Source organism: Sciurus carolinensis, chromosome 6 (assembly GCF_902686445.1).
Source record: "Sciurus carolinensis chromosome 6, mSciCar1.2, whole genome shotgun sequence".
Classification (NCBI taxonomy): Eukaryota; Metazoa; Chordata; class Mammalia; order Rodentia; family Sciuridae; genus Sciurus; species Sciurus carolinensis.
The window spans coordinates 135,792,024-136,067,150 of record NC_062218.1 but is presented as its reverse complement, the minus strand read 5'-3'; the positions used below and the strand labels follow the sequence as shown (position 1 = coordinate 136,067,150).

General features: G+C 42.7%; 5 protein-coding genes and 1 pseudogene across 8 annotated transcripts; 2 read left to right on the top strand and 4 right to left on the bottom strand.

Moving 5' to 3' along the window:
- The first annotated feature begins 74,606 nt into the window (after positions 1-74,606).
- Positions 74,607-124,959, top strand: Jade2 (jade family PHD finger 2). Of its 4 annotated transcripts, none has more exons than XM_047556461.1 (12): positions 74,607-74,677; positions 85,410-85,467; positions 87,419-87,513; positions 97,994-98,151; positions 102,827-102,987; positions 103,567-103,778; positions 105,174-105,341; positions 106,695-106,811; positions 107,955-108,419; positions 116,532-116,649; positions 119,195-119,326; positions 120,253-124,959. In XM_047556461.1, the coding sequence occupies exons 2-12, from the start codon at positions 85,410-85,412 to the stop codon at positions 121,065-121,067; spliced, it is 2,499 nt and encodes an 832-aa protein (XP_047412417.1). In that variant the 5' UTR covers positions 74,607-74,677; the 3' UTR covers positions 121,068-124,959. The 4 variants fall into 4 exon arrangements, with proteins under 4 accessions (XP_047412417.1, XP_047412414.1, XP_047412415.1 ...); XM_047556458.1 differs by lacking the exon at positions 74,607-74,677 and adding an exon at positions 75,881-76,240; XM_047556459.1 differs by lacking the exon at positions 74,607-74,677 and adding an exon at positions 76,418-76,503.
- On the bottom strand, positions 76,474-78,252 carry LOC124986430 (translation initiation factor IF-2-like). Its single transcript, XM_047554793.1, has 4 exons — positions 78,185-78,252; positions 77,814-77,940; positions 77,465-77,637; positions 76,474-76,925 (listed from the first exon to the last, which is right to left on the bottom strand). Exons 1-4 carry the CDS (start codon positions 78,250-78,252, stop codon positions 76,526-76,528), a joined length of 768 nt encoding a protein of 255 aa, XP_047410749.1. The 3' UTR covers positions 76,474-76,525.
- Positions 124,960-141,556: 16,597 nt separating the features above from the next.
- Sar1b (secretion associated Ras related GTPase 1B) lies at positions 141,557-166,474 on the bottom strand. The gene is made up of 7 exons (XM_047556808.1): positions 166,189-166,474; positions 155,216-155,291; positions 152,110-152,229; positions 146,956-147,021; positions 144,449-144,552; positions 143,265-143,396; positions 141,557-142,222 (listed from the first exon to the last, which is right to left on the bottom strand). The coding sequence occupies exons 2-7, from the start codon at positions 155,271-155,273 to the stop codon at positions 142,106-142,108; spliced, it is 597 nt and encodes a 198-aa protein (XP_047412764.1). The 5' UTR covers positions 155,274-155,291; positions 166,189-166,474; the 3' UTR covers positions 141,557-142,105.
- A 7,973-nt stretch (positions 166,475-174,447) lies between these two features.
- Positions 174,448-262,359, top strand: Sec24a (SEC24 homolog A, COPII coat complex component). The gene is given in 24 exon segments (XM_047555124.1): positions 174,448-175,098; positions 193,456-193,923; positions 203,476-203,646; positions 208,858-208,935; positions 209,416-209,576; positions 209,858-210,030; positions 211,560-211,662; positions 212,952-213,078; positions 214,571-214,680; positions 216,725-216,837; positions 219,196-219,314; positions 222,145-222,200; positions 223,292-223,498; positions 225,240-225,360; positions 226,387-226,545; positions 235,705-235,878; positions 238,563-238,673; positions 247,042-247,217; positions 254,361-254,498; positions 257,931-258,035; positions 258,384-258,476; positions 259,443-259,479; positions 259,482-259,545; positions 260,212-262,359. Coding segments are annotated over 24 exon segments (3,276 nt in total). The 5' UTR covers positions 174,448-175,001; the 3' UTR covers positions 260,327-262,359.
- LOC124986923 (40S ribosomal protein S8-like) lies at positions 189,572-190,378 on the bottom strand (annotated as a pseudogene).
- Positions 262,360-267,500: 5,141 nt separating the features above from the next.
- On the bottom strand, positions 267,501-267,995 carry LOC124987448 (N-alpha-acetyltransferase 50-like). The gene has a single exon (XM_047556692.1). It carries the CDS (start codon positions 267,993-267,995, stop codon positions 267,501-267,503), a length of 495 nt encoding a protein of 164 aa, XP_047412648.1.
- Positions 267,996-275,127: the final 7,132 nt, after the last annotated feature.

The window sequence follows — 275,127 nt, the reverse complement described above, 5'->3', positions numbered from 1 at the left end:
AGGGCCTTCACTCAGTTTCTTATTCTATGGCAGAATTTTTTATTTTATTTTATGGTGGTGGTGGTGCTGCTGAAAATACCTGACAAGTGCTCTACCATTGAGCCCTTAGCCTGGCAGCAATTGACAGCACTTTGGACATGGCAGTTTTCTTCTGGTTTTACTGAATGCAGAGTTCACAAGTTTATTGTCTTGGTATGTAGGACTATTCAGAACTACATTGCTGCCCTGTTCCTTCTAAAATGGAACATTTAATTTTACTATTTTAAAAATTCCAATAAAAAATTTAATCAATGCCACTGTGATTTATTCTTTCAGCTAGACATCTTTGGACATCTAAGGTTTCCCCCACCTTCTGATAAATTCCCAGAAGTGGAATTTCTGATTCAAAAAACATGTACACTCTCAAAACTTTTACTATGTTTTGCCAAATTACCCTCCAGAAAGTTTATACCTAAGTTTCCATACCTACCAGCTGTAGGCTTAACCTTTAAATCTGGTGAATAGTTTTTGCAATTCCTACACACACATTCTTGAATTTCCAGAATTTCTTAAGCAGCCTGTCTTCTCTTTGTGCGGCCTCCTGCTGTGTGGCTGCTGCTCTGTAGAAGCCCCTGGCCCAAAGGCCCTGGCACTGAAACACAAGGACTGGAAATACAGCTAGTCCTTATTTACCCTCCAGCACTTTCAGCTCTTCTGTTCTGATTTTAATCCATGCCAAGCTGGGCCAATCCAACTGGAGCAAGCCCCCTCTGGAACTGTCTCAGCCAGGCCTCCTATTCGGTAGTGGGAACAAGAACCATAGATTCCAGGGTTTCCTTTTCTTTCCACCAGAAAGAAAAAGTAACTTAAATTCATATGACAAAGGGGGTGGGGAGATATTTTTCCTCCATATATGAAAAAAAATTATTCTAAAATGAACAAATGAACTGGAGAAGTGGTTTTATTCTTACCCGTCCTACTTCAAATGGAAATGAAGTTGCATTAAAAATATTAAGTGAATCAAGTTCTAGAAACTGGCTTCCTGGTCTCTCTGGAGAAAGGTAAGCTTCCCAATGGTAGATCTAGAGCTATTTCAGAAGTATCTACTTCCGAATATAGTTGTCCCTCACTATCCACAGTTCTGGGACTTTTAAGACACTTACATAAAACAGAGTAGAATTTGCGTATAACCTATGTACATTCTCCCATATATTTTTATTTATTTATTTGATACCGGGAATTGAACCCAGGAGTGCTTTACCACTATACTATAACACCAGCCCCTTTTAATTTTTTATTCTGAGACAGGGTGTTGCTAAATTACCCAGGTTGGCCTCAAACTTGCCATCCTCCTGTCTCTAAATCATCTCTAAATCCTCTCTAGATTACTTATAACACCTAAAACAACATAAATGCTGTGTAAATAGTGTTATACTGTATTGTTTTAGGAATAATGGTAAGAAAAGAGATCCAGTTCTTTCTCTGGAATATTTTCAACCTATGGTTGGTTGATCAGCAGGTAAGAACTTGCAGATATGGAACTTGCGGTATTCCCCCATTGGGTTTCTCCACAACCTTACTCTCCAAGACTCCACAAGACTTTCACAAGAGCAAATATGCAAAACTTTTTTTAGTCTACCTATGTTAATTGCTTCAAATTAACATCACAAGGCAAGGGAAATTATATTCCCCAAAGGCATGCTACTGCTGGAAGTTATGCTGCTCCTCAAAACACAGGTTAGTGAGGATTACTTCTGCCATGCACGTTTTTCCACTAAGGCATTGTTTATATTCATGTAAGATGGAATTTTTTTGTACTAATGGATGACTGTTGAAACCTGTTGTAAATGTAAGTGTAACTGTTTTTCTATTGAATTAGACAAGTCTTTTAGCTGCCAGAAACCTGGAGTGGTGTTCTTATAACAGCAGTTTGGTGTCTGCTTTTACTTTCTTGAATGGATGTTCAGTGTTTGGATCACAGAAAGTTAAACTAAACTCCTTTACTGTTTTGCAAGCCCCAGGTCATTCCATGAGAACCTCAGTCTAAGTGCCTCATTTGAAGCACAGCACTGATGAACTGAAGTGCTCACGGGATGGAGGTGGAGGGGGGAAACTGCGGACCAGGTTACAGGCAGAGCAAAGGATCCAGGTCCAGGAGCTCCATAACATCTTTGGAGCTTTGGAAAACTGTTTTGTAGATGGCTAATTCTTTACACACACACACACACACACACACACACACACACACACACACACACCCATTTTCAGTACCAGAGATTGAATCCAGGGGCACTTTACCACTGAGCTACATCTCCAACCCTTTTAATAATAATAATAATTTAAAAATCTCACTAAATTGTTGAGGCCGGACTGAAATCTGTGATCCTCCTGCCCCAGCCTCCTAAGTCCCTAGGATAACAGAGGTGCACCACCACAGTCAGCTTTTTTAGAGACTTTTCTTTGGTCTCTGGTATTCTGACATTTCATGATAATGAACTCTGAGATGTAAATTTTACTGTCTCTCCCTGAGGATTTTATACCATTTTAAAGTTTTCTTCCTGAACTTATGAGTTCTTCTTTCCCTCCCACCTACCCCCACCCCCACACATGCACACACCTGTCACTCATGTCTGAGGCACTCCTTAATTGTCTGGAGAGCCTGGCTCTCTGATCATCTTAAAGGATTATGTCCTGAAGAGATGACTGGATGGTCAGCTTGCTTAGACAAGGCTTGTCTAATTCTGGACTTCCCTGCACAGGGTGTATCTTCCATTCAGGCTCCCAAATGTCTGCATCTATAGGTCTTTTCCTTGTGTCTTTCAGTATCTATAGAAATGGGTTCTTTAGACTCCAAGCTGCGGGGTGAGGATTGTGCCCGACTGCAGGTTGTCTAGAAGCAGGGTGAGGAAAAGGAACTTTTTAGTATCCAGATTTCCATTTATTCCCCGTATTTTCAGTTCTGCACCTCATACCCAACCTGCACAGGGGCTGATGTGCAGATCCAAAGTCCCTAGGGAGTAAACTCCAGGTGTCCTGCAGAAACAGGCAGGTATGATCAGCCCACAGCCCACCTCACCTGGCCCTCACCAGCTCCTGCCATTTACTGCCTGGTCCTCCCTTTCCCCAGAAGCTTGGCCAGCTTCTTCCCGGAACCTCGCTGCAGGCCCGCGGCCTCGGCTTCCTCCACACTGCCGTGTGACTCACCATTCCTTTCTTCCCTTCCCACCTCCCAAAAATGTGTTGACATCCTTCATCTGCTTCTGTCTCTTCTCCTGGTCTCCAAGACCTTGTTGTTTGTACCCCCTTTTACTCCTTTCTAGTTGTTTTTACTCCTTTCTAGTTGTTTTCTATTGTTTGGGAGGAAGCCGACAGATCCAAGACAGAATCTTCTGCCATGTTTAACCAGAAGTTTGTGAAACGGAAGTTCTCTCGGAAGCACTTTCAGGTGACAATTTCCAAGCTGTGCTATGAAATAACTCTTGCTTTCGGTCAAAACAGTCACTTTTTATTTTATTTTGAGTAAATGTTTATGGGAAATAAACGAAGTCCAAATGCATATACAACCTAATGGTATTAGTAAGACGCTCTTGACTTTTTGGACAACAGCAACAAGGTGCATCTGTGACTCTCTGCTTTTGTCTGGGAGTGGGGTACAGAAGAGCACGAGAGATACTTTGGAGCGTGGCCCCTGCCCCAGTGCTGGTCAGGTCTGCTCCGTCTCTTGTGTCTGGATGCCATCACTTTTGAATTCACCATGGCTTCACCTCTCCTGCTCTCCTGCACTGACTGCTTCCTGCTGTGGTGTTGTGTCTGCCCAGGGAGCTCCTGTCATCTGAAGGCCACTGGAAACCCCTTCCTATAGAGCTGCACACATGGCTCTTCAATTATGAGGGACGTTCCAACAGCGATTCCTCATTGCTCTTCCAGGAGGGCTCAGAGTCTCAGGGAGGATAACTGCCATTTCAGTGTGTTCCACTGAGCCCCACTGCCATCTGAAGTCCAGTCAAGCCCAGGAGGGAAAGCCAGGTCAGGAACCTGTTATAAGGAAATGTGACTCTGCTGTGAGGACGGGGACGGGAGCCAGCTGGCAGAATCAATGAACCACATGAATAAGGTCTTGAATGCCACACTAAGGGCTTCAGATTTTCCTGCAGGGAGTGGGGAACTACCTGAGGATTTTGAGCAGGAGAGTGGCAGGAGATAAACTGTGCTTTAAAAACTTTAAACTCACCAGGTGTGGTGGTATACACCTGTAATCCCAGCAAATTGGGTTTGAGGCAGGAGAATTGCAAGTTCAAGGCCAACCTCAGCTATTTAGTGACACCCTGTCTCAACATAAAAAATTAAAAGGGCTGGGGATATAGCTCAATGATAAAGCTCCCTTGGGTTCAATCCCCAGTACAAAATAAAAAAGTTATATATATATATATATATATATATATATATATGTGTGTGTGTGTGTGTGTGTGTGTGTGTGTGTATTAGCCATATATATATATATATATATATATATATATATATATATATATGTCAGCCATGTATCAGAAGGTTTAAAGATTGAGGCTGGATCTAGGGTGCCCAGGTCAGTTAAACAAGGGGTTCTTGGTGCTTTTTTGGTTTGGGTTGTACTGGGGACTGAACCCAGAGCCTTCCACTGAGCTCTACCTCTGAGCTACCTCTGCTCTTTGTTGACCTAAGGGGTTCTACTTAATCATGGCTAGACAGATCACTGGGCAGGTTTTTAGAAATCAAGACTCTGGCCCCTACCCTTTGAGATCTTGTTTCAGGTGATCTGAGAAGGGACAATAAATCTGTTCTCAAAACATCCCATCTTAGGGCCAGGATTGTAGCTCAGTTGTAGAGCGCTTGCCTAGCATGCGTGAGGCACTGGGTTAGAGTCTCAGCACCACATACAAATAAATAAAAATAAATAAAAGTCCATCAAAAACAAACAACAAAAAAAAGACATCCCACCTTAAACATGGGGCTGTGACCCTGGAGAGGTAAATGAGGAAGCAGATTAAGGGGAGTCTGCCTTGAGGGGAGTCCTACCTGACTCTGCCTTTTGTAGGGCCTGAGAGGAGGAAAGTATAAGGAAGATCATCAAGTTGGGCCAGGAGAACTGCCTGGAGACTGGTACCCTCCCTGCAGGAAAAGGTAGGGGGAAAAAAATCAAATTAGGAAGAAGATGGTGACATGGACGATCCAGGGTGCCAAAGAAGCCAGAGACTCAGAAGATGAAGAATCTGTGAGCATCTGGCTTCTACTTACATTCCTGGAGTGTGTGGAGCTGGGAAATAGACTACAGTTCAGATCCCTCAGGTCATGCACATGTGGGGGGACACAGACACACACACTGTCCTTTTCTGAGGGAGGCAGAAAGGGTGAGGGTTCTGAGACTACTCTGCAGTCCAGTTTCTCTGGGTCGAAATCCTGTCCGTGTGACTCTGGACAGGGCACCTGTGTCTGTGAGTAGCAGCCTCCATCCTGTAGAAAGCAAAGACTACTAGCAGATACCTGCATCTGGCTATTGTGTTGATTTGATGAGATGCAGCATGTGGAAGCTGGGCACGGTGCCTGCCACACAGGGAGTGCCCAGCATGGGAGCACTAGGAGGCATTTTGAAAAGTGCCATCTCACTGCTGAAGCCATCGAGCCCTAAGTATTTCATTCAGTGTCAGAAGATGAGTCCACGGGAAGGCATGAACCCTTTCATTTGTTGCTACCCATTTCGTGTGGCTTTCTCTGGGTGTGTGTTGGGTGACTCCTTTGCCTTTGATTTCTAGGACTTGTAGAGAAATGACAGTCCCTTGCTGCTGCATTTAATTGGAGAGGAGCACAGAGACCCAAGATTATAATTATGACGTCTTAAATGTCAAGCTCTTCAAAAGTCTGCCATTGCCCTCGCTGTCACCCTGTAAAGCTCTGGGAACCAAAACCCTGCAGCCCCCCTAGAACGTGCCCTGGGTCTCTCAGCCAGGTTCCACCTGGGAAATCTGAGTGACAGTGATGTGCAGGCAGCTGGAAGACGCACAGTAAACCGAGAAGCCTATGATGAGCTCAGAAGAGGTGAGTTGATGATCTGCTATTTATAGCCCCTCTAAGAGGCTCTGGCCGCCAGCTCCATGTGAGGCTGGTGGAAATGATGCCTTCGCAGAGCTGAGAGCACAAAATGAAATTGGTGATTCATGGGCAGCCGCCACTTGAAATACAAACGCTCTTGTGTCCCCAGCCCCACCAGCCTTTCAGGCCCATTTGGAGGTGTGTTGAACAAAGTTGTTAGCCTGCTTCATCCCTCACCTGTAGTCTGCATGGATTTGAGCAGAACATGAAGACAGGCAGGTTCTGTCCTCAAAGGACCGACAAGGGACCAGCAAAGGGCAATAGCGCTCCTGCAAGAGATCTGACAACCTCAACACACCCATTTCAGAGGCCCGGGGTAAAGCCTGGGTCAAGCCTAAGAGACAAGCTCTGGGGACAGTAGGGGATGAAGGGCAGAGAAAGGACAATTCCTACTCCTGCCTTCTGTTTCCAAGGGTGACACTGACTGCAGAGCAGCTTCCCAGTAGTACTTATTCCTGCTGAACATGCAAAAATGTACAATGAGGAAATCCTTACAGCTTTTTTATTTGTTTCCTAATTCCATAGCCCAGCACCTGTCACCCAAAATAGCTGTTGTTTATTTTCCTTGGTAAGTAACATCTTGGCTCCCAGACCAAAGCCTTCTTGGAGGCCCTAACAACTCACCCTAGGTGGAAATGTGCTGGAGGTCTCTTAGTTTCCTGCAGCTCAGACTGCATTTAAAGGGCCAAACCAGGACAACAAGACACAAACCAACTAAGCCTGAAGCCAGATCATCTGGATTCAAATTCTGTCTTTACATTTGCCAGCTACATGGCTTTAGGCAAATTGCTTTCTGGGACTCACTTTCCTCAGTTGTTAAATGGGCATAAGAACCCACCTCACTGGGTTGTGGTGAAACTCAAAAGACAAATGTGAGGCACAAGTGTACCATGTTTTGGAAGGACTCAATAATGGAAGTTGCTGCCCCGGCGGAGGTGGTTCTACTACTAGATTTTGGCCCCTATACGGACACCACTCCTTTGTTCATAGTCTGTAGCACAGAGGCTTCTTATGGAGCTGGTGCCCGGGGCTTCAAAAAGACCTTCTGCCCATCACCAACACACCATGTCTCAGGCTGCCCAGCATGATGACCTTCATTCCCAGGCAGTATGGCCCTTTGTTTGACCTGCCTGCCCCTGCCTTTGCCTAGGAACCAAGTACCTGTCCTTTGAGGCTGGGCCTTTCCTGAGTTGACACCCTGACTCTTCTGTTCTCCTGGGCACTGGGGTGGCTTCCACTTCCAATGGAGGGCTTCACCTGAGGGTCCCTAGTGCTAACCAGAGGTCTGTAGGCAGTAGGCTACCTACCACAGGAGGGTCCGATGACTGGCAAAGGGGCCCACCTCACCTACTAACTGGGCAGACAGCAGGAACTGCTGATTCATGGGCACGCGTGAGGCCTGAGTTGTTTGTACATTTTCTCATCTCCAGCTGTCGGCCAAAACATAATTGTAGTTGTCACTTTGGCAGCGAGATGCTGTGATGTGTCCTAATACAACTAACTGCCTCTGCTCCACAGCAGTGAGCTTTTGGGAGGTGGGGGAGGATTTGCAGCTGCTCACATGAAGAGAACCATTCTGGAAAGTGGTCTGCGTGATGTTCACCCAGGTGCAGTCCCAGGGGTGGTGTGATCACTAGGGTAAGACCCTACATTAGGACAAGCAAGGGCTTGGCCGGCATCTGCATCTGTGGAAATGCATTTCTGATGGCATCAATTAATAAGAAAAAGGCAGCCATTGAAATGAGGCCTTTTGGCAACTATGAAGATTTGGAAAACAGCCTGCAGACCATACATGAGTTGGATCCAGGGTGCGTGGGGTGAAGGGGTGGGTAGGCAGCAGTATAGATGGATGTTGCCACAGACACAGAAGGTGCCAGGTTGAGAAGAAAGGAATCTGAAGGCCAGGTCATACAGCTTGCATTGCATTCTGGACACAGTGGGGAGCCCCTAAAGGCTTTGAGAGGAGAGTGATATGGAAGAGTCTGGGCTCAAACATGCCTGAGGAACAGTGCTAGGGTAAGGCTCTCCCTCCCCATGACAAGTGATACAAGCTGACTTGCTGTTAGAGAAGATGTTCTTGTCCCCCTAGAGCACCAGTCTCTGTGCTTGGTGGGCCAGGGTCAGTCCTAGTCAGGCCAGCTGAGAGTGATGGTGAGCCAGGGGAACCCCCAAGTCAATGTCTTCCCTTTTCTCCTTGGTCAGGAGTTCATGAATGAAACACCTGCATGCAGATGTGCCAAATGCAGAGGCTTGCACACTCGAACCAGAGGTTGGGGCTGAGAGATGGTCCCCCTGCCATCTCTCCCCACCTGCTCTCCACTAAGAAAACATCAGAGACAAACATTCAAGCTTGCTAGATGAAGGAATTCCTAGAAGGAAGTTTCTATCCTTGCATACTGAAGTACTGTTTTATAGGTATTTAGTGGAAACAGAAGAATATAGTGTTGGGAACCATTACCAACAATAATCCACCCATGAACATGGAAGCCAGAGTGTATCTGGACCATCGTGTAAGTCAGGAGGAAGATGCGATTCAGACGACAAAAATGTTGTGTAGCTCCTCGGAAGTGCACTGTTGTGCAAGAAATGGTTTGGCAGTGATTCTCCTGTTTCAGTTGCAAGCCATTGAGGGCAGAGGCCTCTCATGTTGCCAGGGGAGGAGGGGCAAGCGGAAAGGATGTTCCTGCTCTGGCAGGATCTTCCATGGAGTGTTCCCTGAGTTGGACTGCCAGGGGCCAGGTACTGAACAGTGAGAAAGTTCTGTCACCTGAACACCTCCAGATGCAAGATGAGTGTGGGTGCCTGGAACCCTTTGCCTGTGGTAAAGTGTGAACCTCTTCCCCGAGGGCAGCAGCATGTCACAACCAGGTCATAACCACCCTGGCTGCCCACAACTGGTCTGTAGCAATAAGCCAACATGTAGTTTTGTCTATTTGGTTAACTGTTTCCTTTGAAATTTTCAAAGTTTTGCGATAATATATATTGGGCTTTTATAAAAATTATAAAATATAACATATAGTCATAAAAGTCCAAACAATTGTACATATAGTTTAACAAATAATTATAGCTGGGCATAGTGGTGCATGCCTGTAATCCCAGTAACTTGGGAGGATTGCAAATTCAAGAGCAGCCTCAGCAACTTAGTGAGACCCTGTATCAAAATAAAAAATTAAAAGGGCTGAGGATAGTGGTAAAGAGCCCCTGGCTTCAATCCCCAGTACCCCCCCCCCAAGAAAAAAAGAAGAAGAAGAAGAAGAAGAAGAAGAAGAAGAAGAAGAAGAAGAAGAAGAAGAAGGAGAAATGATTGTAAAGGAAATGGTATTTTTTAATATAAAAAAGTATTTTTTTAAAAAAACAAACGATCCATAAATGATCCATAAACTTTTGCTGGGTAACATCCAGGCAAAATTCTAAATATAGTTTAAAAATTAAAATGCCTTAAAAATACAAAAGAGAGATTCTTAGGCAAATGTGCCTGATAACTATCAAGAGAAACTGCCAGAGTCAGAAGTTTTAGTCAGTTTAAGGCCTACAGACACAGGTAGGCTTAATCTATGTTTGCTAGTAACAGAAATATAGAGATCTCTACTAAATGTTGTGTTTATATTCCTGATAACCTGGACAATGTTAAAGTTCCCAAATAAAGGCCTTGTCCTCTCCAGTCTTTACTAGGCCTTGTTATAGGAACAACTTTTCAGTTCTTCCACCCCCTGGTGAGGAATTATTGACTTCTGTCATCTTTATGATATTCATTGGCATGTTCCAGATTCTGCAACATTTATATTGTATCAATCTCATTTCAGTACTCATGTCTTTTTGTTCTTCTCTCATAGAAGCACCCATCCCCAGATGCCTTTACAACCTTCTCTTCCCCAACCAGACTTCTACCATGGACCCTTCAATTAACCTGATTTCTAAAAAGGGAACTCGAAACTGCTTGCCCCACGCTGCCCGCTTCCAGCTCGAAGAAGCCAGAGTGGTCATCACCCCCTTTCCCTACAGCAGTAAAGGAGTTCCTAAAATTAGAGGGGTGAATTAAGCCAGAATTGGGGATAGGCAGTTAGTGTAGAAATAGGGGATCAGTCAAATCAAGGAAACAAAGTCCATAAAACCATCTGCCTCTGGAAGTCTGGAAGTTGAAGACTGCCCCTGGGAGAACGGACTTTTTACATCTCACCTGCAAAACCAGCCCTAGTCACTTAGTCAGGAAGGAGAGAGAAGGCGGGAAAGAACTGGAGAACAAAAGATTTTCTTATAAAAACAGAAACAGGGGAATGTAATACAAAGCTGCTCTCCCCGCCCTTTCCATTGCAGCCATTTTCCCCACCTCCCAACTACTTGTCAGTCTGTGAAATTGCTAGCTAGCTATTGGTTCATCAGTCAGCTTACAAGTATCCTTCTCCGTTATTGGTCTCCTGTTAGCCTGGCGGAATTCTTAAAGATAACTTCACCGCCATCTTCTCTCTTGCTTTTTCTCTCCTATTTACTTGCTTTCTTTCTCCTCCTCACTTTCCACTCTCTCTAGCGTGCGCCCTTTCTCTTTCCCTTTCTTTTCCTCTCATTTTCTCTCTTACCCTGCAGGAAGACACTCTGTTTGCTTAATAAACTCCCTTATGTGAAAAAAATAATAAAATAAAAAATAAAAAAAATGCCTTAAAAAGACAAATAAGTGCCTCCTCCTTCCATTTTCCCCACAGATAACCACTTCTTATACATCCTCCTATACTTTTTCTCTCCGTAGCAGTCATGTTTCTAAAATAAGAATGTGATGATACAAGCTTTGTCCATACATATATTTTCTGAAATTTTTTATTTATTTATTTTTTTCATGGTACTGAGGATTGAACCCAGGGCTTTGTACATGCTAGGCAAGTTCTCTACCACTGAGCTATATTCCAAGACCTTTTTTTAAATTGAGATAGGGTCTTGCTAAATTGCTGGGCTGGCCTCTAACTTGTGATCCTCCTGCTTCAGCTTCCTGAATAACTGGGATTACAAGCGTGGGCTACCACACCCAGCTTACTGATAATTTTAAAAGAGCATATAATCATGACTCTCTTACAATGTAAAATTAGCATGTGTCAAAGATGTTATTTAAGTTATTAGTTCATGAGGGAACTACTAACATATTGCAATCAATTTAAAGGAGAACTCAAATGATCACACATGATGGTCAGATAAGGAATGCTGAAATGATTTTAGAAAAAACTAGCAGCTCGGGAGGCTGTCGGAGGATCATGAGTTCAAAGCCAGCCTCAGCAATGTAGCAAGGCCCTAATCAACTCAGTAAGACCTATCTCTAAATAAAATATATGTAAGGGAGGCTGGAGATGTGGCTCACTGGTTAAGTGCCTCTGGGTTCAATACCCAGGACCAAAAAAAAAATTAATACAGAACTGGTCAGCGGGCTGGGGAGATAGCTCAATCGGTAGAGTGCTTGCCTTGCAAGCGCAAGGCCCTGGGTTTGATCCCAGCACCAAAAAAACAAAAAACAAAAAACAAAAAACCAAGAACTGGTCAGCATCATAGGATAGTCAGTCGCATTCCACCAGACACAATTTGCATTTTTTTTTGTAGTGCTGGAAATGGAACCCCTGGCCTAGTACATGCCTAGACAAGTGCTCTATCACTGAGCTACATCCCCATCCCAAGTTTTTACAGTTTAATTTCTATCTTTAGAGAATCAAGAAACAGTCTAATCAAAGACAACAAAAGGCAGAGAGAACCTGTATAGGTAAGTTATTCAGACACCCACTACATTTCAACATCTTTCACAGTTTTTCCCTACACTTGTAATTGGCTCCCTACCCACATGCCTCCTAGGATTTTCCCTCTGCACAGTTCCTGCTGTTTTGTTTGTACCAGCTGACCCGGCCCCTCCTCCCTGTCTTGGTGATGAGCCAGGGTTGAAAGCCTAACCCAGGAGAAACAACTCATCGCATAGGCGGAACCAAACCAAACCAAACCCAGGCCCCACGGCTTGGCCATTCTGCCTGCTTCCATGGCAGTGGGCACTGGAGTTGTGAGTCAGGCTGACTCAAGGGCTGGTGGTAATGATGGGCCTTGTAAAAGATAGTGGAGGGTTTTGTGAAAAGAGGAACAGATTAGAAATGCAAAGAGAAAAAACTGTGGTCCAGTGAGAAAGACAATGCCTGTCCAATGAGCTGCCAATTCCTGGGATGACCTCCTGCATTTGGAGTCCCTTTTCATGCTCCAATCAGCTTGGGTGGGTGTTTGTTTCAATAATTACCTGCCAAGGAAAATAGCTGACAGACAAGATGACCTAAGGGGTTGGGGTCTATGTCTCAACCCTCCCCAGTCATGGGCAGTTTCCTGCAAAGCCCAGTTCACCACCCAGAGTCTGTGTTAGCACCATGGGGCCTTATGTCAACCCAGAGGGCAGGAGGAACTGTGGTGTATGACAGAGCAGAAATAATCAGATACCTGACTCGCACTACATCCTTGGACAATCATTCTCTTTGGACAGGTTTGTTTTTGTTTTCGTTTTTTTGTTTTTTGTTTGTTTGTTTTTTTACTCTTAAATATGAGGGACAAAAAGAGAGAAGGGGAAAACGGTGGGGGGATCATTGGTGCTTCCTGGCTTTTCTCCCAGGGTCCTGGCAGAGGGGCTGGGGGAGCAGACCAAGTGAGAGCCATGGATGTGAATCTCCTGCCAAAGTCAGCCATGAGGTAGCCCACAGCTCTGGCAGGGCAAGACAGTTTGGCCCTCCATACAAAGTGCTTTGGGAAAGGTTTTGTGCAAATAGCCAGTCATGATTAATTGATGGGAAGGCTCTCAGGTGGAGGATCAGATTACACACACACACACACACACACACACACACACACACACACACACATAATTTAGCTCTCCTGAGAAGGAAGTGTTCATTCAGCATAAGGCAAGATAGCATTATCTAAATCAAGGTTTTCCATCCCTTAAACAGGTAACTTCTCACCCTCTTCATTTGTTCAGTGAGCACTCATTGAGTATCTACTATATGACAGGTACTGAGGTAGTGAGATAAGGGCTCCTGCCCTTATGGTGCTGGAAGCAGACAAAAAAGAGCTTTACTAAGGAGTGTGATAAGCAGAGATGTGGAAAAACAAAGGATATTCTAGGAGAGCTACAGAGGGCCTCACCCTTGTCCCTAAAATGGGGTCCAGGTCTAAGGGCAGATGCAGAGGAAAGTCCAGTGTTTCTGGAATGTTAGGGAGATGAGGGGCTGGCTCAAGGGGAAATGTGACCAGTTAGTGGGTCTTGGGACCTCAGAGAGCAGTCCAAGCTTCACTTGCAAATTATGAGGTTTAAGAATATCAGTAGAGCTGGGTACAGTGGCCTATGCCTGTAATCCCAACGGCTGAGAAGGCTGAAGCAGAAGAATCGCCAGTTCAAAGCCAGTCACAGCAAGTGAGGCCCTAAGTAACTCAGTGAGACCCTGTCTGTAAATAAAAAACGATTGGGGATGTGGCTCAATGGTAAAGCATCCCTGGGTTTAATCCCTGGTACGAGGGGAGAAAAAAAAAATTTTGAGGATGATGCTCAGGGGTAGAGCCTCTTGGGTTCAATTTCCAGTACTGCAAAAATAAACAAGCAAATATCTTAGCCAGGATTTAAGCTGAGAAGCAAGACAACAGTGGACCGCAGGTTATCCCCAGGTTTTCATCTGGGAAGACTTTTTGGTTAGGGTGTCACCATAGAAGAAAGAAACCACAAGAGGAAGTTTGCTGGGTGATGATGTGTTCTGTTTGGAAGAGCTCAGGCATTCAGCTGGAAGGATCCAGCAGGCAGGTGGAGACACAGCTCTGAAACCTGGGGAGACTGGAGAGAGGCAGCTAGCGTGCATGTGCACTGGGCATGCTTATAAAAGTGTAGTGGGGGAGGAGGCAGCAGCGGGAACGTGCAGGAGCATCATGCCTCCTGGCCCTAAAATTCTCCTGCTGAGTGTGAGGGTTGGGGAAAGGTGTTGGAGCAAGGAGGACATGTTGGGGACACTTGTAATATGAAATAGGAGAGAAGCCTAGCAACAAAGGGGCCTTGCTGGCTTCAAAGGACATGAATAGGAATTGGCACAAATCTGCCCACTAGGTTTGTCCCCAGGACATGGAAGCCACGGAAGATGATTGACCTGTAGCTCCAGGTCAGTCTCTGAAGGAAGCGAGGATATGCTACAGAGAAGGTTAACCATTAACAACATCAACAACAACAAAAGTTCCCTCTCTTAGATCTTAGCCAGATACGGTGGCATGTGACTGTAATGCAAGCTACTCAAGAGACAGAGGCAGGAGGATCGCAAGTCAGCCTCAGCAATTTAGTGAGACCCTGTCTCAAAATAAAATTTTTTAAAGGGCTAGAGATGTAACGCAATGGTAGAATGCTTGCCTAGCACGAATGAAGCCCCAGGTTCAATCCCCAGTACTACAAAAAAAAAAAAAAAAAAAAAAAAAAATGCACCCCTGTTTCCCATAGAATAGAGTTAAGGCTATAAAGGGGCTTCTCAGCAGAGAAAGCATTCCCCACACATCTGTAACTTCTAAGAGGAGTCAAGGGACTAGTTCTTGCCAATGGAATGTTGACCATGGATGAAACTTATTGATATCAATTCCAGCCCAAAATAGTTAGAAAGCAGATGTGCCTTCTCTACCTTTCCTTTCCCCTTCTTCCAGTTTGATGCCCCTTTTTTATGGATGGAATGTTTGTGTCCTACAAATTCATATGTTGAGAGCTCATTCCAATGTGATGGTATTTGGAGGTGGGACCTTTGGGAAAAAATTGGGTCCTGAGGGTGGAGCCTTCGTGATGAGGTTAGTACCCTTACAAGACAAAGCCAGAGAGCTAACTTGTCTCCCACCATGTGAGAATGTGAGAAGTCAGAGATCTGCAAGCCAGACGAGGGGCCTCACCAGAGTCTGAACGTACTGTTTTGATCTTAGACCTCTAGCCCCACTGTCATGAGAAATAAAGTTCTGTTGTTGCTAAGCCACCCTGTTGGAGCAGCCTGAACCAAGACAGCCTTGGAAATCACATTAGAAATGGCAGAGCCACAGAAAGATCCTGAGTCCCTGGAGGACAGACATCACTGATAGAACACTCATTTGGGGTTTTTGTAAACAAGAAATCAACTACATTACTGAGCCAAAATAGAGTATGGGATTTGTTTGTTGTAACATCTAGCATTACCTTGACTAATGTAGGGTTAGAGACAATGGGTGGCTTTCCAGATGGTTCAAACAAGACTGGGGAAACAGTGGAAGCCTCTAGAGACAGAAGATCTTTGTGAAGGTTCAAGAGCAAGAGTTGGGGGAGGACTAGAAAAATCTATAAAGCAGATGGCAGGGCCTTCGGTGCACTACAGGAGGCTAAGGTTTCAGACCCACTGTGTGGCAAGAGCCCTGTGGGACAGGTTGAAGAACACAGACAGGTCTGGGAATGGTGATGCTGGAGATTAGGAATTGTGTTAACTGATTAATTCAAATGGATGTTGCAGTCTGATGAAGCAGGATGTAGACTAGAGAGGAAGCCTCAGAGGGATTGGCCATGGTACTGCAACCAGGGCACTTGGAAGGATTGAGTGAAAAGTGCAGACTAGCAGGATTGCCATCTCCCAGTCCCATTGGCTGTCACGGCTGAGTAGCACTGAACAGGGCATCTCACCACTGAGGAGGATTTGCTTCCTAAGACACTTGTGCTACATACCTGAGGCTTATCCATGGAAGGGTCACCAGCAAACATTGAAGTGGGCTAACTCCATCCTGAACCAACCAGACCCATAGCATGGTGCTCTCTCCAGCTGGGAAAGTCACTTGGCAGTCTTCAAAGCACTTTATTCACAGATCTTTCTGGGCCTTGTGGGCATCCCAACCTGTGCTAGGTAAGGAGACCTAATAGGCGACACCCTGCAGGAGGGGTGGCCTCTGTCACCTTGGCCTATAGTCCTCATTTTAAAATTTCTTCTATAGACATTTTTTTGCCATACATTGCCCATCATCTTAGGAAGATTTAGCTTCAAGATGCAGGAGGGTGATTGAGAGAGCCTCGAAGGCCTTTCCAGCTAGCGACTCTTGGAGGAGTTTCTGAGTGAATGGTGACTAAAACAGGAATAGTAATATGAGTGACAGAAAACTCAAACTAATAGTTATGAAAACAAGAGAAACATATCTCTCTTGTAAAACAATGTAACAAATGACTGGGGATTTGGCTCAGGGGTAGAGCACTTACCTGAAGTGAAGCCAGGGTTCAATCCCAAGAACCACCAAAAAATAAAAATAAAAATATAACAACAAAAGAATTCTAAGGAAGGTGTCCAGGCTTGCTGTGCCCCCTCACCCCATAGTTTCAGAAGGTCAAGTTTCCTTCTAGATTGTTGCTCTCCTCCAGTGTTTTTGTTTTGTTTTATTTTTGATACCAGGGATGGAACCCAGGGGTGCTTAACCACTGAGCCACATACCCAGTTATTTTTATTTTGAGATAGCTAAGTTGCTGAGGCTGGCCTCAAACATGCTATTCTTCTGCCTTAATCTCCCAAATTACTGGGATTACAGGTGTGCATCACAATGCCTGGTGTCCTCCATTGTTCATAACAAATCACTTCAAAACTCAGTGGCTTCGGCTTGTGGTGTGACTCAGTGGTAAAGTGCTAGTCCAGCATGTATAAGACCCTGGGTTCACTCCCAGCTCTGCAAAAACAACAACTCAGTGGCCAGGTACAGTGGCACATGCCAATAATCCCAGCAACTGGGGAGGCTGAGGTAGGAGAATCACCAGAGGGGGCTGGGGACATAGCTCAGTCGGTAGAGTACTTGCCTTGTAAGCACAAGGCCCTGGGTTCAATCCCCAGCACCCCCCTCCCCCCAAAAAAAATGAAGAATGAAAAGGTCTGGGGATATGACTCAGTGATAGAGCCCCTGAGTTCCATCCCCAGTACCAAAAGAAAAAACAAAAACACCCCCAAAACAACAGTGGCTTAAAACGAGGAGAAACATTTATTCTCTCTCACTCCCTAAGGGTCAGCATTAGGCAGTGGCTTAGCTCTGGTATAAGCTCTCTCTCATGAGGTCACAGTCAGGATTTCAGACGGACCTTTGAATCTGATCAGCTGAAGGCCCGACTGGGGTGCAACACGGCTGGCAAGATGGCACTGGCTGTGGCAGGAAGCCTTGGTTCTGTACCACCTATAATCTTCCATAGGGTTGACTGAGCGGACCTAAAACATGGTCACTGGTTTCTGCTAGCCTATGGCAAGTAATTCAAAAGTTGAGAATCACTGGGGGTTATCGCAGAAGCTGGCAACCACACCTGCCACCCTCCAAGCGAGGCTTCATGTTCATATTCCAAGATGACTGCCCCAACCCCAGCTATCACATCACAGACAATGCATTCCAGTTAGTGTGAGGAAGGAAGGAAGAAAGCCGGGTGTGCCTCTTCCCTTTAAGGATGCTTTCCAGAATTTGGATACACCATGCCACTTCTATCTCACTGGCAGAACTTAATCACATAGCTGCAATGGAGGCTGGCAAATTTAGTATTTATTCTGGGTGGCTATATACTCAGCTGGACCAGATACTGGGGGACAATTGGCAGTCTCTGCCACATCAGCAATGTTTCTGTGTATACAGAACACCAGTACCTTGAGTTACTGACCTGGTTAAAGACTTGTGACCCATCTTAACTAGGAAATAAGTGTGTTATGGGGATGGAGGAGAAATACAGATTAGTACTTCACCCTGCAATTAGTGAATCTCAGTAAAGAGAAAATAGTCCTTAGAGAAGCTCAAGAGACAAAGGAACATAAAAACCAGACCAGATCTAGAAGTCCAACCAAGTATGGGTCTAAAAATGCAGATAATCCAAAAAATGTAAGATTACCAGAGGAGGCATAGTGAGGGCAGCCTCATTCTATATGCAGAACTGCAGGTTTAAATAAATTCCAAGCAGCCTGATTTATGGATCCAAATGCAGAAGCACAGATGGGCAACTCTACCAGCTGTGTTTTTAAAAGATCATATGATTCCTGATCAATGAACCGAAGAGACCAAATGCAGAAGTGTTTAGAGCTGAGCAGCAGATTTACCCAGAGACCTCTTAGAGACCAGAGCCAGGGTGGAACAGGCAGCTGAGTGCTGACTCAAACTGGAGGAGGTGGGAGGGGGTAGGCTGTGTCCAGCCACAGAGGCCTGGCTGACCCGAAGATAAGCCATCCATTGGTGAGAAACCTCTAAAACTAGAGAGGTCCTCAGGAAGAAAAGGTGCCCTGACAGAAGACAAGGCTCTAGCTTGACCAAGTGACCAGTGACAGGGAGCACTATGATCCTAGAGGAATGCAAAGTCTAGAGCCAGAAGCCTGGGGCTCGAGCATCCAAGAGGACAGTGATACCCAAGAGGTACTGCTAAGGCCCTTCTGGCAGGCACTGCTCCTCCTTTCGGCCATAGCCAGCCTGAATAGTGGAATCTTGTCTGGAGTTGAGGGTGAAAGTGTGGGGACTGAGGACTTGGTGATACTTTGCAGCATGGAGGGTGACTGGGGTGTCCCACAATCCCCACTCATGGTTTGGGTAGCAGCCCAACCTGGATGAGGTCCTGGGTCCTGTGTCACCATCTGGTCATCTCCAGATGGAGTAGTCAGGACACCCTGGGCAGGCCACACACTTGCTCACTCTCTCGGGCCACCACCCATGCTCCTTGCACAGAGGACTGTCAATCATCACTGAATTAGTGTTCCACAAGGATCAAGTTCCAGAGCACTGAGCTGATCACCAAAGCTCCTAGCCTTCCCACTCTGTCTTGGCCTGAATCCCAAGTTCACTAACAAGGCCTTGGAGGACATCTGCAGACTCATAGTTTAAAGGCCCTTTCAAGAGAGGCACCTCCAGGCATGGCTGAGGCTGGACTTAGGCAGAGGGGGAGATCCCTGGGGGTGCTAAGTGTGGATGGGAAGGCAATAGGGCAGGGGGAGCAGGGAAGAACAGCCTGAATCGACGCAAACAACCTGGGACCATGCGTCCTGGCTCTGTTGCACCAATGCTTGTTGAGCACCTGCTCAGTGGGGAACACGCTAGCTACACCCTGGGGACACAGAACAGAGGAAGACTCGTATGACATCATTCCAGACACATAAATAAATCAAAACAGCAGAGGGTGCACTATGCAGGAACAGGTTAAGCACAAGGTTCAGAAATGTGATGCAAGAGGGTGCGAGTAGAGTCGAGAGGGAAAGCACCACAGAGGAGTTGACATGTGCCACCACGAGCAGAGTCCTCAGCCAACAGTGGGCCTGGGAGGAAGGGCATCCCAGACTGAGTGGAAAGCAGCACTTGGAGTCCCAGGCTGAGAAATGGCCTAGGGTAGAGAGAAGGGAATTTCTGAGCCTGATGTGTTCACTGTGCTCTGAAGTTTCTTGGCTCCCTCAGGGTGCAGTGTGGCTTGATCTCATTCCACAAGCAGTGGAGTCAGAAGGGGAGAAGATGCACCCTCTCTGCAGCATTTGCTGGGTTGCCTTTCATCTTTGGGTCTTTCGAACCTGACCATGATGGCAAAGGTGCCATAAATTAGGAAAGAAGTGGGATTTCTTCAGCCTTGGAGAGCTACCCACACTCCATGCCTTCTCCATGTAGGTTCCCAAGTGACTGTGGAAGGACTTGTAGGCCTGGCTGTCCCCAGCTACATGGGGCAGGAGAGGGGTCAGAAGCTACAGAAGGTAAAGTGTTCTGGTCCTCCACTCCCTGCTGTCAAACCCAGTTCCCCAAGGCCTCTGGCTTCTTCAGAACCCATGGGAACCCCCAGCATCCCCAAAGCACCCATCCTGCCTCTTGCAGCTGGTCCTACAGCATGAAAAAAGAGATCTGGCTCATGTTGCACACCCCAGTCACTCTTCTGTGGTATGCAAGCTTGCTTTTCCTCCATGAGGCAGGAAAAAGTGAGATGCAAATAAATCTCCAGGCAAACCCAAACCAAACAGCTGCTCTGGAGTTGTCCTATGAAGGCAGAAGGAATCACAGGCTCCCAGAGGTCCAGCAGGCACCGCCTCAGAGTCAAGGTGAACCAAGCCACACTGGGATGGCTCTGTGTGTCCAGCTACAGGTGGAAAGAAACCCTGGGCACAGAGCTGCCGGAATCCAGAGATGAGGACCTGTGGGGCAGCAGGAGGGCGGGCCCTGTGCTTGTTATCCAGGCCCTGGCCAGTGTGGTGTGTGTGTTCACTCTTTCTCCTGGTTGTTCTGCTCACTGGGATATGCAACTAGCCTCCTGGCATCCCTGGTTCCTCTTTCACCTCTGCCAGCTCTGATCCCAAGGCCTAGCTCAGGTCACATCCTCTGGTTCAGAAAGCATTTAATTACAAGTTCCTTGGTCTGGCATTCAAGGCTTTATGCACTACAGTACTAAGCCACCTATCACCAGTCCTTCCACATACTCTTCCAGCCAAGTGTGTGCCCATCTTTTTACACTTCGCCCACAAAGATCTCCCGTCTTCATTTGGGGGCCTGGATCTTGCCTTTACCTGATCCAAACACTCCCCCTTGTCACTGCTGTAGACACCCGACCAGGCCCAGCCTCAATGTTGTCTCACCTATCAAGTTTTCTGAGTCATACTCTGCCCTCTGAACCCATGGCCTAAGGGAGGCAGCATTTTATTAGATTTTCATCTTTAATTATAGGAGTGATACATGCTTGTAAAAACATTCCCACATTACAGAAGCATACACAGTAAAACGCGTTCTGTCATTCCAACCCTGCTTTCCCTAGAACTTACTCCAGTTAACAATTAGACATGTGCATGGATACCCATTTTACCCAGCCTGAGAGGGGATCTTGGGACATTCCCTAACTACTTGATGTGGGTGCAGAGTAATAGTGGGTATGAGCAGAATTGGTGGAAGATTCCAGAGAGTGGTGACATGGATTCAACTTTGAAAGAAAATCCCCGAAGTCAGTCTGTGGGACCCCTTGATTTCTTTTACAAGTCAGTTCAAAGAACAGAGCCCCAGGGAGATATTCCTAGGTCATGTGGGAATATTCATTCTATTCACCAAAGAGCTAGAAACTGACGTTCAAAAGGCAAGCAGGTCTCTGTAGAATCCCCTTGGCTTAAAACAACCAGCCACTAGCTGAACTGAGCCAAAGCCTGAATAGGATGGTCACTCGGTCAGATGGAAAGAAGCAGGGCATGGACCCTGTCCTTCCCTTCTCCAACTGGGTCTTTGCCTGATCTCCCTGAGCCCTTGTGTCCTGGCTGATCTGTCTCAAGTCCCTCTACCACCAAATGACAGAGGCCCCAGTGTGCATTGCTAGCAGAGTAGTGATTCTCCTTGGTGTGTGGCCTAAGATAAGGGTAGGCCAGGGGATAAATAGGTCCTGACTTCCTTAGAATAGGATCTGGTGAGGAACCAAGGGTATGCTGACAGGTCCTTCCCCAGGGGCTCCAGCCAGGTTTCTATGGAGCTTGAAGGGCAGACCACATCTCTCCTCCACGCCAAAATCCAAATAAATATTTAAGTGGGGAGAAAAGACTAGAGTACACCAAGTTGGGAACACTGAATCCCTGACTTAGGGATGTCAGGAAAGACCCCCTCAAAGTGTTAGCATCTCAGTTGACCCCTGAAAGGTAAGCACAAGGTGGTAAAGGTAAGAACTGCATTCTTGCAGAGGGAAAGTGATGGGCAAGGGCCTGAGAGTAAGATGAGCATGCCTTTGGAGGAACTGAAAATTCACTATGGCTGAGTCTAGTCGGGGGAGGAGTGTGGAAGGGTGGCTGGAGAGACCAACTGCCTGGGTGGGCACGTGTTTTCTGACAAAATGTCAGGGCTTTGTCTTGATGGCCAAAGGGAGTCAAGGAAAGGTTTTAAGCAGAAGATGGAATTTCAGACACATGACTCTGGTTGCCACGTAGACCACAAGCTGGAGGAGATAAGTTTAGAGGAAGTGAATGCCTGTGGGTGAGCAGTAACTGTGACCTGGACGGATGTGGACACAGTGGAACACAGAGAAGAGGTAGGAGTCAACAGAATGGGGGAGGGGTGAGAAGGAGGAAGGGGATCCTGGCTTGGTCATCGAGGACGGAGATCCCAGACCCACAGCTGCATTAAGCAAACAACTGTTAACTGGATTGAACTCAGGGTGTGGGGAGCTACGGGTTCTCATACCTTTCCACAGATGAAGAATCGAAGGTAAATACTAAACCCCGACCTGGCCATCTAGTCTGCCATCAGGAACATGCCATCTGGGTTCCCAAATCTTCATTTGGGCATATCTTGTTTGGGATGCTACTGGACACCATAATCCCAGAGCAGATGCCCTAGGTACACAGCTGGTGACTTCCAGCCAACCTGATACTTGTCAAATCAATCAGCAATTCTCAGAAACCTTGCTTTTTAAATACAGAACAGAGATAGTTCATGACCAACCCCATTTCCCCTCCTGCCACACACAACCCTGAACCTAGACTCTGGCCTGGAAGTTTCCTTGTTTGGTAGTGAAACTTCTCTACTCATCACTTAATCGTTGGTCTTCCCCCAGCCCCAGAACTGGGGGTTGAACCTGAGGACACTCTAATCGCTGACCTACACCTCCAGCCCTTTTAATTTTTTATATTGAGACAGGGTCTTACTAAATCACTGAGATTGACTTTGAATTTGTGTCGCTCCTGCCTCAGCCTCCTAGAGTCACTGGGATTGCAGGTGTGCACAACCACACTGGTATTCTATGTTCTTTTTTTTTTTTTTTTTTTTTTTTTTGGTGGTGGTGCTGGGGATTGAACCCCATGCTAGGCAAGCACTCTACCAACTGAGCTATATCCCCAGCCCCCATTCTACATTCTTTAAAAAATTCTGCATTCTTTGGTTTGCTTTGAGTTCTTCTAGGCAACTCAGGGTACAATGGATGGCCCAGTAGGGGTTGGGATGCTGTCTGAGGCCATAAAGCTTGGGGGCACTGGGCTGTTGTTGCAGTGGAAGGAATATAGGAATCCACAGCTTCAGTTCTGGATCCAGTCCCCAGGTGACTATTGACATGGCCTTTCCTTTCTAGGCCTCTACCTCTCCAGGCCCCCAGACCTTTGCACATGCATTCAGAATACTCTTCCTTTTCTTTACCTATTTGGTTCCTGCTTATCCTTCACATCTGTACTTTTCAGAGAAAAAGATTTCTCCATCCAGGTCAGATTCTATGGGGAAATGTACCCACACTACTTCCATTACTTCCTCCCCTTCACTAGGGCTGTTTGCTTGTTTGCTACCATCTGCATCCCCCAACAGATTGTGCCTTCATGAGGAAGGGGTTCTGCCTATCTTACTGTTATATTCCCAGCTCCTGCCAAGGGGCCCTGTCCCAGGGGTAGACCCCAAATGAATGAATGAAAAAACGAATGAACAGATGGACAGATTGCACTTGGCAAAACAAAAGGCACAATCAGATATGATCCTTTCCATCATTCATACAATTTTCTAGGGATCTGTGCTTCATTCTGAAATAGGATGAATGTTTTCTGTTTGTTCAGTGCATAAAATGGCACAAGTCCACCTGAAAAACTTGAGCTGCTCTAAAAACAACTTGGATAAAGTCTCCCCTTGACTCGAGGATCTTATTTTCTTTTTCTTTCTTTTTTTTTTTTTTTAACTTTTCTCTTTTTAGGAAGACATGATAGTAGAGTGTATTTTGACATATTATAAATACACGGACTATAACTCAAGGATCTTATTTTCTGACACCAGTCACAGATACATGAACTTCAGGCTGTGCCAGAAACCCCGGGCCTCACGACAAAACTGGAGATCGACAACAGCTTCCAGGTCAGCTGAGTTTCCAGAAACCCTAGCCAGGCCTCCTAAAATTAGGGGAATAAAGACCCTTCTTTGTCCCTGTGGCCATGCAGGGAGGAAGGGTGAGTATCACAGCTCAGAACTGGAAATCGTTCCTCATCAGGGGTCTATGGTGCTCTCTGCTAATCTGTGCATCTGTCTGTCTACAGGGATAAACTGAGTGAAGTTTCTCTGAGGCCAAGTCAGAGGTCTGGCTGAGGGCCCTGTGAGTTGTCTCGCAGGGTGTGAGCTGTTCCAGAAGGCAACCTGTGCCCACATTTGCTTTCACTGCTACAGGTAGACCTCCACACCCACTGAGGTCTGAGTCTGCTTATAAGAGGCCCCAGGATGCGAGGATCGTCTTTATAATCCTTACCAAGGGATTATTCCTGGTCACCCTCTTTCTTACTCAGAAAGGCCTATTCCCTTTCTCTCTAGTCTCACTTTCTTGCCCTTCCCCTTCGTGTGTATGTGTGTGTGTGTGTGTGTGTGTGTGTGTGTGTGTGCTGGGGATTTAAACCCAGAACCTTGCACATTATGCTAGGTTAATGCTGTACCACTGAGCTACCCTTCCAGCACCTGTCCTAGTCTTGAGGAAACAAACATGTTCCTCCTGCAAGGGCCAGCTGCCTGACTGGAAGGATGACCTGCCCAGTGGTTTGGTGAGGCAGAGTGCCCAGCCACATCAAAAACAGTGTCCGTGCTCTTAAGAGCCAGGATAGGGAGCCCTTGTTCTAACAAATCAGCAAGAGCTGAAAAACCTGAATGAGGGAAAGGAGGAACTTCTTCAGTTCCTTAAAAAATACACATGAAAGACTCCTGCCCATGAGCCCCTCTCTCTGATGGAGGAAGCCCGGGAATGTCCAGTACTTTTGGTATTCTAACAAAGGGTGGCCCCTTGCCCTCACCCCTTGCTGTGCCAAGTCTGTGCCTTCCCCTTCTACTCAGACCACCATTCATCCTTATTTTACTTATTCCTGCTTGGAATAACCTTAGCTTGCCCCGGCCCTCCTTTAAAATCACATGGGTCAATACTATCACTATGAAATCACTATCAAAATCCCAACAGCATTTTTCAGAAATAGAAAAATCCATCCTAAAATTCATAGAGTACCACAAGGGACTCCAAATAGCCAAAACAATCCTGAAACTGCTGGAAATCTCTAGTAATCAAAACAAGTGGTGCTGGCACGAAGACATACATCTAGACCAATGCAATGGAAAAGAGACCTTGAAAATGAACCTTCATATGATTTTTTTTTTCTTTATTGGAAATACGGAGACACTCAACCACTGAGCTACATCTCCAGCCTTTTTACTTTTTATTTTGAGACAAGCTAGCACTAAATTGCCAAGTCCAGCCTTGAACTTGAGATCTGCCTACTTCAACCTCTCAAATTGCTGAGATTTGGGGCTGGGGAGATAGCTCAGTTGGTAGAGTGCTTGCCTTGTAAGCACAAGGCCCTGGGTTCGATCCCTAGCACCCAAAAAAAAAAAAAAATTGCCGAGATTACAGGTGTGTACCACCACACCTGGCCAGTCAAATGATTTTTGACAAGGGTGCTGAGATCATCCAGTGAAGAAAGGACAGTCTTTTCAACAGATGGTGTTAGAAACACTGAAAATGTACAAGCAAACAAAATTAAATCGGACTCTTACTTTACACCATGTATAAAAATTAACACAAAATGGATCAAGACCCAAACATAAGAGTTGAAATTTTTTAAAATGTAGAAGAAAATATAAGAAAAAAACTCCATGATGCTGGATTTGACAATGATTTTTTTAGATATGACACCAAAAGTACAGGCAACAAAAGAAATAAATAGATCAACTAGGCTTCACCAAAATAAAAATTTTAGTGCATCAAAGGATACTACCCAAAGAGTAAAAAGGCAACCCATGAAGAATGAGAATAAATATTTGCAAATCTGATAAGGGATTAATATTGGAACATATAAAGAACTCCTACAACTCCACAACAATTTTTAAAAATTTGAATTTCAGAAACAGGCAAAGGACTTAAATAGATATTTCTCCAAAGAAAATATACAGATGGCCAGTAAACACATGGAAAGATGTTCAATATTACTCAGCTTAAGAGAAATGTAAATCAAAACCGGAGTGTGATACCAGTTCACATTAGAACAGTTATTAGAGATAAGAGAAAGAGAGAGAAAGAAAGAAAAGTAGCCGGGTGCCTGTAATCCCAGTGACTTGGGAGGCTGAGGCAGGAAGATTGAGAGTTCAAAACCAGCCACAGCAAAAAGGAGGTACTAAGCAACTCAGTGAGACCCTGTCTCTAAATAAAATACAAAATAGGGCTGGGGATGTGGCTCAGTGGTTGAGTGCCCCTGAATTCAATCCCTGATACGAAAAAAAAAAAAAAAGAAAGAAAGAAAGAAAGAAAAGAAAAGTAGTATTAACAAGGACAAGCAGAAATTGGGACCTTTGTGCATTGCTGTTGGGAATGTAAAATGGTATAGTCACTACAGAAAACACTATGGTGGTTCTACAAAAGAACTAAATGTAGAATTATCATCTGATCCATCAATTCCACTTCTGGCTATGTATCTAAAATATTTGAAAGCAGGAACTGAAACAGATATTTGTATATACATGTTCATAGCAACATTATCAATAACCAAAAAGTGGAAACCACTCAAATGTTCATCATCGGATGAATGGATAAACAAAATATAGTGAATGTATACAATGGAATATTACTTAGCCTTAAAAAGGAATGAAATTCTGACACGTGTAACATGGATGAATCTTGAGGACATTATGCTAAGTGAAGTAAGCCAGTCACAAAAGGACAAATACTGTGATTCCACTTACACAAGGTACCTAGAGTGTTCAAATTCATACAGGCAGAAAGTAGAATGGTGATTACCAGTGATGGAGAGAAGGAAGGATTGGGGAGTTACTGTTTAATGGATGTAGTTTTTGTTTGTTTTGCCTTTTTTTTTTTTTTCCAGTACCTGGGATTGCACCCAGGGATACTCAACTACTGAACCACATCCCCAGTCCTTTTTATATTTTATTTAGAGACAGGGTCTCGCTGAGTTGCTAAGGTCCTCACTAAATTGCTGAGGCTGGCTTTGAACTGCAATCCTCCTGCCTCAGCCTCCTGAGCTACTGGGAGCTACTGGTGTGTGCCATCACACCTAGCCGGGGTACGGTTTTAATTTGAGATGATGAAAAAATTGTGGAGATAGTGACGATGACTGTACATGAGTGTTCTTAATGCTGCTAAACTGTACACTTAGAAATTGTTTAAATGGTAAATTTTACGTTATGTGTATTTTATACCACACACACAGAGTCACACAGTCACATGGAAGTAAGGAGCTCCAATCCTTAAGTAACCTCGGCATGGAGCTTACTCAGGGCCCTGGGAGATGGGGGGCAGCCAGCAGGGACAGAGGAAGGGGCCTGCCAACAGTTCTGGGATTATCAGTCCCTCGTCCCTACACCAATGGCCTCATTTCTCTCTCTCTAATTCCTGCCCATCCTTCAAAGCCCAGCTCTGATCATCTCCCACTTCCTCCAGGGTGGGACCACCAGCCCACACTGCTCCCCTGCGGAGAACATCTCCACGGGATGTCCATTTTCTCCTACCCCAACAATCCTACTCCTTTATCCCGGGCTCATTTCTTGGGGACACCGAAGCCTCTCTAGGATTGGGTCAGCTTCTGCCATGTCAGGTTCACAACCCAGTTGTGCCAGCATGGTGGGATAGGTTGCTGAGAGAGCAAAGAAAATACCTGGAGACAGTACACAAGGCTTTACTGGGAAATGCTTATGGGGAAGGTCCAGTGGCAGCAGGCTGAACAGATAGCACCTCGGTCCCTCACTGTGCTTTGCCAAGCAGTGCCTCCTCTCCCTCACAGCATTTGTCCGGTGGTGACCCGCTGGGTAAATGACACCTATCCTTTCCACAGTGCCCTCAGTTCTGCCTCAGTCGCCACTGAGAGGGGTTTTATGTGTCGGGCTGCAGAAGCAGTGACATCATCAGCATTAGCTTGCCTAGTTGGCGTGCATGACCAGCATCCCAAGGAGCAACTATCCTGGTGCACGTGCAAGACAGTAGCTTCCTACGGATAACACTAAGTTGCCCCAGTTCCCAGTGAGCAGAAGAGAAAACAGTGTCCTTCAAGATAACATGTATCTGGACATTCTGACCTAGGCTTGCTGTCATCGTTCCCTTAACTTGGCTAGGTTTCTAGGAACAGAAAGGGGGCATTGAGGGACATGGTGTTTTACAGTCCCCCTTTTATTTAAGGATGATACCCATTCATCTCAGGCTGGGGGAGGCCCACAGTTGAGATACTCAGTTTCCTTGTCTGTAAGGAGTTATTGATATCTTGAGGTTGTGGGAGCATCCAATAAGACAATAAATGGGAAGCTTTCAAGCAGTAAGAAGAGTATGAAGTAAGTGCTCCATGTATTATTATCATTACTGCTATAATTACTCTTCCTATTGACCTGGAATGTTTCCCCCAGTATCATCTAATCTACCCTGAGCCCTCGAGCCCTAGCTCCACTCCTACTCTCACCACAAAGCATTCATGACCACTTCAGATCCCACTAACCCCTTATGGAGAATCTTAGAATTTAAGAAAAACTGACTTGATAGGCTTCCTGGGAAGATTAAATAACTTAAGTCATGTCAAATGCCTACAAGTGCTGGATGCTAGTGGTGCCCACCTGAAATCTGAGTGACTCAGGAGGCTTAGGCAGGAGGATCACAAGTTTGAGGCCAGCCTCAGCAACTTAGTGAGGCCCTAATCAACTTAGTGAGATTCTGTCTCAAAATAAAATTAAAAGATAAAAAAGGGTTGGGGATGTGGCTCAGTGGTAAAGTGCCCCTGGGTTCAATCCCCAGGCCAAAACGAAGTTTTAATAAAATGCCTAGAAGAGCTGGAGGAACATAAAATGTGATTGATAGGAGTTAGCAGTGATGATAGCAAAGATGCCAACAATGGTGACAATGAAGACGGGCTGCGGTTATTTCATTTGTTTGTCCTATGTGCATTTTTTTTCTGTTTTCTTGTTTGTTTTGCAGTGCTGGAGATGGAATCCCTGGTCTTGCACATGTTAGGCAAGTGCTCTACCACTGAGCTATACCACCAGTCCTGACTGTTTGGTTGTGACTGTCAGTCTAGGAGGAATAAAGAATAAAGTAATATGATAGTAAGAGGTGACAGGTGCTGGGGGGTGGTTTCATCAGGGATTCTCAGAGTCTTGGAGGGAGTTAATGGATCTGGACAGTTTTGACCATCTTAAAAGAGGAGAGACTGTCAAGAGGCCAGGTGATGGAAAAGTGACAGTTATAGAACCTAGGGACCCAGAGAATGAGGTCTCTGTGGCTGAGCGTAGTGGTCATGATGGCAGGAGCTAGGTAGGATTGGAGCCAGATCAAGCAGGACCTCTACTCAAGGGGCAATGTGGCCATTCTGTAGGGTTCTCAGCAGGGAGAGACCATCTGAGACCATCTGCATTTTGAGAAGGTTACTCTGTCCATCAGAGTGAAGAAAAGATAGTAAGCAGCGTGATTATGAGCAGGGAGACAATGAAGAGTTTGCTGCAAATTCTGGAAGAGAGATGGTGGTGGCTGGACCCGGGAGTGGCAATAGAAGTAGAAGGCTTATGCTAAGGTTTGCTTGCCCTTCCACCATGCTGTTCTGCCTTACCTCAGGCCAGAGCAATGGAGATGGCTGACCAGGAAAGTTGTTCTTGTCAGGTATTTTGATCACTGCAATGAAAAGCTGACTAACACAGGCTATAAGATTCTGGAGGTGTTGTGAAGAGCAGGCCAAGCTGCTGGAATTGGCCATGGGGTGGGGAGACTTGCTACACAGGGGTGTTGGGGGAATGAATGAATGGTAATTCCATTCTCTGAGAGCCAACCAGTCAAAGAAGAACAGGTTGAAAGGACAAGACTGGCACCTAGTTGCTTAGAGTTGAATGTTCTTCCCCCATCTTTTCTAGTTACGTGTTCATGGCCATTACAGTCAGAAAGTTCTTTGAGTCTAACCCTGTTATTCCAGCTATAATTTGAGTTTAAGCCAATGCACCATTGCCCTTGTTGAGTCTGCCCGGTGCTGAGAGGCCATGGAGCGAGAGATGGGCTGAGGGCCAAGGGTTTGGGTGGTAGCCTCCTGCATGACCGCTATCAGGCGAGCCAACCCCTGGTGCCCATCAGACTCTGACCCAGTGAGGCTGTGCCAGGGTGTGTGGGCTGGAGGGCCCGGTACAGGAGCCTCTTGCCCTAAGCACTTCAGGTCCACACATGCCATACCATCCTACCTCTGGAGCCTGCTCCCAGATCAGAAGCATCCCCGAGGGCCCCCAAGATAGGTTCTTCCTCGTGATTCTTTCAGAGGTAGGAGGCAGAGAAAAAAATCTCTGATCTTTATGCCAGACATAAACCCTAAGAAATTACTCACCAGAGGGCAAAGCTTCAGAAACCCAGGCAAGGGGCCCAGGCTCTGTGGGCTGTCAGAGTGACTCGTCAACAGAGGCTGTAGCATTGCAGGACTCCCAGGGCTAGGCCTCAACCTACCAAAATGCAGGTAGGGACTGGGGGGTTGACCCATGAGTTGAGTGCCTCTTCTCCCCTGGAGCTGCCCCTCTACTTGACTAATTTGGGAATCTCAAAGCTCCCAGACCTACCCAAGATTGACTTGCCATATATAGAGAGAGAGTCCTGTCAGCAGCTTCCTGATCCCCTTCTGGAAAGTGTCAGTCAGTGCTATATTGGCCCCTGAACTGGAAGCCTGCTCCCCAGCACCCCTCAGGAAAGTATCTCAGCCTTGGCTTTTCATGAGCTCTCTGTCCCCAGGAGCTAGGATCTGATGACCAGCCTACTCAGGTTCCCTTCTCCATTTACTTCAAAAAGACAGAAGCCCCTGTCCCCTCACTGAGCTCAGCTTTCCCGGGCCTGGCTCACAGTCATGTGTGGTATGGTTATGTGTTCCCCAGGGAATAAAGCAAAGAACACTGCAAAATGCAATTAGGTGACCCTGGGTTCCAGCTGCTGGCACTGAGGGAGGCTGGACAGGTGTCCAAGCAGAAGTGACATTTTTGTGAATCATGATATCTGGAGGGGCAGGGTGGGTTCACAGGGGTGGTCATTGCCCCTCCCACCTGAACAGGAGTGTGTCTTATGTAGCCTTGAGAAGAGACCTCTAGAGGAACAGCCTTGTGACAGGGACCTTGCTCCCCATGGCCTCCTGTCCTGCAGTTCTCTACTTGAGTGGCGAGAATGCTGTCCTAAGAGCAAGGCCTCCTGCATCCTCACCCCTGGCCTATCTCTGCCCCTGCAGCCACACAGAAGTGCCTGTCTCTGTCCCCTATCCCACAGCTCTGTGAGCTCTACCAGGCCTCCCCCTTCTGGCTGGGCTCCTGGAGCTGCTCCTGAAGGCTGAATGGTGGAGGAAAGGACTCACAAAGTGTCCAGGGCCCACTTCGGGCACTGGCCTGGCCATATGCAGAAATGGTGGCCACTGAGGCAGATTATGTGGGCAAGGCCTGCTGGGGACCAGCAAGGGTGCTAAGAAAAAGGTAGGTTAGAACATTCAGCTATAGTGTTCTACCCAGCAACTACCTCTGTCCCAGACATGGGAGCTCAACATGGCTCCAAGGGGCCCCAAATCACACAGTCCCCTTCATATCCATTCTCAGCCAAGTAGCAGACTCCCCAGGCTGAGCCAACTGCTGAGTCAGTACTGTTCCCTCCCCTCCTTCCATTCTTCTGCCCCATATCCTAGGCACAAAGTAGAGACAAAAGTAACCCATTCCACTTGCCATCCTACTTTGTGGTAAACAAAACATGTTACATACCAGGACCCTCCTGTCCATGGGATTTTGTCCCATGATCCCCCTGGGCTGCTCCTCTCACCTCCATGTCCGGATAGCAACTCTGGTCAGGACTAGCCCTCTGCTTCCAGGGAGCACTTAAGGCTTCCCAGGGATCTAGTCATTTGCTTCTTTGTCCCTGGTACTGTGCTGTGAGAGAAAACCCAAGTTCCCTGAGCACTGAGGGTCAGGCAGTTAGGGAAGGGTGGGAAAGGTCCCAGTGTAGAGGGAAGAAGCTCATGCAAGGGTATAAGGGCACCTTGGTTCACCGCTCCTATCTGCTCAGGTGATGCTCTCACTTGGCATCACAGAGGAATCTCTGGGAAGAAAGAGGTGAAAACCTCCAGGGACTTTGGGTATTTGGGCAGATATGGTCAGGGATGGGAGGACTGATAGAAGAAAACCTAAGAGAGCAGCAGTGACCTTCAGGAAGAAACTCCCAAGTGTCTATCAGCTGTTGTAAAACTGGACAATGGGTAGACTCCATTCTCCCCAAGGAACCTGATCTCTGCTGTGCCATTCAGGGGTCAGGCTAGCCTGGCCTGGGACAGCTTCCCACTTGAACACCTGGGTCTCAGCGTCACTTTGGTCACTTACTAACACTTTGCTAAAGCCTTTCTGAGCCTCTGTTTCCACTCCAGGGGCTTAAAAGAAGTCTATTTCATCCCCAAATCTCTCTTCTCTGCCTGTCATTCATTCCAAAAGCGTCCACTCCCCTCTGCAAGTGCAGCTGCCCTTGCAAATGCTCTTGAAAGGTAGCTGAGGGCACAGCGAGCTTCTCATCTTTCAGGGAGGGATACATTTATCTGATTCCACATCGCCCTCCAGACCTTGAGCTGACCCTGCCCCATAAATGGAGACCTCCCGGAAGCACCCTTGCTGCTGCTCCCTGTGTTGTGCCCAGATGGTTCCAAGCCACTGGACCAGAGCCTAGGCAAAGATTTCAACACAAATGTTCCTTTGCTAATGGGAGGCTGAGCTGTCACTGGCCCAAGCAGGAGCACTCACACCCAGCCATGCCATCTATTCCATCCGACACCTGTTTACTGAGCTCTAACCATGTGCCAGTCATGGTGATAGGCCAGGAGGCAAGCAGTGGGCAAGGAGGGAGGTTAGCCATGCTACCACCCCAGCATCCTCCCCGAATGGCCTCAAGGATCTGACTCCAGCAAAATCCTCAAGGAGGGGAATGGACCCTGAAGGCAGGCAAAGTGTGCTGGGAGAATTCAGCTGGGTCTCTGGGCCTTAATGAGGCAGCAGTGCCATTGCATGTCCGGTCAGGCAGACTGACCACAGAGCAAAGTCCTATCACATTTAAGGGAAAATAGGATGCTGGATTTCCTATCAGGCTCAAGAGCAATGAGCTGGCAATAAATCAAGAACTGAAAAGCCATGTTAGTGCTTCACACTAAATTTCCAAGCCCAGGAAACAATTGTGCATTAAAATCCATCGGAGGAAAAAAAATCTATTAAAACTTCAGGAGAAATGCTTTGCTATAAATTAGGTTTTTCTGCCAACCAGGATAATTCAATAATTTCCCCTTGACATTCTCGAGATTGCTCTTTGGGGGGAATTATGATGCTTTGAAGTTGGGAGCTATTTGTTTCCAAAGTAAGATGAAGAGTTGAGTAGGAGCTGAGGCAAGAGGGCTGGGACAGGGGCTGTTCTAACTCAGGGAGGAGGACCCCCTCTGGTGGATCAGTAACACTGAACTGAGGGGTTCCATGATAGCGGGAGGATTACAATTCATGGCAGTGAACAGGAGACGCCTAAGACCACATAATGACTAACAGTGAATATGGGGGACTTAGGGAAGGGTCTTCTAGTATCATCCTGATAGTTAAGGCAAACATAACCTTACAACTTTCCTGAAAAAATGTCTAGAACATTCCCGAACTCTATAGAACCAAATCTGGTCTTTGGTAACAGCTCCTGAGATGACTTCATAGTTTGGGGACATAGGGGACCGTCTTCCCTCCCAATTTCCTTTGCTGTGCAAGGTCCCTCCCCTCCCCCTATGACTTGTCAACTCTGCTTTCCCTGCCACAAGGTCCAACATAGCCATGATGCCAGACTGTCTTAGGTTGGTCAAAGCCACTCTGGCTGGTCAAGGCAGCTGGAAGAGGGAGAAGGGAGGGTGCCTGGCAGGGCAGGCATCTTGGAGGACTGGCCACAATTGGCCTGGCCACTGAGCACTAGCCTCAAGACAACTGTAGGGGAAGAGGATAGGACATGGGCAAGGAGCCTGAACCAGGCTCTGGGCAGGACAGGGTTCCAGAATCAGCCTGTCTGGTTCTGAATGCTGTTTTCTGTTGGCAAGTCATTCAACCTCTTCAAATCTTGGTTTTGGCATCTGTAGAATAGGGGTAGTGACCGTGCCTATCTTACGGATAGAATTAAATGTGACAATGTGTCAGAAGCACCTGGTGCCATGCCTTGCACACAAAAGCAGTACGTAGCTGAGCATAGTGCCAGTGGTGGTGGGGCAGCTCAGTGGTACAGCACTTGCCTGGCATGCACGAAGCCCCGGGTTCAATTCCCAGTACTACCACAATAAAAAAAGCAGTACCCTGGCCCTCTTTTGGAGGCAGGGTCTCACTAAGTTGCTGAGGCTGTCTTCGAACTTGTGATTCTCTTGTCTCGGCCTCCCACATAGCTGGAATCAAAGCATGTCCCACCATGTCTGGCACTTAGAATCTTCAGGACACAGGGCCCCTGACCCCAGACCACAGTGCTTCCCACAGCTGGAAAACATCTCCTGTAGCCCCTGCTCAGGTCCCTTTCTCTCTCCCTCCTTTTCCACCCCAACTGACCTGTTCTTGAGGTCTTGTCTCCTTCAGACAGAACTATGAAGGGTGATGTCCACTGTAGAGCTGGGCTGCCTGCTGGCACTGTCATTCCATCCTGCCTGGTCACTGTGGCCAGTATGTGGCTACCAACAACCTCCACAGGAAGGATGGCTGATATTTGAATTCTCTCATTTTGCAGAAACCCTGGGAGGTGAAGTAACTTTGCTCAAGCTCGCACATTTGGGGAAGAGGTTGAAGCCAAGATTAGGGCCCAGGTCAGACCAACGCAGCCACAGAGCAGAGTCTCATCTCAGGATTCCCCCTTCCCTCCCTCCTTCCCATGAATCAGAGCCTCTCAGAGACCCCACACTGGTCACTGAGACTGAGTGACAAACAAAGGCAGGGACGCGTGGGAGTGTCCTTCTTCTCAATATTCTCTGAGTCTCCAGGGGAAAGATCACAGAGCCCAGCAGAAAGAGGTCAAAGGGGAAGGAAGTGGGAGAGCCTGAGAAAGTTTCCATGTAAGCAGTGGTCAAAACCAGCCTTCTCTTGGACACCGCCTGACCTCCAGGATAGAGGAGCTCAGGAAAGTCATCTCACCCCACCCTCTCTTTGAATCATTTCTCCACAAATACTCCCCATTCCACATGATGGGGAGCTCATTCCCTCACAGGGTGGCCCCTAGTGCAGGCTGCTCTTCACTCCTTGACTCCCTTCAGGGTTCAGAATGCCTTTCTGTGGCATTGCCCTGTCCCCAACCCATAGGGGCAGGGAGGAGGGTAGTAGGGCAAATCTGTGAGCAAGTCAGGGCTCCAGAGAGCAGGGCTGGGTGCTGGGATGGCAGTAATCCCAGGGGGCTGGGGCCAGCCCTATATCTGGGAATTTCCTTCAGAGGGGAGGTCAAGGGGAAACTCAGGGTTGGGGAACTTTTCCACCATTGGAAACCAGGTTGGGAATTCAGTAGATGCTTAATCTATATCACTGAGCTTGCTTGGAAATGATAGATATGTGTACTGAGTTAGCTCCCAGACCTGGGGATATCAGGGTTCCTAGTTTTGCCTAGGGAAGACATCACCTAGGAACCCACTGGCACCTGGCAGAGTGGGACATGATGGGTTGGAAGGGCAGGAGGGGTCTAGGAGCTTGGAAGCTGTAATCCCTACCACTCAGTAGCTGTGTGATCTTGGACAAATCACTTGGCCTCTCTGAGCATCAGTTTTCTTGTCTCTAAATGGAGGTAACAGCGGCTCAGGCTGAGCCAAGGCTTGTTGGAGTAACTTACCGATACCCGTGAAGTGAGCACTGGCCATAGAGTGAGCGTTTGGAAAATGCCAGCCTTTCTTACTATTGGAAGCAGGTGGGGAAACCCATGGGAAATCCGGCCGCCTCTGGGAAGCTGCGGGTAGTGGGCCGCCCTTCCCAGAGTCGGGGGCGGGGCATCTCCGGCCACGCCCACGCCCCGCCCCGCCTCCGGGTCCGGAGCTTCCTTGGGCCAGCAGGAGCTGAGTCACCGCGGCCCCGCCGGCGGTTGACCTTATCTCAGGACGTCGCTACTACCAAAAGACCTCGACCCTGGCCCTGTTCGCAGGCTACATCCAACTTGCGCCAAGTCCCTCCAGCAGTTCTGGAAATGTTCCCAAGGGCCCATGGACTTGGGGTCCCGAGGAAGGAGGGAGCCTCCTCCCCGTCTGCCTGGAGGAATTCCAGGAAGCCCCTGGCCTAGAAACCCCTCTGTGCTGTGGGCACCGTGCCTGTCTTTCCACCACTAGCTCCGTTTTCCTTGGGGGTAAGCACTGTTTCTGCAGACTCCCCTAGAAATGCACATTCCGCCAGGGTGAGCGCCACCCCACCATCTGAAGAGGAAACCAGAAGACTGGATAACGGAGGGCAGATGGGTCTCAGGAGCCAAGGGCGAAGGCGGCCTCAGGGGCCGCTGGGACTCGACAGGGCAGTCGCCTGGGCTCCCTCGGGCCCCGCCTGACCCTCCCAGCCCCCAGGACTCAAGGGGAAGTGGCGGGTGGGGGATGGGGAGCCCAGCTGACATTCTGTAAACAGAGCGGATTTGGGCCTCGGCCAAGGACGGGGTGTCCTGGCCCAGCCTGGGTGTGAGGCCCATCCTCGGCTCTCCAGGACACCCCGCCCTGCCGGGCTGCCCCAGGGGTGCCCGGCCCACAGCCAGCTCCAGCCAGGATGTGTCCGAGTTTGGGGAAGTGGCCAGTTCCCTCCTGGGGAATGTGTCTGGGACTAGGTCTGAGGGAAGGTGTGTGGGGCCGGGGCTTCTCTTCAAGAACTGTCAGGTCGTTCATTCATCAAATGCCAGGCTGGGAAGGGCGGCTCCCGGCCTCTGGAGAAGGCTGTGCTGGGTTCTCGCCCAACCCCCATCCCCACCTTCAATCCTGTCCACTGTGCTTCCGCTGCCTGAGGCAGCGTCCTTGTGGGGGTAGGGAAGCTAAGAAAGGAGGCTCAGGTTCTGAGTCCTTCAAGGTCCAGTCCTGCCCCCTTGGCTTATTGCCAATTGTGATATCCCGTGCCTGTGGCCTCACAGGGGCAGCTTAGAGGACAAGGAATGCCCTGGAGAGGGGGTGGGGAAGGACAGGCATCTAAGGATACTCCAGCAAGAGCCAACTGTGGGTATGAGATGGGGATGGGGTCCCTGGTGTTTTTGGAGAGATACTGGCACCCAGTGGGTGGAGGCACCTGTGGGTTATGCCTCTAGTCAGATATGGAGAGGAGTCGTGGGGGTTGGGAGGAGAGAGCTTGGCAAGGGCAGAGCGCCAGACACAGGACTTTATTGGAGGGGATAGCACTTCCCAAGATGTGCTCCAGGATATTGGATGGGATGAGCAAATATGCTTGGGAAACACCTTTCAAAAAAGCTAAATACCATTTACAGCAGGCTTTCTCAGAACCTTTATTTCAGTGCTAATTAATGAACATCCTTGCTTTCCAAAAGAGGGATGAGATGCAGAAGGCTTCCTCCCACCTTAGGCCCAGTCTCATGAGACCTGTGCTCCTCCGAAAACACGGAGGCCCAAGGATTCGCAAGTATTTCTTACTTGATGTCTCTGGACATGATAGAATGAGCGTGCTTATGTACCATCAAGAAAAACACAGCTTTCGTACACTCATACATTGCTGGTGGGGCTGCAAATTAGTGCAGCCACTCTGGAAAGCAGTGTGGAGACTCCTTAGAAAACTTGGAATGGAACCACCATTTGACCCAGCTATCCCACTCCTTGGCCTATACCCAAAGGACTTAAAATCAGCATATTACAGAGATACAGCCACATCAATGTTCATAGCTGTTCAGTTCACAATAGCCAGATTGTGGAACCAACCTAGATGTCCTTCAATTGATGAATGGATAAAGAAACTGTGGTATATATATACAATGGAATATTACTCAGCCATAAAGAATGATAAAATTATGGCATTTGCAGGCAAATGGATGAAATTGGAGAATATCGTGCTGAGATAAGCCAATCTCAAAAAACCAAAGGACAAATGATATCGCTAAGTGGATGATGACACATAATGGGGGGTGGGAAGGGTTAGTGTTAGGGTTAGAGTTAGGGTTAGGGAGGGGGGCAAGAATGGAGGAAGGAAGGACTGTATAGAGGGAAAAGAGGGGTGGGAGGGGTGGGGGGAAGGGAAAAAATAACAGAATGAATCAAACAACATTACCCTATGTAAATTTATGATTACACAAATGGTATGCCTTGACTCCATGTACAAACAGAGAAACAACATGTATCCCATTTGTTTACAATAAAAAAAAAAAAAAGAAAAAGAAAAACACAGCTTTCCTAGAAAGCCAGATTGGAAGGGCAGCCTGCATAAGCCTGGGCAGAGGGTGATAGATGTAAGAGAATGTTAAACCTATGAGTTTGGCAGACTACAAAAACGTTTCCAGGTCCAAGATCCCAGGCAACCTTCTCCTCCAAATTGGGTCCCCAGTTCAGCATCAGAGACTCTAGGGTTCTTGGTCATGGTTGAAGAATTCCATGGCCTATGCAGAATATATACCAGAGGTTGTAGATAGTGGCAGGGGTCACAGCTGGAGGCTGGATTCAGTGTAGTCCCTCTCTAGGACATAAGCTCTATGTTGCTGCACACCTGACTCCCCAAAAAGCACAGGAACAAAGTTGGCCTCCAGAAATGGGCTTTCTCATCACCAATTTGGTTAGGTAATAGTACCCACACTGTGCTACTCAGGAATCCCTTTACCAAATGGGACCAACACCAGTAGGACCTGCATCTTCACTGGAAGGCAGAGGGTGACTAGAAGAATGACAGAGGAGAGAGAATGTAGACATGGTACCTTCTTGTAGCATTCCTGGAGTTTACCAGAAATCTCTGGAGCACCAAGTAATGGGCTGTAGAATCCCTGCTTGAGCAGGTGGGAAATAAGGGTCAAGGATATACAGGTTAGAACCATGGCTGGTCCCCTTGTCCTTACCAGCTGGAGAAGTAGTGTGTATGTGCCTACATCCTTCCCATACCTGCAAGTTTATTGTGCAAACTGTAAATTACAGTATGGCGTCTTATATGTAGTGTGAAGGCAGGGTGAGAATGGAGTGGTCAGTGGGAGCTGACATCTCCAGTGAAGGACTCCAGGAGGAGGTAGGGTGTGGTAAATCTTTCCAGGTGGTAAGAGAAGACTAGCCTAGCTGGTTGGGCCAGCATCAAAAGAGAAGTTTAGAGGCCTACAGAATCCGCGTTGTCAGTTTCTTTGGTTCTGGACCTCAGTCTGAAGACTGTGAGAGTATCTCAGGGGATCCTGTAGAATGTACACCCCCAAGTCCTACCTTCTATCAAGCCTCACTCTGCTTTCATGGCCACCTGAGGCTCTTGAGATTTTTCTGTGTGTCTTCTTTTCTTGCTTGCTCAAATGCACTCCTCAGCTGACCACTTCCTACCAGCCCAACGTGACTTTAGCTGAGATCACAAGAAACTTGGCTTTCAGATCCATTTAATTGTTTTTCTAAATATCAAGATTCACATATGATTCGCCTATTTAAAATGTAAAATGCAATTTTTTGTGTGTATATTCGCGGAGTTGTGCAACCATCACGACAATCAATTTTAGAACATGTCATTACCCTCCTTCTCAAAAAGCTATAGCCATTAGCAATTACTCAGCTTTGCCCCCCCTTTAGGGCTCACCTCCGACCCTAGGTAACCACTAATTTACTTTCTGTGCTTTTGTGCATATTTCATTTAAATGGAATCAGGGCTGGGTATGAGTGCTTGCCTAGCATGTAGGAGGCCCTGAGTTCATTGGATCCCCAGCACTAAAAAAAAAAAAAAAAAAAAAAAAAAAAAAAAAAATATATATATATATATATATATATATATATATATATTTATATAGTCTTTTGTAACTGTTGTGACTTTCATTTATGTTTTTGAGATTCATCCATGATATAGCTTGTATCAAAATTTCATTCCTTTTTATGACCAAATAATATTTAATATGCCACTGTAGAGATATACCACATTTTATTTATCCATTCATCAGTTCATAAACATTAGGATTATTTCTACTTGGGGTCATTGTTAATAATGCTGTTATGAAAGCTTATGTACATGTTTTATGTTGGTGGGGGCATTATGTTTTCATTTCTCTTGAAATTCCTTGGGGTGGAATTGCTGGGTCATGTGGTAACTCTACGTTTAACCTTCTGAGGTTAACCTCTGTTAATTGATTTTCCAAAGCACCATTTTATATTCCTACCACCAATGTATGATGGTTCCAATTTCTCTACATCCTTGCCAACACTTGTAATCATCTGAATATAAAGTGGTATCTGATTATGGTTTCTTTGCTTTTCCCTGACAGCTAATGACGTCAAATAGATTTTCATGTGCTTTTCAACCATTTTTATATCTTCTTTGGAGAAATGTCTGTTCAGATGGTTGCCCATGTTTAAACTGGATTATTTTTCTTTCTTTTTAATATATTTTTAGTTGTCGATAGACCTTTATTTATTTATATGTGATGCTGAGAATCAAACACATTGCCTCACACATGCTAGGCAAATGCTGTACCACTGAGCTGCAACCCCAGTCCCTGGGTTATTTTTCTTTTCATTTTTGAATTATAAGAGTTCTTTATATATTTTAGACACAAGTGTCCTGTGACATATATAATTTGTAATTTTCTAAGTTGTCTTATACTTTCTTAATGATGCCCTCTGCTGCACAAAATTTTTAATTCAGATAAAGTTCAATTTATCTGTTTTTCCCTTGGTCGCTGTGCTTTTGGTTTCACAGCTAAGAAACCATTGCCTAATCTAAGTAACAAAAATTTACATGAATCTGTTCTTCTAAGAACTTTAGCTCTTACATTTAAGTCTTCGATTCATTTAGTGTTAATTTTTTCATATCATAGGAGATAGGGGTCAAATTTCATTCTTTTGCATCCGAATATCTAGTTGTTTCAGCACTAATCATTAAAAAGACTATTTCCCCCATTGAATTGTCTTGACACCCTTATCACAAATCAGTTAGCTAGGGCTGGGGTTGTGGTTCAGTGGTAGAGTGCTTGCCTAGCATGTGTGAGGCACTGGGTTTGATCCTCAGCACCACATATAAATAAAATGTATTCATCTACAATTATGTAGATGAATGTATGTAGATGTATGTATTCATCTACAATTAAAACTATTTTTTTAAAATCAGTTGGCTTTAAATGTAAGGATTTAATTCTGGACTCTTAGTTCTATTTTATTGATCTGTATGTCTAATCCTTATACCAATAACACACAGTCTGGATTACTGTAGCTTTTGGGGTTTTTTTCCCAGATTGTTTTGGCAATTCTGGGTCCTTTGCATATGAATTTTAGAATCAGCCTATCAGTTTCAAGCAAATGAGTCAGTTGGAATTTGATGAAAACTACATTGAATCTGTATATCAATTAAGAAAATATTGTCATCTCAACAACATTATGTCTTCTGATCCATGAACATGGGATGACTTTCCATTTATTAGGTCTTCTTTAATTTCTTTCAAAAATGCTTTGTAGGACTGGGGAGATAGCTCAGTCAGTAGAGGGCTTGCCTTGCAAGCACAAGGCCCTGGGTTTGATCGTCAGCACCGCAAAAAAAAAAAAAAATGCTTTGTAGTTTTTAGAGTAAAATCTTGTGTTTTCTTGGTTAAATTTATTGCTATGTATTTTATTCTTTTGGAGTGTTTTCTCAATTCAATTTTGGATTATATTGCTGTGTACAGAAATACAGTTCACTTTTGTATATTGGTCTTACATGCTGAAAACTTGTTTATTAGTTTTAGTAGTTGTTTTATATCTACTAGACAAAACATCATGAAGGGATGTTGAATTTTTTCCAAATGTTATTGAGACGATCTTCTGGTTTTTGTCTTTATTGCACTGATAAGCTATATTACATTAATTGATATTTAGAGATGGAACAAATTTCACTGGATCATGGTATAGGAACCTCTTTACATGTTGCTGGATTTGGTTTCTCAGCATTTCATTGAGGATATTAATGTCTGTATTCATAAGAGATTAGTTTGTAGTTTTCTTTTCTGTTAATATCCTTGTCTGGTTTTGTTACCAGAGAAATATTGACTTCATAGAATGAGTTGGTAAGTGGTAGGCTTTCCCTCCTGTTTATCTTTTTTTTGGTACTGGGTGCTTTACTACTGAGCTACATCTGCAGTCCTTTTTTAATTTTTTTTTTTTTTTTTTTTTTTTTGAGAGAGGATCTCACTAAGTTTCCCAGGCTGGCCTTGAATTTACAATCCTCCTGCCTTAATCTCCTGAATCACTGGGACTACAAATGTGCGCCACAGAGCCCAGCTGCTTATATTACTTTTAAAAATACTAAATTGGCATCATATGAAGTTTAGAATACTGTCCCCCAAATGTTAACATCACATTTATGATCTACAGTGAAATATCATTCATACATTTTTAAAAAGTAATGAAGTAATGAAGTATTGATACATTCTATAACATGGATGAACCTCAAAAACATCTCACAAGCCAGGCTCAGTACTGCATGCCAAGACTATAATTCCAGTGATTCTGGAAGCTGAGACAGGAAGGATCCCAAATTCAAAGCCAACCTCAGCAATTTAGTGAAGCCCTAAGCAATTTACACCGTGTCTCAATGTAAAATATAAAAGGGATATAAAAAGGCTTAGTAGTTAAGTGCGCACAGGTTCAATCCCCAGCACCAAAAAAACAAAAAACAAAAAACAAGTAAAAAAGCCAGTCACAAAAGGTTGTCTATGCTTCTGTTTTTATGAAATATGTGTAGTAAGTAAATCTGCAGACAGAATGCAGATGGATGGTGGATGGTTGCCAGGGACTGGAAAGTGTGTGTGTGGGAGGGGCAGGTGGACAGCAATTGCTGGAGGTTGCCAGGGTTTTCTTTTGCAGTAATGCTAGTGTTTTGAAACTAGATAAGGTGGTGAATGCGCAACCTTGTGAATGTACTGAACGATACTGAATTGTTCATCTTGAAGTTTGTATTTGTACTAACTTGAAAGGTTAGTATTATGCTAGTATCAAAACCAGGTAAGGATATCATAAAAAAAGAAAATTACAGACTGCTATTTCTTAGCAATATAGATATGAAATTTTTCAGCAAAATACTAGAAAACCAAATTAGGTGAATTTGAGTGAATTTCATCTTAACAAAAAATTACATTTGTGAGCATTACTCTGATTTAAAGCTCTTTAGCAGTGTGATTTTGAAATGTTTTATCAGATTTTAAAATTATAATACGTATTTGCTTATGGTGAAGTAAAACAATAGTTAAGGACTGGGTTTGTGACCCAGTGGTACAGCGCCTGCTGTGAGGCATTGGTTCAATCCCCACCACCACATAAAAATAAATAAAATAAAGATATTGTGTCCATCTACAACTAAAATTTTTTTTAAATAATAATAATAGTGGGGCTGGGGAGATAGCTCAGTCAATAAAGTGCTTGCCTTGCAAGCACAAGGCCATGGGTTCGATTCCCAGCACCACAAATAATAATAATAATAATAATAATAATAATAATAATAATAGTTAAGGTGTATGTGCAAATCTCAAAATCCCATGATTATCTTTTTTTCTTTGTACGGGGGATTGAACTCAGGAGCTCTTTATCACTGAGTTACATCCCCAGCCCTTTTTATTTTTTTATTCTGAGATAGGATCTTGCCAAGTTTCTTTGGGCTTCACTAAGGAGCTGAGGCTAGCCTTGATTTTGCAATTCTCCTGTCTCAGCCTCCCCATTCACTTAGATTTCAGGCATGTGCCACCACACCCAGCCCATAATGACTTTTCAATAGCTACAAAATATTTCATTAGAGATATACCTTATTTTATTGTATACCTAACTCATCTTTTAAAAAATTCTTTTTCTTTTTTTCTTTCTTTCTTTCTTTTTTTTTTTTTTTTTTTTTTTTTTGGTACTGGGGATTGAATTTTTAACTCAGGGACACTCTACTACAGAACTATATCCCCTGTCTATCTGCTTCTTTCTCTTTCTTTTTTTCTTTCTGTATTTATATATCTATGTATTTATGTATTAGTACTGGGGACTGAACATAGGGGCATTTTACCACTAATCTACAACCCCAGTTCTTTTTATTTTTTATTTTTGAGACAAGATCACTAAGTTTCTAAGGTTGTCCTTAAATTTATGGTCCTCCTGCCTCACACTCCAGAGTCACTGGGATTACAGGCATGTGCCAACATACCTGGCACCGTTTTTTTTTTTTTTATTTTGAAAAAGGTGTTGCTAATTTTTTCAGGCTGGCCTCAAACTTTCAATCCTCCTGCTTCAGCCTCTCAAGTAGGTGGGATTAGGGGTGTGCCACTCTGCCCCAATAAAACTTTTTATTATGTGTTATGTTTTCATGAGTGTCTTTATGATTGTTTCATAGAAGTGAATTATTATTTCCTGAAAATCATCTCCTTAGGATTGATTCCTAGAAGTGAGTTATTAGGTCAAAGTGGAAAGATTAGTGCTTGTAAGATTTTTCAAGTGCACTGCCAATTTTTTCCCACAGCTTCAGCAACATTATGAATTATTATATTTTTAAAATATTCACTGGAAAAGGCAAAAATATAAAGTTATTATATTTTAGAAGTTATTATAGGAGGGTTGTGTGTGTAACTAGCATGCATGAAGATATGGTTTGGTCCCCAGCACTGCAAAGGCAAAGGGGAAAGGAGAAATAGGAAAAGAAGAAGGAGGAGGAGGGTGAGGATGGAGAGGAGGAGGAGGGAGAGGGGAAGGAGAAGGAGGAATAAACTAAATAGTGCAAAAATAATAATACCAAATAGGGGCTGGAAGTATAGCTCAGTTGTAGTCCTTTCCTACCATGTCTAAGACCCTGAGTTCCATCCCCAGCACCACAAAATAAAATAGAAAATAATACATAAATTATATTATACTAGAATTAAAATTTTGTTTATCAAAATGTCATTATAGGGGCTGGGGCAGTTGGTAAAGTACTTGCCTCACATGCACAAGGCCCGGGTTCAATCCCCAGCACTACAAAAAAAGAAAAAAGAAAAAAAACCTAAAAATGTCATTGTAGGGGCAGGGGTTGTGGCTCAGTGGTAGAGCACTTGCCTGGCATGTGTGAGGCACTAGGTTCAATTCTCAGCACCACATATAAATAAATAAATTAAATAAATGTCCATTAACAACTGAAAAAATAGTTTATAAAAATGTCATTATAAAAGTGATACAGTAAGAGGAAATATTTAGAAAACATACAACTAGTAAGTGGCTCATATCAGAAGATATGAAGAACTTCTGATTCCTAAGAAAAAGAACAAAATAATAGTGGAAAAATTACATATAAAAAAGTCATGGGGCTGGGGATATAGGTCAGTTGGTAGAGTGCTTGCTTTGCAAGCACAAGGCCCTGAGTTTGATCCCCAGCACCAAAAAAAAAAAAAAAAAAAAAAAAAAATTGTGGATCAACAGGCTTGGTGGCACAGGCCTGTAATCCCAGTGGCTTGGGAGCCTGAGGCAGGAGGACTGTGAGTTTAATGCCAGCCTCAGCAACTTAGTAGGCCCTAAGCAACTCAGTGAGACCCTGTCTCTAATAAAATTAAAAAAGGGGATGGGGATGTTGCTCAGTGGTTAAGTACCCTTGGGTTTAGTTCCTGGTACCCATTTAAAAAAAAAAAATTGTGGGTGTAGCTAAGGCAGAATTTAGAGGGAAACCTATAATATTAAGTCCATATGTTTAAAGAGAATTGTTGCAAATTAGTAAGGCACCAGGGGTGAGCCACTCACACCTGTAATCCCAGCTACTTGGGAGGCTGAGGCAGAAGAATCACAAAATCAAGGCCAGGCTGGACAGCTTAGCCAGATTCTCAGCAACTTAGTAAGACCTTGTCTCAAAATTTTTAAAAAGTGAAAAATTTTAAAAAGCACTGGGAAGGTAACTAACTGGTAAAACACCCATGAGTTCAATCCCTAGTAGCCCCTAGAAAAAAGAAAATAAGGGCTGGGGAGATAGCTCAGTCGGTAGAGTGCTTGCCTTGTAAGCACAAGGCCCTGGGTTCGATCCCCAGCACCCCAAAAAAAAAAAAAAAAAGAAAAGAAAAGAAGCCAAGGATGCACTTCAGAAAGTTATAGCCAAAGAAAGTGGAGGAATGACATAATAAATATAAGAGAAGAAATTAATGAAACAAAACCAAACACGCAATAGAGATAATTTGTTGTTCTTTGATAGACTTTTTTTTTTTTTAATTGGTACCAGGGATTGAACTCAGGGGTACTTTACCACTGAGCCACATCCTTGACCCTTTTTTGTATTTTATTTAGAGACAGGGTCCTGCTGAGTTGCTTAGGGCCTCACTGAGTTGCTGAGACTGGTTTTGAACTCAAAATGCCTCAGCCTCCCGAGCCACTGGGATTCTGGGATTACATGTGTGTGCCACTGCACCCAACTTCAATAGACTTATTTTGATGCTGGGGGTTGAATGCAGGACCTTAGCTGTGCTAAGCACATACTCTGCCACTCAGCTACACCCCAGTCTTCAATAAGACTATTTAAGTTGATAAAACTGGTGAGACTAAAACAGAAAAAAGCATGAATAACTATTAGGAATGAAGAAGAGGACATTATAAGAACTACTGTACACATCTTAAAAGTATTATGAGGATGTTATGAACAATTTGATGCCAATAAATATAAAAGATTTAGATGAAATAGTTTTCCAGAAATAATGATTTACCAAGTGACTCTGAAAACATGGAAAACCTGAATAATTCCATAATTCTTTTCCCCCGCTTTGTACCAGGGATTGAACCCAAGGGCACTTAACTACTGAGCCACATCTCCAGTCTTTTTTTTTTTTTTTTGAGACAGGTTCTCCCTAGCTTACTCACAGCCTCGCTAAATTGCTGAGGTTGACTTCAAACCTGCGATCCTCCTGCCTCGGCCCATAACACTGAAAGAGGTTGAAATAGTAATTAAAAATTTTCCCACAAAGAAACTCCAAACCAAGAGAGCTTTACCTATGAGTAATGTTGAACACTCAAGAAATAAAATAATTCTGTTCATTAACAATCTCTTTTAGAAATCTGGAAGTTTCTCCCCTGAAGAACTGAAGTTATGCCCTTCAGCTCACTTTATGGAGTTAACATGATCTTGACCTCCAAATCTTACAAGGCCAGTAAGGGAAAGGGAAAGGCCAATCTCATTTACGAACAGAGATATAAAAACACTAAATGAGCTCTTCCGGTCTCAACCACTCCAGGAGCAGCATATTACAGTACAGACATGACCAAGTTCAAGAACCGCACCGCACACAACCAATCCAGAAAATGGCATAGAAATGGCATCAAGAAACCCGAATCACAAAGATACGAATCTCTTAAGGAAGGGGGTAGACCCCAAGTTCCTGAGAAATATGCATTTTAGCAAGAAGTGCAACAAGAAGGGCTGATAAAGATGCAGGCAAACAGTGCCAAGGCCATGAGTGCATGTGCCAAGGCTATCAAGGCCCTGGAAAAGCCCAAGGAGGTTAGGCCCAAGAGGCCAAAGGGAGCCAGCTGCAAGCTTGATCACCTTGCCTTTCTTGCCCACCCCAAGCACCAGAAGCACATTCGTGCCCACATGGCCAGGGGTCATAGACTCTTCGGTCAAAGGCCAAAGCCCAAGCCCAAGCCAAGACCCAGGCTGCAACTGTAGCTCCCGCTCCCAAAGGCATGTAGGCTCCCAAGGGTGCCCACGTCCCTGCAAAGGTTCCATAGTAAAAGCCTCCGTGAATGTGAGGACAGAAAGACTGGTGTGACCCCTGAGCCCCTGTCCACTGGGACTGGTGTCTTCCTGTGCTGTTTGTACAAATAAATCCAGAGGAGGGGCGGAAACCCTAAACAAAGTTGGGTCATCTATAAATGGAATAGTACATATGACCAACAAATTTTATTTGATCCTAGGAATGCAAGCTACGGTTAACATTTAAAAACCAGTTAATATAATTTGTCACAACATATTTAAGGAGAAAATTCATGTGGTAATCTCAATGAATGCAGAAAAAGCATTTAATAAAATTTAACATTGAGCTGAGCACATTAGTGCATGCCTGTAATCGCAGCTATTCTGGCAGCTGAGGTGGGAGGAGTGCAAATTCAAGGCCAGCCTCAGCAATTTAGCAAGACCCTGTCTCAAAATAAAAACTTTAAAAGTGCTGGTAGTGTAGCTCAGTGGTAGAGCACCCATGGATTCAATCCCAGGAGGGTCAAAAAAAAAAAAAAATCAATGTTGTTTAGATTAAATGGATGAATAATTTAAACAAAATTTTTTTTGGCCAAACCAGAAATGGAAAGAAACTCCCTTAATCTTATAAAGACTGTCTAAAAAAATAACGTAAAATAAGCATTATATTTAGTGCTGAAACATTGAACATTTTCTCTTTTGAACACTGGAACAAAGCAAAGATATGGATTTTTCTTTTCTTTTTTTGCAGTATGAGGGTTTGAACCCAGCACCTCCCTCCTGCTAAGCAAGAGCTTTACCACAGAGCTACATACCAAGCCCTTTTTAGTTTGTATTTTGAGACAGGATCTCGATAAATTGCTGAGACTGACCTCCAATTTGCGATCCTCCTGCTCCAGCCTACCAGATTGCTGGGATTACAGGTGGGGCCACTGTGCCTTTTGCTGTCACTTTTTTTGAACATTATACTGGAGGTTCTGGCCAGCACAGCCAAGAAAGAAAAAGAATCAAAGAGAATAATGATTGGGAAAGGAAAAAGCAAAACTGCCAATATTTATAGATGTTATGATTGTGTACAGGAGAATTTTTTTAATCTATAGATAATTAGAATTAATCTATAATTCAACAAGTTTCCTGCATTTTGAAAAATCAATATACAAAAATCAATGTATTTAACAGTAACAAAGAGAAAATTATTTCTTAAAAGGATAGCATTTATAATATTTTTAAAGACCAAATTACTAGGAATAAATTTAATAAAACGTATTTAAAACTGTAATGCAGAAAAATATAAAGTATTTTTGACAGAAATTAAAGACAATCTTAGTAAATGGAAAAATATATGGTGTTTGTGAGCAGGAAAACTCAATATTACAAAGATTGTCAGTTCTTCCTGAAGTCATTCATAGATGAAATGCAATTTTTTTTTTTTTTGGACTGGTGACTAAACCCAGGGGTATGTTACCACTGAGCTACATCCCCAATCTTTTTTACTTTTGTTTTTGAGACACAGTGTCACTAAGTTGCTGAGGATCTTGGTAAGTTGCTAATACTAGCCTTGAACTTGGAATCCTCCTGCCTCAGCCTCCTGAGTAGTTGGTATTACAGTCCACCATACCCCGCTATTCAATTCAATATTTAATAACTCATTTGGATTTTTTTTGTGAACCTAATGAAATGATTCCTAAATTTATATAGACATGCAAAAGGTCAGAATAGCCATGTCACTGGAGAGAAAGACTGAAGTTAAAACAGTTGTTCTCCTGGGTATCTATAAAGCTATAATAATTAGGAGAGTGTGGGACTGGGGCACACAGGGAGCACACAAGGAGGCTGAGGTGCTGAGTTCAATTCCCAGCACTGCAAGAGAGAAAGAAAGAAAAGAGAGAGGGTGTTGCATTGATTCCCAGTCTTTCATAATAGTTTTTCATTTTGAAGGAACCCAACTTATCAATTTTTATAATTTTTCCTTCTTGTATCCTATTTAAAAAGTCTTTGTCAAACCCAAGATCACTAATATTTTGTTTTCTTCTAGAAGTTTGATCGTTTTAGTTGGTATCTACAGATGCCTAATCCATTTCGAGTTAATGTTTGTGTATGGCGTGAATTCACATCAAGGTTGATTCTGTTGCATATGCTGTTCCAGCACCATTTGTTGAAAAAACTGTCCATTCCCCATTGAATTGTCTTGGCAGCTTTTGTTGAAAATCAATTGGCCATACATGTGTGGGTCTACTTTTATCTTTATACCAATGACACATTTTTTACACTAGCTTTTTTCATTATACCTGAATTCATTTCGACAAGGTCTGAAGTAAAGACCTGGACTTATTTTGTTTCACTTAGTTAGCCAATTCTCTCCCCCTCCCTAAAAGGAGTCATGCTTCTTATTCCTATTGTTTTAGAGATAATAATCTATATTATCTATCGATTTATTATGTCATATGTAAGTCTATTTCTGGGAAATTTTCTTTTTCATTGAGGTGTCTGTGGTTTAGTGTCAGTTCTGTGAAAAGAGTTTTTGTTTTATTTTGCTTTGGTACTAGGGATTGAACCCAGGGGCACTTAACCACTGAGCCACATTGTATTTTATTTAGAGACAGGGTCTCACTGAGGTGCTTAGCACTTGGTTAAGTTGTTGAAATTGGCTTTGAATTTGCAATCCTCAGGCCTCAGCCTCCTGAGCCACTGGGATTTATAGGCATGTGCCCAGCTGAAGAAAATTTTGATTAATATTCCTACCTGGGTGCTGGGGATGTAACTCAGAGGTAGAGCATGGGCTTAAACTGCTCTATGTCCTGGATTTGAGGAAAAAATAATGCTACCTAGGAGTAAAGAAGAAGCCAGGAACCCCCACCTGCTCTGGAGAGTCTCCCCTTCTCACACCATCCCATCAGCAGAAGCAAAGAACTGTCTCTCTACCTTCCAACAAACCCAGCCTGACCATTGCCCCTGCCTTGGCCCCTGTGGGCTGTTCTCATTAGGCTTTTTACCCCTGACCACATCAGCCCCCAAAAGAGGCCCAGAAATCTCAGGCATCGCTCACCACAGGACTCTAAGTCTCATTCTGATCTCATCTCCCACCTTACCCCATTTCAGAAATTCTGCAGTCAGACTCTGTAAAACTTACAGGATGGACTCAGATAAAACCCCTCATGTTCCTAACTCCTTTCTGAATGTCCCCTTCACTTTCTTGCTCCTATGGGAAACTGCCTGTCCTGTGAGCACTCGACTTCCTCTCCAGTCTCTCAGGAGGCTCCTGTTTCCCCTCCTGTGGACTTCTTGTCCTTGCATCGAGGGATGGGGAAGTACTAGGGATGGGGAAGATGCCACTTCCAGACAGTTTGTCCTCCTTAGAAACACCTGTAATTGAGGCCGGGAGTGTGATTCAGTGGTAGGGCTTTTTCCTAACAAGTACGAAACCCTGGGTTCCATTCTTAGCTCCACACAAAAAAGAAACACCAATGGTTGAATGCTACATCATCAGATAAGACCACCTATTATTCCTCCTCCCATTCCTTGGGGATGTTAGCTCCCTACCCAGGTCACCATATCCAATGGCACTCCTGCTGAAGTTTTTGATTTCAGCATTAGTGTGGAGGAACTGGCCTCTCAGGCCTCTTCAAGATCTGAGCTTCCACAATATCTCAGCCTCTCTTGCTCATGGAGCCAGATTTTGAAATACTCATTATGGGTCAATGCAGTCCCTTCTTTATCTTAGTTTCACGGACCCTGCTCTCAGGAACACGTGGCTTTCTCCAGCTGACTTCCTCTAATATCCCCAACCTAACAATTCTTCCTGGAATCTATTTTCTTTCTTTCTTTTGCAATACTAGGGATTGAACCCAGTGCCTTAGCTCATGCTAGGCAAGTGCTCTACCACTGAGCTACATCTCCAGCCCACTTGTGAATTTTGAGTTAAGGCCTTGCTAAGTTGCTGAGGCTGGCCTCCAACTTGCAACTCTCTGGGGTTGGGGATATAGCTCAGTTGGTAGAGTGCTTGCCTCGCATGCACAAGGCCCAATCTCCAGTACCACCCCAAAAAATAAAAAAGTAAATGAAAACCTTATAACTCTGCTGCCTCTGCCTCCAAGTTGCTAGTATTGCAGGCACATACCCTAGTGGCAGCTCCTGAAACCTACCAATCCAAGCAGATGTTCTCACCTTCACCCGTCTAGCGCCCCGCTTCCATCCTGACTCAGCTTAGAGTCCATGATCCTACATCACATTCTCTGCCTTGCTATAGCATAATCACCTGGCAAAGCCAGGACCCTGGTTAAATTCAGTCCTCTACCCCCTCAACACATGCAGCCACCGGATGGCTAGAACTGAAGACAAAGCCAGGCCTGGGCTGACTGGTCTTTACTTATTTATGCATTTATTGGTAATGGGGACACAGCCCTGGGCCTCAGGCATGCTAAGCACACTCTCTACCCCTGAGCTTCACCCCCAGTCTCCAGTCTCACTTTAAATTAATGACCACACCCCTCCATCAATGAGACCTAAAAGCTGCCTAACCATTATACTACATCCCGGAGTCTATTCACACCCTCTCTCCTAGACGACTGCTTCTCACCTCCTCCTCCACCTCACTCTCAGCTGACAACCTCTTCCGATTTTGCTAAGAAAATAGAAGCCCTCAGAACAGAAGTTGCACCAGCTCCGCCGCTCCCCCGCCCACCTGCATCTGTGCCCATCCACTCTGCTTCCCTCCCACTGAGTCGGCTGAATCCCCCCTCCTCTATCAGGGCAGCCCCCTTTTGGGGCACCAGATGCCGTCCCCACCTGCCTATTCAAAGGCTTCTTGCCAATATTCACCCCCTTCTCACCCATACCACCCAAACTTCCCTCTCTCCAGGATTATTTCCATCAGCACACAAAAAGGCTGCGATTTTTCTCTTAAAGAAAAACCTCCTCATGACCTTATATCCCCCTCACCCTTGTACCAGGTCTCTGCTCCCCTCTGTGGCATAACTCCTAGAAGGAATTGGTCCTTCTTTGACCTTCAAGCCCTCTCCTCCCTCCCTTTATCTCCCACTCCCACCAGGAATCAGCCCCCAACCATCACCCCAAAACTGCCTTTGCCAAGGACTCTCTCTCCATGTCCTCGAGTCCAACGGTCAGTCTCTGGGCCTCACCTTCCTTGCGCCTCTGTAGCAGGTGAGAGTCCGTCTCTCCCTCCTTGGTGTCAGGCTCTCTGCCACCCTCCCAGATTTCCTCCTCCCTCTTCGGTTGCCCCTTCCCTGCCTCTTTTGCTGGTGCACACTCCTCTCCAAGGTTCCGTTCTTGGGCCTGTTCTCATCTCAGTCTACTCTCCCTCCCTTCCTATCTCCTCTAGGGCCCTGGCTTTAAACACCATTCAGTTGCGGAAGACTTCCAAATTTATATCCCTGGCCTGGACCTTCTTCTGGATTCCATCTCCTATTGTTTCTAGGCAATCTCCTGAAGCTGAATCATGGCCACCCACTTCCAACCAGGCTCAGCTTGCCAATTCTCCCAGTCCACAACTGGCCCGTTTTCCTGTAGATGCTTGAGTTTTGACTCTCAATCTAGAGGACAAAGTCAAAGAGCAGTGGCGCAGGCCTGTAATCTCAGCAACTCAGGAGGCTGAGGCAGGAGGTGTGAAAGTTCAAGGCCAGCTTAGGTGACTTAGCAAGACCCTGTCTCGAAATAAAAAAAATAAAAAATAAAAAAGATTGAGAATGTAGCTCAGTGGTAGAGTGCCTCTGGGTTCAGTCCCCAGGACTGAAAAATAGAGGACGAAAATTGAGACCTTCCCTCTGTATGGCCCCTGGAGCAGAGGCAGTGGTTCAGTGAACATGGAGGGCTGGTTGAAGGCACTCTGCCATAGGCTGCCTGGATGTGCAGCACACCTGGCCAGGCTCCAAGGGAAACTGTGGCTGCATCTCCACAACTCACAGGTATACAGGCGCCTGCCCCTTGACCTCATATGCTTTGCTCATTGTATTTCCTTCCTGCTTTTCTCCCCAGGTACAGGGACATAGTGACACATTCCAGGAGGACACTGCTGAAGAATCGACCCCAAGGACATGGCTCATGTACATTGTGGCTTCCATGCCATGCTGGGATGGTCTCCTCTGAACTTTTCAATCCTCTGGAACCCCACAGGAGAAAGGCCAATTGGGGAGCTTTGTATGGTGGACACCTCTGGCTCCTCTTCTGGAGCCATACCTGACCTAGGGAATCCACCTTGCTTTTTCAAAGTGGGTTGTGTCCCCTGCCTTCTGGGACCCACGAATGTGAGGCCCAGAGTGCTGCTTTGCCACAGCAGGAGATGTCTGTCCTCCAAGAAGCCTCCTGAGTGGGCTTCTCAGCAGCGGATGGCAATGCAGGGCTGTTTTCCCCTCCTGAAACCACTCAAAGCTGCAATTTCACAAACCAAGAATTAAAGCCTGGAATACTCAATGCCCTGCGGTCTCCCAAAGTGGGAAGATCCTAAAGTAGGATCTGCTTCCCTTAGAAGTTAGGCACATTGACAGGAGGTACCCGGGTTCATGAGCAATCTTGGGGCAATGCTAATCTGCTTTTTCCTCTTCTTCAGATTATCTGGCAGAGTCTAAATTGAATTATTAATCTAGTCCTATGTACCCATGTCACTTTCCCAGACGACTAGTTTATTCATGACTCGCACACTATCAATTTCAACATGCAATTTGCAATGAATTTTGACTGATCAGCAATACCATAATTAGTTGCAAATGTCTGTGCTTGTGTTTGTTTGGTGTAGGGGCTTTTTCATTAAAGTGACGGAGGCCAATAAATGCTATGACTTTGCCCTGGGACAAAGCACTAGCAGCAGTTGAATCATAGACCAGGACAAGTCTGTTGGTAAAGAGACTGTGAGGACTAGAGATCGTAGCACCAGGGGCTGTGTTTTCATCTTAACATATTGTGTTCACCAAGAGTAATCCAGGTTGGGCGAAAAATGACATGTGCAATCCATGAAAGGGAAGAGATCTAGCGTTGCCCTGCATGGCCTCCCTGCTGAAGTCTCCCCAGATCTGCTGGCATTCCACCAGTAACAAGGGAGTTTCTTACCTGCTGGAGCATCTCTGCTTCTGAGATTGTTCTTCCTTGACTGGGGCTTCCACCTGCCAGTTGCAGTCATCCTGTGTTCTGGTCTCAACTCAGAAACTACCACATTGCATAAGCACAGGCAAGTCTCTAAGCCTCAATTTATCCAACTGGAAAAACAAAGAAGACAGGGTGGCAGGGATTGTCCAATTGTGTCTCAGAATTACAACAGTCTGTGTTCCTAATTGCAAATAAAAGAAAATTATTTTCTCTTTCTTTTTCAGTGCTGGGGATGGAACCCAGGGCCTCATGCATGCTAAGCAAGTGCTGTACCACTGACCTACACCCCCAGTCCTGAAAATGTCCGTTAAATAATAAATTGGTTACATTGGGTTAAACAGGAAAATGATAAGATGATTGAGCAGCTCAGAAGATCTCTGGGAAGAGCAGAGAAGCTGTCCCAGAGGCTTAGCGGCCAGAAACAAGGCCCCAAATCACACTACAGAACTACCTTAGTCAAGGCCTTATTGCCAAAATTGTAACTGCCACCACCATGCACAGACCCTGCAGGCTAAGCTGTGTGCACCCTTCCCACATCCTCCGGTGCTACCATCTCCATCACCCTGAGAACGCCAACTTGCTGCACCCATAGTACAGAGAACTCTGTGGTCCTTGCTTTTCTGTGGTCAGACTGGAGTCTGTGTGTTTGACTGTCAGAGACTAGATCATGTGCTCTCACCCAGCCACTGGAAGTGTGGGAAAAATTGCACGTTGTGCCACTGACCTCTGTGGTGGGAAGTGGGCTCTGCCTCATAATGAGGGGAACTTCCCATCACAGGAAGAGGGCTCAGGTCCTGGGTAGCCAAGAGGGAAAACAGAGAATCAAATAAGATATGAATGTTAGCCAGGCTCTGTGAGCAATTTCAGAGGCTGAGGCAGGAGGATTTCAAGGTCAAGGCCAGCCTGGGCAATTTAACAAGCTCCTGTTTCCAAATAAAAAAATTAAAAGACTGGGGAAGTAGCTTAGGGGTAGAGCACCCCTGGGTTCAATCCCTAGTACCCCCTCAAAACAACTCTGTCCAATTGTCAAACCCCATGTTCTGATTTGAGTTCTGATCTCATAGGCTCCACTGATGCCTGAACAGGTCTCTTAAATCTAGGTCAGAAGGCTTAGTAGTGCATTGCTCTGCAGGTTCCAAGCACCATCAACCAGTCTAGGCTCACCAGAACTGTTGAGCAGGGCAAGGACAGGACCCCGCCAGAGGCTGCAGAGTTTAGCATTTCCAAGTCACTTTTGGTAGTTTACCTAGCAAGCATTTGCAGCATGAGAAATGAGGTTGAGATGTTGCCTTTCCCCACCAACATAGGGAATTCTAGAAATATCACCTGAAGTTTTAGACTATGCTTTAAAAAAAATATTAACTCCAGGTAAAACCATTTGAAAACTGCTCAACCATAACCTCTAAAACTAAACATAGGCATGCCCTATGTCCCCACAATTCCACTCTTAAATATGCATTCCCAGCAGAGAGGCATACATGCATCTCCCAAAAGACATGTACAAGTTGTAATAGCCAAAGCTGGAAGCAACCCAAATTTCCATCACCAGAGGAATGAATAAATAAATTGTGGTATAGTCATAAAATGGAATATAGCAACGAGACTGAGCAAAGTATTTTATCCCCAACAACATGAGTGAATTTCATTCAGCAAGAGAAGTCAGGCATAAAAATAGTCCATACTATAAGATTACACTGACTTAAAGTTCAAAAACAGGCAAAACTAATCTATGGTAACAGAGGTATGACCGTGGTTACCCCTAGGACAGTGACTCTGAGAGGGTGCAGGGGACTTTGGGGACTGGGGATGCTCTATTTCTGGTCACACAAGTGATGATCACACAAATGTGATCAGAGGAATGTACATTTAGGATTTGTGTACTTTTCTGCCTGTATATGATATTTCAATGAAAAGTTTACTTAAAAAAAAATAGTGGCTGGGGTAGAGAAATTCCTGGCATGCACAAAGTCCTAGGTTCTATTCCCCAGCACCACCACCAAAAAAAAAAAAAAAAAAAAAAAAAAGGCTAGGCTGAGCATGATGGCACGTGCAAGTAATATCAGCTACTCAGGAGGCTGAGGCAGGAGGATCACAAGTTCAAGGCCAGGCTGGGCAATTTAGCAAGATCCTGTCTCGAAATTAAAAATTTTTTAAAATGACTGGGGGTATAGCTCAGTGGTAGAGAACTTGCCTAGCATGTGCAAGGTCCTGGGTTTAATCTCCAAAAATAGATGATAGATAATAGATAGATAGATAGATACATACATACATACATACACACATACATACATATATACATACATATATAAAACAAACCCTAGCACAGTGGCTGCGGACATAGCTCAGTGGTAGAGTGCTTGCCTAGCATACACAAGACCCTGGGTTCGGGGGAAAAAAAGGAAAGAAAAGAAAAGAAAAGTAAGTTACCCCTCTGACCTAACCTGCCCCATGCAGGAACTCCAGGGAGAGCCCGGAAACAGGCCACCTCTTTCAGTGGTGAGTTCTGCCGATCCTTAGTTACTTGGGTTCTCCAAAGTTCTCACATCTAATGTCAGCGACCAGAACTGTAGAGATACAGGAAAAGAGGAAGGTGGCCTACTGTTCCCAGGAGGGTGTCAGAGGGCACAAAGGAGGCCTGCAGAGGGCTGGCCTACTCCTTGCCTGAGCAACTATACAGACCACTGTCAAGGCCAAGTTGAGGTCAGTTCCCCACAGACCTTCCAAGAACTGTGCTGCTCAGATAAACCCCTTCCTAAGCCTCCTGGAAGACAAAGGAGAGTGTATTTTATTGTAGGGCTAGAGCAGGGGTGGGCAGAGGGGCTGAGCTGGGGCCCATTTCAGAACTGGCATTGGTCCTGGTTTCTCTAGAGTCTTTCTCCACCGCTTAAGCCCTCCCAGATTGCTGAGTCCCTGCTGGCTCAGCACAGTAATAATACTCAGGGCAAGGCTGGGCACTTGGCCAGGTTCCAGTGATGTTCACCTAAGTGGGGTGGGGGTGCTGCTGGAATAATGCCCCCCTGCACCTTCTCTCAGGGGACAAGCTCCCCACCCACATGTCTAGAGGAAAAGGCCTGAGAGTTTCCTGCACATAGTAGGTGCTTCTGGATATTTATTGAAAGTCTGGATGGGATGGAGTTTCCAGTGCTGGGGGCAAGATCTGAGTCTTCCTTAAAGCCAGAGAAGTATTCACTGTGTGGACTGGAGACGCCTCAGGTTGGGCACAGAGAGGGCAGGACCTGCCCAAGTCACACAGCGGTCTCTGGTGTGCAACCAAGTATTGGAAAGGAGGATGACGTCAGCTTAGAAGACAAGGCAGTGGACCAGCGAGAAGCAGTGCCTCCCTACCACCCTTCACCCCATTGACCAGTCAGGCAAACTGAGTCCTAGAAGAGGTTGGAGTTTGTCCCTGCCTCACAGTTAATGTGCTGAATCTTGGCTCAGTGCCGTGCTGTCACACCCACTCCTCTAATCTCTGTCTCCTTCCCCAATTCTGAGTTTCTCACAAGAGCATCACTGCCCACTCACACACTCATCCTATGCCTGCTTCTAGCACGGGGTCCATAGAATGTTTCTGTAAAGGGCCAGTTAGTAAATCTTGTTAGCTTTCAGTCAATAGGTGCCTGAGGTCTGTGTTGCAGATACCCGGCTCTGTCTCAGAGTGCGGAAGCAGTCAGAGACAGTACGCATAGGCCCCGGCGGAGTGCCTTTATTCATGCATGCTGAAATTTGCATGTCATGTAATTTTTACATGTCACAAAGTATTATTCTTCTTTAGGTTTGTTTTTGACCATTAAAAATGTAAAAACTATTCTTAGCTCGTGGGCTGTATAAAAACAGGCAGCAGGCCAGATCTGGCCTTTGGGCCATAGTTGGCCAATTCCCTCTTCTAGAATGTGCTGTCCTGGGGCTCAGACTCCCCAGAGTCACTGAGGCAGAAAGTTATGTCCTATCACATGGGTGGCAAAAGAGTGGCCAACAGTTCTGGTATGCCCGGATTCAGGATTTGGGGTGCTAAAAACAGGACAGTCCCAAGTAGACCAGGATAGTTGGTCACCCTCCATGGTAATGGTTACCCCAGAAAGAAGCAGGTTTCAGAAAGCAGCCAGCCAGGACCCTAGTGTGGCCCCTAGGGTCTACCCCATGCACTACCTAGTCCTTGCCAGTTGCCTTAGGGCCTTGTCCCATTGTGGCTAGCCCTCCACAGGGAGGTGGCCCATCCTCCAAGCAAAAAAAAAAAAAAAAAAAAAAAAAAAAAATCTCTGTGGTCTGGGCGCTCTCAAAAGGCAGGAAGTTGAATCATCAACGCCCGTAACGTCTCCGGCAGCCTGTGGGTCTGCCTGGGGAGCTCAGGGCTCCAAGCCCACAGGGCTGGCTGCACACTTTGTTGCTCCCTCTATGAACAGGAAAGCTCCAGAGTAAGGCCACTTAAGAAATGAGAGCTGTTGAGTAAGGTGGGGAGGATAGCAGGTTGATTTGGGCTTCTACCCAGCTTTGTTCTGTACTCACTGTGTGACTTTCAGTGACTCCCTTGCCCTCTCTGTTTCCTGGCTTTGAGTTCTGCATCAAATGCTGATTCTTTAAATCCCCTAGAAATAAGAGTGTAAGCGGTGATCAAAGTGAGAGTGCCTTGGGTTCTTGGAGGACTTTTAGCTTTAGCAGGGATATGGGATGTTCAGGTGCACACCCCATCTCCTGCTTGCCTGGGAACAGGACCTGACCAACCGCCCAAGTGCAAACTGAGAAGGCTGGATTTAGGGGAATGGAGGAGAGGGGCAGAAAAGGAGGACCAGGTAAGAGGGCTACCCACAGATACCAACAGTAATCAAGCCACCTGTGTTTATTAAGCACTCCTAGGTGCCTAGCCCCCGGATGATCTTATTTGATCTCAATGACTCTTTAAGATAAGGATTATTAGTCAGGTGTGATGGCACACACCTGTAATTCCAGAGTCTCAGGAGGCTGAGGCAGGAGAATCACAAGTTTGAGGCCAGGCTCAGCAACTTAGTGAGGCCCATCTCAAAATAAAAAATAAAAAGGGTTGGGGTTGTGGCTCAGTGGTAGAGTGACCCTGGGCTCAACCCCCAGGACCAAAAAATAAATAAATAAAGATAAGGATTATCATTATTTCCATTTTATAAGAGAGGGTAAGTACATTGTCCAAGGGTGCATAGCTACCAAGTAGTGCAGATGGCATTAATCCCCATGTTAGACTGCATCCTTGAGGGGTAGGGGCTCAGAAAGCCCACAGGTATCAGGAGGAGGATGAGCTTCCTACTGAAGTTAAGGGTAGGGTGGGGGAAAAGTATCCTACCTTCTACATGCTGCATGAGAAAACTAAGAACAGTAAAAAGTCTGGGGTATGCTGGGCTTAGAGACTATGCCTCCAGACAAGTAGGATCATACTCAGCAGACTCTCAGGATTATCTCCAGTGTCTGATGAGGCATCTGGACACACAGCAGAATTCTGTTGCAAAGAATAACTGAACAGCAAAAGCAGCTGGCCCTGCTCCTCTAAGGTGCACCGTGGTTGTCTCTAGGTCCCTATCCTCTCAGCACGTTCAGGCTCAGACCGTGGAACACAGCCTGTCGATGCACACTCTGTGATCTCCCTCTTCCCCTATGAGTTAGGGGACAATGAGGGCTCAGGAGGGTTTGACCAGCTTTAGCAGAGAACCAAGCCCCACTGGACCAGAGCCAATAGGGCCACTGGCAGGGTATGCTTCAGTGTGCTTTTGGGCACGGGGGCAAGCCCCAGCTTGCTGTCCTCAGTAACACTGCTGGCGGACCATTCCAGGGAAAGAGGCTGATCTAGGTGCTCCAGGCCAGGAACTGGATCCCAGCATGAGCTCAGGCCAGACCTAGAGGTGTCTTCTCCCCTGTAAGCAGTAGATTCAAAATCAGTGCATTCCTTACCCTCTCTGGGGCACCATAAAATCCCCCAAGAAGCCCTTAATCTAAGAAGCATTTTGTTTCTGTCTGCTTCACAGGCACTGACTAGAATTGGTAAGGATGGGGGCTCCAGAGGCTTCGTTAGCTCGAGGACCTATGAGGGGCAGTCCTGGACAATGCCTTGGGATGGAGAGGGGCCTGGAATTTGGGAGCGGGGTCTAAGGTTAGCCTCCTGACCCCCCCTTGGGACTGCGCTGGACTGCTAGACCTCAAGAGCCAAATCATCCTTGCAGACATTTGGCTTCCATTATCTGGCTATTTTGGGCAGCCCTGGGCTAGACTTGATTATTGCAAACCCGAAATAGTTCTTTATTAGACATGGCTGGCTCACCCTCCTAAATCAGTCTTTTGAGCCCCTGGGGTCTGGTGGGGAGCGCATCTCCCCATGCACCCTCCAGGCTTTCTGGCAGAAAAGAAGGAGCCAAACCAGGGCTTTTGCCCAGAGTGCAAACTCATGGGCACACGAGGGCAAGTGGAGGCACTGGCCCTGCGGGCAGGTTTGGGCCCTGCCCTCTTCCCTGTCCCTGGCCTCAGCTGGCCCAGCCCCCAGCTCCTCCCCTGGGAGAAAGGGCAGAACAGGACTGGCTGGTTGAGGACCCTGTGGGATTGTGCCTGCCTGCCTGCCGGGGAGTGACTGCGCTCTCCCTGCTCCCCGTAAGTGCCAGCCTGGGTGCAGGGCCTCCACAGTCCAAAGGCCACCAACAGCCCAGCCACTGGGCGTGTTTGGAGGGGTGGTTCTCAGCTACTGAGGTGCAGGACATTCAAGAGCAGGAGGGAAAGAGGAAGAGACTGAGCATAGTGCCCATAGGGGCCTGAGAACCTCTCTGCCTGCCAGCTGGCCTGCCGCAGCTTCCCCTCAGCTCACAGCCTGCTGCCTCTGGATATAGCTCCCCAGAACAGCTATTCCTGCACCTGGGGACAAATCTCCTGTAGGATTTGAGTGAGATGTCACCAGGCTACCAGGAGCCTGAAGCAAGTCTTTGCCCTGTTACTTTCCTCCCCCGAGGGCATTCATTTGTCCTTATCAGATGCTGTCAGACTTGCTAATGGTGGAATTTCTGGCACCTGACAGGTGGGTAAAGGAAAGGGTTGAGTCAGGAGTCATTCACAGGAACCCCAAGTGACCTTAGATGGGTGGCATTCCACTGCACTCCTGGTCACAGGTGGGACCAGGTGAGTTCCACAGGGCTCCCAGTGGCAGGAGAGAGCTCCTGGAGGATGCAGCATGACTGGCTCAGAGCAGGACTGTGCAACAGCCAGGGCTGTTTATGTCTGATGGCTTTGTCTTTAAGGTGCGGCAGACCCTGTCATGGGGACATCCAAGCACAGGTGAGAAGCCTGGCAGGACCGGTACATGTGGAACTAGTTGAGGGCTGTGACTACCAGAAGCTGGAAGAGGCCAAGAAAGATCCTCCCTCGAGGCTTCGGAGAGAGCGTGGCCTCACCAACACCTTGATTTCAGACTTTCTGCTACTAGAACTGAGAATAAAGTTCTAGGGTATTAAGTCATCCTGTGGTGGGACTTTATTAATAGCAGTCCTAATACACCCAGGCTGGTTCTGCTGCCTGGAATGACCCCCCCAACACACCCCCCTCTAGCTAGTCCTTAGTCCTCTTACTTTCCATCACCTCTGTGTGCCCCAACTCTGAGCCCTTCCTTCCTTCCTTCTTCCACAGATCTGTAAGGTTTGCTGGCCAGCCTGTCGCATGACCGGACTGCAGGCTCCTTGAAGGCAGAGCCTGAGCTGTAGCACGGTCCCACATAGTGGGTGCTCCTGAAACGTGAGATGGTTGAAGGATCCGCCCAGGAGTGATGAGCCCCTGTGAGGTTGGATGTGCTATCTACTCTTCTACAGCCTGACCTAGTTTAGACTGGGAACATGGCAGTCCTCAGAGGCCACAGCATCATCCATAGGGCCATCGTCAGCCCCTCCGCTCTCCAGTTCTCTCCTGGCCCCTTGTGATTCTGAAGAACTTGGGGAAATTCCTAACCTTTCCTTTCAGTTGGGCCATTGGCCCCTGGAGTCAGCCACAACATAACTGTTCAGGTCCCTCCAACAAGGGGACTGTGTCTGTGGCCCGGATGACTCATGCACACTGCTCCATCCCGCAACCTTGGGCGGGACCTGTGCTGGGGATGGTGCCAGCCAGCTCAGCCAGGAGCCTGGACATCCTGTTGCCCCAACCCAGTCCCTAGGAACAGAGTGTACTCAAGGCTTTGGGACAAAAATCTGGATGCAGGGAGGCAACACTCATTTGAAACTGAGATCTGAGTGATAAAAGGGACCAGAGAGGAGAAACAGCAAGTACCAAGTCCCTGAGGTAGGAATGAGTTTGGCCTGATTAAGAACTAAAAAAGAGGGACTGGGATTGTGGCTCCATGGTAGAGCACTTGCCTAGCATGTGTGAGGCACTGGGGTCGATTCTCAGCACCGTACACAAATAAATAAATAAAGGCTCATCAGTAACTAATAATAATTTCTTTTTTGTGTGTGTGGTGCTGGGGATCAAACCCAGGGCCTTATGCATACAGGGTTAGCACTCTACCAACTGAGCTATCTCCCCAGCCCTAATAAAAATATTTTTTAAAAAAGAACTAAAAAAAACACAGGGGACTCTGGAGAGAGAGGTCAATGATAAGACTTGTGATTATACTAGGACCACCTGAATAATCCACGATATACTCTCCCCATCAAGATCCTTGTTCAATCATATTTGCAAAGTACCTTTTGCGTGAAAAGTAACATTTTCACAGGTCCTGGGGAATGGAACACAGACATCCCAAGGCAGGCAATATTCTGCCTACCATAGTATCTCTCTCCTCACAGTCATAGGAATGGTCTCCTGTTCTCCATTTCTGTTTATCAATCTACCTACCCATCTACTTATCTATCTATCTATTTGGATCTGAATGTGGATCTATTGACCTGTCACCAAGTCACAGTTTATCTCTCTTCCTATCCCTTTATCAAATATTAACAGGTTATTTATCAAACAAGCCTCCATGCTTTGATCTTTCTATCTGATAATTATATTATCACTCCTTGCCATCTACCTAGTTACCTGGCTGCGTGTATGTGGGGATAGAACCCAGGCCTCACACGTGCTAGGCAAGAGCTCTACTGCTGAGCTACATCCCTAGCCCTCAATAAGTTGACTTTTAAATCCAACTTATCATTTAGTTGTCCTCTGTCCATGATGAATTACCAATTATCTAACTCATATTTGCCCATGTGTCACCTATGTGGACTTTCCTTCCCAACGTCTACAAATAAAGTCAGTAAATACTCACTGAGTACTTGCTATGTTACATGTGGGTGAAATAAGGGGTAGACACTCCAGTAGCCATATCATTGTCATGGTCAATACCACTATCATCAATCTATGCACACTGTCCAAATCTGTCATCCACATAGGGACCATCTTCTATGGACTTCCCAGTCAATCTAGGCTGCTGTGGTCTGCCCTGTGCTCACTAGCCATACTGTGCATGCATAAATAATGCAGACTCATTTTAACTTGATGCTGATCTTAGATAAAATGTGGGTAGAAAACTGTAACTGCTGGGCAAGCATCTTGTACATCAAATAACAAATCCTAAAGTTAAGTGGAAACTATTTTTAGGTTGTCTGGGCAAACAGTATAGGAGGCAGGGACTCCAGGGATGTGGTCCCAGGCACACACAGGCACACAACACACACATATGGTACTCACAAATACACATGAATGTGCCTCCTCTCTTCCTCCAGCCACCACACTCGCAGTTCCTTCCTGGCTTTCTTCTCCCCTCCACTCACACAAAGGGCCTGAGTAGACACTTCAGTGCTGGCTCATGTCCTACTTCATCTGGTTCCCAGTCTAAGAATGTCACCCCCCCACTGGCTGCCAGGTCTTCTGGGGCAAGATTAGAGCTTGCTTCTTCTTTATTTTTATTTTTATTGTTGTGACACTGGGGATTGAACGAGGGGCACTCTACCATTGAACTACATCCCCAGCCTTTTTATTATTTTTTAAATTTGGAGTCAGGGTCCCACTAAGTTGTGTAGGCTGGCCTTGAACTTTCAATCCTCCAGTCTCAGTCTTCCAAGTAACTGGAATTATAGGTGTGCACCACCACACCCAACAAGCCTGCTTCTCTGACGGCATGCCCTCCTGGCCGGGCCCATCTGAAGATTGGACAGCCAGCAACTTCTGGCCTTCCTTTGAAGTCAGGACAAGCAGGGGATCAAAGACGCTCTCCAGGGCAGCTCCCATGACCCAACACAGTCCCCTCTGCCTCACCCCAGAATTAATCTCTCTACTCAACCCAGATGCCAGGAGATAGGGGTAATGCAGGGGTTCTTCTCTCTGTAGAACTTGCCTGGAGGAATTGTGTCAGGCAAATAATCTGCCTGGAGCTGGCCTCGCTGGGATCAGCTCAACAAGAATTCCCTTGTTTCCAAGCATATTTGTGGCACCGGCATTGAGTGCCAGCTCATGTCCAGGCCTCTCCCCAGGGCCCCAGCTGGAGACTGAGCACATTTGGAGGCAGCTCACCATCTGCTAGAGCAGCAAGTCCTGGACATCCAGTAGTCATAGCGCTCAGGGCCACCCCAGCCTCACAAGTCACTTTCTCCAAGTCCCTCAGGGGGAAACAACTTGCTTACTCAAGGCTGAAGAGGGGTCCCAAGGCGGCCACCTTGCACCCTGGAGCACTTCCCAGCAGTGGAAGGCTGGTCAAGGCCAGGACTCCATCAATTAAGGCTTGGCTGGGGTGAGGCATCTCAGGGCCAGCAGGCCCTACGACCCCTGGCTCCGTGCTGAATCTTGATTCTCAGCCACATGCTTGACCTTGTTCAAATCCAGTGTCTGCCCCTCTCCTGCCTGTGGTATTCTCAGGGCAGGGACCTCATCTAACATATCTGTAGCCTGAAGCCAGCCAGGGGTTGGGCCCAGAGCAGCACAGATCCACACCTAAGCACAACACATGACAACATCCCTGCAATCCTAGAGCCCAATCCTTGGCTTCGAGCAGTCTTCTTTTCCCTTATAGCCAGTCCAAAGCCCCCATTGAGGGGTTCTCATTAACTGCTTAGGGTCCACCAAGTAATGAATTATCCCTACCTTTGTGGTATGTCAAAATACATTCTACTATTATGTATATATTTAAAAAAAAAAAAAAAAAAAAGAGAGAGAGAGCCTCTTTCCTCTTTCCACAGGTTCCCAGCCCTGGCCCAGCCTATCCAAGTCCCATCAGGTCGACAGGAAGTGGGGCTTTTCTGTGGACTTGCTGGAGCTCAACTTTCATGAGAAGACTCTGGAATGCAATTAGGGTCTGAGGCTGGTCCAGATGGAACAGCCCAGAGAGACCCTGACTCTGAAGCCAAACAGGCCCTGGGCTATACAAGGGACAGCACTGGTACTAGCCCCAGGACAGCCTTCCAAGAGGAGCATGGTCCATCCCAACAGTACATCTGCAGGGCAACCAGAAGCACCCACAAGCAGAGGGCTTCTTAGGTCTCCTGCAACACCCACAGGATTGACTCCTTTCTTTATTTCACACCTTACATTCCAGTACAAGCAACAGTCATCATTTCAGTGTGTATTTTTCCAGATTCCTTCCCCACTACCACCACCAAATTACACGTATGTATGTGTTTCTGCAGGTCTTCAGAAAAAAATGTACACTTCTGGGCTGGGAACAGGGCGGTTCAGTAGTAGAGGGCTTGCCTAGCAAGTAGGAGTCTGATCCTCAGGACTAAATGTGGTGGTGGTCAGGGGGGCTTTCATTTTGTAGGGCTTTTTTGTGGTTGTTGTTGTTTATTGCAAACAACATCACATGGTACATAGTATCCTGCAACCTGCTTGTCACTTATGCTTTTCCTAGGGCTCTTTCCACACCAGACACACAGACCACACGTTGGTACTCCCTCCTCTGTGACCTTGTCCTATCTGCATTGTGCTTTATTTAGTTAGTCCTCTAGTGATGAAAAATCAGCAGCTTCCAGTGTTTCACTGTTATAACAGTGCTGAAATACCACTTTTAAACAGGGGTCTCCTTTGTGCCCACATCAGAGGGCCTCTGGGAGATTTCTGGAAGTTGACTTGCACATTCTCATCTCCTTCTTCCAACTTGGGGCAACTACAGGCGGATGCCCGTACTTTCAGATTACCTTCACCTCAGTCAGCTCCTAATAGATTTTCCTGGACAAAGGGCAGTTCCCTTCTGAGGAGAAGCTCCAGGGTTGGCACCCTGCTCTGCACCCCACCGCATTGCCGTGAACCGGGAAGACACCATCTCTCGCTCTGGAACATCCTTCACCCTCCTTGTCTCATCTAAATCACTATCTGCTATCGTTTAGATGTGGCTTGTCCCCTGTGGATTCGTGAGTTGGAGGTATGGTTCCTAGTGTGGCATGTGGGAGGTGATAGAAACTTCGAGAGTGGGAGCATAGGACTAGGGAAGCAGATAAGCAGGAGAGTGCCTGCCCGGCCTGTGCAAGGCTCTGGACTTGATTCCTAGTACTAGGGGAAGGGAGGGAGAAAGAAAAACAAAGAAAGGAAAAAGAAAGAAGAAGGTGGGGCCTAGTGGAAAGGCCGTAGTTCACTGGAGGTCTTGCCCTCTGAAGGGAATGCTGGTCTCCTGAAGAAAGTTCTGGAAAGAGCATTGTCACTGAAAACTTGATCTTGACTCCCCATTTTGACTTCTTGTCATTTTTATTTATTTAGTTTTTGCAATACTGAGAATAAAACCCAGGACCTCTCACAGACCTGACAAGCACTCTACTACTGAGTTACATCCCCAGTCCTTTTTATCTTAATTTGAGACAGGGTCTCACTAAGTTGCTCAAAGTGGCCTTGAACTTTCCATCCTCCTGCCTCAGCCTCCTAAGTAGCTGGGATTACAGGTGTTTGCCACCATGCCCACTTGGCTTCCTGTCTTGAGATGTGATCTCATCTCTTCCTCTTGCATGCTCTCCTGTCACCAAGATACCATCCACCATTTGGTGCTCACCAGAACCAAACTAATTCTGGCGCCATGGCCTCAAAGTTCTAGAACTGTGAGCTACATAAACCTCTTTTCTTTTTCTTCCTTTTTTTTTTTTTTTTTAACATTTTCTTTTTTAACCTTTATTTATTTATTTTTATGTGGTGCTAGGATCAAACCCAGCACCTCACACATGCTAGGCAAGTGCTCTACCACTGAGCCACAACCCCAGCCCCAATATAAACCTCTTTTCTTTATAAAGTTTCCAGCATCAGGTATTTTGTTATAGTAATGAAAAATGGACTAATACCCATCTATATGCAGGTTCATCTCCAAGGCTTGCCTCAAGAAACCCTCTTAACCATTTCAGCCCCTAGGCTCCTACAACAACTTGTTTTATTTTAGTAATCCTGCATAAGTTTAAGGACCTGTCCTCCTAAATGGGCTAACATCTCATGAAGGCAGAATCTGGACCTGAAAATCTGTCCTGATATATAGATGCTTTTTTCCTGTAGGGTGTTTGAATGTGTACTATTTGTAAGGCCAAGTTACCCCAAGTGTGACTGTGAGTTCATCAGTAAATACATGGAAAAGTCTTTGCAAGACAGTCAAATGGGGAGAAGTTGACTTGCACATTGTAGTCATTTTTTTTTTTTTTTTTTTTTTTTTGCAGTACTGGGCATTGAACCTAGGGCCTCACACATGCTAGGTGAGTGCTCTACCACTGAGATATATTCCCAGCACTGGATTTGCTTTGATTTATCAGAAACCCTGGGAAAGGTGAAAGGGTTTTGTTTACACTGCTCAACTTGACTTAGAGCCAGTGCCTTTGGTTCTTGGTGGCTCTTGGATTGGGCTGGGTCCCTCAGCTCTGAGTCGGGTGTGTCACACTTGACTTGGTTGGGCAGGCCCCTGACTTGGCTGGACTTACTGGCTGCTGCCAGTTTTTGAGGAGGTGTTTGCAGGCCCCAGGGATCTTCATTGCCTTCTGCCATCTGTGGCCAACAGGCTAAGTCTGAGAGTTTAAGAAGGGACAGGTGGCCTGGCTGGCACATTATCCAGACATCTCCTGGGACTGGTCAGTACCATCTCTGAACTGGCAGGCTAGTGCTGAGGGCACCTCTCCCAGGCATGCATTGTAGTACATCCCAGGTAGAGCCAAGTCTGGATGCTGCCAGGGCAATGTCTTCAGCCACAGACAGCTTCTCCCTCTCTCCCAAGCCCCAGCTGCATGCAGTTTCTTCCTGGAGCCCAAGAGGCAAAAGCTGCTGGGTTCTGTCCTCTCCTCAATGCCAAATTATGTGTTTTGTACAGGTCTTGGCACAGAGTAAGCACTCAGGAAATATTTACTGAACAATCAATGGAATGAATGTTCACTCTTCTTCAGAGGAGGCCACTAAAGTCACTGACTTCAGGGGGGGAGGGGAAAGACTGGATTTTAGACACAGAAAGAAGTATGAGCAAAACTTACCTCCATCTGTGCAATCAGCACATCTTCCCAGAAATTCTCTAGGAACCGTAAGGTTAAGGCAGGTGTTTCGACCTGATTTTCCTAACCTGTAAACCCACGCTACTTCAAGTGTGACCTGTGGATCAGCAGCATCAGCAGCATCTGGGAACTTTTGAGAAATGCAGACTCTCAAGCTCCACCCCAGACTTCATGAATCAGAATCTGCACTTGAACAAGATCCCAGGTGATCTGCATATATGTCATCCTTGGACAAGTAATGCCTTAAGCAGCAAGTGAATGAACATCGACCTGGAACCCAGATGAGGACTTCTCACCTGGCACAGAGGCAAGCTGCTGCGGAGTGAGGATAACTACATCTGGGACTTCTGCCTACCTCCATGACTCAGACAGATTATTGAGTCAAATATTTTCTCTCTCCAGTCCTTAAGTACTGCCTGGAACATAGCAGGCACTCAATAAATATTCAATACATGAATATTGAGCAAATATTATGCTATTTTTTTCAATTAAAGTTCTTAAGGTATGCCGGACCCTCTGCTTCTGGATATAAATTGCAAGTTATTTTTAACAGGATGTTTTGTTCCCAATAAGAACAGCTATTGTCTAATAAGCAATTATTGAGTACTAGACCAGTGCGTGAAACCATGTGGACATGTTATCAGTGTTTCATAAAATGGTGTTTGTGGGAAAGAGCATCAAGAATGAACAGGTGCTTGTTAAAAAATGTAGATCTCTGGGAGAAGTCCATGAGACCTGCCTACTGGGAACCTTTGGCGATAAGATCCAGAAGTCTGCATTTTTAATGAGCATCCCAACCCCCCAGCACGTTAACATTTGGAAACAACTGCATCCCCACTTAACAGAGTAGAAAAATGAAACCCAGACAGGATGACTGATTTGTTCAAAGTCATAAAGCTGGGGAATGGTGGAGGAAGGATTCAAACCCAGGACTATCTAACTCTAGAATGCATAGTTTTAATCATGTTGTCTGTTACACTGGCAAAACTAATGGTCAGGCTGATATGTGTGTTTAGCTAGATATATGGCTGTGTGTACATTTCGTTTGTCAACAAAAGCTAGACTTGGAAGGTTGTCAAGTATACTTTATTTCTCTCAGGATTCGTAAAATCCCTTACCATTCTTAACGCACAGAAAGTTCCTCACCAAAAATTGTCTAAGTTGAAGTTCTACAGCTACATTGTTATACAGTTCAATACATATTCACAAAGGGTATCTTATTAAAAAATATGTATATATTAGTTGTAGATGGACACAATATCTTTATTTTATTTATTTTTATGCAGTGTGAGGATTGAACCCAGTGCCTCACAGGTACCAGGCAAGTGCTCTACCACTGAGCTACAACCCCAGTTCTGGGTATATTTTTAGTAGCAAACTGGAACACACGATAACAACTGTAAATGTTGCCATTCTTTCTTGAACCCAGTCCAATCAAGCCTTTTCTTGAACCACTCCATTGACATGGCTCTTGTCAAGGTCACTAGTGACCTCCCTATTTCTGAACCTAATGATCAATTCTCAGCAGCTTTGGACATAGGGCTTTCGTTCCTTCTAACTCTTGCTTCCCTTGGCTTCCAGGACATTCTATCTCTCTGGATGCTTTTTAAATTACATCTTTGCTGATTTCTCTTCATCTTCCAGCCATCCTTGAGTTCCTTCTCTTTCTACACTTGGATGATCTTAAACAGCCCTGTAGCTTTAAATACCATCCATCTGCTGATAATTCTTAAATAATATCTTCAGCAAAAACCCTGCCCCAAACTGAGGCTGCCATGTTTAGCCGCCTATGGGATGGCTGCACTTGATGTCAAATAGGCATCTTGAGCTCAGTATGACTAACAATGAACTACTTCTCCTCCAAAACCTATTCCTCCAGTTTCCCCATCTGAGCTAATGACAACTCCATCCCTCCATGGCTTAAGGTAAAGACTCTTGGAGTCATCCTTAATGTCTTTCTCACATTCCATAAGCACATTCTGTCGAAATATATTCAGAAGTTGACCACTTTTCACCAAATGCACTGCTGCCACTCTTGTCCAAGGTAACGCCTTCCCTCACCTGGTGAACCACCCGGTCTTCCCAAATGTTCTTCAGCTTCAGCCTTGCCCCCTTCAGTCTGCTCTCTGTATGACAGCTGAGTGACCTGTAAAACCCAATGTCAGACCATGTTATTCATGACACCAACGACAACCCCTCCACATCATTTCAGTCAAAGCCAAGTTCCTAACAGTGCCCTGTGTGGCCTCTTCCTTTGACATGGTAAGCACGTTCCCGCCTGGAGCTCTTGCACTCGTTGGTCTATGTAGGGACCAAAAGGGGTTCGTGACCTTTTGGGTGTGCGGTGGACTCTGAGTATATGATCTTTAAATCCATAAAAAAAAGTTCTACAAATTATAAAGAAAACCAATTATATTGATATATAACTCTCAAAATATTTAAAAATGCAAAATATAGTAATGTATGTGCTTTATTGATTCATTAAATTACAGCATAATGATGATGTAGTGATGAATATAATATTTTAAGGTATTTGCAACAACTGTAATGTGATATGAAAATATCGGCGATTTTTACTAGCAACAATGTCACAGGTGCTGCTAATATCACTGATTTGTTGTCTGCATTCATAATTGAAGAAAATGCTATGCTTTAATTAGAGAAAATAAAGATGTGACTGTTTTTCTCATCAAAGGTCCAGATCCCCTGCGTTCTACCCATAGACCTATGGAAGGGAGGGTCCATAGGGTCCAGGTTAAGAAGCCTGGGCTTAGAATGCTCTCCCCCATGTACCCGCATGTATACATACAGTCACATACAACTCACTACATCTTCTTTTGCTTAAGAATCACATTCTTGGGCTGGGGTTGTAGCTCAGTGATAGAGCGCTTGCCTAGCACGCGTGAGGCACTGGGTTCGATCCCTGGCACCACATTAAAAAGAAAAAAACTAAATAAAATAAAGGTATTTAAAAACTCATATTCTCGGTGAGGTCTCCCCTGACCATTCTATTTAAAATTATACCCCTACTCTCTATATTCCCCTTTCCTGCTTAATTCTTCCCTATATCATTTAATTATCTTCAAACATATACATTTCTCATTTATTTTTAATTTACTTATTGCTCTTTCCATTAGAAAGTAAGTTCTATGACACTAGGTACTTGTGTCTGTTTCATCTGCACTGTGTCAAAGGTTGACACTTTTCTACAGTGGTGTCTGGCATACAGAAGTCACTCAGTAAGTACTGTTGAAAATAATGATTACATCTGTATAACCTGTGTCTTCTCATTTTTCTCCTGCAAAAAGTTAATGAATGATTTGTGAGACTTTTAATAAAGATTAAAGAGTTATAATTATCTTCATCACTATCATTTTGTTAACACTTCCAAGATTAACATTAAACAGTGGCAGAGAGCTGCAGATTTCTTAGCATTCTGAATACACTTCCAGTCCTAAGTGTTGTCCAAGGACTCTTTGGGGGCCTGGGTTTCACCCCAGGTCAGGGAACTATCTCAGAAGCAAAGTGCCACTCATAAAACTTCCTTGCCAAAAGAGCAGCAGACTCTCCCAACCCCAATAAAATCAATAATAATAATACTTTTTTATTTCTGGCAACCCTATAGGGTCTCAAAGTCAGCTACCACTTACTAGCTATGTGATTGTTAACAAGTTACTAAACTTTTCTGAACAGGTAAGATGAGATTTTTTGTAGGAATAAAATGGAATGGCCCCCAGAGGATGTAGTACAGAGCAGGTGCTCTTTAAGGATCATCCACACCCTCTTCCACCTCAGCAGGTCACTTTATAACTGCTTGCCAATGCATTTTCCCATTCAAGCTCTGTTTCTGATGGCCAAGGAGGAGGGGCCTGTCCTGTCTTCCAAGGCATGTAAACCCCCTGCAACTTGACCCAATCAGAACAGCCTCTTTAGACTGTCTCTGTAAATTGGTGCCTCCACTCCAACCCCTGATATGTGGCTGAGACTTTTGTCTGAACCTTGACCATGAAGACCACCATGTATCACAGTTTTCTTTCCTGACCCTCCTTGTATTCACACTGGGAGTTCTTGTACATATCCTCATGGAGGGAAAGACGAAAATAATCATCCTGCAGTTTTCCAATGTGTAGAGCTTTCAGAGAGGGCTTTCACCCTTCCCCCAGAGAAATGCAGGCACAAGGCAGGAGGGGAGAATGTGTGACAGCTCAGAGGTAGAGCACTTACCTAGCATGTGCAAGGCTCTGGATTTAATCCAGGCACAAAAACCAACAAACAAAAAGGGGGAAGGGTCAAAGTACTCCTGTGCACCATGCATTTGAGTCTGGTTCTGCTTTACACATTCAGCATGTATGTGTGCATATATATTATATATATATATATATGCACACACGTGACATCAGGAATCTTCTACCACCTCATTCTAGGAAGAGGTAAAATAGACCCAGAGAGATGAATACACTGACCCATATCACACATCTTCAGAACTGCAAAGTCAGGAACTGAATGCTCCTAGCCTCCAACACCTGTTTCCAGGCACTAACCTTGGCCTGGAAAAATCCTACCAACTGACCACTGTGAGCCAGAGCCAGGTCTAACTTTGAGGTGATACTGAGTCCCTCTTCTTGCCAGACAAGCCACCTCACACTTTGTGAATGAAGGCCATGTTGCAGTGACTCCCTTTGAGCTCATATTTCTTTCTTGTTGCAAAAAGTGCTTATTTCAGCACCCATCAACTCCCTCTTTGTTGTGTAGACAATCCGCCCTGTCGGATTTGAGCTGTTATTATGAGTTTGTTTATTATTAGATTTATTTCTCCTATAAGCAAATGTGTTCACAACAGTCCATGGGGGAATCTTCTTAATTGTCACATAAATGTCATCTTATGTAAATTGAATATTTATGTTTTCATGGAAGCGGGTGGAGGGGAAAGGAAGAATAAACAACCTTCAGTCTTGGAGAGGGAAAGGGATTCACAACTCACCCACATGCCTTCAAGACCAAAAGGTGAATTTAAAAGAATCTTGGGATCATCTTGGAGGGGCAGCCAAGAGGGCGGGGGGGGGGGGTGCGGTGGAGAAAAAGCTGGCAACTATGCCATGGGGATGTTGGGCAGGCTCCCGTATCTCCCCAAAACCTCCACCCAAGGCCTGACCACTTCGCTGGCTGGGGGCATTTCGAGGAGGCTGAAGGTTGCCCCCAACCCTCCCCGTCCAGGAGGCAAGCCCTTCTCCTTCCTAGAGAGAAGGTGAGCACCGCGGGCGCAGCGGGTTAGGTGGGTGTGGTCCGCGGCTCTGGGAACCGACCCAAGGCCCCGCCACCGCCTGCTAGCCGCCCGACAGCCCGCCCGCCTGGCGAGCGCAGGCTCTTCTTCCAGAAACTGCGAGGATCCAAGCGCACTGTTTGTGCACCACAAGGTCAAGTCGGGAAGTGGAGCCGGAGGAGGAGGGGCGATGAGGCGAAGGGTGGGGAGGGGGGAGCCCCGCTTCTTCGCCAAGTGCCAGCCCTTGGAAGTTGCCCCTCAGTTTTTAACCCTTTCGGGGGAATGGGCGGGACGAGAAAGGGGGAAGGGGTTGCCCTGAGGCAAACTCCTGCAGGACCCAGGACTTGCAGTCACCCAGCCACCCATCACCGCGTTCTTCACCCTCCGGAAATACGGGGCAGCTGCGGGCGCCAGGAGGCACCCGAGAGGGGGGAGGGGGCGACGAGCCCAAGAGGGACCCTCTCTACGGACCGCCCCTCTTTTCGTGAGGTCGCCTACAACTTCAAGTTTCCCCTGCCCGGGATGTTAGTTTCCATTTGGTGTGGGTGGGCGAGGAGGGCTGCGCCCCCTCCCCCAGACTAGTGCGCGCCCCTCCCCTCCGCTCCTGCCAGCACTTTCTGCTCACTTCTGGCGCTGCAAAACGCCACGCGATTTATTCGATTCACATTTTAAAACCAGCGATTCGGAAACGAGGCGGAGGGCGAGGGTCTTCCAGCGCTGGAGTCCCGGGGGGCGGGGTGCTCAGTGCAAACCTCGTTTCCTCCGCGAGTGTCGCCTCCAGGCTGTTATTTGCAAAGAAACGTCTTTTTGACGCAGGGAGAAATGGCAAATTTTAAGTACGTCATTAATATGGCGCCAAAAGATTTTTTTAAGTATAAGCTTGCTATTTTTTTTTTTTAAGGTTGCGGGGGGCGCCGCCCGGGTCTGGGGCGCGAAGGGGGCGGGGTGTGAGCAGAAAGTGTGAGTGAGAGTGGAGGGGCGGGGTATGTGTGTGAGTGTGTGAAGTGTGAGCAGACCTGATGGGACTTGCACGGGCGCAGCCGCCGCTCGGGCCCGGCCCTGGGGACAGGGAGGGCTGGGGGCGCCCCAGAGTCCAAGAGGAATCGGGGCCCCGCTGCAGGCAGGCGGGGGGCCGGGCAGGGCACCCTCCCCCCCGGGGCCCGCAACGCTACCTGGAACCGCCGCGGGAGCCAAACAACTGGGCGGGGGGGGGGGAGGCGGTGACGGGGGGTGTCGGGAGCGGAGATCCGAGTGAATAAGAAAAAAGTGGCTACTCCCCCTCCCTCGCTCCTCCTGCCCGCCCCCACCCCACCCCCACCCCAACACATTTTTTTTTTTCTAAAGAGATCACAAGGAAGTCTTGGTTTAAAAAGAAACAGAAACATACACAGGGGGTTGGTGAATGGTGCCGACCGCGGCCATCGCAGTTGGAGGCTTTTTTTGGGGGGGGTGAGTAGCGTCCATGGAGTTACTTTGCTCCCACTCCTAGCGGCACCAGCTCGAGTCTGGCGGGCTAACAGTCCCCAGCAGGGGCGCGGGGCTGGGGACGCCGCGGGCACGGCCGCCTCCCTCGCCACGACCCCGGATGGATGCGCGCCCCCCGCCCTCCCGCGCCGGCCCCAGGAGCTCCTGGTTTCGGGAGCATCCTTCCCGCGCCGGCCCCCGCCGCGGCGCGTAGCCGAGGGCAGCGCCCCTCGGGAGGGCACCGCGGAGCAAGGTAAGATCCAGCCCCCGGTGGCTGGGCCCTGCGCATCTCCACGGCATTATTTTGTGTTTTTGCAACAGATCTGCCAGCGCTCTCTCTCTTGCTCGCTCGCTCCCTCTCTCTCTTGCTGGCTGCCTGTTCTAGGAAGCCAGCGCGGGGGGTGGGGGGGATGCACAGCACTGGGGAGAGAGATTGCGCATGTTGGTCAGTCGTGTTTTAAAGAGTACAGTGCGGGGAGGCTGAGAGGGGCGCATGCAACAACAACTTTTGGAAGGGTGAGCCTGGCGACCTTCTTTATTAATGACTGCGGCAAAGCGCCCCTGGGCCGGCGAGGGGGCGCGGGAGGGCGGGGGCGCGAGGAGGTTGCAACTTGCCCCGCGGGCTCCGGCCGGTTGGAGGGGCTGCGGCGGGAGAGGGGTACGGGGGGAGGCCGAGCGTCTGGGGTCGGGGGTTCGGAGAACCTGGAGCTATCTGCCCTCCTGTCGTCCTGAGTTTCATTTTGTTGATACGCAGCACGTCCAGCCGCCGAACCGGGCTGAGCCGGTGCACATGACCCAGCGCTGGGCTCACGTGCAGCCGGTCCGGTCCCAGACACCTTCCGGGGGCTACCGCCTCCGCCCGGCGCCCCCTCTCCGGGCTGGGTGCACGCGGGCGCTGCACGCGGGGGCAGCATGCTTGGCTCCTGGGCTCAGGGGCGCTGCACAAATTAGACAGTTTTTTTTTGGAGGGTCGGGGGATACCCTTTACAGGTGAGTGTGGAGGGTGCGCAGCCCTGGCGCCTGGGGCGCGGGCTGGGGTTGGGGACAGCACCCCCACAACCCCTCCAGGGCTGCGCGGGAGTCCGGCGGGGGAGAAGCGCTGGGAGAGTGGAAATGTACCGGCGGCGGCCGGAGCGGCGGGTGCGCGCCCGCGGGGCGACGGCAGGGGGCGTGGCCCTTGTTTACCTTCTCCCAACTCTGCCGGTTCGCGTCCCGCTCCGGGGACGACTCCGCAGTCCCCTGCCCTCCGCCTCCGCCCTTATGCCCTGGGTGGTATAGGGAAGGTGCTGGCAGGCTGCCGACCCGGCCTGGGATGCACACACCTGACCCCCAAATGAGCGACATTGCAGCCCCCGCCCCCACAGAGCACTGCTGCAGTCCCTCCGCCGGATCCCCGGCCCCGCCCCGCCCCCGGCAGTGGCATCTTCCCGGCCTCACCTCCTTCCTCCCTCTCCCTCCCTCCTTCCCACCCACTCGCCTGCGCCTGCGGAGCGGCTCCCGCCCGCCTTCTCCCCGCCTGGGTGCAGACTTGTGGCTCCCCACGGTCCCTTCCCGCCCATCCTGGGTCTTGAAGCACCCCCTTCTCTGGCCAAGGGATGAGAGGGGGTCAGCTTGGCGGTTCGTAGCTGTTCCGCCGGATGATGAGGATGTCTGTGAGACAAGCAGGAAGGCTTCACTCTAGCTTCCAGAGGCCCAGCCCCCCAATCCTGTCCCCTACTACACACCGCTGCCCGGCTCTCCCTCCCCAACCCCCACCTCTGGGTCTTGAGTGCCCTTCCCGTAGTCTCCTAGACCCCTCCCCCGCCCGGGGCGACCAGCCCACCCACCTCCCGGCGCCGCCCCGGGTCCGAACCGCCTCTTGCCCTTCCTTCGCCTGGGCTGGAGCACCCCGCAGCTACCTCGGGCTCCTCCTCCAGGCTCCCGCGGTCGGAATCACGCCGGCGCGCCTCCAGCCTGCGATCCCGCGTATTGCCTCCAGGGGCGGGCTGGAGGCGCGCGCAAGCCCCCTTCTAATCCCCTTAGCCACTGAGGCCGGGCCGGGGCACTTTTTTCACCAGCTTGGCCGCCAGCCTCGTGCAGGGGGTTGGGGAGGGGGAGGGGGAGGGGGAGGGGCGCCGGCTTTCTTTTGCCAAGGGCACTTTGCAGCCGGCGTCCGTGGTCTCTGCAGATTTCTACACCACACCCCTGCATCTAGCACCTCCGGCTAATATTTTGCGGGGTTCCGAGGCGCAAAGTTTTATCCAGAGGCAGTTTGTAGGGGGTCATCGAAAGGGGTCATGTTTGTATTCAGAGCAGTGCCAAAGGAACTAGGAGGGTCCTAGCCCCTTCATTGGAAGGTTGAGGTCCCCCGAGCCCAGACAAGCTGGATACTCCCTAAACATTTATGTTTGCAAACCTAGTCCTGGGCCTTGGGAAGTGGTAGGATCTCCTGGCCCCTCCTTCCAGGGTGGCACTGACTCCCTGTTCTCTCTGGTAAAATTCCCAGTAGAACATTTGGCAAAAGGGCCAGACAGAGAGCTGCCAACCGGGCCTGGCCCTGTTTCCTGGGTTCCTAGGGTGCTGGGTTCTCCCCTACCCTGACTTCCTTTCTCACCTTAGGGCCCCAAACGAACGCACTATCCCCTCCTGTCCCGTCTTCTTCAGGCGGGTTGGGACTCGCAGAGAGATCTACCAAGCAGAGGAGGAAAATAACAACAGAATAACTGTAAGGGGGGAAGGAATGAGTAATAAAGCTGACCCAGGCAGGGAGGAGGGCTTTCATGTTTAAGCGATGCTATTTGCTTTTTAGGTCACAGACTGCAAAAACAGGCTTTGATCCAAAGTGGGCGAATAATTTATTGAGAAAGTTAGCATGGTAGGAGGGGAAAAAAGAAAAGCTTGTTTGATCTGGAGCCTTCTCAGTTGTCCCAAGTGCTGTTGGCTGTTGTTTTGAGTGGAAAAGCATTTGGTTCCCCAGCAAATGCCTCTCAGAGGGAACTCCTCACTCCAAGCAGTGAATGTTGGTTTTGCAACTGTTTGACCAAGGGTCTCCCCAGCACTTTTGGAGATGAAGTGTTTAAGGACCAAGTTGTTTGGACTCTGGATGCAGCAAATGTTTCCAGAATGTTTTCCTATCCAGTGTGCTTTTCCTTTCCTTAAGTTGCTTGGTTAGATGGCCAGTAACATCCATCCAGGACTGTCAGAAATACCATCCACTTAGCTCTCATTAACAGGTGATGGAGGAAATGCAACCTCTCAGGCCCGGAGGCACCTTGGATTCTTGAAGTTAGGCTTTTTTTTTTTTTTTTTTTTTTTTTTTTTTTGCGGTGCTGGGGATCAAACCCAGGGCCTTGTGCTTGCAAGGTGAGCACTCTACCAACTGAGCTATCTCCCCAGCCCTGAAGTTAGGCTTTTGACACTGATTCCTACATCTTTGAGGTTGTAGGCAAGGCGTTCTGGTTATAACCATTGTTTCTGTTAACAGGGAGGTGGTTGTCTTTATGTTCATTACCCAGTCAGAGACTTCCTTGCAGTAGGCTGCTTGGGAAACTCAGTTTTTTCATTAGGTCAGAATTGGGGAGAGGATATCTTACCCTGTCCCCCCACATAAGGCTCCTACCCTTGTGGCTCAAAGGGTGACAATTGGAGGTCCCAGATAAAAACTTAGGAAGCTAGAGAGGTTGGTCATGGGGTTCTAGATGGTCCTCTTAGTCTCCTCTCAGTAGTTTAGAATACCCCTAACCACACTTTGGAAATTGGAGGTTATATATACACATTAACCCTTTGGGGATGGTGTATCTTCTCTCGAGTTGCAGCCTAGATTTGAATCCTGGCTACGTGATCATCTGCTGTGATAGTGGTTCTGGGCCTCAGTTTCTTCATCTACCAATGGGGTTAGTAACAGTTGAGGATCCTGTTAAATAGTCTAAACTGCGAGGCGTGGTGGTAGCACATGCCTGTAATTTCATCGACTCAGCTCCTGCCAAGGCTGAGCCACAAGGATCTCGAGTTCAAGACCAGCCCGGGCAATTTGGTGAGACCCTCAGCAACTTAGTGAGACCCTATCTCAAAATAAAAATAAAAAGGACTGGGGATGTAGCTCAGTGAGAAAGCACTCCTGGGTTCCATCCCCAGTACCAAAAATTAAAAAGGAGAAAAAAAGAAAAAAGATTCAGTCCAGAACTGGTAAAGTGCTTGCCTAGCATGTGCAAGGCCCCAGTACTGGGGGTGGGGAATGTCTAAACTCAAAGCTAGGCATGTGGTGAGCACTTGATTAGTATTAGTTTTTCTTACTGTTCTTTCTAATGACCTGGGGAGGGTCTCAGCGCAGCTTTGGCCTGCTCTCTCACCTTTAGGCTAGGCCAGAGAGCCAGCTCCCTTCTCTAAAGAAGAGGTCAGAAGGGTCCTCCAGTTACCACTGGGCAGCCACATACTGGAATGAAGGGATGGAGCTTTGCCCTCTCTGAGGTGAAGAGTAGGGTGAGGAAGTACTAAAAACAAAGTCCTTTTCATTCTCTCTGGATTCCTTTGGTGTGTCCCCACAACTGATTTGGAGAGTTGGTATGGCAGCACATTTTAGGGAAGCTGGGTCCCTTTGGGACCCTTGGAATTGCAGGTGAGCAGTGATGGTGTTAGAAGAGGGTTTAAGCTTCCCTCGGCTTGGAGAAGCAGGATTGAGGATTGCAGGCAGCAGTTCTTTACCCCATGTGCACAAAATCATTTTTGTAACGGCAATTTACTATCCCAAGAAGGCATTAAAGTTAATGAGAGATAGGAAAGAGTGGGGCTTTGACCCCGGTTTCAAGCGATTTAAAAGTGTGTAGTTCTTGTTTTCTGAATGTCTGGCCTTCCCGACACAAGGAGGCTCTGAGGACAGGTTTTCCAGCCGAAATATCATTAAATTGTATTAGCATCTTATTACACACAGCCTTAGTGGTCTGCCTCAGACAGGGAGAGTTTTTGTTTCTCTTTGAAAGATTGTGTCTGGAATGGTAAATTGCCTGCTTGAAAGCCCTTTCCCCCCTTTTTTAAGGAGGACGACGAAATCCTGCTGTGTGTGGTGGCGGGCAGGGCAGGCCTGGTGGCCCCTGGAGAGGAGAGGCCGGAGGCCAGGTTGGGGTGTTTTAACTGCCCAGAGAGGACTGCAGTAGCAGACCTGAAAGGCCCACTGTTCCCAGGGTCAGCTGGAAGGGCGTTAATGGAGGCCCAGGGTGTTTATTTGAGTTTATTTGCGGAGAAGTCTTTAAAGGGGGCTGGCATTGGGCAGTGGTGTTCCAGGGCCAGACCTGAGGCCCCCACTAAGACTGATGGCCAGGGCTGCCAAGAAAACATCTGCCACCAAATTGCTGCCCTATTACTGAGTTGACATTGATCATTAGCCAGGAGCCCAACCAAATAAAGCCTCGTGGAAAATGTGTAAGGTCAAAACAGGGAAGGCAGGCTGTGAAAACAGGCCGGAATCTTGGACTTGGGTATTTGTTCCTGCAAGCCACAGACGGGCCAGCTGGGCTGTGTGGTCCCCACATTTCTGGAGGAAGGGGACAAGAGCACACTCAGCACTCCCTATTTTGAACTGGGTGCGGTATGATGGAGTTGTTGGGATCCCTGCAGGGATCTAAACAGACACGCTCCTTACACACTCCCAAGGAGAACAGCCAGCAAGTAGCTCAACAAACACAGCTGTGATGGTGCCCTGGAGGCCTTGAGTGACTGCATGGCCAAGTTCTTTAGATAGGGTGACACAGATGATGTTTAAGCCCACACCTGGAGGATGAAGAGTCAGACAAGCATAGAACATATGAAACATTCCAGGCAGAGGGTACAGCTTGTGTCTCAAAGCATGGGATCTTGTGCTTGTTTGAGGAAATGAAAGAAGGCCCCTGTGGCTATAAAGTGGTGAGGAAGGGGATCATGGTGAACGTGAACTTGTCAAAGTGGGCAGGAGCCAGATTGTGTAGGCTCTTGTGGTCAGGAGCTTGCAATTGGTCCTTTGATCAGGAGGAAGCCTTTGAAAGATTTTCAGTAGGGGCATGCTGGGATCTGATTCATGCTTTTTAAAGATCACTCTGGCTGCTGTGTGGAGTCCTGGATTATGGGGGGACAGTAGTGAAAGCTAGGAAACGAGCAGGAGGTGAGATGGGTTTAGATGGGTGTGGTGATAATAGAGGTGGGAAAAAGTGTATTCGGGGGTGAGCTCATGGGTCTTGCCATGGTTTGGCTGTGGGTGGAGGATGCACAGAGACTGGGCTGCTGCTCCATTGAAGGTACTCCAGGGCACACAGTCCTGAAGGAGAGCTTCCAGCCTGTGTCCCCTTTGGGGTACTATAGGAGTTGTAAATGGCAGGGAAAGGAGACCCTTCTTGCTTAGACTGTCCTTTATAGATTCAATTTCAGTGTTCTGACCCTAAAAAGCAGGTGTCTTGTGATACTGAGGGCATCTCCCAGAGCAGACTTTGCCCTTGGGAGAGATTGGAGGGGCCAGTGGAAAGAGAAAAACAGAGACCAACATGATGGCACCTCCACCTCCCACTTACATTTGCATCCTTGGTGTTGAGCTTCGGTGAAGGAGTCCTCTCTGTCCCTTTTGTTGGGTTAAAGGAGAGGTTGATTTGTGGGACAGTGGGCTGGCTCACAGGGGCCAGGTCTCATTTGGGGCTTTGGTAGCCACTATGACAGTAAGGGCTCACTTGAGGCAGGGAGGCCTTTTGCATGGACTTAGTTCAAAGGAAAGAAGCTTCACTCACAAAACAGGGAACTCTGAAGCCTAGTTATTATTCTAATTAAGTCACCACAAAATCTGTTCCCTAATAACTGCCTCCAGTGGGGCAGTCCCAACAGAGAACCATCCCTGGTTACTCTTAGGGTGTTCTCATGGAGGACAGGTTAGACGGGACATGGGTTTGCCTGCCTATTGGTCCTTGGGCAGTAGGACATAGTATTGTGAGACAGGTATGGACAGTCATGGAGCCTGCCCTGGGGCTCTTCCATACTGTATAGGGTCACTGTACCCTCTGTCCAAGGGGGTTCCAGCTGGCCACTGGCAGGACGCTCCTCCCTAGTCCAAGGCTGCCGTGGTATTAATAACTAGCACCTGTATGGAACTGCAGCCCCGCTGTGCCAAGGGCTATACGCTGTTCTCATTTCATCTCACTGATTCTGGCCCATGAATGTGTTTAGTTTGGCCCTCTCAAAGTGTTTCAGAAATTTAAAATGTTGCCAATATTTTAAGTTCAGGAGATCTATGTAAAAATCTAGATCCAGTTTACCTCCTAAGAGGTATGTCTTTGCCAAAGTCCCTGGCCTAGGAAGTGATAGGGCTAGGATTTGAATTCAGTACCCCTGAATCCACAGCTCCTGCTCCTCATACCTCAGGCCAAGGTCTTCCACATGCTAAGAATATGCTGTACCACTGAACAATACCTTGAGCCCCCACAGCTTCTGCTTTTGTTAATGTTGTGGGATCCCCTGGTTTGGAAGTACCGTCTTTGCTGAAAACAGAGAAATGGAATTCCTGCACAGGATTGCAGGAGAATACAGGTGGGTGCATTTATAGCGCCTCTCCCTTTTCTGCCCCACCAGTGACAGGGCTGGGCCGCGCTGGGCAAGATGTAGGTTCTGTTGAAGTCACCCTTTTATTCTTGACACAGACCCTGGAGGGCAGGGAGGATCGCAGCATAGAGGCATAGAAGTCTGAAGGTCAACAACAGCGTGGTCTCCTGTGTCAAATATAAGCACTGCAATCTTGAGCAAGTCACCTAATTTTTGCTTCAGTTTCCTCCTCTGTAAAAGCAAGATAGCCATCATATTCACGTGCAGTTAAGGGCTCTTCTGAGGGCTCAGTGAGGTCCCACTGTACCAGAGTATCCCCTCCTGCCCAAGAAGTGCTTAGCAGTCTTGTTGTTGCTACCTCCTACATCCCTGCTGCTTGCACTACCATGTATCCCTTGGTCCCCCACCCTCTGAAGAGAATACTTTGCACCTTTGGAACTGAGTAGCTAGCAGCCTTAGTGAGCCTTCCTGCCTTTCTGTTGAGGGACACCTCTATCCACACAGATGGAGAGAAGCTCCTAGCCGAGGTCAGGTACAAGGCAGAAGGGTCATCCTGGTCCAGAGATCTGGGTAGTCACACCGGGCCTTACTGAATAAGTGGTCCCTCATCTCTGTAGGACTGCGGTAAGATAGGGGCGCCCGAGGGCTCAGTAGGATCACTATGGTTAGGGGCAAAGAGGCTAATTGGCTTGCAGATAGGCTGGGCCATAGGGCATGCTTCCTGAAGACAGACCCCACTCCCTCCCTGTCTTTGGCTGTGGGCAATGAGGTCATTCCAGAATTAACAAATATGGCAGGGCAGAAAGTGCCCTGACCTCTGCACTCCATCCTCATGTGAGGACTTGGCTGCAGAGCAGCTGTGACACCCTGAGCAGGTTATCAAGCCACCCAGGGCTCTGCGGGATTAAGAGGAAGAAGAGGATGGGAAAAGGTTTCCAACAAGCAGAACTGATGGTTTGCACGTAGGCAGATTACTTGGCTCCAGGATCAGACCTGCATTCAAATCTCAGTTTAGCCAGTTACCAGCAGTCACACTGAGCCTCACCTGTAAACAGAGCTAGGAGCTCTCAAGCTCATAAGATTGTGTCAGGAACACAAATACTGTAGATAAAGGGTAAACCCTGAGGTCTGTGTGCGAGAACTACCCTTAGTATCTTGAAGTTAGGTATTCCCATTAAGATAAAGTTTTATCTGGGGAGGACAATGAGGCATAGGAGAGCCAGGCAGTCCCGCCCAGGGTCATTCACTCTTGGTCTGTATCTCAGGGTCCTACCCGCATCTCTGTTTCCACATCCTGCTCACAACCAGTTTCAGGATTGTACCCTCAGTGCTGGCTTACTCAGATAATAGAGTGTTCCTGAAAGAATCAATCTAGCTTCCTCTCTACCTCCTCACCCTCAGTGAGGTCACCGGGGATACTCAGGAGGCCTCTGCTATGTGAATGGGTTTTTTGATGAGCCTGACTTTCCTTGAGTGGAAACTGGGACTGAACAGGTCATGGTCACTGTTCATTCTGGTGCTGCTGACCCTCCCAGTTCTTCCTCTCCCCTGTTTGATCAACCTTTTTTTTTTTTTTTTTTTTTTTTTTTTTTTTTTTTTTTGTGTGTGGTGCTGGGGATTGAACCCAGGGCCTTGTGCTTGCGAGGCAAGCACTCTACCAGCTGAGCTATCTCCCCAGCCCTTGATCAGACTTCTGATCATCCCCACTGCTGGGCCTCTGCGGATGGGTAGGGAAAGGTTGGCTGAGAAGAAGACTAGGAAGGGGCAGAGCCTTATTCTCTTTTCTCTGCATGGGAGGGAGTGTGGAGAGGTAGAGAATGGAGTGGTTTTCTGAAAGATTGAGAATTTTCCAAATTTTTCATGAATGTAATGGACCTGTCTGCCTTTTGTTGCAGATGGAAGAGAAGAGGCGAAAATACTCCATCAGCAGCGACAACTCTGACACCAGTGACAGTAAGTCCTTCCAGTTTGCAACTCCTACAGGGGAAGCATTTGAATGATGATCAGGCCCACAGGCTCCAGTGGATGGAGGCTGCCCCATGGTCTTAGCCCAATCCAGGGCATGTTGATGAAAACATAAATCAAGTCAGATTTCTTTGCTCCTGAGGTGGTCCCTGCACCTTACTGTGTCCTCCAGGGCCCTCTGTGTCCTTCATGCTACCTGTGGTTGGAGCAGATCAACTCCCTGTGAGGCCTTTGTATTTGCTACTTTTGACTGCTCAAAGAAAAAGTTTCTTTCTTTGGCCTTCCTGTGGAGTCAGGGCCCTTTTAGGAAGTCCCTGCTTAATGTAGAAAACAGGTCACTCTTCATTATAATTATCGGATAAGTATCATTTTCTAACCAGAGATAAACTTGATAAAAGGGCTCTTGTCTTACTCTCTGCTGTATGCCCAGCTCTAATTCTCCAGCTTCTAATTCTGGCATACTGTAGGTGCTTAGTAAATGTTGGCTAAAGAAATTAATGAAAAAGCCCAACTTTATGGAATCTTGACAGTAGAATCGCAGGCTCGTGCACAGGATGGGTATCTTGGTGTGGAGCAGGGATGTTGTCGAAGAGATGATGAAGTTTAGGGAGCCACCTCTGAAGTTTGGAGCAGAGAAGGGAGGGAGATTCATGCCAGCCAAGAGCGCTTCTCCAGTGTGAGGTCAGGAGCAGCTCTTCTCAGATGGCCCAGGAAGCCAGGCTTGCCTGTTGGAGTAAAGAGTTCCATCTGCTGTGGGTAGGAGGGACACCCTTGCAGGAAGATCCCACATAGCATCGATTGTCTTGTGGAAGCCCAGGCAGGGAGGCAGGCCTAATGCCCTGTACCTCTAGACCTGTTTTCTCACACAAACATTTGTGGTAAACAAATAGGATTAATGGGATCCGTAAGGCCCCTCCTCTTTCCCAAAGCCCCACAGCCCCCAAGAGCCCAAGGGTAGATGTACCAGGGTGGTCATTCAGGTTCTAGTCACTTTCCAATCTCTAGGTCTCATTCGCTGTCCTTTGGGCTTGGCTCTAGTTTCGGCCTGGCTGGTCTATCGCCCATGCAGCAGATCACAGCACGCACACACTACACACTGCTATGGCTGACTCAGTGGAACCAGGAACCACGTCCTCTGCTTCTCCCTTTTGTTTAAACAACGGAACTCTGTGAGAGGACCAGGCACCTGCAAGGCAGGCATCTGGGCTTTTGAGCCCTGTGCCTGCATCAGGCCTGGCCAGGCCTGGGCTCACTGCCTCCCCACAAGCTCCTATGCCCACTGTAGCTGCTACTTCTGTTCAGCCAAAGCCTTGGATCTCCCTGTGGCCCTTGTTGCTTTTTTGACTCATAGGGGTGGTGGCCACAGTGCTATAGTCTAGCAAGGACCTTAGACCCTCATAGTAATAGCTGATGTTTATCACTGTGTGCCAGGGACTATGCTAAGACTTCAAAGGCATGATATCAGTCAGCCCTTAAAAGACGGTTCACCTCTGACCCCTGTGTTAGCTTCATCTCACTATTAGAAGTACTTGACATAATTAGCTTCTAGAAGGAAAGGTCTTTTTAGCTTACAATTTTGGAGATTTCAGTCCATGTCTGATTGGCCCCAGTGACCAAAGGACTTTCCATGAGGCCCCATCTAAAGGTCCACATCACTAGGAAGTCATTTGTCCATGGGGACAAGCTCTCAAGTTTCATTGTCTCTGGGTCTAGTCCAGAGGAGCACTTCCTACTGCCCTGCCCTGCTCTGTTTACACCTTGGGCATCTTCCCAGAGTAGCAGCATGGTCCTAACCAGAGCAGGGACAAGTGTCCCCCTTTGATGATTTAAGCCAGAGCTTTCCTTGTGAGCTTCCTCTCTGGTGAGTGGTAGAATCAGGCAGGCGGTGTTCCTGGCTCTCCAGGGCTGTTCTCTCTCATGGGTCATTCTTTCTCTACAGGTCATGCTACATCTACATCAGCAACAAGATGCTCCAAATTACCCAGCAGCACCAAGTCGGGCTGGCCCCGACAAAACGAAAAGAAGCCCTCAGAGGTGGGTTATGGCAAACTTCCCAGAGAAAGATTAAACTGGGGTGCAGAGGTGACTGGAGATGAGAGACCTGTGGGGGAGGGAGAGAGTGAACCATGCCTCTGTGGCGGGGGAGGGGTGGCGGTGTGGGCATTCCTGGCCCAGAGCCCTGAGCACTGTGCAAGGGGAGGCTTGCGTGACTGGGTAGAAGGAATAAGGGGACCAGTTTACCTAGGCCTCCTAGGTTGTCATAAAGCCGTTCCTGTTGATCTGAGAGGGGAAACCTTTCAAGGATCATAAACAGGATTAAAACATAGCCTGATGTTTTAATAAAAGGCCCCACTGGCTGCTGTGAAAGGAAACCATTTGCAGTTGTTCAGGAGAGAAAGGAATGCTGGGTGGCTTAGAGCTGGTTCTGGCAGTGGAGTAAAAAGGAAGAGGATTTGGTATATTTGGAGGTCAAGCCAAGGGACAACAGGATTTGCTGGTGTTGAGCTGGAGGATGGGGTTCTCAGAGCCATCTACTTACGATCGTTCCACATGCACCTGTACTTTAAGCCTTCCTTGCTCTGACCTGGGAAGTTTTCCCCAGCTAGTTGAGGTATATATGGCTTTTGAAGCAGAGAAGAGCATTGGGAGTAAACAAATGGACATCAGCACCCTGTTCCTGCAGCCCTAGAAAAGTCACATGGGCTCTTACTGCTCCTTAGGGGGTAACTGCCTTTGCCGCTGGACACAGAAGAGGCCTTTGGCACAGATGGGGCTGCAAGAGCATTCAGAGGTGGGCATTTCAAACCTGGCACTGTTCTGCAACCTGTAGAGGAGCCAGGTGCTGGGGGTCTGGACACTACTGCGTGTGTGTGTGTGTGTGTGTGTGTGTGTGTGTGTGTGTGTAGCTCTACTCACTGAGCTTGTACTCAGCCCTTTTTATTGATTATTTTGAGACAGGGTCCTGCGAAGTTGAGTGGTTTGGATTCTTGAGAATTCTGTTGTAGATTCTCAAACCTTCTATTTTAGATAAAGGAAAACAAGGGTCCCAGTCACATGGAGGAGACTTGGAGACTGTGAAGGCCCAGAGTTCTGTTACTGCGCCCTTGGTTTGGTGGGGGGAGGGTGTCTTTCCAAGCCATCCTTCCTCCTCCCCTTTCCCCACTACGGAGGCAATTCTGGCGCCACAGACTTTAGCCAGCCCCAGGGGGTCTTCCGCAGAGCCTTGCATTTCAAAAAGGACTCCGCCTCCAGGAACTGCCCTACCCTAGGGCTCTTCCCTAGGGAAGTGGGTAATACTTGGAGACCTGGTACCCTTCCACCCCAACCTAGTGGCCTTCCATGGCCCCATGGGGGGATGGGGTGGAGCTGGATGGAGATATCTCTGGGGAAGCTGTTAAGGAAGGGGATGCGTTGCTGGGGTTTATGCAGGATGGGAGGTTGGAATGTGCCTACGTGCAGCCAGGGGATCCAAAGGCAGGTGGGGCCTAGGGAGGGTCCTGCCTCCTGGGGTTGTATTAGATCTCACCCCAAGACCTATAGTGGTTTCCCAGTTGCTAAGAAAGATTAGCAAAACAGTGGCCCCCTTTATGGGCCTTTCTGACTCTGGGAGGCAGGAACTGTCATGCCACTTTTGGATATAGAACCTGCCTTTCAGAGAATCCCACCAGTTTCTTGCTTTTTGTGATTGTTCTAAATAGACCTTGTTGGAGTGGGGTGGGGGACCTCCCCAGGCTGGTTCATTCCCTGGATTCCTGGGTGAGCTCAAGCCAGTCCCCTCCTCTGCCCCGCCCCTCTAGGCACTGGTGGGTGGAGGAGCTGCCTCCCCGTGGCAGGGCTGCCACCTACACCAGGATCAGGCTTGTCTGGGAGGAAACAGGTGTCACTGAAGGCTGAGAATAAAGAACAATTTGCATGGGGCAGAAATTCCCCTGCCTCTTGGGTTTTCCAGCCTAGAACCTTTGTACCTAAAAATAAAGTAGAACCATGATAAGAGCCCTGCTAGGGACCGGCTACACATGGGCCCAGGTCCCAGACCAGGAGCCTCTGCAGGTGGCCGGGAGATCTAACTGGAACGCACCCCGCCCCCTTTCAAGCCCTGGGCTCCTGGAGGGCTGAGGAGTCCTCCTGGCCTTGAACTGTGGCCAAGGACAAACTCCCTCTCCACAGCAGGCTGGAGAGCAGCCTTTGAGGTTTTCCTTGTCTCTAAGTGAGAAGGTTGAGCCCTGGCCGGCATAAATTCTGCAAGACAGAGAAGGAACCATCAATGAAAGCTTCAAGATTATTTGGCTCATGAGAGGGCAGAAAGGAAAGCAGGACTTGGCTTGCAGAGTACTTGCACTAAATCTGCTCACTGGGCCGCTTCTTTCTCTTAATGGACTGCAAGGGAGGGCCTTTATGGTCTGCCCAGCCTGGAAGGGGCAAGATGTTTTGGGAGCCCCATCTGCTCAATGTCTGTGGGGCAGCTATCAGGCTAGTCACACTATGTGCTCGCAGTGTGGCTTAAGTTCCTGCTGGGATCACTTGTGAGTCACATGTGTGGTGTATAAACTGGCTGCAGAGTTGTGGAAGCCTCAGTTCACCTGGTCTCATTTCTCAGATCTGGACAGTGATGGGGGTGGTTTGAGGACCCCAGATCTTAGCATTGTACTAGCTGTGGGCACATAGCAAACTCAACTGCTGGGAAGTAACTGAGACTGGGTTTAGGCAAGACAGGGTGCCTCGTGATGACATCAGAGGCTGCCCTTCTCATTGTCCCTGCAAGGGTACAGGTTTCCTAACACCCAGCAAGGTACCCCAGGACTGAAGAAAGTGCTGACCAGTAGTCAGGACCCTGGACAGGGCTGAGGCCTTGAGGCCCAGCTTCCCATCTGGCCCTTACCCAATGGTTGGCCTCTCCCTCAGCCGGAAAGGAAAGGAGAATGCAGACGTTGGGGGGATGCCTGAAAGAACAGGCCCTGAAATACCTGGGAGGCTAGGTTAGGGTTTTGGTGGAAGCCCACAATGTCCGAAGTCTGCCTCGGGACTCCCTTTTACCTTGAAAAGGAAAGGTGGGGCTGAGCCAGAAGTTTCAGCCGGCTGCTCGCTCTGTTTTGCCTGTCTGTGGAATCCCACAAAGCAGATCTGCCCCTTGGCCCTTAAATCCTGAAGGTGGGCAAAGGATTGGCCTAGTCTAGGGGTTGGTTTTATTGTGTAAATTCTGCTAGAGCCTAGAGTTTCTGTCCAGACCTTTTTCACCAAATAAGGTAGACATTGTTAGTGCCTAATCCTTGGTGAGTCATATCTGGAGAATCTGATGTATCTTTCAGACCCCAGGTTATTCTTTTAAATACTAATATCGGACCTCCTTCTAACTCTATGCCTAGATATTCTGATTTAAATGGCTGGGGTGGGACCCCAGGTACCTGCTTGTACTTTTGTTACCAAAAAAAAAAAAAAAAAAAAAACCCTGCTGTGAGCCACAGTGAGAGCACCAGCCTTAAGCTTTCGCCTTCATTTGCCTAAGATAGGAGTTCCTGGCTTCTTCCCAGGAAGCTTCTGGGGCGGGGGCTGGAAACGGGGTAGCCACCACCTTTCTTTCCACAGGTGCTAGGGGTTGACTGGTTTTCTGCCCAGCCTGAGATGTGCCAGGACTGTGAAGGACAGTTCTTGAAAAGACCTGGAGGCCAGCCCTGTGGTTTATGTCTTCCCCAGGCCTGGGGCCGAGAAGCAGGCAGAAGCGCAAGCCAGGCAGTGGGGATTTCCCTGGGCAGGCCCTCTTGAGGTAGAAAACTGTGTTCAGGAAGCCAGTGTCCCCAGAAGTCATCTGGTGGGCAGAGACAGGGAACTGGGAACTGCTGATGCTAAGATCAGCCAGCACTTGGGAGTGCCTAAGAGGCCCAGCTCAGTGCTCGGCTCTGTGCCAGAGGTACAGAAAGCACAGCTCCTGTCCCCAGGGAGCTTGTCCTTTGGCTGCCTGCAGGATGCAGGTGCTGCACAGGAAAGTGTCCGTTAGGGGAGGTGCAGCTGGCTTTGCCAAAAGGCTCAGGCTTTGCCACTGGGGAACATTGTGACCCTTGTCAAGTGACTGTTTGTCTCTAGCCTCAGAATTGCTGTAGGTAGACCCCCTACCCTGTCCTGCCATGGAATTTGTGTTCTGGAAATATGACCGTCTTTTCCGGGACCCATGGAGCCTGGGAGTGGGGGAGGTCCTTGAGGTGAGCGGGGCAAGGATTAGAGGTCTAAGGTGAAGTTGTCCACCCTCAGATGGAAGCCTGAATTGTATGGTCCCAGAACAGGGAGGGTAGGGCTTGGGGTCCAACCATCAGCTCTTTTGTAGGCCCTGGTGACAAATTAGTATGTCCTTAGAGGAGGAAATAAGTGGGATATTTACGTGTTCCACAGGGCCCCTTCTCTGATGTCCAGCTCCTTGTCCTCAGGGACAGGGACGGGGTAGAGAGGTAAAAACAGCCTCTGCTACCACTAAAGCGATGTCCCTCAGACCCAGTGTCCTCCAAAGCTCCTATATAAGGACATCCCTCCAAAATATGTTGGTCTCGTGGCTTGACCCATGCTTCTAAAGACCCTTCTTACCCCAGGGTGAAGGTAGGGATGGCCAGACTGTCTTTGGACTCAGAAGCACAGGATAAATAAGAAGTATTCCTAGAGGAACAGAGAGGTGTTACCCAGATGTTTGAAATAACATTTATATAAAGCACTGATGGCCTGTGTTGTAGTGACTTGCAGAATGTCCACAAGCTTGAGAGAGAAAACAAGAAAATTCCCCAATTGCCCCTGTGGCTTTAAGTCACATTTGTAGTTCACCAGCTGCTCCTCTGAGACCTTGCGGGGTAGGCAGCTCTTTTGCTGGGCCAAACACTTGCTTCTGAGATTCAACTCTGGGGTGGGGGAGCAGAATCCACTTCTAGCGGAGTCAGGAACATTGTTGCTCCCGCCAGTTGGAAAGGCCTCCTGGCCTCTGGGACTTGTCTTGCAAAAGAAATGTGGGTAATAAATTCTCTTTAAGAGCAGGAAGTGCTGTTATCCTCATGAAAATAAGAGAATGAGATGTTGTATGTGTTTTTGGTTTTTTCTTTCTTTTTTTTTTTTTTAATGCATCTGACTGACTTTGCCTAGTGGTAGCTTGAAACTTGACTGGGCAGAGGGTGGCTGTTCCAGAGCCCTTCTCTGGTCTTTCATATCGACTTTTAAGTGGAGGTTTACTCTTGGCTGAGATACCCTTTATCAGGATCCAGCCCAAAGAAGATTATTTAAAAGATGAACTCTCTGGCTGGTTGCAGGCAGTAAGTACTGCTGTGGTTAAAGGACAGTGAAGACCTCAAACAAGTGGTCTTGAGTCTCAGGCTTCACATCTGTAAAATGGGGGCGATGTGAATTAGGCTAGATTATGTAGGTAACACATTTAACACGATACCTGACATGCCTTAACTCTATGTGCTATTATTTCTGGTAAGTTGGGTGCTCAGAAAACAATTGCAATTTCACATGAGGTTGGCTATTTGAAGGAGACCTTCAAACATTTCTTAAAGATTGAAGGGTTACCCCTCCTGGTGTGGACAGGTCAAGGAAGAGGCGGTCCTGGCCAAAGCCATTTCCATTGGCTTTGGACAGTGACTAGGACTAGTTTCTGAGTTCTGCCTGGAAGAATCCTTCAGGGCCAGTCTCTTACCTCTACCCTAAGAAACAAGAAACTTTAACTTTTAGCCATAGTTCAGGCAACTCCTGGGATTCATTCACTCATTTACTCATTCCATATGCATTTCTTTTTTCTTTTTATGCAGTGCTGAGGACAGGGGCGCACTCTTCCTATAAGCTACACCCCCAACCCTTTTCCTTTTTTATTTTGAGGCAGGGTCTCACTAACTTACCCAGCCTGTCCTCGAACTTGGGATCCTCCTGCCCTGGCCTCCTGAGTGGCTGGGATTACAGGCATGTGTCACTGTGCCCAACTCAGAAGCAATTCTTGAGCATCTGCTTTATGCCAAGCATAGCACCACAGATGGACACAGTAAAGGCAATAGAGACACAAGACACATGCAGTATGTCTTTCTACTGCTTGGTTATTAAAGGAGATGGCTATTAAACAAATAATTCCACAGATAATGTAATTCATAGTTTTGATAAGTACTGAAGCCTTTCCTTAACTACTCCGACTTTCTTGCTGGGTATAGTGGCCCATGCCTGTAATCCCAGCAATTTGGGAGGCTAAGGCAGGAGGATCACTAGTTCAAAGCCAGCCTCAGCAACTTAGTGAAGCCCTAAGCAACTTAGTGAGACCCTGTCTCAAAATAAAAAATAAAAAGAGCCGGGGAGGGCTGGGGAGATAGCTCAGTTGGTAGAGTGCTTGCAAGACCCTGGGTTCAATCCCCAGCACCGCAAAAAAAAAAAAAAAAAAGAGTCGGGTATGTGGCTCAGTGGTTAAGGGCCCATGGGTTCAATCCCCAGTACAAAAAAAAAAAAAAAAAATTCCAACTTTCTTTTGGTACCTTAGTCCAAAGGATTCTGACATAGTAATTCAGCCCATGAGAAAAGGAAAGAGAGAAGCAAGGTTCCTGGATGAACCATTCAAATAGGCACCACCATCATGTTCTAAAACTTCACCTGTGCCAGCCAAGTGTTACTGAACATTGAAAGTTGTCTGCTATTGCTTTTGGAGATCACAGACTCCACTGAGCTTTCTTTTCTTTTTCTTTCTCCCTTCCTTCTCCCTTCCTCCCTCTCTCCCTCCCTCCCTTCCTTCTTTCTTTCCTTCCGTCCGTCCTTCCTTCCTTCCTTCCTTCCATTTGGTACTGGAACACTTAACCACTTAGCCATATCCCCAACCTTTTTTATTTTGTATTTGGAGACAAGTCTTGCAAAGTTGCTTAGGACCTTGGTAACACTACCCTCGAACTTGCAATCCTCCTGTCTCAGCCTCCCAAGCTGCTGGGATGACAAATGTACCCCACTGTGCCCGGATGCACTGATCTTTCTTACATAACCTGTTTTCAGTTCTTCCTGGGGAAATGGGTGTAGAAAGGGAGACTTGTGGGTGGTTGTGGTCTTCGGTCTCAGGAAAAGGAACCGCAGAACAGGGCCACGTGATGTGTTCCTGGGGCGGATACCCCTACATCTGGACAGAGCAGGGTCTTTGGCATCCCGGGCATCCTGGTTGGTTATTAAATTAGAATTTGTGTCCTTTAAACATCCTCCATACTGTTTGAAGAAGTTACAATTAGTATTTCCTAAGTAGCTCAGCAGAACTTGGTTGCTAGGCAGCAGACCTTTAAAGACAATTTGTTGATTTCTGCCAAAAGAGAGAAGAGTAGTAAACATTCACATTCTAAGAAAATTGCTTGTTTTCCAGCTTCCAACTTCCTTGCCACTGCACAAATGCCATTCATCAATATGTGCATCAGTGTCCATTTTATTCTTTACTCGGTTTTCATAAATTATTCAAAGTAATTTTAGGAGAATAATTAAGTCTTTTCCAAGTCTAACCCCTGGCATATCAAAATAAAAGGATGTTTTTAGGTTAGAAATGGTCAGCCATATTTGTGGTCAGGTTTTAGATGAATGTACAGAGGCTACTATGGAAGGTAACAGCACCCAACTGCCCAGCTGTATTCTTGGGCGGCACCCAAGAAGGAGGTGTCTGATCCATGGAAGCATCTCGAGTCATTCAGTATTTGTTTGCACCTGGCTTGTGCCAGGCCCTGTGTGCACTGTGGTCTAGCTAGACCTCAGTGCTTTCACTTCCTGGTAAGGAAGACATGGCAGGAAACCAGAAGAGTCCAGTACAGATGCTGTGGGAGTTCCAACAACATCCAGAACCCAGCCTGGCATTGGGCAGGGCTTCCCAGAGCAGATACGTGCTCGACTGAGACCTTGAGGCTGAAGCATGCCAGGCGCTCTTTGATGAGGGAGAAGAGTGATCCAGAAAGAGACTCCCAGGTGAAAAAGTGCTTGGGAGGCTGTAAGTGCTGGATCCCTGTGGCTACCAGCCCCATAGACCTTGCACTTCAGCCTGAGGACTATGAGAAGACAATGGAGAGCCACTGGAGGGATTGGAACTTACAAAGGACACCATCAGATTGGCATATTACCCTTGGGGAATCCGCCTGATTTGGCTGCAAATTGATTCAAGGACTTTGGACAGTAGCCTGGAGCCTAAGGGGACAAAGTGGCCTTGGGGAAGGAAGTGCAGGATGGCCCCAGGGTTGTGTTGGCCTGGCGTGTTTCCCACTTCTAACATGTAGACCTTGAGTCTGTTCCTCAAGTCTAAAACAGGTGGTGATAGTACTTACCTCAGAATTGGTATAGGGACTATGAAGTCAAAATTACAAATAGCTGTCTATCACCTGGCACACAGCCATGTCTCTGCTTGATATCTGACAGTCATTCATAGAGCTGGCCTCCTACTTCCATTAGGCCTGTCTGAAAGGGCCCATCGTGTCCAGTCACCTGCTCCCTGAGCGTTGTATTCCCAGGCTGAATCAGGAGATTGCAAATTCAAATCCAGCCCTAACAATGTAGCAAGGCCCTAAGCAACTTAGCAAGACCCTGTCTCAAAATAAAAAACTTAAAAAGGACTGGGATGTGACTCAGTGATACAGCACTCCTGAGTCCAGTACCTGGTACCAAAAACAGAAACAAAAACTTGGAACTTTGTTCAATTCAGGCTTGTCTCCGGAGACTCTCTGGATCTGAGTCACTTTGTGGTCGCTTACTCTAGCTCCTGTGCAGGAGTGGAGATATGCAGGCTTGGGGAAATAATTCAGCTCCAGCCCTCCTGGACTTCTTGAGTCTCCAGAGCCCTCCCTAGGGAAAGGCTTCTTCCCCAAAGGGGGCTGCTGAAGGGAGCCCCAGAAGCACTCAGCGCCTGAGTGTGTGCTCTTGTGTTAGCCGTCTTGCTGCTTGCTAATAAGATATGCAAATTATCAGGGCTGTGAGATCTTAGCCACATTCCATCTTCTGTTTAATTAGCATTTAATCGTAATCTGATTTTAATTTTTTCACACTGGCACCCTAATTAAATGTTAGGGTGTTAGTCTTAACAATTAAATTATATTGGCAAATAGAGTCTTCAAGAAACTTGACCTTTTTCAAGCCAGGGCCCTCTCTAGCTAGATGCAGATGTTAATTAGATTCTGCAAGATGCTGCTTCCAGGCCCATCAATGCACCCATTTAGTTTTTCCTTGTGATAATGGCTCTTGATTCCACTGGGGCTCATACAGCCGGTGAGTGCATCCCTCATAGGCAGAGGTTAGCACTTCCAGGTCAGGAGCCTGGAGCCTGGTGAAAGCCAAGTGAACTGCCTTCACTTCAGGCACAGTGATAGACAATGACTTCCAGGGAGGGGAGGTTTGGAGGTTGAACTTAGGACTGGATTACTCCTTGAAGTGGTTTCTCTTATCTCATTGATGTAAGTTTCAAGTGATTCTCAAGTAATGATTACCAGGGAAGTTGGTAACTGAGCAAGTCACATGGTATCTAGAGGTGCAACCATCTTCTATAGCAGTGCTCTGTGGGGAGCAGGGGCACAGTGGAATTAGGCAATGGAGTCAGGAAGCATTGCCAGAGCCAGCTGGGAATGGGTTTGGAGATAGTTCTAGGGTGGAAGTGGAGGACAACAAATAGAATAATGTGAACATCATTTTCCCGCTGAGTGAGCTGTAGGTAGGCACTCAAGAAACCCAGAAGCATTTTGAGGTAGCCTCATGTGCTGACTCTAAGGGAATGTTCAGTGAAACAGATGGAAGAGAGAAGACAACTATCCTCTTCCTACCCCATCACACTGAGGGTGGTATTGTAAAACCCTACTGAAGTGGGAAACAATGTCCTTGTTCTTGAGGGACCTTGGAGGTCCTGACTCATATATAGCTACTCTTCAAGTTGCCCCAAGTTCCATCCTCTTCTTACCCTATGGCCTTTTGTTTTCTTGGGGTTAGGACTGGGGATGTAGCCTTGTAGCCTAGAGGTAGAGCACTTGCTTTGCATGTATAAGGGCCTGGGCTCAATCCCCAGCACTGGAAAAGAGATTTTTAAAAATAATATTTTCCTGGGGTTGAACCTTGCACTATTTCATACCTCTCCTTACAATGCCTGTGGGTGCAAATCTATAACGTAATGTTAAACCTCTAGTAAAAATTCCCTGTGTAGTCATGCATCAGCAGTATTGCATTCACAGATAGATGCCTTTCTGCCCTCTGAGTTTTTTTCTTTAGTTTGTGTTCGTTTTTTGGTTTTGCCTTTCTCTGCAAGTCTTACCCCTCCCCTTTAGGAAGGGGGAGATCCTATTGATCATTCAAATTCTGTCCTTTTTTAATAGGTCAGAACAATGTGAATTCAGTTCATCCTGTTTCTGGAACATGTACTCTGGGCAGGGCATGTGCTGGTTCAGAGATGTGGTATTTATTGTTCCTACTGCTTTTGTTTTATTTCTAAGTGAGCAGATATAAAGTCCACTTCCTTCGCCTGTGGTCTGTGGAGCAGATTGCCCCTATCTGAAATCACTTTCCCCTCTCACTCTGGCAGGTTTTCCGGACAGACTTGATCACAGCCATGAAGATTCCAGATTCATACCAGCTGAGCCCGGATGACTACTACATCCTGGCAGACCCATGGCGACAGGAATGGGAGAAAGGTGTACAGGTGCCGGCTGGGGCTGAGGCCATTCCAGAGCCAGTGGTGAGGTGAGACAGGCAAGGCCCGGGAGGAAGGGGAGGCTGCTCTCCAGAAAGGAACCTACCAGTCCTAGAATTCCTTTTTAGCCTGTCTCTATTCTGTGTTAAGTTATCTTGTCTGATACATCATTGAAATATTCTAGAAATACTCCAATACTCTAGAAATACTTTTGAGGCTTTGGATCTGAGCTTGAACTCAGCTCTGGAGCTAGGCTGCCTGGATCCAAATTGCCACTCATATTCAGTGTGACCTTGGGTCAGAAGTCTGATCTCTCTGGGCTTCCGTTTCCTTCTCTTTGAAATGGGAACGATGATAATCATACCATCCTTATGAGGTTGTGGAGATGGTGTAGTGAACGGATGCCTGGGGCACATTTGGCATAGGACCTGGCACATAACTGACACCCTGCAAAAACTGGCTGTGGGTTAGAACGATGTCACTCCAGACTCGATTCCACAGCAGATTTGGTTAGGAGCATCTCCAGACTTTTCTTTTTCTTTTTTTTTTTTTTTTTTTTTGGTGTGGGGAGTACCCAGAATTGAACTCAGAGGGGCTTAACCACTGAGCCACATCCCATTTTTGTATTTTATTTTGAGACAGGGTCTCCCTGAATTGCTTAGGGCCATTGGAAATTGCTGGGGCTGGCTTTGAACCTGTGATCCTTCTGCCTCAAGAAACCCAAAAGCTCCCGAGTCGCTGGGATTACAGGCCAGGCAAGTGCTCTACCACTGAGCCACAACTCCAGCCCTCTAATCTGCTTTTAAAGGGCCTTTTAAAGGGGTTCATAGACAGGATCTAGGTCAGGGAGGAATCTTAACTGGACTTCGGAGCCTCCCAGTTTTATGGAGTAGTGAGACCCCTGGATGCTCTTACAGGATGAAGCCACATTGACATAGATTGTGCCTCCAGCTAGAGTTCAGTCAGGTGCTTCTTTTTGCCCCCTGGGGAACCCTCAAGGCAGAGGGGCCTGGCGTCCTGTCCTCCCGCAACCCACCAGCCCGCCTGAGAAGGGCAGCTCAGGTTATTGGCAACCCCTTTCTGGCTTTGGCAGCCTTGGTTCTTGCTTGAGTCCATGTAGACCAAACTTGGGGCAAAGATCACAGCTGTCCCCTCCCTTGACATTGGCACCATCACTTCCTGGCAGTCACACTTGTAACTGGCTCATGGACATCAAGAACCTTAGTGCCAGCCCTGTGCTGGGCACAGGATCACAGGGGAAGCAGACTCAGCCCTGTTGGGTGCTCTGTGGGGATTGGCTGTTGTGGAGAGCCCTTCCTCCTCCAATAATTTCTGAGGGCTGAGTGCCACCAACACTTGGCTGGAAGCTTCTGAGAATCAGGGGAGGCCTGAGCCTCTCTAGATGGTCCCCTTGGGAGTATATGTTAGATCTGTGAATGAATTGGAGAATAGAGTTGTTACTCTCCACATCCTTTTTGAGGGCCAGCAACATGGGTGAAGCTCCTAGCCAGTTTTTTGACCTCTTTGAGCCAATCTCTTCCTCTGTGAAATGGGGATAATACTAGAACCTTTCTGATGGCGTGTACCATGCCAAGTTGTCACCACATATGCCAGGGCCCAGGGTGAGTAGAAGGGGCAGGCCACCTACTGTTCAGAGAAAGACCAGTCCTGTTCTGGCCTGCCCCAGCAGTCTGTCCTTTCTACTTGATGTCAATGTCAGGTGGTTCCGGAAACATCCACAGACCTAGGTAATTAATTGCAGATGCTTCCACACCAGTAGCTTGGTTTTAGACTGCCTGTAGGGTGCTTTATCTGTTGACATCAAGAGGAGAGCACATGTTCGGGCTGCCTTGGCTTCGTGACGTGCATTCCCAGCATATGCACAGCTGCACCGGGATGACATGAGCCAGGCGCTCCCGGCCTGTCCATGGTTTGAAAGGGATAAGACGGGTGTTCTCTTGGCGAGCTCTCCATGCCTCCATCTGTGTCTTCCCCAGCCCAGCCCAGCCCAGCCCATCCATCTCCCTGGCTGCCTCCTTTTGCACAACGCTTGTCTGAATATCTGTGAGGCATCATGGCCAGAATTGCCAGAGCTGCTCTGAGCCTGATAATTTGCTGTACTGAGCCCGTGATGTTCATTTTCTCATTTAATGATTGTATTTGACTGATGGAGTACAAAGTACTGTCCCATTTTATAGATGAGGAAGTCGGGAAATTCTGGGGACTTTCCTGCAGGGCCACTGGGGCATAGTGGGCTGGGCCAGGAAATCACAGGCCGCACAAGCAAGCCCTGGGTTGTCCCTGTGAGGCCCAGAGCAAGAACCTCATACATGCTGGCGCTAACTGTTCTCCCCAGTACTGTCCCAACCCCTCTATCCCTCCCTCCCTGACATTTGGGCAGATATGCCCACCTCTTGGTTTAAAATGAGTGAGGGCCTGTACTACCCGCCCTAGTTAGCCAGAAAGCTCAGCTCAGGGTGCAACCAGCCTCTGGTGAATGTCTTCCACGTAGGTCTCCACCCAGCTGACCTCTGTGCCACTGGCCAAGGGTCAGATCAGTCCACGCCTGGTAGGAGGTCTTCCTTCATAGCCAGAGCCAGAAGGGGACAAACAGGTGAAGATGGGAGTCCCAGGAAACACAGGAAATGAGTTTTCTGGTATGAGTCCGTTGGCCCTGGCTTCCCAGAGAGAAGACACTGATCTTGTTCCCTGGAGGTCTGGCCAGGTAACAGTTGACAGGGCAAGCAGGTGTGGGTAGTGTTGTGCCAGCAGCTGGGCATTTGGACCAGAGCTGCCCCAAACCCTTGACTAAGCATATGTTTAGGGCACAAACAAAACCAGATCATGACAAAATGACAGGCTGCGCTTTGAAAGGAAGCTTTAGTTCCAATGACTGTTTCACAGGGAAAGGCAGCATTTTGTTGGACTCAGGTCTTAGTGCAGCTCTGATTGGAACCCCTGGGGGAGCGGGTGGCACATCATCGTTAATGGGGTGGCAGCCCTTTTCCTTTCTCCTTGCCCCTCTGCCTTTCCTAGGCTTCTCTCCTGGCCTGAAGGCCTTTCTTCCTGCTTGGGCCTCTGCCTCCCTATCCCCTGCATCCTTCCTGTCCCTCTTGCTAACACCTGGGGCATTTCCTGGAGCCCAGGCACCCTCCCCCCAGCTCAGCCATGTCTCTGCCATCTCGGGCCCTGCCCTACTCTCCACAGTGTGCGCTGAGTCACAGCCCCTGGCAGCCCTGCATCCGACCCCAGGAGGCCTCCCAGGCAAGTGAGGGGCCTCTCAGGCCTGGCAGAACTGTCCAGATGGAGGCCAGGTTCCCAGGCAATAACCATGGCAACCAGTGGGGGGTGGGAAGAGCTGGTATTTTGGTATTCTGCTTTTTTTTTTTTTTTTTTTTGGCACTGGGGATTGAACCCAGGGCCTCCAATGTGCTAGGCAAGAGCTCTATGACTGAGCTACGTTCCCAGCCCTTCTTAAATTTTTATTTTATTTTGAGGCAGGATCTTGCCAAGTTGCTCAGGTTAGCCTCCAACGTGTGATCCTCCTGCCTCAGCCTCCTGAGTAGCCACTGCACCTGGCTAATAGCCGGCATTTTGAACTAGCATCAGGATCTGAGGGACAATACAGCTGAGCTGAGGGGACACTGACTCCCCCCAAGGCAAAATTGTCCCCTTCCATTCCATTTTTGGAGGGCAAAGATGATGTCCAGAGGTTTCAGCTCACACACACACACTACTTTCTGTGCGACAGGCGTTGTTCTGAGAGCTTCACACACATTAATCCTTACAATCCTCTCACTAACTATACAAGATAGGTACTAATATCATTAGCCCATTTTGGGGATGAGGACATGAGAGAACAGACATTCAGTGGGAGAGCTCGGATGTAATCTACGCCTGCAGCCAGGGCCCCAAGGCAGGGCTGAGCTGGGGTGTGATCCTGAGACCATCACAGGTGCAACTTTGTGTACAGGAGTCTGGCTTCTGTCCTGGGCAGCGTTGACCGGGAGACGAGTAACATCATAAGAAACTCTGCTGCTCATGTACCGGATCTGGGAAGGATAAGGTGTTGTGGGCATTGCTGTACCTGGGACTGTAGCTCTCCTCCCCAGCCCAGAGGAGAGCTGGCCTCAACTCTACTCAAGGTCAGGGCGTTTTCTGGCTGTTGGTGCAGGAGGGGCCAGAGCTTGTGAAAGTGTGTAGCTATTCCCTGGCCCGTCCTCACCTGGAGGAGTATGTCAAAGGACCTGGAGTCTTAACTGGCTTTATCCATCTTGTCCCCAAGTGTCTGGCACAGGGCATTGCTTAGGATGTCACTTGGGCCACCTCCTACAGGCCCAGGCAGGGCACATCCTGATCAGCAGGCTTTAGCTTAGGCCCAGCCACCCTGGTGGAGGAACTGTGGAGGTGGGCTCTGGCTGGGCATGGAGTCTTATGAGGTGAGCTAGGACTGTGATCAGCCCCCCTCCCATCACCCACTCTGCTCCATACCCTTGGGGTCTTATATATGTCCTATTTGCCCACAGTCATCCAAGTCTCTGCAGGGTGGGCAGATGGTGGAGGAAGAAAGGAGGGGATGCACAGGGGTAGGCCCTGCTGGCCATCGAAAGTCACACCTCACACTTGGCTGCCAGCTCCTCAGCAGGGCTGGCCAGCTCACTGGAATTCTCCATGTTGGCAGGCTCAGGGTCTTTCCCTTCATGACCATCCCTCTTGATTTCTTAGGATCCTCCCACCGCTGGAAGGCCCCCCTACGCAGGGATCACCAAGCAGCTCTGGACTGGGTGAGGGCTCCCAGCCTGATTGGCCAGAGGGCAGCCGCTATGACCTGGACGAGATTGACGCCTACTGGCTGGAGCTTATCAACTCGGAGCTCAAGGAGATGGGTAGGTGACCCCTGCACTAGGAATGGGATCAGAACAGGGAGGGAGTGTTTTCTTCCCAGTCCCAGCACCCTCACCCCTGTAAAGGCAGTGGCTGAGACTGGGGAACAGAGCCTTCTGCGTTACTGATGGGTGTTGTTATTTAGTGTCTCTGCATCCTCAAGTTTCTTCAGCTGTCCTGTGATTGCAATAACAGCACGTGATTCACAGGGTTCTTGGGACTATTATAGCAGGCATGAATGTTGCAGGGGTAAGTGAACACACAAGCAGGGCAGGGGCACTGGGGCTAAAGCCCACAGATGTGTCAAGGAAGGACCAGCTCTGCCCTGTTTAGCCGCCTTCACAAGTGCCTGCTGCACACAGCACTCCATGTTTTCTGTGCATACATGTGTGTCCTGTGGTCTCAGGCCAGCTGCCTCCAATGAGAACACCATGACAGGTCAGGAGCCTTTGAGATGGGATGGTCCAGCCCGGTCCATCTTTAGAGCCAAGACCCAGGGCACACAATGGCTGAGCAGAAAGCCTTTCCTGTCTGCCCAAGTTCCTGCCCCCTGACACCACCCGCTACTGTCCTCCCCACAGAGAGGCCCAAGCTGGACGAGCTAACATTAGAACGTGTGCTGGAGGAGCTGGAGACTTTGTGCCACCAGAATATGGCAAGGGCCATCGAGACGCAGGAGGGGCTGGGCATCGAGTACGATGAAGATGTGGTCTGTGATGTGTGCCGCTCCCCCGAGGGTGAGGATGGCAACGAGATGGTCTTCTGTGACAAGTGCAACGTCTGTGTGCACCAGGTGGGTGGACCCCTGCCCGGGCTGGTCGTTGGGGCTGTAGGTGCTCAGGGACGCTGTGAGCCATCCCTTTTAGCACGGGGGAGGGAGGCAATAGCATGAATGCCTTGAGGTGCCAGGGTACACCAGGGCTCTTGGCTCAGCCCCACAGCCAGACTTGAGCACATGCCCTTTGGGTCGACTTTCTGTCTTCTCCCCTGTCTACCTCAGACACTCCCCGTGGAACTCCCTACCCCACTATGCTCTTCCTTCACTTCTACTGTCCTGAATTTAAAAAGAAGTAGCAGCATAGTGTAATGATTGAGAGCCAAGCATGGAGACAACCTGCCTGGTTTCAAAGCATGGTTGTGACCTTAGACAAATTTCTTAACCTCTCTGGGCCTCTTTTTCCCTTAGCTATCAATAAAAATGAGTTCTTGGGCCTGGGGATATAGCTCAGTGAAAGAGCACTTGCCTAGCATGCCTGAGGCCCTGGATCCCATCCCAGCACTGGAAAAAAAAAGAATTGTCAAGACCTTTAAATTAGTCATGGTGATACCTGATTACAACCCCAGCGGCTTGTGGGGAGGGAGGCTGAGGCAGGAGGATGACAGGTTCGAAGCCAATCTCAGCAATTTAGTGAGACTGTAAGCAATCTAGCAAGACCCTGTCTCAAAATAAAAGATAAAAAGTATGGGGGATGTGACTCAGTGGTTAAACATCCTTGAGTTCTATCTGTGGTACCAAAAATAAAAAGAGAAAGAGAGGTTTAAATTGTTTATTATAAATTATTTGCTTAGTATAGTGTAGTAATGACTCCAAGTACTTACCACCATTGCTGGTATTATAAACTAGGTGCATCCGGCTAGTCCTCCCCATACCCTGCTTCATTTGAGTCCTCAGGCTTCAGTTCTTGGATGTCTCTGGATCTTGTTTCTGAACATCTGACTGAGACCCAGTAGACCCACTCTGGACCTGACTTTGAGGCCATCTGTACTGGCTACTGCTGGACTAGACCCTGGGGAGCTCAGGCAGGGACTGCGGTTGGCTGGCAGGTGGGTGGATCAGTGCGACTCTTATACATCCATGTCCCTTCCACCCAGCAGCTCTTGGGTCCAGTGTCTCTCCTAAGCCCTAGGCACGACAAGAGATGAAAACTGTGGGCCTGGGTCCTAGAATATAGATAACCTTTGAGGAGGTCTCATGGACTTCTCAAGGTTTGTGCTGGTTAGGAACCACTAGCTCAAGTGAGCCTCCTCCCAGCAGAGGGCAGGCCTGAGTCCTTTCCTGGAGGACTGTGAAATAGGCAAGCAAAGAGCTTTCCAGGAGCCTGGTGTTCTCAACCCTGAGGAGTTGATTGCTGTCCAGGCACAGACCGGCTAGTGCCTCTGACCCATGACTATCCTGCTCTCTCCCCAGGCTTGCTACGGGATCTTGAAGGTACCTACGGGCAGCTGGCTGTGCCGGACGTGTGCCCTGGGAGTCCAGCCAAAGTGCCTGCTCTGCCCCAAGCGAGGAGGAGCCTTGAAGCCCACCCGAAGTGGGACCAAGTGGGTGCACGTCAGCTGTGCCCTGTGGATTCCTGAGGTGGGTGGGTGTGGGGGTACGACCACTCAGGGAGCAGCACCCAGGGAAGTGGGTCTGCATGGAACTCAACTTGGGGATGGACCCACAGGATAGTACAGGGGTCTTAAGTGACAAGGCTGAAGGAATGTTGGGCTGCTGGGGGTTTCAGGAGGTAGATCTGAGGTCTGGACAGAAGTCAGGTAGCTGCCTATAAGGGATAGGCTGTGATGTCCATCAAAGTGTAGGTAGTGGTTCCAACCTCAGTCAGCCTGCATGTTTAAAACATAGATAATCCAACTGACCTGAAAGAAAATCAGGCATCGAGCCTAATGAAAAGTTGGGTAGCAGGCCTGCTGGTCTGACTGTGGTCGAATGGAGGGGTCTGCCTGTGGCTGCGGCCAGACGGGAAGGCCACAGGCAACAGGCTGGGTCCACAGGTCAGCAGAGGCCTAGGCTCCTAAAATACCATTCATTTTTTTTAAAATGTGAAATGCTGAAATTCCCCAGAGTTCAGTCCCAGACCCCACTCCTGTACTGCCCGTGCCTAGAAACAAGCCAGGTGACCCTGTCAGTATGTGGCCCTTCCCTTCCTGGGTTCACAGCCCAGAGGGGCCCACATTGCAGGCTTCTGTGACTGCGCCCATTTGTGTCAGAAGCCACTGGCTCTCAGAGCAGCAACTTACAGGCTGGGACTACCTCTCAGTGTCACCTGGTCTGGACACAGCAGAGAATCAACAAGGAGCCCACCTTGGGAGTCCTTTAGAGAAGGACCCTTGTTCCATTCTCAGACATGGACAAACAAATGTGTCTTGTCTCCTGGGACGGACAAACTTGCGGGCCTGTCCCCCTAGGCAGGGCTAAGTAAAGGTACATCCCTCTTGTCCAGGAGAGACCTGAAGGCCTCCAAGAGGAGTTGCCATGAGGCCTGTTCTTGGTACCAGGAAAAATGATGAAATTAAAACAAGTTATAACAAGAATTCAAAAGATATTAATGTAATGCAGAAGGAAAGGGACTTTGCACCTTCTCCCCACCTCCTCTCTTACACACACACACACACACACACACACACACAGAGGCACCTCTATTTGAGGCCTGCACACTCACCTTGTCAACTGCACACACTCGTGTGCATTCTCACTCATTCACAGCCCAGGATGAGTCACAGATGAGCACACACTTGGCCAACAGTCAGTTTGGGATGGTGAGGAGGGACTCAGAACTTGATCTGTTCCTGTTTGGAGTCAGGAATTGGAATTCAGAGATTCAGCCATTGTTCTGTCTGCCTGCTACCTGGTTTCTTTGGTCAGTCCCCCATGTGGTGGGGTTTCCTGGAGGCAGATTGGGGATTGATGCAGTTCCCTGTGTCCTTTCAGGTCAGCATTGGCTGTCCAGAGAAGATGGAGCCCATCACCAAGATCTCACATATTCCAGCCAGCCGCTGGGCTCTGTCCTGCAGCCTCTGCAAGGAGTGTACGGGCACCTGTATCCAGGTACGAGGCCCACTTCACCCCTCGGGGTCCCCTGGAAAACAGCTGCAGCCGCCACCCTCTCCCCACCCTTACCCCACCCCCCATCATGCTGCTGCAGTGGGACCACAGATGGACCAGGGAGGTGTGGGGACTGGAGCCAGACTCAGGACTCCTCCTGGGAGAAGGTGAGCATTCCTTTATCCTCAGGTCCTCCAGGGGCAGGGTGGCTCACCACGCCGTTGGAGCGCTGAGAACTTGGCTTTCCCTAAGTATCTTTAGGCTTGATAAATACATTTACCTTGCTTTGGACATCAAGCTCGATTTGGGAGCAGTGGGAATCAAATTTCCCCTCCAGCTGAGCTAGTGGGTTCTCCTGCCCAAGGTCCAGGGCTGCACTAACCTGTCTGTTACCTTGGTTCCCAGAATCTAGTGTGTATCAGAACCTGGGGGCTTTTTGAACACACATTGCTGGGCCTCCTTCCCAGAGGTTCTGATTTAATAGGTCTGGAACTGAGAATTGGCACTTCCAACAAAGCCCCATGTGATTCTGATGCCTCTGGGGGTCGGGGGGACATTCCTTGGCTGTTTCATTTCTCCAGGAACAAAACTGTCTTTGCAAACACCACCTGCACCTCTGCCCATTTATAAGACCTTCAGAAGGGTTTGTGAGTGCAGCATCAATGGTTCCTAAGAGTTCAGGGCCTTCCTGCTGAAACAAAGCTAGGAGGGAGGTTCAGGCCTCAGCTGCTTGGGCAAGACTGCAGCCCCTCCTCCAAGATCAGGGACAAGGATTCCTACCTTAGATGATGTTGCAAGAGTAGAGGAGGTGGGTGACCCATCTTTAGTCTTTCTTTTGATGCCTTCTAATCTCAGAGTCATTTTGCCCACACAAAAGTGCATCTTGTCCCCAGAGAGGTCACAGAATCATTTTCTGATTGTTGACTCCCTGGGGGTGTATTGTACTGATCCCATTACCTTTCCAAGTGTCCCAGGGCTCCTCTGTCCTATAACTCCTTCCACCCCAAGCAGGGCGTTGGGAGCCCATGCCATTTTATGTAGCATCTCCCAGGCATTCTGCATTGTCAGTGGAGCCCTGTGGCAAGTCCCATATCCTTTTTCCTTCCCACCAGGGCTTCTTTCACGCTGCCCTTTCTCTCCCTCCAGTGTTCAATGCCTTCCTGTGTCACTGCATTCCATGTCACGTGCGCCTTTGACCATGGCCTAGAAATGCGGACTATATTAGCAGACAACGACGAAGTCAAGTTCAAGTCGTTCTGCCAGGAGCACAGTGATGGGGGCCCACGGTGCGAGCCTACATCTGAGCCCGCGGAGTCCAGCCAAACCTGCGAGGACATGGAAAAGGTGACTCTGCGCAAGCAGAGGCTGCAGCAGCTGGAGGAAGACTTCTACGAGCTGGTGGAGCCGTCCGAGGTGGCCGAGCGGCTGGACCTGGCTGAGGCGCTGGTCGACTTTATCTACCAGTACTGGAAGCTGAAGAGGAAAGCCAATGCCAACCAGCCGCTGCTGACGCCCAAGACCGACGAGGTGGACAACTTGGCCCAACAGGAGCAGGACGTCCTCTACCGCCGCCTGAAGCTCTTCACACACCTGAGGCAGGACCTGGAGAGGGTGAGTAGCCCTGGCAGGCCACCTCAGGAGGCCTTTCTGCTCCGTGCTCGCTGCCCTGGGGCAGCCAGCCAGGACTCGCCTGAGATCAGCTAAAGGACTGAGGGCTTCCAGGTCGTGGACAGTATGGGGGTGACTGATACTTCACAGAATAGAAAAGGATCCAGCTCTTTTTTTCTTTGAGTACCTTTAGTCCTAGCCCTTTCTCAGACTCTGGTAAAGGTGACCTTAACAAGGAAGGGAGACTGGGGAGTGTCGGAGCTGAGGCAAGTGTCCAGGCTCCTGGCTCCTGATCCCTTCTGGCCCCACTTCTGGCTTCTGTGGCCCTGCCTGGTCCTAACACGTGAGCTTATTCAGAATCAGAGGCAGGAGAGAGATGGGGGCATCTCAGGCTGCTCTGCTGACCTATGCTGGGTATGTCTGGATACGCAGGTGTGAATGTGGCTCCTTTCCGGTACCTGGCAGATAGAACTGAGACACAGAGCATGGGGGCAGGCATTGAGGGTCAGCAGCCTGTGTGGAGTGGGCAAACCTGGAGTGGTGGCCCGTAGGTCCTGTGACACTGGGCTAGAGGACCACAGTGTGTCTGGAAGCTGTACAGGCAAGATTTAAACAGGGATGGTCTCACTGCACCTGGGATTTCCAAACCCTTTCCATGGAGGAGGAGTCACGGGGCTGGCATGGATGGGTTGGCATGCTCCAGGAAACAGCCCTGGGCGGAAGCATCGGGGGAGCTTTGTGTGATCTGAGGCAGCTGCTTTTATTACCCACAACCCGGTGAGCAATCTGTAAAATGGGTCAAGCATCTCAGCAGGTGTTTTGCTGTGCCAGGGTAGCTGGACAAAGCTTCCCTATTATCTTTCACCGCATTCATCTGCCCTGGGGCCTGGACAAGGGGGAAGTGACCCTAGTGACCTGGAGGGAGCTTACTGCCTGGCAGTTCCCAGCCTACAACCAGGTCAGAAGGAAGACATGGGGGTGGGAGGGAATCACATGTCCCTTGCTGTAGCCAGGGCAGAGGGCAAGGCTGCCTGCCTTCCAGCCACCACCTCCTGGGAAGCCCGGCCTTCTGTCACACAGAGTAGGGCATGGTAGAAGAGACCAGGGCACTTCCAAAGTTGTCCTGAGGCCATCCCCAATTCCCCACCCCCAGGGTCTCTTGTATAAACAGCTGCTTTGCTCCTGCTGTTCCCAAATGACCCATCAAATCTGACCTCCCTGGTCATGCTAAACAGCCCTCTAGCCTGGCCCTGGCCCTAACCTTGGCTAGGCTGTATGGGAAGGTCCAGGGATCATCTTCTGTAGTCATCATCCTGGAAAAGGAGATTATCCTCCCAGCTGTACTGAGCAAGTGAAGAAACTGGGGCTCAGAGAGATGAGGTGACAGGAAGCTTTAGTGGAGCTTGTTTCCTAAGGACTTCAGAGCTGAACTGCGGGAGGGCTTGAGTCAGGAAAAGCAACATTGGCTCATTCTCTATTCTGTAAATTTCCCCGGGCAAAAGCATCCCCATACCAGTGCCCCAACCTTCCAATCCCTGTGTCAGCTGGTGTGGGGGGAACCAGGGTCTGAGGTTGGCAAGGGCTGAGTTGCCAGCAAACCAGCTGGGCAGGCTCCAGGGGACCCAGGGCAAGCAGAACTGCCACAGACCCCCTCCCTAGACAGGTGTCCTCTCCAGAAGGAGGAGTCAGGGCTGACTTCGATGTCTGTGCAGCTTCTTACAGCTCAGGAGGGGCTTGTCCAGCTGCGACTTCCCCAGCAGCCACAGGGCTAGGCTGGTGGGCACCAGCTAAGAGCAGGGCAAGGGGAGGTCCAGCCTTGGCGGGCTGAGGAGGAGAGCATCAGAGACAGCAGTGAGCCAGCTCATCCCTTCTGTGCTCCTCCCAAGGCCTCTCATGGCCCTGCATAGGTGACCTCAGTCAATGAACAGCACTGAGAACTCTGCTGCTGGGGAGGCTTTCTGCAAAGTCCCATGGTGGTGGTGACCTGGCCGGTGGGCCCAGCCTCTCACCATGGCCCAGTGCCAAGAGCCAAGAGTATCCAACCTATGACTGGGCACAGGGCCAGCTTGGTCCCGGATCCATCAGGGAAGTGCAGGGCAGGGCTTGAGATTGAAGCCCTGGTGGCCTGTCTGTGTCCAGTGCCAGTGTTCCCAGCCCTGCCCCTTCTTTGTTTCAGTTTCCATGTTATCTGAGTTTTGGTTTCCTTGTCTATAAAGTAGGAATAAAAAATCAAACTGCTCTTGGTCACAGTGAGGACCGGGGATAAACGTTAGCACAGTGTCCTGCATTGCTGGCTGTGATTCTGGTCAGTGCTCTCACCCGAGACGCTGTTCAGCTCTTAGCGGGGAGGCCAAGCCTAGCGCTGCAGAGGTGAAAAGGCAGGCCTGGTGCCGGGGCCGGGAAGCACAGCAGCCTTCCCGATTGATTTGTCTCTCCACGGTCAGGCAGGGGGTTGCTGAGAGAAGCAGGAGCTGGGACTGCCACAGCATGAAATTCCTTATTTATGGTCATCCCAGAAGATGTACTTTCCTAAAAATTTCAGCCACAGGCCTCAGCCCTGGCGGGCAGCTCAGGAGAATAAGGCCAGCACAGCCTCCCCGAGTTATTCACGGCTGACAGAAAAATTGCAGCACTGAACATCAGCCCTACAAACACCAGCTAGTGTCCCCTAGCAACCACGCTGGTGGTCAGGCTGTGTGGGGACTTGCTGTCTGTGGCTACGGATCTCACTACCAGGAGTTTATTTGAAGACCTGGCCTGTCCTGGGGAAGAGGCCAGGAGGGTAGAGGTAGCTCTTAGACACTCATCTGCCCTGAAGATGGATATGCAGGAACCCCCCAGACCTCGCCCCTCCTGCCCCTGCCCCCAAGGAGAGAAAGGCTGAGCTGGAAATGGATACTGCCCTTTCCTGATTTGCCACCTGCCTCCTTGTCACTTGGTCACTCTGTTGACTGCCCTCTATGCCTAGATTGCAGTTCCCTTGTCTCTACTTCCCCACTACCAAAGCCTACCTTATCCAGCTCTCTAGGACCTCTTCAGGCCACACTGCCTGCCCCTGCCCCCCCTGAACCTGGTCACCACCTCCAGCTGCTCCCAGGTCAGTGACACAGAACTCCCCAAGTCCTCCCCCACAGCATTCTGCTGTCCTCCTTGCTGTCCCAGACAGCCTTGCTTCCTTGTCCCACCATCTTCTTTACTCTCACCCCACCCCTGGCTCTGTCACTAGCCTGGTGCCCACATCCTTGCCCCTGTGCTGGGGCCACACCCCTGGTAGAGCCGCATGCAGTGCAAGCTACTCTGCTCCTAGCAGTGAGCAAAGGGTTCCCTGACACCTGGCTGACACCTGCCAACCAGCCTTGTCCTGCTGTATGGTGGGCTTCCCGGACCCCTGCCCACCTCCCTCGTGGCTCCCCTGTCCATTAGCAGACAGCTCATTTCTTCTTCCTGAGACCAGAGACCTCTACTTGCTGCCAGTGAGCCCCTGGACCTGCTCTCTGTCCTTGCTGCAACCTTCCCTTTCTTCCCTCAAAGAACCTCTCTCCAGTTCACACCTGCAGGGAGCTGGCCGCCCTTTCTTAGCCCCTCCTCAGAACCTTTTTCACCAGCACTGAAAACTACAGAGCCTCCCTCCCACCTCCTTGGGGTCGTGGGATACTCTCTGCCATCCCCACCTCCTTTCCTGGCACCCCCCATGGGATTTGCTTCCGGTGGCCAGGCTCTTCACCACCACCACATCCCAGAGCCTTCTGTGTTGGTCACCAGCAGCCTCCGCATGCCACAGCCAGTCCTCATCCCCTGCCCTCTCAGCAGTGGTTGTCACTGCTTTTCAAGCCTGCCCTTGGCCCTGCAATCCTTTCAGTGTGGATGCTCTGACCAGGTCCGCCTTAAGGTTGTGGTTTCCCGGCTCCTCTGTCTGAAGCATCCATTCTACGGCTTTCCCTGCCGTGGGGACTGGGGACTGGTTCCAGCCCACATATCCCTCCTGAGCTCCAGCTCTGTAAGTCCCCTTCAAAATCTCATGCTAAAGATGCCTGCTCCTCCCTGGCCTCCACTTCTCTGGGAGCACCCAACACTGGTCCATTCTAGCTCAGCACCCAGCTGTGAGTCCTCCCTGCTCCTCAGCCCCACACCCAGGCTCTCTCTAAAACTCATTGATTAATGGTACAACTTCATCAAAATATAAAACCTGGCCAGGTGCAGTGGTGTGAGCCTATAATCTAAGCTAATCAGGAGGAGGCTGAGGCAGAAGGATGGCAAGTTCAACTGTCTTTCCAGAGGGCTATAGCTCTCTCTGGAGAAAGCCCCCATGAGGCTTATCTCTTGCATTATCCCAAAGGTGTCCCTCCCTTGAGATTTCCCCCATTCTCCCTTGAATCTGTATCTACTTTCCTAAATACATATCTGTCTGTGCTTTTGAAGGAGTTGTGTTTTTTCTTTGTTGTTGTTGTTGTTGTTTTAAAGGTGGTGCCAGGGGGATACAAGCTGGGCCAGCCTGGGCAGCTAGAACCCTGTCTCAAAAATAAAGAAATAGATTATATGTAAAACCTGGGGCTGGGCAAGGTGCAGTAGTGCACACCTGTAATTGCAGTAGCTCAGGAGACTGAGGCAGGAGGATCACAACTTCAAAGCCAGCCGCAGCAACTTAACAAGGCCCTAAGCAACTCACAGAGACCCTATCTCTAAGTAAAATATTTAAAAGGACTGGGGATGTGGCTCAGTGATTAAGTGCCCCTAGGTTCGATCCCTGGTACAAAAACAAAACACCTGGGGCTGGGGGTATAGCTCAGTGGTAGAGCATGTGCTTTGCATGTGCAAGACCCTCCCTGGGTTTGAGGCCCACTACCAAAACTGAAACAAAAAATAGTAAAACTGCTGGGCCCAGGGCGGGGGTCGCCTGTAATCCCAGCAACTCCAGAGGCTGAGGCAGGAGGATTGCAAATTCAGTCCCACCCTCAGCAACATAGTGAGGTCCTGTCTCAAAATAAAAAATCAAAAGGAGTTAGGGGTGTAGTTTAATGGTTAAGTGCCCTGAGTTCAGTCCCCAGTAATAAAAAAAAAAGTAAAACTGTATTCATTACCACTCCTTGCCTTAATTATTGGAATTTTCCTTCATTTCTTCTCGATTCATTTTTGTGCTGTCTTATTTAAAATGAGAATGTTTTAACTTATAATCAGAAAAAAAATATTGACAATGTAAGGAACCTATTGGTCTGTGTGAACTTCTAAAGTGAGGTGATACTTTTTCTCCCAGAAGCCATCAGAGTAAAGGAATTCAACATTTACATTCAGTAAAATGTTACTGTGTTATTAAGATTCTCAGGAGAAATTAGAAAAGTAATTTGTGATTCCAGGGTATAGTAGATGTTAAGGAATCCAGTGGGCCCAGTGGATCCTGTAGTCAGTTATGACCAAAGTACCAACCAAAGAAGGTTGGGATTCTACAGAAGGAAGCATTCCTGTCTCTGCACTTGAATCCCTATGGAGTCTGGTCCTTATCATTAGGAGTTTGAGCGGATACCTACAGTAGATTGTATTTTAAGTATCTGATTCTTAGCTACCACTGCATATTATAAAACAAACATAATTGGACTTTTTTTAAAATATATTTTCAGTTGTCAATGGACATTTATTGATTGATTGATTTTTATGCGGTGCTGAGAATTGAACCCAGTGCCTCACATGTGCTAGGCAAGTTCTCTACCACTGAGCCACAACCCCAGCCCCATAATTTCTCTTTTTAATGGAATCCAAAAATAATAATAATAATAAAATACCAGCAGAAGTGCTCATATCTTTTTCCTTTACCACAGTGCATCATTTAACTCATTTTCTATGCACTTTGCTTTAGAGGGTCCTGGCCTGAGGCAGCAGTTCTCCAAGTCTGCAGTTCTGTCCAAAATGTGTATTTAAGACTCCACCCCCACAGTTAGGTGTCCCCTAAGCCTGAGAATCTGTTTTTAACCAGCCACTCCAGTGACCTTGATGCCAGGGAATTCATTTGGGTACACCTTGAGAACCCTTGCTTTAGAGATTTGGAAGGAAATGGGGGTGTGGCTGAGTGATAGAGCATTGCCTAGCAGGCGCGAGGTGCTTTGTTCAATTCCCAGTACCACTAATAGCAATAATAAATAAGTACATAAATAAGTAATGGAATAATAGAGTTTCAGATCAAAGACAGATGAAATCTACATCTTACAAAGAGATCAAGTATGGCCCTGGTACTTTGGAGGGAGAAATTGCATGTGGAGCCTCTCTTCATCTGGTTCCTCACCTTTAGATGTTAGCTTTAAGGGTGGAATAACCCCCAGGGTGGCATGTTCTAGAAGTGTTTTAAAAGTTGGATCTTGATGGATTTGTCTTTAGGTTAGATATGACTGGCTTATATTTAAGCTTCCAAAATAGCCCTGATTGGGCTGGGAGTGTGGCTCAGTGGTGGTATGTGTGCTCAGCATGTGCATAAGGCTCTGTTTTTGATTCCCAGTTCAAAAACAAATAAATACAAAATAACTGCCCTCCCTTTCCAAATCTACCCCCACTCTCCCTAGTCCATGTGTCTGCTAGAGAGGAATGGACCAGGCTGTGAGAAGGAAAATAATATTGGGCTGCTTAGGTGCTTGGGCCAGGGATGACCTTCTGGAGGTGACATTTGAACCAAAAGCTGTTCCTAAGTAGTTGCAGCCCCAGGCCTGGTATTCACAGTGTAGGCTGGGAATGGACAAATCACCTTGGAATGACATGGAAAGTCCTACAGAGCCCATCCTGCAGAGGCTTAGGACTAGAGCAAGCCTTCTAGGATCTCCTTCATGACTAGGTTCAGGAGGGATCAGACCCAACAGAGAGGTCTGATCACAGCTACTATCAGGCCCCAGAAAAATGGTGGTCATGCCAAACAGGCAGGGGTTCAGAACCAACCTGACTTCTGCCTTGAAGATGACAAACCCAGCTAGGGACCAAGATGCCTCAGCTGTAAGACCCTGCTAGGACCCAGAACTGAAGCTGAGTAGCTTTGCTACTGCTCCTGCTCCTTGGAGACTCCATTCTGAGCTGAAGATGATGTCAGACCAAGGCAGTGTCTCATGGGGATGGAGCCCCATGAAGTGTGTGAGAGAGCAGCTAGTGAGGAATGGTGGCACGCTGGGTGAGGTGACAGGAGGGCAGGCGTGATGTGGGCCACCTGAAGAACTGTCCATGTTCCATGGGCTAATACGCAAGATGGTTCCTAAAATCCTTTAGGAACTCTTCCTGGCTGGCCTAAGGAAGTCAGAAAGTCCTCTGCAACATTCTGCTGAGGAGTTCTGCCACCGTGGCTGAGTGACTGTGGCCATGTGGGCGTGAGAGCCTTGGCCAAAGCAGCACAGACCTGGCTCAGGTCCCAGTGCAACAGGTAGTCATGGGGCAGCTGCAGACGGGGCACAGGTGGGTTAGGACTGCCTGTCTGCTTTCAGAGCCATTTTGCTGAATGTATAGCTCCAAATATGGGGCCATGTGTGCTTCAGGACAGGTACTGGTGTCTGCCACTGTTCTTGGGTCTGAAGAGTTTCTTTGCTGGGAAAGACAGGCAGGCCTTGGACAGGAGGTCCAAGGCTATCTGGAAAGACCCTGATACCTCGGGGCACTATGGACTTAGAGGAGAACAACCATGTTGAAAGGGCCTTGGGAGGCAGTATGGCTGGCTCAGCCTAGAAGTTAATTTCTTTGTGTAGTGTTTTTGTTTTGTTTTGTTTTGTTTTGTTGCATCGCTGGGAATAGAATCCAGGGCCTTGCACATGCTAGGCAAATTCTCTACCACTAAGCCACATCCCTAGCCCTAGGCCTAAAGGTTAAGACCTGGGGAGGAAGGTAAAGTTGCTAGGCTGAGCTAACCAGGTGGCCCCTGACGGCTCTGGATCAGCCAGGGCCCTAGGGTCTAGGCTTTGCTTGGCTCCATATTCTGGATCACATGACTAGGGATGCACTCAGAGTCTGGGAATTGATTTCCAGATGTCCTGTGCAGGGTAGGCAGCAGCAGTAGCCTCTGTGCCAGGTGCTTCCTTCTCCAGCAGTGACCTCTAGAGGTGGGAGCTCTGAGGTGGTTGCCCATGTGTAAGGTGGGAAATCTCTCTTGCATTTCCTCAGGTTAGAAATCTGTGCTACATGGTGACAAGGCGTGAGAGAACAAAACACGCCATCTGCAAGCTCCAGGAGCAGATATTCCACCTGCAGATGAAACTTATTGAACAGGATCTGTGTCGAGGTAGGTGCCTCCCTGACTGCCACCCGCCACCTCTGTGTGTTGTTGGGTGCAGGGTTGGATCCCAAGGAGGGTATGTTTGGGGGGCACATTTCTGGAGCCAGGGGCATCAGCCACTCCCTTTCCACCATCCAGTTACTAGCCCCAGAGAGGTGCCTGCCAAAGTCCTGCTTGTAATAGTAGGCAAGGAGCCAGAGTTTGGAGTATGGGCTCAAGGCCTGCCTCTGGGGCCTTTACTGTTTCATGGAGTCGCTACAGCTTAGCAGCAGATACCCACCCAAAGTCCTAGCAGCTCTATGCTAAACTGAGGCAGGACAAGCAGAAAGCTGGCGAGCTTCCCTGAACCCCCATGTACCTGGGAGTCAGTACAGGAAAGGCAGCCGCACTGGATCAGAGCCCGTGTGTTCCTTCTTTCTGACACCATGTGACAAGATTCAGGCCCTGTGCTAGCAGCGTTTTCCCTGTTGCCTTCTTATTCTGTTGCATGTATCGAACAGCTCTGGAAAGCAAAGGCCAAACAAGCTCTGACCTTGATCTCACGGGTTAATTGTGGGTATTGCCAGACACAGGGCCCTTCCTGGAGTGTGGACGTGTTAAGAAGGGCAGGGCTTAACCTAAAGCACTTGTGCCCTGACATTGAACTCACATAGCAGAAATAGCTGAGTGGAGAGAGATTTTTGAGCTACAGGCTGCCACTGCCAGCTCGCCTTAGGGTCAGGCTGGGCCCAGAGTGAAGAGGAGGGATGACTGAGCACTGGTCCTCCCCACACCCCTGCCAAAAGCTAAGTTGCCTCCCTTTGCTTTGGATCAGCACCCACTCTGACTTAAGAAGCTAGCTTTGTCCAGTCCAGTGCTGGGTCAGGGCAGGTCACACCATGCCAAGCTCATTGTGAACACAAAGACTGGCTGGTAGCCTCCTTCTAGGCTCCTTGTCTTCTCTTTAGTCATTCAGCAAACACTAAGCACAGCGTTCCTGCCCTTGTGAACCTCACCTTTCTAGAGAAAGGAAAATGATGTCCCAGCAGCTCTAGTCATAGCACTGTAGGGACAGAGGTATCAGTGGTGACACCGGAGCAACATCTCAGACTCCTTAGAACTTGACTGGGGCAACACATCTGGCTGCAAAGAAGTCAGGCTCCCACAGCCAAAGAAGCTGAAGTTAGCAAGGCAGGAACAGTACCCTGGGGCACAGGATCCTAAAAACTGGAGAGTCTGGCCAGGGGTCATGAGACTGAGGCAGGAGGATTGCAAGTTCAAGATCAGCCTCAGCAACTTAATGAGACCCTGAAGGGCTTGGGATGTAGGCAATGGTGAAGTACCCCCAGTACCAAAAAAGAAAAGAAAGAAAGGAAAAAAAAGAAAAAAACAAGAAACCAGAGTCTGCATCCCCACACTGGGGCTGGGGACATTTGCAGTTCCTTCTCCTGAGTAGCAACAAATAGGCAACTCTTTGTTCAGGGCAGGACATTTGGACAGAAGATTGGTTTGCCCCGCCTGAAGCAGATACCCACACTACTGTGACATTTGTGACCCATGACCCCTAGGGTGCAACATAACCTGCAGTCATATTGCTAAGGCTTGTCTAGCTCAGGGGGCTGGGGGACCTCCCGGTGGAGGTCTGCATCTGAACTGGGTGAAGTAAGACAAGTAAGTAGCATATTTGGAGACCTAAAGGCCAGAACCTGTTGGAGAACCTGGAATGACCCTGACGTGACTGTAGGTGGAGGAAAGGAGATACCTAAGACGAGGCTGTGGGGTAACCAGGGTGAGATGTGCAAGGTCGTGTGGTCCAGGGAAGGAGTCTGGACTGTCCAAGGGCAGTGGAAAGCCTCCCGCAAAGTATCAGGCATGGATTGGATCCATGTTCCAGGTGAGGAGACTGAGGCCTGAGGTTGCTCTAAACCAGCAGAAGAGCTGGGGCCACATCCCTCCACTTTCTCTTCACCTTGTTCAGGAAACCCTCCTGCCTGTGGCTGGGAAGCTAGGGAGGATCCAGGGCAGCTCTGCTCCCCTCTCCCCCCATGTCCTTCCCCTAGACTTACAAGGTGATCGTGGACTGAAAGGATCTGCGGGCCAGTTGTGCAGCTTGAATCTCCCATCTGCTGCCTGACCTCAGATGCAGACCAGGGACGGAGGCAGGAGGCTTGCTCAAGGGGGCTGACTACATTGTTAGGACTGGAATCTAAACCTCTTGCCCCTCAGATGATGTTCTTTCCACCCTTGTGTCTGGCCATCCTTCCCACCATCCAAGACTCTCCCAAGGTTTAGGTTGTTCAGGTCAGACTCAAGTTCACATTCTACAAGTGCCTTTCCTCTTGGCCTTATACCCACCTCAAGACCCCCAAGGGCTGAAATGTCCAGTTAGCCCTCCATCCCACACCAGCTGTCCCCTGACTGACAATGCTCCCGGGCCCCAGGCTTTGACCTTGGTACTATGGAGGCTGTGCCCAGGCTGGTAGAGGACTCCTGGGCTACCACTTAGTGATCTTGGTTCAGACTGAGGTTACCTGGTGTGATCATCTCCCTCCTCTCACTTCTCCTGATGCAGAGCGGTCTGGGAGGAGAGCAAAGGGCAAGAAGAGCGACTCAAAGAGGAAAGGTCGGGAAGGCCCCAAAGGCAGTAGCCCTGAGAAGAAGGAGAAAGTGAAGGCTGGGCCCGACTCCGTGCTGGGGCAACTGGGTGAGTGAGGGGCCACACTGACCCCACAGACACGCTCATACCATCACCCGCTTGCAGCCTCACCCGCGCAGAAAGCCAGCTAGCTGCACAGAGTGGGAGACTACAGCCCCAGAGGGATCTCAGGGCTCCACCTGGCATCCTGAGAAATCCCCCTTCCGTAGATGTGATTGGAGGCTGTGAAACTCAGGAACTAATCCTTTATTCCCCATGCTGGGGTCCTGGGTGCTAGATTTTCACAGAGGTCCATAGGCCAACACCAAGCTAAGCAGGGAGAATTGCCAGAAATCCTCATCCCTGTCCCTTCCTGCCATAGTCCCTCAAGTGGGCTCCTCCCTCAACCCTAGCAAACCTTAATGGAACCACCCAGAGAAGTCCAGAGATGTGGCAGCAGCTGAGGTCACTGTTGCAGGCCTTCTTCCTGCCCCATCGGGCGGAGCACCCTTCCAGATCTTACCTCAGCACAGAAGCCCCTGCATGTCAAGATGGGGATAACTTGAGTGGTCTAAAGGGAGGCCCTGATACCTTCCTACCCTGCTTGTGCTGGGTGTTTTGCTGCAAGCTCTGGGAAGGAACTCGTGTGGAGATGCAGCGCCCCCTGGTGGCCTGAGAGTGTTTTTCAACCCTCCTTTCCTGAAAATCTGATTCAACAGTTAAACAGGGCCACTGCCGTTGGTTATGTTTTGCTTTTGCCACCTTGAGATTCTTAGTAATTTGGACAAGTACCATTTCTATTCCAGAAATTACAAAGCTAGTTATGGGGATAGGCTTTCCTTCTGGGGAGAAGGTGGTGTCAAGGGATGGACCACACAAGGTAGCTCACCTGAGTTAGTCATGAAGGAAAGGCACCCAGGGAGGGTGGGCAAGGGCTCCTGAAAGAGTAGGACACACACCTGATGCATCTCACCTGTCCTCTCTCCCTCGGTCAGGGCTGTCCACCTCATTCCCCATCGACGGCACCTTCTTCAACAGCTGGCTGGCACAGTCAGTACAGATCACAGCAGAGGACATGGCCATGAGCGAATGGTCACTGAACAACGGGCACCGTGAGGACCCCGTTCCGGGGCTGCTGTCAGAGGAGCTGCTGCAGGATGAGGAGACACTGCTCAGCTTCATGCGAGACCCCTCGCTGCGACCTGGTGACCCTGCCAGGAAGGCCCGGGGCCGTACCCGCCTGCCTGCCAAGAAGAAACCACCACCACCACAGGATGGGCCCGGTTCACGGACAACTCCGGACAAACCCCCCAAGAAGCCGTGGGGCCAGGAGACAGGCAGCGGCAAAGGGGGGCAGGGGCCACCTGCCAGGAAACCACCACGGCGGACGTCTTCTCACTTGCCGTCCAGCCCTACAGCTGGGGACTGTCCCATCCCGGCGGCTCCCGAAAGCCCCCCTCCACTGGCTCCTGAGACCCCAGACGAGGCAGTCCCGATGGCTGCTGACTCGAATGTGCAAGTGCCTGGCCCTACGGTGAGCCCCAAGCCCTTGGGTCGGCTCCGGCCACCCCGTGAGAGCAAAGCCACTCGGAGATCACTGGGTGCCAGGCCTGATGCTGGGACAGGACCACCTTCTGCTGTGGCCGAGAGGCCAAAGGTCAGCCTACACTTTGACACTGAGACTGATGGCTACTTCTCTGATGGGGAGATGAGCGACTCCGATGTAGAGGCCGAGGACAGTGGGGTGCAGCGGGGTTCCCGGGAGGCAGGGGCTGAGGAGGTGGTCCGCATGGGGGTACTGGCCTCCTAATTCACTCTACCCCTGTCCCAGGCCCTGCCCTGGTCCCTGACAAGGCCTCAGCCCAGTCACAACTGCCATTTCCAATCTCTGCTGAGTGTCCCAGACCCTTGAGGCTGCCACTCTGTTGTGGTTTTATTTTTAATATAGAGAGTTTTGAATTCCACACTGTTGTCTTTCCTCTATGCTGGCCTAGGACATTAGGATTCCTTCCATGGCTCTGGCCACAAGGACCATACCAGGTCCTGTGTGCCACCTCTGTCCCGGCCCATGCAGCATTGCTGGGCTTCTGGTTAGATGTAGGTAAGGTGAAGAAGCACTCAGGACTCCAGCCCGCTGCCACTGGGTGACAGACTGTCGTTTGGGCATTATTTCATGGCAGATGGGCCAGCCCGGGGCCTTCCCCGCCTTGCCCCCAGATCACACTGGGGCCCATAAGGGGGGGTCCTGCTGCACTCCACTGATCCCCAAGGAAGTATAATAAATGATAACCCAGCCAGAGTCTACTCACTGTCACAAGCACAACGAGTTTATAAGAGAAAGCACTGAGGGGGCGCAGGGGGCCCACTGGTTCCTGACCAACCCACATCATCTGAGGCCTGCCCGCCCACCCCGCCACCTCCCCTCCCTTGCTGCTCTGCCCCTGCCAGTGCCCAGCCCAGCAGCTCTGGGAAGGGATTCCCAGAATCCTTCCTGAGCTGTTTATTTACTCAGGGGACTCCCAAACAGCCAGCCACCAGTGCCGGTGGAGGGCTCCAAGGGAGGGCCAGTGCCCAGCCAGGGGCGTGGGGCTCAGACCAGCCCACTGCAGAGAATCACTCTGGGGCTCCAACTTCCTTCCTTCGGGGCCAGTCTCGGCTGAAGTCTGGCCACTCCCACATGGAGCTGGCCAGACCAGACCGTTTGCCTTTTCAAGTTTCTTAGTCCTGCTAAAAGATGAGCTTCTTCCTCGGTTTCCTTTTGGAAACGCCTCCTTCCAACAAGCAGTGGGATCCCGGGGCCAGAGCAGGCCAGTATTGGCCTGCTGGGGCTGGTTGAAGTCTTGCTGGATGTTCCCATATTCCTCTGTCCCTTGGCGCCTTAATCCCTTCTCCCCTCCCCCACCTCACCTTTCCCACTCTACCCTCTAGGTCCCGGATAGTTGCTCTGAAGAGTTTTCAGTGGAGTGGCCCCAGGGTGATAGCTCAGGGAACAAACATAAAGGAATTCCGTGAAAAAAAAAAAAATTTTTTTTTTCCTCTTAACGAATTACTCCTGGGTCACTTCCACCACTGGTAAAGCCAGAACTTCTCCAACAAGAACCTTGCAAAAGTCCAGTGAATCAGTCGAATCATTCTATGGATGCCAAGAATATTTTGACCATAATACAGCACAGTCTGAACCTGACAACTTGTCACTGGGACTTTTTTAAAAATGGAGTTCTTTAGCAACAAAGTACAGAAACACGTTCATTGCGCACACCCACGGAGAGCCCGAGGTCTTGGAGCAGGATGCTTTGCTGCTGCTGCTGCTGCTGCTCTGTACCTGGGTATTGGATTTCAGACCCTGGGCTGGGCCACTGTGAGCATTCCTAAACTCTGAGACTCCCAGGGGAAATCCTGACTGTGAAACCAGCGTGGAAACCCGTCTTTACCATGTGGTCCCTCCCATCCCCCCCCCCCCCCGCACGAATACACAAAGCAAACAAGCGGGATGGGGAACAACTTGACCTTCACCCCAACCCCGACTCCAAAATTTATCAAGGTACGACAGTGGCGTTGTCATCAACACTCGATCTCATGTGAATTTTAGCAAATCCGGAAACAAAGATAATGACTTAAGTTCAGAGGATGGGACAAATTTGTCCAGTCCGAGTGGACTCTGAGGGAGTGGATGGGCTCCAAGGATCCTGGGCGTTGGGATGGCATGAGCTACCACATAGACCTAGTCTGCCTGCCCGCCTTGGTAGTAGTGACAGTGCAGCGTCAGCATGGGCATCCCAACCCCAGTCTCTGTTTACTGCCTTTGAACAGACCTTCCTTCCCCGTGCTTCGGGTCACTTCGGGTCGCAACCTTCTCTGTGCTGGATTGCCTGTCTGGACCTGCGGCGAACAAAGGGGTGAGCTTAAAGAACAACCAAACTCTGCCAGGGGTGGGGTGCCAGTGAGGATCAGGGTCCAGCAGTCTTGGCATGTGCCCCTGACCCCTTCCCTCCATCTCAGGGCAGGGCCTGGGCTCTGTGAGTGGAGATTCAGGGGATGAGTGAATTTAGGAAATTTAGCCTCTTGGCCCTGGGACTGGCCTAGCCTCAATGACCAGGGTCTGGGGCGGGTGTGTAGACAGGGTGGCTGGCATTTCTTCAGGAAGCTCTGCCAATGATGGCCTCTGGATTCTGACCCCTCTTCTCCATTGGCTGTTGCTTTGGACTAGACTGCCCCTAGGGTCTGTTTCCTGGAAAGTGCAGGTGTCTCAGGCCAGGCTCTCAGTCCAGGGCCTAGGGCAGTCTTTACCAGGCAGCTGACTCCACCTCCAGGATGTCCATCAGGCTTCAGCGTGGACAAGGATGCCAGTCTCTCCTCCCTCCTCACCCCCGGCTCCTAGCTTTCCCCATTAGCCACAGCCCCTTCATTCTTTCTAGCCCACTATCCACAATGGAGAGGGCTGTGCCACCCTCAGAGACCAAGAAGGTTCCTTTTCCAGGCCAGAGGCAGATCTCTTTTCTTGACCACATCTGCCCACATTCACGGCTCCTCCTCAGGGAGGCAGAAGCTGCTCCGTCAACTCATTCTGGCTATATAGTCCCCCATTCTCACAGTCCCGGCTGCCTTCCACCTCCTTCCCTCTCATTATGTGACAAAGGATAATGTGCAAGGAAAGTATTTTTATGTATTATAAATGTATTTTGAAACAAATAAGGAGAAGAAAGGTAGAATGCTCATTTACTTTCTTAAATGAGCTCTGATTTTGTGACAGTATGTGAGCATTTGCAGTGGAAGGGCCTCAGCTTCCTTGGGGAGGCCACCCAGGTTTCCAGACATGGGCATTGGACCATGGCGGTCTGCATGTGTGCCAGGGCATGTCTTTGTGTCTCTGTACATGCACATCTGTGTGCATTGCAGAGAGGCACACCTTGGGACTAACTGGGCAATTCCTAGAGATTCAACTGCCCGATCTTAACAAACACTGGCAGTAGGTGGACCTGGCATTTCCTTGCTTACTGCCAGATGTGGCCAACCTCTAGCCATGCCCAAAACTCACAGAATGATCTGGATTCCTGTAGCAAGGCCCTTGGGGAGGCCATTCTCCCATGTCCTTGACCCTGCTGGCCACATTGGCCAAAGAGCCAGGGCTGGAGTCTGGGACCTTTGGTTGTTCTTTAAGGCACTTCCTTCCGCTTTCTCCCTCAGATGCACACTGTGTGCTCCAAATCGGTTGGGGGGTGGCGGTGGGGGGGGGGTGATATGAATGTCACAGGAGGAGACACCTTCTGTCTTTGTTTCAAAGAAAGTGATGTGCCATTTGTTAATATACAAGAGAAATATTGAAAATATATTGAAAAGAGCAATTTTAAATTATTTTTGGCTTATGTTGCAATATTTATTTTCTTGTATTAGAAAAGATTCCTTTGTAGAGAAAAAAATGTATTTTTCATTACCGCAAAGACCTATTTCTCCTTTTTGTACATTGTCCATGTTCGCAACCCTTAACGAGCAATAGAATGTATGGTCGCCTCGGTGTGGCCAATGCCCGCTGTGCCCTGCATGATTCTGTGTTGCCGCTGCTGCATAGCTCCCAACCCCATCCTGTCCTGCTCACTCATGGGGGTTCCAGACCCCGGCCCCTGCCAGGGCCTGTGTCTTAAGGAGCCTTCTGCACTCCTCGTGTGTTGGCAAACGCAGTTAATAAAGCAATGTTTTCTGTGCTGGCTGGTGTGAGGCTCCATTGCATTGGGTGGGTGGGGGTTTAGGGGTCGTGTGCACACACCCAACAGTGGGATCCACAAGAGGTCCCCGAGTCCCAAGAGACCTACTACAATCTCCTGAGGAACCATACAAGTGATTTAACCGGTGAGTGTATTTAACCAGTGAATGTTAAATACACACCAGGGGCCACACTCTAAGGGCAGCGTTTCGACTGATCTTCACAGCGCAGTCCCTGGAAGTCAGAGAGGATGAAGAATATGCCCAGAGTCACCCCTCTGGTAAGAGGCAGAGTTCAGCATCAAAGGCAGGACTGCTGCATGATTTCATCACCTCCAGACAACTGCCTGGGACTGCGGGAGAGAGTTTGGGGGGACCTCTCTGTTCAGTTTGCCTGGGTTTGTTTTTCGTTCTGTATTACTGAGTGCCTACCCCATCCAGGCTCTGGAAAGAGCGGGTAATGTAGCTGCCTTCCCTGCTCTGGGTCAGCTCACAGTCCAGTGGGGACACAGTTCAGAGGAAGTGACACCGTTCCTGTTCGTCCAGCAATTAGTCTATTGACCATACATCTGCCTCACTGCCAGCATGCTGGCTTGTATGATAGTGCCCAGAGCCTTCAGGCAATGGAGACCAGAAGATTCAATAATTGCTAACCCGTGGGAGACTGAGCAGCTGGTGAAGGGGCATTCCCAGCAGAGAGCTCAGCCTACACAGACTGATAAAGCTATATCATTCATGCAGAGGTCTTGGACTGCAGGCCCACAGGAAGGCTGCAGAAAAGAGGTTGAATTGGGACTCCAAGAATCTAGCTTCTAGGGTCACCAACCTGGTCATTTGTTACAGAGAATGCCCCATTTCCTCATGATAATAAATAACAGGTCCCTAAGGGTGCCTCCAGACCCAAGATCCTGGGTGTCTACAACACAGAAGGCCTTGGAAGTAAGCCTGCGATGGAGTGTAAGTGTGCCCTGAAGGCCTGTGGAGGGCTCATCCCTGCTGGGGAATCCAGAGAACTGTAAGTGTCCTCAGGGCACCAACCCCAGGGACCCAGCAGCTTAGCTGGGAATGGGAAGGGCACAGGGGTCTCAACACTGGTGTTGGGGCTTAGGGGCCTTCTAGGTGGCCAGCCCACCTAATGGAATAAGGACTTGTCAGCACCTCAGCCTCTCCTGCAACAGTCACCCTTAAACACCCTTAAACGAGGCCCACTGTGAGACCATTTGGCCACAGCAGTCCAGAAGAATGATGCTGAGAGCCTTCCAAGAACGGTCCCTCTGCATACCTGCCCCAGCTGATAAATGTGGGGCCGCAGGAACAAAGGCTCCAGAGGGTCAAGGCAACACTGTTCAATATAAACATGGCTCCATCAGTCACATGTCATTCTAGTAGCCACATTTTATTTTATTTATTTATTTTGGTACCGGGGACTAAACCCAGGGACACTTAACCACTGAGGCACATCCCTAGTCCTTTTCACTTTTAACTTTGAGACAGGGTCTCATTAAATTTCTTAGGATAGCCACATTTTCATTTTTATTTTTATTTATTTACTTATTTGTTTTTGGTTCCAGGGACTGAACCCAGGAGTGCTTAACCACTGAGCCACATTCCCAGTCCTTTTTTTGTACTTTACTTAGGGACAGGGTCTCATTACGTTGCTGAGGCTGACTTTGAACTCATAATCCTACTGCCTCAGCCTCCCAAGCCACTGGGATTACAGGCATGTGCCACCATGCCACATTTTTAAAAAGTAAAAAGCTAGTATAAGGAATTTTAATAATTTATTTAATCAATTATGTCTAAAACATGATCATTTAATTATTTTTTTGGTACCAGGGATTGAACTCAGGGGCACTCAACCACTGAGCACATCCCCAGCCCTATTTTGTGTTTTATTTAGAGGCAGGGTCTCACTGAGCTGCTTAGCACCTCACTGTTACAGAGGCTGGCTTTGAACTCAAAATCCTCCCATCTCAGCCTCCCGAGCTGCTGGGATTACAGATGTGCAACACCATGCCCCACTTAAAATATGATTATTTAAACATAATCAGTAAAAATTTTTGTGTGTGGTGATGGAAATCGAACCCAGGGCCTTACACATGCTAGCAAGTGCTCTACCGCTGAGCTACATTCCCAGTCCTTTTTAATTTAATTTTATTTTAGGACAGGGTATTGTTCTTATTATCTTGCCCAGACTAGCCTCAAACTTAAGATCCTCCTGCCTCATCCTGCCTAGTAGCTGGGATTACAGGCATGTGCCACCACACCCGGCTAGAATAACTTGTTTTGTATGGTGCTGGGGATTAAACCCAGGAGCACTTTATCACTGAGCCACATCCCAGCCCTTTTTATTTAACTTTTATTTTTTAAATATTTATATTTATTCAGTTGTCAGTGGACCTTTATTTTATTTATTTATGTGCAGTGTTGAGAATCGAACCCAGGGCTTCACACATGCTAGGCAAGCACTCCACCACAGAGCTGCAAACCCTTATTTTTTTTATTTTGAGACAGGATCTCTCTAAGTCACTTAGAACCTTGCTAAATTGCTGAGACTGGCCTTGAATTTGCAATCCTCCTGCCTCAACCTCCTGAGCCATTAGGATTACAGGCATGCACCACCACACCCTTAGAATTAACTTTTTTTTTTTTTTCTTAGTACCAGGGATTGAACCCAGGGATACACACATCCCAACCCTTTTTATGTTTTTGTTTGTTTGTTTGTTTGTTTTTTGGTTTTGTTTTTTATCTTGAGACAGGTTCTCACCAAGTTGCTCAGGGCCTCATTAAGTCTGAGCTGGCTTTGAATTCATGATCCTCCTTCCTCAGCCTCCCAAGTCACTGGGATTACAGGCATGTGCCACCCTGCCAGGCCTTAGAATAACTCTTTTTGTTTTTTTTTTTTTTGGGTGCTGGGGATAGAACCCAGGGCCTTGTGCTTACAAGGCAAGCACTCTACCAACTGAGCTATCTCCCCAGCCCCTTAGAATAACTCTTAATGACATATTTTACAGTCATATTTTTGTACTGAGGCACGCATTTTGTAATCCAGCATGCATTTTACACCTACAGCACAGCTCAATTTGAACCAGACACATTTCAAGTGCTCAAAGACACATGTGGCTAGTAGCTATCATATAGGACAACCCAGTCTGAGGGACACCTTCTCTGTGTTGCATAGGATTCACCCAGGCTACTATGTAGTGGGACTCAGATAACGATGAGAACCCATAACCCACTTCTGTAGGGACCCCTAGCTCTGCACCCTTGAATCCACCAGTCAGGCAAGTATCACATCTGACTGGTGCTCTTAGGCCTCCCCTGTGCTTGCCTGTGCTGTCCCTGTTGCCTGAGAAGAGCATCCCTACGACAAGAACACCAGTGTGGGGCTGACCTGGTGGCAGCTCTCCATGGTGAGTCAGTTTCCGTCCAGCCAGCGCTAGCAGCTGGAAGACTCAGGGCTCTGAGGGGAGGCAGGGTTGGGGGGAAATCTGGGGGCAGGTGTAAATCATCCACTCTTCATCCGGTATGCACTGACTGAGCACCTGCTGCAGGGCTCTGAGGACATGGAAGTGACCACGCACTCCTTCCAGAGGGGCCAGGCCAGTGTGGGAGACACACTTCAATGAGACAATGACAAACCAGTGCAGATACATACTGAGACTGTGCTGATGGATGGAGAGCATCAACATGACATGGCCCTCCCAAATTCCCTATTGTCTCCAAACTCCTGGGGTAGGATCTGGGTTGCCACCCACCACCCACCTGGACCCAGTCCAGATGCTATCAGCTGCAGCTCCCAAGGTCTCACGTCCAGAACACATTCCCAATTGTAGAGCTTTGGTCTCCTGCCTCCTCTGTGCTTCCTAAGGCTCCTGCACACTACAGCCCTTCTCCACTGCCCTTTGCCAGCCAGGCCAGAAAAGGACCTTCTCTATTGATCTATGGGAACAGGCTGTTGAGGAATGAGATGCCTCTTGGGAGGAAAAGGGATTGTTTGAGGTCCGCTGGGTGCCCAGCCCTGGGTGTGGTGAGGAGGTCAAAGAGACTCAGTCATTGCCAAGGAAGAGGATCGACAGTGAGTTGAGCAGGGAGCCTTCAGTCCTCCCAACCTGGCTTCTGTCCCTTTTATTGTAGCTCTCTGTGCCTAGAGCAGCCAGAGGAGGCAGCAAAGGTACCTTTTCTTGGAGACAAAGTTTCAGGACTTGCAGAGGTTTCCCTGGCCCACGGTGGGAAATACAGTTTGCTCAGAGTGGTCTCCTCATTAATCTATCCCTTCACAGAAACCCCCACATTTTGGCCTCATGGACAGGTTTTTTTGTTTTGTTTTGTTTTTGTTTTTTTAATTGTGGTACCAGTGCTCTACCTGTGTGTGAGCTTGCCTTCAACACTTTTATTTATTTTTAAAATTTTGAGAGTGTCTCACTAAGTTGCCCAGACAGGTGGGCAGGCTTTTGAGGACATCTGCCAGGTCCAACTTCTCTGCACTGTGAAGGCCCAGTCCCCAGCTGCGCCTGTGTGTGTCTGACTCACAAGAGACTCAGGCAGAGGGAAATGAAGTTTCATTGTGATGGCAAAACCCGACCTGGTTGTGAAATAACATTATAAAAACATTATGATAAGAAACCAAAGCCTGGGGAAGGGGCCAGTTCCCCTCCCTGCCCTCAGCCTTTCTCCAGGAAGCCAGATTGATCATGGGTTCCTCCCTTTGGATTGTAGATAACTTCCCCTGGGAGTCTGACTACTTCCCTTTGAAGTGTAAACATATCTGTGGTGGCTCAGGCCCAAGGCTAGAGATTTATCAAAGGCCTTGTAAAGGAGCCAGTTCTTCCCCTTACCACACTTTGCTCCTGTAAACATGCTCCCCGCTAGAAACCCATGCACAACCATATATAGGGAAGACTAGAAAATTTATGATAATATAGCCTAGAAATGTTGTGAGAAACTGTGGGTAATGGGCTGGGGAGATAGCTCAGTTGGTAGAGTGCTTACCTTGCAAGCACGAGGCCCTAGGTTCAATCCCCAGCACCAAAAAAAAAAAAAAAAAAAGAGGAAACTGGACGGGTGTTCAGAATTTGGAGTTTTGTTTTCCTCTCTGCCTGCTGGTGTAAAATAAAGTTTGGAGTTCTCCTCCTCTCCAAGTGCTGATAGCTGCTTCCCGACCAGTCTGTTTCCTGCAATATCATGACCACTTTTTTTTTTTTTTTTTTGCAGTGCTGAGGATTGAACCCAGGGCCTTGTGCTTACAAGGCAAGTGCTCTACCAACTGAGCTATCTCCCCAGCCCTTCATGACTACTATTTAGGGTTTGCCTGATAAAAGAAGAGTCAATCATGAAATGAGGAGGGCTGGGATGTAGCTCTGTGGCAAAGCGTCTGCCTTGCATTTACAAAGCCCTGGGTTCAACTCCCAGTTCCAAAAAAAAAAAAAAAAAAAACAAACAAACAAACAAAAAAATGAAATGAGGATTTTTAGGTCAAATTTTTGGAGTTCAGGCAGACTGTCCATTAAGAGTCAAGGGAAGAAAGAAAAGATGGGGACTCAGTCAAGCAGGTAACTTGTAGAATAAGCTTCTCTAGCACTGGGGTGCTTGACACCCAGTGCTCCAAGTCAGGCTTGAGTTCGGAAGCATCCATGCCAACGCTTCCAGGGGAACCTGAGTAGTGACCCAGAGACCCTGGTTGCTGGCTAGACAGAAGGACCATGTGGGTAGGAGGGAGGGTTTCTAGATTTAACAAATAAAAATATAGGGGGCTGGGGAGATAGCTCAGTCAGTAGAGTGCTTGCCTTGTAAGCACAAGGCCCTGGGTTTGATCCCCAGCACCCAAAAAAAAATATAGGACATACTCCAATAAAAAAAAAATACAGGACATACGTTAAGTTAGAATTTCAGATAAACAATGAATAGTTCTTTAATGTAAGTATGTTCTGAATATTGTGCCCTGTATCTCACCTGGAAATCCTAGTAGGAAGTTTTGTGTCTTTTGCTACCCAGTGTCCCAGGCAGGGGGCTGACGCTAGTGAATGATTTCCCAGTTTTATAAACTGGAGCAGATCCAAGACTCGTCCAACACCCCTGGCACACTCAACCCCCAGTGTGTAAGGAACAATGTGAAGTGGCTGCAGCCCAGTACACAGGGAATCCAACTGTGTCCATCTTGGTCGGGCATGACCTCGAATGCCTCTCACATCCCGTACCAAGGCTGAATCGAAGCTCTGAAGTGTCCTGAAAGGAGCCTGCTCCCCAGAGCCTACTAAATCTGCTATCTCAGCTCAACATTTAAAGAACATGTTGGCTGCAACACTATTCACAAGCAACCGAAATGTCCACTGAGAGATGAATGAATGAAGAAGGTGTGGGATGGTAGTCCCCCCTTATCTTCAGAGTATGTTCCAGGACACCCAGTGGAAATAATACCAAACTCTATCATAAAGTTTATGTTTATCTATTTATTTATTTTTTATGTTTATCTATTTATTTAGGGATTGAACTCAGAGGTGCTTTGCCACTGAGCTACATCCCCAGTTCTTTTTTTCTTCTTTTAATTTTGAGACAGGGCCTTATTACATTGCTAAGGCTGGCCTCAAACTGAAGATCCTCCTGCCTCAAACTCCTGACTCACTGGGAGACTACGATAAAGTTTAATTTACAAATTAGGAACAGTAAGAGATTAATGACAATAACCAAGATGAAAATGAACAATTCTGTTATGGCTTGAATCTGAAATATCCCCTAAAATCTCATGTATTGAAGGTTTGGTTTCCAATGCACCAGTGGTCTGTTACCAACTAAAGGGACAATTAGGGGCACAGGATTAGTTGTGGATGTGGTCATGGAATGAAATGCCAAGTCAGGGGGACTGGAGACATAGCTCAGGCCTCATGCTTAGCATGTGTAAGAATTTTTAAAAATAAATAAATGAATAAGCCAGGTCTGGCTGCGGCAGTGACGGGGTGGGGGTGGGGCACAGAGCAGGACTTGCAGGCACTGGACTGGAAGGTGAGGCATCTGTGTCCAGGCTTATGCACAGGCCTATACCTCTCAGGTGGGTCTGGGGCCTGGCTGGGTTCTGGTAACAGCAATTCTAGAGGCTATCTTCAGTGGATGATCCCCTTCATCCTTTCCTTCTTCGTCAGTTAATATTAAACAGTATATGGCCATTCAGGTTCAGAGTATCCATGCAGGTATGTGCCATGAAGGAGGAATTCACTAGAAATGAAATTTGGTGGGTCTTGGGGTCACAGAGAACTGGGGACCTGCATTCTGGCCCTTTCTGGGCCTCAGTTTCTTCATTTGTGAAATGGGAATGAGAGCCTCTGCTGGCTGCTCATGCAGGGTAGCTGAGAGGGTCAGGAGGGAGCCAGTGTGATGGTGTGAGAGGAGGGCAGGACACAGAGGCTTAGGTAGAGTGTGGGCAGTGGCAGACTGGCCAGAGGCAAGGTAGCAGAAGGATTTGTTTACTAACTTGTACTTCCTGGAATTCGAACAGGTCAGCTCTGTTTGTTCTCATGAGCCTCCCTGAGCTTCAGTAGGACAACTGTGGTCTGGGGTCAGGGCAGGGACTAGCCGTGTGCAGCTCCCTTATAAAGAATGGTTGTACCCCAGCACCGCAAAAAAAAAAAAAAAAAGAATGGTTGTAAACAGTTGGTGGTCATCAGGGAAACTAGTGATGTGTGTGACAGTCAGCTGCCTGGGCCAAAGAAACACCCAACTGCCCAACATTTTGAGTTCCTAGGGTTCCTCCTCAGCTGTGGTCACCCCACACCTGAAACCTTATAACCCAAGAGGTAGTTGAATAGGTCATCTTCCTTCCCCCGCCCCTCCCTTCCTTTTGCAAAGAAGGAACATTCCATTGCATCGGATTGAATGTTGTGATCAACTTGAGACTCAGAGGGGTTGCCAAGGGCTTGCAAGAGGAAGCCAAGAGAGAAAAGAGACTCAGCAAAATAAACCTTCACCTGTGGATGTTCTAAACTGCTATTTTGAGACTCTGGGAGACTGCCTGGTTCCAGTGTCAGGTGCTTGGTCTATTGGGTGCTGATATTACAGCTCCCTGCATCCAGCTGTAATATTTGTGCCCATTCCTTACTAAAGTAGAGTCTTACCAGACTTGAAAAGGAGGGCTGATGGGCAGGCCTGGTCTCTACCACATCCATGTCAGAGGCACAAGTGGGCCAATGTTGGAGGAGGGTGATGTGCCCCTGTGGAGGCATCAGGAATCAGAGATCTCAGGACGAAGTAAATCTTAGGGAGTCTGCCAGTCAAGAAAGGGTATGTGCTTCAGGTGTAGTAGAACAGGCATGTAGTCTCAGCAACTCAGAAGGCTGAGATGGAAGGATCACAAGTTCAAGGCTAGCCAGGGCAACTTAGTAGGACCCTATTTCAAAATTTCAAAAATGAAGCTCTGGGTTTGATCCCCAACACCACAATAAACAAAAAACAATGAAAAAGGTGGGGTGGTGGAGCACCTGGATTAAATCTCCAGTAAAACACACACACACACACACACACACACACACACACACGAAGAAAACAGAAAGGGTATAACTAACTAAAGACTATGGAGGCTGGGGCAGGAGGATTGTAAATTCAAGGCCAGCCTCAGGAATTTAGAACCTGTCTCCAAATCTTAAAACATTTAAAAAGGGTTTGCAAAAGACAGGTTCTTTGCCACTGGAATTCAAGCAGACTCTCATAGAGAAGGGAGCCATGGAGGATGAGGAATGAACAAGAGGTCCAAGCATAAACTGAGTTGACAGTGCAAGTCTGTGCTCATTCCCCGACCTTCCTTCTTTCCTTCCTTTCTTTCTTGTACTGAGATTGAATCCAGGGATACTTTACCACTAAGCTCTATCCTCAGCCCTTTTAATTTTTCAAAATGAGATGGTGTCTAAGTTGTTTAGAGCCTCACTAAGTTGCTAAGGCTGGCCTTACGCTTGCGATCTCCTGCCTCAGTTTCTCAAGTTGCTGGGATTACAGGAGCCCTGTATGTTGTGCCCTCTACTCTTGCCTCCTTTTAATATACTCTGCCTGGCCCATCTTTAGGCACTGAGTTCTACCAACCCCCAAATCACAGTGATCTTTCCTGTCTCTATCTTCGTTGGCCTCTGTGCCTGGAATGTCCTTTCACCCCACTTCCACCGAATCACTTTGTAGTTTTCAAGATTTGGCTGCAGTGACCCTTCTAGAAAAGACATTATACTTTTGGAAAACCACCTCCTTTTGCCTTCCGAGGTGCCTTGGCCAATCTCTGCCCACTTTCTTTCATGCCATGCCAGCCTCCAGTAGGCAGGTATTCAGGAAATGCCTGATGATTGACTGAGGTAAGGCAGCAGAAAGGAAGACCAAGCACTGGAGCCAGAATCCAACACTCGAGCATGCTTAGTTAAAGGCCTGGTGAAAACTAAGGTTTTCCCTTATGTAAGATTTTGTGTGAGAGAGAAAAAAGAGAGAACCTGGTGAGTAGAGACCCTGCTCCCTATTTTGCCCAGCTGAGCACTGGCACAAGGAATGATGGGCAAAAATTATGCCCAATCACCCCGTAATCAAAAAGGTCAAGGCAGTGCTTCTTCAAGGGGAAAGGCAGAATGAGGCCCTGGCAAATCCAAGAGGGGCTCTGTGGTCTCCTATGTGCCAGAGGACTGAAGAGCCTGAAGATTCTGAATGTGGCCCCGAACAGAAGCTGGGGTGGAGAAAAAAACTGTTCTCTAAATAACTTCCTGCCCCTGCCATCTGCGCCAGTCAGGGAAGAACGCGGCCTGCATGATTTCCTTCAGGAGCTGTCAGAGCCATGTCCTGGTACAGTGGAGCCCTGAGTCACAGAAGGTCCCATCCACTTTGCCTCTCTGAATCCCAGAACAGGGCTAGAGTTCTCCTGTTCTGCTCTTGACCCACAAAGAGAATCTGGCCTCTTGGTTTTCAAAACTGAAGGCCCTTAAAAAATAAATTTATACATTAAAAATTTTTTTGAAGGCCCTAGAAGAGGCAAGCCAACTTGCATTTTTTCTTTTTGGTACTTTTTTTTTTAGTACCAAGGGATTGAATCCAGAGTGGTCTACCACTGAGTTATATCTCCAGCCCTTTTTATTTTGAGACAGGGTCTCACTAAATTGCTGAGGCTGACCTCAAACTTGCCTCCTGCCTCAGCCTTGGAGTTGCAGGGATTATGTGTGTTCCACTGTGCCCAGTTCACATGCAAAGTTTTTGGACTGGAGGAAATCTGTTACTTATTAACCTAAGACCCTACAGTATAATCAAGCAAGAATTCCCCTGCCCCCGCCCTTAATGAGGATTGAATCCCTGGGCGCTTTATCGTTGAGCTCTATCTTTAGCCCTTTTTATTTTGAGACAGGGTCTTGCTAAATTGTCTAGGCTGGCCTCGAATTCACCATTCTCCTTCAATAGCCTCCTAGTAGCTAGAATTACAGGTATGCCACACACTTGGCCTGGGATCTTTTTAATCATCTGGTTTCTAGGTTGTTCCCACATTTCAATTAGGAAGATGGCAGTCACCACCCAAAAGATTCCATTTACATCATTTCCTAGGAACTTTCCCTATTTCCAAAAAGGTACTCTTCACACTAGACTGAGAGTTATGACATCTGCATTAGTTGTGCATGAGTGGTACAAATGTCAGTTTAGTTGAAGATTATGTACTTAAATTCAGGAAAAAGAGCTAAATAAATAAAAACTTGCTTTCTTAGCACTGGTTTTTTTGGTACACTGGAATTGAACACAGGGGAGGTTTACCACTAAGTTACATCCTCAGTTTTTTTTGTTGTTTGTTTGTTTGTTTGTTTTTTGGAACTTGGGGTTGAACCCTGGGTTTTGGAATGCAAGGTAAACACTTTGCCACTGAGCTATATCCCAGACCCCCAGTTCTTTTTTTTCTGGCGGCGGGGGGCAGGGGCAGGTACAGGGAATTTAACTCAGGGGCACTCAACCACTGAGCCACATCCCCAGCCCTATTTTGTATTTTATTTAGAGACAGGGTCTCACTGAGTTGCTTAGCGCCTTGCTTTTTGCTGAGGCTAGGTTTGAACTCAAAATCCTGCTGCCTCAGTCTCCCGAGTCATTGGGATTACAGGCGTCTGCCACTGTGCACAGCCCCACTTTTCTTTTTTTTGAGATAGGGTGTTGGCTAAGTTATTTAGACTGGCCTCAAACTTGCAATCCTCCTGCCTCAGCCAGTATAGTCATCGAGCACTGTATTATCAGTGTTTCTCCTAAATGAAATATCCAGAATCCAGCAAAAAATCTTGTCAGAGATTCAGATTCCTGCCCCCACCCTCATGAAACCTACATATTGAATCACAGTCTCTGGTGGGAATTTTTTTTTTTCTTTTTTTTTTTTCTTTTTTTAAGCTCCCTAGGAGTTTCTGTGCATGCTAAAGTTAGAGAATCTTTAAATAGATAAAACTAACTGGTTGCCTTATTTTTCATATTTCTATTGAGGCAGTATTGTGTAAGTTCTACTTCACTTGCCCATAAGCTATATTCAGTCTTATAAAGCAAATAAGAATGTTTGCACAAAGGGAAAGTTCTTTGTAATTTACAAAGTCTCAGAAATTTCTAATGAGCAAAATGAAAATTAGAGTTGGATAATAAAAATGGAACTGGGCTGGGCAAAGGAACTCAGTAGTAGAAGCACTTGCTCAGCATTCACAAGGCCCTGGGTTTGATCTCCAGCCTCACACACACACACAAAAAGTTAAAACCAAAACACAACAGCAAAATGGAACCAGACACTAGAGTTATTCAAAGACCAGGTTAGCATTTTATTTCTCTATTCCTGACACTCAAATTCATAGGGAGTGAAAAGATAACAGAATAAAATCAAAATAACATACAAACACAATTCAAAAACATTTAACCATCTATTATAGTTGTTCTTTGTAAAATATACAAAGGTAAACAGAAACATCTTCATATAAATTATGCTTAACAATCTGTATATACTGGTAAAACAATTGTTATAATTCACACTAAGATCCTAGTGCAAGCAGTGTTCTGTGAAAGTGCAAACAAAGTTAGTGATGAATAATTTATCACTGACTTATTACCACGTCAACACACTTTGCATTCAGCCAAATACCTTTTATCAATTTTAAAGTAACTTGATTCATTCACCTGAGTGCTCTTGCTTTAGTATGGCAACTGATTATTAAGTTCACGTTAGGAGCAGCACCAGGGAATACAGACACCCATGTGAAGTTGGCCATTCTGACATGAATCTTTATACTTGATAATGACAATTCTGAAAAAAAAAAAAAAACCCTGTATGTCCAGTTATAGAATTGTCACCCTCTCTTAACCCAAAATATTTAAAACCAAAATTAAATCTAATCCCCCATTTAAAATATATACTTAAGAATCCATACGCTCCAATACAGCATTTCCAAAAATAATTCAACATGAACTCGCTTTCCCATTTCTGTCCTAAAATCTGTTTGGGGTAGGGACACACCTGAAACAAAGTTTGCTTTGGATGACCTTCCTTACTTTCATCTGATGACTTTGGAATCAATTTTAAAGTGGACATAGTCCTGAACAATCAATGACATTGAATATTGGCTATTTAATGTTCTAAAGTATGAGACCAAAAATCAGTTGGTTCAGAACTGCATCTAAAATAGACTGTAGGTTCTCTTCCTGGTGAGGGATCTTCTAAATTCACGTGTGTGTGTGTGTGTGTGTGTGTGTGTGTGTGTGTGTATGTGTGTGTGTGTGTGTGCACACGCGGTGCGGGGTAGTATATGACAGGGATGGTAACAGGGCTCAGGAGTGGAAATATGGTTTTAACAAAAATCTCATTCACTTTACACAGAGGCACGGGACCATATTCCAAGAGCTTTTTTGTTGTTGCTGTTAAAAAAGCACCAATTTGAATTTCAAATGAACAACAATCATGGAAATGAGTAGAAGTATTATCATGCAGTTTTGAAAATTTAGTCCTTAATTAAAGCATATTTTTTTGAACTCTTGTATTTATTGCAAAATGTTTTTATATTGTTTTTATTCCTTATTAATTTTGCATAAAGGAATTTATACGTGATCTAGTTTTTTCATAAATCTTTACATAAAAAATGTTTTGAATACTTTCTTTTGAAATATCACCAAATATGTCTAAAATGACCCAAATAATACATTCTTAATAAAATAAGCAGGGAATTTTTAAAAGAATATAAGCCATTCTCAGGGTATTTTGGTCAAATTTTACTTGGCAATAAATCCTTATGGGGTTGGGGATGTAGCTCAGTGATAAAAGTGCTTGCTAACTATGCATTAAGCCCTGGGTTAAATCTCCAGTACTGCAAAAAAATAAAAATAAATAAATAAATAAAAATAAAAAAATCCTTGTGAACTTCAGTCATGTTAGTGATAAACAAGATCAAAATATCATGAGTCATATACCAAATACAGTTTCAGAAATGTAAACCTTTTCCCTGAAATAAACTAGAAGTATACTTTTTTTTTTTTTTTTTTTAATCTTTTTAGTAGTAGATGGACACAATACCTTTATTTATTTTTATGTGGTGCTGAGGTTTGAACCCAGTGCCTCACGCGTGCTGGGCGAGCACTCTACCACTGAGCTACAGCTCCAGTCCAAGTATACTGTTTTTAATGACAAAATTTGTGAAAATGATGTTTTTTCTTTCTTTCTTTCTTTTTTTTTTTTTGTGGTGCTGGGCCTCATGCATATTAGGCAAGTGCTCTACCACTGATCTGTTCTAGAACCCTAGCCCACTGATAGGTTTTAAATGCGATTAACGAAATCATTTTCCAGAAGACAAGAAACACTATCATCATAGCTAACACCCTATTTTAATGGCTTACAAATTTATGCTGGAAAGTATCACGAAGAAGTGGAGCCAGTTGAAAACTACAGAAAACAATGTTCTGCCTTTATGCTGTAAACCACATTAAATTTGTATATGAAGGCAGGAACACAAAACTAAATTTTAGATCTATTGCAGGTAATGTCTGAATTCATATATCTTTGGCACTCATACATAAAGATACTGGTTCAACTAAGCCAATGGTGAAGAGTATTTTTTCACATACTTTAGGAAATGTCTATTACCAATTTAAAATGCTGTCATTTCCATTCTAAAAATTCACAAAGCCAGGTGTGGTGGCACATGCCTATAATTCTAGCAAGTTGCTGGAAGGCCAAGGCAGGAGAATTTTAAGTTAGAGGCCAGCCTTAGCAACTCAGTAAGACCCTGTCTCAAAATAATAAATAAAAAGGGCTGGGGATGTAGCTCAGTCATACTGTGCCCCTGGGTTCAACCCCCAGTATCAAAAAAATAAAATAAAAAAAAAAACAAAATAAAGAATAACCAAGATAAACTGGATTTTATCAACTTAACCACTTATGGACCAAAAGTATAATTAATAGCAGTCATTCAAACAGACATGGAGTTAAGAATCACTTTAAAAATATACAAGTGGGCTGGGTGCAGTGGCACATGCCTGTAATCCCAGCGGCTCTGAGGCTGAGACAGGAGGATCTCAAGTTCAAAGCCAACCGCAGCAACAGTGAGACACTAAGCAACTCAGTGAGACCCTGAGACTCTGTCTCTAAATAAAATACAAAAAAGGGCTGGGGTGTGGCTCAGTGGTTGAGTGCCCCTGAGTTCAATTCCCGATACTGCCTCCCACCCAAAAAAAAAAAAAAAAAAAAAAAAAGTATATATATGGAAGTGGGCTCAGACCTTACAATTTTAGAGTTTTGGACTTCAGATTTTAAAATGTCTTTTGCATGGTGCCTGTTTGTATGAAATCCAGTGTTTTTGTTTGTTTATTTTGCAGTGCTGGGGTGAAATCCAATCTTAACTCGTATACAACAATGTTAATAACTATACTCTAACAGCTTAATAGTGCAGGGCACAAAATTAACCTCTTTTCCCTACATTTGCCTGGGAAACACCCCACAGGGGCACATTTATGTGCAGAGTTGCCTTCTACATGTGCTCCTCTCCATTTGCTTCTCTGGAAGGGGAACTGTGACCTTGAGTGTGCTCTGGAGGGGTTCTCAGTCCAGGCTGGTAAGTCCTCTGGCTGGGAGCCAGGAGGAAAGCTAGAGCTGCCAAGTGCAGCCAGCTTCACTTCTAGTGTTTTGGGCCATAAGAATCTTACATCATTGAGAAAATATCCACTGTTTAGTGACCTGTTTCTTTGATCCCAGTGTCAGAACTAGAATGAAGGTTCTGGAGCAAACTAAAAAAATATGAGCTCCTCTAGGAAATACTTGAAGAAAGGCATGTTCTTAAAGATAGGGAAGACAGATATCCATGAACAAGATGCAGCTGTTTTCTAATAAGGCTTAGCTCTGTTTAGTTAGGACTTTAGGAGTAAACACTTTAAACCATCTGGCACATAAACAGGCTGCAATGTCATTTTCTACTTTTCCCTTAGTGCTACTGATATTTCTAGGCAGAGAAGAAATTCTTTCATTTTCACTTAGAAACAAGCTGAAAGTGAAACGAATAGTCAAATTACTAAAACCAAATGTTAAGAAATGACCCTATTGCCTTACTAATTCCTTCCAATCACAATTCTCAATCTGTATCTGCTTCACGGGTTACATTATCAATGATAGAAAGGACTGTACCAACTCTGCTGAGGCAATGGCTAAAGAAACACTAAGTTTGATATTGAAATTTTTCTTGACATTGAAATTATTCTTGATGGAATTATAACAACCTCTTCTCAGTGGAACTGCAAAAACTTATTTATAATCAGAAGAGAACTCTTATCCTTAAGAGTCTTTAAAAATTCATTTTTGGCACTTACCTTTCATCTTATCTTACGCATCATGGGATCTCAGACATATGAAAAGAACTCAACTTCTTAGGAAATTATAATGCTTTTAAAAACTAAATTTTTGTTAGGGAGTCTAACAGTGAGGGTGTGGACAGTATCATGTAGCAAGTTTACATCTAAAAACAAGTATTTGTGATATAAAGGAAGAGTTAGCTGAGAGCAATAAGAAAAAAGAAAATAAGAAACAAGCATTTGTTTTCTTCCTATCAGGAAGCAAAATATGCCAAAGAATGCAAAAGAGCTATAGGATAGGAGTAAAATCCCCACAGAACAAGCTGTTTCTTTGTCCTTAGATAGGCAAGTCTCTACAATGAAACTGTGCATAGGCTCCTACCTGTTGCTTGCCCTGGGAAGTACCTTTAAATGAGACTTTTGCCTGTCACTACTTTTGGTGAAGCACAGGTTACCAAACTGGACACCAGTAAGACTAGAGCACTTCAGCATTAGACAACTGGGATGGAACTGTAGGGCCTACGAAACTGAGGCTCAACCTTGTATACTGTGATGTGCTTTTCTTCAGAAGGTCGATCCCATAGGGACTAGGACACAGACTCCACCAGCACTAGCAATGGTAGCATTATGGATAAAAATACGCATGATTCCGAGAAATGTGGTACCAGATGCAACCAACTGCAACTGCTATGTGGTAAATGTAAAAGTCTTTAGAGGCTTAAACATTATTCTAAGTATTCTGAAGGAATCTTTCCCAATGACCCTCTCATGAACATTAAATATTCAAAATTTCAGAATATACTTAAATAAGACACATTCAAATGAAACATCTGCCCAACAAGGAGGCCAAACATTAGAGTTTGTTTATTGCATGACGTTTGCATAAGAAAAAGTATTATTGAAAATTGTAAGGCATCATGCAATCATTGATAAGCTAATTATTAACTGTACACACAAGAGAGGCAGACATGTAATCTAAAATTTAAAAACTAGTTCCAAAAAAGTACATAAAAAATTTAACATGATGAACTTTTAAATATGGTTTATATTTGTAGATTCACATTGTTAAAAAGTGCTTCAAATGTACTGCTGCAAAGTTGCTCTTTATAAATGGTGCTGGGGGTAATGTCAGATTATAAACTTTAAAAACTATTTGTATGGAATTAGAAAGCAAACATTGGGATATTCAAACTTACTTGAATCAGTTTTCAATTCTCACTCAAATTAAGTTGATATAATATTAATAATTAAAAAACAACTATTTTAAATCCAACAAAAGTCTATTGAATTCAAGTTATGCATGTTGAGTGATCAAATCTCTGAGTAGGCCTGAATGTCGAGACCTGGAGCTGAGGTGGGTTGATGTTGATGTTAATCAATGTACTGTGCCATCCAGCGGAAGCCTTCTCCATAACCTTGTCTTTTGAGCACACTGCACATGAAAACTTCTAAAGGTCGGGCATTCAGTTCTTTCAGAGATACACTGCCCTGGAAGAAAAGAGAGACATGTTGGAGCTTTATGAAATAAAAGCTCTACTCCCCAGCAGAGAATAGGTTCTACTTTAAAACAAAGGGTCACTGATTAAAGTCATGGCTGCTTGGGATCCAAGTCCCCTCTTACAATCTGGACTGGAATGTCCCCAGAGGCTCATGTGTTAAAGGCTTGGCCCCCAGTTGGCACTAATGGGAGGTATTAGAAAATTTAGGAGGTGGAGTATAGTTGGAAGAGGTGAGTCACTGGGGGCCTGCCTTTGTAAGGTATATTTTGTCCCAGGACCTTTCCTCTTTCTCTGTTTCCCACCAGCCTTGATGTGAGTCATTTTGCTCTACCATCCACTCCCCACCATTCTGTTCTGCTGCACCACAAGCCCACAGTGAAGAGGCCAAGTGACTAGGAAACCTTTGAAACTTGTGAGCCCAAATTAATCTTTCATCCTTTAAGTTATCTCAGGTATTTTGTCACAGTGACAGAAAGCTGACTAATCTATCCCCTAAACACATAAAAAACCTCCTTCTCTCACTCTATGTTAGGACAGGATGGTCACTCAGTGAGAAAGAGGTGCTCTTGGGAGGTACACAAGAATAAAAATAATCTGTCTTAGAAAAAAAATACAAAGTGGCTTCACGGATAATAGATACAAACATTCTGAGTAAGTTTATGACCAAATGATTCATTTTTCTAAAATTAATGTAGAACTGACTTATTAAAAAGAAGACAACTTGGTGTAGTGGTGTATGCCTATAATCCCAGCAACTCAGGAGGCTAAGGCAGAGGATGGTGAGTTCAAAGCCAGTCTCAGCAACTTATCAAGGACCTAAGTAACTCAGTGAGACCCTGTCTCTAAATAAATACAAAAAAAGGGCTGGGGATGTGGCTCAGTGGTTAGGTGCCCCTGGGTTCAATACCCAGTACCAAAAAAAAAAAAGCTTGTATAATTGGACAACAGTAATTTAAAGACATGCTACAGAATTACATATTCACACTGTTGAACTTTTCTTTAAATTTTTTTTTTTTTTTTTTTTTTTTTACCTTTCCTGTTGTCTGACCATATAAACCAAACATTTCTCGTAATCTCTCTTCACTGATGGCTTCAGGTCTGTCAATTTTATTCCCAAGAATCAGTATAGGCACATTAGCAATAGTTTCATCTGTCATTAATGACTGAAAAAAAGCAAAACAACATAAAAGACAAGGTAGTTTGAAACCATGTAAAGGGCTTATTTTGTTAAGGTACCAAAAATAGTCAAGGACTCATTCTGATTTTCTTTGGTAAACTTTCCCCACATCTTAAGATAAGTACAATGAACTCATAAGTTCAATTCTTCTGTCTCCCTAAAGTTCTTTCTGGAAATGTTCATTCTGCTATGTAAATCAGTAAAGTAGAGTTGCTAAAGCTAACATCTTAGAGGTGGGCAGACCTGATTTAATTTCTGGTTCTGCTGCTTTTGAGTTATAACTGTGGGCAAGTTAGCTTCACAGAAGCTCAGAGAGAATAGGAAACGGTAGCACCTACCTTATGGAACTGATGTGAGAATTAAATGAAGTAATATGCACTTCTACAATGCCTAGCACAGAGGAGGTATCAGGAACTTCTGGACCCTGTCCCATGACCACAGAACCCATTTGGTCTGTTCCCTATAAAGGAGTATTTGTCTGCTCTGGGCAGAGGTATGATTTGCTTTAGTCGAACCATGGAATTGCTTACCCTTTGGCCCCAGATCTATTTCTGGTCTTATCTGCTATTGCTGAAACCCTTTATAAAGCTCTGGCCTGGAAGAGGAAAGGAGAGGTAGCTAAACATGTACCTGCTCACTTCTGAAAGTGGTGTCAAAGATGGCATATCCTCTTTCTAGGTTCTAGTCAACTCCTAAAGAAATGGCATCCCAGAATGACCAGGGACTCAAGATAAACCCACTCCAAGAATGAAGTAGACATGAAATAGACTAGGATGGGCACACTATGTAGAGGGTGAACTCCTAGAAGAGTCTTCAAGAAGGTTGTCTATGTTCACGTTTCCTCAATAGCTACATTATTTCAAGTAATTCCTCTGCATTCCAAGTAATCACTACTTAAAGCAAACACTAAGCTCAACAAATTGTTAGGAATTTCATCAGAGTATAGAAAAGTTGCATTCTGATACCATATTTCCACACTTAATTCTTCAAATTTACCACAGTAATTTTTCTATGTTTAGTTTTAATTATTTAACTTACATCAAGTTCTTCTTTTGATTCTAACAGTCTTTCATGGTCTGCACAATCCACAAGAAATACAATGCCATTGATAGCAGGAAGGTAGTTTTTCCATACTCTTCGGGCTAATAAAAACAATCAGGAGTTAGAGAATTTATTTGCTGGTCAAACCTAGCAGATGGTTTGAATGAAGACTCCAACAAGACATTAAGAGTAGTTCTCACAGCTGGACACAGTGACATACACTTGTAATCCTAGTAACTTTGGAGGCTGAGGCAGCAGGCTTGCAAGTTGGAGGCCAGACTCACCAAATTAGAAAGACTGTATCGAAATTAAAAAATGAAAAGGCTATTGATGTAGCTCAGTGGTAAAACACCTCTGGATTCAATCTCCAGTACAAAAGAAAGAAAAAGAGTTAGTTATCCCTTAGCTGCTGCTACTTCACTATATATTAAATTGCTCTTGTACCTAGTGGTGCCAAAATCTTTCCAGAACAGCAAAGAAGAAATGAAATTTCAGGTTATTCCTTGATTGTGGGCAGTTCTAATACTCTCCCTCAATTTTCCTAAGTAAGCAGAATTAATGTTTTCTACTATGGATAATGATGCATGGTAAGTTCACAGAACTCCTACTATATAAATCTAAAATACAAGCAGTAAAAATTATATACACAGACACAGAGATACACACAAACATATATGTACAGTATTAATTTTCTTTTTTCTGGGAGGGGATAATGGAGATTGAACCCAGGTACATTTTACCACTGAGCTACATTCCTAGCCCTTTTATTTTTTTATTTTGAGACAGGATATCATTAAGTTGCTGAGTCCATCTTTGAACTTGTGATCCTCCTGCCTCAGGCTCCCAAGGTAGGCATGTAGTGCACCACCATGCCTGGTCAGTATTAATTTTTGACATTTTCAGTTTATAAGGTTTTTGCCAGTGATAAATCTGAAATCAGGGACAGAAGGATATTAGTACCAGGTTCAGGCTTGGTAGGTTAAAATAATAAAAGCAAACTGCCCTACCCCAAACAGAAAACAAGCTAAAAAGCTAAAATAATTGACTAAAGATGTAAAACTTAAAGGGCCATTTTTTTCATGGTAGTGTTTTTCATAGAAGCAAACAGTTTTGGGGACACCCTGGGGAAAAGTAACTTTTCTTTTTTTAAATATTTTTTAGTTGTCAATGGAACTTTATTTTATTTATTTATTTGTATGTGGTGCTGAGGATCAAACCCAGTGCCGCACACATGCTAGGCAAGCACTCTGCCACTGAGCTACAACCCCAGTCCAGTAACTTTCTTCTTTGAGTTTTACGACTTAGCATGGTCTTCAACAAACATTAGGATCTAATTCTTGTTAATCTTCATATCACCAAAATTTATATATATATGTCAAACAATTATTGTGTGCATCAAATGTGCTTGCACTAATCACAACCATTTAAAATCCCTTCAAATGTACATAAGATCAGAATACCCATTAACTCTGTAATATGCATTAGTTATGACTTAACTCTGTGCTGGATACTGTCAAGTAGTTGGGGGAATATTAAAAAAAAACAACAGAATTTTAGTTCTACATTTTAGTGTAGGAGATAAAAAAGTTTTTCCCAAGTATGTTGTAGACCTGTACACAAATACTCTAAGGGCTAAGGAAGCTAAACTGACAGCATTCTATGCTGGGAGTGGCTTCCCAGGGAAGGCAGCAGAATGTACACTGGGCCCTGAAGTGGTTACTTATGTACACTTGGGGATGGCATGAGCAAAAGCACAGAGGTGGGAGATCACTAAGCTTTGGTTTGAATGGAATAAAGAGAATGGGACTGTGTGCAGTGGCTCACACCTATAATCCCAGCTATTCAGGAGGTTGAGGCAGGAGAATCACCAATTCAAGGCTAGCCTGGGCAAATAGTGAGACGCTATTTCATAATAAAATTTTTAAAAGGCTGGTAGGTCAATGGTAGAATGTTTGCCTAACATGCTCAAGGCCCTGGTTTATGCTCAATCCCCAGCACTACCAAAAGAAAATAATAATAATAATAATAATAACAACAATAGTAATAAAATAAAATATAATAAAATTAAAGGGCGAAGGAGGGAATGGAGAGAGGAATACCAGGGAAAAAAGACAAGTCAAGACTAGATTATAGAGATATGGAATGCCAGGTCAATGAACTTGGCCTTAATATTGTAAGTAATGAATTATCTACTGAAGGTATTTTAAAGAGCAGAAACATGTTCCTAATGTGATTATGACAACAGATGATAGGTAGACTGAAGCAGAGAGAATGGAAGTTAAATTTTGCAATATATTTTTATCACCATAAGTGACTTACACTAAAACTAAAAGGAATATTATGAAAATTACCCTTTGCTTCTAAAGCATTTATCTGGGGGTAATAATCCCTAAACTTTAAGTCTACTCTGGCTTTGCTTAAATAGAATGATATTTCATGCACTGGAACATAATGGCCCTAAGTTAAAATAAAACAAAGAGACTATAACAGTAACAGAATCTTACCTTGAACATGTCCACCCAGATCAAAAGTTGTAAAAGTCATGCCAGCAATAGTCAGTTCTTCTGAAGCTAAAAAAAAAAAATTACACAACATTTTATGACAAAAAATTAGAAATTAATTCAAAGCATGCATTAAATTTAATATTTGATTTACTGTAATTATAAATAAGGAAATCAAACATTTAGGAACTAGTAAAAGAATACCTTGTTATAATTAAATATAATCCAATTAAAACAGATAATATAACAAAAAATTATAATTGCCAATTCTGATATTCACTACCCATCATAAATCTAACATTTGTTTTTCCTTTTCTCATTCCTGCTGAAAATATCAACCTATTCAATTACTGTTCTGAATTCAAATGACTGTTGTAAATTAAAACATTTTATGTAATTCTTCTTAAATGACACAGATGCAATAATCTTGTCTTATGGCCATTATTAAACAGTCTTTTTTTTTTTCTTTCAGTGCTGGGGATTAAACCTAGTGCCTTCAGGGGTTCTACCACTGAGCTACATTCTCAGTTCCAAGACAATATAAAAGCAAACACAATTTATAATTTAAAAAAAAATGGGAACATTATTTCTTCAAATATTTTTTTCTGCTCCCTCCTTTCCCCTTCTGGAAGTTCACTTACAGGTTTCTTAGACTGCCTGATACTTAGAAGTTGCTGAGGCTCTTCTTATTTTTCTTTCAGTCATTTTTCTCTCTGTGCTTAATTTTGTATCCTTGCTATCACTGGTCTTTCCTTCTGCAGTACTGGCACTATCTAATTTACTATTAATCCTATCCAAGGAAATTTTCATTTTAGATTATATAATTTTCATTTTTAGAAGTTCCATTTGGGGCTGGGCATGGTCGCACACGCCTGTAATCTCAGAGATTTGGGAGGCTGAGGCAGAATTACAAATTCAAAAACAGCTTTAGCACTTACGGAGGTCCTAAGCAACTTAGCAAGACTGTCTCGAAATAAAAAATAAAAGGACTGGTGATGTGGCTCAGTGTTTAAGTGCCTCTGTGTTCAATACCTGGTTTAGAAAAAAAAAAATTCCATTTGATTCTATCTTCCATTTCTCTTCTCATTAAGTACATGTTTTTCTTTAAATCCTTGGGCACACAACAGCTGTCTTAATGACCTTATCTGCTAATTCCATCATTTTTATCACTTTGGGGTTTGTTTCTTCTGACTGATTTTTGTCCTGGTTATAGATCACACTTCCCTAGTTCTTTACATGTCTAGTAATTTTAACACTGGATGCTGAATTTTGTGGTATTTCTTTGAACTTTGCTGGAAGACAGTTAAATTGCTTGCAGATTCTTTTTTCTTTTTTCTTTTTTTGGTACTAGGATTGAACTCAGGGGCATTCAACCACTGAGCCACATCCCCAGCCTTTTTGTATTTTATTTAAAGACAGGGTCTCATTGAGTTGCTTGGGGTCTTGTTGTTGCTGAGGTTGGCTTTGAACTCTCCATCCTCCTGCCTCAGCCTCCTGAGTCACTGGGTTTATAGACATGCACCACTGCACCCAGCTGTAGATTCATTTTTAAGTTCTATTAGGACAGAGTAGTCTTTTCTTTGGGGTTACTTTAGCCCCACTACTAAGGCATGATCCCTCTGGGTCAAATATGCCCATTCTGGTTGGTAGAACTTGAATATTCCCAGTCCATGTAAGCTTTAATAATAATTTGGCTGACAGCTCCCTACAATTGTTCTTTCTCCAAAAATGACTCCTTGATTGGCCTTGTGGAGTTTTTACCCTATGCATGTACAGAATGGTGTTCAGTCATGCACATTTCTAGAGTTATTTCTCTTGAGTTCCCCCTTCCCTCCCAACAAATTCTAATCATTTTGGCCTCCACAAAGTCTGGTCTCTGTCTCCTCAACTCAGCAAGACAACTGGGCTATGTTTGGGTTTCCTCTCTTTGTACCAGGTCTGAAAATTACCTCCTACTATGAAGCTAAAATAAAGAAAAGTTTCCCTTCTTTCAGGAATTATAATCTTGTGCAATTGCCCAATGCTTGAACATTGTAGTAAATATGTTTAGTGAGAGGGTAATTCCATACTGTTACTCTTTCTTCAAGGCCAAAGCAGAAGTTCCCCACAATTACAGTGGAAGTGCTAGTGTTAACTTTTCTAGCCCAGAGTAGTTTATTTCGTTAACAAACTTGTTAGAGTACCAAATGAATTAAATATTTAATATGATCATTGTTCAAAGTCACTAACCATAAGGAAAAGATAATACTTGGATATGGTTGGCAAACCACGTCCATGGTTATAATCACCAATATACTCTCTGCTCTGTTTTTCAAAAAAGTTCTAATTTATTAAGATACACAACACTGTTAAAACACAGAAAAGGTTCCTCTTGCCCCTTCCCAGTTAATTACCAGCTCCACAGAAACAAACATTAATCTGAATTTTATTACCACAGGTTAGTTTTGCATATTCTAGAATTTGAGATAAACATCATATAACAGGTAACTTTTGGTGACCAGCTTCTTCTATGTAGATAATATAATTAAATATAGTTCATTCCCCTTTCTTGCTGAGTAGTATCCCACTGCATATTCATTTTAGTTTAATAGACATCAGAGGTGCTTCCAGTTTTTTGGCTACTACAAAATAAAGCTGGAATTTTTGGTAAATACATGTTTTCATTTTTCCTGGATAAATACCTAGAAGTAGAATTGTCATATCATAGGATATATGCATGTTACCTTTTTCACATATTTTTTATTTGAAAAATGTAAGTTGAAATGAGTGTATGCTGCAGCAAAGTAAATACAGCATCTCTTTTGTGCCACTGCTGTATCCTCAGCATCTAGAAAAATGTTTGGTGTGAAGTAAGCACTCAGTATTTGCTGAATAAATGAAAGAGAACAACATCAAAAAGCAAAATAATAACTTATACCTAATACAAGACCACTCTGTAGTCTCTTCCAATTCTGCTGTCTTTGCAATTTTATATATTCAATTTCACCATGATCATTTTCTCTTTAACAGTACTGTTCTTGGATCAGAATCAAATTTGTCAAGTCCTCTCTCTTCTCCTAATATAAAAAAGGATTTATGGGCTGGGGATATAGCTCAGTTGGTAGAGTGCTTGCCTCACAAGCACAAGGCCCTGGGTTCAATCCCAGCACCATTAAAAAAAAAAAAAAGAAAAGAAAAAAAGGATTTCTCAATTTTATGAAACATTCCTTTTCTAACCTGACCTAACAATTTTATAGAGAAAACAGTTTTGTTGTGTTCTTCCTTAGTCATTTTTCACCCCTAGTACAGGAGATTGAGCTGAGGGATACTCTACTGCTGAGTTACATTCCGAGTCTTTTATTTTGAGACAGGCTCTTGCTAGAGTTTGGCCTTGAACTTACCTCAGTCTCTAGAACAGCTGGGGTTATAGGTGTGTGTTACCATACCTGCTCTTCTTTAGTGTTTGAACATTTACTGAACTACATTATCTGATTTTGGTCTAGTTTTCAATTTTATATTCCTTATTAAAGCTATACTGAGGGGCTGGGGAGATAGCTCAGTCGGCAGAGTGCTTGCCTTGCAAGCACAAGGCCCTGGGTTCGATCCCCAGCACCAAAAAAAAAAAAACAAACAAAAAAAAACCCAAAAGCTATACTGGTTCTGATATGTGAATGCTAACACATAATAAGGCTGGGGGAGAATATAAATTCATTGGATTAGACAAATGGGAATGATAGGAAGGGAAAAGGGATTGGAATAGGAAAGATCCTTCCAATAGGAAGGACTGGAATAGTAGAATGAATTGGACATAACTTTCTATGTTCATATATGAATACATAACCAGTGAAACTCCATATCACATACAATCACAAGAATGGGAAGTTATACCCATTTATGTATAACAGTCAAAATACACTCTACTGCCATGTATATCTAAAAAGAACAAATTAAAAATATACATACAAAAAAATAAAATAAAGCTACATTGGACTGGGATATAGCTCAGTGGTAGAGCACTTGCCTAGTAAGTGCAAGGCCCTAAGTTCCATTCCTGGCACCACAATCAATCAATAGTTACACTCATTACTCCATCATTAACCTTTTCTTGACCTGTCTTTAAACTTTGTGCCTACCTGATTTATAATCTTTCACCAGAAAAATTAAGGTCACAGGCATGTATAAGTTCATTTTAGGCTGAGGCCAGTGGCTCAGGAGGCTGAGGCAGGAGGATCCTATGTTCAAAGCTAGCTTCAACAACTTATTGAGGACATAAGCAACCCAGGGAAATCCTGTCTCAATATAATAAAAGGCTGAGGCTGAGGATGTGGTTCAATTGAGTGTTAGGCATCCCTGGGTTCAATCCCCAGTACTCAAAAAAAAAAAAAAAAAAAAAAAAAAATCATTTTAACATGAACTTTACTTTCTGAAACATACTCATTAAATAATCTTATTTCAGGATGGCACATATTAAGTAATTTACAGGATAATTACTAATGTTTCTCAGGTGGTCTTTCTAAAAGAAAACAGGAAAGTATTTGAAAAATTGCTTTATAACTTTCTATATCAATACATGTCCTGTTTTTTGAAGTAATTCTATAGTGTTTATTTTTAAAATATTATTTATATTGTGGTGGTAGGGATTGAACCAAGGGCCTGGTGCATGCCAGGCATGTGCTGTACTTCTGAGCTACATCCTCAGCCTCTATCAGTCTCACATTCTTTAGCTTGTGTTTATATTAGATATTGTTGACAGTTTCAGAAATAGAAAAATAACTGGCTAACGAGTTGAGAGTACCAGCAATGTATAAAACTATAAACTATCTACTGAACAAATGATTAAAATAGTTTGGTCTTAAATATATAAGAAATTCAGGCTATGTAAACAAGATAAACATGACTATTTACCAATCATGTCACAATCTGAGATAACTTTTTAAGTTTTCTAGCAAGAAAAGGAAGTAGTAATAGATAAAATGGTATGAGTATTTTTTTAAGACCTAAATATATTCCTTGGAAGCTAGATAACTTATTATTTACTATTTTAGGAAAAGCTCAAACAAACTGATCATAATATACCCATCAAAAAGCAAACAAACAAAAACAAAGCCCTTTTGGTTAGTGCATATGATTCAGCATCACTTTGATCAAGTATTACGTCAGATGGGGGAATATACTTACTGGGATGTAATGTTGGGACATGTTGTCCAAGTCTGTCATCTTTTAGCATGTGTAGCAATGTTGTTTTTCCAGCATTATCCAATCCAAGAAATACCAATTTACCGGTTTTCTTATATAATCCTGTAGATTAAGAGCTCTGATTGGTCAAAGTGATATTGACACAGATTATCCAAATGACTAAATTTTGCCTGAATAAGCTTGAATTTCTAAATTTATTTTCAGTCTTAAAAGAACTACCTTAAGTCTATACGTGATTTAGGACTTCAAATAATTAGAAAATTAAAATTGAAATAGTTGGTGCAATATTTGTATTTCCTAAACCTATCTGCAATAGTAAAAGCTGATACGTTAACTTAGGGGAAAACATATGTGTTCTCTATTAGGAAAACAATGAAAAAAAAAATTGATATCATGTTTATAAAGCTAAACTGAGGGAAAGTTTTTTTGTTTGTTTGTTTTTGTTATTGGAGAGTAAATCCAGGGGAACCTTACCACTGAGTTACATCCCCAGCCCTTTTTATTTTTTATTTTGAGAGAGTGTCTTGCTAAGTTGCTGAGACTGGACTTGAACTTAAAATTCTTCTTCCTCAGGCCTCCCCAGTTGCTGGGATTACACATGTACACCACCATGCCAAGCAGGGAAAATTAAAAAAAAATTTTTTTTTAGTTGTCAGTGGACCTTTATTTTATTTATATGCTGTGCTGAGAATCAAATCCAGGGCCTCACACATGCCAGGCAAGCACTCTACCACTGAGCCACAACCCTAGCCCCAGGAAAATTTTTAAGTTTTTTTTTTTCTTTGTTTTTTTTTTTTCTTTTAAATTCTAGGGATTGAACCCTGAAGCATTCTATCTCTGAGCTACGACCTCAGTTCTTTTTAAATTTATTTATTTATTTATTTGGTACTAAGGATTGAACCCAGGGGTGCTTAACCCTGAGCCACATCCCCATTCCTTTTTATGTTTTTTATTTTGAGACAAGGTCTGGTTAAATTGCTTAGGGCCTTGCTAAATTGCTGAAGCTAGCTTTGAATTTGTGATCCTCCTGCCTCAGCTGTTGGAGTCACTGAAATTACAGGCATGTGCCACCACGCCCAGCTCCAGTCCTTTTTAAAAATAATTTAACATTTTTTTTTGTTTTTGAGACAAGGTCTTGCTAAGTTGCTGAAGTTGGACTTGAACTTTTGATCTTGTCTCAGCATCCCAAGTCACTGGAATTACAGGCCTATGTTACCATGACTAATTAAAAAGAGATTTTTTTTCATGAATGAAAACAAGTATTTTTGGTGAAAAATAACTACACATTTTTTCAGCCCAAAAGTTAAGAGGTTCATTGTTGAATTTAATTTATTAAATTAGACTAAACTATTGATCATAAGATTACATAAAAGTAAGCAATAACAACAAAAAACAAAAATCCCACACATATAATTTTAGAAACATCAACCAGGCACTGATAAACTGATAAATGCTAAAAATGCAGCACTGATCATTTTATAGTAGACTGGCATTTAAAAGCTAAACATTGAACTTCATTCCTTTTTTTGGTAGCATTGAGGATTAAACCCAGGGCCTCATACATGCTAGACAACCATTCCACCACTGAACAACATTTCAGCTCTTGTTTTAATTTTATTTTGGAACAAGGTCTTGATAAACTGCCCAGCCTGGCCTTGAATTGGTGATTCTCCTGCCTTAGCCTCCTGAGCAGCTGGGATTATAGGTGTGTACCACTATGCCAGATCTGAACTTTACATTTTAAAATTTAAAAAAAAAAAATTTTTTTTTTGATGCTGGGACTTAAACCCAGGGCCTTCACAGTCTAAGCATATATTCTACCACTAAGCTATACACCCCAGCCTCCTTATGTGCTTAGTTATCTAACCCCACAAAATTATAAGAGAACATAGGACTTATCTTGACTTATAGCAAAAGCTCAAAAAAAAAAAAATCTTAATCAATAAATGAGCTTTCTAGGACATTAAGCTCTTATGGTTTTTCGTGTGTGTGTGTGTGTGTGTGTGTGTGTGTGTGTGTGTGTTTGTGTGTGTGTTATTGGGGACTGAACCCAGGGTGCTCTACCACTGAGCTACATCCCCAGACATTTTTAATTGTTTTATTTTGAGACAAGGTCTCATTAAATTGCCAAGGTTGATCTCAAACTTGCAGTACTCCTGCCATGGCCTCCTGAGTAGCTGGATAACAGAGGTGCACCGGACTACAAAATTAATTTCTTTTGTCAAGAAAATGTTCACAGAAGAAGAACTATTTATATAGGAGATACAATTCTGTAAGTACTGTGACCAGTCTGAAACTATGCTGATCACTTTGTAATTATATGATATCTAGTTTACAAGATTGATGATTACACAGAGACTAAATATAGGATAAAATCTGAAAATTAGGATACTGGAATATGGTAAAATGTTTGTTAATTATTGCAATAATAAAGCTATGTATCTCAACATAAAAGTTAATTTGGGGGCTGGGTTTGTAGATCAGTGCTAAAGTGCTTGCCTTGCACATGTGAGGAACTGGGTTCCATCCTCAGCACCACATATAAATAAATAAATAAAATAAAGGTATTAAAAACAAAAGTTAATTTGGGCAGGCACAGTGGTACATACCTGTAATCCCAGTTAGTAGGAGGCTAAGGCAAGAGAATTACAAGTTTGACCTCAGCATGGACAACAAAATATCTAAATGGCTGGGGATGTAGCTCAGTGGTAAATTATGTCTGGTTCACTCCCCAGTGTGTAGGGGGATTATATAACTTAAAAGGGATGAGTAATTAAATGTGATTGTTATGATTTCAAAGCTTGCGTTCTTGCTGGGTGTGGTGTCCTATGCCTATAATCCCAGCTACTTGGGCAGCTGAGGCAGGAGGATCACAAACTCAAGGCAAGCCTGGATAATTTAGCAACACACTGTCTCCAAGATAAAAAGAGCTAAGGAGGTAGCTCTGGGGTAAAACATTACTAGGTTCAACCCCAGTACCACAAAAAATAAATAAACAAAAAAACCTTGAATTCATAACTACTGGCTTATATATAAAGAAGCTATATGCAAATGAGCTTACTTATAGAGAAAAAAGGGCTACCATTACCTAAAAATTGTAGTACACTGCTGAACCCACTGTAAATCCAATCGAATATGAAGGACATATCCAAATCTTACAGGATCTGAAAAAGAGTTTGGAATTTAGTAGTCAACATTATACACCAACATATATTAAACACTAACAGTGTTAAATACCAACTCTGAGTAAACAGTCCTACAACAACCTTACTATAAAGAGTTAAGCACTAGCGGGCACAGTGGCACACACCTGTAATCCTAGCGGCTCAGAAGGCTGAGACAGGAGGATTGTGAGTTCAAAGCGAGCCTCAGCAACAGCGAAGCGCTAAGCAACTAAGTAAGACCCTGCCTCTAAATAAAATACAAAATAGGGCTGGAGATGCGCTCAGTGGTTGAATGCCCCTGAGTTCAATACCCTGAGTTACTCCCCCCACCCCCCCAAAAAAAGAGTTAAGCATTATTATTATCCAGGTCCATCTAACCTAATACATACTAACACATAAAAAAGCAAAATGTCATTAAAATATCAAATAGAGAATGTTCTTTGCCCATCTAAGTAACAAAATGAAAAAGAATTACAACAATCCAGACTAGAAAGAATGGGGTAAAAGAGGCACATAGTTCATGGCAGTATATAGTAGTACACTTTTTTTCTTTTTCTGGAGGAAAGGGTGGTACTGAGGATTGAACCCAGGGTCGTCTACAACTGCGTTACATATCCAGTCTTCTTTCTTTTTTCTTCCTTCCATCATTCCTAGATAAGGTCTTGCTACATTGCAATGCTGGCCTTGAACTCTCCATCCTCCTGCCTGGCCTCGAGTTGCTAGATTACAGGTTTGTGCCACAGTGCCTGAATTAGTACAAATCTTTTTCTTTCTAATTTTTTTTTTTTTTTTTTTCTGGTACTGGGGACTGAACCCAGGGGCATTTTGTCACTGAGTCACATCCCAGCCCTTTTTAATTTTTTATTTTGAGACAGGGTCTCACTAAGTTGCTTTAGGCCTAACCAAGATGCTGAGGCTGGATTTGAACTTGCAATCCTCCTGCCTCAATCTCCTAAATTACTGGGATTACAGGGCTGGGGAGATAGCTCAGCTGGTAAAAGTGCTTGCCTCACAAGCACAAGGCCCTGAGTTCGATCCCCAGTACCACACACACACACAAAAAAAAAAAAAGAATAGAGCTACTGGGATTACAGGCATGTGCCACTGTGCCCAGCAGTACAAATCTTTTTCAAAACCAACTTGGCAATATGTCTGTATGATACCATTTGACCCAAGAATTCTTTACAATTTATCCTAAATGTAGAAAATCTTTATGCATAAAGACATGCTTAATTGGTGTTACTTAAGAAAAATTTTGGAGCTGGGCATGGTGATGCACACCTGTAATTCCATCAACTTGGGAGAGTGAGATAGAAGGATCAGGTTCGAGACTGGCCTCAGAAAACAAGCAAGACCCTGAGCAACTTTGGTGAGACCCTGTTTCAAAATAAAAAATACAAAGGACTAGGATGTAGCCCAGTGGTAAAGTGCCCTTGGGTTAAATCTCCAGTACCAAAAAGAAAAATGAAGATAATCTATGTTCAATAAATTAAATAAATTATAGTAAATTTGGTCCATGGGATATTTACTACATCCTTGTTGGAATGTTGGGAGGAGAAAGGAGGAAGAGCAGGGAGAAAAGAAAGAGGATAAAAAGGAAGGTTGTGGTAATGAAAAAAGTTTCCAAATCTGATTATACCTGTGTGGAGTAAAGACCCTTTTTCTGTTTCTTTTGTTTTGTTTTGTTTTGTAAATAGCAATTGCCAGGTAGTCAATTTCTTGTCTGTTTTCTTTCTGCTTTTTTCAAATTTTAATCATATTGCTCAATGCTAAAATTTTTTTAAAACATAGAAAATAGAATATAGTTCAGTCCATCATTTATTTAACATAGACTTGATAAACTAATAGAGTAATATGGAAAATATGAGGAAAAGCCTCTTGAGAGAAGAAAGATTGCATATACAAAAATATACTTTCAGGTCAACAAAGTTCATTTTCTAGATAGGAACAAAAGAACCCAGGCCTGAAACTTGGGTCGAGTTCAAAATATTTGAAGGGCTGTGCTATCTTTAGCATTCTTTAGACAAAGTCTGACACACACACAGCTTAAATTGTACTTTATATTCTATATAAAAAAAAAAGAGAAACCAATCCTGCTTCTAATGTCTCCATCCAAAGTATGATTTCTACAATTCTACAGAGGGCAACAAAGTGCAGTTACAGAAAGCCTATTAGGATAATGGTTAGCCTGAGTTTAAAGATTAAGTAGGAATTTGCTAGAGAGTTGTAAAGGTTGGGTAAATCAAGAGGTCAAGAATTGTTGGGTGACATGATTGTGATAGGTTGGAACAGAGAGTAAAAATCAATGGGTTGCTGGAGTTGTGGCTCAGTGGTAGAGTGCTTGCCTGGCATGTGTGAGGCCCTGGGTTCGATCCTCAGCACCACATATAAATAAATTAAAGATCCACTGACAACTAAAATATATTTTTAAAAAAATCAATGGGTACTAATTAGTGAGGCAGGAGCCAGAGTGATAAATCATGGACTAAGCATCTGTACTTCACTCTTGCTATCTATAATAAGGATAAACAAACAGCAACAGTGAGTCAGATATTGTATTAAATAATAAAAAAAAAGCAGTTACCATTTATTGAACCCCTACAAACACTATGGTCTATAAATTTAGAGACTAAGACCAAGGGCTCTGGAGTCAGGACTTGACTACTTACTGTCTACCTTGGGCATTTCACTTTCCTCACTTATAAAACAGGAATAATAATAGCTGAGTTGGTTGTTGTAAAAATTAAATAAGTTAGTATGCACACAGCATTTAGTATATGGCATAGTAAAGCATTCCAATAATGTCACTTGCTATTGTTTCTTCTAGTATATTGCCCACAGTTCTATGCACTTTATATATGACATCATTAAACCCCCAACTGCCCTTCAAAGTTAATATATTAATGTTCCCATTTTCCAGAAAAAACTGAAGTTATAATAACTAAGTTTCAACTATTAGTGATTGATACATTAAATTTCAACCCTGGACTTTTCTGACTTCCATGTCTAGGCCCTCTCCCTCCCACTGCAGTGGTTCTCTAAAGCTTTCCAATAGCGTAAAAAATATAAATTTGTTTAGATCATGAAGTACCTTATTTTTCCTTTTTCAGTGCTAGGGATCAAACTACTCAGGGCCTTGTGCATGACAGGCAAGTGTTCTAACACTTAGCTACACCTCTAGCCCTAAGTACCTTTTTACTGATTTTGATAATGGAGATCGAACCTGAGGGCACTTAACCACTAAGCCACATCCCCAGCCCTTTTTATTTTTTTATTCAGAGACAGGATTTTGCTAAATTGCTTAGGGTTTCACTACATTTACAGAATTTACAGGAACATGGAGTTGTACTACCATACCTGGCCCTGAGTACTACTTTTAAAATCACTCCTGCTGAAGACATTTAATTCCTTCCTCTTCCTTTATCCCACATTCAGTTATCCCACAATCTTATCAATTTCTTTAAGTGAAGACTCATCTTTTTTTTTTGGCTCCTATAGGAACCACTGAGTCAAGAACCTTTCGTGACCAAGTATGGTGGCATGCATATGTAGTCTCAGTTTCTCAGGAGATGAGATACAGTGTTTGAGCCCAAGAGCTTAAGATCCTGACTCAAAAAAAAAAAAAAAAAAAAAAAAAAAAAGCAAGGTTGGGCCTTACAGATGTAGTTCAGGGGTAGAGTACTTGCCTAACATGCATGAGATTCTGTGTTCCAGCTCAAGCAAGTCTGAAAAAAATCCTTATATACATTCCTAACTACCATCTTTTTTTTTTTTTTTTTTTTTGATACCAGGGATTGAACCCAGGGACACTTAACCACTAAGCCAAATCCCCAGTCCTTTTTTGTATTTTATTTAGAGACGAGGTCTTGCTGAGTTGCTTAGGGTTTGGCTAAGTTGCTAAGGCTGGTTTTGAACTTGCGATCCTCCTGCCTCAGTGTACCAAGCTGCTGGGATTACAGGGATTTGTCACCACACCCAGCTCTAACTACCATCTTAATCTCACAATTTGTCTCTGTCCATCTTGTACACTGCCTCCAGAGTGGCTTTAATAAAATGTTATCTTGGACTTGACTTGTTATGACTTAGTCAGGGTGACAATAACTATCAGTTTGCTGAAGAGCCTCTCAGCTCATACTTAATATATCACTGTAATTATCAATAGTGCTTCCTTTCACTCAGAAAGGTCCTGGTTTAGGTCATAGATTATTTGGCCACCTAAATTATGCAGTGGATAAAGAGCCACCAGTGTTTTGTTTTTTTTTTCCTGCTGGAGATTGGACTCTTTCTTAGCCATTTTTATTTTTATTTTGAAATAGAATCTTGCTAAATTGCTAAACGGCTTGTCAAATTGCTGAGGCTGGCCTAAACTTGTCATCCTCCTGCCTCAGACTCCCAAGTTGCTGGGATTACAGGTGTGTGTGCCACCCTTTTCGGCCCACTATGGGTTTTTGAGCTCAGAAATGACTCAAACTCCTAGTCTAGTACTCTAGAAATTCTACTAGTTGCCTTTTAGCTACTGATCTAAGCTTACCTTATATTATGTCCCTTTTTGTGGCTTTCCCTGCATCAAAGTAAACTTCTTGCCATTCACTGAATGGGACTCAAACTTTGCCACCTTAAAACCTCTGCCCATTCTCCTTCCCAACATCAGAATGTTCTTCCACCATCTCTGCCTGTAATCCTTCTGCCTTAAACACCAGACAAAATGCTGTGGAAGAAATAAGTTCTCACGAGAGAAGTTCTTTAAGGGACAAATGGGAATGGAAGAACCAATATAACCCAGGAAGACAAGAAGAATTAGAAAAGACAGTGATAAAAATGGGAAGGAAGAGTTAGTGACCGCAAGTACAGTTGCAAAGAGGTTGGTCACAGCTGGCTTTGGTGATGAGGAGCCAATTGTTGAGAGCATGAGCAGACTACAGGACAAAACTTGTAGCCAGTACTTAAAGCAAAGCAAGGCTTACTTATGATTCATAAACTTTATGTCTTGAACAAGTTACAAGTTTCTTCTGAAATCTCTCTTAAGGTATTATAAAGATCAAATGAGATAATATGCACAAAGTAAGCCTGGCTGCTGTTATTATTGAGAAGTGAAGGAGAACTTCTCATTCACTTCATTGGAAAAGTTAATTGGAAGAGGCAGTGGGGGAGAGATTCCCCTTTCAAAAGTTTGAAATGGAATGAATGAGATTTTCTCAAGGATGGATGAGGCTTGAGAATGATGATAAGGGAAAGAAAGGAACAACTGGAAAGGGAGAGGTTAAGTGGGAAAAAATTAAACTAAAAGGACGGGACAAAATCTGAAGAGGAGCTTGAACCAAGAGGTATCTTTCCTTCTTAAAGAGTACAAGGACAGGGGACTGGAGTTGTGGCTCAGTAGTAGAGTGCTTGCCTAGCATGTGCGAGGCCTTGGGTTCAGTCCTCAGCACCACATAAAAATAAAATAAAGGTATTGTGTCCACCTACAACTAAAAAAACCAAATAATAAAAAAAAAAGAGTACAAGGACAAAGTGCCAGGAAATCTGTGGAGGCGGCAGGAATTTGACTCCAAAAGTGAAAGGATGTAGAGAAATTTTGAGTAGAGCAAGTATCAGAGCAGCTACTGTGAGGAAAAAAACAGATCAAGTTAAATGACTGCTAAAGAGGCTTGGGATATAGCTCAGTGATAGAGTGAATGCATAAGGCGCTGGGTTCAATCCCTGGCATGGTGTGGTGGTTGGTGGATATTGCTAAGGAGATCTAAGGGCTCAGGAGGAACTGAAAAGCAAACATTCAAACAGTGACAATCAGCACTGATTTTTGACCCTTGACCCCCACAACCAGCAAGGCTTGGCTTTAGAGACTGGAGATTAGGGACTTCCAGGATAGGGATAAAAAAGGATAGGACTTGGAAAGTACTAATCAGAGGGACTGAAGTGATCTAATCAGAAGTCCAGGCTAAGTGGATAAAGGTGTATAGGTAACTAGTATACAGGGAGGATGGCGGTGATCAAAGGCATGCTTCTCACAAAATAGAACCAGGAGAATAGGGAGAAAGTCTGTAAACCAAAACTCAGGTGTAGGGTGGACCACAATTTTACCAGCAAAGTGGAGAATAAGGGATTCCATAATTCAAGAAAAGTTTAGGTCTGGGTGGTGACAAGCTCCAAAGTCTGGCTCTGACTTGGACAGATAAAGAGAAGTGGAGGTGAAACAAATGGAAAGCCAGATGACAGGGTACAATGTCCACGGTGACAGGCAGTAGAATCACTTAGAAGAGTGGAGGGCACTACTATAGAAAGTAAGACAAAGTTCTCAAAGGAAATAATGGTTGGTAGGTGAGGAATGGTGAAGGATGGAATGGAGTAAGTGGTAAAGAAAAAAGGACTTTTTGCATAAGAATGGTACCAATTTGTTGTTATAAAACTTGACCCAACAGAAGTAATGTAATAACATAAAACTCTACTTCCAAAGATAAGAGACATTTACACTTCTCTTGTGATTTATAACAACCTTAAAACAAACTAAAAGTTATTAGAAACGAAATTCACTATTTTTGTTGTTGTTGAAATAGAAGTAAAAATATCCAACTAAGAATAAAAGTTACTTAGCTCCAGATACCTGAGCTCTGAGAACAGGTTACACAACATTATGAACACACTATTAAGACATGTGAAGAGCAGAGGTCAAGAACGAGGAAACACATACACGTCAGCAGGTTTATTTATTCCATGAACACCAAACAGGAAAAGGGCCTAGGCAGATTAAAAAGTGATCTACTCAAGTGACATGAAAATCAGTGCAGAGGATATAATGGAACAGAACTTCTCAGATTACAAAAACTTTGTCCCATTAAACCTTTATGGACAACTTCCTTTATATGAAATTTCTAGAGCAGGGAAAATCTTAGACTAAGTAGATTAGTGGTTGTCAGTCTGGGAGATGGGAAAGTGGAAAGCAATTACTAATGGAGACTGGGTTTCTTTTGAGGTAATGAAAACGTTTTGGAATTAGTAGTAATAGTTGTACAACACTAGACTATGCTAAAAACACTGAACACTTTAAAAGGGTAAACTTTAGCTCAATAATGCAATTATTGAAACAAGCAAAAAAATTTAAAAATTACATGAACATTTTACATTTATAACTCATTTATATGAATAATTAAGCAAAACCATTTAGATAAAAACATTTTCTTCCCCTTTGTGGTGCTGTGGCTCCAACTCAAAGCTTCAAGCACGCTGGGGCAAGTGTTCTACCATTCTATAATATGATTATAGAATCAATTCATTAATGATGAAAATCATAATAGAGTCAAAGTGGAATGGAGCGAATGTCTGTCCTAGATTAAAAATTATTTGGATTTGATGAGGTGAGCTGGCACACCTGTAACCCCAGCAACTCAGGAGGCTGAGGTAGGAAGATCACTAGCCTCACCAATTTATCAAGGACCTAAGCAACTTAGTGAGACCATGTCTCTAAATAAAAAGGGCTGGAATATGGCTCAATGGAAAAGTGACTCTAGATTCAATCCCCAGTACCAACAAGAAAACAACAACAACAAAACTATTTGGATTTAGAATGTCTCTTTCAAGGTCTTGGGTTGGTACAACGTGTGCTCAGTTTGTGTGAGAACCTGGGTTCTGTCTCCAGAACCACCAAAAAAGAAAAAAAAAGGGGGGGGACAAAAAAAGATAAAATGCACCATTTGAAATACTATTGTTTCATTCTGGGAAAGCCAATCAGTCTTTCTTGAGCCCTTTGCCTCTAGTATATAATAGGAATATCACTTGCCTCACAGTTTTATGAATAATGATTAAATGTGATAATACACATGAAAATATTTTGATTATTACAGAGATATAGATGGATTTAACTCGATCAGACTAAGTTAAATTGCCAGGCACCTGTAATCCGAGTGACTTGGGAGGTTGAGAAGGGCAGATCACAAGTTCAAAACTAACCCCAGCAACTTAGTGAGGCCCTAAGCAATTCAGCGAGATTCTGTCTCTAAATAAAATACAAAAAGGGATGGGGATGTGGCTCAGTGGTTAAGCATCCCTGGGTTCAATCTCTGGTACACAAAAAGACCAAATTAATTGACATTGAAACCATAAAGATTTAAATGTCAATTTGCAAAAAAACTTCAAAGTTAGCAATTTTAATATGAAAAGGTTTTTTTTTTTTTTTTTTTTTGGGTGTTGGGGATCAAACCCAGGGCCTTGTGCTTACAAGGCAAGCACTCTACCGACTGAGCTATCTCTCCAGCCCCCTGAAAAGGTTTTTAATGGCATTCAAATTTTACTTTAAATATTAATGCACTATCATTCACTATTACCAGAAAAGGCATTAGAACAGTTTCCTTCAAATCCAGGCAAAGAAATTTCACTAGAGAAATTTTAAACTATTTTAGGATTGAATGTGTAGCAATATAATAAGTGAACTAAACCTTTTGGTTCATGTAGTCAACAAAAAATATGTATTCAAGTTTCCTTTAGAAAAAAATTACACTCATTTGAAAGGAGGTTAAAATCATGACAAATATAAATAGTAGGACTTTCTTTTAAAGGGAAAAAAACAAAAACAAAACACATCTGAACTTGCCAACATTGAACTAAGGAAATTAAAATTGACATACCTGATGACAAATTAAATTCTCAAAACATTCTATTTGAAGTTGTCCTAAAAACTATATACTGTGATGGGAGAAGTGGCACATGCCTGTAATCCCAGAGACTTGGGAGGCTGAGGCAGGACTGCAAATTCAAGGCCAGTCTCATAACTTAGTGAGACCTTGTCTCAAAAAGATAAAAAAGGAGGGCTGGGGTTGTGGCTCAGTGGTAGAGTGCTTGCCTGGCATGTGTAAGGCACTGGGTTTGAATCTCATCACTGCATATAAATAAATGAATAAAATAAAGGTCCATCGACAATTTTAAAAATATGTAAAAAAATAAAAAAGTACTGGTGATATAGCTCAGTGATAAAGCAACCTAAGTTTAAGCACGCACGCACGCACACACACACACACACACACAAAACCGAAACACTATACAAGAAAGATACAAGAAAGGGACCATGGCACACCCCCTATAATCTCTGAGAGTTGAGAGGCTAAGGTAGGATGATTTCAAGTTCCATGCCAGTGACAGCAATTTAGTGAGGCCCTGTCTTGGGGAGAAAAAAAGGAGTGGAGGAAGCACCCCTGGGTTCCATCCCCAATACAAAAACAAAAATAAAAAACAAAAAAACTTTCAACACTGTGATTCACTGTGATTATTTGCTTAGTAATATTCTGCAGAGAAATTAAATAATTTAAAGAGTTTTAGTCAATTGTGTACTTAAAAAAGGGGTGGAGAAATGATGAATCAATACTATAGAATTCTAGTTTGTAAGCTTGGAATGATGTGGCAATGATTTTCATTTGTGATAGACTAATCTTTTGCATTAAGTTTTTCTTGAATTTCTACTCTAGCATAATAGTACAAGGCAAAAGGTTAAAATGCACCTTATTTAAACTGCTAACCTTCACAATTACACAGCTTCTCTAACATTTCTGAAATGAAGACACTTTTCTGCAAACTCAGAAAATGCCAGTGAACATCTGAAATTTTTTTTCTAGAGATATGGTCGTGTTAGGTTGCCAGGCTGGCCTCCAACTCCTAGGCTCAAATGATACTCCCACCTCAGTGTCCTGAGTACCTAGTAAGACAGGCAGGTGCCACCTAGTTTGGCTGCCTTTAAATTTTTAAAGTTCAAAATATTTTGGGGATAAACAAATCTATTGAAAGATACAACAGTAATACACATTGCTCTGCTATACCATTAATTACTAACAAATTGTAAATCTTACTTTATTCATCATCTGAAAAATAGAGATGTTACTACTACTTTCCTTAGCAGACTATTTTGTGCACAGGTAGCCCCTTACACACAGTTGAAAATAAATAAATATTCCTTTCCTTTTTCATTCGCTACAATGTGACTTACATTCCTCATTTCTTCCCTCTCCAACCCACTGGGGACTGAACCCAGGTTTATTTAACCACTCAACTACATCCCCAGACCTTTTTATTTTATATTTTGAGACAGGGTCTCCCTAAATTGCTGAGGCTGGCCTGGAACCGGGAACCTCCTGTGTTGGCCTCCCGAGTAGTTGGGATTACAGGTTTGTGACACCACATAGGGTTGGTTCATTCAATGTGATTTAAGAGATTCTTAACCGATATTTTATCATTGAACACAGTTCTTCAGAGGAAGACAATTGGTAATACAGAGCTTGATGTAAGAACATGTAAACAATGGTAAGCTTAATTTTTCAAGTTAAGTGTATTTCTTCACCTCATTTTGCCCAATATACCAAATAGCTTAAAGTCCTGACAAATTTGGTTCTTCCAACTAACGATATTGGAGTTTAAACCGTTTAAAAACAAATTTTTATCTCGTAGAAAAATCTCTAAATCACTAGCTTTCCAAAGTATCTTTCTCCCACTCGGCTGGGACTTGGCTATGGCAAAATGTTAACTACCGCCAGAAAGTAAGTTCGACTTGCTTCCACAACAAACTGGAAGAGCTAAAAACAACACGCCGTGTCACAGCCTCTCCAGCTGTCAATAACCCCTGCCGCCTTCGCCTTACCAGGTGAGGAAACTGAGGCCCATGAAGAGGCTAACCTGCTGTCATCTCGAGCTTTCCTGAAATAACAGCGCCTGACAGCAGCGGGGTCCTGACGCACATCAGGACGGCCCCAAGGACCACGGATGGGACCCATGGTCCCTCAAGCCACCTGATTCCGGGCGAAAAACAGGCGCCTCTTCTCAGGGCCACCAGCAGGAGCCCAAGGTGGGCCTAAGTCTTAAAGTGAGCCTTTCTCGGGGTCCACAGCTGCCTGCCCGCCTGTCCGCGCGAGCTGCCACTCACCTGAGACTGGAGTGAACACAATTCCCTCCTCGGAGCCGCCCTACACTTTCTGAGGCCGAATTGCAAAGCGGTATGGCTGCCGGGGTCCCAGCTCACGTCAGCTCCTTCCGGACCAGCGGGTGCCTCAGTAGCTAAGGTCCGGAGGGCCGCAGCACCGCGCGCAATCAGTTCCGCCCTCTCATGATCTGGTTGTCAATCCGCGCCGCCTGAGCTACCCTCCCCGCATCAGCCCCAAGAGGATTTAGGGGCCCGCTGGCCTAGAAGAGAAAGGAATACTGGTGCCTCACTTGAGGAAGTTATCTTTCACATCTGTTTCTTAAAAAAGTACCCTTTTAACCGGAGGCAGTGGCACATGCCAAGTAATCTCAGTTACTCTGGAGGCTGAGGCAGGATTGCCAGTCTCAGCAATTTAATGAGACCCTAAGCAACTTAGCGAGACCTTGTCTCCAAACTAAAAATAAAAAAGGCTGGGGATGTAGCTCAGTGGAAAAACACCCCTGGGTACAATCCAAAAAAAAGGTGTGGGGGAGAAGGTGCTGGGTATATAGCTCAGTTGGTAGAGTGCTTGCCTAGCATGCACAAGGCCTGGAGTTTGATTCCCCAGCATCACCAAAAAAAAAAAAAAAAAAAAAAAAAAAAAAAAAAAGGGAGGCGGGGGGGTGCGGATGGGGATGTAACTCAGTGGTGGAGTGCCCCTGAGTTCAATCCTCAGTACCTAAATAAATAACACACACATAGAAATAGAAATGGGAAAAGCATCAGACAAATATTATGGTTTAATTGTGTAGTATTGACCTAAAACACCGGGGTCATTGCTTCCCAAACTGTAGCCTTTTGGAGGCTTGACCAGTTAAAAAATATGTTGGGATTCTGTAGTTAAAAGTTTCCTATATCAGCAATATGTGGGTTGTATTGAAATAACTCAAGACTGAAAGCTGAGATTAATTCAGTAATGAGGTTGCTGCAATCATGCAGATGAGAGGTAACAAGGAACTGGGTTGGGTCAATAGGAATGAAGAAATAATCATGTGTGAGAAACTAGAGGTTGAAATCTGTAAGAGTTCATGATTGATTGCATGTAGTTCAGCAAAGGTAAAAGCAAAGTCCAAGGTGTTTTCTCCCCCCTGAGGATTGAACCTAGGGCACCTTGCACACTAGGCAAGTGATCTACCACTGAGTTATAACTCCAGCCCTTAAAGTGCAAACTTTGACCTACAGTTCTCTCCATCTCCACTACTCCAATTTACTTAGCATCATCTTTGGTCACCTACTACAGCAATAACTCCATTCTTTCACCTCCAATCAGTTGTCCCCACAGCATCTGAACGATTTTTCCTGTACTACTGGGAATTGAACCCAGGGGTACTTAACTACAGAGGCACATCCCTAGCCCTTTTTATTTTTTTATTTTGAGACAGGGTCTTGCTAAGTTTCTTAGGGCCTGGTTAAATTTGAGGCTGGCTTCACACTTGAGATTCTCTGCATCAGCTTCTTGAGTCCTTAAGATTATAGGTGTGTGCTACTACACCCACAGGATCGATGTTTTTCTTTGATTTATTTTAAAGTATGAATTAGATCAAGTTGCCGCCACTTACAATTCTTAAATTGCTCTCCAAAGCCTCTAAACACCCTACAATGGGCTTATAAGGTTCTCATTGCTCTGGCACCCTCTACTTGTTCAATCCCAGGTCATATCACTCTGCCTTCCTTGCCACAGCAACCAAGGTCATTCCTGCCTCTGGGCTTTTATAGGTGCTGTTTATGTGCTTGGAGCCCTTTTTCTCTCCATCTTCTTTGTCTTGCTAACTTTCTCATAGTTTGGATCACAGCTTAACTGTCGTATACTATTCTAACATTCTATCCAAACCAGGATCTTGCTTAGCACCAGTTCCTCAATAAACTTACCAATTTAGAAACATTAGAAGATATATGTATTTATGTTTACATTTTGTTAACCTCCACAGAAGGCAGAGAACTTGTCTGTCCTTTTCTCTTTTTACTTGGTGCCTGATATGGTGCCTGGCATATGGAAGGCATTTAGTAAAAATTTTAAATGAATTGAGTGAATTAGTGAATGAAAGAGCTGGTGAGGTCATTCATGATATGAAGAGGTGTGAGCCACCTTACTCATGAAGAAAAAGTAGGTTTAGGTTGGGCACAGTGGTGCAGGCCTGTGATCCCAGTGACTCAAGAGACTGAAGCAGGAGGACTACAAATTTGGGCAACTTAGAGAGAACCTATCTCAAAAAAATAAAAGGGCTGAGGATGTAGTTCAGCACTAAAGTGCCCTTGAATTCAGTTCCCAGTACCACAAAAAAAATAAAAATAAATAAATATATGGTAGATACAGAGGCAAAGTTGTATCTCACACTTCTGATACTATAATGTCAGGGTATATATAAAGTGGGAGATGATAGGAGACATTTGAAGTTAGAAAAAGAAAAAAAGAAGAGCTGCTATTTACTAGTGTATTTTTAGACTTTCCCAGAGAAGATGGTGTCAAGGGCTAACACCATTTTATTTATACTAATTAGGCCTGTATCAGAGGCCTAATGTAGCATAGTAGCTAAGAACCTAAAGGAAATAGAGAGCAAAATAGTTTAGAAACGAGTGCAAGTAATGTGGTTTAGGCTATAAGTGCAATAGGAACAGATACTAGTAAATTAAAGAGAACTAAGAGAAGACTAGAAGAAATGGACACTTTTTTTTTGGTAGGGGGATGGAAGCCAGGGCATTGCCCATGGTAGGCAAGCTCTTTACCACTGAGCCCCGTTCCCAACCCAAGAAATGATACTATTAATTTATTCATTCCAAATGGTTTTTCTGGAGATAGAGCTCAGTGGTGGAATGTTTGCCTAGCATGCCAGAGAGCCTGGGTTAAATCCCAGCACATCCCCCCAAAAAAGTTTACTGAATGCCTGTTAAGTATGAGACCCAAGTGCTGAAAAAACATACGTGACTAAGACTTCACTCTCTGACAGTCTAACAGGGAGACAGGCATAATTACCTTAGAATTGATGTATAGACTTATATTCCATTGAAGAAAGATAAACACAGATATATAATAAAGATGAGAAATGCTATGAAGAAATGAAACAGGGTACAAGGGATAGAGTGAGCAGGATAAGTAGATTATTGGACAGAATGTTCAGAGATGGCTTCTTCAGTGAGGTAATATTTGAAGAAAGGTGGGAAGAGGTGAGACAATGAGCTCTCTGGATGTCTTGGGGAAGAGCTTCCAAGTAAAGGAATAAGGGTAAAGATAGGTTTGTGCTTAGATAGATAAAACAGCATATGTCTGGAGTGGACTGAGTGTGGGAGAAGATGAGGTCAAAGAGGTAGCAAAGCTGGGTTCTGTTTTTGGATAGAATTTGGAGTTTTTTTTTTTTTTTTTTTTTTTTTTTTGCGGTACTGGGGAATCGAACTCAGGGCCTTGTGCTTGCCAGGCAAGCACTCTACCAGCTGAGCTATCTCCCCAGCCCTCAGCCTAACTTCTTACGCTGAATAAAACTCCAAATTCGGGCTGGGGAGATAGTTCAGCTGGTAGAGTGCTTGCCTCGCAAGCACAAGGCCCTGAGTTCGATCCCCAGTACCGCAAAAAAAAAAAAAAGAGGTTAGGCTGAGCCGAGTGAGGTGGCTCACGCCTCTAATTTCAGTGACTCAGAGGCTGAGGCAGGAGGCTGGTCTGTTCAAAACCAGCCTCAGCAACTTAGTGAGGCACTAACCAACTTAGTGGGACACTGTCTCAAAATAAAAATAAGAAGGGCTGAAGATGTGGCTCAGTGGTTAAGCACCCCTGAATTCAATCCCTGGCACCAAAAAAAAAAAGCCATGCTGAGGGATATTTTCAGGGTTGGGGAGTACTGGGGATTTAACTCAGTACCACTGAACTACACCCCTGGGCCTTTTAAAATTTTCATTGAGACAGGATATCACTAAATTGTCAAAGTTGGCCTTGAAACTTGGAATCCTCAGCATCCCAAGTAGCTATGATTACAGGTGTGTGCCACCATGCCCAACTCATGCTGAGGAATTTTAATCTGATGGAGCAGGCAGGGTTAGCAGTTATAGGTTCTGGGGTACAGAAAAATAAAAATGGAGTAAGTATTTGGGGAGCTCAATTCAAAATGTAAAGGAACTATATTCAACATGGATTGGAGAAAAGGAATCCAGAAAAACAATTCCAAATAGTTCAAGTACAAGACAAAAACTAACCAGAATGGACAGTGAGAATGTTGAGAAATACATAAACATGAAAAGTGTTCAAGAAAGCAATGGGATTTAGTGGCTTGGTGTGTGATGAGTGTACTTGTGATGTAGCTTCAGAGCAGCTGACTTGAGATACAAACAGATGTCCTGTCAGGCAAATGAGGCCAGAGGAACTGTTCCTAAAATGGCACCTCAAGAGTTTCAGTGAATGAGACTGTTTGTACAAATTAGTCTGGGACTGAAACTGCCTTTTAGTTTGGAATAAACAGAACAATTTTAAAAAAATAATTAAAGGGCCTAAAATAAATCCCCCCTTCCTGAAAAGTGAGCCACACTGAATCCAGCTGACAATGCAATAGTCCTAGCGAGCAGGCAAAGGGGCACTGTCGTGAGCCTAAGTTCACTTCTGCATATCAGCAAATTTTTTGTTTGTTTTTTGCAGTCCTGAGGATTGAACCCAAGGCCTTGTGCATGCCAGGCAAGCTCTCTACCACTGAGCTATACCCCTGGCTTCCTTTAAAATTTTTTTTTGAAGGGCTGGGGATATAGCTCAGTTGGTAGAGTGCTTGCCTTGCAAGCACAAGGCCCTAAGTTCAATCCCCAGCAACATGAAAAAACAGACAGACAATTTTTTTGAGACAGGGTCTAAGTTGCCCAGGCTGGACTCAAACTTTCAATCTCACTGCTGAGTAGCTTAGATTACAGGAGTGTACCACAATGTCTGGCTGTTTTTTTTTTTTTTTAATTTAAACTTTATATTTATTTGTTTTTTTTTTTAATGTGGTGCTGAGGATCAAACCCAAGGCCTCACCCATGCTAGGCAAGTGCTGTACCACTGAGATACAACCCCAGCCCTGTTTTTTTTTTTTTGGTATCAGCATATTTTATTATGAATGGTTGCATCCCATCCCTATTTTTGACATAAACTCAAATGCAATGCATAAGTATTCTTTGCAGTGCTTTGCCTCCTTACTGAGTGGTACTGGGTACCACTTTTTTTGTGTGGTACTGGGAATTGAACCCAGGGGTGCTTTGCCACTGAACTACATCCACAGCATTTTTCAGTTTTTATTTTAGTTTTAGACAAGGTCTAAGTTGCACTGCCTATGCTGGCCTCAAATTGTGATCCTCCTACCTCAGCTTTCAGAGTTGTTGGATGTTTATAACTTTTTAAAGTAGGGTTGAAGACTCTGAAAATAATTTATTTGGTACCAGGGATTGAACCCAAGAGTGCTTGACCACTTAGCCACATTCCCCGACTCTTCATTTTTTTTTTTTTTTTTTTTTTTAGGTGTAGATGGACACAATGCCTTTACTTTCTTTTTATGTGGTGCTGAGAATGGAACCCAGTGCCTCATACATGCTAGGCAAGTGCTCTGCCACTGAGCTACAGCTCCAGCCCCATCTCTAGCCCTTTTTATTTTTTGAGATAGTGTCTTACTAGGTTACTTACAACTTTGCTAAATTGCTGAGGCTGGCTTCAAACTTGTGAACCTCCTGCCTCAGCTCCTGAGTCACTGGGATTCAGGTGGGCACCACCACACCCAGCACTGAAAATAGTTTTATAACAGATAGATGAAGGGTTCCTGTTGTTCTGGAAAAAAGCAGATTTAAAAAAATAGAATCTATGACTGATACTAGTTAAGGGCAGGTGGAACAGATACAGGTAATAGAAACAAATATCAGTAAGTTTAACAATTGGCAATAGCACCAATAATTTCCCATATTTAAGTGGCCACACTTTAAGTCTATAAGGTTTGATATTGTGTGGGTGCCTAATACTTAATGTGAAAACTACTTTTTATTTTTTGTATGTTGTTCCACCTTAATTCCTTGAACTTACTCTCTACTACTGTCCCTGAGGTTACACATGATAGTTACCTCAATATTTTAAAGCTGACTACAATGAAAATGTTACAAACATTTGAAAGACTTAATCATAGTTTGGGGAAATAATAGCCACAGTTTCCTCAGAACAAATTTTAGAGAAAGTACTGTTTACTTATTAGCAAACCACTTCTAATTATTTAACTAATTTAACCAACGAGGTTATTTTCTTTCTAAAATCTCTGAACACAAAGGTATTGCTTAAACAGAACAAAGTTCAAAGAAAGCTTGATTTAACCAAATCAAACCCCTCAGCCAAGATCAACAAACTAAGATCATTCAAAAGGATTGTATATAAAAAGAGAATTAAACTGCTGTAAGTTTGAGACCAGGTCTATGTATTTATCTTTTGAAGAGTGGCCCTGGTTTTCTGTCTGACTTCATGAAGGTCTAATTTTTTTCCTGAGGTCTATTTCTTCTTTAAAATATTTAGAGACTACTTGTGTATTTTCCTTTTTTTTTTTGGTACCAGGAATTGAACCCAGGGGTGCTTAACCATTGAACTCTTTTTTTTTTTTTTTTTGGGTGCTGGGGATCGAACCCAGGGCCTTGTGCTTGCAAGGCAAGCACTCTACCGACTGAGCTATCTCCCCAGCCCCAACCATTGAACTCTTAACCAGCTCTTTTTTGTATTTTATTTAGATACAGGGTCTCACTGAGTTGCTTAGGGCTCAATAAGTTGCTGAGACTGGTTTTGAACTCCCAAACCTCCTGCCTTAGCCTACTGAGCAGCTGGGATTACAGAAATGTACCACAGTGCCCGGCTATGTATTATATGTGACTTGGGATTTTGTTACAGGAGTTCTAAACTGAAAACAGTTTGGCCAAAAGTATTATCTTCATTCTAAAGAAGGCTTTACAGCTGGGTTCATGGTGCATACCTGGGGAGGCTGAGGCAGGAGGACTGCAACTTTGAGGTCAACCTCAGCAATTTATTGAGACACTGTCTCAAAATTAAAATAAGGTCTTGGGCTGGGATTGTAGCTCACTGGTAGAGCGCTTGTCTAGCATGTCTGAGGCACTGGGTTTGATTCTCAGCACTGCATGTAAATAAAATAAAGGCCCACTGACAACTGAAAAAAATTAAAAAATAAAAATAAAAATAAGGTCTAGGATGCAGCTCAGTGATAAAGTGCTGCTGGGTTAAATACCCAATACCAAAAATAGAAAGAAAGAAGGCTTTATACCTAGGCCTTGTAAAAGAGGAGTTTTAATTGTTGAATTTACTAAGCAAATATACTAAGGTGCTAAGGCAAATGATAATAAAAAACAGGGTTACGGTAAATTTCACATTTGGCTATTTGAATTCTTACTGCTTGTTCTTCAGGTCTGACACAGCAGTTTAGATCTTGCTCTTTTTCCAAGTAATGTAACATTTCATAGTAGATATTTGGTATTAAATGAATTAGGTAAGATGTACTTCACCCTGAGGTTGTGAAACCTGTAGCATGACATTTTAATCAACATGACATTTTAATCATAGTACAGATCTATGAAGAAGGACTTTGTCATCAGCTTAGCGCAGGAAAAAGCTAAGTGGGAATGAAGGTAGCTAAGATCATTATTGAAATCACTAGTTATGTCATCCACTCAGTTTCTACTTCCCTTTGGCCTTATAAGTCAAGTCTAGCTCCAAAAACAAGCAAACCCCCTTTGCTTTACAGAGGGTCACAAACTTTTAGAAGAGGAAATACAACTGCCATTTAATGTACTGCTAGGGAATGGGGCGTATGGCTCAGTAGTAGAGTGCTCTCCTAACCTGAGCAAGGGTTAGATCCTCAGCACTAACGTAAAAAGAAAAAAAAAAAAAATTGTGCTGTTAACGAACTTCAGCGTGACTATGCTATGGACCAGCGAGTTTAAAAATTAAAATCACCTCTGAATCCTCCAGTCAAAAAGCAAAGGCCTTCTTTACTTGATCACATGTTTAACATACATACTTAACTATCTTTTAAAAATTCCCTTACAATTTACACCTGGAATATGACAACAGAATGTGGAATAAAATAATGTGATGAATATTAACCGGTTCCGCTACTAGTGTGGTATAATCCCAACAGAGGATGATGACGTCTGTCGTCTCAGGTAATCCTCAAAGTCCGGGTAGAGGAACTGTTTGCCCCACTCCACGAAAGCGGCCGGTCAAGTCAGCACTGCCCCCGGATCCCCGCTCTGCCCGCGAGGTGACGTTCCAGACACGGGGATTTCCGCAGCGGTGACACACGCCACTTCCGGTCGGCGGCAGGAGTCAGTGACGTGGCAGGCGAGTCCGGGCACCGTCCACGGGGCCGAGACGACGGGACTGTCAGGTGGCTTCGGGGCAGCCCCACGGGGAGAGGTGAGCACGACAGCAGCCGCGAGCTTGGAGCCGGAAGTGCCACGTGTCCTGATTGCGCCTGCGCGGCTGGCGGCTGACAGGCACTTCCGGCCGGGGCCTCCCTCCTCTCCGGTTTAGGCTGCCGCCTCCCAGCCCGGCGTTCGCGACCCCACTGGCCGGACTCCTAAGCCTCTGTTCCCAGGCCAGGCCGTGGCTGCCGGCTGGCTGGGGAGAGTGAGGCGCCATGTCTCGGGCTTGATGCTCAGCCCTCTCTTCTTCAGTCTTCAGTCCTAAGTCTTTGGCCCCCTCCCTCCGCTTTCAGCAATCGTCTTTCAGCTCCCCGCCTGGCGCTGTTGTCGATCCAGACCAGTCTCTCCCAACAAGGATAACTGCGGTCGTCATGTCCCAACCGGGGATACCGGCCTCCGGCGGCGCCCCAACCAGCCTCCAGGCCCAGAACGGGGCCTCCTCGGCCTCGGGGTCTCCTTACACCAACGGTGAGTGCTGCTTGGGGGCGAAGAGGAGGGCTCAGCCTGGCCGGGGCTGGAACTCACCTTTGGATGCTTTTTCCTCTTGAGGCGACCGAGGAGGAGAGGGTGACCTCTCTGCTGGGGTCTGGCGCGGGTGATTGTGGGCGGCCGAGTCCCCGATACCGCGGCGTTTGTGCACTATATTATATTTTATATACATACACACACACACACACACACACACACACACACATATATACATATACATATATATAAATTCAGTCAGCAAACAGTTAACGAGCACTTTTGTATGCAGCGCCCCCGCAAACAAGATTTTAAAAAGCCTGATTGGGCCAATTCCTCAAAAAACGGTCAGAGTGGTTGTACCTGCGCGCCCCCTCGCTCCAGTCTCCAGGGGAGCAGGGTTTGGAGTCTGATTTATCTCGCGGTGGGTGGGGGTCGTGTTCTGAGTTTGCGGAAATGATTGAATGAATGACTCTGCCTTGTGGAGACCCCTTTAGGACCCACTCATCTCTCCCAGGACTTTCCCAGAACTGTGCCTAGGCCACCTGTTCAGTTTTTCTGCTATGAAAGAACCAAATAGACGAGAGGATTTCCTGTTTGATTTCTAAAGGCCTTTACAACACTTGGAAAATGGTTGAACATAATGACTCTCTGAACCTCTGAGAGGAGTGTACATGTGGCACTGTAATTTGTCATTTGGTGTGAGAATGTCTTAGTTTTATACTTCTTCTGGATTCCTTAAATTGTCCTACATGGTAATTTGCTATACTTATTTTAATTGTTATTATCGAGAAAGATTTTCTGTCAACAGCCTGCCTGCTTACCCATTTACTTACACCTCTTTGATTTATGGAAATAAGACCAGTAGAATAATACTGAAGTGCTTAAAGTGCATACTGGAATCTAAGATTACTGTGAAGTTGGAGAAAATAGCCAGTGACTAAAATGGCCAGTTTACATTGTTTTTAGAGACAACTACTGTTTTCTTTACAAAGAAGTCTCTTTGTAGGACCTTTAAAATATCTATGGGTAGGCAGCTATGTGGGCTGAAGCAAGAATAAATGGGGAATAGGCACTGAAAGTGTGTTAACTTGAATCATTTGTTCTTTCTCCAGTTTATAGTAGCAGATTACGTAAACTACATTCTACTCTATGGTATTTAGTAGCATTTACACAGAAGATGAAATTATTTTAAGATATTCACTTTAAGGTGAAAAATAAAGCAAGATGTCACAGGGCCATGGATTTTTCATATAATTTCTAAATTGCAATCTTATATAAACTTTCAAAGGTAAATCTTGCAAATGTGCTTTTGAGTTTATATATAGATGTGGTTATTGTAATTTTGAAATGCTCCAAGGAACTTAACCACTGTGATATATGCTCTTTTGGTGGTGTTATTACTATGTTGATTTGATTCAGGCCAATAGACATTTGTTGCACACCATCTAAGGTCTGCCCTTGAAGATCTAAAAGAGAATAAGAAATCACTTCCTGTACATAGGTTACCAGAGCCAGTTGGAAATTCAGCAGTGTAACTGGTGATTTCATTTCAGGGTGATAGCCGCTGGAAGAATGTGCCAACTGAGATGGGGAGTGAAATCACAGAAGTGTGTACATATAAGACACTTTTAAGATATAATTTTAGGGGCTGGGGAGATAGCTCAGGCGGTAGAGTGCTTGCCTTGTAAGTACAAGGCCCTGGGTTCGATCCCCAGCACCCCCCCCCAAAAAAAAATATATATATATATATATATAATTTTAGCTTTTTTTTTTTTTTTTTTTTGGAGGAGAGCACTCTATCACTGAGGTACATCCCCACCTTTTTTATTTTGAGAAGAGCTAGTTGCCCAGGCTGTCCTTGAATTTGAATTCTTTCTACCTCAGCCTCCCAAATAGTTGGGATTATAAATGTGCACCTCTGCACCTGACTTCACTTTTTCTAAGCTTTGTTTCTAAAGTTTATTTTCAATAAATGGTTGGTTGTTGTTGTTTATCCTAGTAATAATACAGAGAATAAGGATGTGTTGGTGAATTGAGTAGGGTGGGGGATATTCCTCTAGAAGGTTAAGAGGAAAAAGTTTCAGTGAGCATGGTAGTGCATGCCTGTGAATCTCAGTGACTCTGGAGGTTGAGGCAGGAGGAACAAAAGTTCCAGGCCAGCCTCAGCAATTTAGTGAGACCCTAAGCAACTTAGTAAGACCGTATCTCAAAATAAAATATAAGAAGAGCTGAGTATGTAACCCAGTGGTAAAGCATCCCTCAGTTCAATCCCCAGTACAAAAAAAAAAAGAAAGAAATTTAACAAATGAAAAAGAGAAGTTTCAATGCTGGAATCTAGTTTTAGTTAACTCTTCTAAGGGAGTGATTACTGCTTAAATATTCTATTGAAAACTCAAGCTTTAGATTTAATGTAGCTTACATAAGTTACATATTATAGTACAGTTAGATGTTCAGATATTTTTAGATTATAATCAAAAGATCTAATAATGACCCTTTTCATTTTTCTATGACTTGCTTTCATATCGTATGGTGTCATTATGTTACAGAATTTGCATTATATCCTAAAAGTTGTCTGGACAAGTTTTTCTAAGTCTTTGTGTGGATTGTATATATTTCCTTTGCAAAAAAATTGATAGCGAGACTGCAAACTGTTTAAAATTAGCTGATCTTAATCTGATTACCATGTAATAAGGGTAAAGTCAAATAATTAATCCCACTGAATCTTACCTGCTTTATCAACTATTTGAATCAACTTGCCAAGACAAATTGCAGTTTTATTGATTTCATTCATTTATAATAATTATGTAATATTCACTTTTTTTACTATAGAATAAAGGATGAGAAGGATATTCTCTACCTTTCTCCTTTATTCCTGCTATATTGTAACTTTAAAATGTTTGGTCACCTTCCCTCTAGACTGTAAGCCCTGTGAAGGGAAAGATGTCATTCTTTTTCCAGCTCCCCATAGTCTAGCACATTTTAGGGGTAACCAGTTTTGTTGAACAAAAGTGTTAGAATTGGGTATTTTGCAGTTCAGTTCACTAAACATGTATTGATTTGTTAATAGTAATATTAGAGTTCACTTCCAAATTCTTATTTTTTCTGGTTCTTTTTTGTACAGTACCATCAGTCAAAACAGAATTTGTGAGCCTCTGTAATCCCAGCAACTCAGGAGGCTAAGGCAGGAGAATCTCAAGTTTGATGCCATCCTGGACAATCTGTCTCAAAATAAAAAAAGGGCTGTGGATGTGGCTCAGTGGTTAAGTGCTCCTGGGTTCAATCCCTGGTCCCCCCCCCCCCCCCCCCAAAAAAAAAAAAAAAGAAAAAAAAAAGAACCTACCGTATTGCATTTAGTGACCATTGAGCTTCTTGTTTTATCTCTGCTGATAGATTGAGAGCTTCTTAAAGACAGAAATAGTGCTGGTTGCAGTGGTGATGGCCTGTAATCCCAGCTACTCTGGAGGCTGAAGCAATAGGTTCAAAAGTTTAAAGTCAGCCTGGGTAATTTAGTGAGATCCTGATTCAGAAAGGGCTGGGGATAGCTAAGTGGTAGAGTGGTCCTGGGTTTTATGCCCAGTACCACCAAAAAAGGGTAGGTCGGGGGAGAGAGAAAGAAAAAAATAGTAACAGGAATTAATATTTATTGTTCACTTACTATGTGCCCAGGCACACAGTGCTTGGTAGTTCTATTATATGCATATCTCATTTAATTCTTACAATAGCCCTTTGAGGTAAGAACTGTTATTTTTACTGACAAGGAAACTGGTGAGTAGTCAACTAGTTGGTGTTCACAGGAGTACTAAATTGTAGAATCCAGATTTAAATGTAAGCAGTCTTACTTAGTAACTGTTGCCCTATTATGTAGTTATCTTTTGATCTCAGATCTTTGAATTAATCTCTAAATCAAAGATCAGAACCTTTTCAGTTTCTTTACATGGGTAAATGTGTATAATTTTAGTAAATATTGACTGACACTTTTCTAAACTGCTACCTACCTATTTTTCTTTCGGGTTTTAATTAAACGCATGATCTACCTGTGTTTTTAGTTCATTTGTTTGCTGTTACAACATCACTTTTCATAAATGTTATGTAGATCCTGAGATTGAATCTTAGCCTTTGTTATCCCACTTCTGTTGCTTTCTTGTTTGTTCATTTGTTTTCCCTTTGCAGGGAATCAAACCCAGGGCCTTGCACATGTTTGTTAAGCATTCTACTCCTGAGCTACATCACCAGCCCCAGTTGGTAAATTCTTGAAGTGATTAGTATATTCTAATGTATTGTGTGAGTTGAGGTATTAAATTAGAAAACAATTCCCATTGAGTTCTATAGAATAGAAAGTTACAAAGGTAGGACCTGGGGTCTCAATTTGTACCATTACTGCACGTTCCTCTTTGATTCTGTAGTTGCTGTTTGGATGATTGTGAAACTCTCCTCTGTGCTCAATTCAGTCTCATTTGCTTGTGTCTTTCTTTTTGGTACTAGGGATTGAACCTGGAGGCACTTTACCTACATCCCCATCCCTTTTGATTTTTGATTTTGAGACTGGGTTTCACTAAATTGCTGAGGCTGGCCTCTAACTTGTGGTCCTCCTGCCTCAGCCTCTTGAGTTACTGGGATTACAGGTGTGGGGCTTGCTTTGCTTCTTTCTGATTTAACCTTTGTTCCCACACATTCCCCAAACTGCCCTTAATAAAGCCTCAAGTGGCTTCCCAGTTATTAAATAAAACATTTTTCAACCCTTATTTCCCAAGCAGCATTTGGTATATGTATATGTATATATATATATATATATTTTTTTTTTTTTTTTTTTTTTTTTTTTTTTTGATGCCAGGGATTGAATCCAGGAGCACTTAGCCCCTGAGCCACATCCCCAGCCCATTTTATTTCTTATTTTGAGGCAGTGTCTCACTGAGTTGCTTAGGGCCTCGCTAAGTTGCTGAGGCTGGCTTTGAACTTGGGATTGTCCTGTCTCAGCCTACTCAGATGCTGGGATTACAGGTGTGTAATCCCACCTGTGTGTCACCACACCTGGCAGCATTTGATATTCTTGATCAATACTTATTGTTTTACAAGGATTTCTTTTCTTGATTTTTTAGGATATCCCACCCTTCTCTTTTGACCTTTATGGTTGCTATTTCTCTTTAGCAATATTCTCAATATTTTTACCAGTTTTGGTTACTTTCTCTTTTCCTTGAATATTAGTATTCCTTAAGGTTCTGATCTCTCTTTTCTTTTCTTCTTACTCCTATACATGCTTTCTGGATGGTATTATTAAATTCCATAATATTAAATATTATGCATATGCCACTGACTCTCAGTTATATTTTAAGCTGCAACTTACCTCTTTGTCTGCATATAGGTATCTTTCTATTAGACATCTCCACCTGGATTTCCTGGCTCCTGAAAATTAGTATGTATAAAATACCTCTTCAGTCTCTTTTTCCCTTTATCATTCCCCACCTTCTTTAATATTTTCTCATCTTTCTGTCCCAATGAATAGTACTGTCCATTCACTGAACTGCTCAGGTCAGAAAGCGGGGAGTCATCCTTGATTTCCTTCCTTTCTTTATTACCCATATTATTTCTATACCCCAAACTATCTGTTCTGTTGTATTTGTAATTGTAATTCAATTGTTTTAAAATTGAATTATCGTAAAATTGATTCAATTGTTTATAATTGTAATGTATAGAAACTAAATATTTCTGTGACTCCAAATGTTAAATTCTTTTTTAGAGTCTTGGCTGAGAAATCTGATATCCGTATTGGTTTCCCCCTATATGTAATCTTATGCTTTTCTCTCACAGCCTTCAAAATCCTATCTTTATTTTGTATGTTAGGCATTTTCATTATAATGTGCCTTGGTGTGGATCTGTTGTGATTTTGTGTATTTGGTATTCTGTAAGCCCCTTGTATTTGATTTTCCATTTCATTCTTCAGGTTTGGGAAATTTTCTGATATTATTTCATTGAATAGATTGTTTATTCCTTTAGTTTGTATCTCTGTACCTTCCTCAATCCTGATAATTCTTAAATTTGGTCTTTTCATGATGTCCCATAGTTCTTGGAGATTGTGTTCATGATTTCTTACCATCTTCTCTGTTTGGGCAACTTTATTTTCAAGATTAAATATTTTGTCTTCCTTGTCTGAAGTTCTGTCTTCCAAGTGTTCTAAGTCTGTTGGTGATGCTTTCCATTGAATTTTTTATTTGGTTTATTGTTTCCTTCATTTTAAAGATTTCCATTTGGTTTCTTTTTCTTTTTTTTTTTTTTTTTGCTGTACCGGGAATCGAACTCAGGGCCTTGTGCTTGTGAGGCAAGCATTCTACCAGCTGAGCTATCTCCCCAGCCCCCATTTGGTTTCTTTTTGTTTGTTTGTTTTGTTTTTTGTTTGAGAATCTCTGTCTCCTGCAGTTGCTCTTTCAACTGCTTATTGGAGTGATCATTCATTGTCTGCATTTGCTCTCTTATATCATCCTTTGCTTCATGAATCATTTTAATTATGTATAATCTGTATTCCTTTTCTGACATTTCTTCTACCATACTGTCACTGGATTCTATTAATATAGAATCTAGATTGGTTTGGATCATTTTCTTTCCTTGTTTTTTCATGTTGTTCATGTATCTTCCCCTCTAGTAGTGCAGATCTAGGGTATTGCAGTTTCCCCCCATAGGCTTATAGTGACCCTATAGGTTTCTAATAACTTTTCTTTAAGGGGAAGATTAATATTAGCAGTGCCCAGTATGGACAATCAATATGCAACCATAAACCAAATAGCCCCTATGAGGATGTTAACAAATTGTCATAATAAACAGAATGAGTTCAATTATTATCTTCAGTATAACAAATAGATTTGCAATAAGGTCTACAGTATCTAATGGAGGACAATGAGGATGGGGAGGGGTATTGGATGTAGCTGTTAATGGACTAAGAAAAGAATATATATAAGTTCTAGATAATAAAAAGAGTGAGAGCAATCAAAAGAAGTTGGTTGTTAGCATGCGAAAAGGGAGAAAGAGACTCTGAGGGAACTGGTAAAAAAAAAAAAAGGAAAAGAGCAAGAAAAGAAATAAAAACTTAAAATTTTTCAATAAGGAGAAAAAAGAAAATCTACACTATAACAGTCATATAGTATTCAAACCTCCCAGTCTTCAGTAGCCTGATGTATGAGAAGTACCTGACAATGAGCTTCCAATCTCTAGCAGGCTTCTCAGGATGGGATTTGTCCCACCTTAAGATGGGAGATACAGCTTCCAGGATTATCCAAAAGGGCCGTTCTGGCTTCCCAATGTGTTGGCAAATGGAGAGCTGCAGCTGGGGGTGTGGGCGTGGTTGGCTGGAGATCGTAGATGGGGTGTGCGGTTGGTCGGGCAGGGGTCTTGGATCCTGGAGTTGGGGTGTTGTTGGTCTGGTAGCAGGATCCTGGAGGCCGGGTACAGTCAGTCAGTATGGAGGTCCTGGTGGTAGGGCGCAGTCAGTCAGGGGAGCAGTCAGTCTGAGGGCCCCCGGGGCAGGGAGTGGTTGGTCAGCCTGAGGGGTCCTGGAGACGGGTCCAGTCAGTCCGACCAGGGGTCCTACAGGTCCTGGTTGTTGTCTCAAAATGGCGGCAGCCACGGGTAACCAAACCTGCAGGTACTATGACAATGAACTTCCAGGCAACAGCAGGCAGCTGGTCCTGCACTGGTGGTCTGCAGTCAGTCTGCTGGCTGCTGTCGGATGATTGGCAGGTGAACTTCAGGTGGTGGGTGATGGGTAGGTGAAAGGCAGGCGATGGACAGGCAGGAGGCAGGCAAATGGCATATGGTAGGCGCCAGACAGTGAGCATTCTGGACTCAAAAAGTAGCGCATATGCTGGCAGACTGCAGGTGATTGCAGTAGACAAATGGGTTAAACAGCAGAGGATTGATAAGCAGCAAAAACTGCCTCACTGAGAAACAGATATCCTCTGCTTGAAATCCGAGTTATGGAGCGACAAGGAAGCAGCCTCCCTCTAGTCCGCCATCTTGGATCTCCTCTTTTTGTTAAATGTATGTACAAACACAAAATTTGGTATAAACTCCATGTGTATAGCTGTTGTATAATTATAAAATCAAAACATTGAAGTAAAAAATATCTATAAGAGTAGTACAGTTCATAAATAGATACTTCTCAAAAGAAGAAATATAAATGGCCTATGAATATATGAAAAAAAATTCCAACATCTTTAGCAATTAGAGAAATAATGCAAATCAAAACTATGCTGAGATTTCATCTCATTCCAGTTAGAATGACTGCCATCAAGAATAGAAACAATAGGGCTGGGGAGATAGCTCAGTCGGTAGAGTGCCTCGCAAGCACAAGGCCCTGGGTTCCATCCCCAGCACCGGAAAAAAAAAAAAAAAAAAAAAAAAAAAAGAATAGAAACAATAATAAATGCTGGAGAGGATGTGAGGGAGAGGAATAGTTTTATACCGTTGGTAGGATTGTAAATTAGTACAACCACTGTGGAAATCATTATGGAGGTTCCTCAGAAGATTGAGCATGGAACCACCATATGATCCAGCTATACCACTCCTTGTTATTTATCCCAAACAAAGTCAGCATACTGTAATGATACATGCATACCCATGTTTATAGCAGTATAATTCATAGTAGCCAAACTCTGGAACCAGCCTCGCTGTTCATTAGTGGATGAATGGATAAAGAAAATGTGGTATGTATACACAATGGAGTTTTATTCAGCCATAAAGAAGAATGAAATTATGTCACCAGCAGGAAAATGGATGGAACTTGAGAACATTGTGTTAAGTATAATAAGCCAAACTCAAAGTCAAGAAGTGTATGTTTTTGCACATATGTGAAAGCTGGAGAGGAAAAAGGAAAAAAAAGGTGGGAGGGAGGGTCTCAGGAAAATCAAAGGGAGATAGTAGAAGAAAGGGACCAGAGGGAGGGAAAGGGGAAATACTGGGGAATGATATTGGTCAAATTATATTGTGTGCATGTATGAATATATAACAATGAATCCTACTATTATGTATAATTATAATGTACCATTAAAAATATGGGAAAAATACAGTTCAATTTTAAGACATTCAATAATGTAACAGTTTATCTGAAGCCACAATTGATTGGATTGTTGTAGTTTTATGATGAAGTAATCATTGGTTGCTATCCTGGTCACTATTTTTCCTTTTTATTTATTTACTTTTTCTTTGGTGTTGGAACTTGAACCCAGGCCTTAATACTCATTTTCCTGAGACTTTTCTTTCTTTTCTTTTCTTTTTTCTTTTTTTTTTAATACTAGGGGTTGAACCCATTGTCACTCAACCACTGAGCCACATCCCCAGCCCCTTTTTATATTTTATTAGAGTCAGGGTCTCACTGAGTTGCTTAGTACCTCACTAAGTTTCTCTGGCTGGCTTTGAACTCCCTATCCTCCTACCTCAGCTTCCTGAGCCACTGTGATTACAGATGTGCACCACTGTTCCCCGTCAGCTCTTTTTTCTTAAGACTTGTTTGTTGCTGAGGATCAAACCTAGGGTGTAGCACATACTAAGCATGTACTCTAGCACTCTAGCACTTACTAGGTAAGTGCTCTGCTGTTGAGCTATTCCCTCAACCCTCTTTCACCCTCATGATAACATTTTGGGTACATCCTGATAATCTTCACATTTTAAGGTCATTTGATTAGAAACCTAAATTCCCTTTTGTTGTGTAGAAACCTAAATTCCCTTTTGTCATGTAACTTAATGAGATTCCAGGAATTAGAACATGGACTTCCATGTGAATCATTTCTACTTAAAATACACATCAACCCCATCATTGCTTGGTTATTTGTCTTCCTTTTTAAAGATGAATATTGTTTTCAGTTGGGGGAGAAAAATATTTTCCTATAACTTCTTAGGTTCAAGTATGTGCCACCATGCCTCACTCAAATCCATATTTCTTAAAAAGTGTAGTCCTCAGTTCCTGTTTCATTTCAGGCACGTGTCTTGATACTTTGCTCTTGTCATACTGAGCTTTTTTCAGAATGCCTTTCCATGTTAACAAGCTATTGCACATATAGTTCCTTTACAGGAACACTTTTTTTTTCTTCTTCTTTTGGTACCAGAGATTGAACCCAGAGGCAGTTTACCACTAAACCACATTCCCAGCCCTTTATTTTTTAATTTTTTTTTTTTTTTTTTTGCGGTGCTAGGGATTGAATCCAGTGCCTCCTGCTTGCGAGGCAAGTACTCTACCAACTGAGCTATATCCCCAGCCCTTATTTTTTAATTTTAAGATGATGTGTCACTAAGTTGCTAAGAGCCTCGCTTAAATTGCTGAGGTTAGGTTTGAACTTGCAATCCTCCTGCCTCAGTGTCCCAAACTGCTGGGAATACAGGCATGTGCCACCATGCTTGGTTTACAGGAACATTTTTGATGATTTTTTTTTTTTTTCCTGAGACTGTTCTCTTTTGAGGATTGTTTGTTTTGTGCTGGGGATCAAACCCAGGGCCTGGCACATGCTATGCACATTCTATATCACTGAACTATACCCCAGCCTTCTCAGGTTTTAGCTTAAAATTCCCTTCTTCAGGAAACCAGCTTTGCTACCTTTCTGTCTTCAGTCTAGCCCAAGTGCTGCCTCAGTCAGTGCTGTCAGTGTCATGGGCTTCCCTTGTCACATCACTCTCTATTGTCATTGCCTGGTATTTGCCCATCTAGACTGAGCTACCTGAGTGCAGGGATGAAATGGACCTTATTCACCTTTGTATTCTAAGAATGCCCTTAATTAACATTCTTGGTGTAAGATGAATAATTGTTCTAAATATAGGGCTATTGTTTAACAGATGACAGAATGGAAAAAAAATTAGTTCAAAAGAAATTATTTGCTTTACTAATATTAGATTTATCATTTTGCTGCAGTGTTAAGGACACAATTATTTTTTTGTGTGTGATGACAATAGCAAATATTTCAAGAGGGCTAACTAGCCTGACTGGGTAGCACATGCCTATAATCCCAGCAATTTCAAAGGTTGAGCAGGAGGATTGAAAAATCAAGACCAGCCTGGGTAACTTAGTGAGACCCTGTCTCAAAATAGTAAAAAATAAAAAGGACTGGGGACGTACCTCTGGGGTAAAGCACCCCTGGGTTTGATCCCTAATACTGAAAAAAAAAAAAAAATAACCAAAGGCACTAACTATATGAAAAACACTATTATAAATGTTTGACATAAATCTCATTCTCACGTTGTATTAGTTTCCTGTTACTGCTATAACAAATTACCACAAATTTAGTGTCTTCAACACAAATTTAAGTTCTAGAGATCTGAAGTCTGACTTGGGTCTCAGCTAATATCAAGGTGTCTTCAAGGCTGTAATCCTTTCTGGAGCCTCTGTCAGAGAATCTTCTTTCTTCCCTTTGTCTACCTTCTGGAGGCTCTCATTCCTTGTCTTGTGATCTTCCCTCTTCAAAGCCAGCAGTGGCTTGGTGAATCTCACATAACATCACTCAGACACTGACTTTCCTGCCTCCCTCTTTCACCCTTGTGATTACGTTGGATACATCTTGATAATCTTCCCATTTTAAGGTCAGTTGATGAGGAACCTAAATTCCATTTGCATCCATAATTCTCCTTTGTCATCTAACCTAGGACAATTCCAGGGATTAGGACATGGACTTCCTTGTGAGTTGTTTCCACTTAAAATATACAATAATGTTGATCCTATTACTATTCCCATTTTATAGATGAGGAAACTGAAGCATAGAGAAGTTAAATATCTTGGTGCTACAAATCAAACCCAGGGCTTGAGCTTGCAATTCTCTTTTTGTTGTCGTTTGGTTGGTTTTGGTTTTGGTATGTTGCTCAGGCTGTACTCAAAACGATCCTCTTGACAGCCTTCTGAGTATTGGGATTATTGATGTATGACACTACTCAGTTCAAAAAGGCAAATATCTTGCTCAAGAATGAATACTTAACTAAAAGGATTTGTCTCAGATAGTTGATCCAGTCTGTACTCGCCCCCCCTCCCTTTTAACATTGGTGCCATCTATTTATACAGAAAGTCTTGGTCATAGCAAACCGAGGAAGATCCAAGATTTTAGGGTGGGATTATTTCTTCATCTGTCATAACTACAAGAATTCAAGTCAGAAAATCAACTAGATGGTTATTCATATAATTCTGGAGGGAGATGAAATTTGGGGTTGGATAGAAATAGGGAGCAGGCATAGGAATAGGAAAGACTGTAGAATAAATCTCATAATTTTCCTATGTATACCTATGAAAATACCTAAGTGAATCCCACCATTGTACCCACCTACAAGAATGGGATTCTGATTACAATAAGATATATCCCATGCTTGTATAATTTTATCAAAATGGATTCTACTGTCATATATAACTGAGAAGAACTAATAAAATAAAAAAAAAATTTAAAAATTACCATTTTAGATAGGTGCAGTGGCGCATACCTATAATCCCAGGGAGTTAGGAGGCTGAGGCATGAGGACTGCAATTTTGAGGCCTGCCTGGGAATTTAGCAAGACCCTATCTCAAAATAAAAACTATAAAGGGCTGAGATTATAGCTCAATGGTAAAGTGCCCAGGGTTAAATTCCCAGTACCACAAAAAAGAAATAAAAAAAAGAAAAAAAGAATTAACCCTTCAGAAAATAGATTAGATCACCCATAAACCATAGAAGAACAGATGGAGAAAGGCAAAGGAAGAAAGGAGTCTGTACTTTATTTTTAATTTTTGGTACTAAATGCAGGGATGCATAACCACTGGGTCACATCCCCAGCCCTTTTTATTTTTTTATTTTGAGATAGTATCTCACTAAGTTGCAGAGTGTGGCTTCAAACTTGTGAGTTGCTAAAATTACAAGTGTGTGACACCATGCCCAGCAGGGGTAAGAAATTCTTTGAATGGCTTGCTAGTAAAGGTCTTTGGTAATTAAGTGGAGTAATGTCAGTTTATGCTGACCTTACCATAGACCCATGTTAAACTCAAAAGAGTGGTTCCATTATACATAAATATTTAAAAGGAGCTTTATTCTTCACTGGAAATTACTCATTAAGCCATTTCATATTATTTGGTAAAATCTTATAAGATAGATTTGTAAAGGTTTGCTTATTCAGAATTACAGTCTGCTCCAGGTTGGTTTAAGTACAGAGAACATAACCACCTATCCAGAGTTAAAGATTAGAAAAAAAAGAATCCTTGGCATAAACAGGTGAGCATATATTACTATCAGATTAGGACTAGAGAGACCTAAGAAGAGAAAATCCATGATTGTTTAATGTAACAAGGAGATCTAATAAATCTAAGTCTAGTGCACACTCTCTTCTCTGAATTCCCATATTCTGTGTTAACCTGACCTTAGGGAAAAATGTTGCTTTATAGTAAAATTTGCCTAAAGAACAGCAAGAAGCAAATATTTGAAGAATCAGGATATAAGTGGAGAACTGGCCTTCTAGACTAGGAAGAAACATATAATACACATATTTTATATATATATATATATATATGATCCTGGCTCTGATTTATTAAAATAAAATGAAGTCACCCAGGCATGGGGGCATACACCTGTAATCCCAGCGACTTTGGAGACTGAGGCAAGAGAGTTGCAAGTTGGGGGCCAGCCACTTAGCAAGGCCCTAAGCAATTTAGTGAGACCCTGTCTCAAAATAAAAAATAAAAAAGATCTGGGAATATGGCTCAGTGGTTAAATGCCCCTGGGTTTAATCCTCAGTACAAAAACAAAAACAAAAATAAAAACCTAAATAGAATAAAATGAATGTCTAATGAAAGGGAGGGAGGGAGGGTGGAAAGGAGAGAAAAAGAAAGAAGTTGTAATTTTAAATGTAATACAGTGGGTAGGAAATAAATCAGGGATAAGGGAGGATGCAAGGTAATTTGGTGGCTTTCATAAAACTATTATCTGGGGAATATATAATTCAAAATAATACTTTAAATGGTGACCCAGCATATGTATATTCTTTATGTATGTATTTACAGTTGAAATCATACAGTAATATTTACCATTGTTACATTGTACTTTGCTCTGATATTTAAATTCTTAACTATTATCTGCTCTTTTCATCAATAAAAAAGATAGTTTGTGCCACATCCACCTGCAATATCAGCCACTCAGGAGGCTGAGGTAGGAGGATCTCAAGTTCAAGGCCAGCCTGGGCAATTTAGCAAGATCCTATCTCAAAATAAAAAATTAAAAGGACTGGGGAGGTAGCTCAGTGGTAAAGCATCCTGGGTTCAAGACCCAGTACCATTAAAAAGAAAAAGGTAATTTGTAACTTACTGATTTCATAACCAATTAATGGGTTGGTACCCATAGTTTGAAAATATTAAGTTAAACCAGTATGAGAAAGCAATCTTGTACAATGAGAACCATTGTAGAGACTCATATAAGATGACTTCTTTTGTGAGAAATTTTTTTTTTCATAGAACAATAAACACCTTTATTACATGAACTAAGACAGAAGGGAAGAGGATTCATTTGCCTTTCTGGGCTTTGATTTTCCTCAGAACTCCCAACTCCTTGTGTTCTCACATATAGCCATCTGCTCAGCCATACTGTCTTGATCTTGATGCAGTGCAGGCAAGAAGCTTGCCCTGCTGGAACTCTCCTCCAGAAGAGTGCTGATTTTAGCATTCTCCTTTCATCATGTTTCTTTTGAATTTTCTTTGATTGCTCTTTGTTTAAAATTTCTTCCTTCTCAGGAGTCAGCTTGGCTCCCTTCTTAGGGCCCAGGTGCAATGTATAGTCAGACTTGAACCACTGTCGGTATGGTGTGCTATTAGTGAGCGTCATGCAGTTCTTCACCAGGGTCTTGGTGTGGACCAGCTCATTATTGGATGCATTGTAGACAACATCAGTGATCCTTGTTTTGTGAGTACAACACTCAGAGCCCCAAGAGAAGCTCCCCATATCTAGCCTCAAAGCCTGGTACTTCTTGTTGCCTCCTCACACTTGGACATGCGGCAGGGACCAATCTTAGTATTGGCAGCAGGGCATCCCAACTCATACTTCCACTTCTTGGGGGTAGGTCTTTCTCTTGCCCCGAGTCTTTTTTTTTTTTTTTTTTTTTTTTTTTTTTTTTGTGGTGCTGGGGATTTGAACCCAGAGCCTTGTGCTTGCAAGGCAAGCGCTCTACCAACTGAGCTATCTCCCCAGCCCTCTTGCCCCGAGTCTTGTGGCACTTGTACCAGTTGTCTGGAGAGATGCCTATTGCTTGGTGCTGACTGGAAATAGTTGAGAAATAACTTTTATGGAAAAAGCCTTACTTTAGAATTAGGCATTTATGATACACTAAATAATTGATAAACTTTTTTTAACTAGTTAGTTAGAAATTAAATATTCTATTCTTAGTAGAGACAAGTTCCACAATAAAGTAACTTAGTGACAAATTTAACAAGCTATAAGGAATCTTGAAAAAAGAATGAAATATTATTTAAAGATAAAGTTTTTTTATTTTTTTATTTTTTGGTACCAAGTTTTGAACTCAGGGGCATTTGACCCTTGAGCCACATCCCCAGCCCTGTTTTGTATTTCATTTAGAGACAGGGTCTTACTGAGTTGCTTAGTGCCTTGCCTTTGCTGAGGCTGGCTTTGAACTTGCAATCCTCCTGTCTCAACCTCTCAAGCTGCTGGGATTACAGGCGTGTGCCACTGCACTCAGCTGAAGATATAAATTTTGAATAAATGGAACATATGTCAAATTTTTCAGTGAATTGATTATCAGAAATGTCAACCAATCCAAAATTAGTATATACATCAAATATAATTCACTTTTTTTTTTTTTTTTTTGTACTAGGGATTGAACCCAGAGTCACTGAACCACTGAGCCGTATCCCCAGCCCTTTTTTTAATGCTTTATTTTGAGATACAATCTCACTGAGTCCTTAGGGCTTCACTAAGTTGCTGAGGTTGGTCTCTAACTTGAAATTCTCCTGCCTCAGCTTCCTGAGGCGTTGCGATTACAGGTGTGCACCAAGGCACCCAGCTCTCATTTTGTTACTCAGGGATTACTCCTGAGCTCAAGTGATCTTCCTACTTCAGCCTTCTGAGTAGCTGGGACTATAGGGTTATGTCCCTGTGCTAGCCCAATCAGCATTTCAATATTTTTTTTGTGAGAGATTGCATGAAGTGGTGTTATATTTTTGTGTGTGTTTGAAAATTTTCATAATGTATATAAAATGTTTTATTTAAAAGATATTATTCATGTAATTGATCGTTAATCCATTGTGTGACTAATCCACAATTTATTTAGTTTAGATATATTTAGATATATTTCTCTTATCCTGGAAGAATGCCTATATTGTTTTGAAAAGCAATGTATGTAATCCCTTACCCAACTTTTGTTTATACATATTTATGTCTAACCTCCCAACCTACTTCTCTCTTTATACTTATATTTATATATATTTGTGAAAGGATACAAATTAGGATACAAATGTCATTAGCCTTGATGACATTGGTTGTGTAGATTGAGGGGTGTGATTGGAAGATATTTTCTTTTTATATCTTTTCAGTTTAAAAGTCTAAAAAAATAAACTTCGTGTAGGTGTTACGTGTATGTGTATATATACATATATTTCAAAAATTTCTTTAAATGTTGATAGACCTTTATTTTATTCATTTATTTATATGTGGTGCTGAGGATCGAACCCAGTGCCTCACACATGCTAGGCAAGTGCTCTATCACTGAGCCACAACCCCAACCCCAGCCACAACCCCAGCCCCCATATATATTTTAACATTCATCTTATTTTCCTTTATTGTCTCATTTTATGGACAAGGAATGACAGTATATTACTGTGTACAAGTGACTCTAGGAATTTTTTTTTAAGTTTTTTTGAAGATATAATTCACACATTAGTTTATTCATTTAAGTATACTTCAGTGGTGGAGCATGTGCCTAGCTTATGTGAAGCCCTGGGTCCAGACATCTCCAGCACCACCAAAAATAAATAAAGTGTACAATTCAGTGGGGCGGGTCTTCCCTGTGGGCCCGCCCCCCACCACTGTAATGCTAACTATCCAACCTAGGGCCTTAAGCATGTTAGGCAAGAAGAGCTCTACCACTAAGCTACACCCCCAGCCCCAATTCAGTGATTTTTAGTGTATGTAGAGTTTTGTAATCAACAATATCTTTCAGAATCATCACCCCAAAAAAGAAAACCCATACCAATCCTTCCTTCCCCCAGGCCCTGCAACCATGAATCTTCCTTTGTGTCTGAATTTCCCTATTCTAGACATTTGTGTAGATTAATCATATACATATGAGCCTTTTGTGTCTGGCATTTTTCAGTTAACATATAGTGATATTTTCAAGATTCATTTGTTTTGTACCATGTCATTAATGTTTTATTTTCTATTACAATCAAATATATTTCATTGTATAGTTTTATGCCATATTGTTTATGCATTCATGAGTGGATGATTTTTGGGGTTGTTTGTATTTGGGGGATATTATGAATAATGCTACTGTGAACATTAGTGTACAAGTTATTGTGCAGACCAGGAGTGGAACTGCTAAGTCATATGATAACTACATTTAACACTTCAAAGTGTTAAATGTAGTTATCATACTGTTACAAATTGGCAGTAAATTCTTTTCTCATGTGGTTGTGCCATTTTGTATTCTCACAAGCAGTGTATGAAAGTTCCAGTTCCTCTGCATTCTTGCCAATATTCCTTATTTTGCCCTTTTTTGTTTGTCTGCTTTAAACAACCTAGTTGGTAGAGTGGTACCTTGTTATTGTTTTGTGTTTCTCTAATGACTGGTGTTTGTATTTCTCTAACGACTAATAAAGTTCAGTGTCTTTGCATGTGCTTATTAGCCGTTGTATATCTTCTTTGAAACACATTTGAATGTCTGTTTAAATTATTTGCCTATTTAAAAATTTTTTTATTTTATTTTTGCCACACTAGGGATCAAACCCAGGACTGCCTCTATCACTGAGCTATATCCCTACCCCTATTTTATTTTTTTATTTTGAGACAGGGTCTCACTGAATTGCTCAGGCTGGCCTCCAACTTGTGATCTTCCTGCCTCAGTCTCCAGAGCACCTGGGATTACAGCTGTGCGCCACCACTCCTAACACTACTGTATTTTTAATTTTTTGTACTGGGAATTCAACCCATGGGCACTTAACCACTGAGCCACATTCTTAGCCCTTTTTATTTTTTGAGACATGATCTCGCTAAGTTGCTTAAAGGTTGTTAAGTTACTGAGCTGTCCTCAAATTTGCAATCCTCCTGCCTCAACCTCCTGAGTTGCAGGTATGCACCACTGTGCTTGGGCCTACTGTATTTTTTAAGTGTCATTATATTCACTTGCAAGACTAATCTTTCCTTCTCTTCTTCTTGGAAGGTCCTGTCCAAAATGCACTGATGTCTTCACAAGTGTCAGTGAGTCAAGGATATAATTTCCAGCTTCCAGGATCCTACCCTCATCTAATACCAGCAAAGACTCTGCATCCAGTCTCTGGAGAGTCTAACTATGGTGGTTCTCAGGGATCTGGGCAAACTCTTAATAGACCACCTGTGGCTTCTAATCCAGTAACACCTTCACTCCATAGTGGTCCTGTTCCTCGAATGCCACTACCTGCTTCTCAGAATTCAGCTGCTGCACCAATGCCTTCCAGTAGCTTTCCTCCTGGAGCCAATGTACCACCACCTTCAAATTGGCAGTATAACTATCCACCCACAGGATCACAGACAAACCATTGTCCTCGTGCATCATCACAACCAACTGTATTGGGGAGTACGAATTTAACAACAAATCATCAATATGTTTCTTCTGGAGACCCTTCACTTCAAAACAGCTTCATAAAATCAGGTAGTATTCTTAGGAATGTTAAAAAATGTAGAAGTAAACAATTTTTGCTTATTTAGGGATTTGAATGAATACTTAAAACCTTAAAACTACATGGAAGATTGTTGGTTTAAAAAATTATTATAAATCTTTAAATAAATTATTTCTAATGCCTTTGAATTAACTCAGAATTTAATGAATTATTTTTGCTTTGCTTCATTCCTTTGAAGGTATCCTTTGGGTTTGTTTTTTTTTGTGTGTGTGTGTGTGAGGTGGGGTGGGTGGGTACCGGGTTTGAACTCAGGGGCACTCAACCACTAAGCTACATCCCTAACCTTATTTTGTAATTTTGTATTTTATTTAGAGACAGGGTCTCACTGAGTTGCTTAGTGCCTCTCTGTTGCTGAGGCTAGCTTTAAACTCACATCCTCCTGTCTTAGCCTCCCTCTGGGATTATACAGGTGGGCCACTGTATTATACAGGTGTGCCCGGCATTTGTGTGTATGTGAGTGATAGGGTCCTACGTGCCCAGGCTGGCCTTGTTGAACTCTTGGGCTCAAACTATCCTCCCCCTCAGCCTCTGAATAGCTATAGACTGTTTTTCTTTGAGTTACTTGTGATATTTCAGGGATTCAGGTATATTTGCAGAACCACTTTCTTAGCGTCTGGCCACTACTTTTTTACTTTTTTGACCGTAGAATGTATTTTTTAAATTTGTTCTAATTAGTTATACATGACAGTAGATTGCATTTTGACACATCATACATAAGTGGAGTATAACCTCTTGTTCTTCTGTTTGTACATGATGTACAGTTATACCAGTTATGTAATCATATATGCACATGGGGTAATAATGTCTGATTCATTCTACTATCCTTCCTATCCCTTCACCCACTCCCTTCCTTTCACTCCCCTCAGTGTAATCCAGATTACCTCTGTTCTTCCTTAGCACTCCCCCTTGTGATTTATTATCCGCATATCAGAGAAAACATTCAGCCTTTGGTACTTTGGAATTGGTTTATTTTGCTTAGCATAATATTCTCCAGTTCCATCCATTTACTGCCAAATGCCATAATTTCATTCTTCTTTAAGGCTGAGTAATATTCCATTGTGTATTTATACACCACAGTTTCTTTATCCACTCACCTATTGAAGGGCACCTAGGTTGATTCCATAGTTTAGCTATTGTGAGTTGAGCTGCTATAAACATTGAAGTGACAGTGTCACTGTAATATTCTGATTTTAAATTCTTTGGGTATAAACCAAGGAGAGAGTTAACTGGGTCAAATGGTTCCATTCCAAGTTTTCTGAGGAATCTCCATACTGCTTTCCATAGTGGTTACACCAATTTAATTTTTTTTTTTTTTTTTTTTTTTTTTTTTTTGCTGTGCTGGGGATTGAACCCAGGGTCTTGTGCTTTCGAGGCAAGGACTACCTACTGAGATACATCCCCAGCCCCTGGTTGCACCAATTTGCAGCCCCACCAGCAATGTATGAGTGTTCCTTTTCCCCCACATCCTTCCCAACATTTATTATTGCTTGTATTATTGATAATTGCCAAGTAGAATATATTTTGACATATCATACGTACATGGAGTATAACTTCCCATTCTTGTGGTTGTATATCATGTGAAGTTACACTGGTTGTGTATTCATTTATGAACATAAGGAAGTTATGTCTGATTCATTCTATTGTCTTTCCCATTCCCATCTCCTCTCCCTTCCCTCCATTCCCCTGTTCCAATCTGGTGAACCTCTACTCTCCACCCCGGCACCTGCCTATTGTGAGTCAGCATCAACATATCAGAGTGGCCACTACTTTTATTAATTGGTTTCTACCTTACTGTCTAGGAAAGCAGAATCACTATGGTCTTTCTTTGGTCTTAATCTGAGGCTTAAGTTATCTTTTTGGCATAGCTGTAGGCAGTTTTTGACCCAGAATGTGCAGAATTGTGGAGTTGTAGGTATGTAGGTAGGTCTAAAGACAATGCCCTTTTTTTTTTTTTTTTTTTTTTTTTTTTGTTGTTGTTGTGGGGAAAGGGTTTTGAACCCAGGTACACTTTACTACTGAGCTATTTCCCCATCCCGTTTTAATTTTTCTTTTGAGATCAGGTCTTGCTAAGTTGCTTAGGGCCTCACTGAGTTGCTTAGGCTGGCTTGAAATCTTCAGTTCTCTTGCCTCAGCCTCCTGGGTCTCTGGAATTATAGGCATTTGCCACCATGTCCAACTGAGACAATGCTTTTGGAGTGAGGAGTGTTACTGAGCACAGCTGTGGTTAGTGTTCAGGCAGAGATTTATACCTGTGTTTTCTTCTGAAAGTTTTATAATTTCAGCTCGTTCTTTTAATTAATTTTAATTTTTGTGTATATTGGTAGGTAAGGGTCCCGCTTCACTGTTGTGCATGTGACTGTCTGTACAGTTGTCCCAGCACTATCCAATGGAAATACCAGTCTATTGTTAGTACCTGTGTTAAAAACAATTTATCAAGCCCGGCATGGTGGTGCATGCCTATAATCCCAGCAGCTCAGGAGGCTGAGACAGGAGGATTGCAAGTTCAAAGCCAGCCTCAGCCATGGTGAGGCACTAAGCAATTCAGTGAGATCCAGTCTCTAAGAAAAATACAAAATAGAGCTGGGGATGTGGCTCACTGGTGAGTGCCCCTGAGTTCAGTCCTGGGTACCAAACTCCCTCCCCCGATAAAAAAAAAAAAAAAAAAAAAACTCAAAAATCAATGGATCATGGGCTGGGGTTGTGGCTCAGTGGTAGAGTGCTTGACTAACTTGTGTGAGGCACTGGGTTCAGTTCTCAGCATCACATATAAATAAATAAATGTCCATCAACAACTAAAAAATATACTTATTAAAAAATCAGTTGATCATAAGTTAAAGGTTTATTTCTGGAGTCCCAATTTTATTTCATTGATCTGTATGTATATTTTTATGGCTGTACCAAATATCTTTTTTCTTTTTCTGCATTTCTTACTTGAGTTATTTTCTTTGGGGTGTGTGTGTGTAGTGCTGGGGATGAAACCCAGGGCCTTTTGTATGCTAAGTAAATCCTTTATCACCAAGCCCTCCCAAATATCTTAATTGCTATTAGTTTTGTAGTAACTTTGAGTTCATGAAGATTGACTTCTCTAACTCTTGCTTTCAGAATTATTTTGGCTCTCTGATTCCCTTGTATTTTTTTGAGACTTTTAGAATCAGCTTGTTAATTTTTTTTTTTTTTTTTTTTTGCACTGGGGATTAGAACCCAGAGCCTTAGTGTATGCAAGGTAAGCACTCTACCAACTGAGCTATCTCCCCACCCCCAGGTTGTTAAATTTTATAGAAAAGATAGCTGGGTTTTGTTTTCAATATTGTGTTGAGTCTGTACATCAGTTTGGGAGAGAAAACCATATATTTTTGAACTGGATAATCATCATTGTGTTTTTTAAACTCAGTATTTGGTCACATCTGGTTCAAAAGTAGGTTCATTTAATTGTTTCACCTTTCAGTTTTTGCTGTTCAGATGATTGGTCTTGGAAACTTACCATCATTGATAGTTTTACTTTGAAAAGAGTTTAAAATTCCATATTGAGATCTCCAGATTGACATTGCTTAGCAGATGTTTTCAAGAAAATGAACAAGTTCCAAGTGAAATAGTTAATATCAGTAATTACCTTTTTTTAAAAAAAATATTATGTATTTCTTATTTATGGTGTACACACCATGAGGTTTGTAGCTTGTTAATACTTTGCTAAGCCTCTGAAACCACTGTCTCTAGAGAACACATTTTGGCCTTGTAAAGATTAAGTATTCTTTTTATTTATTTATTTATTTATTTATTTATTTATTTATTTATTTTAGTTGTATGTGGACACAATACCTTTATTTTATATTTTTATTTTTATATGGTGCAGAGGATCAAACCCAATGCCTCACACATGCTAGGCAAGTGCTCTACCACTGAGCTACAACTCCAGTCTGAGATTAAGGATTCTTTTAGAAAATTAGTTTCTTGATAGAAATCTTTGTGTGTGTAAGGGGGTGGGCAGGGAGTATTGGATATTGAACCTTAATCTCACTCTTGCTGAGCATATCATGCTCTGCCTTCTGTGGAAATTTTCCATTCCACAATTGGTAGTCTTTAGATTACTTTTAATCTAATTTACTTGACACCATGCATGAGCATCTATCTCTTGAAAATTAATGCATATTCTTTTTTGGAGGGGTGCTTTTGTGGGGGCGAGGTACCAGGGGTGCTTTACCCCACTGAGCTAAATCCCCAGGCCTTTTTATTTTTATTTCTATTTTTATTTTCAGACAGGGTTTTTTTTGTTTTTTTTTTTTTCTTCTTCTTCCAGACAGGGTTTTGCTAAGTTGCTGAGGTTAGCCTTGGAACTTGTGATTCTTCTGCTTCACCCTCCTGAGTGATTGGGATTACAGTTGTGCATTATTAATAATGTTAGGTAACATTTATTGAACATTTGTAATATTTTCTAGCACTCAATCAAACTGTTAAATGTATTATCTAATCTTCACAGCAGTCTCTTATAGGTAAGAAATGTGAAACTTGAATAACTTCACCCAAAGTCACAAGAAAATAGTTGGAGAAAACATACTATATAAAATAAACTATTTCCCCCAGCCTTCTAGCTACTTGGGAGACTGAGGCAGGAGGATTGCTTAAATTAGTAGTTTTGGGCCGTCCTGGGCGACATAGTGAAATGAGACTCCATCTGTGTGTGGGGCGGGCCGGTGGGGAGTTATATTTAAGAGTAGGTGTACCCCTTTTTTTTTTTTAAGAGACAGGGTCTCTCCAAGTTGCTTAGGACCTCACAGAGTTGGTAAGGCTAGTTTAGAACACGCAATACTCCTACCTCAGCCTTCTGAGCAGCTGGGATTACAGGTGTGCATCACCACACCCAGCAGGTGTATCTTCTTTTTTTTATTTTTTTTTTTCTTGTTTTGTTTTTTGTTTTTTCATTTTTTTATTATTGTAAACAAGTGGTATACATGTTGTTTCTCTGTTTGTACATGGCGTGAAGGCATACCATTTGTGTAATCATAAATTTACATAGGGTAATGTTGTTTGATTCATTCTGTTATTTTTTTTCCCTTCCCCCCCACTCCTCCCACCCCTCTTTTCCCTCTATACAGTCCTTCCTTCCTCCATTCTTGCCCACCTCCCTAACCCTAACTCTAACCCTAACACTAACCCCTCCCACCCCCCATTATGTGTCATCATCCACTTATTAGCGATATCATTCGTCCTTTGGTTTTTTGAGATTGGCTTATCTCACTTAGCATATTGGCTTATCTCACTTAGCATTGTATCTTCTAAAAAAGGCACGTGATCAATAATCTGAAATTTCTTTGGCTTTAACGGAGGCCCTCAGGTAGAGCATTTGGACTGCAGCATAGATGTGATGATAGAGACATAAATAAGTGCTGAAATTTATAACCATTTCCACATAAAAGAAGGGGAAAGAAAGATGTATAAGCTTACAATGAACCTAAGTGTATGATTCCTCTTGTTTTTCTTATATGTCTTTAAAAAATTCCATATTTTCACTTGTTTTTTTAACCCATACTTGATAATAGGTACCTGATAGTCTGACATCCAAAGCTATAAATTATGCTGTGTTTCTAGTCCTTGAACTAAATTTTCTGATTTTTCCTAATAGGCTGCCTTTTAGCATCTTTATATTAATTGGCCTGATTCTGAAACTCTAGTGTTATAAATAGAAATTATTCAACTAGATGCTTGCTTAGCATATGTGAGGCCCTGGGTTCAATCCCCAGCACTGCAAAAAAAGAAAAAGAATTTTCCAGAAATTTTATGAAAAAGTCTATTACATTAAATGTAGCATATCTTAAATTCAAAATATTCTTCTAAAAGTTGTAAAAACTCTCTATAAGCTCACTTGTATTTTGTTAATCATTAGGTTTTTATATCTTTGTGGTCATATGTATCATGCATTCTTGTTCATGCTGAGTTGGTAATGTACCTTGCCCGTTTGTTCCTTTGACTTATCTGTATTGGCATAGATATGTGTGGGTGCTTCTTAGATAAGGGAGTTACATTTCTGTAATCTTTGTTTTCACTTTGCCAACAAGAAGTAGATCAGTCTTGTTGGGAGCTATAAGGTTCCTTTTTTGGGGGGATGAGGGATACTGGGGAGTGAACTCAGGGCCACTCTACCACTGAGCCACATCCCCAACCCTATTTTGTATTTTATTTAGAGATAGATTCTCACTGTACTGAGGCTGCCTTTGAACTCTCAATCCTCCTGCCTCAGCCTCCCCAGCTTCTGGGATTATAGGTGTGGGCCACTGCGCCCGTCTAATAAAGTTTTTTTTTTTTTTAAATTTTTTTTAGTTGACAGACCTTTATTTTATCCGTTTATTTATATGTGATGCTGAGAATCGAACCCAGTACCTCACACATGCTAGGCAAGTGCTCTACCACTGAACCACAACCCCAGCCCTATAAAGTTCTTGAATAACAGTGATTTTTTTCAATTCTGGAGACTTTAACAGTGATGATTTTTATTTTTATTTTTTTGGTACTGGGGATTGAATTTAAGGGTGCTCTACCTTTGAACCCCATCTCCAGCCCTTTCCATTTTGAGACAGGGCATTGCTAAGTTCCCCAGGCCTGCCTCTAATTTGCAATCCTCCTCTTCAGCCTGATTTGCTGGGATTACAGGTGTGAGCCATTGCATCCATCAAGAAATTTTTTGCGATTCTCATTTGGGTACATTTATTCTTTTAATTGTATAAAATATAGAGTTAACTGTATACTGTAAGTAAAATTTATTGCCTATGTTACTTACAAACTCAGATGTTTTTTAAAAAGTCCTGGAATGAAAAATATTTCAGTGGTGTTTCATCTACTTTGTAGACTTTGGCATTGAGATGGAAGGTAGAAGTTATGTGGTTAACTTGAAAGAATAGGTAGTTGTGGGTTTGAAACTTTGATATCACATGGAACATCCTTAAAAAGTAACTCATCTTGTTTTTATAGAGTTAGGATTTATGGTCCAAATAGAAAATTAGAGCAGTGATATCCTGGTTGATACAAGGACAAATATTATGTCATTCTTAGTTTGATGGGTACTTTTAAACCTATTGGCTATGAATATTTTATAATGCTTATACATAAACTTGAATCATTTCCAGATTTTATTTACAGGGTCTTGCTAAGTTGCCCAGGCTCACCTGCAACTCATGATCCTCCTGCCTTAGCCTCCTGAGTAGCTGAGACTACAGGTGTGCATAGCACTGTAACTGGCTTATTTCCCTATTTTTAAGCCTAGGGAATGTTCCTAATGTAATATTTTAATCATTACAGAAGGTAAGCTAACTTTAAAATATTTATTTAATAGAAAAAAAATCCAGGTATCAGGGTGCATGCTATACTCCTAGCTATTTGACAGGTTGAGGCAGGAGGATCATTTGAGTGAGTCTGGGAGTTCAAGGCCAGTCTGGGTAACATGATGAAATCTAGCTCAGAAAAATGTAAACACACACACACATTTTGGTACTGGGGATTGAACCCAGGGGTGCTTTACCAATGAGCTACAACCCTAGTCCTTTTTTTTTTTTTTTTTCATTTTGAACTTATTTTTAATTTTTTTTAGGTACCCAGGATTGAACCCAGGGATGCTTAACCACTTAGCCACATTCCCAGCCCTTTTTTATGTTTTTTTTTTTTGAGACAGGGTCTCGTCAAGTTGTTTAGGACCTTGCTAAGTTGCTAAGGCTGACTTTGAACTTATGATCCTCCTGCCTCACTCAGCCTAAAGAGCTGTGCAGGGCATGCACAACTCTGTACCACCATGCCCAGCTATTTTGCATTTTGAGATAGGGTTGATGAGGTTGATGAGGTAGATGAGGTAGATGAGTTGCTGAGGGTCTAAAGTTATTGAGACTGGTCTTAAACCTGTGATCCTGCCTCAGGCTTCTGAGTTGCTGAGTTGCACCACTATACTGGGTAAAAAATCATTTATTGAACCTAGGGGTGCTAAGGTTGACTTTGAACTTGCAGTCCCCCTGCCTCAGCCTCCTGAGTCACCTGGATTATAGATATTGGCCACCCTGCCCAGTGAAATCTATTTTTTTTTTTTTTTTTTTTTTTTTTTTTTTTTGGTGCTGGGGATTGAACCCAGGGCCTTGTGCATGCAAGGCAAGCACTCTACCGACTGAGCTATCTCCCCAGCCCTCTCTATATTTTAACATACAAATGCTTATGAACACACACACACACATGCTTGTGTGTGTATTTATGTGTGTGTTTGCAGTGTTATGGATCAAATCCAGTGCCTCAGACATGCTAGGCAAGTGCTTTAGCATAGAGCCACAATTCTAGCTGTATTTATAAAGCATTTAAGCCAATATAGAAAGTAAACTAACTTTATTATTAGGTAAACACTGAGCAGAGTACCAATTTATAATCTCATCTTTAGCAGTTATACCCCAGCAAAAGAGAGCAAATTAGGCTGGGTATGGTCTTACACACTTGTAATTCCAGCAATTTGGAATGCTGAGGCAGGAGGATTATGACTTCAAAGCCAGTCTCAGCAATTTAGTGAGGCCCTAAGCAACTCAGTGAGACCCTGTCTCTAAACAAAATATAAAAAAGGGCTGGGGATGTGGCCCAATAGTTAAATGCCCCTGAGTTCCATCCCCCAGTATCATAGACAGATAGATAGATAGATAGTTAGTACTGGGGATGTAGCTCAGTACTAGGGCACCCTGGGTTCATATCCCTAGTACCACAAAAAAAATGAAGCAAAATTAAATAAAACTTGGAAAATTGTTACAATTTAGTTTATAAATTATTAATTTGTATTTTTAAAAAGCTGTCAACTTGATGTTAATTGAATAGATTATGTTAACAAACAAAATTAGCAAAATAGAAATTAATAAGAAAATTAATAGAATTTTACTCATGTTAATTTCTTTTAGAATATTTCACAACTGCTTAAACTTCTGTAATCAGTTAATGAAAAATTAATCAATAAGCAGGGCATTGTATCTACTCTAGAAGTGATTTGATATTTCTTTCTTTTTTAAAAAATTTTGTTGTTGTTCTTGTAGATGGACAGAATACCTTATCTTATGTGGTGCTAAGGATCAAACCCAGCGCCTCACACATGCTAGGCAAGTGCTCTACTACTGAGGTACAGCCCCAGCCCTGATACTTACTTTTTAATATTGCTTTAATAACTGATAGAGGGGTTGGGGTTGTGGCTCAGTGGTAGTGCACTTGCCTAGCGAATAAGAGGCACTGGGTTCGATCCTCAGCACCATATAAAAATAAATAAATCAAATAAAGGTATTGTGTTCATCTACAACTAAAAAATACTTTAAAAATTTACTGATAGATAACAATCATGGTAGGAGAGAGTTGAAAATATGTAAGGCATACATATGAAGTCATATATTTAGGAAGTTAACTGTATTTCTAATAACTTTTTGTGGTTTATAATTAAAATGGAAATTTGGAAGTTGTTCAGCTTTGGTAAAGATTGTTTTTGACCTTCGTCTTAAGTTTTTAAGTGATGTGAAAAATCAATGTTTCCAAAGGTTCGCCACTTCCCTTACGGAATCCTCCTCTGCCTACCACTTTCCAACCAGGAACTCCTCATGGGCCCCCTCCACCTAGAGGCCCACCTCCAATAAGGGACCCCATGCCCCAGAATTCATCACACAGACCTGCACCCCAGCCTCTATTTAATTCAGCTGTCAATCAAGAAGGTGAGTAAATCAGAAAATAATTTTAGTTCCAAATGTTTTGACTTAGGACAAAAAGAAGACTATTATCTGAATCTTGTGCATAAGAGTCATGTTTTTCAAGAAAATCCAGTTTGGGTTAGGGATTGGCTTCAGGAATAAGTAGTTTTAAAAATTTTCTCAGGACTTCCATTGATGTGGAGTAGCATTTGGGAGCCATTTCTCTTAGCTCTTGTGTGTGTGTGTTTGTGTGTGTTTTGGGTATTAAACCCAGGGCCTTGGGTATATGGAGCTCACTCTACCTTACAGACAAATCCTCAGCCCTTCTAAGGCTTTTTTGTTATTGTGTAGATTTTTTTAAAAAAATTCTGGACATGATTATAGAACTATCCTTTTAACACAGTGGCACATGTTTGGAATGCTAGTGGCTCAGGAGGCTAAGGCAGGAGGATCATGAGTTCGAAGCCAGCCTCAGCAACTTAGTGAGGCCCTAAACAACTCAGCAAGACCCTATCTTTAAATAAAATATAGAAAAAGGACTGGGGATGTGACTCAGTGGTTAAGTGCCCCTGAGTTCAATCCCCCATACCAAAAAAAAAAAGAACTAGAGCTGGGGAGATAGCTCAGTTGGTAGAGTGCTTGCCTTGCACGCACAAGGCCCTGGGTTCAATCCCCAACACCGAAAAAAAAAAAAAAAAGAACTATCCTGTTAAAATAATTATATTTTGATCACCAGCATTATTATAAATATTAATAAATATTTATTAGAATAAAAGTCAAATGTACAAGCATTTTGCAGTTTTATTCAAGTAAAATGTCTTCAAATGTTATCTTGTGATGTAACTTTGAAATTAAGCATTAAATATTTTGTAAAGTAAGAAATTTAACTTTAGTAAAAATATAGCCATTGCCCTAAGACATGGATATAGAAAAACAGAGGGGTAAAAACATTTGCCCATATCTTTGTATTGAATACAATCAATATTATTTATTTTTGTATTTTCTTCTAGCATTACTTTTTAAAGTATTATAAGTAGGGGAAAAGTTGGTGTTAATCATGAGTAACAATATAATCAGGTATTATCTCTCTGGTTGCCACAATCTAACTTTGAAAATCAATCTATGATAAATATTAAATACTTAACAAAGAAAAATTCACTTGCCTGATTTTTTTGTTGTTGTTTTGTTTCTACTAAAAGTTTTACTGAAGTTTTCTTTATTAATTCATGGCTAAAGTCATGCTGATCTTGAGAATTGGAAGGAAGTTACTCATTATTAGCTCCTTTGTACTTAGGTGCCAGAGGTTGATGCTGCTTGCTGAATTTAGTTTTCTGTCCCTGAATTAGAACTCATAAATAACAGAGGTATCTGGAAATGAATTTTTAGCCCTCATAAGCAGATAATCTGGCATTTATCTTTAGTCCTGTATGGTTTTGGGAGAAGACAAGTTAAAATTTTTATCTGATTTCAGTGGTTGTTCTCTGGACTTAAAACATTTCTAATTGTCCTCTGTATCCATGGATTCTGCATCTGAGGATTCAACCAACCTCAGATCAAAAGTTTTGAAAAAAATTTTAATTTATGCTAAACATGTACAGACTTTCTTTTTATTGTTCCCTAACCATATGGTACAACTATTCACATAGTTGTATATTGTATTAGGTATTTTAAGTAATCTGGAGATGATTTAAAATATAAAGGAGGATGTGTGTATGTTATATGCAGTTACTATACCATTTCATAAAAAGGACTTGAGCATCTGCAAATTTTGTTATTGTGGGGGTTCCTGGAACCAGTCCCCCCAAACTAGTGCAGAGATGACTGTATGTCACTTTCATATTAATTTTGAGTTCACTCTGTTAGATATTTTGAAAATAAGATCTTTTATCTTCATCGTTTTTGTTTATCTTTCAACAGTATTAATATTGATTCTTTTTGGTGTGTGTGTGTGTGTGCAACAGTGATTGAACTCTGGGGCACTTGTGACCACTGAGTCACATCCTCATCCCTATTTTGTAATGTTATTTAGAGACAGGGTCTTGCTGAATTGCTTAGCGCGTTGGTTTTGCTGAAGCTGGCTTTGAACTCGAAGTCCTCCTGTCTCAGCCTCCCAAGCCCCTGGGATTACAGGTGTGGGATTACTACCACACCTGGCATTTTTGGAGGTTTTTAATGCAGCTTTTCCTATTGCCAAAATCTTTCAGATCATGTATAATTTTAAATACTCCACAAAGGACCATTCTTTTTCTACCATCCTTTTTTGAAGTCATTTTTGTGGTGTTGGGTTTTGCAAAACCTTGCAGTGGTCCTTTGGCTTAGGCCCAATTTAAGATGAAAGAGTTCTTCCTGAAATTGGGGGTGCAGCTCAGTAGTAGAACCCATACTTAGCATGTATGAGGTCCTTGGTTCAATCCCCAGAACAAAAAAAAAGAAAAAATACTCCTTCTAAAGACTAAAATTTCCTTTCCCTCAAAGTCCCATTTAAAATTCTTAAAATATTTATGTATTTAAAAACTTGCATTTTTGAGATTTATATCAACATCTGACCTTATTAAAAATCAATATATAGCTAGGTGTGATTTTCATGCCCATGATCTCAGCGACTTGGGAGACTGAGGCGAGAGGATCATGAGTTCAAAGCCAGTCTCAGTAACTTATCAAGACCCTCTTTCTAAATAAAATGTAAAAAGGGACTGGTGGGCTAGGGTTGTAATTCAGTGGTAGAGTGCTTGCCTGGCACATGTGAGGTACTGGGTTCAAGCCTCAGCACAACATAAAAAATAATAAATAAATAAAATAAAAGCAAAAAAAGAAATGACATGATTAAAAAAGCGGGGGGACTGGGGATGTGGCTTAGTGGGTATGTGCCCCTGGGTTCAATCCCTGGTATCAAAATAACAAAAGCATAATAATTGTACATATTTATCAGGTACAGTATGATATTTCCATACACACACACACACACACACACACACACACACACACAATCTGGATATATAATCTGGGAATTAGCATACCTATTGCCTCAAGCATTTATCATTTCTTTGCATTGAGAACATTTAAAATCATCTCGTGTGTGTGTGTGTGTGTGTGTGTTTGTGTGTGTGTGTGTGCGCGCACACACACACATGCATGTGTATATATGTGGATATGTATTTATCTACCTATACACACTTTTGGGCAGTACCAAAATTTGAACCCAGGGACTCTCACATACTAGGCAAACATCCCTAGACCACGATAGGTTTGAAATAGTAAATTATTTTAACTATAGTTACCTTACTGTTCTATAAAACACTAGAAATTAATTCATCCTTCCTTTCTTTCCTTCTTTCTTTCTTTTTTTTCTTTTCTTTCTTTCCTTCCTTGTACATGCCAGGCAAGCACTGAGTGAGCTACACCTCCAGCCCTTTTTATCTTACTTTGAGGCAGAGTCTCATTAAGTTGCCCAGGATAGCCTCCAACTTTAAATCCTCATTTTCAGCCTCCCAAATAATTGGGATTACATGCATATATCACTGCAACCAGCCTTAATTCTATCTAACTATTACTTTGTATCCATTAACCAACCTTTCTCTACCCACCACCCCACACTTTTTTTTTCAGTATTGTTTTAGTTGCTAATGGACCTTTATTTTTATTTATTTATATGCAGTGCTGAGAATCGAACCCAGTGCCTCACACATGCTAGGCAAGAGCTCTACCACTGAGCCACAACCCCAGCCCCACCCCACACTTCTTAGCCTCTGGTAACTACAGTTCCTTTGTTTCTATAAGATCAACTTTTTAAATATACATACATATATATATTTAATATGTTATATATATACATATATATGTATACATATGTATTTGAGAACATGTGTTGTTTTTTTGTGCTGCCAGGCTATTTTACTTAATGTCCTCTAGCCTCATCCATGTAGTTGCAAATGACAGGATTTTATTTATTTTTTAATAGCTGAACAATATTTCATTGTGGATATATACCACATTTTCTTTATGCATTCATCCATCGATGGGCACTAAATTGATTCTGTATCTTGGCTATTGTGATATAGTGCTGCTATAAATAGGGGAGTATAGGCATCTCTTTGTCATGCTGATTTTAGTATTTCTGCTTTTAGTTTTTGAGGAACTTCCATACTCTTTTTCATAATTACTATGCTAACTAACATTCCCACCAGCTGTTCCCCTTTCTCCACATCTTTGCCAGTATTATTTTTTTTCTTTTTTTGTATGTGTGATACTGGGGATTGAACACAGGGGCGCTGTATCACTGAGATACATCCTCAGCGCTTTTTAAATTTATTTTGAGACAGGGTCTGCTGAATTGCCCAGTCTGGCCTTGAACTTCTGATTCTCCTGCCTCAGCTCCTGAGTAGCTGGGATTACAGGAATGTGCCACCATGCCTGCCTGGCTTTTCTTTTTGCTAATAGCCATTCTAACTGAAGTGAGATGATACTTCATTTTGGATTTTTTTCCCTTTTATCTCATTGTAGGTTTTTTTTTTTTTTTTTTTTTTTTTTTTTTGCGGTACTGGGGATCGAACTCAGGGCCTTGTGCTTGCAAGGCAAGCACTCTACCAGCTGAGCTATCTCCCCAGCCCTCATCATAGTTTTGATTTACATTTCCTTGATGGTTAGTGATATTGAACATTTTTTCAGATATCTGTTGGCCATCTGTATTTTGTTGTCTTCTTCCTTCTTCTTCCTCTTCTCTCTTCCTCCTTCTCCTTTTCCTCTTCTTCTTCTAATACCAGACTTTTCAAGACACATCTGTTTTATATAATTTTCTCATCTTTTTCTTTCTAGTACTAGGGATTAACCCAGGGCAAATGCTCTACCACTGAGCTACATCCCCAACCCTTTACATATTTTATTTTGAGACATGATCTCACCAAATTGACCCAGCTGGCCTTGAACTTGCAATATACTTCTGCCTCAGCCTCACAAGTAGCTAGGATTGTAGGCTATGCTACTACACCACATGTCCAGCTCCTTTTTACTTTATTTTTAAGACAGGGTTTGCCCCAGACTGACTTCAAACTTACAGTCCTTCTGCCTCAGCCTCCCAGTAGCTGGAATTATAGGTGTGTGCTACCAAGACAATATTTTTGGTAGGCAGCGATTTAAACTATTTTTTGGGAAATTATCTAAGAGTTAAGATATTAGTTTGTATCTTGCAGAAATTATAATCATTCTAATTTAAATCTTATTAATGAACTTCCTTCTTAGGTATTACATCAAATGCCAATCATGGATCTATGGTTGTCCATAGTAGTTATGATGAAATTGAAGGAGGTGGCTTCTTGGGTGAGATGCTATGAAAGTTTCTTTCTTTCTTTTTTCTTTTTCTTTTTTTTTAAATCTTCTTTCTGATTGTAGAAGTCATATTTGCTTGTCATACTTGTGTTATGTAGCCATACCTACTATTATGACTATGGGGTATTTTTATCAATTAGATATACTAAATTTGTTTAGCCAATTCCATAAATTGAGCATCTAAGATGTTTTCATTACAGTTGTTTTAAATTAAAATGTAATCTGAATACAAAATTTATTACATGACAGGAAAGTAAATTAAATATATCAAACTTTTGTGTGTTTATAGCTATAGTCTACATTAACTAGATTGTAATCATTGCTGTTACTTTGTTACTAGTGTTTGTCTTCATTTTATTAAATTAATCCAGAGGAGTTTGGAGTTGTAATTCCCATAATTTAATGAACCCATGTGTTGAATTAAAGTATTCCAGAATATAAAATAGAACTTAAAAGTTACCTTGTTTCTAGCAACACCACAGCTTACTAATAAGAATCCCAAAATGAGCCGAAGTGTTGGATATGCATATCCCTCTTTACCACCTGGTTATCAGAACACAACACCACCTAGTACAACTGGAATGCCACCTTCTTCCTTGAATTATCCAAGTGGCCCCCAGGCCTTTACTCAGGTAAAGTTTTGCCTTTTTTTCCCAGCCTATTTTCTATCTGTTGGTTTAAACTGTATACACATGTGGAAAGTTTTAGGAAGTTGTATTGAACATTTTTATAACCAGTTAGAATAATAATGGATACTTCATAAAACCTTTATACTTACACATTTCTCCAGAACCAAAAAACTGACCAAGAAATCTGTATTATACTTTCATTATGTAGTGAAATGAACCAAGTCCCTTCATTACTTTCAGAAAGAGAAAAAAAAGTTGCTTACTTTTAAATTATGTATCTGTAGACTCCCTTAGGTGCTAATCATTTAACTGCAAGCATGAGTGGATTAAGTCTACATCCAGAGGGGCTAAGAGTTATCAATCTTCTTCAAGAAAGAAATATGCTTCCCTCAACACCTTTGCAGCCTCCAGTTCCAAATTTGCATGAAGACATCCAGAAACTCAACTGTAACCCAGAGTAAGGCTTTAAATTGTGTTGTTTCATCTTACATATGACATTATGCATGTTCTATGTTTTCTAGGGTCTTTTAAAATACATTTTTTAGTTTCGGGTGTTATGAATAAGCTGTATAAGTAGACTAATTTATGAAAGAGGTCTGATGCAGAAGATAAAACTTTTTCACTTACTTGAGATTTGAAATGTTCTAAGAACTAGGGTTGTAACTCTTGAAGCGATTGCTGTTCTTATTAGCTCTGATGAGATTATGTTATTCATTATCGTTCTGGTAATGCATCCCAAACTACAGTTATTTGATTCTATATAGTTCTTTATTTGCTGTCATTTAAAATTTATTTCATTATAAACCTAATTATAATTTTTTCTATAAATATTTGTCATAAGTTTAAATGTGTGTAGTAAAGACTGATAAATTGAATTTTGCTACAAAATTTGTTGTTTATTTTTATTTTGATGTAGTTTTTTTGAATCTTCAGCAAAACTGAACAAACTTTTCAAGCATGGTAGCATGCACCTATAGTCCTAGCTGAGTCAGGAGGATTGCTTGAACCCAGGAGTTCATGACTAGCCTGGACAATGGGGCAGCATAGCAAGGCCCTATCTCAAAAAGAAAAAGAAAAAGGAGCAAAGAAAAAAGGTCAGCCCAGCATGGTGGCACACACCTGTAATCCTAGTAATTTGGGAGACTGAGACACTGGCATCAGTAATTTAGTGAAATTCTGAGCTGTCTCAAAATAAAATATAAAAAGGACTGGGGATATAGCTCAGTGATAAAATGCCCCCAGTTTCAATACCCTTTACTGGGCTGGGTTTGTGACTCAGTGGTAGTGCACTCACTTTGCATATGTGAGGCACTGGGTTCAGTTCTCAGCACCACCTATAAATAAATAAAAATAAGGTTCATCAACAACTAAAAAAAAAAATCCAGTACCAAAAAAGAAAAAAGTTTGCATTTGCAAGTGTGTGTCATCACCTAGTAATTCCAGTGTAATCTAGATTTACATAAAGAAAAACAAATCATTTGACAGTCTAGACTATATTACACACAAAACAAGAAGAGAGACTGTATTCTAGCTATATAATACGGGGTAACCATCTGCTCTATTTCTAAACAGAACTTAGACTTAAATATATTTTTTAGACTTAAATATTTTAATGGGATAAAAGTTGAGAGGGTTGTCAGGCATTGTGGTACACACCTGTAATCCCAGTGGCTCAGGAGACTGAGGCAAGAGGATCCTAAGTTCAAAAGCCAGTTTCAGCAATTTAGTGAGACCCTAACCAACTCAGTGAGACTCTGTCTCTAAATAAAATATTTAAAAGGACTGGAGATGTGGCTTAGTGGTTCAGTGCCCCTGGGTTCAATCCCTGGTACAAAAAAAAAAAAGAAAAAAAATTGAGAAGGTCTACTGAGATATTTCATTTGTAATCTGATCTAATATTAAGATATGTACCTGTTAAATACTTTTCTTTTTCCCTTTCAAAATAATCATAGCAGCAACTGACATGTACTTTTTGCCTTGATACAGGTTATTTCGATGCACGCTGACTAGCATTCCTCAGACTCAGGCCTTACTGAATAAAGCCAAACTTCCTTTGGGGCTGCTGCTTCATCCTTTCAAAGATCTAGTGGTATGTTTCTCTAATGAAAGTAAAAATCTTATAGAAAATTATCTTAGTGGTAGAAATTTTCTGCAGTAATTGAGGAATCATATGTAGAATTTGAGCTATCTTTAGGAACTTCATCTCTGATGGATTTACTTATTTGTAATCCAACCAAGAATTTTATTATCAAAACACTTTCAAGACAAGGTCAAATAAGTGTATTTTTGAAAAATCCAAGAATCTAGGCATCCAAGGTGCATGCCTATAATCCCAGCAACTCAGGAGGCTGAGACAGGAGGATCACAAGTTCAAAGCCAGACTCAGCAACTTAATGAGGCCCTAAGCAGCTTAGTGACACCCTGGGGATGTAGCTCAGTAGCAAAGTACCTTTGGGTTCAATTCCCAGTACCAAAAAAAAAGAAGGAAAAGAAAAGAAAAATTCAACAGATAGATGCTAATTAGAATATAGGTACTAAAAGAAAATAAATAAGCATATTATTTTAATAAATTATAAATTTACTGATTAAAGTACCTAAGCCTCATCTCCTTGTTCTGCCATTCTTGGAGCAAAATTAGTTATTTTAAGAAGTTGCTTCTTTCTCAATTAAAATAAAAAAGTTTTTAAAGGGGAGACAAAAAGTTGATTAACTGATATCCTGAAACTCAAACCTTGACATATGGCCATACTTGAAGATCAGTGTGAGTGAAGTGACTTTCCTAAAACAAACCTTCTTTTGGTGATAGTATTTTATTGCCTTTATTGATTTTTATTATTATTATTATTATTATTATTATTGTTTTGCAGTGCTAGCTAGTCAGGCACCCTACCACTGAGCCCCTTTGGTTTATGGTATAAGGATTTTGGAACCTTTAATATATAGGATAGAACTTAAATACAAATTATAACAGTTCTTTTGTGAGAACTAAGATTTAGCCCTCTTCATATAACATCAAAAACTGAAATAATTTCATTGATTAGTATTTCAGAATGTTGTTCCTGTTTTCTTTGCCATCTCAGCCAAAAATACATTGTAAATGTAGTATCTTGGTTTTGCAGTGTAAGTGTTTGATAAAATAGTATTTTTAAAGGCAGAGTTTAATAAGAATAATCTTGGAGAAAAATAATAGGGTTTAAAATCAGAAAATTTAGCTACATATATTTTTTGTGTGTGGCATTTTGAACACATATTCTCCTCTTCCCCCCCCTTCAAAAATTAGAATGTCCTAATAATTTTTTTGGAAGAGATGGTTTATGCTTGCCCTTTCAACACAATGGATCATTCATTGCCTTTAAAAACTTAGTTTTGTCTTTTCAGCAATTGCCTGTGGTTACCTCCAGTACAATTGTGAGATGCCGTTCATGCAGGACATACATCAACCCTTTCGTCAGCTTTCTTGATCAGAGGAGATGGAAGTGTAACTTATGTTATCGGGTCAATGATGGTATGTGTTTTGAAATGTTTTATAATTTCTACTTGAATTGTAGGGAGAACAGATAATAAATAAAAACGTGAAATGAAAACAAAACAAAACCTGTAATCCCAGCTACTAGGAATGCTGAGCCAGCAGGACCTGACAACATAGTGAGACCCTATCTCAAAAGAAAAGAGCATCCTTTTAATTTACCTTTATTTACCTATAATCAATCCTTCCACTCAGAGAAAGCTACTGTTAACTTTTTTTCCTATGCAGATTTACATACAAATAATTATTATATACCTTTCAAGCAAAAATGTGATATTATTTTTTTGTAACCATGTTTTTACATTTATTATATTGGACATATAATAAATGGTATATTTCATGGTATTTAAGCCAGTGATTTAAGACACATTTTTATTTAGAAATTGTCCCATGCCTTTTCTCTAGGGTGAAAGAAACTAAGTCCACAGACTAGCAGCCTAATTCATTCACTGCGTGTGAAGGGAGGTGGGCAGTGCTAGAAGGTCAGTTGAATGTAGTTTTCTCAATAATTGAGGAGGAAGAGATCTCTATCAGTAACTTCTTTATAATTTATGTTTGAAGAATATCATCTAACCAGTGACATTCAATTAGGAGTAGGGAAGAAAATTGATATGCCAGTATTCAAATTGAAAATTAGGGTCTGTTTGGAAGGAAATTTCATTAAGAGTTGAGAAATAGAGTACTATGAGAAATTTTTAAAAAACAGTTTTATTGTTTGTATGTAGAGGAAAATAAGGATAGATCAAGAAAACTCTTACTATATAGTAATTCACAAAATGTATGTATAGTGTTCAGTGCACCTTTGTAATCTTATTGGTATGTGCTTTAATATACAAAATGAAATCGTGGTAAAGGTGGAAGCCTCTTTCATATGTATGCGAACCAATTTCACAAACTGTTGCTTACCTTTTAGAGTACATAGGGATTTTAATTGCTAAACAGTTACTGGGAAGACAGGTACAATGATAATTTAAAAAATACTCTGAGCACTAGTATAAATAGTAGGTAATTGGTATTCCAGATGCCTTAATAATAAATAAAACTCACAAATCTCTTATGGTTTTAACCTCTGAGATGGTTTTACCACCATAGACTAGCCAGTCTATACTTTCCATATGTCAAATGTTAATCCTTGTATAACTGTGAAATTTAGGGAAATAATTGGCATTAGTGAGAGTTTTTCCTCATCTTTTCAAGTGATTTTCAGAAAACAGTTTCAGTAAAAATTAAGAGAAAGGATATCAAGAAATGGGAAAAGAAAAATCACAGTGACTGTAAGTTGTAAAAGTAGGGGACTTAGTATGTGAAGAACTTGAATGGAACTTTTATTACAAAGTGAATTTATTAACAAAAAAGTGAATTATTTCTTAATGTTTAGACTATATTGAATTAACTCTAAATCCCTAAATTAAGAAAATGGCCAAATGCAAGATATATTAATCCTTTCAATAACATTGTTAATTTTATACAGTACCTGAAGAATTCATGTACAATCCTTTGACCAGAGTTTATGGAGAACCTCACAGAAGACCTGAAGTTCAAAATGCTACTATTGAGTTTATGGCTCCTTCAGAATACATGGTAAGCTTTCATTTTTTTAAACAGTCTGCACATTTCATAATATTGGATTTTAAGTTAAAAAAAAATATATAATATTCTTTAACAAAATTTTATGTTTTTAAATTCAGATAGTGTATTTATTACAAAAGCAGTTGGTATATAAGAATAAATCTGAAACGTAAAAGTGTATGGAAAGTTCAACTGAAGTTTTTTATATGTTCATCTAGCAATTTGCAGTATCATATTGGGACCCTATTTATAATCAATCATGCCCAAGTGTTTTCTCTTACAAACAATGCTGTGATGAACATCCTCTTGCAAGTACTTTTATGCTCTTTTGAAAGTATCTAAGATCTTCATGTTAAAGATAATTGTGCTGAATGTTTAGCACTTTACATTTTATAGAGAGCACTTATATTTTGATCATTACACTGTGAGCTAGGGAAATGCTGTTAATTCTATGTGAAAATGAATTTAGATTAAATGGCTTGTCACGTATCACTAAGTGACTGGGTAGTAGTTGGAGAAAATTCAGGTCTTTTGATTTGGTTTCTCTTTTACCATGCCATAGTTACCTCTAGATAGAGAAAGGGGACTATGAAGATAAAACTTAATACCAACCTTTTCTTTTGTCGGGGTGTACTGGGAATTGAACTTAGGGGCACTCAACCACTGAGCCACACCCAAGCCCTATTTGGTTTTTATTTAGAGACAGGGTCTCATGAGTTGTTTAGTGCCTTGCTGTTGCTGAGGCTGGCTTTGAACTTCAGATCTTCCTGCCTCAGCTTCCTGAGCCGCTGGGATTACAGGCTTGAGCCACCACGCCTGGCTACAACATCAACCTTTAATAATTTAGTATTTCAACAGAGAAACAACATGTATCCCATTTGTTTACAATTAAAAAAAAATTAGTATTTCAGCATATTTTTGTGGCATAGTCATTACCTTGGCAATTGGGTTGATTATACTGAGGAATTTATGAGGGATCATTCTCTTGCTATGGAGAAAAGATTTGGTGGTGATTGGTCATGCTTTCTGCAGAATGATTGTCTCTTTGTTGAATTAACATCAAAAGAGCAGAAGCATTCCTTCTTTGGAACTGACCTTCCTAAATGCCTTTTATCTCCCAGGTTTTGCCGGAATGGCTTCCTTTAAATTTGGAAACCTGTCTACTGAAAAGATTTTTACTCCTTCCTCCTGGCTTACCTCTTGCCTCTTTTTTTTTTTTTTTTCCCCCTCACTTAACTCTTGAGTAACAGGTTTTATGAATTTGGCAAGTGATACATGCAAAAATATATGAAAAGTAGTGTACTGTATGCCCAGTTGTGATTGTGATTATTTGATGCTTTTTTAAATTGAAAACAAATCTTAGACCTGGCATAGTGACACACTCCTATGATTCCAGCTATGGGGAGGCTGAGGCAAGTGGACTGCAAGTTTGAGGCAAACCTGGGCAACTTATTAGTAAGAACCTGTCTCAAAATTAAAAAATAAATAAAAAGGGATAGGGATATAGCTCAGTGGTAGGGTACCCCTGGATTCAATCCCCAGTTCCCCCCACCAACTCCAAAAAAAAGGGGTGGGGGACAAATCTTTGAACGTGTAAGTATATAAAATACAGAGTATTACATTTTTATGGGATTTGACCTAAAAGTATTGGGTAAATCAGCCAAGGCTAACTTGATTTGTCACTTTCAGAACAGTCATTTCCCTAAATTGCAAAATATGCTCACATAGAAATGACAATAAAATATGAATACACAGGTTAACAAGTAAATATCTTTGTTAGCACTGCATAGGTCAAGCAATTGAGCATGACTAATACTGCCAAAAGCCCTCTGATCACATTTCTTCCCCTTCCTGTTCTAGAGAAAAGAGTTATGGCAATCATAGACTCATTTTTCTTATAAGTATGCATCTATAAACCCTATGATATACTTTACTGTTGTCTCCACTTAATATGTAAATAATGCTTATTTTATGATTTTGCTGTATGTGGACCCAACAAATAAGTTTAAATTTAATCCTATTAAATGTATTTAATGAGATTCTTCTTTTTCTTCAGTTACGACCACCACAACCTCCAGTATACCTCTTTGTTTTTGATGTGTCTCATAATGCAGTTGAAACTGGATACTTGAATTCAGTTTGCCAGAGTTTGTTAGACAATCTGGATTTGTAAGTGTCTTAATTCAGCTTAAATCTGAAACTAATGGTGTTTGCTAAATGAATGACTAGTTTTCAAAATTCAAAAATAAGTAATTAATTTATGTTCTAAAAATTCATTTAAATCACTTAGGTCTTACTTTTATTTATTTATTTTTTTGTAATCCTGGAGTTTAAACCTAGGGACTCTCTATCACTGAGCTATATCCTTTGCCCTTTGCATTTTTCATTTTGAGACAGGGTCTTTCCAAGTTGCCCCGACTGGCCTCAAACTTGGGATCCTCCTGCCTCAGCCTCCCAAATCACTGAGTTTGGAGTACTGCACCTGGCAGGACTCACTTTTTCTTAAGAACATTATTTTCAAATCTGTAGTAAGAAGGAATAATAATATAATGAACCTCCTATCTCCCAATTTTTTCATCTGTAGCATTCTGTTGTTCTTATATCATCTAATCCTCTTTTATTCACACACTTTTTTCTCCCTTGGCAAATCTCAGCCAGCATATCATTTTTTTAAAAAATATTTTTTTAACCATTGATAGGCCTTTACTTTATGCATTTATTTATATGTGATGCTGAGAATTGAACCCCAGTGCCTCACACATGCTAGGCAAGTGCTCTACCACTGAGCCACAACCCCACCACCCAGCATATCATTTTTACCTGTAAATATTTCAGAACTTTTAACCCTAGCTTTTGTATCACACCAAGTAAAATTAGCAGTAATTACATAAGATGATTTAATATCCAGTTCATTTTTTTGTTCCCCATTGTCTCAAAAAACTCTTTTAACTGTGGGATGGTTGGTATAAGAATCCAAATAGTAGCTGGGCATGGTGGTGCACACCTGTAATACAAGCAACTCTGGAGGCTGAGGCAGGAGGATCACAAATTTGAGGCCAATCTTAGCAACTTTGCAAGACCCTATCTCAAAAAATAAAAAGGACTAGGGATGTAACACAGTGGTACATTAGCGCTCAGTATCTCCCCCCAAAAAATACAAATAAAAGAGTATTTACACATTGCATTTGGTTATCATGACAGTGAAGTCTCTTAAAATAACTATTTAAAATGTTGCTTAGATACAAATGTAACCATACAAACTAGTGTGACGCTTCAATGTATGATATGGAAGGATGTAGAAGGCCAGATTGCATCATAAATGAGATCTTCACCACTCTTCATCACTCAGTGAAAATGGCATCATTCCTACCAGCATTTGTATTTTTCATTTTGTAGTTGTATATGCAAATTATGTGTTGATGAAAGTCCGTTGACTCACAAGCATAAACAATAAAATTGAAGTTGTTTTCTCTTTGAGAAATTGTAGTTCCCCTCAAGTGTGGTAGTACACACCTGTAATGCCATTGGTTTGGGAGGCTAAGGCAGGAAGACCATAGTCAGCCTCAGAAACCTAGCAAGTCCCTAAAGCAACTTAGTAAGACTCTGTCTCAAATAAAAAAATAAAAGGGCTGGGGATGTGGCTAAGTACTTTCGGGTTCAATCCTTGGTACCAAAAAATTTAAAAAATAAAATAAAAAAAAAGGAGTTCCATAGAGCTGAAGTCTTTAAAAGAGATGTTTTTAGCCAAGTGTAGTGGCACACACCTGTGATCCCAACAGCAACTGGGGAAGCTGTGACAGGAGGTTTGCAAGTTTAAGGCCAGCCTCAGCAATTTAGTGAGACCCTCAGCAAATTAGTAAGACCCTGTCTCAAAATTTAAAAATTTTTAAAAAGGCCTGAGGATATACTCAATGGGAAAATTCCCCTGGATTCAATCCCCAGTACGAGAAGAAAAAGAAAAACCAGTTCTTTTAAAGCAGATGCTTTTGCTCCTCTTTGTTCTTAAATATATACATTTAACAATATAAAATTCATGCAGATTTTTTTAGAGATGCACTGCCTAAGTTCACATTATACTTCAGATTTGTTATATGATTATTTTTGAAGCATTTCCCCGCCAGTGCTGGGGATTTAACTTAGTGCTTGTGCAGGCCAGGCAAGTGCTCTACCACTGAGCACTTCTTTATAAAGAAGCATTCTTTATAAATTTTATTACCTGCAAAGTTTCATACATATTTCTCGGTATTTTTTACATACTATTTCCTAAGTAATATTATATAATTTCATATTAGACATAATAAGGTTTTGGATTACTATGTTATTCCTGGTTTTCCCTGACTATTTGGCTTGTGTGTGTCATGTTTTCCAGTTGAGGAAGATATGTTTTCATGGTATGTAAACAATGAATGGTTTAAACATTTGTTTATGTTGGACCAGTTTCCATAATAACTAAATTAGATATATGCATGTAATACTTAGCAGATATTTTATGTACCTTATAAAACACTCTTCTGAATTTGTTTTTAGGCTTCCTGGCAACACTAGAACAAAAATTGGCTTCATAACATTTGACAGTACAATTCATTTCTACAGTCTTCAAGAAGGTCTCTCTCAACCTCAGATGCTAATAGTTTCAGATATTGAAGGTATATATTATACACAAATTTACTGAACTGTCTTTAGAAATTTTCTATTTTAGGAATATTTCATGACCATGGCAAATTAGAAGTGTATGGTATGAGTCTGCTATGTGGAGAAAATATTTGAAGATCAGAATCTGAAAAAGGATTTATATCTAGTTACCTAAAGAACTCCTATAAGTTAACAATAAAAAGAAAATAGCCCAATGAATGAGTGGGTAAAGGACTTGAATAGACATTTCTTTAGTCATTACACAATATTCAATATTTTAGGGCTGGAGGTGTAGCTCTGTGGTAGTGTGTGTGTGCTAAGCTTATCAAAGGCCCTGTGTTCAATCCCCAGCACTCCCCACCAAAAATTTCTATAGACAAATTTGATACATACAATATGGTCACACTGGCTCATACCTGTAATCCCAGCAGTTTGGGAGGCTGAGGCAGGAGGATCCTGAGTTCAAAGTCAGCCTCAGCAAAGGCAAGGCACTAAGCAACTCAGTCAGACCCTGTCTCAAAATAAAATACAAAATAGGGCTGAGGATGTGACTCAGTGGTTGAGTATCCCTGAGTTCAGCCCCCAGTATGCCCCCCCAAAATTTGATACATGCTCTACAGTATTATTTATCAGGAAATACAAATTAAAAAAGACAATGAGATGTCTCTAAACAGGAAGTTGGTGGCTAAAATGAAAGGTTTGGACAATAACAAATATTGGTGAGGATATGAAGAAATTGGAATCATCATACACTGCTAGGGGAATGTGAAATGGCACAGCCACTATGGAAAACAGTGTGGCAGTTCCTCAAAAAGTTAAACAGAAGCCAAGCACAGTGGCACAATCCTGTAATCCCAGTTACTTGGGACGCTGAGATAAGGAGAATCACAAGTTCAAGGCCACCCTGGGCAACTTGGCAAGACCCTGTTTCAAAAGAAACATAAGATCTGGGAGCATGTGTGATCCCAGATCACAATCCCCATCATCACAAAAATAAAAAAGGTCCAAGGATGTGACTCAGTAGTGGTGGGGTACCACTGGGTTCGATCTCTAGTGACACACACACAAGTTAAAGTTACCATATGACTTTGTAATTCTACACAATAGGTGTAAACTCAAGAAAACTGAAAGCATAAGAATTCATACATGAATGTTCAGAGCAATATGACCAAAAATGGAAACAACCCGTATGACCATCATCTGAAGAATGAATAAACAAATGTGGTCTTTTCTTAAGATTAAATGTTATTCTGCAATAAAAAAGAATGAAGTACATGCTAACATGGATGAATCTTAAAAACATGCTTGATGAATGAAGTCAATTACAAATGACCATATATATAGTATGGCTCTCTTTTTTAAAAATTATTTTTAGTTTTAGATGGACAAAATACCTTTATTTTATTTATTTTTCTATTTTTTTATGTGGTGCTGAGGATCGTACCTAATGCCTCACACATGCTGGGCAAGTGCTCTACGACTGAGCTATAACCCCAGCCCTATATGGCTCTCTTTATGTGAAATGTCCAGAACATGCAACTTTCTTGGGACAGAAAGTAGATTAGTTACCAGGAACCTAGGGAAAATGATAATGGGAAGTAACCATGATTTCAGGGTTTCTTTTTGAGATGATGATGGTAGTGGGACAAATCTGAACATACATACACAAATATATATGTTTATGTAAAGCACTGAATACTATTTGTTTTGTTTTGTTTTTGTTTTTCTGGTGCTGAGGATTGAGCCCAGGGCCTTAATACATGTTAGGCAAGTACTCTACCACTGAGCTACACATTACCATCCCTTTCTATTTTTTATTTTGAGACAGGGTTTCACCAAGTTACCCAGACTGGCCTCAAACTTGTGATCCTCCTGCCTCAGCTTCCTGAGTAGCTAGGATTACAGGCATGAGCCACCATGCCCAGTTCAGAGCTCTTCTTTTCATGAGGGTGAATTTTATGATATGTGAATTATATCTCAATAAAATTTTTAAAATGTTTTTAAAGAATAAAAGGAAGAAAACTGAAGAGTAGGCAACAAAATTTTCATATGACAGCTAAAGTAAGCATTTAATGTTTTAAATTTTTTTTTTACTAACTTCATAATTAGCTTTATTTTTGTGTGAGCAAAAACAATATAGAAACATAGGAAGTGATTTTCCTCATAGTTTACTACTACCTCTCTTCTCTTCCTAGTTTGCTTCTTACATCTAAGGAAGGGAACTCAGTTCCTAAGCAGAAATAAATGTGAGTCTTGAGAGGCTCACCTAAAGTGGCCACTTTAGCATACATTCTGATTTAATTGGATTTGTAGTCTCATTATTAGTTGGGGCATTAGTGTGGGTCTTCTTTATGAAAAAGCATGAATGTTTGGAATGACAGAAGTATTGGAAAACTGAATTACTTCTGTATAAAGATAAAATTTTTGTGCTGGCTTGCAGGGTCAGCCATAAAAAAAGATTAAGCAAGATTCTTAGATGCTGTCTTTAACCTAGGAAACAGAACACTTGCACAAACCCTTACTAAGTGCTTACCAATCACTATTTTCTAATTTAGAAACTATTTACCTTCATAAGTAATCAAACAAAAAGAAGAAAAGTTGCTATAAATACCCAAGTCAGGGTGGGAGGGGTGGGGGGAAGGAAAAAATAACAGAATGAAAAAAAAAAAAAACCCAAGTCAGTGCTCCTTTGGTGGCTCTTTGAACATGTGTGGATAGCCTATAATAGTGGAGGAGCAGGCTTTTCTTTAAGTATGATGTAGTGAATTGCATCAGTGTTAATGTATTTGGAACATTCTTAATAGTTTAATTTTGTTTAAAATAAATATTTACTTATTTTTTCAGATGTTTTTATACCTATGCCAGAGAACTTATTAGTAAATTTAAATGAAAGTAAAGAGGTAAGATCCATTTTCCTACCCGACATGTTTGATTGAAATATTTAAGGCATATTTTTTAAATGAACTTTAAGTAAAATTTTACTGCTTGCTTTGACATTTTTAAACTATGCAGCATCTTAGTTTGCTCTTAGTTTAAGTTCATTAGATGAACAATTCTCAAGTTCAATCTCGTGCCAATCATTTTTAAGTCTAATGCAGCAAGTTATTTGTAGTAGGGTAGAAAAGAAGCCTATTCCAGAAAGGAGGAACATCTGAAGGAAACATGTCTTGCCAGCCCTTTGGGGTGTTGGGAGGGTTGCTGAGATAAAGCTTCTGGTCACTACACAGAAGCACATGAGCCAGGCTACTCTCAGTGCCCTTTGCTTTTCTGATTCACAGAGTGTCATTGGGGTCAGTTCAGAAGAAACTCTTATTACCTGCCTGGAAATTGCCATGACATAATACAGTGAGAGGTGAACAGAATGTGTCTGAAGGGGGGATGTTGTCTACCCTGTACATGCATATATGCCATAGGGGTAACATTTTAACTAGCAAGTCTATGGTCTCTGCTGTTGGCAGTGGTCACTGTGCCATGGTGCAAAGTATTTTTCCCCATTAATGCTCTTTATTTGTACAACCTAACCTGACTAGGTAGTTGGTTTTGATTTTTGTTTTTCTTTTGTAGTGATATTACTGGTTGGCAAAGTTACTGGATATCTTAGATTTTGCAACAGGGAAAGCTAAACTCATATTGGAACTCAAAAGAATAAAGTGTGGAGGCAATAGAGAAAGCCATAATTCATGGCATTAAAATAAACCAAATTTCTAAACTTATGGTTCTTTTGGATACATTTTGGACTTATAGTCTTGCTGGGCTGTTGCATGTGCAAGAACTGTAAGGCCCCAATTTTGATGTCTTGCTTGCCAATTTATAATGTTGACTTAAAATGGCTTTCTTGTCATTTGACCAACTTCATTGTTTACTGTAGTGTCTGTAGATTTTCTGATCATCATCATAACACAGTGTCTTGTCTTTTGTATTAGATATTGACTTATTGTGAAAAAAAAAATGAATTGTAACACTCTTGAGTTTTCTTGCTTTACTTCACAAGCTTGTTCAAGAATTACTGAAAACTTTGCCACAAATGTTTACCAAGACTCTGGAGACTCAGAGTGCCTTGGGTCCTGCACTTCAGGCTGCCTTTAAGCTGATGTCCCCAACTGGTGGTCGAATGTCTGTCTTTCAAACACAACTCCCAACTCTTGGAATGGGAGCCCTGAAACCACGAGAAGAACCCAACCAAAGATCATCTGCTAAGGTTAGAAAGTCATCAAGTGTATAAGATTTATGCTGGTGCTGTGTCCCTTTGACCATAGCGTTTTCTCTGGGGGAGGGGGCAGGGAGGTTTCCAGTTGTGGGGAGGAGAGATTATAAGGAAATAAGTAAAAGGTTTCACTTTTATGTGAAATTATTATTACATTTTTCTCTACCTGATTCATCCATGCCTTATTTTTAATATCTTTAGTAAACCACTAGTCATCTAGCCTGGTTTTGATGAGAAAGTCTGGGTAACTAAGAGAAAACACTTGCTAACTGGGCATGGTGGTTCACACCTATAGTCTCAGTGACTTGGGAAGTTGAGGCAGGAGACTTGCAAAGGAGGCCAGCCTGGGCAATTTAGTCAGACCCTATCTCAAATATAAAATAAAAAGGACTGGGGATGTAGCTTAATGGTAAAACACCTTTGGATTCAGTCTCCAGTACTACAAAAAACAAAAAGAGAACCTGGGTGTGGGGTTGCATGCCTATAATCCCAGCAACTGGGGAGGCTGAGGTAGGAGAATTGCCAAGTTCAAAGCTAGCCTCAGAAACTTAGCAAGGTCCTAAGCACCTTAGTGAGACCCTGTCTCAAAATAAAAAAGGGCCAGGGATGTGACTCAGTGATTAAGCACCCCTGGTTTCAATACCTGGTACCAAAAAAAAAAAAAAAAGAGAGAGTGTGTGTGAATATATTTGCTAGGGACAAAGGGGAACCTGGATGACCAGTTAGGAATGGTCATAACTTGGTGTATCGACAGCCTCAGATTGCATTTGAGCACCTTGTATGTATAAACTTACAGTTTGAAAGTTTTTTGTTTTTGTTTTGGGTACCAGGGATTGAATGCAGGAACACCGAACCACCAAGCCACATCCCCAGCCCATTTTTGTATTTTTATTTAGAGACAGGGCCTCTCTAAGTTACTGAGGCTGGCTTTGAACTCGTGATTCTCCTGCCTCAACCTCCCAAGCCACTGGGATTACAGGCATTTGTCACTATGCCCAGCTAAATTTAACAGTTTGAGACCTGTGTTTTCCAAAAGATTAACGGACATCAGTATACCATATTGGTTATAAAGTTACCTCTGGATTCACACTGCCTAAATTCCACTGCTTTTTATTTACTTATTTATTTTTTGCAGCACTGGGGATTGAACCCAAGGCCTTATGCTTGTGAGGCAAGCACTGTACCAACTGAGCTATATCCCCAGCCCTTCACTGCTTTTTAGATGTATGAATTTAAATAGTTACTTCATTTCTTTGTTTCTGTATATATAAAGTGAAAATATTGATAGTTGTAAGAACTAAGTAGGTATTGCTTATGAATTATTTAGAATGATTCCCAGCATACTGAGCATTTGCTAGATTTGTTTACAATAATTATTTTTGCCTATTATAAAATTAATTTGATAGAGGTATTTCTTTTTAAAAGTAAAACAACAAAATTAAGCTCAGAAAAAAATTTTTTTTTCTTTTTCTTTTATTACTGGGTATTAAACCCAGTGTCTCACCCATGATAGGCAAGTGCTACATCACTGAGCTACATTCCTAGCCGTGAAACAGAAAATTCTTAATCAGTACATGCTTCTTAATGAAAAATCAAATGTCAAAGCAAAAGGATTATGGATTATGTGGAATACCTAGAGAAAATTGTTAGTCACACATTGCTATATGTAGGTGTATATTTACATTTTGATAATTTAATGATTTTTTAAAAAATTCTCCTTGTAATTTATTAATAGGAAATACACCTGACACCGTCCACTGACTTCTATAAGAAATTAGCGTTGGACTGTTCTGGTCAGCAGGTAGCTGTGGACTTATTCCTTCTCAGTGGACAGTATTCTGATTTGGCTTCTCTGGGTAAGTTTTTCCTGATTGGGTTTTTTTGTTGTTGTTTTGTTGTTTTGTCTTAAATGAGTAGCAAAATGGTATTTAAATTATTTTGTTTCATTGTTGCCCCGTGCCCCCCTCCGTACTAGGAATTGAACCCAGGGCCTTGCACATGCTAGGCAAGTTCTCTCCCACTGAGCAAGTCTGAAGCCAGCCTCAGCAATTTAGCAAGACTCTGTCTCAAAATAAAAACAAAAACAAAACAAAAGAACTGGGGATGTAGCTCGGTGTTAAAGTGCCCCTAAGCATTTGCAATCCTCCTCCTTTAGTCTTCTAGGTAGCTGGGATTATAGGCATGATAGTATTCTAGGTAGAGGATAAAGTAAAATTTTTATTCCTTTCAGAGAGTTTCAGGAGAGCTAGTTATGGTTGTGGTTTTGGTATTTCTCTTTTGAAATGGAGTCTTGCTATGTTGCCCAAGCTGGTCTTTTTTTCCCCTTGGTACCAGGGATTGAATCCAGGGATGCTTAATCACTGAGCTACATCCCCAGCCTTTATATTTTATTTAGAGACAGGGTCTTGCTAAGTTGCTTTAGGGCCTCATTAAGTTGCTGAGACTGGCTTTGAACTTGGTGATCCACCAGCCTCAGCCTCCCAAACTGCTGGGATTACAGGTGCAGGCAACCACACCCAGCTCCAAGCTGGTCCTAAACTTGTAAATTTAAGTGATCCTCATACCTCAGCCTCACAAGTAGCCAGGACCATAGTGCACACCATTACACCCTGCTTAATAGTCAGTTTAATCTATAAACCTTATAGTCACCTTCTACTCTAATTTAGTAGAGGAGAAATAGAAAATGTCTACATTACGATTTAAAGGAATGGAATATTCTTTTTGACAGTTATGGAATGGAATATTCTTTTTGACAGTTATGGAATGGAATATTCTTTTGACTTGAGAAGGTAGGGAAAAATTGAATCAAAGGACTGTACTTATTTTGGCATAGAAGTAGCAGATAATACCACTGTTTGAAAAATGTGTGTGTTCTCTTTCAGGGTGTATTTCTCGGTACTCAGCAGGTAGTGTCTATTACTATCCTTCTTACCATCATCAGCACAACCCAGTCCAAGTACAGAAATTACAGAAGGAACTACAGAGGTACCTCACTCGGAAGATTGGCTTTGAGGCAGTTATGAGGATTCGATGCACTAAAGGTGAGGATACGTTTTATTTTAAAACATAGGAGTAAATATTATTTTTGATATCAATAAATACAAGTTTTCACTTAGTTTAATCTTATAGGATTTGCCATTCTGGGCTGGGGATATAGCTCAGTTTGTAGCACAAGGCCCTGGGTTCAATCCACAGCACCACAAAAAAATAAATAAATAAAGGATTTGCCATTCTAAGATACTTTGCAGACTAGTATATGCAATTAAGGAGAGAGAATAAACACTATTAAAAAATAGGAACCTTTGTGAATATGTTAAAAATTTTAAAAATGGTGAATGTTATGCTGTATGAATTATTTAAGTTTTTTTAAAAAAGAGACCATGTTCCCCCAAAAAATAAAAGCTACTCAAGATGCTGAGGCAAGTTCAGGATCAGCCCAGGTAACAGAGCAAGACTCTGTCTCAAATAAATAAAAGATTTCCCACCACTATGGTTCAATAAGTGATATAAAAATTTCAGTCTCAGGAGGCTGAGACAGGAGGATCCTGAGTTCAAAACCAGCCTCAGCAAAAGCAAGGCCCTAAGCAATTCAGAGACACCCTTTCTCTAAATAAAACACAAAATAGGACTGGGGATGTGACTTAGTTGTTGAGTGCCCTGAGTTCAATCCCCAGTACGCCCACTCAAAAGAAAACAAACAAATACATGAATAAAATAAAATTTTCTTTGAGACAGGGTCTCAGTAAGTTGTGTAGGCTGACCTTGAACTTGAGATCCTCCTGCCTCAAAGAACTGCTGGGATTACAGGCATAAACTACTGTACCTGTTTTTGTTTGTTTTGTTTTTAACCAAATCTCAGATACCTACTTTTATTTATTTATTTATTTTTATAAATCTGAAGTTGTCATTTTTCTTTTTTTCTTTTAATTTTTTTTTTTTTATTTTTACAGACTGCATTTTGATTCATTGTACACAAATGGGGAAACACTTTTCATTTCTGTCGTTGTACACAGTGTAGATTCACACCATTCATGTAATCATAAATATACATATAATACTGTCTGTCTCATTCTACTATCTTTCCTTTCCCCACCCCTTCCTGCCCCATTTTCTTCTACAACATCAAAAGTTCCTTCATTCTTCTCTCTGCACCCCTGCCACACCCCCTCGTTATGTATCATCATCCACTTATCAGAGAAAACATTTAGCTTTGGGTGTTTTGGGCTTGTCTTATTTCACTTAGCATGATATTTTCCAACTTCATCCATTTACCAGCAAATGCCATAATTTTATTCTTTATGGCTGAGTAATATTCCATTGTGTATATATACTACAGTTTTTTATCCATTCATCAATTGAAGGGCATCTTGGTTGGCTCCACAATCTAGCTATTGTGAATTGAGCTGTTATGAATATTGATGTGGTTGCATCACTGTAGTATGCCGATTTTAAGTCCTTTGGGTATAAACCGAGGAGTGGGATAGCTGGGTCAAATGGTGGGTCCATTCCAAATTTTCTAAGGAATCTCCATACTGCTTTCCAGAGTGGCTGAACCAGTTTACCACTCCACCAGCAAAGTATGAGTGTGCCTTTTTCCCCACATCCACACCAACACTTATTATTGCTTTTGTTCTTGATAATAGCCATTCTAATTGGAGTTAGATGAAATCTTAGGGTGGTTTTAATTTGCATTTCTCTAATTACTAGGGATGATGAGCACTTTTTCATATATTTGTTGGTCACAGACACTTCTGTGAAGTGTCTGCCCAGTTCCTTAGCCCATTTATTGATTGGGTTCTTCATATTTTTGGTGTAAAGTTTTTTAAGTTCTTTATAAACTTTGGAGATTAGGACTGTATCTGAGGTGTGTGTGGAAAAGGTTTTCTCCCACTCTGTAGACTGTCTTCACATTATTGATTGTTTCCTTTGCTGAGAAAAAGCTTTTTAGTTTCAATCTATCCCATTTATTGATTCTTGCTTTTATTTCTTGAGCTATGGGGGTCTTGTTAAGGAAGTCTAGTCCTAAGCCAATGTGATAGAGATTTGTACCTACTTTTTCTTCTGTAAGTTGCAGGGTCTCAGGTCTGATTCCTAGATCCTTGATCCATTTTGAGTTGAGTTTTGTACAGGGTTAGAGATAGGGGTTTAATTTCATTTTACTGTGTATGGATTTCCAGTTTTGCCAGCACTATTTGTTGAAGAGGCTATCTTTTCTCCATTGTAAGTTTTTGGCACCTTTGTCTAGTATGAGGTTACTGTACTTATGTGGGTATGTCTCCATGTCTACTATCCTGTACCATTGGTCTACCTGTCTATTTTGGTGCCAATACCATGCTGTTTTTGTTACTATTGCTCTATAGTAGAGTTTAAGGTTTGGTATAGTGATACTTTCTGCCCAGGATTGCTTTGGCTATTCTGAGTCTTTTGTTCTTCCAGATGAATTTTGTGATTGCTTTCTCTATTTCTGTGAGAAATGTCATTGGGATTTTAATTGGAATTGTGTTAAATCTGTATAGCACCTTTGGAAGTATGACCATTTTGATAATATTAATTCTGCCTGTCCAAGAACATGGGAGATCTTTCCATCTTCTATGGTCTTCTTCAATTTCTTTCTTTAATGTTCTATAGTTTTCATTTCAGAGCTCTTTCACCTCTTTGGTTAGATTGATTCCCAAGTATTTTATTTTTTTGAGGCTATTGTGAACCGAGTTGTTTTCCTCATATCCCTTTTAGATGTTTCTTCACTTATGAATAAAAATGCTTTAGATTCATGCATGTTGATTTTATATCCTGCTATTTCGCTGAATTCATTTATGAGGTCTCTAAGTTTTCTGGTAGAGTTTTTTGAATCCTCTAAATATAGAATCATGTCATCAGCAAATAGTGACCGCTTGAGTTCTTTTCCTATTCGTCTCCCTTTAATTTCTTTGGTCTGTCTAATTGCTCTGGCTAGTATTTTCAACTATGATGTTGAATAGAAGTGGTGAAAGAGTGCTTCCCTGTCTTTTTCCAGTTTTTAAAAGGAGTGCTTTCAGTTTTTCTCCATTAAGACTGTGGGCTTAGCATTAATAGGCTTTACAATGTTCAGGTATTTTCCTACTATTTTTTTCTAGTGTTTTGAGCATGAAGGGGTGTTGTATTTTGTTAAACACTTTCTCAGCATCTATTGAAATAATCATATGGTTCTTTGCCTTAAGTCTATTGTTGTGATGAATTACATTTATTGATTTCCAGATGTTGAACCAACCTTGCATCCCTGGGATGAACCCCACTTAATCGTGGTGCACTATCTTCTTAATGTATTTGTATGCAATTTGCCAGAATTTTAGCAGGGGAGCACAGCTACTCGTATACCCTTGACCGAAAAAACTGTCCTCCTCTATCGGGGAAGGTCGTCCTCTTCTACCGAGCACACAGCTTTAGGAGGGACGTACATGGAGTGGTGAGGAAGGAAGGGGACACCTGCCTAGCCAGCCAGATCAGCCGAATCAACCCTGGCAATCAGTGGGGTGACAGATGTTGCAGCCAGATCGCCCTTACATCCAATTTGCCAGAATTTTGTTAAGGATTTTTGCATCTATATTCATCAGAAATATTGGTCTAAAATTTTCTTTCTTTGTTGTGTCTTTGTCTGATTTTGGTATCAGAGTGATTCTAGCTTCATAGAATGGGTTTGGAAGGGTTCTCTCCTTATCTATTTCCTGGAATACTTTGAGAAGTATTGAAATGAGTTCTTCTTTGAAGGTCTTGTAGAGTTCAGCTAAGAATTCGTCTGGTCCTGGACTTTTCTTGGTTGGTAGACTTTTGTTGTCTTCTTCTGTTTCATTGCTTGATATTGATCTTTTTAAATTGGGTATGTCCTCCTGGTTCAGTTTGGGAGGAGCATATGTCTCTAGAAATTTGTAGATGTCTTCAGTATTTTCTGTTTTGTTGGAGTATAGATTTTCAAAGTAGCTTCTCATTATGTTATGTATTTCTGTTTTTATCACAAATTTTAGTAATTTTTCTCTCTCCTCTTTGTTAGTGTGGCTAAGGGTTTATCTATTTTGTTTACTTTTTCAAAGAATCAACTTTTTGTTTTGTCAATTTTTTGGACTCTTTCTTTCGTTTCAACTTCATTGATTTCAGCTCTGATTTTAATTATTTCCTGTCTACTACTACTTTTGATGTTGTTCCGGTCTTCTTTTTCTAGAACTTTGCCATGTAATGTTATAGATCATTTAGTTGTTGACTTTTTATTCTTTTCTTGAATATGCTCCATGTAATGAATTTTCCGCTTAGTACTGCTTTTATAGTGTCCCAGAGATTTTGATATGTTGTATCATCATTCTCATTTACCTCTAAGAATTTTTTTATCTCCTCTCTGATGTTTTCTGTTATCCATGCTTCATTCAGTAGCATATTATTTAGTCTTCAGGTGTTGGAGTAATTTTTGTTTTTATTTTGTCATTGATTTCTAATTTCATTCCATTATAATCTGATAGAACACAACATAGTATCTATTTTTTTGCATTTACTAAAGGCTGCTTTGTGGCATAACATATGGTCTAATTTTGAGAAGGTTCCATGTGCCGCTGAGAAGAAAGTGTATTCGTTCATTGATGGGTGGAATATTCTATATATATCTGTTAAGTGTAAGTTATTGATTGTGTTATTGAGTTCTATGGTTTCTTTGTTTAGTTTTTGTTTGAAAGATCTATCCAGTGTTGACAGTGGTGTGTTAAAGTCACCCAGAATTATTATGTTGTGGTTCTTTTGATTCCTGGAATTGAAAAGGATTTGTTTGATGTACATGGATGTGCCATTGTTTGGGGCATAAATATTTATGATCATTGTATCTTCCTGATTTATGGTTCCCTTAAGCAGTATGAAATGTCCTTCTTTATTCCTTCTGACTAACTTTGGCTTGAAGTCCACTTTATCTGAAATAAGGATGGAAACCCCAGCTTTTTTCCTGAGTCCATGTGCATGGTAGGTTTTTCCCCATCCTTTCACCTTTAGTCTGTGGATGTCCTTTTCTATGAGATGAGTCTCTTGAAGGCAGCATATCGTTGGGTCTTTCTTTTAATCCATTCTGCCAGTCCGTGTCTTTTTTTTTTTTTTTTTTTATTGATAGACCTTTATTTTATTCATTTATTTATATGTGGTGCTGAGAATTGAACCCAGTTCTTCACACATGCCAGATGAGTGCTCTACCCCTGAACCACAACCCCAACCCCAGTCTGTGTCTTTTGATTGATGAGTTTAGGCCATTAACATTCAGGATTATATTGAGATATGATTTGTATTCCCAATCATTTGGGCTTATTTTTGTTTTTTAACTTGACTTGGTTTCTCCTTTGATTGGTTTTTCCTTTAAGGTAGTTCCTCCCTTTGCTGACCTTCATTGTTGTTTTTCATTTCCTCCTCATGGAATATTTTGCTGAGAATGTTCTGTAGCACAGACTTTCTATTTGTAAATTCTTATTACTTTTGTTTATCATGGAAGGAATTTATTTTGTCTTCAATTCTGAAGGTTAGTTTTGCTGGGTATAGTATTCTTGGTTGGCAACCATGTTCTTTCAGAGCTTGAAATATGTTGTTCCAGGCCCTTCTAGCTTTTAGGGTCTTGGCTGAGAAATCTGCTGATATCCATATTGGTTTCCCCCTATATGTAATCTTATGCTTTTCTCTCACAACCTTCAAAATCCTATCTTTATTTTGTATGTTAGGCATTTTCATTATAATGTGCCTTGGTGTGGATCTGTTGTAATTTTGTGCATTTGGTGTTTTGTAAGCCTCTTGTATTTGATTTTCCATTTCATTCTTCAGGTTTGGGAAATTTTCTGATGTTATTTCATTGAATAGGTTGTTCATTACTTTGGTTTGTATCTCTGTGCCTTCCTTAATCCAGATAATTGTTCAATTTGGTTTTTTCATGATATCCCAAGTTCTTGGAGGTTCTGTTCATGATTTCTTACCATCTTCTCTGTTAGGGCAACTTTACTTTCAAGATTAAATATTTTGTCTTCATTGCTGAGGTTCTGTCTTCCAAGTGTTCTAAGTCTGTTGGTGATGTTTTCTATTGAATTTTTTATTTGGTTTATTGTTTCCTTCATTTCAAGAATTTTTTTTTTTTTTTTAGAATCTCTCTTTGTTGAAATGATCTTTTGCTTCCTGCAGTTGCTCTTTCAACTACTCATTGGAGTGATCATTGTCTGCATTTGCTCTCTTATCTCATCCTTTGCTTCATGAATCATTTTAATTATGTATATTCTGAACTCTTTTTCTGACATTTTTTTCTACCATGCTGTCACTGGATTCTGTTAATATAGAATCTAGGTTTGTTTGGAACATTTTCTTCCCTTGTTTTTTCATGTTGTTCATGTATCCTCCCCTCTAGCAGTGCAGATCTGTGGTATTGCAGTTTCCCCTCCATAGGTTTATAGTGACCCTATAGGTTTCCAAAACCTCTTCTTTAAGGGGGAGATCAATATTAGCAGCACCCAGTATAGACAATATGCAGCCCTAAACCAAATAGCCCCTATGAGTATGTTAACAATATTGTCACAATAAACAGAGAGGATGAGTTCAATTATTATCTACAGTATAACAAACAAATTTACAATAAGGTCTTCAGTTTCTAATGGAGGACTAGAGGATGGAAAGGGGTGTAGGATATAACTGTTAATAGGATAAGAAAAGAGTAAAGAAGCTCTAGATCGCAGAAAGAGTGAAAGTGTAATCAAAAGAAGTTCATTGTTAGCATGAGAAAAGGGAGAAAGAGACCCTGAGGAAACAGATAAATAAAAGGAAAATTGAGCAAAAAAAGTAAAGAAATAAAAAACTTTAAGATTTTCAAAAAGGAGAAGAAAAAAAATGTACACTATAACAGTCATATAGTATTCAAGCCTCCCAGTCTTTAGTAGCCTGATGCACGTGAGGTACCTTTCAATGAGCTTCTAGTCTCCATCAGGTGTCTCAGGATGGGATTTGCCCCACCTAAAGATGGGAACTTCTGCTACCAGGATAATCCAAGATGACTGCTCTGGCTTCTAAATGTGTTAGCAAATGGGGAGCTGCAACTCGGGGCGTGGTTGTGGTGTGTGTGGGGGGGTCCTGCAGGTGTGGTATGGTTGGTTGTGCAGGGGTCCTGGAAGCAGGGTGTGCTCAGTCTGGTTGAGGGGTCCTGGTGGTGGGGCGTGGTCAGTCAGTCAGGTGGTCCTGGAGGCAGGGTGCAGTCGCTTGGGCTGAGGGTCCTGGAGACGGGACTTGGTCAATTCAGCCGGGTTCCTGCAGGTTCTGTCTGTTATCTCAAAATGGCGGCAGCCACGTGTAACCAAATCTGTGGGTACTGTGACAGTGGACTTCCAGGCAACAGCAGAAGCTGGTGATCCACTGGCAGTCTGCATTCGGTCTGCTGGCTACTGCTGGACGATCTGCAGACGGATCACAGGTGGTGGGTGATGAGTAGGTGAAAGACAGGCAATGTATAGGCAAGAGGCAGGCAAACTGGCAAATGGCGGATGATAGGCGCCAGTCAGAGAGCAATCTGCACTCAAAAAGTAGTCAGGCTGTATGCTGTCAGGCTGTAGGTGATCACAGTGGACAAATGGGATAAACAGCAGGGAATTAATAAGCAGCAAAGACTGCCTCACAGAGAAACAGATATCCTCTGCTTGAAACCCTAGTTAAGAGCTACAAGGAATGCAGCCTGCCTCTAGTCCACCATCTTGGATCTCCCTCCTGTTTTTTTTTTTTTTTTTTTTTTTTTTGTTTTTGTTTTTGTTTTTTTTTAGACTAGGTTTATTTTTGGCTCATGGTTTGGAGGTTTCAGTGCACACAGTTTTCAGATTGATTGACTCCATTGCAGTGCTGGGGATTGAACCCAGGGCCTTGTGCTTGCAAGACAAGCACTCTACCAACTGAGCTATCTCCCCAGCCCCTCCCTCCTGTTTTTATACATACAGATCTGCACCCTTTTCTTGTTTGCGACTTTTGTTTTAAAGTTGGTTTTTACTTCATCTGCATATGTATATCTGTTTTTCTTCCAAAAAGAATAAATACATTATTGGTAAAGCTAAACTCCTGTATTGGCTTTAGTGTGGGGGCACACAGGCATATGTGCACTCACACACACATGTATATATTTTCACTCTGCCCTTAAGTAGTTACTGTAGCCACTTTGTTATATTAGGTTTTTCTGTACATTTACATACTTAAGTATAATGTGTTCTATTTCCATAAATAGTTATTTTCACTCATTTGTTCCTTCTTAGAATTTATTGCCAAGAAACTTACTCCTTTTTTTGGTTGTTTTTCAGTACTGGGATTTGAACTCAATGGCTCTTTACCACTGAGCTATGTCACCAGCCCTTTTTTTCTTTTTATCTGGAGACAGGGTCCTTGCTTAGTTGCCGAGGTTGTCTCAAACTTGCACTCCTCCTGCCTCAGCCTCCCAAGTTGCTAGGATTATAGGCATGAGCAGCTGTAGTGGGTGCTTACTCAATAACTCTTGAAAATTCATTAATTTTAGTTCATGTAAAATTATCTCATCCTGGTTTTCACCAGAATAAACAAATTACAATTTAGTTATTTTCCTACTGATAACCATTTTTAAATATTTTGCTGTTACACATAGATCTGTTTAAAATTATTTTATACATACATATGTGGCCTGTTTAAGATTATTTTATACATATAAATATTTTATATATTTTCACTCTGCCCTTAAATGTGGCCCTTAAATGAGTCTATAGGTTAAATTCTTAAATAAGAGATTGGTAAAGTCAAAATAAGTATTCATTTAAAATTTTCATAGATACTACCAAATTATTCTCCAAAATAATTTTTGAAAATTTGTATTCTCACCCTAATTTAAGAAGATACCTATAGTCAGGTGTGGTGGCATGTATTTGTGATCCCAGTAACTCAGGAAACTGAGACAGGAGGATTGAGTTCAAGGCCAGCCTTAGCAACTTAGTGAGATCTTGTCTAAAAATAAAAAATAAAAAGGCCTGGGATATGGCTTAGTGGTTAAGTACCCCGGGGTTCAATCCCCAGTGCCAAAAAAAAGGAAGACAACAGTTATTACTCCTCAACCTCATTCAGTACTGTGTAGTATATGAACTTTTTTTACTATCTAATAAATGACTAGGATAAAATGTAAATATCTACATATAGATATATAAAAGTCATTTTGATGATTTTTTTTCTCTTAGGTCTTTCCATTCATACCTTCCATGGGAATTTCTTTGTTAGGTCAACAGACTTACTGTCTTTGCCCAATGTCAATCCAGATGCTGGATATGCAGTACAGATGTCAGTAGAAGAAAATCTTACTGACACTCAGTTGGTTTCTTTTCAGTCAGCACTCTTGTATACATCAAGCAAAGGTATGTTTTTTGTTTGTTTTAATTATTATAAAAACCATGAGCTCTATCCTCTTAAACTATATGCACAATATTATATTAAAGTTTTTTGGTGTGGTAATGTACTCTGTGGCCTATAATAAACTCTTCTTTGGAGGTAGTATCTTTTAAGCCATAAGAGCTTTGTTACTGTTATTGGTAAAGCCAACATGTTTGACTTTAATTTTGTAAATTATTTTATTTATTCATTTATTTCACAGATACTTATTGAGTGTCTGCTATGTATCAAACACTCTGGTTTATCAGTTGAAAAATTCCTTTGTACAATTTAATAGGCAGTCAGATAGTTAATAGGATAAATAATATAACAGTTGCTCTTTCACGATAGAATTGACCAGAAAGGTCTCACAGAGGTAGTATTTAAGTTTTGAAAGAACTGATACTAAAACACTTTTTGTGTGTGTGTGTGTGTGTGTGTGTGTGTGTGTGTGTGTGTGTCACTGGGGATTGGACCAAGGATGCTCTACCACTGAGTTATATCCCCAGCCTTTTTTATTTTATTCTATTTTTATTTATTTATTTATTTATTTATTTATTTATTTATTTATTTATTTATTTATTTTTGGGTGCTGGGGATCAAACTCAGGGCCTTGTGCTTACAAGGCAAGCACTCTACCAACTGAGCTATCTCCCCAGCCCCTATTTATTTATTTTTGAGACAAGTTCGCACTCAGTTGCCGAGGCTTATCTCTAATTTGTGATCCTCCTGTCACTGGTGGGCACCACCACATTTGGCTTATTTTTCTTTTGAAATGCGGTCTTGCTATATTACCCAGGCAGGCCTCAAACTTCTGGACTCAAGCAATCCTCCCACCTCAGTCTCACAACTAGCTGGGACTATAGGTACATACTACCACACCTGACCATCAGAAAACACTTTTTTATTGTTTATTTTTGGGGGTACTAGGCATTGAACTCAGGGGCACTCAACTACTGAGTCACATCCCCAGCCCTATTTTATATTTTATTTAGAAACAAGATCTCATTGCTTAGTGCCTCGCTTTTGCTAAGGCTGGCTTTGAACTGATTCTCCTGCCCCAGCCTCCCTGACCACTGGGATTACAGGAGTGCACCACTGCACCTGACTCAGAAAACACTTTTTAAGGTGTTCCTAATTTATAATTTCTGTTTTAATCAAAAATGATAAAAGGCATGTTAAATTTACTTTTTTACTTTAAAGATTTTTTACTCCCACCCTGTTTCACCTCCTTAATTTTGGGGGAGACTTTCTGTACTATATGTGCTCAATCTTTACAACCCCTCCCAAGTCTATGAAAAGTGTATAGTAAGGACACTTTAATAAAAATCTTTAAGAGGAATGTTCTGTATGATTATAATTAGTATGACACACTGTAAATGTAAAATTAAGATGTATATCTATCTCTAGGTACCATTTTTTATTTAACAAAAAATTCAGCTCAGTCCCTTTTCTGCTCATTTTAAAAATTATAATTGATATATGGTAAAAGGCAATTTTTTTTTTTTTTTTTTGGTGCTGGGGATCGAACCCAGGGTCTTGTGCTTGCAAGGCAAGCACTCTACCGACTGAGCTATCTCCCCAGCCCCAAAGGCAATTATTTTTATTTATTTATTTTTTTTGTGGTGGTACCCAGGATCAAACCCCAGGGCTTCATGCACACCAAGCACATACTCTGCTCTTGAGCTACCTCTCCAGCTGAATGCACCATTTTTGTTTTTGGTTTTGTTTTTTTGTTGATGTTATTTGGTTTTTTTTGCAGTGCTAGAGATTGAACCCAGGGCCTAAAGCATGCTAGGCAAGTGTTCTACCTGTGAGCTATATCACTGGCCCTTTTCTACTTTATTTTGAGACAAGGGCTGACTAAGTTGCACAGGCTAGAGTCAAACTCACAATTATGCCTCAGCTTCACAAGCAGCTGAAATTACATGTGTGTACCACTGGCTCAGCTGATTGAACCATTTTGAATGTAAAGTTCCACAAGTTTTGACAAATGTATCCTGTTAACCATCACCATAATAAAGACATTATAATTGGTTCCATCCTTCTCAGCATCACCCTTTGCTTTTGTAATCATTCTCTCTCCCATCACCAATCTCTAGTAACCACTAAGAGTTTTGTCTTGCAGGAATGTCATAAAAATTGAATCATATGCAGGTTGAATATCTCTTATCTGAAATGCTTAGGACTAGAAGTGTTTTTGATTTAGGATTTTTTTCAAATGTGGGGAGATTTGCATATACCAAATGAGATACTTGGGTATAGGATCCAATGTTTAACAAAATTTAAATTTCATATACAACGTACACACAAAAATTTCTTTCTGTGTTTAGTTTTTCTGTACTTTAAATGTCAAAATAGGCTATAAAACAAGCAAGAGTAGTGATGTCTTATGTGTATTAACTCAAAAATTTTATTGCCAAAAGAAATAACCAAAAAGTTTAGAAGAGATTTATAAAATCTCTTCATATTTTCATTTAACTACAATCACTGTTTTTTGTTTTGTAATAACTTGAACAAAAAGAATTTTATGTTAAAAAAAGGCTTTAGTGCTCACCAACTAAAATTTTGATGTCTCTGCTTCCTGTAACTACTTGGTTTTTCAGTTGTGGTGACTTTCACATAATCTTTTTTGTATATTGTTGTGCCTTACCATCATGTTTTCCCAAAGGTGAAAGAAGAATTCGTGTCCATACTTTGTGTTTGCCAGTAGTTTCAACTCTAAATGAAGTCTTTCTTGGAGCAGATGTTCAAGCAATTTCAGGATTATTGGCCAATATGGGTAAGAGTTGTTACCACTTGTAAATATTTTGCAAATCCACCTAATTTTGTTTTTTTTTAAATGTAACTAACTTTACAGGTTTCCCTGTTTGGGTGCTTGTAACTATTTCAATGAAAAGATCTACTGCTATGACTTCACCCATTGTAGTTGTACAATTTCATTGTTTTAAGAATGTTTACAGTTATAAAGTCATCACCACAATCTAATTTTAGAACATTTTTATCACCCAAAAAAAATCTCATTCCCATTAGCAGTTAGTGCCCACTCCTTCCTCCATCTCTCACTGGCCTTAAACAACCACTTAACTGCTTTTTCTTTATATTTCTCTCTTTTGGACTCAACCATATCTTATAGAATGTTTAATATTAATGCTTATTGCCGCCGCGCCGCAGAGTCGCGCACGTGTGGGGCGTGAGGAGGCATGGATCCCGGCGGCCAGTGCGGTAGCCTGCCCAGCGGGCCTAGCCTGAAGCACCAGACCGACCCCTCTTACGGGGTCCCTCCCGAGCAGCAGAAGGCGGCGCTGCAGGAGCTGACGCGGGCGCACGTGGAGTCCTTCAACTACGCTGTGCGCTAGGGGCTCAGCCACGCGGTGCAGGTGCACTGGTGGTCTCCAGGCGCCAGGGCTGCGCCTGGCCGAGCCCGCCCACAGAGCCTGGGGCGAGAGGCGCCGGGAGCAGGAGGTGCGGGCGGCGCCGGGGAGGCCGGCTCGGCAGGACAAGGCCGTGGAGCAGCCCCAAGGCACGTGTGCTTGACGGTGCCCGGGAGAACCGGGCGCGGGGCTTGGCCTGCCGCCTGTCCACTCGACAAGGGGAAAGCGGGTTTGGTTCTGGACTTCATAGTGACTGCAAGCGGTAGTTTTTTAGGACGATGCGGAGAGGGTGGGGACGTGCCCATTCGAGGCGTGCTTTCCATCAGTCCCAACGCACACGCCTTCATCGCGCTTGGCTCCACTTCTGCAAAAGTGCCTTGGAAGCTTCTGAGCGGATCCGCAGGTGGACCGTGAGGGACAGGCCATCCCTCAGCTTTCGTGCCTTGGAGTTTGGAGGAGCGAAACTGCCAGGCGCCTGCTCCGATGAGGCCGGTGTTGAGGAAGGTGGAAATGAGTCCTCTGATGCTGGGTTTGGAAGCGTGGGGAGCGAGTGCCGGAGGGTGGTGGGGCGGCCTCCCCTAGTAAGCAGCCCCAGGGCTCCGGGCTCCGGGCTCCGGGCTCCAGGCCCCCGGGCCGAGGAGGGAAGAGGCAGCTCTTGGGTTTGAGTGTTTGAAGTGTTGCAGAAGTGGCGGAGACCCGAAAGCGGTCAGGGTCATCGCTTTTGGGAACTGCCTGCCAAGAAGATGTGCAGGCTACCGAGGCACGGGGAGCTGCAGTTTCCAGGCATTTTGGAAAAGTCCGGACTGTATGAGTTCAAGGGAAGAGGAGAGTGCCTTCTCTCCAGGGGAAGGGTAGGAGCAGGGGGCACGCAGATTCGGAGACACCACACTCTGCTGGTGGTGAGTAAGACGTGCGCCAGAGGAATGGAATGTGGAGAGCTTTGATTGCCAGTCTGATACTTATAAATAGTATTGGAGCCAACAGGACTTATTTGAAGATGGATGCTCCTTAATCTTTTTGAGAAAGACAAGAGTGATGGGAAATATTTGTGTGGTTCCCTGGACTCATAGCATCATGTAAATACAAGAAAAGTTATATCTTGTTGAAAGTTTATTGATGAAAAAAAAAAAAAGTTTATTGATGGAGTTTAATACAAATAATGATAAAAGAATCCAGGATTGAGATGATCAGGGAAGGTTTTGCCTTAAAAAAGGAGCTCCTATGCATGGAGGATTTTTTGTTTTTAAGTAAAGGAGTAATGTGCAGACTGGCAGTTCCCAAAGGCTTTTTTTTCTTTTAAAATCCTTAAGGGGCCCCCAAACAGCTTTTGTTTATCAGTATTTGCTTTATTAGAAATTAAACTTGAAAAAATTTAAATAGTAATTCATTTAAAAATAAAGCATTTAGGGCTGGGGATGTAGCTCAGTTGGTAGCATGCAGGCCTCGTGTGCACAAGTTCCTGGGTTCAATCCCCAGCACCACCAAAAAAAAAAAAAAAAAGCTTTTATTTATATTAGCTTTTTAAATGGAAAACATTTTCCACAGCAGAGAAGAAATCAGTAGGTGGATTGCATTTTTTAAATCTTCAAATGTCTGCTTATCAGAAGACAACAGGATTCTCATGTCTGCTGCTGCGTTTTGTCTGTGCAATATGTTCTCTCGGTTGAAGTAGGTGAAGAAAATTTGACCTTGCATAAATGATGACAGCTCATTGTAGCTGGAATTATAATGCTGTTTGAAAAGTTTCCCTAAGGAGAAAGTTCCCACCCAGACTTGGTAATGGCAAAGGAGAGAAGCGAGCAGCGCGGGTCGGACGGAAGCCCTGGTGGGCCAATATCTCTATGGTGTGGAAACTTCGCAAGCACCAACTTGAGGTAGAGGCTGGATTAGGGCCAGAGAGCGGTTATGGCGCTGGGCGCCCTGGGATGTGGTGTGTGGCACCCTGGGATGTGGTGTGTGGTGTGGAACAGAACGGAAGCCTTGGAAGTTCAGAACGTAGCGATGCGCGAAGTCCGGACACTAGCTGTCGGAAGAAGGGGCCTGAGACTGAAGAAGTTCCTGCCCCGGCTCGGCCTTGCCCGGTGCTGTCATCACCAGGATCGTCAAGGAGGCGCCACGGAGCCCCGGAGCACCAACCGCCAGCGTCTTGGTGCTGTTCGCCACGTCCTGTGCCAACAGCTTTGCAATGAAAGGGAAGCGCAAGACGCTCAGTGCCAGTGATGTGCTCTCAGCCATGGGAGAGATGGAGTTCCAGCGGCTCATTAAGCCCTTAAAAGAAGCTCTGGTAAGAAGGAAGCTTCCGAGCACAGGAAGGACAAAGACAAAACAACAGACTCAGAGGAGCAGGACGGGAGCATAGATGAGGACAGTAAAGAAGATGGGGAAAGCCTGGAAGAAGAAGAGGAGGACGCAGAGGTTGAATAGGGAGGGCAGACTGTGCATGGTGGAGCTGCCTCTACAGCGTGGCACATGTTTATGCAAAGCTTTTCCCTGTCTGCAGAGCAGGCAGAGTTTGATCTTCACCTGAGAAGATCAAAATAAAAACTGACTTGATCCCAAGACTCTTTGCCTGTCTAAAAAAGTAATGACTTCCGTGCTGCCTGCAGTGTTCCTTGTCACAGAGGCAGTGAAGGCTCAGAAACCTTGGAGTTTTGATCATGGTCAGCCTGTTGGATTGTACAATATTTGGCAATAGTAGCTTATTAAGAATGGTCAGAATGGGTTAGCTTTAAAAAAAAAAAAAAAACTACTAAAAGGCTGTGGGAGAATAATGAATTCTGTTGTTGGCCATCACTTGACGTTTACATTAGTTTGAGTTTCATGTCCTCTAATCCCACTTGGTTTTCAGTCCCTTTAGATTGCTTGTATGCATACTGCCTGTAGGATGGCTGCACTCTTCGGACATGTGCTTTAAATTAGCAGTATTGATTGGAGTTGGTCAAACAGGAATGCCAGTGTCTTACTTTTATAAAACAGATGACATAGTGTTAGAGGTCCCTCACCGTTTACTACTGTACAGCTTTGGGATTTATTGTCACCTGGAAGGTGCGGAACCCCAGGCTTTGTCTTCTCATACTCCACCTCCCAGACTGTGTCTTTGTCTTTTCTTTCTTTAATTCGTTGTGAGTTTCATACTTAATTTCCTCTAGGCACAGCTTTTTCCGTTTGTGTGTCTCACTTCCTTTCTCTCTTCTGATTCTTCTTTACTTTCTTTCCCTCCTTCTCTCACTTCATCCACAATCTAGGAATTCTTATTACCTGCTTAATATGCTAAAGTGCAGGTTTCTCAGATTCATTAGTTCTAATCTCGTATCTTAAAATTCTTTTGTAAAAAAACTCTGAACCTTGAGGGAAATCTGATAGTGCTTGTGAATTTAATCTCCCCCCCCCCCCCCAAACCCCCCCCCCCCCCAACTTCTCAGGTATTTCTGTGACCTTTCTTCGCCTTTTCTCTTTCCGTTCAGTGCTCCTGAGCACTTTTTTGTCTTAGTTGAGTGCTTGGGATTTGACAAGGTAGTGTGGTATGGTTTAACACTGTTAATTTGCTAAATAAATATAGTGGAAAGTTTGTTGATAAATGAAGACTGTTTTAAAGGTTAGAATGCTTTGTACACATAAAATATTCTTGCTTTAAAAAAAAATGTTCCGGGGCTGGGAATATAGCTCAGTTGGTAGAGTGCTTGCCTTGCAAGCACAAGGCCCTGGGTTCAATCCCCAGCACCACAAAAAAAAAAATGTTCCATAAAACATAATAAGATATTGATTTTTCTGAGTAGGTAAAGGTAAGTAAATTGCATAAATATAATAAGGAAGAAAGTGAATCTTTGAAGAATACTACAACATTAAATACCATGTTGCAATAAAAAAAAAAACAATAAGGCAAATGACCTTTAAAAACCTAGGAAAAAGGGCATTTATCATAATTCCAATTGCTCTGTTTTGCCTTTGAAGTAGTTTTAACCATTGTGTGAGTTCAAATTTACATGTCAGTCTTTTCAGAATACAGTTGATTTTCATTATTTGGTGATTCAGTATTTGCAAATTCACCCACTTGGTAAAATCTGCCTGCAGTCCCCTGATCCATACTTCCCAGCATGTCGTTGTACGCGTTCATGGCTGAGGTGCAGTAAGGTGGCTCTTTGCCTTGTTTCAAGTCCTCAGACCATGAGCAAGGATCCTTTTGCCATGTTTTTTACATTTTGTTGGTGATTTTGCTACTTGAAATGACCCCCAATAATAGGCTGTGCTGTGCTCTTTGGAAAAAATACACATTAGATGAGTTAGTGGTGTGGACTGAAGAGTCTGGTGTTAATGACATAGCAGCATACTTGTACATATAAAGTGTCCTTAAGCTGAGACACAGAAAGTAGAGTTACGACTTGATTGGTCAAGAAAAGGTTGCCACCAGAGGCTCCCAGGAGACTGCATTTTGCCTAGGAGCAATGGGTTCAGTATTGGCTGATTCAGTATTTGCAGTAGCTTTTTAGGCCATAACTATTATAAATAATGAGAACTGACAGTTTAGCTGTGATTTGAGAAAGCAGATCTCATGTTTTTTCAAACTAGTGTTTCACCTTAAACATGAAATGTCATAAATTTTATTTTTAAATATTAAATTGTTAGTACTAGCTTTAGGTAACTATTAAAAAATTTAGAAAAGGTTAAAAAAATTAATGCTTGGGGCTGGGGAGATAGCTCAGATGGTAGAGTGCTTGCCTTGTAAGCACAAGGCCCTGGGTTCGATCCCCAGCACCCAAAAAAAAAAAAAAAAAACAAAAACAAAAAAATTAATGCTTAAGAAAATGTGGTATATGAAGAATGACTTCATGACATTTGCTAGTAAATGGATAGATCTGGAGACTATCATGCAAAGTGAAATAAGCCAATCCCAAAACACCAAAGGTCAAATGTTTTTGTTGATATGGAGAAACTAACCCATAATAAGGGATGGTGGTGAGGGAATAGAACTTCAGTAGATTAGACAAAGGGGAATGAAGGGAAGGGAGGGGAGTTAGGAAAAAGAAAGATAGTGGGATAAATCTGACACAATTTTCCTATTACATATATAAATATGTATTATGTGTACATCCACAAAAATGGAGTCCTAATTAGAATAAGATAGTCCATGCTTGTATAATTATATAAAAATGGAGTCTACTGTCATATATAACTAAAAAGAACCAATAAAATGAAGAAAAATTAGTGTTTAATAAGGTTGTTCATTGGTGTTTTTAAATCAGCTCTGTTGCTCTGTATGTAAATTTGGTAACCAGAGATGGCAGTGTACTATAAATAATTTTAGACTTGGAGTCACAGAAATTGAGATTGAAAACCATTTTACTATCACATATATCTTCATAGCTTTGCCCAGATCATGATGGACACTAGGTGAAAACTTTCAAAGACTTTTACCTATCACTTCCATTTCAGATATTGCCCTTTTTTTTTTTGGTCCTGGGAATTGAACCAAGGCCCTTGCTAGGAAAGTGCTGTACCGCTGAACTATAACCCTAATCTCCTTCTTGATGTTTGTTTCTCCTTTTCAAATTCACAGAGTTTAACATCAGTTTGAGTCTTGTTACCTTTCTCCTTCAGGGAAGACTTTCACAGGACCCATTTTCTTCAAATTTAAATGTACCTTATAACAGGAATAGTTATGTTTTCTTTCTTTTATATATATATATATATATATTTTTTTTTTTTTTTTTTTTTTTTAAAGTCGTAGATGGCACAATACCTTTATTTATTTATGTGGTGCTGAGAATCGGACCCACTGCCTCAGATGTGCTAGGCAAGTGCTCTACCACTGAGCCACAACCCCAGCCCTAGTTATTGTCTTCTGAATTTCCTGTTGGGAAATTTTCTTTCATGGACCCTGGTAAAGGATCCAGTTCTTACTTTATAGTCTTACTGTGTTGTCAAAACTTGAAGATGGGCTGGGGATATAACTCAGTTGGTAGAGTGTTTGCCTAGCAGGCACAAGGCCCTGGGTTCAATCCTCAGCACCACCACCAAAAAAAAAAAAAAAAAAAAGTGAAGATCCTGGGCTGGACATGATGGCAGATGCCTATAATCCCAAGACTTATGAGGCTGAGCACAAGAATTGCAAGTTCCAGGACAGCCCAGGCAATTTAGCAAGACCCTATCTCAAAATTTAAAAATAACTCAGTGGTAGACAATGCTCTCATGAAGTTCAGTCCCCAGAACTGCAAAAAACAAATGACAGGCATGGGAAACTGAGGCAGGAAGATCACAGATTCAAAACCAGCCTCAGCAATTTAGCAAGACCCTGCCTCAAAATTTAAAAAAGATGTGACTCAGTGATTAAACACCCTTGTTCAATCCCTAGTACGCACACAAAAAGCAAACAAACAAAAACTTAGATTGCGGCTTAAGAAATTTGAAGGTTACTGCCCTTATTATTTTATTTAAGTACTATTTTCATAATAGTATGATCATTATTATTATCAACAGCAATAAGTACCAGGCAATATTTGTGGATTTAAAAAAATCTTCAATTAAAAGAATGGTACTGTCAGAAAAAAAACAGAAAGAAAGAAAGAAATCTTCACAATGACTTTTTTTGTTTGTTTTTTTCCTTTTGTTTATGTGTGGTTACTGGGGATTGAACCTAGGACCTCACACCCAGTGAGCTTCACAATAGCTTTGTAAGTATTAGTTGTTCTACCATATTTGGTTGAACCTAATATGCACATTTTTTCATATTTTTTTATCTTTAAAATCAGAGTTTGTCTTTAGTTGATGAAGTGTTAGGAGTTGCTATTGACCAGATAATAATATTTTTCATTGTTTCCAACCTAAGTGCAAATTTTAGTCATAGCATTTAATAACTTTACTTTATTAAGTGTATTTTTGATACCACATGGATTGATTTTAGTTGCAGATTGAGAAGTCTTCAAAACAATTACATTGCTTTTAGTATTGAGAAAAAATTTTTAATATACAGAAACTCACATAGGGGCTAGGGATGTAGCTCAGTTGGTAGAGTGCTTGGCCTCGCAAGCACAAGGCCCTAGGTTCAATTCCCCAGCACCGCAAAAAAAAAAAAAAAAAGAAAAAGAAATTCATATAGACAGTGGCATAACTGCCTGGCGTGGCAGCGCTAGCCTGTGATCCCCATGGCTTGCAAGGCTGAGGCAGGAGCATCTTGAGTTCAAAACCAACCTCAGCAACTCAGCAAGACCCTATCTCTAAATAAAATATAAAAAAAGGGCCGACAATGTGGCTCAGTGGTTAAGGCCCCTGGGTTCAATCCCTGGTACCCCCCACCAAAAAAAAAAAAAAAAAAAAAAAAATGGCATAACTGATGATGAAAATTTGTTTAAATAATTTTCTAAGAACTCTTCCTAAATGCATAAAATAAAAGCTCCATGTGACAGAAAAGCACTGTATAGTTCTTTAATTTCAGGGGTTTTCCCCTTGCTCATTGATATATAAAGTAAAAAGATGGATTAAAATCATTATCTTCAATTTAATAGTAAATAGTTTCCCCTTATTACAGATAAAGGAACTTAGGCTCAGAAAGGTTGAGTTACTTGTCAAACTGGCTTATAGCTAAGGAATGGCAGTAAAGCATTTCAAAAGAGGTTAGCTTGATTCTCCAGAGCATACTGTTGTCTATAAATTTTGACTCATTATGTTTATAATAAATCAGAGAGAGGCTTAATATAGTTTTTAAAAGTTATTTCATCTATGCTTACAGTGGAGTTGCTAAACTTCTGTCTTGTCTCTTGTCCCTACCCTTACCTCAATTAGCTGTTGACAGGTCCATGACTGCCAGTCTGAGTGACGCCCGAGATGCTCTAGTGAATGCCGTCATTGACTCTCTTGCAGCTTACCGGTCTTTAGTCTTAAGTAACCAGCAGCCTGGACTCATGGTTCCTTTCTCTTTGAGACTTTTTCCACTTTTTGTGTTGGCTCTTCTTAAACAGGTAAGAAAAACAAAACCAGAAACCAGTACAGTGAAAATGACAGGGGCCTGACCTCTTACTTGAAACCTAAAGAAATTTAAAGCCAAAGAAAGTTAAGAATAATTGATTTAAAGTAAGTACTTTGGGCGTAAGAGATACTAAGTATTAAATAATGTTATCAGAAATTCAAATGATACTCAGTTTTCCAAAATGGGAATAGTGTATTTTATTTCTAGCACAAGAAGACACATATGTACTCCATGTTCTCACTTATACCTGGAAGCTAAAAATACAAACAGAAATAGAAAACAGAATGATGATTACCAGAGAGTAGGGGGTGGAGGGAATGGGGAAATATTGGTCAAAACGTACAATGTTCCGATTAGACTGGAGGGATAAGCAAATGATAGGTGTTGGAGGTGAACCCGGTGTGGTGGTGCATGCCTGTAATCCCAGAGATTCTGGAGGCTGAGGCACGAGGATCATGCATTTGAGGCCAGCCTGAGCAATTTAGCAAGAACCTGTCTCAAAAAAATGCTAGGAATGTAGCTCAGAGGTAGAACACTCATGGGTTCAATTCCCAGTACTGGAGAAAAAAAAAAGAAAAAAAGAAGTATTCAAGGTCATGGATGGTTTTGTATTAGTCAGCTTTTAGTCCCTATGACCCAGGTATCCAACAAAAACAACTTAAGAGGAGAAAAAGTTTGTTTTGGCTCATGGTTTCAAAGGTTCAGTTCATGTTGGGCCAACTTTATTGCTCTGGGCAGAACATCACTTCAAAAGGGCATGGCAGAGGCTTATCACACCACTTATGGCAGCTAGGAAGCAGACAGTCCAAGGGGAAGGGGCTGCAAGGAAGATGAACTCTTCTAGGACACACCCAGTGACATACCTCCTCTAGCCATGTGCCCCACTACCTACACCTACATAGTCCATTTAAATAAGGGTGGACCTATTAGGTTTTAGCTTTTTTTTTTTTTTGAATACCAGGACTTGAACTCAGGGACACTACTCAACCACTGAGCCACATCCCCAGCCCTATTTGTGTTTTATTTAGAGACAGGGTCTGACTGAGTTGCTTAATGCCTTGCCTTTGCTGAGACTGGCTTTGACTCTCCATTTTCCTGCCTCAGCCTCCTGAGCTGCTGGGATTACAGGCATGCACCACCTGGCCCGGCCAGTTCTAGCTCTTTTAATCTAATCATTTCACCTCTAATATTCCTGCATTAACACAGGGCTTATTAGATTTTGAGTTTTCTAAGTTGTAGATTTTTTATTTTTTTATGTGGTGCTGAGAATTGAACCCATGCCTCACATGTGCTAGGCAAACACTCTACCACTGAGCCACAACTTAAGTCCCCTGTGGCTCTTATTTATAGCTTTATTTCTAGGGTTTTTTATTTGACTTATTATTTATGTCTCCCCTGCTTATTCTTTGCACCTGTTTCACCTCCCCCAAGAGAAAGAGAACTCTAAACTGTGGAATAGGCTTATTTGCCCAGTGTGCAGAATTACACCTTAGGTAAACTTCCCTTATATATATTATTTTTTATTATTTATTTAGGTACTGGGGATTGAACCCAGGGGAGCTACATACCCAGCTCTTTTTATTTTGAGACAGTCTTGCTAAGTTGTTAAGACTGACCTTGAACTTGTGATCCTCCTGCCTCAGCCCCCCAGGTTTCTGGAATTAAAGTCATGTGCCACCAATCCTAACTCTTAGAAATTTCTATTTAAAAGCTTATGTTAAGCCAGGCACAGGATCACAAATTTGAAGGCATCCTTGGCAACCTGGCAACTCTCTCAATCTCAAAATAAAAAAGGACTCAGGATAACTCAGCAATAAAGTGCCCCTGGGTTCTATCCCCAATACAAAAACAAAACAATACAAAACAAAAAAGCCAGGGGGCTGGGGAGATAGCTCAGTCGGTAGAGTGCTTGCCTTGTAAGCACAAGGCCCTGGGTTCAATCCCCAGCACCCCCCCAAAAAAAAAAAAAAAAAAAAAAAAAAAAGCCTAGCTCATGTTAATGCTTTTTATTAAAAGCACTGATCAACGACTGTTCTGGGTCTTGCTAATTTCTGTATTTTTTCACCTCACAAATCTACCTGTAGCCTGGCATGTTGTATGCCTATTGTCCCAGCAATTATAGAGGATTGAGTTAAGAGGATCATAAGTTTGAAGCCAGCCTCAGCAACTTAGCGAGGCCCTAAGCAGCTTAGTGAGACCCTGTCTCAATGTAGAAAATAAAAAGGGCTGGGGATGTGGCTCACTTGTTAAGTGCCTCTAGGTTCAATCCTTTGTACCAAATTAAAATTAAAAAAAAAGATCTTCCTTTCTAGTATGTATAGTTTCTTCCAGGTGGGGTGGACACCCTGCTGTTCTTAGCTATTCTTAATTGGAATGACTTTTGAACTAACAATTCTATTTCTTTAACTCAAGTTTGAATACATATGCACAGAGGATAGTAAATATTTAAATTTTAACATTTAAAAATCTGAGCTCTTGGGCTGGTGTGGCTCAGTGGTAGAGGGCTTGCTTGCCTAGCCTGTGTGAGGCACTGGGTTCAATCCTCAATACCACATAAAAATAAATAATCAAATATAGGTATTGTGTCCATCTACAACTAAAAAATATTTAAAAATAAATAAATAAATAAATAAATAAATAAAAGCTCTTTCTCTCCTATAGCTCTTTTCTCAGATCTGTCTTCTTCCAGAGGCCTGCCTTCCTTTAGCCTCTCCTATTTAATATACAACTCTCTCATTCTTCACCATTCCAAGATACCCTGACACTCCCTTTTTCTCTTCTCTCTCTCTTTTTTTTTTTTTTTTATACTACTGATCACTGATCACATATTTTGCTTTTATTGTTTACTTCTCCTTATCCAGGGACTTGAGCATGCTAGGCAAGCACTCTATCACTTTTCTATACCCCAACCCTACTTACTTCTCCTTTTACAGGATGTAAACTTCATGAGGACAAGGATTTTTATCTTTTCATTTACTATTTTGTCCTAGCACTTAGAACACTTCCCAGTACATAATAAACACTCAGTAAAAGTACATAATAGACACTCAGTAAATTTTTTTTTAACGAACAGAACTTTCCTTCTTTTGTTTCCAGCAGTATTTCCCATATTCTTAGTGACTGTCCATATACCAATTTCAAAAATCTTGAAAGGCCTTTTTTTCATTCAGTTATAGCACAGTAAGGCAGATGTTATTCAGGACCATCAAGATAGGTTTAATGACCACTGCAGTGGGGTTTTCCCGGGAGGGGAAAGATTGAACTCTGAATTTAGCCTGGGCAGGTGGGGAATTTTACAGAGTAGGGTGGGGTTGGTGGATGGAAATGGCAGAAAGATCTATAGAAGGAAGACAGGGTGGAGCAAGGGGAGGGAAGGGGAAGGAAAAGTGCTGGGGACTGAATTAGAATGACATATATTCCATACTTTTATAATTATGTCAAAATGGATTCTACTGTCATGTATAGCTAAAAAGAACCAATTAAAAAAACTACAAAAATAATGTACCGTTATCAGTTTATTCATGAAGACAAATGAAGCATACTAATGTAATATGTTAATAATATGGGAACTGGTTGTGGAGAGCATGTGAGAACCCTATGCTGTCTTTGTACTTTTTCTGTAAAACTAAAACTATTCTAAAGTAAGCATCTTGTTTTAAAAAAAAAAAGAGAGAGAGAGAGAGTAAAGGGGATTCTGGCTCACCCGCCCTAACAGGATTCTTGCTAAAGACAAGCCAGAGGGATCAGATATCACCTGGAGAAGGGTAGAGAATGAGAAACCTGATAGATCCTGAGAATGGGGAGTTTGTCCTGAACTGAATCTTACAAGGAAGTGCACAGATAGGTTTAGGAGAATGTCTGAAGTTTAGTCCAGCCGAGAATCTGTAACTCCAGAGTTCTGTGTGTTTTATGTGTGATTAGATTGGGTCAACCCAAATAATCTCCTCTTTTCAAGGTAAACTACATCATATAACATAACACAGACATGGGCATAATATCTGGCATAATATCTCTTTGTCATAGTCATATGACACTATCCATCCAGGGATCAGGGCACGGAATATTGAGTGCTATTCCTGGAAGTTTTATCTACCACAGGTATATCTTACTAAATAACATATAGGAGGTCATTGTTTTGCATTGTGTTCCTGCACTAAGCCTCAACAGACTAGACTAAAAATCCAAATGGAGTCACTTATGAAGTATCACATCACCAAACCAAAACTAAGTTGTCATCTGACCTTCAGAAAAATCAGGAGAATAGCCAAATTTTCCAAAAAGGCCAGTTTAAATCAGCATAACAGTGAAGTTTTCTTTGCTTTAATCTTCTCTTAAGAAAAAAAAATAACATGAAAGAGCCTGATAACCATTTTTTTTCACTATTGTTCTATCTCCCTGCCCCCATCTTAGAAGGAAAGTAGCCTTGAAATGGCCAGTCTACTTTTTGTATTTTTTCTATGATTTCTTCAGCCCTTGTCTTTCTATGAAACTGACCTCATCTGTTCTGTCCATCAAAACCCTTATTCTGCTTTATGGGATGAAGTGTTGCCCAGTTCTAGAATTGCATATAAAAGTGGAGGGGCCAGAAATGTGGCTTAGCGGTAGAGCATTTGCCTGGCATGCATGAGGCCCTGGGTTGATCCTAGCGCCACAAGAGAAAGAGAGAGAGAGAGAGAGAGAGAGAGAGAGAGAGAGAGAGAGAGAGAGAGAGAGAGAGAGAGAACCAATGGCAAAGTGAGAAGTCAAATAAAAACAGAATTTCTCTGTATTATTCTTGACCTAATATTACTGAAAAACAGGAGCTTCTGTAGTTGAGGTATCTGGCTAAGTAGCTTAGTGTAGAGCACTTTCCCACCATGCATGATGGTCTGGATTCAACCCTCAATACTGCAAAAAGATAAAGGAAAAAAGAAAGAGGGAGAGAAAGAACAACAACTGTTCTTAATTTTTTTAAAAACGTTCTTAATTAAAACTAGATATTTCTTTATATGTTTGTTTACAAGTTTATCTTAATTACCTATATTTAAATATATTCCACAGTGTATTGTAGTTTATAGGTAAAATAATTCATTAAAATCTTCCACATGCTATAGGCAAACAAAGCCTCTGCAAAATTGCAAAATTATCTAGGCCATCATTCCTGATTGCACTCATTTCGTTTTTTCAGTAAATGCTGAGTGCTTACTGGGAGCTACATATTGGTACAGGTGTGGGAGGGACCATTAACAATGAACAAGAAGTGCCCCTGTCCCCATTGGAGATATGTTCTAAGGCTCTGAGAAGTAGGTGTCTTCAAGTCTAGATGTTCCTGGGCATGAGAAGCAGAGTTGGGTTCTATAGGATAGAGTCCTGCAGGAATGATCAGGGAAGGCACCCATGTGCCTTAATGAGAGAGATCATGTGACAGGCACAGTATTTGGTCAGAAAGCCGAAGTTCCTTCAGGAGATATTCTCTTGCCTCCTGCAAACTCCCAGTTCACCAGAGCCTGCCTTCAAACCTCTCTAATCCTGTTTTAGTCAGCTTTTTTTGTTGTTATGACCAAAAAGACCTGACAGTAACAATTTTAAGGAGGAAAAGTTTATTTGGGGGCTCATGGTTTCATAGGTCTCAGTCCATAAATGGCTGACTCCATTCCTTGGGGCTCATGTGAGGCAGACATCATGGTGGAAGTGTGTGGCAGAGGAAAGTACCAGGAAGCAGAGAGAGAGAGCTCCATTCAACAAGGACAAAATATATACCCCCAAAGGCATACTCCCAGGGATCCACCTCCTCCAACCATATCCTATCTGCCTACAGTTAGCAGTTAATGCCTATCAGAGGATTAATTCACTGATTAGATTAAGGCTCCCAGCCCAATCATTTCACATCTAAACTTTCTTGCATTGTCTTACACATGAGCTTTTGTGACACCTCACATCTAAACCATAACATTATCTTTTATTTGTAAGTCAGTGTACTTGTTTTAAAACGTAATTTTATTGCTGTTTTCCCTGTCTCTTTTACTCCTTTTCATCAGTTGGAACTTTTTTAAAAACCTTACCTCAATGGAATATTACTCAGCCATGAAGAAGAATAAAATTATGGCATTTGCTGGTAAATGAATGAAGTTGGAAAATATCATGCTAAGTGAAATAGGCCAAGCCCAAAAAACCAAAGGCCAAATGTTTTCTCTGATAAGTGCATGACAATATATAACGATGAGGGGTGGTGGGCGGGGGCGGGGGGAAGAATAAAGGAACTTTGGATGGTGTAGAGGAAAAAGGGGTGGGAGGGGGTGGGAATGGACAGTGGAATGAAACAGACAGTATTTATATTTATATATATATATATATATATATATATATATATATATATATATATTTATATGGTAATATACATTGTGTACAACCATAGAAATGAAAAGTTGTACCCCATTTGTGTACAATGATTCAAAATGTGTCTCTAAAAATTAAAAATATTAAAAAAAAAAAGACCTTGCCTCAAAATTTCATTATTCCCTAATAAGCTGATATACCTGTTAAGTCTCACTGTTACTTATTAATGCTATTCTACCAAGCATTTATATTATTATTGTCATTGATTTTTAAGCTTTGGTACATTGCTTATTTCTCTTACTGTGGGAGGAACAGTGATAACCACCATTAATTAATGATAACCACCATTAATTATCACCAAGCATTTATAGAGCACTTAGTAGGTGTCGCTGGTCCTTGATATGTGCCTTTATTTTATCTGCAGTGTAATGTCATCCTTCCTGTGGAATTCATTGTTATGTTACTTTCTCTATAAGGTAGTCAGTGTGTAGCTATCATATGTTTCAGTAAATGCTCAGTACATTAAGTAGCTTCATGGAGAATAATGAGATTTTGATGGAAAGTAGTAAAAGAGATGGACCCTTTTTATTGATTAGGAAACAGGCACCAAAGAGATCAGATAATTTTGTGATGGTCTGTTACTTAATTTTTCAAAACATTTAAATGAATCTGTAGTCACCAATTTAATACATGTGTGTGACTTCTTAAAAAACATTTTAAAAATAATATTTTACACTAAATCTTCTAATTCTGTCAGAAGATAATCTTTTTACAACTGACATTTACAAAGTTCCATACTTTGTTTTGTTTTTTGTTATAGAAATCATTCCAGACTGGGACAAATGCACGTCTTGATGAACGCATTTTTGCTATGTGTCAAGTGAAAAATCAGCCTTTGGTTTACCTTATGCTTACAACGCATCCCAGTTTGTATAGAGTTGACAATCTCTCAGATGAGGTAAGATCAGTTCCTTTTATAGTGTCTTTTCCTTGAAGGTTTATAAGCTTAATGTTGTATTCAGGGGTTGTGGCTCAGTGGTAGAGCACTCGCCTAGCAAGTGTAAGATACTGGGTTTGATTCTCACCACCATATAAAATAAATACAGCTATTGTGTCCATCTACAACTAAAAATATATTTTTAAAAAAATGTTATATTCAGTCTAGTACAGAAATAAGGAAGTTTTGGTGTGTTTTTTTGTTTTTTGTTTTTGTTTTTGTTTTTGTTTTTGCTAGGTCTATGTAAAGAAATTTCAGAGCCAGGCACCGTGGTGGCACATGCCTGTGATCCCAGTGACTTGGGAGGCTGAGGCAGGAGGAGCGCAAGTTCTAAATTAACCTCAGCAACTTAATGAGACCCTATCTCAAAATTTAAAAAAAAAAAACTGGCTGGGCATGTAGCTCAGTGGTTAAATGCCCCTGGGTTCAATCTGTGGTACCAATATAAAAATGAATGAGGGGCTGGGGAGATAGCTCAGTCGGTAGAGTGCTTGCCTTGCAAGCACGAGGCCCTGGGTTCGATCCCCAGTACCACAAAAAAAAAAAGATATGAATGAATGAATGAGTGAATAAACGAATAAAAAAATTTTTCAGTTTAGGGAAACTCTGAAAAATAGTGCCTTTAAGTTTCCAAAGACAAATCTCTAGAGCAGATCTAAGAAAAGATGAGATTATCAAATTGACCAGAGCAACCTTTTTATTTATTTAAATAAATTGATCTGAAAGGAGTATCTTCAGCATGAGATCACATCTCAACACCCTAAGTCAGTGTTCAGTGTAATACTGTTCTTGAATTAGAGAAAAAAACTTGTCTAAGTTGTAATATTTTTGACTTTTGATAGGAAATTTAATGGTGTTAGTCAAAGCATGAAAATGTGAAATCATATTGAAAATAGTGTTTTGGTTAAAACCTTTCAAAATTTAAAAAATTTGAGATAACTTGCACACATAAAGGAGAACTTGCCTGTGAAGTATGAGGTTTTCGTTTTGTTTTCTTTTTGTAAATGAATACTCTTGTGAACATTATTAGTTTGTATTACAAAAATATAACTCTAAATTAATCCTGTTGGATTAAGTTCAATTAAGTGGGTTCAATTAAGTAGGGTTACCTTTTTCTCACATAAAATATAACAGCATGACAAATTAACCAAAATATAAAATGTAATTCATTATTTCTATAATGAACACCACCAGAAAGAATCTATTAGACTGTAAGATTCAAAGACTCTGCATTAGTTTCATTGTTTCTGATCAGCCTTCTCTATTAGACTATAAAACAGAGCCACTCATACCTTCCCTTCCTCACCATGTCAGAAAGACAAAGTTCCCTTTTCTCAGTTTACATGTGAAAATCTCAGGGAAATTCCTCACTGGCTGTATTGGGGTTGTAGTCTCTCCCACTCCTCACTTTTCCCAAGGCCAGAAAGTTTCAAAGTACTGTTTTATTAGTATTGAGCCAAAAGCCTCATCACTAAAGTGAAAAGAACAGGTCTCTCAAACAACAGGGAGTACAGGAAGGGGAGTGATGCTGAAACCACGGAGCAATAAATGTCCTCTGTGGGTACACTTTCTTCCTGTTCTTGTGTTCCACACTTAGTTTTGTTTGATGTTTTTGTGCTTTTAAACATTAAATGAATACATGTAAAGCTCTTAGAACAATGTCTGGCAATCTTTGAGGCTCTGGGTTCAATTATCAGTACCAAACACATTTCCATGTATGTAAGCATTCATTCAAAGCATACACATTAGTGACATGTTTTAACCATTGATATTCACATAACAAACGTCCCTAGGCAGTACCTCTTGGTAGGTATGTGTTTTATTTGTGTCCTTGAATAATAATTATCTAGTTTAAGTTGTTAAATCTATATTTGATCAAAATGAATAGTTACGAATATTGGAAGATTTTATAGTCCATTATAAATGAAAAACTTCCATTTCTGGTTTTAATAAATGTAAAGTTGAAAAGAACTATTAAAATTTCATGGGGCTGGGGATATAGCTCAGTTGGTAGAGTGCTGCCTTGCAAGCACAAAGCCCTGGGTTCAATCCCCAGCACGGGGGGGGGGGGGGGGGGGGGGGGATATTTTCATATGCATTAGGCTTCTCTTTCCCCTCCCTCAGGATGTGCACATTACCTAAGCCAAGCAATCAAGTCTAGTCAGAGCTGATGCAGAGATTTCTGCTTGAGGTTTTTGTTTGTTCGTTTGTTTGTTTTTTTATTATTACTTTTTTTAGCCGTCAGTGGACCTTTATTATATTTATTTATATGTGGTGCTGAGAATTGAACCCAATGCCTCACATATGCTAGGCAAGTGCTGTACCACTGAACCACAACCCCGCCTTGTGTTTGAGTTTTGAAAGAGATATTCTTATTTCTTCTCTCTTTCTACCTCTATTTCTCTATTTATTTATTTGGAATGATTTTAGATTTACAGATAAGATGCTATTAATGTAGTACAGAAAATTCTCATACACCCCTCACCCAATTTCCCCTAATGTTAATATTTTACGAAAAGCATGGTGTATTTGTTAAAACCAAGAATCTAGGCAAGTGGAGTGGTGCATGCTTATAATCCCAGCAACTCAGAAGGCAGGAGGATACCAAGTTAAAGGCCAGACTCAGCAATTTAGAGAGGCCCTAAGCAACTTAGAGAGACCCTGTCTCAAAATAAAAAATAAAAAGGGCTGGGATGTGCCTCAGTGGTAAAGTGCCTCTGGGTTCAATCCCAAGTACAAAAAAAAAAAAAACAAGAAACCAAAATTTGTTGTTACATTATTAACTGAATTCCAGATTTTATTTGGATTTTACTAACATCATTTATCACAACATTGAATTTGTCACATTTGCTTTTTAAAGCTAGTTAAGATCAGAGATTAACTTGGACTGGGTGTATTGGCATCTGCCTGCCATCCTAGCAGCCCAAGGAGTCTGAAGCAGGAGAATCACAAGTTTGAGACCAGCCTCAGCAACTTAGTGAGGCTCTAAGGAATAGCAAGAAACTGTCTTAAAATAAAAAATAAAAAGAACTAGAGATGTAGCTCTTTGGTAAAAAACTCCTGGGTTAAATCACCAAAACAAAGTTAATTTGGCTTTCTTAGGACTCACAGTGACTTTACTTAGATAAGTGGTAAATATTTCTTCATCATCTTCATATTTAGTTAGGAATAACTATAATTTGTCTCAGTAAGGCCCATACTCTTGGAGATAACATTCACTTTTTGTTGTTTAATTGTGATTGCATTTTTTGTACCTGAAAGCCTTAATCTTAGGGCTGGGGAGATAGCTCAGTCGGTAGAGTGCTTGTCTTGCACGCACAAGGCCCTGGGTTTGATCCCCAGCACCACCAAAAAAAAAAAAAAAAAGCCTTAATCTTTTGCTTAATTCCTCAGGGAGCACTCAACATCAATGATAGAACCATACCTCAGCCTCCTATCCTTCAGCTCTCTGTGGAGAAACTGAGTAGAGATGGGGCTTTCCTCATGGATGCAGGCTCTGTAAGTAGTTTGACCACTCCTGACCCTTCTTCCTGCTAACTAATATACCTTTTTTAGCATTTGGCCTCATTCCTCTTGATATTTATCTTCTTAAACAGATGATGTCCTCTTTAACCTGTATATTCCTATTAGCCATTTTCTCCCTTCACAGTCTCTGTTTCATGCCATGCATGAAATGTCTCATCCCAGTACATACTGAATTGTTATTAGTTCAGTTACAGGCTGTATGTACACTCTCACTAAATATTCTTAACTTTCGATCTTTTAAAGCATACTAAGTAGTAGTGGTAAAGGTGAGTGAATAAACTTTTAAGCTACCTCTCAAAATAATTTTATTCCTTTTCACAGGTACTAATGCTTTGGGTTGGAAAAAATTGTGCACAGAATTTTCTCACCCAAGTTCTAGGAGTTCAAAACTATGCATCAATTCCACAGACTATGGTAAGACACTTACAGTGATTATAGAAGACTTAAAGGATACTTCAATGTGACAAAGACATGAATATTCATTTTGAAATCAGAAATTCTTATTATATATTTCTCCAAATGAGAACATGTGTGCACATTGTGTTTTTCTTTGAATTAAAAATACTCATTTTATATTTTTGTTTTGTTTGTTTGCATTTTGAGACTAGGTCTTGCTCTGTTGCCCAAGCTGGTCTTGAAATTGTGAGCTCAAGACATCCACCTGTCCCGGTGGCGCATGCCTGTAATCCCAGCAGCTCAGGAGGCTGAGACAGGAGAATCATGGGTTCAGAGCCAGCCTCAGCAAGAGTGAGGCGCTAAGCAACTCAGTGAGACCCTGTCTCTAAATAAAATACAAAAAGGACTGGGGATGTGGCTCAGTGGTTAAGTACCCCTGGTTCAATCCCCAGAACCAAAAAAGAAAAGAAAGGAAGAAGAAGGAAAAAGAGGAGCTAGGAGGTCCCTTTAGATCAGAGCTTGGCAAGGACTCCTGCACCTGTTTTCGTAATTAGGGTTTTATTGGAACATAGCCATGCCCATTCACCTATGGATTGTCTCTTGTCTACTTAGTGTAACAGCAGCAGAGACAAAATGAACTCCAAGCCCAAAGTGTCTGGTGCAACAAAATCACCAGGTATTTAATAAACATGGTTGATATTTGTTTTTGTTTCCTGATACTAAGAATTGAACACATGCTGAGCAAGTACTCTACACTGAGCTATATCCTACCTACCCCTGCCTTTTTTTTTTTTTTTTTTTTTTTTCTTTTTTTTTTTTTAAATGACCTCACTAAATTGCTCAGGCTAGCCTCTAAATTGAGATCCTCCTAAGTAGCTAGGATTACAGGTGTGTGCTACCCAACCCAGCAACATTAATATTGAGGAGTACTATAGACCATATGTTGGACATATATAATTAGAGTACATTGTTTTTATTTAACAGACAGACCTTCCAGAACTTGATACACCAGAATCTGCCAGAACAGTAGCTTCATCTCCTGGCTTAGAGAGCAGAGACCATTTTTCCCAATACTTTACATAATAAGGTAAGTCAAATTTTTCGTTTGTAAAACAATTTGGCCTTGCAAGGACCTGTTTTGAATCTCATATATATATATATATATATATATATATATATATATGTATATATGACCTAATGCTTAAGCAAACCTTTTATAAAATATGAAATTTTAAAAAAATCTTTTCAATAAATGGTACTAAATTGTATTTTATGATCAGATTGGTATTACTAAACTTTTAATGAGCTTACTATTAAAAAACTAAACTGTTTCACCTAATTCCACTATGAACTTTTCCTCCTAAATAACATAAAGTTTACAACCAAATATTCTCAAGAACAAGCCTCTAACTGGGCATGGTGGCTCACACCTATAATCCCAGAGGCTTGGGAGGCTGAGGCAGAAGAAATTGTGAGTTCAAAGCCAGCCTCAGCAACTTAGTGAGGCCCTAAGCAACTCAGCAAGACCCTGTCTCTAAGTAAAATATTTAAAAAAGGGTTGGGCATGTAGCTTGGTGGCAGAGCACCCTGAATTCAATTCCTGGCACCAAAAAAAAGAAAAACCTCTAGAAGTCACTCTTCTAATGCTAAATATTATGATAGTTATGAGAATAAGTCAAAAATCCATGTCCCTGTTTGTTTTACTGTTACATTTTAACTAATACATAAAAATATTTTGCCTTTTATTCCTAAGGGATGAAAGTCCTATGAAAGCAAATTTCCTTCAAAACATGGTAGAAGACAGAACAGAATCTGCATTATCATATTATGAATTCCTCTTGCATATACAGCAACAAGTAAATAAATGAACAAATGAAGAAATTTGACTTAGTTACTGCTAAGGAGATCACAAAGCAGAATTCCTGGGAATGTGTAATACCTTCCTTTTCTATTTAAGTTTGTGAACTAATGTGATGATTAAGATGTTTTCACTGTGATTTCAACAAACTATAGCAAATAAAGGACTACTGCAGAGAATCAAACATGCAACTCTGAAAATACTGTATTTTTCAAATCAAATGTATCTACATATGATTGGATACCTTTTTTCCTTTGCTGCCAATTATGTTCCAGTTGTTACAAATTGAAATAAGAAAAAGATATTATAGAGGTGAAGTACATTTTGTAAAATAAAGATGTCTGTATTCCACATGTATATTTTTTTTATTTTTCTGAGTTTTTGGCTGCTACATTTAAAACCTCATGAGACTAAGTGTTGCAGGGAAGTTATAAATCCATTGATAATGATCTTTTTAAAATTGGGAAATCCAAAAGTAAATAGAATATAGAAGAACTAGAATTCATACCCCATCCTGTTTTGTTTTGTTTTGTTTTTAAAGAAAGGAAAAGGATCAAGGATCATCATGTTAAATAAAACAGGCAAACTAACTGTAGTCTAGCTTGAGAAGAATATGAAGTAAAATGTTCAAGCTTTAAAATCTGTCAGTATTCTCTATACTTGAAGAACAAAATCACTTTGGTTTGAAGTGAAAGCTGTAATTAGGTGGTCCTCTGATTTGGCTGCAGATCACTTGGACATACTATTTTCTTTTGCAATGAAAAGAATTTGAGCAGTCTTCATAAATATTGAGACTGGCAATGATAATAGGGAGATGAGAAATTTTGTTTATCTTCACCCTTTAAGTGCTTTAGTTTGGTACATTTCTGCTCTGTGATATATAATAGGTTTTTTTTTTTTTTGGTGAAATGAGAATGAATGAAAGAAGTTAAAGGTTTCTAAAATGCTATGTCAAATGCATCAGTAACATTTTTCTAAGATGTTTGATAATTAAATTAGAAACCACTCAAGAAATATTCTGGTATATTAAAACCTATTAAAGCATGAATGCTGCTGTTGATTTGGTGAATATTAGGATTACACAAATCCAGTAGATTGAAGTTAAAGAAACCTGGTTTCTGAGCATACTCAAAAAACTGCTTTTTTTGATTTAGCTAGATAAATATAGTCAAAACTTATTGAGCAAATTTTGTTGACAAATTGGTAAATTACATCTGTATATTTACAGTGCTGTGACATAATATCTTTAAAAATTTGGCTCAGTTTTCACAGACTTATCTTGTCTCGTATGAACTTAAAAGATGATGTACTTGTATAATACTCAATGAAAAGATTTTTGGGTTTTTTTGTTTTAATAGATTACAAAATGTGTTTACAATCTTGGTCTTACATGATCACCAACAAACAGTAACTTTCAGGTTTACATCCATATAGGCTGACTTAACTGAATTGATAGGTGTGGGGAAGAGGCAAGTCCCTCTAGATACACATGCTTGCCAGCTGGATTAGAATAATTGTATTTATAAAAATACCATCTCCCTTAAGCAGTGTTAAGATTCATTTTCAGTGTGCAAGTGGTACATTGAGCTGGAAGGTTTCTTGAAAGCTGTTTCATTTATTAGAAAGCAATTTTCAAATTACAACAAATTAAATTTATATTTTCCCATCTTTTTAAGAAACACAGTCATTATGTACTGATGTTTCTTAAAAGAACGGTTTTTTACATTTCAAATATAAGAAATTAAATGAATTATGTTCACTTAGTATAATTTTAAATGTTGACATTTGTAAGTCCTTTCTCAGTAGTAGTGAAGAATCTTCCAGAAAGAAACATTTGTGCTTCTAGGGATAATCTTCCTTGTGCCTCACTACATCCCTAAATGGGTATGACTCTTGTTATTACCACATTTCACAAATTTACTTTGAAAAATTATTTTAGATATTGTGTAACGTGCAATCCAGAATAATTTTATAACAGGTCATAAAAAAAAAAAAACACATAACTTTAGTTAGGAGTCACAATATTTGTTCTCTAGGTAATAAGAGACTGAATGAACCTTTGGGGAATATTGATATATAAAACAATTATTTTTTGCAATATGAATGTGTTTTTTAGTTTTTGTTTGTTTTTGTTGTTTTTTGTTCTTCTGCAGTAAGGCACTACCTGCCATTATCATCTTGTATTACTTTTTGATGTAAAGCAACTAATATTTACACTATACCATATTTTTTTTATTGTAGTTGTAAATTATGAAAGATCCTTGAATTTTCTACAGATCTACAACTACTAAGTAACAGACAAGGGCAATCTTGGTATATAAATCTGAGCATGACAGTTCTACCATAAAAAGTACTCTATTTTTCTAATTTCTAGAATTTTTAAAATAACATTTCTGTAAGTCTGACATACTAATATTCACTCAAGCAGTACCATCTATTTTAGTTTGCATATGTTTTCATTGTTTTTAATTTAATGTAATATATTGAGTCTAATAGACTGTTTTGCAATAATTAGAATAAGAGATTTTATTTCTTCTAATCAAAGATGCATAACAGCTATTATCTAGGGGACCACCAAATGTGATTTCAAGATTTTGTTAGCTCTTACAAATCTAATCCTTATATAGAAATTTTAATTTTGTAAAGTAGTGTACAATATTGTAACATTCAATTCTTGTTCTCAATTCAAATATGTATTGATCTTCAATGTGCTGTGTTAATATCTTGCTTCTCTGAAATGTTAGAGACAAGATTTGTCTTCCTTTTTACAGTTTGTAATTTTCACTGTTTTATTCCTGTAAAAAAAGAAAAAGTCATTTGTAACCCATGCAAACAATCGTTTGATCTGTGCTAACTTATCAATTTGACTATTCAATAAAGTTAATTGAAAAAGCTCACATACAGTGTGGTTATTTAAAATGATAGTAAACAACTTCCCAATCACTGAGCAGGGCTGTGTTGTATATACAAGTTACGTCATCAGAAAACTATTGATGGAGAGCTTTAAATCTCCTAAGTAGGTGTCTGTGATATCATACCCTGAATTTTTGGTGCTCGCTCTACAAGGATAGCTAGGTTTTTAATTCTAAATTGAAAGTTATTTTTTCCTGGATTTTGTCTTCTGTACTCTTGTGCTCCTGAAAAGAAGATAACTGATAATCTATTAGCTTTCAGAGTTTATTCTGAAAGTTCTATAATTTTATTATTATGGGTTTATTATTTATCCTGCTTGTTATTCAGAACATACTTGAATCAGAAAATTCCCAGACATTTGCTTTTTAAATATTTGCTTCTATTTTTTTACCCCCAGAATTCTTATTTGACATTTGTTTTCACTAATTTGTGCCTTTTTGTATTGGGGATTGATCCTAGGGGGCACTTTACTGCTGAACTGCATCCCTAACCTTTTTTACTTTTTTCTTTTTTTTTGGCAGTGCTAGGGATTGAACCCAGGGCCTGTGCTTGCGAGGTCAGCACTCCACCAACTGAGCTATATCCCCAACCCCAAGCCCTTTTTATTTTATTTGAGACAGGGTCTTACCAAGTTGTTCAGGCTGACCTTGAAATTTAGATCCTCCTGCCTCAGCCTCCCGAGCCACTGGGATAACAGGTGTGTGCTACTGCACATGGCTACTGGAAATGCCAAGTTTTAACACTTAACTCTAAAAGAAAAATTTCTGTAAATATTTAGCAAGTGAGTACACTCAGTGCTAGATTTGAGGCAAAGTGGTATATTAAAAAAAAAAAAAAAAAGGGCTGGGTTTGCCCCTAGAAAGCCTGTGGTAGTAGAGGTAGAAATTACTGCAACAAAAAGTAGGCACATAGTTTATAAATGAATTACACATTAGTGCCAGGACGGACAATCACATGAACATCCTTTATCAAAGAATCACTGAGAAGTACTAGGAAGGGTAATCAGTGAACCACAGAAATTCATTGGAAAAAAGATTCCCTCTGAATAGATAAACATGGAATATGAAATCTGGACACTTTAAACTCTTACCTGACTAAACGAGTGATCATACATCAACATCTATTTAAGGAACCAAAATACATCTGGTCTGTAGGCTCCCAACCCACAAATCTCATTTACCCTGAAATGGAATCTGGTCAACATTGTTATTAAAGTAAAAGAGCAACCCTAGGTATGTAACTCAGTGGTAGAGCACTTGTCTAGCACCAAAAATAAGGGGATTTGGTTTTTTGTTTTTTGTTTTTTAATATCTGAACTATTTTAATGAGTTTTAAATTAGATCTTAAATATGAAAGTAAACAGTGTGGGCAACAGTATACAATGACTACATACAGTTGCTGACTGCAGAATTCAGCACAATGCAGGGTTTTCTTTGACATGGACATCACAGATCACTACCAGAACATCACATAAGTTTATTTCAGATGTAACAGCAATGTTAAAATTGACAAGTTTAATTCTTAACTGCACCAAGTAAACTTAGCCATTTAAGTAATTTTAAAGTTTTCTCTCCACACACCAGTTTCCCAATAGTTTTCTTTTTGAAATATTTTCAGTTGATGAGTAAACTTTGAAGATATTTCAGAACTCCTTTCCCCAAATGAAAACTAATCTGGACAAATTATATATTGCATAGATTTCTCTACAGATTCTTTTCTTTAGAACCTAAATGCAAATCCATAGTGTAATTGTAACTTACTTGACCCATTGTAAAAATTATCTGTCCTGAAAAATATGGATGTATCCTGTGATCTTCCAGTTAACAGAATTACTATTTTACCTCAAAGATTTATTTTTATCATATATCAAAATAATCAACTCAACATGGGGTATAACTTTGGTCTTTACTGACTCACAGGCATACAAACTAGTGCCCAGCTTCTACTCCTTCCAAATCTTGCTGTTCTATAAGTGGATGGAATTATTTAACACAAGTTTGATGTAGGACAATTAACCCTTTACAAATGCTTAGAATTTAGGTGAAATCCTTTAGTGTGGAAAAAAAAAAAAAAACTACAATGATAGGAAACCTACAAACTCAAATCGAACTTTAATATTTTTCCCTCTTTAAATAACAAGTACTTAATTGTCGTGAGGCAGCTATTCGGTTTTTGATAACCACATTTAGGGATACATTCATAGGACTGCTTAGAAAGTCCAGGTGAAATGTTTATAGAAATAGAGGCAGTGTCATCTCAGAAAACTCAGTTATATATCAAAATCTACTTTGATATCTGGAAGTTTACAAAAAGGTTGAATTCTTCACACTAGTTATACTTCCTGTAACTCAAGCACTCTTCTCTTGGCAAGAGCAAGCTGAAGCTTATCCACAAAGGTAAAGGTGCTTAATGCTGAACTTTTCCTCTAAACCTACATTTGGATTGTTTAAGGAACTGATAATGAATAAATCAGTGTGATCTTTCTACATTTTTTACTAATTTAGGATTAGAACACTATAAACTCATTCATCAGTCATCTTCCTTATATTTTTCTTGGCACTCAATTAAGACTATAGAAGTCTATTTTACTTTGTACTCTCACACTTTCAAACAAAAACTTAAGGTTACAAAGTGTGTACAAACATTCTATAAAATAATTTTGTCATTTAACCTATTTGGAGATGAGACTTCTATACCAGAATTTTATGTATAAGGATAAATATTATGAATCAAACTTCCTTAAAGTCAAATGACAGAAAACTCAAGCCCCGTGCATTGTTTGTAAAGTCTAATGAGAACATTTTTTGAACCATCACTACTGACAATCCAAAAAATTCTAAATATTGAAGATGGGACAATGGGAGGTAAAACGCAAGTACTTCAGATGTCTCTCATAAAGTTATCAACCTGCTAAAGTCACTCTCTACGTGCCAGAAAATGATCCAACAAAAACCAGTCCTGTCAGTAGAGGAGGTCACAGTGATCTGCATTATTAACACTTTATGCTTCTATCTTTCCCCGAAGCTATTTGTCCAACAATTCTTCTATTCCCAAATCTTTAAACTCAGTATTATAGGCACAGAGTATAAGCAAATCTAGGATGTTCTCCAACAGATAAGCAATAGCATAGCTATGTTATTCTCAAAAATACTGTCTAGATATTTTTTCCTATACAATCAAATGCTCAGTGGCCACACAGCCTGCATTAGTTGACATTAAATGCATGTACTGTGCCGCAAGTTCATCTAAGTTTCCTTTGTTATTTTTTAACATGTCTACGAGAAAACACCTGCTTTAGGTTGATTTAGGGATACTGACCTATAAGGACATCAACTCCACTTTTAAGGTTAGACTATTATTGGGCTTACTGAAGGAAAGGGCTGGAGAAAAAAAAACATCACAACAAAGCTCTTTAGGTCAGTTAAAGGCCATCTCTCTAACGGGGATATTTATAAAAAAAAAAAAAGATCTCATCAGCTCACATGCTAAAACTTAATGACTCTAATAAAAATCAATAGCAAGAAAAACAAATCTGCTAATAACCAGCTCACTCATTAGCAAAAAAAAAAAAAAAAAAAAAAAAAAAGCAGTTTAACTCAAATACTTTCAGACCAAAATGTAACACCTACCCAAACTGCCTCATCAATCAGTTGTGGGGGAGGGGGGGTCATTTTAAAAACCTAAATAGGCTTGATATTTCTTACGAAGATAACAATGGTTCAACTCCTGAGAGAGTGCTCAGAAGGGCTAAAGGTGGAGTGAAGGCAATGTCTAGGGATTAACATCCCACAAATAGTTTTTAAAAACCTAAAGTACCACAAACACACTAAACGTCTATGAATTACAGAACAAGATATTGCTGCTGCTTCTTTTTATCTTTAGAAATAAAGAATATTTGTAGGCTCTGCCCTTCAATGTGAAAGCAGAAAATAAGGGGGAAAAAATTGAAAACATCTGCTACCCCAATTTTTGGGACCATACGTTTTAACTGTGAAACTAAACAGATGTACCTCCTCCTTATTTCAATCCAACCACCTCACCAAAAAAAAAAGAAAAAGAAAAAAAAAAAGAAAACTTAAACAATCCAAACATGATTATTTTTAAAATTTCTTGAAAGTATTAAAATTTCTAGAGGAAAGAAATGAAATGAGGAAAAACAAGAACAAGGAGGGAGGAAAGTTTAGGAAAGGGGTGGAGCAGGGGCAGGGAATCAATGGGCCTCTCTTTTATTTGGCGACAAGCAAGTGCAAGAAAGTTCATTTGTAATTTGTTCAGTTGTCTGTTTTCTGCGCATTTGCATTCTGACCAGAAGGGACTTTGAGGTTTTTCTGAAGCACATGAGCATCTGCAGGCTCTATCCTCTTATAGTAGTTCTTCTTTGTCTCAATAATCTCAAAGCCAAACTTCCTGTAGAAGTCAATTGCTGACTCATTGCTGATCTGAACGTGCAGATAAATGTTGTCAAAAGTGCCATCTTTTTCACAGATGTTTAGGACGTGATTTAACATTTTAGTTCTTATTCCTAGCCTTCGGTAAGATGCAAGACATCCTAGTGTCATGATGTAAAGTCTCTTCTGATTCTGTGAATGATCCACCCTGCAGCATACTGCACCTACAGCAATATCATTGAAATAGGCAAGTTTTGCTAGCTCGCCAACCTCCAGCACATCCTTGTAGAACTTGTCATTGTAGCTGACTGGAAAAATGACCTGGTTCAATCTCTTCAACTGTTTAATATTGTGTGGTGTTACATCTCCCAGCTCCATCGGCCCGAAGTCTCCGAAGGGGGCGGGGGTGCCTTCAGCCGCCGGGCTGATGCCGCCGCTTCTCCACACGTGCGCTCAGGGCCCTCAGCTCCCGCCCGCCGCCGCCGCCGCCGCCGCCGCCGCCGCCAGCCAGACCCCAGGGATTTGTTTTTATTTTTTTATTTTTGATACTGGAGATTTAACCCAGGGTTGTTTTACCACTATGCTACATCTCCAGCCCTTTTTGTTTTTTGTTTTGAGATGTGTTCTAAGTTGCTTAGGGCTTCGCTAAATTGCTGAGGCTGGCCTTGAACTTGAGATCCTCTTGATTCAGCCTCCGGAGCCCACCATGCCTGTCACAGAGCCTCTGCACCACCATGCCTGTCAAAAAAGGGGATGTGGTGTTAGGATGTAGCTCAGTTGCAAAGTGTTTGCCTTGCTTTCACAAAGCCCTGGGTTTGATCTCCAGTTCCAAAAATAAATAAATAAAGGGATTTTAAAAGGGGGATGTAGCTGGGCACGGTGGCACATGCCTATAATCCCAGCAACTCAGGAGGCTGAGACAGGAGGATCACAAATTCCAGGCCAGCCTTGGCAATTTAGCAGGACTGTCTCAAAAATAAAAAGGACTGGGGATGTGGCTCCATGTGCTAAGTGCCCCAGGGCTCAATCCCCAAAGCCAAAATAAAGGGAGGAAGCATATTGTAACTTGCATATTTATGAGTTTATATGTTCTTCCAGGTTGTGGTTATTTCCTTCAAAGCTTGATTACAGGAGACTGATCAGGCTCAGTGGCTCACGCCTGTAATCCCAGCAGCTCAGGAGCCTGACGCAGGAGGATTGCAAGTTCAAAGCCAGCCTTAGGCACTAAGCAACTCAGGGAGAGCCTGTTTCTAAAATATAAAATAGGGTTGGGATGTGGCTTAGTGGTCCAGCACCCCTGAGTTTGATTTCCAGTACCACGAGAAAAAAAAAAAAAAAAAAAAAAAAAAAAAAGGCAGTGGGGAAGGTAGGACTTATGAATTTCTTATAATTAAACCTTTCTCATTTCAGAGATTCAATTAATTACAGTCCAAAGAGTCCTTTAAAATTACTTTATTAATGCCAGTTTGAAGGTTTGTGGCCTAGAGATTGAGGAAAAATGCTACTATCTAAATTTTTTTAAATCTAAAATAGAGATTGTAATGTACAAAGCTGCTCTCCCCACCCTTTCCATTGCAGTCATTTCCCCGCCTCCCAACTACTGTCAGTCTGTGAACATCCTAGCTAGCTATTGGATCATCAGTCAGCTTGCAAGTATCCTTCTCTGTTATTGGTCCCCTGTTAGCCCGGCAGAATTCAGCTGCTTAAGGGCAGCTACCCCTGCCATCTTTTCTCTCCCCCCACTCACTTTCTTTCTCCTCCTCGCTTTTCACACTCTTTCTTGTCTGCGCCCTTTCTCTTTCCCTTTATTTTCCTCTCATTTTCTCTCTTACCCTGCAGGGAGACACTCTGTTTGCTTAATAAACTACTCCCTTATGTGATTTCCAGTGTCCGCAGTGGTTTTCGTGGGATTCCTTACAGAGATAACTGGTACAATTCTGAGTTAAGAATTGTTTTTCTGGAGGGATCCTACTGTGTTGTATAAGCTAGTCAAGCCACAGAACCTGTCTTGAAACTTTTAACACTCTTCTTTTGCTGGGGGTGGGGGCGTGAAACCCAGGGCCTCATACTTGCTAAGCATGTGCCCTACCACTGAGCTACAACCTCACCCCCACCCCAGATTTAACACTTAGAACTACCTTAGTAGCTGGTGGATAGTGGCACTCAAATAATTGATGAAGAAATGAACTAATAAATAAATTTATTAGTAAAACTAGAAAGTCCATCCAAAATCACAAGAATTTCTTAAGTGTTCCTCATTCCCTTCCAGTCTTTGTTCACGTGCATATGAACTGTGTACACACATAAATCATAGTGAAGGTTTCATTTTGCTTTACATATTATACATACTGCTTTTATACATTATTATATATTATTTTATAATATATAATATAATATTAGACATTATTTTAATGTTTGAATACTTATTTATCTCACAGTGTTGGAAATATTAGGTTAATTCCAAGGTTTCACAGTATTCACAGACAACTTTATGCTAAGTTTTTTCCTTTTTCCTTTTTTTTTTTTTTTTTTTTTTTGGTACTGAGGATTGAACCCATGGGGACTTTACCACTGAGCCACATCCTCAGCCCTTTTTAGTTTTTATTTTGAGACAAGTCTCACCAAGTTGCTGAGCCTGGCTTTGAACTTGCAATCCTCCTGCCTCAGCCTCCTGAGTTATTGGGATTACAGACACGTGCCACTACAATAGGCAGGTTTTCCTTCTTGGGAATAATTATGTTAAATTTTAAGTGGTCACTGAAACAAAAAAAAAAAAATTTGGTTCTTAATACATGGTTGTGACAATGCTAATTTTTACCAGCACATTATGATTTGGTATATGATTTCATTCTCATAAATAGAGACTAATTCTTAAATTTTGGTTAGGGGAATTAATTGGTGTCATAACTAGCACTTCTTCCAATTTTGTTTCTCCATGGTGATACCAAACTACAATTTAGAAGGATGAGGTTCGTTGTAATTCTAACTGTATTATATACATAAGGGAACATGCAAAACAATATTGCCTGAAACAGTGCATCAATACAACTAATCTGTAAATAAATTTGGTGCAGTATATGTTAATTATTTTTAATTGTGTGTTGATTTTTTTTTTCTTTTCCTTTTCTTTGAGACTGGATCTGACTATGCTGCCCAAACTGGTATTGAATTTGAAAGCTCACAAAATTATCCCACCTCAGCCTCCCCAGTAGGTGAGCCTACAGTCATCCACCACCATACCTGGCCCTACAACTTTTTCTTAAGGTACCATCTGGAGTTCAAAGATCTAGGTTTGTGCAGATATGCAGGGGAAACTTCTCTAATATTTTTAAATTATTAACTAAAGAATTACTAATTAAAGTATTAATACTTTAAAATTATTAACTAGTATTTAACATTCAATCAAGGGTGAAAGTTCAGTTTATATATATATATAAATAAATAAATTATATATATATATATATAATATAAATTATATTTATATATAATATAAATTATATTATATTATATTATATTAATTATATTATATATAATTTATATATAATATAAATTATATATATTATATATATATAAATTATATATAATAAATTATATATATATTATAATATATTATATAATAAAATAAATATAAAACTCCTCCCCTTCCATGCTGGATTTGAACCCGAGGTGCTTTGCAGCTAAATTTCATCCCCCAGCTCTTTTTTTAAATTTTGAGACAGGGTCTCACTAAGTTGCTGAGACTGGATAAGAACTTGAACTTCTGATCCTCCTGCCTCAGCCTCCCAAAGCAGCTGCAATTACAGGCATATGTCACCATGCCTGGCTCATTATATTCATTATATTCTTTGTTGAGCTCCTTCTGTTGCTGAATCCAAAAATGGTCTTGTTTTTCTCCACTTTTTTCCCTATATAAAATAGTATTTTGATGTTGGGAAATGGAACCCAGGGACTCAGGCAAGCCAGACAAATGCTCCACCACTGTGCTCCCCCACCTCGCCCCCAGTCCTAGCTTCCTGATGTCAGGGTGATTGCGTGGCATGTTTCTTTGCAGGGAGCCCAGTAGGCTGCTTCACCATCTGTGTTAGCTTTCCATCACCGTGAGAGAAACAATTTAAAAGCGGCAAAGACTTATTTTGGCACATGGTTTCAGTCCATGGTCACTTGGTCCGGTCCCGTTGGGCCTTTGGTGAAAAGGGACATTATGACGGGGAGCCGGAGAGAGGGAAAGGGAAATGCGGATACAGAGGGAAAGAGAAAGGGGTCCTGGACAAGACATATCTCAAGGACATGCCCCCAGTGTCCTACTTCCTGCAGCTAGACCCACCTCCTAAAGTTTCCACCACCTCCCTTTAGCCTACCAGCTGGGAACCAAGCCTTAAACGCGGGAGCCTTTAGGGGATTTTACAGATCCAAACCACAGCAAACTCCTAAACGTGAGCTTTTCACGTGATTTTTGCAAGGGAAGGAGCACAAGTCCCAGACGGACCTGTTAATCTTAATTTCGTGAAGGTCAGTGAGTTTCCAGATCCTGAGAGTCTAAAAGAAAACAAACCCCTTTTGTTTAACCCCTTTTGTTTTTTGGATTAACAGGGATCCAAAAATCCCTGTTAATCCGTGTCTGGCTTTCATTATGGCCAATTTTGACTTTTCCCATGGCATGGGACTTGGGAGTGTTAAAGATGGGGAGTGGTGAAGCACATTCCTAGTTAGCCTTTGTTTGCAGTTTAATCAAGCAAGAGGAAAGAAAACAAATCTGAGACTGGGGAAAGAATTTAACTTGTGCTGGGAAGATTTTTTTCTTCAACCCATTACAAGGTTCCATTGTGAGGCCCCACCATTCTAGGAACTGCAGCAGTGGACAAAACAGTGCTTGCCTTCATGGACCTTGCATTCCAAATGGCGAGAAACAGACAAAACTTGTACATTTAGCATGCGAAATGGTTAAAAGCATGTAGGAGAAAATAAGACGGAGACGGGAAATAGGGAGTGTTGGCAATTTAGAATGGACATGCAAAGCTTCAATGAGAAGTTTCATTTGAAACAGAAATACATGAAGAAAGCTTGGGAACAACCAGGCGTGCACTGGGAAAAAGTGCGGCTCAGGATGGGAATCAGCACCAAGATCAAGTCCCAGCGCAAAGCTCCCGGAAGCAGTGGGTGTTTTCCCGGGCTGCGAGCGAGAAGAAGACCGGTCTAGAGACAAGCGCCTGGTCGCAGTAGTCTCCATTTTTCTTCCTGGCAAAATATAGAATGAACCCGCTACACATTGGCATCTTTTTCTTGTCAGTCCGGTGCCAGTTCTGTTCACCTCCGAGTGAACGGCAGAGAGGATCCGGTCGCGGGGAACCGGCGAGGTGAAAATCAGCCAAGGTGGTGAAGGACCCAGCACACTACGCTGCCCTCACTCAAGATGGCCACCAGAGCCGAGCGCGCGGGCCTTCTGAACAGGGCGCATGCTCCGTGGGCGGCCTCGGGCGCCTGCGGGGCAGATCTACTCCCAGAGGTGGTTTGGCATTGCAGCGCCACGGTTGCCGCCGCTCCTGGTGTGTGGAGGGAAGGATGAAGCCAGTGTTCCTGGCTATCCCCGGCGGGGACAGGCCAGGGCTCGAGCCTGTGGTCTTCTTAGTGTCAGGTTGGGAATTATCACATAATCCAGCAGTTGAGCTTCTAGATAGATGACCCAGAATTCCTGAGTGTAGTGTCCAAGAGACTTTTGTATACCCATGTTCATAGCATTGTTCACAACTGCTAAAACGTGGAATTAACCCAAATAACTGTTAATGGAAGAATGGATAAGCAAAATGTGGTATATACATATAATGGAATATTATTCAGCCTTAACAAGGAAAATAATTCTGCAATATGCTACAGCGTGGATGGACCTTAAAGATACTAAGCCAAGTGAACCAGGGTAGTCACAAAAAAGACAAGTACTGCAGGGTTCCACTGAAATAGTAAGTTGTCAGAGATGGTAGGGAGAGGAGAATGGCAAGTTATTGTTTAATGGGTATAGAGTTCCAGTTTTAGGGGCTGAGGATGCAGCTGTGGTACAGTGCTTCCCAAGCATGTACCAGGTCCTAGTTCAGTTCCTAGCACTGCAAAAAAATACATTTTTTTTTTCTATTTTAAGAATTATGGGAATGGGTGGTGGTGATAGTTGCATGTTAGGAATGTGTGGTCTCGAGTCTCGTAACAATGTTTTAGTCAACAACAGACCCTGTATATCATGGTGAGTACATAAGTTTATATAATAGGGCTGAAAAGTTCTTATGACCTAGTGATGTCAAAGTATCAAGGTTATAGTGCAAAGGTCACTCACATTTTTAGTGATGCTGGTATAAGCATACTTACTGTGCTGCTGGTCATGTGAAAGTATAGCAAATAGAATTGTGTACAGTACATCATACTTGAGAATGATAATTATGTTAATGATTTATGTACTTACTATATTGTACTTTTTATTGTATTTTAGGGTACATTCCTTCTATTTAAAAAAATGCTTACTGTAAAACCATATGCCATATTACACTGGTAGCAGCCTCATATGTGTTTGCTCCATCTCTCTTTTTTTTTTTATATATATTTTGTTTGAGTTGTAGGTGGATACAATACCTTTATTTTATTTTTATGTGGTGCGGAGGATTGAACCCAGAGCCTCATGCATGCTAGGTGAGCACTCTACCACTGACCCACAACCCCAGCATCTCTATTTAATTTTTTTTTTTTTTTCTAGTAGTACTGGGGGATGAACCCAGGGGTGCTCTACCGGTGAACTACATCCTCAGCCCTTTTTATTTTATTTTTACGTTTTAAGGCAGGATCTCACTAAGTTTCGGAAACTGACCTCCAACTTTCACTCTGACTGCCTCGGCCTCCTGAGTCGCTGGGATAATATGTGTGTGCCACCACACCTAGCTACTACTACCTCTCCTGATTACATCACTTTCTCTTGTGTTTTATTGAATCTCATGTTCTGTTCATTGTTTTTCCTCTGCATACAAAATCCCCTGCTAAGGTTGCTAGTAAGAGGCTGTGTCAAGTGACTGACCTAGAAATAAAATTAAGCAATTAAAGAGTACAAAAGTAGGGCTGGGGAGATAGCTCAGTTGGTAGAGTGCTTGCCTCGCAAGCACAAGGCCCTGGGTACAATCCCCAGCACCACAAAAAAAAAAAAACTACAAAAGTGGAAACACAGTGATGGGCCAGGTACACTGGTGCACACCTATAATCCAAGCAGCTCAGGAGGCTGGGGCAGGAGGATCAAGCATTCAAAACCAGCATCAGCAACTTATCGAGGCCCTGAGCCACTCAGTGAGACCCTGTCTTTAAATAAAATATAAAAAAGGGCTGGGGATGTGGCTAGGTTCAATCCCTGGTATCCCCCACCAAAAAAAAGAAGAAGAAGAAGAAGAAAAGAAAAGCAACGATAATTATTGTGGTTATTGTTTGTTGGTCAGGCATGTCTTATTTCCTTATTTCACCATAGCGACTATCTTGAAAAAGAACAAAG

What these genes read in the sequence shown, in the direction of transcription:
- LOC124986430 (XM_047554793.1), bottom strand. Translation starts at nt 78,252, where the DNA reads ATGACCCCCTACAAACTGCCTCTGGATAAAACTTTGCGCCTCGGAACC. An exon ending in ACCCGGGGCGGCGCCGGGAG is followed by an intron (nt 77,638 to 77,813) that starts GTGGGTGGGCTG and finishes CTTGTCTCACAG; the next exon opens with ACATCCTCATCATCCGGCGG. An exon ending in GAGCCGCTCCGCAGGCGCAG is followed by an intron (nt 76,926 to 77,464) that starts GCGAGTGGGTGG and finishes TAATTTGTGCAG; the next exon opens with CGCCCCTGAGCCCAGGAGCC.
- Jade2 (XM_047556461.1), top strand. Translation starts at nt 85,410, where the DNA reads ATGGAAGAGAAGAGGCGAAAATACTCCATCAGCAGCGACAACTCTGAC. An exon ending in ATTCCAGAGCCAGTGGTGAG is followed by an intron (nt 98,152 to 102,826) that starts GTGAGACAGGCA and finishes TTGATTTCTTAG; the next exon opens with GATCCTCCCACCGCTGGAAG. An exon ending in TGAACAGGATCTGTGTCGAG is followed by an intron (nt 116,650 to 119,194) that starts GTAGGTGCCTCC and finishes CTCCTGATGCAG; the next exon opens with AGCGGTCTGGGAGGAGAGCA.
- Sar1b (XM_047556808.1), bottom strand. Translation starts at nt 155,273, where the DNA reads ATGTCCTTCATATTCGATTGGATTTACAGTGGGTTCAGCAGTGTACTA. An exon ending in TGTCCCAACATTACATCCCA is followed by an intron (nt 147,022 to 152,109) that starts GTAAGTATATTC and finishes TTTTTTTTTTAG; the next exon opens with CTTCAGAAGAACTGACTATT. An exon ending in TCTGGGTGGACATGTTCAAG is followed by an intron (nt 144,553 to 146,955) that starts GTAAGATTCTGT and finishes TGTTTTTATTAG; the next exon opens with CCCGAAGAGTATGGAAAAAC.
- LOC124987448 (XM_047556692.1), bottom strand. Translation starts at nt 267,995, where the DNA reads ATGGAGCTGGGAGATGTAACACCACACAATATTAAACAGTTGAAGAGA.